The 288,358-nt window shown below is 45.2% G+C and overlaps 1 protein-coding gene, 2 long non-coding RNA genes and 2 pseudogenes across 5 annotated transcripts; 2 read left to right on the forward strand and 3 right to left on the reverse strand.

Moving 5' to 3' along the window:
• Positions 1-9,258: 9,258 nt before the first annotated feature.
• On the reverse strand, positions 9,259-146,172 carry LOC134911633 (uncharacterized). The gene is made up of 6 exons (XR_010176725.1): positions 146,064-146,172; positions 145,752-145,953; positions 72,796-73,512; positions 13,189-13,306; positions 9,700-9,814; positions 9,259-9,572 (listed from the first exon to the last, which is right to left on the reverse strand). It is a non-coding gene; the product is annotated as an uncharacterized LOC134911633 (long non-coding RNA).
• Positions 146,173-149,290: 3,118 nt separating this feature from the next.
• LOC134912654 (5S ribosomal RNA) lies at positions 149,291-149,409 on the reverse strand (annotated as a pseudogene).
• A 2,419-nt stretch (positions 149,410-151,828) lies between these two features.
• On the forward strand, positions 151,829-151,947 carry LOC134912816 (5S ribosomal RNA; annotated as a pseudogene).
• Positions 151,948-189,729: 37,782 nt separating this feature from the next.
• On the forward strand, positions 189,730-213,569 carry LOC134911634 (uncharacterized). Of its 3 annotated transcripts, none has more exons than XR_010176726.1 (6): positions 189,730-190,490; positions 190,963-191,005; positions 192,066-192,321; positions 192,734-192,891; positions 193,173-193,333; positions 193,998-196,031. It is a non-coding gene; the product is annotated as an uncharacterized LOC134911634 (long non-coding RNA). The 3 variants fall into 3 exon arrangements; XR_010176727.1 differs by having other exon boundaries at positions 192,069-192,321; XR_010176728.1 differs by lacking the exons at positions 193,173-193,333; positions 193,998-196,031 and adding an exon at positions 213,275-213,569.
• A 39,997-nt stretch (positions 213,570-253,566) lies between these two features.
• On the reverse strand, positions 253,567-274,752 carry LOC134911635 (T-box transcription factor T-like). The gene is made up of 8 exons (XM_063919741.1): positions 274,325-274,752; positions 272,355-272,619; positions 268,747-268,881; positions 265,817-265,878; positions 265,568-265,629; positions 265,285-265,461; positions 255,602-255,734; positions 253,567-254,289 (listed from the first exon to the last, which is right to left on the reverse strand). Exons 1-8 carry the CDS (start codon positions 274,528-274,530, stop codon positions 254,025-254,027), a joined length of 1,305 nt encoding a protein of 434 aa, XP_063775811.1. The 5' UTR covers positions 274,531-274,752; the 3' UTR covers positions 253,567-254,024.
• Positions 274,753-288,358: the final 13,606 nt, after the last annotated feature.

A 288,358-nucleotide genomic window follows, 5' to 3' on the forward strand; every position in this document is an offset into this window, starting at 1 on the left:
TACCTACATCATTAAAACCTTAAATAGCATTAACTCCCTCCATCCTCATAATCTAACAATATTATACTAAATAACCAGGGGCGTTTCTAGAGAGGAGGAGACCTGTGTGCAAGCTCCTCTCTAGTCCGCGGCGCTTAGCTCTGGGCACTAGCGGACCCTAGTGCTGTCCCAGAGTCCACAGGGCATGCGCAGATCTCTGGGAATATGGCACAGCAGCCATTTTCCCAGTGATTTTTTTACTGCGCATGCGCTAAACACAGGGAAAATGGTGCCATGCTATTTACCCAGTGATTCCTGCAGCGCTACTTCTGCGCTGTGGGACTCTGGAGGGTAAGTATTAAAAATAATGGGTGCAGGGTGTGTGGTGTGGGCCCCCCTGGACCCTGGGGGCCTGTGTGCACCGCACACACTGTACTTATTAAAAATACGCCAGTGTAACTAACCAGGGGCGGATTGGCCATAGGGCTCACCAAGAAGATTCCTGGTAGGCCAATGTATCTGTGGGGCCTACTTTGTGTGTTGTCATGTGACCCCACCTACACACACACACACACACACATGACAGGCAGCCCACCACATTCAGGGGGTAATTCAAAGTTGATGGCAGCAGGATTTTTTTTAGCAATTGGGCAAAACCATGCGCACTGCAGGGGAGGCAGATATAACATGTGCAGAAAGAGTTAGATTTGGGTGGGTTATTTTGTTTCTGTGCAGGGTAAATACTGGCTGCTTTATTTTTACACTGCAAATTAGATTGCAGATTGAACACACCCCACCCAAATCTAACTCTCTCTGCACATGTTATATCTGTCCCCCCTGCAGTGCAACATGGTTTTGCCCAATTGCTAACAAAAATCCTGCTGCGATCAACTTGGAATTACCCCCTCAGTTCACTGCAATGCTCTAATTAATTCTGTTATTTCATCTCTGCACTACAGCAAATATGCCATCCAGTTATGCCACCATGGCTACACAGGCTGTTTTATCTCTTGTGCTGCACGGTATCCGTTCACATGGTCGACCATGTTATGATCGACAGTCATTAGGTCGACCACTATTGGTCGACATTGACATGGTCGACATGGACACATGGTCGACACATGAAAATGGTCGACACATGAAAGGTGGACACATGAAAAGGTCGACATGAGTTTTTTTACTTTTTTTCTTTTGGGGAACTTTTACATACTTTACGATCCACGTGGACTACGATTGGAACCGTAATCTGTGCCGAGCGAAACGGTAGCGGAGCGAAGGCACCATGCGAGGGGACGCGGTGCACTAATTGGGGTTCCCAGTCACTTTACGCAAAAAACAACACCAAAAAAAGTAAAAAACTCATGTCGACCTTTTCATGTGTCGACCTTTCATGTGTCGACCATTTTCATGTGTCGACCATGTGTCCATGTCGACCATGTCAATGTCGACCAATAGTGGTCGACCTAATGACTGTCGACCATAACATGGTCGACCATTCATACCGGAACCGTGCTGCCCATGTTGGGCCACTACTACTAAATATTACAGGGACACTTTTAGTTCCCAATCCGCCCCTGGTATGCAGAAAAAGCCGCAAGGAAAGCCGCAATTGCGTACAATCAGTCCCTATGAGGTGGGATGCTGCTCTCTCAACAGACCACACCCTCTTATCGGACCGCACTCCCATTATGGCTGCTTCCATAAATTTCCCAGGCTGGCTTTCCATCCCAATCCGCCCCTGTTACTAACCCATTATTATATAAACTTTACTTTCACTGATCTATACTCTCTAGTAGCAGGGAACATGTTGTACCACTTTTACAATAAAATGCCAGGTTGCACCTTGGATTTTGTAGCCAGCTCCAACCAGGGTGCGACCCAGCTGAGACCCCTTTTACATTGGTGGCAGGACCCGACTTACTGCTGGGTAAGTGGCGTCACTGGTCACGTATGCAGTGCTGGCACTAGGAGATGAGATCATCTCCTAGCGCCGGCTCTTCCTATGCAGTACACGGGTCCTGGGTCACATTGACCTGGCTTACCCACTCACTTACCCATTTACACGGGACAGCGACCCGGGTCCTTCCCGGGAGCAACCCTGCAAGCTAGCCAGGTTGGATTCCCTGGTCACTGGACCCAGGGTGAGCCATTTCTACTGACAGAAATCCCGGGTTCACATGAAATCCTTGGTTCACATGCAATAACCAGGGATGATCTTCAAAGTGGAAAAGGGTTTTAGCGGAGCTGACCTCCGGTGAAGCTGGAACTGTTTGCATTAAAATAGAGTGTGACCTGGTAACTGCGCAGGAATAGTCCATTAGCTGCTGCGGAGTGGCAGTAGTGGAAAAAACACATACATGTAACTCACATGCAGGAATGGTTGGGATGAGTTCAGCCTCTGAGAAGCAAATTTAGGCTGTTGTCAGTACCAATGCTGGAAAGTGAGGGGTGATTCCAAAGGGGCTCCAAGTGACAGGGCCTACCTGGTGTATGATCACTTCTCCAAAAGGAGACTAGTAGACAGGATGCCGGCTATCAGTATACCGACAGCGACATGTTATCTGTCAGAATCACGGGCAGTGAGTCTGCTCGCCACGCTTCGGGCCCAGAGGCTCACTTTGCTCACCACAGGTTATATTCCCACTTGGTTGATAATGTGGACCCAACAACCGAGTGGAAATAACCTGTGGTGGTCATGATTCTGTCCGGTGATATTTCACTGGCTGTCGGGATCCCGATAGCCGGTATTTTAATTGCATCCCCTCCAAAATCAGGAAGAAAAGTCCAGCATGCTGGTAGAGTGTGAGATGGCAGCATTACATCTACTCACCACTGAGGTCTGGAACAGGTGATTATTGCAGATGTTTGTAGCTAATCTCAGGGCTGCCATCAGAAATTGTGGGGCCCGGTACTGACTGAAGAGACAGGGCCCCTCCCCTCCTCAAAATAAGATTCTGCCACAGCACTCCACACCTATCTGATGTCATATATTGTGATATTAGATATAGGTGGAGTGTTGCGGATCTACAGGAACGGTTCACAGAGAGCTGATGCACAGTTGAAGGCTTATTTTAAAGTCTTCACTCTGCAGCTCTACTGATATTGGTATTGGTAGCAAGCAAGGGGTGGGCCCCACATGCTGGAAGGGCCCGGGACACCAGTTCCCACAGCTCCCCCCTAATGGCTGCCGTGGCTAATCTTAATGTATATTCTGGTACTCTGGGTCCACAAAAAAAGCTTTAGAGATGCCACACAGATCAGGATACCAGGCACAGAATAACTGCAGCACAGCAGGTATTCTAGTAGAAGAAAGGCACAACTGTCAGGTGGGAGCAGCAATGGTTCTGCCAGGCAGTGCGCTCTATCAGCACTTTCAGATTTGCACCTACAGTAGCAGATGGGACTGGGAGAGAGGTAGCGAAGGCTGAGCTCAGCATGCAGAACCTGTATAATGCATGAGTGTCCCGGTGTAAAGGGTAAGCCTACCTAAACCTATATAGTGTTAGAAAATTTAGACAATAGACCACAAGCGCTCCACAAATAGAACCAGTTCACCCTCTGTTCACCACAGATAGAGATAGAATCAAAAAAAGGAGAGTAATACAGTCCTTGTTATGAGGTATCAACTTCACAATTGATTGATGGTATATTCAGAGTATTTCTTTAAGGTGTACCATCTGTAATAAACTGTGTCCCCTTCATATAATCTGAGAGCTGGTTGGTTTTTGCTCATAAAGGGGAACACATTAAAAACATGGATAGTGCAAATTATCGTTTTAAAAACACACATTTTAATGACAGTGACACACTTACAAACATAGAAGATAAAAGCGCATATCACAGAATTCCCTCTCAGGCAATAGCAGCAGTTTTGTGGAAAGTCCTCATTTGTCCCAGATGGAATTTTGGGTTGGCTGTACCGAGCTCCGGAACAAGGAAACAGCAGGATCTCCAGAAAACAGCACTGAGATGGGGTGAAGACAAGTGGGAGAGCAGCACGCTTAACGCGTTTCAGACATCATCGTCCTTCGTCAGAAGCGTATCCTGCTGCTCTCCTTATTCTCCCTTTATACCCTATACTAATACAGAGATCACCTGTACTAAATCACAGCTAATCGGCTAACTAATCACGGCGCCGGTGTAGTCCTCAGCCGCCCGTCACTTCTGAGTCAGCTGTGCGTTCCATTTGCTTCCTGGTGCGTTCCGCCGACCGGAAGTGGTCATCGCGATCCGGAAATGGTGCTCTGTCATTTATTTTTGCGTTCCACTTTATAGCTGGAGTATTCAGGCGGCGATCAGACCTTCCCTCCTTTAGATAGGGACAATCTAATTCCATGGGCTACACAACTTTCACTTCATGATCATTAATAACAGTGTGCCTCAAAAAACAAAAAGTATAATTATACATACAGTAAAATATAATTCATATAAGATTCCTATGATTAGAATATAGTTTAAAACATGTAAATAAAGAAGAAGAACATACATGTTTTAATCTATATTCTAATCATAGGAATCTTATATGAACGGTTGTATGGGTTTAGGGGAGTGTGGGGGGGGGGAAAGGGTAAGGACTGCTATATAGGTTTAGGGTAGGGTGGGGAAAGGGGAGTAGGGACTGTCTGCCGTAATGTGTAAAAACGGGGGCGCTGTCTGCCGTAATGTGTAAAAACGGGGGCGATGTCTGCCGTAATGTGTAAAAAGGGGATGCTGTCTGCCGTAATGTGTAAAAACGGGGGCGCTGTCTGCCGTAATGTGTAAAAACGGGGACGCTGTCTGCCGTAATGTATAAAAGCGGGGGCGCTGTCTGCCGTAATGTATAAAAGCAGGGGCGCTGTCTGCCGTAATGTATAAAAGCGGGGGCGCTGTCTGCCGTAATGTATAAAAGTGGGGGCGCTGTCTGCCGTAATTATAAAAATGGGGGTGCTGTCTGTCGTAATCTGTAAAAAGGGGACGCTGCCTGTCGTAATGTGTAAAAAGGGGGACACTGTCTGCCATAATGTGTAAAAAGGGCACGCTGTCTGCCGTAATGTGTAAAAAGGGATCTCTTTTTGAGTATTTTGTGTGTGGCCCTCGAATATTCGCTGGAAGTGTTAAGCGGCCCCCCAGCTGAAATAATTGCCCACCCCTGCTGTAGAGCAAACACCATCAGATGCAGGTTAGATTAGTCTTCATGCTATTATTAGCTTATTTAACGATTCACCTAATAGACTGGTTTACCAAGACACAACTATTATGCACAGATGTTAAGAACTTGCAGGTGTGTAAAAATGTGCAACTTTAAACTATTATGCTGCTTTCAGACATGTGACCTGGGAATTAGATGGGTATAGCAAGCTGGTCTCTGCTGCATGAGTCTGGTCGGGAGCAGGGTCGTGGACCTGGGACCTATTCCGGATTGTTTCTTTTCACACGTGCATACACATGCAAAAATCCGGGATATAGCTGCATGTGTGAAAAGGGTATGTTTGATACTTCAGGATCCCTGCAGCTCAAAAGTCTCGTGATCAGCTGCCTGAAATTAACACTCAACATACCTCCCAACATGACCCTCTCCAGGAGGGATAAAATGCTCTGTTTCTGGACTTCCCTCTTAATTTGTGATTGCCGGTACCTGTTTTGAACAGGTTAATGAATAAGAATGGGGTTTCAGCACAGGTGATGGCAATCATACATTAAGAGGGAAGTCCAGGAGCAGAGCATTCTGTCCCTCCAGGAGAGGGCCATGTTGGGAGGTATGACTCAATTACCTTATACCAGTGGTTCTCAAACTCAGTCTTCAGAACCCCACACAGTGCATGTTTTGCAGGTCTCCTCGCAGTATCACAAGTTAAATAATTAGCTCCACATGTGGACCTTTTAAAACGTGTCAGTGAGTAATTAATACACCTGTGCACCTGCTGGGTTACCTGCAAAACATGCACTGTGTGGGGTCCTGAGGACTGAGTTTGAGAACCTGTGCCTTATACCATATAGGCAAGCTTTTGTATCATTAATGTTAAACCATCAATATGCTGTAGGGATACACAAATACCTCATTTTATGACACTTTGGCAGCCACAATTTTATTGCACTTTTCCTAAGCAAAAACACTTATGTTATATGCATTCTTGTTTGACATGTTCTCCATGATTAAACAATTTGTAACCAAAGTGTCAACTTTGTTGCAAAACTCTGAAATCTGTGCAGTATTTCTGGACCATAGATGTCCTGAGGAACCATATATTTGCTGACAACCCAGAAATCAGTATCAATGTATCTAAAGGTTGGTACAATCTCTGTAGACAAACTTCAGCTGCCTTAGTAATTATTGGGTCACACCTATAACCCTTATAGGCCCTACACACTTGGCGATATTCTGAAAGATATGAACGATCTCGTTCATAAATGAACGAGAACTCGTTCATATCTGTCAGTGTGGACACTTAAGCGATGAACGATGCGCGTCCCCGCACTCGTTCATCGCTGGTCTCCCGTCGGCTGTGCATGCAGGCCAATATGGACGATCTCGTCCATATTTGCCTGCACTTCAATGCAGCCGGGTGACGGGGGGAGTGAAGAAACTTCACTCCCCCCGTCACTGCCCCCCCGCCGCCGGGTCGCTCGTCGGCCGTATCCGCCGTCGGGCAGCTCGGCGGCGGATCGGCTAGTGTATAGGGCCCCTTTGGTAAACATCAAAACAGGAACATCTATACCACAGGTTCTCAAACTCGATCCTCATTACCCCACACAGTGCATGTTTTGCAGGCCTGCTCACAGAATCACAAGTGAAATAATGAACTACAGCTGCGGACCTTCTAAAATGTGTCTGTGAGTAATTAATACACCTGTGCACCTGCTGGGTTACCTGCAAAACATGCACTGTGTGGGGTAATGAGGACCGAGTTTGCAGACCTATGATCAATACTAAACATAGGCTTTTGAAGAAACTCAAAATAACACTCCCCTGGTCATTCCACTGGTGACGGAAAGACCTCTATTTCTGTTTCAATCATAAATGGACAGTGACATAAAGGAGAAAACAAAAACACAGAGATCTTTGTGTAATACAGTTAGGGTGATGCACACTATATTAAAATCACCATGTGGGGTAACCACATCCACTTTTTAATTTTAGTTAAATGATGTGGTGGGGTTGCCCCCTCTGCAAAGCACTCGTGTACAAGTGTATATCTTTTGTCAAACTAATTTAAAAAAAACACATTCCCATTTCATGCTGTGAATAGATGGGAATAATCACCCTAAACAGAGATGCTCGTAGACAATGTCATCATATTTGTAAGATATGCACCAGTCTTACCCAACCTCGGTCCTCAAGATACACTAAACCAGGGCTGGCCAAACCGGTCCTCGAGATCTACCAACAGTTCATGTTTTCCAGACCTCCTGGAGATCTGTAGAATTGTCAGTTAGGAATGAATGCAGCACATAATTAGTAATGACTACACCTGTACACCAGCTAGGTGGTCTGGAAAATGTGAACTGTTGGTAGATATCGAGGAATGGTTTGGCCAGCCCTGCACTAAACAGTCCGAGTTTTAGTAACATCCATCCTTGTGCACATATCGTTAAATCACAATATAACTGTGGTACTAATTAAGTCACCTGTGCTCAAGTATGGCTATTCTTATAACCTGGACTGCATGCTTTGAGGACGGTGTTTGGAAAATCCTGATGCACATCAATCTACCGTAATATATCTGCATAAAGCAAAAAAGCCCCTTGGTTAACTTTGCACCCTGAGCATGCATAACTATAAACATTATTGCAAGTACTGACACACATACATTGAGCAGAAAAAAATATATATATTTTTACAAGTCACGTTTTTACATATTTTGGAAACTGGATTTTTAAAAAAAAAATAATTAGATAAGTCTTGTAATGCCTGTCAAGCACCCACTCCAAATGCAACACAACCAGGAACCAGTGCTATGTTTTGGAATAGGAACATGAGATTCCATGGCTAAATCACGAGAAAACTCCTGTACCAGGTAGCACACTGTAATTGTAATCAATCAGAGGATAACCCAGCATCAGATGAAACAGCATAGTTGGTTTATTCATATGCATACATATAACACTTTATAATAAAAAGCCACATTTCAGCTTCAAGAAGCTTAAGATCCTTGCAGCAATGGCAAACTGCCCATAAGGAATTAGGGGCCTACAGCTAAAATATGGCAAGGGATTAGTGGGCAGCCACTTCTGGCGTTCATGCTTTGCAACAGACTTAGCACTATATGGGGACAGTAGCGGCAAGATCTTGTTTGCCCCTGACCAGGAATGGGATCATGTAGGAGGTAGTAGGAGGTAAGAAGAGGGGGTGTCTCACTGCACCGGTACAAAGAACAATGTTAGGAAAAGTAAAGGAATCTGAAACCACTAATGCCAATAATTTATAGAAAATGACTCAGATCAGGGTATATGGTGGTGCTCCCACTGAGTTAGATAAGATATAGCAAAGAAAACAAGCATTCAAAGAATGCTAGAAAGACTCAGAATAGTTAGGGGCACTCTTATGGTAGTATGACGGATTGCTTAGAGTAAAACTTAACTTTTAATCTACATATTTAATAACTTTTAATGTACATATTTAATCAAGCTTAAAACAAGCACACATAACATATATCCAAGGAACCAAAGTTCCATAAGCAGGTGAAATATATTAACAACAATAATATTAACAACAATACTAACACATGGAAAGTTAAAATACTCAAATTAAAAGGCACGCAGGTTTGTTTTTCCAAACCTGAGGAGAACAGCCGAGTAATTCAGCCAAAAGCAGAAAGGAAAGGCTGACGAAATCAGTGTTACTATCTTATCTTCCAAGTACTGGCACTGGTAAGAATCTCTCATCACTCATTCACTGCTTTTGCAAATGAGAGACAGCAGAATTCTGAGAGTGCCTAGGTAGTTCTGCCTATTATCTATCCTACTCTACCACACTATTGCTGTGACACCTGTAACGATAAGATATTGTATACTCATCTGAGTATTGAGATTATATATATTATTTGCATCTGTATATAATTACAAACCTGCGTGCCTTTTAATTTGTGTATTTTAACTTTCGTTGTGTTTGTATTGTTTTTAATATATTTCGCCTGCTTATGGAACTTTGGTTCCTTGGATATACAGTATGTTATGTGGGCCTGTTTTAGGCTTGATTAAATATGTACATTAAAAGTTAAGTTTTACTCTAAGCAATCCCTCATGCTATAATAAGAGTGCCCCTAACTATTCGGAGTCTTTCTAGCATTCTTTGAATGCATGTTTTCTTTGCAGGGATGAGACCAGCCTGGCCACAGGTTGCTGGACACTGATGGGAGGTGGAGGGCTGTGCATCTGTTATTGATGCGGCTGGTGATCCTGTCCACAAACTTCCTCAGTCCTTGAGCAAGAAGAGCAGAGGAGTCCCTCATGTCATCAATGATGGCCTCAGTCTGCCTCTCCAAGAGATCATTCTGTCATACTAGTGATGCTGTATTCTCCCAATATATGGCATTCCTGGTGAAGGGAAGTGCCACTGATGGTACTAGGGTTGCAAGTACCATAAACTCCTCAGAATGATCCTCTCACATTAACATCTGTAAAAAAACAAAACAAAACTTTTTTATGTTACAGAACAATAGACAAAACAAAAACAATTATACATGCCACAACATGCAGTGCTTGTATAGTAGATGTGTCATAATTGCTATGGTTCATGCCTACCACTTCCTGCTCCTCCACTGGGGTAAACTCCAAGGACTGAGGGATACTCCCCCCATGAGTCCCCCTAGCATAACGGCACTGCTTTTGCTTCAGTCTGCTGCATAAGCCTTACCATCTGAAATGATAAATGTCATCATTATTACTACTCATGCCTACTCATCTAACAGATCATCCAGAAAATAATACACTATATCAGTCCCTTTCCCCAGCCACTGCCCCCAACTCATCCCCTACCCACTCTCCAGCCACTGCCCCCATCCCATCCCCTGCCCATTACCCAGCCACTGCTGTCAACACATCATCCCCTGCACACTCCCCAGCCACTGCCCCCCAACCCCCAATACCTGGCCCAAACTTTCCCCTGCCCTCGCAGTCCTATGGTCCCTTATTATTGCACGTTCCAGCATCACTGAGTATGAGTCCGATGCAAATTACCAAACAATGTCTGTGCCTTAACTTGCATCAGAACCTGATTCCGGCACCATATGTGTATGGATACAGAAAGCAATATGCTACAAAGTATGTTACCATTTTGCATATATTATGTGACCTAGCATTTAACGTGTGTTGCTTAGACATGTGAATGGTTACAGGTATGTAAATTCTCACTGCAAACCATAATTGGGCTTGTGGTAATTTTTGTACCTCTTGTGTTTTCTTATGTTTTTTATGAAGATTCTGCTGTTCAAAGTTGAGTATTTCGGCTAGCTATGTTAGCAGAATTGCAGCAAGTGGCTAAAGTTACTGGATGAGACTATTGAGCTGCTCATGCATGTATTGTATTCATTTTTGTTTGGTTTTCTCCAAATTTACATGATAAAAAGTTTTGGTAAATGTGAGTTAAAACAAAACGTGTGTGGTACTTCTTTTAAAAAAAGCAAAAATGTTTATGTATATTTAGAAGTACTGTATAAATGTAGATAGTACATAGCATAGCAGTGGCCAGCCCGTGGCTCTCGAGCCACATGCGGCTCTTTCTTAGTCCGCATGTGGCTTGGCTCCCTGCTCTGCTCGCCGCTCGCCACCTGCCGCCCACCGCCCACCCGTCACACTGCTAGTGAAACAGTGTTTCTAAGGGCGCCGGCCTGTGAGTCACTCAGAGCTCGTGGACCAGCAGCTGCAGCTCCTGAATGGCTGCCGAACTGCAAGCTCTAATTGGCTCATGAACCAGCGCCTGATACACACACTCACTGCCGCCAGAGGAGACTGAGGGGCAGGAGAGGCACTCACTGCCGCCGGAGGAGACTGAAGGGCGGGAGAGGCACGCGCTGTGCTCTTCTGCCCTCAAACAACAAAGGCACAGCCAATCAGTAGCGCGGTGAAAAGCACTTGGGAGGCATATCTGGCACTGTAGAGGCATATGTGAAGCTGGCACTGTGTGGGCATACATGTATCTGGCACTGTGTGGGCATATGTGTACTTGGCACTGTGGGTCATATTTATATCTGACACTGTGTAGGTATATATGTATCTGGCACTGTGTGGGCATCTGTATATCTGGCACTGGGGGCATATCTGGCACAGTGGGGATATGTGTATCTGACATTGGGGAATATATGTAACTAGCACTGGGAGGACATGTGTATCTGGCACTGGGAGCATATCTGGCACTGTGGGACATGTGTATCTGGCACTTGGGGCATATCTGGCACTGTGGGGCATATGTGCATCTGGCACCGTGGAGACATGTGTATCTGGCACTGTGGGGCATATATGTATCTGGCACTGTGGGGTACATGTGTTCCTGGCACTGTGGGGCATATATGTATCTGGCACTTAGGGGACATGTGTATCCAGCACTGGTGGTATATATGTATCTGGCACTGTAGGGCATATATATAACTGGCACCGTGGGAACATGTGTATCTGGCACTGTGGGGCATATATGTATCTGGCACTGTGGGGTACATGTGTTCCTGGCACTGTGAGGCATATATGTATCTGGCACTTAGGGGACATGTGTATCCAGCACTGGTGGTATATATGTATCTGGCACTGTGGGGCATATATATAACTGGCACCGTGGGAACATGTGTATCTGGCACTGTGGGGCATATATGTATCTGGCACTGTGGGGACTTTTGTATCTGGCACTGGGGGCATATATGTATCTGGAACTGTGGGGCATGTGTATCTGGCACTGGGGGCATATATGTTTCTGGCATTCTGGGGACATATGTGTATCTGACACTGTGGAGGCACCCTTTTTTGGCCGTTTTATATGTATCTGGCACTGTACTGGGGCATTATATGTATGTGGCACTTTACAACATGACAAAAAAACTGGGTTATGATATGACACAAGGTCATACTCCTCCAAATGTCATACCAAAAGGTGTGTGCGCAAAAATGGGGTGTGGCTTTGTGACAACTAGGCCATGCCCCATTTTTGCTTGCGCGCCTTAGGCGTGCGCATGATGGAGGCTCTTACCCTTGACTACACATCTTTTCTGGCTCTTTGCCTCTGACTGATTGGCCACCCTGGCATAGCACAACAAGAGGTGAGTTTTGTGGTTATATAAAGAAATTATTTACAAATGTATAACTTAGATGATAACAAAATATTATAAGTTTTATAAAATTGCACGCTTTTTAGTAATTAAACCAAAACACATGTAAAAAACAATAGTTTGCATGGGTCACATTTAAAAAATATTATATAGACATGGATGGTTATTCAGAGATGAACGCAGATCGCTGGATACGCAACCAGATCTGCATTCATCTCCGCACATGTTGGGGGCCACCTATCACAGGGCAAGGCCGAACAGCATGTGTGAGGCCACCTCCCGATGTGTCCGCAGTTAGATTGCGGACGCCTCGGATCTAAGGTTGACACTGGGCAGCGCAGCCTATATGCGCTGTGAGGTGGTCAGTGGCCATTTTTTTGGGAGTGGCTGCATGTGATGTCACGCAGCTGATCCAAAAACGCTCCCGACACCCCTCATTTGGTACCTCCCCCAAAGCCATGACAATGCCCCCCCCCCCCCCCCCCCCCCCGACGTCCACTGTGGGGACAAGTGTATCTGGCACTGTGGGGACATGTGTATCTGGCACTGTGGGGACATGTGAATCTGGCACTGGGGCATATATGTGTCTGACACTGTAGGGGCATGTGTATCTGGCACTGGCAGTCGTTTACATGGCAAAACCAGGTTGATTTTGCCATGTAAATTATTGCACTTTAAAAAAAGAGGACAACTCTCATAAAATCTCTCACTTCCTGATTCTCACACCCTATTACATTCTTTAGTGTCAGTCGTTTATTAAGGCATCTTATTTTTGTATCCACAATAACAGGGGGAAAAAAGCGCATGGTGTAGCGAGAATTTTTTTTTTGTAAATTGGGCATAATACACTTTTAAAGGTGTTAGTGCATGGATGTGTAGGCAGGGCCGGCAATAGAAATTATCCTTATTTTTGCCCAAACCCCCTCCCCTCGCCGGTTCTCTGGCAGTTACAGGCTAGTCGCTTGAGAGTCTGCCTTACCTATATGTGATTTCTCTGGGAACACGGAACCTCTGAAGAAATTGTTCATTCCTGTGCAGATGGTGACTCCGGTCGATATTCATTATTCACATAAGAGATCACATGGTCTGGAGAACGCCTGTTTGCGTAGGAATAAACCAATGTCATTGTCATAAAGCGGACGTTCAACTGGATAATACATAGTAACAGACGTTTTAGTGCAAGGCAAAATATGAACTTCTTTGATCGAACAATTTTAGATTATTAATCTGTATTTGCTAATTTGGCATCAGTTATATCAGTAATGTTTCTTTAGAATGAAGATTACTGACCCTTCTAATCCTGCCAGTTGTGTATACCCTCCAGCCACCTCTCCCTGGTTCTGTTCTTCCTCATAACCAAGCCCCCGATCCCCACCACACGAACCTCTCTAGTCCTCACATAGGGGGTAATTCAGACTGGATCGCTGCAACGGCAGCAATCGCAGCCTGAATTCCTTTCGCACTGCGCGTGCGCACCCCTGGTGCCCAGTAAGATGCTAAAAGCATCTCAGGGCTGCGATCACCTCTGCCGGATTGACTGGTAGGGGTGGTCGTGGGGTGGGAGGGAGCGTGCCAATGGCGTTAGAACGCTGTTGATGGGGCGCGGTCCAGACAATGCAGGCATGTCTGGACCGCTGTGGGGTGGTCTGCGGTGGCTGCCTGACGTCACACGCAGCCGCTGCGACCCAAGATTTGACAGCCCCCTGCCAGTGTGGGGGGTACAGCCTGACATGTGGGGTGGACTAACCCTGTGCTGGGCGTCCCCCCGCATGTCAGAGAAACTGAATCATAGATGTGCTAAATTTACGATCAGATCTGAATTAGACCCATAATCTTTCCAGCCCCCACAGTCTCTATAACCCGACCCTTCCTGTCTCTCCAGCCCACAGTGTGTCTCAAACCCCCACAGTGTTTCTCCAATCCCCACAGCATATCGCCAGCTCCAACAGTGTCTCTCCATCAGAGGCGTAACTAGGGTTTTTGGAGCCCAGGGCAAGATCAATAATGGCGCCCCCCCCCCCCCCCCCCAAAAAAAAAAAAAAAAAATAATTTCTTAATAACAATAATACATTAATAAAATGATAATAAAAAAAAACAAACAAAAGGAAAGTATGTGCAGACGCCACCGGTGTCACTGCATATAAAGATGTCAGGGTGTGTATGTATGTGTATGTAGGTGCAGTGGTCGAAGTTAAATTTTTGAAGGTGGAATGAAAGTGTGCAAATAGCAATTATGCGCGCGCCGAAGGCGCGCGCGCTCCGGAAAAGGGGCGTGGTCACTCAAAAGGGGCGTGCCCTTCAGTGTAGTAGGACCCCTCATACTATCTAGTACTGGTGCCCCTTTCACATTATAGCACACGGTATGAGCCGAAATTCACATTATAGCACACAGTATGAGCCGAAATTCACATTGCCCCACACGGCATGAGCCGAAATTCACATTATAGCACACAGTATGAGCCGAAATTCACATTACCCCACATGGTATGAGCCAAAATTCACATTATAGCACACGGTATGAGCCGGAATTCACATTATAGCACACGGTATGAGCCAAAATTCACATTACTCCACATGGTATGAGCCAAAATTCACATTTCCCCACATGGTATGAGCAGAAATTCACATTACAGCACACGGTATGAGCCGAAATTCACATTACAGCACACGGAATGAGCGAAAATTCACATTACCCCACATAGTATGAGCCGAAATTCACATTATAGCACACGGTATTAGCCAAAATTCACGTTACAGCACATGATATGAGCCAAAATTCCCATTATAGAGTTAGGGGATCCTACCCCCAGAATTAACATGGCCTGTGGGGCACTATGATGAGGGGAGCCCACCCCCTTAATAGACTAATTGCAGAGTTTAGCAGCGGAAGGGCTGCAGCGGTTTCTCACCCCAAGCTGCGGCGCTTCTGCCACCTCCGACACTCCACATCTTCGGCACCACCCGGGATGCAGAGCACCGCACCGGGTATGCACCCTTTTCAGTGTGGCCTGCTGCGCTCCGAAGGGGTTCTTGTTTCATGCTGCAGGATCCCGATGTGCGCCTTCCTCCCCGCTGTTACTGTCACGGTAAGCATTAGTATCGTTTACCGCAGAGGCCATTTTCTGAGGCATATGTGTTAAACCTCAGGAACTGAGATGCCCTTCTCACCATACAGCTGTGTGGCCGAGCCGGGCGGGGGGACAGCCAGCAGCAGCATGCCGGATATCAGCAGCAGAGGGTGCGGGCTGTACATACTTGAGGCAGCTGGATATTCAACAGTGCTGAAAGCCTCCGGAGCCCGCACCCCCGGAGCTGCAGTACACCGGCAGAGGACACCCATCCCCCGAACCCTGCGTAGCCCAAAGCCGGAGATCAGCAGCATGTTGAACGCGGAAGCAGAAGCTGCTTATTGCCGGTCAGCATGCTGCTGATCTCCGGCTTTGGGCTCCGCATGTGCATTACAGCCCCCACCCTCGGCTGCTGATATCCGGCATGCTGCCCCTGCTGCTGGCTTTCCACCCGCCCGGCTCGCCCACCCAGCTGGATGGTGAGTGAGAAGGGCATCTCAGTGCCCGTGGTTTAATACATATCTCTCTTCGGTAAATGGCCATTAGTACATCCCACACACACTGATTACACACACACAGACTGGCCACCCCCAAATCCTACACACACCCACTCAGACTACACACACACACATCCTCATACTTTCCTCTCCCCCACACACACACTGGACTGCAAAAATTTACACACACTGACACTGTTACACACACACACAATTAACACACACTCACACTGTCCCACACACACAATTAACACACACGCACACTGTCCCACACACCAGTGGCGTGCGGTGAGGTCAGTGGCGTGCGGTGAGGCACTACAGCCATAGGGGTATATGCAATTGCGGTCGAATTCCCGAAATTGTCGAATTTCGGGTCATTTTCGACCCAAAAAAAAATACGCCTATGCAATTCAGTGCTTTCCGACCAAAAAACGGACTTTCAAAATTCGACTTTTTGAAATTCGAATTTTTGCAAATTCGACTTTTCTGCAATGATATATAAGTGCTGCAATTTGACCAAAGCATATTCAATTCAAGTTTGGAAATTCGACAGCAGTGCTTTTAGACAGCAAATTCGTCATTTTCAATCCGCCACACTTTGGAGGGTGAAAACAAATAAAAAAAATTTAAACATGGTTTTTTTTGTGTTTTTTTTTTTTGGGAATAGCAGATCTATTTATATTAGAAGGGATTAGGTACTTTTTTTTTTTTTTTTGGAGGCACAAATATTATTTATAATTTTTTTAAAATATTATATATTTTTTTTTTTTTTTTTTATTGCTGGAACGGTACAATCCGAAAAAAAAATTGCGTGGGGTCCCCCCCTCCAAAGCATAACCAGCCTCGGGCTCTTCGAGCTGGTCCTGGTTCTAAAAATGCGGGGGAAAAATTGACAGGGGATCCCCCGTATTTTTAAAACCAGCACCGGGCTCTGCGCCTGGTGCTGGTGCCAAAAATACGGGGGACAAAAAGAGTAGGGGTCCCCCGTATTTTTAACACCAGCATCGGGCTCCACTAGCTGGACAGATAATGCCACAGCCGGGGGTCACTTTTATGCCGTGCCCTGCGGCCGTGGCATTAAATATCCAACTAGTCACCCCTGGCCGGGGTACCCTGGGGGAGTGGGGACCCCTTCAATCAAGGGGTCCCCCCCCCCAGCCACCCAAGGGCCAGGGGTGAAGCCCGAGGCTGTCCCCCCCCATCCAATGGGCTGCGGATGGGAGGGCTGATAGCCTTTTGTGATAATTAAAAGATATTGTTTTTTCCAGTAGTACTACAAGTCCCAGCAAGCCTCCCCCGCAAGCTGGTACTTGGAGAACCACAAGTACCAGCATGCGGGAGAAAAACGGGCCCGCTGGTACCTGTAGTACTACTGAAAAAAAAATACCCAAATAAAAACAGGACACACACACCGTGAAAGTAAAACTTTATTTCTTACGTCGACACACACATACTTACCTATGTTCACACGCCGACATCGGTCCTCTTCTCCATGTAGAATCCAGGGGTACCTGAAAAAAAAGATCAATATACTCACCTCAGCCATGGTCCAGAGATACATCCACGTACTTGTAGAAAATAACAAACCGCAAATACCCGACCAAACGGACTGAAAGGGGTCCCATGCTGACACATGGGACCCCTATCCCCGAATGCAGAGAGACCTGTCAGTGACAGCTGTCACAGAAAGGTCTCTATAGCCAATCAGGAAGCGCAACTTCGTTGCGCTCATCTGATTGGCTCTGTGCGTCTGAGCAGACAGCGCATCGCACAGCCCAGTCCATTATATTCAATGGTGGGAACTTAGCGGCTAGCGGTGAGGTCACCCGCCGGTCAGCGGCTGACCGGCGGGTGACCCCCCCGCTAGCCGCTAAGTTCCCACCATTGAAAGTAATGGAGCGGCTTTGCGATGCGCTGTCACATCACAGACAGCGCACAGCCAATCAGATGAGCACCACGGAAGTAGCGCTTCCTGATTGGCTGAAGGGACTTCAGTGACAGGAGTCACGTGATGTCCCGGGATTCGGGAGAAAGGGGTCTGATGTGAAAGCATTGGACCCCTTTCTAGTCCGGTATGGATCGGTGTTCGTTTTTTTGTTTTGCCAAGTACGTGGATTATCTCTGGACCTGGATGTACCTCTGGACGCTGGAAGGTGAGTATAATTTTTTCACAGGTACCTCGGATCGTCGGAGACCGTGGCAGTCGGCGTGTCAACATAGGTAAGTATGTGTGTGTCGGCGTATGAAATAAAGTTTTACTTTCACGGTGTGTGTGTCCTGTTTTTATTTGGGTATTTTTTTTCCAGTAGTACTACAGGTACCAGCGGGCCCGTTTTTCTCCCGCATGCTGGTACTTGTGGTTCTCCAAGTACCAGCTTGCGGGGGAGGCTTGCTGGGACTTGTAGTACTAATGGAAAAAACAATATCTTTTTATTATCACAAAAGGCTATCAGCCCCCCCATCCGCAGCCCATTGGATGGGGGGGGACAGCCTCGGGCTTCACCCCTGGCCCTTGGGTGGCTGGGGGGGGGACCCCTTGATTGTAGGGGTCCCCACTCCCCCAGGGTACCCCGGCCAGGGGTGACTAGTTGGGTAGTTAATGCCACGGCCTCAGGGCACGGCATAAAAGTGACCCCCGGCTGTGGCATTATCTGTCCAGCTAGTGGAGCCCGATGCTGGTGTTAAAAATACGGGGGACCCCTACTCTTTTTGTCCCCCGTATTTTTGGCACCAGCACCAGGCGCAGAGCCCGGTGCTGGTTTCAAAAATACGGGGGATCCCTGCCCAATTTTTCCCCTGCATTTTTAGAACCAGGACCAGCTCGAAGAGCCCGAGGCTGGTTATGCTTTGGAGGGGGGACCCCACGCCATTTTTTTTTCCGGATTTTTCCCGTTTTTGCCCGTTTTTTAAAATCGCGGTAAAATCCGCCAAATCGGCCGATTTTCGCCCGCGATTCTGGCGAATCCGTTTTTCATTGAATATGGTGAATTCCGGAAGCCACCTACCGGAATTCACCTGGCGAATTTAGTCGAATTAAAAAACGGCGAAAAATTGCCGCGATTCGCCGTGAATTGCATATACCCCATAATGTCCGCCGAATCCTGTCGATGAACCCTACCGCCACCGAGCCAATGCCCGCCACTGCCTCTGAGCCGATGCCCGCTGCCACCACCAATGGCTTACAAACTCGCCCACCATCAACTGACCCAGCCCTCCGCCACTAATTTGCAACTCAGTCCAAAGTCGCCAATGCCCGCTGCATGCCTGCTCATCATACTTGTGATATATTGTACATTTTTATAGAAAAAAATAATAATCAGTGTTTGGGACTGGGAAGGGAGTGGGAGAGGACATGAATGCAATTTTGTTGTCCAGGGTTTCCATTAACTTAATGGAGAAGGGTCTGAATGGGTTAAAAATGTAAAAAAAAACTGCGTGAGGTCCCCCTCCTAAGTATAACCAGCCTCGGGCCCTTTGAGCCGGTCCTGGTTGTTTAAATACTGGGAAAAAATTGGACAGGGGTTCCCCGTATTTAGACAACCAGCATCGGGCTCTTAGTCCGGTCCTGGTTCCAAAAATACGGGGGACAAAAGATGTAGGGGTCCCCCCGTATTTTTAAAACCAGCACCGGGCTCCACTAGCCAGGGACATAATGCCACAGCCGGGGGACACATTTATGTAGGTCCCTGCGGCCGTGGCATTACCCCCCCAACTAGTCACCACTGGCCGGGGTTCCCTGGAGGAGTGGGGACCCCTTAAATCAAGGGGTCAACCCCCCTCCAGGCACCCAAGGGCCAGGGGTGAAGCCCGAGGCTGTCCCCCCCATCCGTGGGCTGTGGATGGGAGGCTGATAGCCATGTAAGTAAAAAAAGAATATTGTTTTTTGTTGTGGAACTACAAGGCCCAGAAAGCCTCCCCCGCTTGCTGGTACTTGGAGAACCTCAAGTACCAACATGCAGGGAAATAACGGGCCCGCCGGTACCTGTAGTTCTACAACAGAAAAAATACCCAAATAAAAACACAACTCACACACCGTGACAGTAAAAATTTATTAAAGCACACTGACACACTCACACATACTTACCTATATCCCACGCCGGTCACGTCCACTTGTCCAGTAGAATCCAATAGGGGTAGCTGTAAAAATGAGAGACACATTACTTACCTGCATCCCACGCCGGTCACGTCCACTTGTCCGGTAGAATCCAGTAGGGGAATCTGTAAAAATGAGAGACAGATTACTTACCTACATCCCACGCCAGTCACGTCTACTTGTCCAGTAGAATCCAGTAGGGGAATCTGTAAACATGAGAGACAGATTACTTACCTACATCCCACGCTGGTCACGTCCACTTGTCCAGTAGAATCCAGTAGGGGAATCTGTAAAATGAGAGACAGATTACTTACCTACATCCCACGCCGGTCACGTCCACTTGTCCAGTAGAATCCAATAGGGGTACCTGTAAAAATGAGAGACAGATTACTTACCTACATCCCACGCCGGTCACGTCCACTTGTCCAGTAGAATCCAATAGCGTTACCTGTAAAAATGAGACACAGATTACTTACCTACATCCCACGCCGGTCACGTCCACTTGTCCAGTAGAATCCAGTAGCGTTACCTGTAAAAATGAGAGACAGATTACTTACCTACATCCCACGCCGGTCACGTCCACTTGTCCAGTAGAATCCAGTAGGGGAATCTGTAAACATGAGAGACAGATTACTTACCTACATCCCACGCCAGTCACGTCCACTTGTCCAGTAGAATCCAATAGGGGTACCTGTAAAAATGAGAGACAGATTACTTACCTACATCCCACGCCGGTCACGTCCACTTGTCCAGTAGAATCCAATAGCGTTACCTGTAAAAATGAGAGAGAGATTACTTACCTACATCCCACGCCGATCACGTCCACTTGTCCAGTAGAATCCAATAGGGGTACCTGTAAAAATGAGAGACAGATTACTTACCTACATCCCACGCTGGTCACGTCCACTTGTCCAGTAGAATTCAATAGGGGTTCCTGTAAAAATGAGAGACAGATTACTTACCTACATCCCACGCTGGTCACGTCCACTTGTCCAGTAGAATCCAGTAGGGGAATCTGTAAAAATGAGAGACAGATTACTTACCTACATCCCACGCCGGTCACGTCCACTTGTCCAATAGAATCCAATAGGGGTACCTGTGAAAATGAGAGAGAGATTACTTACCTACATCCCACGCCGATCACGTCCACTTGTCCAGTAGAATCCAATAGGGGTACCTGTAAAAATGAGAGACAGATTACTTACCTATATCCCACGCTGGTCACGTCCACTTGTCCAGTAGAATCCAGTAGGGGAATCTGTAAAAATGAGAGACAGATTACTTACCTACATCCCACGCCGGTCACGTCCACTTGTCCAGTAGAATCCAATAGGGGTACCTGTGAAAATGAGAGAGAGATTACTTACCTACATCCCACGCCGATCACGTCCACTTGTCCAGTAGAATCCAATAGGGGTACCTGTAAAAATGAGAGACAGATTACTTACCTATATCCCACGCTGGTCACGTCCACTTGTCCAGTAGAATCCAGTAGGGGAATCTGTAAAAATGAGAGACAGATTACTTACCTACATCCCACGCCGGTCACGTCCACTTGTCCAGTAGAATCCAATAGAGGTACCTCTAAAAATGAGAGACAGATTACTTACCTACATCCCACGCCGGTCACGTCCACTTGTCCAGTAGAATCCAATAGGGGTACCTGTAAAAATAAGAGACAGATTACTTACCTACATCCCACGCCGATCACGTCCACTTGTCCAGTAGAATTCAATAGGGGTACCTGTAAAAATTAAAATGATACTTACAAACTGCAATCCACAGGAGGAGAGAGAGAGAGAGAGGGGGGGGGGGGGGGGGGGGGGGGGGGAGAGACTAACCTGCTGCTGCTGGGGAGACCGGCACACACTGCAGGGCCACGACGGGAGGACGGAGCCGGCGGAGGAGGGGGAGAGCCGCACACCGCCGCTCCTGTCAGCGGCAGCGGAGGAGGATGGGGCGCACACTACAGACGCCAATAACCGCCGGGACAATTAACACACACACACACAATTAACACACACGCACGCACACTGTCCCACACACACAAATAGCACACACGCACACTGTCCCACACACAATTAACAAACACGCACTGTCCCACACACACACACAACACACTCACACTGTCACACACACACACTTAACACACGCACACTGTCCCACACACACACAATTAACACACACGCACACTGTCCCACACACACACACAATTGATACACACGCACACTGTCCCACACACACACAATTAACACACACGCACACTGTCCCACACACACACAATTAACACACACTCAAACTGTCCCACACACACACAATTAACACACTCACACTGTCCCACACACACACACAATTAACACACTCACACTGTCCCACACATACACAATTAACACACACGCACACTGTCCCACACACACACAATTAACACGCACTCAAAACTGTCCCACACACACAATTAACACACTCACACTGTCACACACACAATTAACAAACACGCACTGTCCCACACACACAATTAACACACTCACACTGTCACACACACACTGTCCCACACGCACACTGTCACACACACACAGTCACACACACACACAATTTACACACACTCAAACTGTCCCACACACACAATTAACACACTCACACTGTCCCACACACACACAATGTCCCACACACAACACACACGCACACTGTCCGACACACACTTAACACACACACACACACAAAATGTCCCGCACCCCCTTCCCGCTCACCTGCACTCACTGCTGTTCAGGGCAGGGGCCGCACGCCCCCCCCCCCCCCGAGGTCGCGCATGCGCGCACCTCCGCGGTCGCGATCGCGCACGCGATCGCGTAACACACAGTCACTTTGCAGGGGGGAGTAGGGGGAGGCTCCTGGCTGCCGCTGCCTGTCTATTGTGACAGGCACAGCAGCCGGGGAGACAGGGAAAGCGCCGCGGGTAGCGCCGGCGGAATCCCTGAAGCATGGGGCGAGTGGGCCGTACAGGTGCCGGTGGCGCCCCCCACTGTTGGGGCTGCCATGGCGCCCAGGGCACGTGCCCTGCTCGCCCCGTGCTAGATACGCCTCTGCTCTCCATCCCCTCCAGTGTTTCTTCAGCCATAGACTGCACAGTGTCTCTTCAGCTCTGTACTGTCTTTCCAGCAGCCACCTCCACAGTGTCTCTCCAACTCCCTTCTGTCTCTTGGGCTCCAGACCACTACCAGTGCCGATGTTTAAGCCAATGGTCTACCTGGATAGACCCTGTACATGCCTGCTCCTTTCTTATCATTGGAGTGGCACAGGCAGAGGTTAGAGATTCAATAAATATAACTAAGTAAAAGCCACTCGAGCACACAAAAGCAGCCTGTAAAATCCCTTCCTTACACGAAGGTTTCCTTAACCCTTCACCAAATAGACACCAAACAAAGAATTGAAGGAGGGCCTTAACTCGTGCTCAAACACTTCACATTCCTCCAACTTGTGAGACCCTTTTCAGCATCATACGGTTTCTTACACTACGCAAATATGCATAAATGAGGGAGAGAAATTATCATATATGGTGAAGTACAGTTTAATACAAACATGAAACAATACATAAAACAATCTTTTCAAATATCTACACATGCATAAAAAAGCAGTGGTTCTCTAAGGCTGAATCAAGGTAATTACCAGCTCTTGTAGAACTGTGTAGCCAGTTCTATAAGGGTGCTGGCATGCAATAGAGTCCCAGACACTCCAAGCACTCCCACTCTTGCAGGTCCACCTGCCACCAAGAGTCGCATCCTCTGCTTGCCGCACCAACGCGTTTCGTTCCTGGGCTGGGATCATTTTCAAGGTGATGACATCATTTTAAAAGATTGTTTTATGTATTGTTTCATGTTTGTATTAAACTGTACTTCACCATATATGATAATTTCTCTCAATCATTTATGCAAATTTGCGGAGTGAAAGAATCCCTATGATGCAGAAAAGGGTCTCACAAGGGAGAGGAACGTGAAGTGTTTGAGCGTCAGAGGTTAGAGATTGATTCACATGTGGGGCCCCTTGGAACTTCAGGGCCTTGTACAGCTCTGCGCCTATTCCCCCCTAGCCCCCACCCCCCCCCCAACACTGGGCCTGTGTGAAGGCACAAATAGCTTTGCTTGATGTATTAACTGCCTTAATTGGTTAAAGAAAAGCTGCAAATTAGAAGGGCCAAGTGGTTCAAAGTTAGCATTCGCGCAGTGGCAACCAGAACCCCCCCCCCCCCCCCCTGCGTTTGCCTATGGAGGTGACATGCTGCATGTTGACAGTACAACCAAGTCAAGCTTCAACAATATGGCAGTTGCAAAACAAATCCAACTCCATTGAAGACATCAGCTGAGGAGCAAGTCTGCTGCAGCAGGATACTATCACTATTCACCAGGAAAAAATAGAACATGAGCATACAGTAGTTGTTCTAGTGGTGTTTGGGCCTGCTTCACCACAATAATGGGCGAAGCCAGTCCAGACAATTAACATTGTGCAGTGCACACCACAGATCCGGTGGGACAGTAGGCTGGAAGCTGCGGCCTCAATTTGTATCCTGCTGCCTATCCTGGCTTCTTCTGCCCGGACTATCTCCCAACCCTCAGCCCCCCCCCCCCCCCCAGCTTGCCACCTGCTCCTCCTGCGGCTCCATTACCGCCAATGACTGTAGCCCTGCAGCGCCATACCCACCTGATCCTCACTGCTGCTCTCTGGAGCTCTGGTTCTCTGAGGTCTCGTAGGCAGCCGCTGCTGATCCTTTGAGGGAGTTCCATACTATTTACCGGCTCCCAACCTCCTGCTGTCTGGCCTGTCCAGCTGTGTGCTGGCCTGGTCCCTGGACTGCTTCTGCTGCTGCTCCTGCCATGCATCTCTCTCTGTCCTCCTGCTCTCATCCTCTGGGTGCTGGCGGCCATATTGGATTTCACTTCTATGGAATATGTACCTTTTGTGCCTTTTCCCATCCTCCTCCCTGTATTCTGGTGATGTTTGAGTACCCCAAGGCTGGTCCTGGACTCAATGGGTGGGATTCAATTCTTTTCACCCCTTTATACACCCGTTCTGTTTCTGCCCTCAGGGACATTGTATCATTATTTCAGCTCGCTACCTCCGAAGTAGCGAGGCACCCAACCCTTTACACAGCTAAACCTGATTACTATGGGCGCAATATGCGCGATAACGGAGATTGTTTTAGAAAGGAAATTGGGCGTGATATATCATTTGAATCTCACCCTTTGAGCACTAATTCAGTTGTTATAAGCTCTCTGTGATGGCACTGACTTTTCCTTGAATGATGCTTTAGTGAATTCAGATACTGTCACCTACTCTCCTCCTATCTCACCACCCATGTTCTTTATTCATATCTATTAATTCCTGTGATTGAACCAACACCAGATAGTTCTCTCTTTTATTCATATTCTACTGTGCCTGCCTAGCGATCGTATTGAGCGTTCCCTCCTCCAGTGACTTTTCATAGCCAGAAACTGGCTCACACCACTCATTAATTTCCTGGGACCTCTGTTCCTGCCGCTACATGTAGCCCTGGTCAAAGTGGTGCTTTAGGTCTCTTTTCAGATTCTGGTGTGAATTCTAACTCCAATGCTCCTCTCACTTTCAAAACTTTGTGTCATGTTTTTTGGCAGCCTTTAAAACAAACCTCACTCAAGAACTTATTGCAGCCATACGCGAGAACTTTCCGTTATTGGAGACCACACTGACCACTTGGAATGTAAAATGGAGGAATTGGTGGCTTCCCATAATGATCTCATCTCTGCTCATGATCACCAACAATCTGTGATGTAGGATCTTAAAGATAAAATGGCTGACATGAACGATTGCTCCTGAAGAAATAGAATTCAGGGAATTACTGATTCTGTAAATAATGCAGACTATACAATGTCTCTATTCAGTAATCCACTTCATGATGTGGATGACAAAGATTCATTGACCATATCCACCATCTCCCTAGGCCCCTATCAGTTTCTATTTCTCTTCACAGAGATAATCTCCTTCAAGTCCATCTCTTCACAATTAAGGGGCATAATATTCAAGCTGCTAGATATTCTGGTGATTCTGATGTCTTTTGGGGGCCTACAACTTTTCCCAGATTTCTCAGTGTTGACCATCGTTAAATGGCGATTGTTGGCTCCAATTACAACAGCTCTTCGTTTTCATGAGATACAGTATCATTGGGGATTCACAGTGAAACTGATCACCAACCATGAGAGCTCCTTTTATGTAATTTCTCATTTGGATGCTGGGGTCAAGCTATTATCTGATTGAGACCTTCCTGTTAAACTGCCAGCTTCTACCAGGAATCCTCCTCATCATCTTGCATGGTTTATGACCTGTTTGTTAATATTTTATTCTGAAATTTAATTTTCTGATTCTCATTGAACTTACATCCTCCCCGGTATGCCCTTGACTATATTAACGGCTGTATCAACATAGCTACTTTTGGTATGGGTGATTTCCTTTGTTCTATATGTTTTTCCATGTTTAATTTTATGTCTCTATAACAATTCTTGTATATGTACAATTGTTTGCTTGGTATGCTGTATTCATATTCACATTGTATCTTCAGTGCGCCGCCTGACTGACAGTTTTTTAATTTTGCCAAGTACGTGGATTACAAACAGAAGAGGACCGATCTACACTGGATTGTTGTGAGTAGAATTTTATTTACAGGTACCCCTGGATTCCACTGGAGAAGAGGACCGACTGCTTCGTGTCAACATAGGTAAGTATGTATGTGTGTAAGTGTGCATGTATGTAATAAAATTGTACTATCACGATGTGTGCATTGTGCTTTTTTGGGGGGTATTTTTTTTGTAGTAGAACTACAGGTACAAGCGGGCCCGTTTCCCCCCCCCGCATGCTGGTACTTGCGGTTCTCCAAGTACCAGCTTGCAGGGGAGCCTTGCTCGGACTTGTAGTTCTGCTACAAAAAACAATATTTTTTTTTTTACACTATGGCTATCAGCCCCCCATCCGCCGCCCTTGGATGGGAGGACAGCCTCGGGCTTCACCCCTGGTCCTTGGGTGGCTGGAGGGGGACACCCCTTGATTTAAGGGGTCCCCACTCCTCCAGGTTACCCCGGTCAGGAATGACTAGTTGGTGATTTAATGCCATGGCCGCAGGGACCAATATAAAAGTGTCACCCAGCTGTGGCATTATCTCTGTGACTAGTGGAGCCCGGTACTGGTGTGAAAAATACGGGGGACCCCTACGTCTTTTGTCCCCCATATTTTTTACACCAGGACCAGGCGCAGAGCCCAGTACTGGTTGTTAAAATACAGGGGATCCCCTGTCAATTTTTTTCCTGTATTTTTACAACCAGGACCGGCTCAAAGAGCCCGAAGCTGGTTATGCTTAGGAGGGGGGACCCCACGCTATTTTTTTTCCAGTTTTTACGCTAAACAGACCCTTTCCCATAGATAACCATGCACAGATCTCACTGATCCGTGCATGATTATCCAACTCGCCTGGAAAAAGCAGGTCTATTTTTTTGCTGCTTTTTTTAACAAATCGCAAAAAAATATACTCGCACTTGAGCATTCAGAGACTAACACCCAAATACGAATTAATAGTAAATTCCCATGTTGTATGAACAAACAGCCGCGTTTGACCGATGGTCTATTCATTCGTATTTCTGAACTTAGCTGTGAAAACAATTACGAATTGCACCAACACTGCCGAGATTTGTGCTTTGTAAATTCCCGTGTTGGGACTTAGGAAAAAAAAAACACAAATCGGACAAACACGAAATTTTTGTAAATATACCCCCTGGTTTGGTCAGATTTTGGTTGGTGATGTTATTGCTACTTCCAACAGGTTTATTCTACTGCCCACCTATGCCCCTGCAGTAGTTATGCAGACCCAATATATCAGGTCATTTAGTTTCTTTTCCTGTTCTTCTACCACTTCTCCCCCTCTTCTGCTCCCTTCTCCCTTTTTTTGGGGGGATACTGTTTTGAGTTGATTAATGTAGTTCTCACCTTATGCAGTATATGTTTATGTGGTCCTTGTTTACTGTGATTTCTGCTGTTTTTTTTTATATTGGTTGAAATGGTGCACATATTTTCTTGAATGTTAAGTAGTTGAATTCCCATAATAAGCATACATTTTTCATAAACAGAGAGCAGATATTGTAGCTTTGCAGGAGATCCACTTCACTTCGCTGTGCCCGCCAGTGTTGAAAAACCAGAGGTACCACTTAGGCTACTTTGCAAATCGTCCCTTTAAGTGAAATGGCATAGCCATTCTCCTTCAAAATTCAGTTTCCTTTGTATTACATTCCCAACTAGTTGATAAAAGTGGACGTTGCCTTTTTCTCACTGGCCTCCACGACACTAAGGGGGTCATTCTGACCTGATCGCATGCTAGGATTTTTCGCTGCACTGCGATCAGGTCAGAACTGCGCATACATATGCACCACAATGTGCAGGCGAGTCGTACAGGTACAAAGTGAATGTTGAGCGATGGATTAAATGAAGAGTCCATTTGCACAGCCGATCGCAATGAGATTGACAGGAAGAGGGCGTTGTGGGTGTCAACTGACCGTGTTCAGGGAGTGGTTGGAAAAACCCAGGCGTGTCGAAGCATTTTCAGGGTGGGTGTCTGTTGTCAATTCCGGGCAAGAACAGGCTGAAGTGATCGCAGCGGCTGAGTAAGTTCTGAGCTACTCAGAAGCTGCACCAAACTTTTTTGTAGTGCTTGGCTGCACATGCGATTGTACACTTGCAAAGGAAACATACACTCCCGTATAGGCGGCGACTATCTGTTCGCAGCGCTGCAAAAAACAGCTAGCGAGCGATTAACTCAAAATGACCCCCTAAATTGGTCACTCTTGTTTCCCTTTATGCCCCCATCTCTCATTAATCTATGACCCCCCACATTCATGGTGTTTATCCCCTCACCTTCACAACCTTGAAACAATCTATTATGGATAGTATTTTGTCATATATGGCCACTAACTCTACCTCTGATACCTCTATTTTTACTTTTTGGTGTGCCTTAAGGCTGTAATTCGGGGATCTGCTATTCAGGCGGGCGCTTGGCTCAAACGTCAATCCATGCAACAACATTTAGACTTAGAAGTGAAACTTAAGGATGTGGAATATAGGAATAAAACCCATCTTCCAAGTCCTTGCATAAAGAATTAATTTCCATCAGGAGACAAGTGCAGAAGCTTCTAATGGCTCATACCGATACCGCACTAACAGATTACGCCACAGATTTTATATAGTTGGCAACAGACCTGGAAAGATGCTGGCCCATAAATTGTGAGTTCGACAGGTCAGGAATAGAATTAGGAATAAATCAGGACAAGAGAAGTAAAGAAGAGGATCGATTGCCTTGTAGGTGCACAATGTTGAACATTAATAAAACATAACTTTTAACACATTATCCATATGGTAAAACTAGCAAAATATAAGGATAAAATCAGAAGGTAAGTGAAAAGGAAAATAATGTGTGATTAAAATATGGTGCTGCACACTGAAAACCTCTGTATTATGCACTTATTAAATTAACTTGTATGAACCTGTGTCTGTGTCTATTTACTGATTGTCTCTGTGAATATAATGTTGTATAGGCTGTTTAGCCCAGATTAATTCACTTAATCACATATAACATGAGTAACACTGTGCATGTATGTACCCAGTTGTTACATATGTTTCCAACTTGGATCTGTTAAAGATTGTGTCTCTTCTGAGTGCACTGCATTAACATTGGGGGTCATTCCGAGTTGTTCGCTCGCTAGCAGATTTTAGCAGCATTGCACACGCTAGGCCGCCGCCCTCTGGGAGTGTATCTTAGCTTAGCAGAATTGCGAACGAAAGATTAGCAGAATTGCGAATAGAAAATTCTTAGCAGTCTCTGAGTAGCTCGAGACTTACTCCTACACCGCAATCAGCTCAACCCGTTTCGTTCCTGGTTTGACGTCACAAACACGCCCTGCGATCGGCCAGCCACTCCCCTGATTCTCCAGACACTCCCGCGTTTTTCCCTGACATGCCTGCGTTTTTAGCCAACGCCGGGAAAACGCTGAGTTACCACCCAGAAACGCCCCTTTCCTGTCAATCATTTACCGAACACCAGTGCGACTGAAAAGCGCCGCAGACGCTACAGCAAAACAGCTAAGTTTTTAGTAAAATAACTAAGCACATGCGCTCTGCATACCTTGCACATGCGCAGTTAGCGACTAATCGCAGTATAGCGAAAATCGACAACGAGCTAACAACTCGGAATGACCCCCATTGTATCTAGTATTGTTCTATTGAGTAGTACCTCCACCAGAGGCAATAATAAGGATAATATATTGTCTGGATATATTTATTAATCCATGCAGTTGTTATTCATGGATCTTGAGGAGTCTATAGATGGGTACCATCTTTGATTGCAAATAAGAGAAGTCAAAGATGTAGTAAATATTTTCTTCTGGATGTCTGAGATATATTTCTCCACCAACAATATTTCCTATACTGAATGGTTCTGCCTCTGAAAGTGAGTACTATCGCACTGTCACAATATTGACACTGCCTTCGTGTGTGTTTATATCTGTACAATGCAGCATTCCACTTATATATAGATGATTATTACCACCATCGATGTTTGTGCCATTAATATTGGCCTTCAGATATAGATCACAAGTTGTAGTAATATAGCACATTGATATAAATCATTGTTGTTTTGTTCACATATATCGCGTAAATTCCTTTCAGGATTATTGATACATATTTAATTCCATCTTTATTCGATGTGCGTGTATATCTCATACGTGGAAAACATGATCTTTTATTAGATGGGGCTCCTTGAGTTTATCAATATTGATATCAGTCACAGGCATACACAGTAAGTTTTATTCCCTCTCAGGACTGTGACACATATTGATCTGCCGCTGCTGTAATCACCGGCATCTCCTCTGTGCTTCTGCCGGGCACACACTCACATATCAATCAAGGGCATATTTAGTAAATTTCACTCCCTCTTGGGATTATAACACATATAAATCTACCACTGCTGTGAGTCACCAGTGTCTTCTATATGTTTCTGTCAGGCACACACTCGTATATCAATCCCGGGCATACACAGTGGATTTCATCCCTTCTCAGGATTATGACACATACTGATCTCATATCACATTATACATTAAACATCATTACAAAGGTCTTCTCATGTGCGCAGCTAGTCTGACGCACGTTTCACTACTCGCTTTCTCAGAGGCAAACCCGATTGCCTCCCGGGTTTCACCTTTATACTAGTAAGTCTCCAAGTCCGCCAATCATAATCCAGTCAATTCAATTAGTCCATAACGATCAGACTGGTTCAAATAGACCAATCATACTTCACCACATAATGAGTGTACTCTCTGGTCACATAATCGGAATTTCTCATCGGATTCATCCATCTATTATTCAGGAGTTCCTAATCAATAACCCTTCTCATCCAACTCCTTTTACCAACACCAAGCCGAGTCAGGAGAGCATCGATCCACTATTTATTCCATTATTAAATGTATACCATAAGTGTATTTAATGCTGTTATGTATTGTCATTTATTTTAGATCCAATTCCTCATCCACTTTATTTTGTAGGACTGCACGTGGTCTTTTATTCATATGAAAGTTGTCCTTAGTATGGTCTACACAAATATATGTCCATAAATATATTCTTTTGAGGATGTAATATGTCCCATAGGACATAGTTCTTGTCCTACCTAAATGTAAAAGAGGGGGAAATGGTTGCAGATTGAATATTATATTCATCCAAAATCCCTAATTTATCATAAGTTCACATTTGAAGAATTATGTATACATATATAGGATTCTGTTTTCATATTAAAAAAGGAAAGCTCTCATTACTCATACTTTCCACCATATTCTACTCTACTTTTCTAAATTATAATTAATATAATATTCATCAATGTTCTCGTTAAAGGAATGGCTATTCATAGTCATAACTCTTAAAATAGGTATTTTGTGGTGATTATACACAATTATATGATTAAATTAATTACATTCAAATAGTGTATCTTAAGGTACGTAGATTAATGGGTACCATATAGTGACTGTCAGTGATTCATGACCTATTATCATCATAAAGAAGATAAAGGAAATTAATATGTTAAAAGTGTTATGTGATCCGGTTAACAGATACAATGTAATGAATATAAATTATTAGTGTAGGTGAGATATATACTCAATATATATCTATCCAATAATCAAATTCAGTTCATAGGAACAAAATATTTTGTGACTGACCTGTGAGATATGTGACAAAATAGTGATTGTGTGTTAAAAGTATAAAGTATAATAGTGATCAAGTAAATGTGATAATGAAAACCGTGCAGTGAAATGGGTATCCTAGTAATATTAGTTTTTGAAGAATATAATATGAGATTACTGGTGTATATGCGTAATGATAAATAATTCCTTTCCTAGTCCAAAAAAGCTGTATGTGTATTTTCCTCATTCAATCCCTTAGGTGTGAGGGTGTTCATCAAAAAAATTAATCTGGTTTCTTGTTTTAACAATTCACGATAAATATCACCCTCTCTGATGTTCATGGTGACTTTTTTCATCCCAAAGGCTTTCATCCCTTTTGGGTTGCTTTGATGGCACCTCAAAAAATGGCAAGCTACTGGCGTAAGGGTCCTCATCCGGTCCTTATCGCATTGGGCATTTCTCATGCTCCCCAAATGCTCCAAGATTCTTCTCTTCAAAGGTCTCTTAGTCTTCACTATATAGTTTTTGTTACAGGGACATTTCAAATTATATATGACTGCTGGAGTGTCACAGTTGATGTATTCTTCAATGTTCCATCTTCTGTTGAACCTATCCATATATTCTGTTGTTGTTTCCATTACCATGCATACTTTACACGTACCACATTTTGTGGAGCCTTTATTCGTATGAAATGGTTTCTTTACAGTTTCCATATGGCTCCTCACTAGTAGGACCTTCAGAGTTTTTTGACCTCCTCCAATTGATTGTGATGTCATCGTTTAAAACGCTAGCCAGGTCTGGATCTGTACAAAGTACTTTGCAATGTGTTCATTGGATTTCCTGGTTGTCCTCCCATTCTTGGCAAAATGTGCCTATAAATCTGACTCTATTCACTCCCTGGTCCCTACATTTCAGTGTTAATAATCTGTCTCTCATATATTTTTTAGTTTCATTGTAGGCTTGTTTCACAGATCTATTACTATAGCCATGTGATCTTAGTCTACCGCTCAATTCCTGCGCCCTGATCCGAAATACACTTTTTTCTGAACAATTCCCTTTGGTGCGCAGGAATTCTCCTTTTGGTAATCCCTTTATCACAGGTGGGAAATGAGAACTGTCGTGATGCAGCAAAGTATTGGTCGATGTTTTTTTGCAAAATAAGTCAGAAGATATATGACCATATTCTTCCAAACCAACCAGTAACCAATATTGCTATATTTGTGAGTCATCTCTCACATCTTTCCTTTTTTTGTGGCTCGCATGTTAGAATTTAGCATTGTCTTTTAATTCAATAATATGACATTAATAAACATGAGTAGTTACAAACCCTGTTTCCGGGTCCATCTGTATATTGAGTTAAAATGGGCAAACGCAGAAGCCAATACAAGCAGCTTCAGTTTGAGTCGTGATCTCAATGATAGACCAAACTCAACCATAATGTGGAAATACTCTTTGATACAGAAATGGCAAATGCGGACACATCACAAGGAGACTGGATGAGTGATCTATTCCAACTCAAACAACTACTCATCAAACAAACAAAGACGTTTTGGAATAAACTAACCTTGGAGAATTATGCAAAGCTATCAATAACATCTAGAGGATTGAGACCGCGAGTATTTTCTTCTTTTGAAGTTGCCAATGATGTTTTGATAAAAGAGTGGGAGAAGATCTTGACAATATGCTCACTCAATTTGATCAATGTACTAATCAAACATGATGAATTAATCTTAGACAAATATACAAGAGAAATTACAACTCTAGGAGAGAAACTGAAGAGCTATGAAGGCCTTATGATAGGTATAAACAAGAGATGGAAACTATAGAAAATGAGATTATCAACAGGAAAAAGGGCAAATTGCAAAGAGATAAAAACAATTTCCTCTCTGGAACTGTATACAAATGGAATCATATAAAGAAAAAGTCTGTAAGGGAGCACTATACTGGATATACCACCTCAGAGATAGATTCATCTGAAAATGAATCCACACAAGAACAATCCCCTCATAGAGGACAACACAGGGATTTTTTAGGTGCTACTCCCAGAGAAATCAGGGACACTATAAGTCAGAGTGCTAGAGGACAAGAAGAGGAAAGAAGAGGAAAAAGACAGCACAGAGAATGGAGGGAGAATCGCAGGGAGTACAGAAAATACAGGAAATAGGGGTACATTTACTAAGCAGTGATAAGAGCGGAGAAGTGAGCCAGTGGAGAACTTTCCCCATCAACCAATCAGCAGCTCTGTATAATTTTATAGTATGCACATTATAGATGTTACTTCAGTGCTGAATGGTTGCCATGGGCACTTCTCTACTGGCTCACTTCTCCGCTCCTATCACTGCTTAGTAAATGTACCCCATAGAAACTAGTGATTCCCTACGTATCATCAATATAACTGAGAGAGTACTTAGCCCTCCACAAATTGAAGTTCTAAATAAGGTCCTCTCTTTCTCACCTAATCAGTCCTTTGACAGATTCAGTATGGAGAAAGACTTGAATCTCTTTGCCAGGAAATTGCTACTGAAAAAATGATTTGCAAAAAAATGGGCTCTAGAAAGAAAATAGAAAGAAGAATGAGTCTGCACTGGAAATAAGGAAATAACGTGAAATGAATATAACCAATATACTTATAGTGTATTTTTGAACATTCCAGAGTATTCTATTGGTGGTGCTCCTGGAAATTTTATGTAGATACAGACTACACAATTCAAGGAAGAGAAAAGACAAAAAAGCCTCTTCCAGGAGCACTCATATTGTTTATCTTAAACAATCATGTAATTGATCAAATAATGAGATATCCAGTTATGCATCACTCCACAATACATGTATATATACATTAAAACATAATCTTTAATTGGATAATTATATTAAAAAAAGAACAATCAAGAGAGGTTCTTTGATAAAAAAAGAGAAAGTTTAATGGGACACTGTCGTCCCTTTGTACGCACCCGTAAATCTAGGTAGGTATCACATGTGCAAATATGTGATAGATAAGCCCTTAAAATAGGTGAAACTATAACATAAACAGCATCTAGAGACTCTTAATTAATCTGTGTTCCTTAATTCAAAACATGGGAGAGTCCTTGCTACGCCAGGTCGCTGACTGCTACTGCTTTATATTTGTAAAAGATTGCTGTGCATGTACACAAATATAATTAAGATAAAGAAGTCAGAGAATAAGTGACAGTTGTGAATCTGTTGTCAAAGTTAGACCGTATGTTCATCAATTCTTGATGAACCCCAGAAAACCTGATATTCCCATGGGGTCCCCTCCATGGTACTGACCAGGCCAATCAATTTTTTTTTTTTTTTGTAAATATGTTTATTGAAAGTTTTTCAATTATACAGAAAAGAACAAAAGAACAAAAGGATCATCAAATCCACAAAATGCTGACCTGGAGATACACGTATATCAGAATACAGAGTGGAAAGAATTATTCTGTTACAAAAATTTCTTAGTAGATCGTGACACGATAAGGCAAATGTAGGTTATAACAAACTTAAACCTTTCAAATTTTAGATAAGAGTGTCAGACCCACAACTAAACAGTTTATAACTTTAAAAGTTTGTAATTCAACATTGTATTATTCAATGAGAAACAAAATTCAATTCGAGATAAAAAGGACAGCAAGACAAAGTAGTAACAGAAATCAAAGAAAGGAGAACACAAGAGGAAAGGGAGGGTAGGGGAGGTGGATGCAGGATAAAGACCAGTGAAGGGGCCAGCCCTCTTACTCAGCAAATATAATTTTATTGCCAGAGACAACCGTTTATGAACTATATCCATGAGATATTCAATCGTATGCATATAGTTCGTATGATGCCAAAGAACAATCCAACGTTCTTAAAATATGTTGTTTAGTAGAAGTAGGTAAAGTGTCTAATACAGGACTCCATTTAAGGCAGAATTTTCGAGTGCTAAAAGAGGATGATAATAACACTGTCTTTCTATCATAGTACATCAGTTGCAATAGTTTTTGTTGAATTTCCATAATATTTGGTGCTGTACGATTAACCCATTTAATCAGTATACATTTTCTGCCTAGCGTGAGAATTACACTAATAATAGGAAAATATTTCGGAGCAATCTGCCAGTTTGCAAAATTTAAGGCCAAACATGCCAATTGATCCGGAAATATATGTGAGGGAATTAATCTTTTAATATAAGCGATAAGTTTACACCAAAAACGCCTAATCTTTCTGCACTCCCACACACAATGCATAAATGTTGCTGATGACCTTGCACATTTATAACACTCGCCGGTCTCCGTGGAAACCATGTGGGCTCTTTGAGAGGGGGAAATGTACGCTCTGTGCAGAAATCTCAGGTGAACTTCCTGAAAATACGCTGAGGACAACAATTTTAGAGATCTCTCACATGAACGTGTGAGATCGGCGATATTTGACAAGGCAGGTATATCTGTTTTCCATTTAGAAAATAAATTATCCCATTGTATAGTGGGTAAACAAGTTAATAATATAGAGTACACATATTTCACTTTATATGGCCGTAGCTGGAGAGAGCGCAAAAGAACATCTATAGCCTGAGAGGCTGAGTTTAAGCCACCAGGATCTCCCCCTGGAGGCTGTCCACCATAAGAGAGTACAAAATGACGCACCTGGAAATACATATACAAATGACGCGGAGATAGTCCATATTTTTGGCATAGATCCGAGAAGGAATATAAAGATCCTCCAGGGTCAAAGACTTTATGGAAAGCATTGAGACCTTTCTCCTTCCATTGTAAATATGTGGCGTTAAGCAACGAGGGTGGGAACATCGGATTTCCCCATAATGGGATATATTGTGAAAAGCGGGGATCTCGATGGCATAATTTATTAATAGCTAACCATGCTGAAAAGGTATCTCTGAATAATATATGGTTTTTTATTGAAGTAGGTATTCGAGTCGGATGTAGGTGTAGAAGTGCACTAGGAGCGTATGGATAAAATATCGTTGTTTCTAAATCGTAGTCAATATATTGAGATGAGCAATGGAACCAGTCAGCAATGTATCTAAACTGAACTGCTAGGGAATATGCCTGTATATCCGGAGCTGCCAAACCGCCTTTTGCTTTAGGAGATTTCAGTTTTTGTCTTGCAATTCTTGGTCTTTTACCTTGCCAAAGGAACTTTGAGAAGAGTGTCTCAATCTTGAGAGTGTCGGAACGGGTTAATGATATAGGGAGCATTTGTATAAAATAAAATAGCTTTGGGAAAATAATGCACTTAATTACTTCCATTCTGCCTAATAAAGACAGGGGTAAGTCTTTCCAGGATTCTAATTTAAGGGTTAAGTTTTCTATAATAGGCGAGAAATTAATTTTGTAAAGATTAGATAAATCCGCACAAACATTAATGCCTAAATATTTAAAATGTGAATGTGTCACTTTAAAAGTTGTTATATCTGGGTGGGAGAGTAAAGATGGTGATGTTTTACCTAATAGTAAAAGTTCTGATTTATTTACATTTATTCTATATCCGGCAACTTTTCCAAATGAATATATCAATTTTAATAAGGAGGGTACTGATTTCTCTGGATTTGTTAAGAATAAAAGAGTATCATCAGCAAACAAAGCAATTTTCAATATCTGCGAGTCAATTGAGATTCCGTGTATCTGGGTTGAACTGCGTATAGCTAGCGCTAAAGGTTCAATCGAGAGATCGAAAAGGAGCGGGGAAAGGGGGCAGCCCTGCCTCGTCCCCCTTTGTAATACAAATGGGGGGGAGAGAAGGCCATTGCAGTAAATAGAGGAGGAAGGAGATGAATATAAAGTACGTAAGATTGCGATAAAAGTCTCTGGGAAACCAAAATTATGTAGGGTTTTAAAAAGGAAAGGCCACAGTAAAAGGTCAAATGCCTTTTCTGCGTCTATAGATAATATAAGAGCAGGTGAAGAGGTGTCAGAGGAATTTGAATTAACATGATGGATGACCGATAGGACCCGCCTGAGATTTACAACCGAGTGTCGACCATTTATAAAACCAGTCTGGTCCTTGTGAATAAGAATTGGCATAATTGGTTTTAGCCTCTGGGCTAAAATAGAGGTAAAAATTTTAAAGTCCACATTTAATAGTGATATAGGCCTATATGAGCCTGGCAAGGAGAGATTCCGTCCTGGTTTGGGTAGAACTTTAATCACTGCGTCTGTAAATCTATCTGGCATGATCCCATCGGTCAAGATTCTATTAAAGACAGCTTGCAAAGTCGGGCCTATTTTAGGGGACATTTGTTTATAAAATTCGTTCGTGTATCCGTCTGGGCCTGGGGCTTTACCCTGTTTGAGTCTTTTTATAGTCGCTAAAACGTCTGCAAGTGAGATGGGAGCTGTTAATGAGGAAGTTAGTTCCGTAGGTATTTGAGGCAAGTGCAAGTTATCCCAGAACTGGGGAGGGTAATCGTCTTGAGATATAGCGGTGTCATTTGGATCTGGGGCAGAGTATAAAGATATATAGTACTCACGTAAAATCGCCGCAGTTTGGATGTTAGAATTAGAGAGGGAGCCATCCGAGTTTTGTAAGGGATGAACTAATATTGGTTTTCTAGTTCCCTGTAGCAATGAGGTGAGAAGTTTGCCCGATTTATTTCCAAACCGATAAAACTTATAGCTTAAATTAAACTTGTATTTGTCACCTATCAACTGCAAGAGGTCATTAAAAGTAGATTTGGCTAATAAGTAAGTTGTTTTATTGTCAGCAGAAGGATGTATTTTAAAAGCTTGATAAGCTATGGATAAGGCAGCTTGAGATTCCAAGTAAGCCTTATTAAGAGATTTCTTAAGGTGTGAATAATAAGAGATCACTTCACCTCTTAACACCGTCTTAGCAGTTTGCCAGAAAAGGGAAGGGTTTTCTGATTCATGTGAGGAGTTATCCACTCGGAAATTCTCCCATGTCTCATCACATTTGTGTTGAAAACCATCTGATGTTGCTAAGTGGGAGGGAAATTTCCACGTTGGAGGGGAAGTTCTTTCCATTAAGTAAATCATTTCTGTCCAAACCATCCCATGATCCGATATAGAAATCGGTTCAATGGTGGCTTGAGAAATGTTAGGGAAGAGCAGAGAAGAGATTAAAATATAGTCTATACGAGACCAAGTGTTATGAGCCATAGATAAACATGAGAACTCCTTTTCAGTAGGGTTTAAAGCTCGCCAGGTATCAACTAAATTAAGACGCTTGGCTAACCATGGAACACCTAATTTAGGAAGAGGTCTAGTTCTGTTAGAGTATTGGGATTTGTCCATGTATAGGGAGGAAACCAGATTGAAATCACCACATAAAATTAAAGATGAGCTATCACAGCCGTATAATTTAACCATAAGTGAAGTGAAAAATGATTTTTTATACGTGTTTGGGGCGTATATATTACCTATATGGTACAGTTTATTACCCAGTTTAACCTGTATAATGACGTACCTGCCTTCCGCATCTGCGTCAACTTTCAAGACTTCAATGGATAGAGATCGTCTCGCCAAAATTACTACTCCGCATGATTTAGAATTGAGCGATGCTGCTCCTAATAAGGACCAGTTTAGCATCTGTAATTTTTTAGTTTCCTGTAGAACCAAGTGCGTCTCCTGTAAACATGCAATGTCAATACTGTGTTTGTTCAGGTAAGATAAAATTTTCCGTCTTTTAGCTGGTGTATTAATACCTCCTACATTAAAAGTGCATATCTTAACCTTTGACATACCATAGGAAATAAAGAGGTTTCAGCTGGCAAGGGTATGACATTGTAGAGCACTGTATCTCTGCAAAAAGGTACAAGATTAGGAGAGGGAGGGGGGGGGAGGGATAAGACAAGAGGTAAGAAAGACATAACTGGGGATACAAACAAAAGAAAAGTGAGAGAAAGAAAGAGAGACAGCAAATATGAGAGCAATGGAACATACATTACTCGACTTAACTAGTAGTAACAAACGGACTTCAGGTGAAACCCAAATAGTCGGTGATGACAACTAAGTAAAATCAACAGATGGGCGGGGCTGCTCCGCTACCGCCAGTTATACTGAAAAAGCATACTTGAGAAAAAAAAAAGAAATCATAGCTCAAACTCAGAAATTGGGTTCTATAACAAGGAGCTTAATGACAGAAGGGCATAATTTTACACTGCCTGACATACCCAATATTTTTAAGCACAAGAAACATTATGAAGAATTCTTGTTATGTAATAATAAAAGAGGAGGGTGAATATGAGGAGAAATATTACTCCGGGGCGTCTGAAATATCACATGAAAGAGAGTCTTCTTCTTCTTTGAGGAAAGCTTCTGCATCTCTCGGGGTGGTGAAGTCAGTAAAAGAAGATCCCTTAAAGATCCTTAGCCGAGCTGGGTACAGCATAGCAAATTTTCGTTTGTTTTGTACCAGGAGGGAGCAAACGGGGCTAAAGGTCTTGCGAAGACGAGAAAGTTCCGCGGAGTAATCCTGGAAAATCCGTAAAATGTTACCTTCCCATCGTAGCTCAATCTTACGAGAAGCCTTCCATATTGCGTTCTTGTGGAGAAAGTTTAGGGTTTTGAAAATAACCACTCGCGGTCTTTTAGAGCTTGCACGCATCTGGTCGCCCATTCTGTGTACACGCTCAATTACCATGTCAGCACATACCTCTTCAATGTGTAGCAATTTAGGTAGAGTGTTTCGCACAAAATCTTCCAGACCTGGGCCCTTAATAGATTCGGGTAAACCTATTATACGAAGGTTGCATCTGCGCGTACGATTTTCAATATTGTCCATTTTATCAAGGAGATGTCTATTGTCCTTTTCCAGACGTCCTACAGTGGTTTTCAACTTTTCCATTTCATCCATAGTCACCCCTAGATTAATTTCCGTATTAGATACTCTGGTAGAAAGTTGCTGCAATTGGAGAGTAATATCTCCTACAGCCTTCTGTAATAGGGGAGCCATAGTGTCATGTATAGCCGCAACTATATCTTTATAAGTCAGGGACGTAATGGCTGGATCAGAATCAGTACGCACCTGTGCTTGTGCATCATCAGAACCCGCTTTAACTGGCTTCTTTGCTACCGGTTTTACAGGGCTGGAATCGGCGCTTGATATGGAGGATTGCTCAGCGCGTCGTTTTTCTTGCTTGGGAGGCATTACTGACGGGATTTTAGATATATTTGAGGGCCCCAGAAATTTGTCCATGATGTGCAGGACTGATGGAATATTTTGCCAGGAATATCTCTGGGGATAGGACTGATTTTATAAGCAATGTGTATATTGCTGGGGCTTATATATGGCTTATCGGATCTTACAGGTGTGCTGACTTAAACGAATGGAAGGTTCATTTATATTACTCTATATCTCCGCGTTTATAACTGGGAACAGGTCTAATGTGTCTCCTAGTTTCCAGATCAAACACCGCTGGCCTTCTCCTTTATATACCTGCATGCACAGGTCTTACCTTCAGCCACTTTGGTATACTAGTAATCTTGGTAGCTGACGGGTGGCAAGTGAGCGGATGAGATTACAAACTGTCCCCAAACAGCGTCTCTACTTTGCGATCTCACAGGCTGGTGTGCAGGCTGGAGCTCCAGGCAACTTCAGATCAGCGTCTCGTCAGCGCAGGCAGTGTGGCCGTTCGTCAGCGCCGGCTCGTGGGTAGCGCTTCAGGCCTTCACCGGAGCTCGTCACAGTGGCTTCCACCACACTGCGGGACGGGAGTTCTTCAAACCACAAACAGTCCTCCACTCACCAAGGGGTCCGGAATGTGCTGTATGTCCTTGTTTGAGCTGGGTATCTGGCGGCAACGGAGGAGCGCACAGGAGCTGCTGCTTACTCCGTCATGCCGGAACCGGAAGTCTCCCAGGCCAATCAATTTATTGCTTCCAAGATTGGACAAGATTGGGCAAATTCAATGAGGTATGATTACAGGATATTACTCATACACAAAGAAACATTGATGAGAGTTCACGAATGAGAACAGTTTTGAAATAATAAAATAAGATCTCGAAGATTGTGCAACAGTGAGTAAAAGAAATAGGTAAGTATAGACGTCCCCAATGACTGACATAAATGGGGGAGGATAGAAATAAGCAACAGTAGGATCTGCTTTCAGTGTTAGACAGAGATGTGGCGCACGCCCTCCAAATCAGACACCAGCTCTGAATCACTGATGAGAGTCCTGAATAAGAAATAGTTAGGATGTGTGAAAGTATTTCTATTCCAGACCTAATATTAAGATGCTGTGATTGCTACTTAATCAATTTTTGCATAATGCACTCAATTGGAGTCACATTTTATACATATGAATATTCCTGTTGGATGAGATCAACCAATTTTTTGTGGATTCTTCACATTTCAAAATTATAATACAATGAGTTAGATCAAACAGTAATCCATGTGTATGTATTTTGTGATGATTCAAACTGTCTTACAGTACACAAAAGTGTGAAGTGTCTCCTTGATGTATGTCCGCAGGTTTCATACATAAAAAAATCACAAGAGCACAATCTCATATGCATATCACTATAATTGCACAATTCTTCACAACTGTAGATTCTGACAGATCATATCTGACAAATCTTATCCAACATCTTTGTAATCATTAATTGTTGTGACGTCAGAGAAAGCACATAACACCTTATTCTAGCAGTGAGGCATAATTGGACACATTAAGCCAGAAATAACTCATAAGTATGTGCTCAAAAGCTTTGTGTACAGAAACAAATAAAAATACAAATTCATACAGAGTGCCCAGCACCAGGGCAGAGATCAAACACTACAGCATGTTCCATATTTAAAACTAATTTAAATTTCACAGTATGTCTCAATACACATAAACTTCAATCTCCCCGTATGCAACAGTTTGAGAGTGAGTTGTATTGTATAAGATAATTACAATGTTGCTATACAGATAATTGTTTGGAAGTGGGTCATGTGTTCCATATTTTGGGCCTGTCTCTTCCTTCACAATTTTTGTAAAAAAAAAAAAGTATTTTGGGTTTCTCTTTGACCCCCATCCCCATCTTTGACTTTGTTACATTTTTATCCTCCATCGGTTCAATCCCATCAGAGGTATGTCCTTGGACATATTTGTATAGCAGCGTGTGCCACTTTGGCCCAGGTATTGGCAACAATCCCTACCTTCTACTATTCTAAAGGTTTTCCACAAAGTACATTTTCATTTTCCAATGGAAACTAAATGTATGCCTTACTCTTCCTCAACATCCTCTCCAATAATGAAATGGATGGCATTGTATGAGTATGTGACAGATGGTGATGGCGCTCAATTTATAGCTCGACCTTCTTAGTCTAACCCGCTTCAATTTAATTTAAATGAGTCTGACTCTCCTTGATGTTTTTATGTTTTTATTACATACACATTTAATATGCTCACTGTGTCTATTCTGTTGTTGCATTTTATTGTTCTCTTATTTTTTTTATTGTTTTACACTTTTATGGTATGATCTATATTGCATTACGTATATGTTGTTATTTATGCATCCCATGTTTTCTGTTTTTTTGTCCTCTTCCAAAAATGTCAATAAACATTATAGGATGATAAAACTGAGTCTCGTCAGGTGAACTGATGCGATAACGAGTTTTATGGTAAGAACTTACCTTTGTTAAAACTCTTTTTGCGAGGTACACTGGGCTCCACAAGGAATGGACAATGGGGTGTAGAGTAGGATCTTGTACCAAGGCACCAACAGGCTCAAAGCTTTGACTGTTCCCAGAATGCATAGCACCGCCTCCTATATCACCCCGCCTCCCTGCACCAGATCTCAGTTTTTAGTTAACCAGTCCAATGCAGTAGCAGGAAAAGAGACGACAATGGTTAGTAGCCACAACACTGCATTCTCACGACAGGAGACGTGTCAGCGGCTAATGCCATACCAACCCAAAGAAGATAAGTGCATCAGGGTGGGCGCCTTGTGGAGCCAAGTGTACCTTGCAGAAAGAGTTTTAACAAAGGTAAGTTCTTACCATAAAACTCGTTTTCTGCTGTGGGGTACACTGGGCTCCACAAGGAATGGACAATGGGGATGACCTAAAGCAGTTCCCAGCGTCCAAAGGAAGCATCCTGGGAAGCGGCAGTATCGAAGGCATAGAACCTTATGAATGTGTTCACAGAGGACCACGTAGCCGCCTTGCACAATTGTTCAAGGGTTGCACCACGTTGGGCCACCCAAGAAGGTCCAACAGACCAAGTAGAATGGGCCTTAATGTGATCAGGAACAGAGAGACCAGCCTTCACATAAGCATGTGCAATCACCATTCTAATCCATCTGGCAAAAGTTTGCTTGTGAGCAGGCCAGCCACGTTTGTGAAATCCAAACAGTACAAAGAGAGAATCAGATTTCCTAATAGGAGCAGTTCTCTTCACATAGATACGGAGAGCCCGTACCACATCCAAAGACCGCTCTTTGTGAGACAGATCAGGGGAAACAAGTACCGGAAATACAATCTCCTGATTAAGGTGGAACGAAGAAACCACATTAGGTAGATAGCCGGGATGAGTCCTAAGAACCGCCCGGTCACGGTGAAATATCAGATATGGGGAACTACAGGACAAGGCCCCCAAATCTGACACTCTTCTAGCTGAAGCATTAGCCAGCAGAAACACCACCTTAAGGGAAAGCCACTTAAGGTCAGCTGAACCAAGAGGTTCAAACGGAGACTCTTGTAACGCCTCCAAAACCACCGACAAGTCCCAAGGAGCCACAGGCGGGACATAGGGAGGTTGGATACGCAACACGCCCTAAGTAAAGGTATGCACATCAGGTAAGGTCGCAATTTTTCTCTGAAACCACACCGACAAGGCAGATATTTTAACCTTGAGGGAGGCCAGACGCAGGCCTAAGTCCAGGCCCTGCTGAAGAAAAGCCAACAACTTGGATATACTAAACTTGGAAGCGTCATAATCGTTAGATGCACACCAAGCAAAGTAAGAATGCCAGACCCTATAGTAAATCTGAGCCGAAGCCGGTTTCCGGGCCCGCAACATAGTTTGAATGACCGCCTCAGAAAACCCTTTAGCCCTTAAGACAGAAGCTTCAAGAGCCACGCCGTCCAAAACAGCCGGGCTAGGTCCTGGTAGACACAGGGGCCCTGAACGAGGAGGTCTGGGAATTGTGGAAGTAGAATTGGACGCTCTGATGATAGGCCTTGCAGGTCTGAGAACCAGTGCCGTCTGGGCCACGCTGGAGCTATGAGAAGCAGAATTCCTTTTTCTTGCTTGAACTTCCGAATTACCCTGGGCAGGAGTGACACCGGAGGGAACATGTACGGCAGCCGAAACCTCCACGGTACCACCAGCGCATCCACGAATGCAGCTTGAGGATCCCTTGTCCTTGCTCCGAAGACCGGAACCTTGTGATTGTGTCGAGAAGCCATCAGATCTACGTCTGGAAGGCCCCACCTTTCCACTAGGAGTTGAAACACTTCTGGATGGAGGCCCCACTCGCCGGCATGCACGTCCTGATGACTGAGAAAGTCCGCTTCCCAATTCAGGACTCCCGGAATGAATATTGCCGATATGGCCGGTAGATGGCGTTCTGCCCACTGTAGAATCCGTGAGACTTCCTTCATTGCCAGGCGGCTTCGAGTGCCGCCTTGATGATTCATGTAAGCCACTGTGGTGGCGTTGTCCGACTGTACTTGAACAGGACGGTTCTGAATTAAATGCTGGGCTAGGTTCAAGGCATTGAAGACCGCCCGCAACTCCAGAATATTGATCGAGAGGAGGGACTCCTCCTTGGTCCACCGCCCCTGAAGGGAATGTTGCTCCAGCACAGCGCCCCAACCTCTTAGACTGGCATCTGTCGTCAACAGGACCCAGTCGGATATCCAGAACGGACGGCCCCTGCACAGTTGTTGGTCCCGGAGCCACCAGAGCAGCGACAGACGGACCTCCGGAGTCAATGAGATTATATGAGATCTGATCCGGTGAGGCAGGCTGTCCCATTTGGCTAGAATCAGCCTCTGGAGAGGGCGAGAATGAAATTGAGCGTACTCCACCATGTCGAATGCTGACACCATGAGGCACAGCACCTGCATCGCCGAATGTATCGACACTTGTGGACGAGATAGGAAGCAAGGAATCCTGTCCTGAAGTTTCAGGACTTTCTCCTGAGACAGGAACAATTGCTGGTTGTGAGTGTCCAATAGTGCTCCCAGATGCACCATCAGGGATGACTTCTTCCAGTTGATGAGCCACCCGTGGGCTTGCAGAAACCGTACCGTCACATCTAGATGACGCAGGAGAAGTTCTGGGGAATTTGCCAGGATTAACAAGTCGTCCAAATACGGCAGTAACCTGACCCCTTGACGGAGGAGTACCACCGTCATCACCGCCATTACTTTTGTAAAGACTCGCGGAGCCGTTGTTAAACCAAAAGGTAACGCCGAAACTGGTAATGGCAGTTGGCAATCGCAAATCTCAGGTATTGCTGATGAGACACTGCTATAGGAATATGCAGGTAAGCATCCTGTATATCCAGGGAGACTATGAAGTCCCCAGGTTCCAAGGCCAGAACTATAGAGCGAAGGGTTTCCATCCGGAACTTGGAAACCTTCACAAACTTGTTCAGTGCCTTGAGGATGAGAATGGGCCGGGAGGACCCATTCGGTTTCGGGACTATAAACAGCGGAGAATATTACCCCCGGCCCCTCTGCACAAGAGGCACCTGTACTACGACTCCAGTATCCAGGAGGGTCTGTACCACCGAATGTAGAGTGTTTGCCTTTGTCTTGTCCAACGGGTCATCTGTCTGGCAAAATCGATGAGGGGGTCGGTTTTTGAAGGCTATGGCGTAACCTCGAGTGACGACTTTCCATACCCAGGCATCTGAAGTGGTCTTCAACCATTCCCGGGTATACCCTAGAAGCCGGCCCCCCACCCTGGGATCCCCCAGAGGGAGGCCCGCCCCGTCATGCGGCAGGCTTATCTGTCTTGGAAGCTGGCTGACGGGCCGCCCAGGCTCTTTTGGGCTTAGGCTTACCAGGTTTGGAAGTGCAGGCCTGCTTGTTGTACGCCTGACCTTTTGCTTTACCTGAAGGACAAAAGGGGCGAAAGGAAGTACCTTTAGCCTTCGACACAGAAGGAACAGTACTTGGCAGACAGGCAGTTTTGGCAGTAGCCAAGTCAGCCACAATCTTATTTAAATCCTCCCCAAACAGAATATCTCCCTTAAAAGGGAGTACCTCCAGGGTTTTTCTAGAGTCCAGATCCACAGACCAGGATCTCAGTCACAATACCCGGCGAGCCAGGACTGACGTAGTAAAGGCCTTGGCTGCCAGGATACCGGCATCAGAAGCCGCCTCTTTAATATAACGAGAAGCTGTGACAATATAAGACAAGCATTGTCTAGCAAGGTCAGAGCAGATTTCAGCATCTAACTCCAAGGCCCATGCTTCAATGGCCTCTACAGCCCATGTTGCTGCAATAGTGGGCCTTTGTGCAGCACCCGTGAGGGTGTAAATCGCTTTCAGACAACCCTCCACACGTTTATCCGTAGGCTCTTTTAGAGATGTGACGGTAGTGACAGGTAGAGCTGAGGAAACCACCATCCTAGCCACATGTGAGTCTACTGGAGGAGGCGTTTCCCAATTCTAAGACAGCTCTGGTGCGAGGGGATAGCGAGCCAGCATCTTCTTTTGAGGCACAAACTTCGTACCCGGGTTTACCCAGGGTTCCTGACGTATATCCACTAGGTGGTCAGAGTGAGGTAAAACTTGTTTAACCACCTTCTGACGCTTGAACCTATCTGGTTTCTTAGGAGGAACGGATGGCTCGGGATCATCCGTAATCTGTAAAATTAACTTAATAGCCTCCAAAAGATCAGGAACATCCACATGTGAACCACCCTCCCCATCAGCGGTATCTGAGTCAGAACCTGTGGGGTCAGTGTAAGTGCCGTCTTCATCCGACGAGGTGTCAGTGACAGCAGTGGATTGTGAGGAGACAAGCGCTCGCTTAGAGGACCCCTTGGACGTAGGCGAGCGACGGTCAGACTTTTTAGTAGTCAGGGACTGGTTCAACTTCTTTATTTGAGCAGATAAATCGTCCGCCCACGGCGGGTTAGCTGCAGGGACCACAAACGGTTGCACCGGCATTGGGGGTCCATAGGGGTGTTAGTTTATGAACTAGCGTATGCAGAAGCGTGGAAAAAGTGGCCCACGGCGGGTCATTATTTGCCCCTGTTGCCACCATCCCACTGGGTGGCAAGGAGTCCCCAGAACCAGAGCCCAAAGCTGCTATATTCTCCACATAGGTATCTGCGGCTTCAGCAACACCGGCAGTGTGTTCGGCCCCAGAACCGTTACCCTTACAAGCAGACATGATATAACTTGCAGTATCAGGTAACACAGTACAATTTGTCAGCAGCACAATACCCCTAGCCCAAACCCCTGCGCAGTGTAGTCAGCACCAGCAGAGATAAAGGAGAGATATGGTGACTAAATCACAGAGAAAAATACGTAATACAGTATATCTTTGTGAAAATCCTATATATTCTAAAACCTGACGCACCAAGCCCCCTCAGGTTATAGAAAATAGGGATAGCAGGTTGAGTGAAAGACACGAAATGGACACCACTCAGCTATCAAATGCACACACAAATAGTCACAGTCTGTACAATGCAGAGGTTATTACTAACAATAATACTGCACTGGACTAGCTTACACAGCTATATAGCAATAGATATAACAGTACACAGTAAGAACTGGATGTATATCACAGGGTAATTGTACTAGGAAACCCTGACTAAGTGCACTCTTTCTTACTAACACTGACTAAAAAAGGCAGGTAGAATACTTAAGTGTCTTGTAAAGTCACAGCACTGACAACCAGGCGGCTTTACATAGGAGGATTTGCCCAAGCATTCCCAGAAACAGTGAGCTGAGGGATAATGGCGCCGCAGCCACTGCCAGGGAGTGAGAGAGAGACAGATATGCAGCTCCAGGGTGGGAACATTTGCAGAAAATGGCGCCCTGGGGCTGGGGGAGGGGCTTCAGGTCCAAGCTCTATCCCCCTGCTGGCAAAACCACCGGGTACTGCGGGCTCTAATAAAGCGGTTTATAGAGAAAACCTGACCTGTCCCATGCCCTGGTGATCTAGTGGGATCGCCTGTACTACCACAGTGTCCACCGCCAGCGCGCACGGCCCACCTCCCACTGACCGCGCAGGATCGCGATAACGACCGGGTCCCGCAAGCGGGACCCACTTACCACCACCCGAAGCGCGGCCACGCGATCCCAGAGAGCCCCCGTCGTGTGTGCCTGACAAGAAGAAAACCGGAGCCTCCTGCTGTAGTTACCCGGCAACCAGGGCTCGGGAGTGTACAGCACCGCTGGGGAGAGCCGGAGCTGCAGCCGTGAATGTCCACTGACATGTAACACTGCTGCTGCCCTTGAAGTCTTTACTTTTTTCCTCAGAAAAAAAGCTCTTCTTAGGGCTGCCTGGAGCTGCCCCTCTGTTAAGTGCCTGCTACTGCAGCACCAACTACAAAACTGAGATCCTGTGCAGGGAGGCGGGGTGATATAGGAGGCGGCGCTATGCATTCTGGGAACAGTCAAAGCTTTGAGCCTGTTGGTGCCTCGGATCAAGATCCTACTCTACACCCCATTGTCCATTCCTTGTGGAGCCCAGTGTACCCCGCAGCAGAAATACAGATTTTTGGATTATTAAGATCAAATGGCTTTGACACTGTACTCCGTAACATGGGTATTAGCTTGATGGTAAAATGTAAGTACATGGGTAGAAAAATGTTACATTAGCACCTATGTGACAATTTACTGGAGTCGCTGCTACGTACCACAGCGCTATATTAATCAAGAGGTCTCCGAAAAGGAATTAGTCAAAGTCAATGCTATCTTGCAGGGTTTACAAAGTTGTTGCTGTCTATTCAGTGCTTACAGCTATGGCCTGTTAATGCAGTTGTATGTTCAAAAATTAGTTTTCTCCTGAGAACGCTCCTAACTATACAAGAACATGTGTGGCTATGACCCACTGAATTCTACACTCTGCTTTGCCAGACAAGAAAGGACCTATGAATTGAGCATCAATTAAGCATTATTTAGTTTTAAAGTAATTTGAAGATAAAAAGGAATGTATATATAATAGATAGATTAAATAATGCTGTTAAAGAAAACCCAAAACTTACAATGCAGTATTAGGTAGACTTTGCTAAATAAAGATAAAGGGGCTCATTTACCAATGAGTGATAAAACTCATTGTGCATGATAAAACTTGTTGCATATGATAAATGGTGCTCTAGCCAATCAGCTCCCAACTGTTATTTTCCAAACACATGACAGGAGCTGAACACATGACAGTTGGGAGCTGATTTACTAGAGCACCATTTATCATATGTCACAAGTTTTATCCTTCACAATGATTATTATCACTCGTGGATAAATGAGCCCCAAAGTCTAATATCCTGTTCATCTGAAGTTCCACATATCCCATCTGATACATACTCTGAATTCCTCAGTGGTCTAGCTCTACTTCACAGAGCTACTGCCGGCTTATTTTAAACAGGCTGCGGTATTGTTAGTGCCCTTCCATAGTGATATCCCTAATGCAAACAAATGCAATACGCCATCCTGCTGGGTGAAACAGAGTTTTGTGGTTTTACTTGAGATATTGTAAAGGTATTCCCAAAGGCCCTCATTCCGAGTTGATCGGTCGCAAGGCGAATTTAGCAGAGTTACACACGCTAAGCCGCCGCCTACTGGGAGTGAATCTTAGCTTCATAAAATTGCGACCGATGTATTCGCAATAATGCGATTACTAACTACTTAGCAGTTTCAGAGTAGCTCCAGACTTACTCTGCCTGTGCGATCATTTCAGTGCTTGTCGTTCCTGGTTGACGTCACAAACACACCCAGCGTTCGCCCAGGCACTCCCACCGTTTCTCCGGCCACTCCTGCGTTTTTCCCGGAAACTGTAGCGTTTTCAGCCACACGCCCCTGAAACGCCGTGTTTCCGCCCAGTAACACCCAGGCCCTCATTCCGAGTTGTTCGCTCGGTATTTTTCATCGCATCGCAGTGAAAATCCGCTTAGTACGCATGCGCAATGTTCGCACTGCGACTGCGCCAAGTAACTTTACTATGAAGAAAGTATTTTTACTCACGGCTTTTTCTTCGCTCCGGCGATCGTAATGTGATTGACAGGAAATGGGTGTTACTGGGCGGAAACACGGCGTTTCAGGGGCGTGTGGCTGAAAACGCTACCGTTTCCGGAAAAAACGCAGGAGTGGCCGGAGAAACGGTGGGAGTGCCTGGGCGAACGCTGGGTGTGTTTGTGACGTCAACCAGGAACGACAAGCACTGAACTGATCGCACAGGCAGAGTAAGTCTGGAGCTACTCTGAAACTGCTAAGTAGTTAGTAATCGCAATATTGCGAATACATCGGTCGCAATTTTAAGAAGCTAAGATTCACTCCCAGTAGGCGGCGGCTTAGCGTGTGTAACTCTGCTAAATTCGCCTTGCGACCGATCAACTCGGAATGAGGGCCCCATTTCCTGTCAATCACATTACGATCGCCGGAGCGAAGAAAAAGCCGTGAGTAAAATTACTTTCTTCATAGTAAAGTTACTTGGCGCAGTCGCAGTGCGAACATTGCGCATGCGTACTAGGCGGATTTTCACTGCGATGCGATGAAAAATACCGAGCGAACAACTCGGAATGAGGGCCAAAGTACATACATATTTATTATTTTGTGCATAAGATGTACCTTTGCAAGTTATGGTAATTTCACATGAGAGAGTATCAGCAGTTGCATTTGTTGTAAATACTTGTAAAGCCTCAATAAACTTGTTTCCTGATTGTTTACTGTTATTGCTGTTCATTTATACTGTTCATGTGTATTTATGTTTGTGACAATGGGCCTGATTCAGAGATGTACGCTAACCCAATGGTTAGTGCACATCTCTTATGGTGGGAGGAATGCGTATTTGTGGGATGTGTCCTGCACATGTGCAGCACTCCGTCTGTGTGTCCGCTCACAGAGTCTCCCAGCCACAGCTTGATTGACAAGCTGTGGCATTTGGGAGGCGGAGAGGGGGCGTTCCTGGCCAGCGTTCCCAGAAATAGGAGTTTTCCAGGAAGGGATGAGGCCAGGGCCTTCATGGCTGCATGCAGATTTCGAGCCTTGCAATCTGGCAGCTTATGCAGCCTGACCAAACCTGCAATCATCCAAGGTGTCTAAGGATGCTGCACTTGGATCACAAATGCAATGTAGGAGGTGTCTATTTCATATAGACCCCTTCTGCTGTATTTGTATTTTAATGGATGGGATTGCAAAGCCGCATGTGTGCGGCTCTGCAATTCCGTTCATCTCTGAATCAGGCCCAATGGGCGGGATGTACTAAACATCGCATCCACAAGGCGATGCAACCCGCCACTTATCAGGTACAGGTTGAGTATCCCTTATCCAAAATGCTTGGGACCAGAGGTATTTTGGATATGGGATTTTTCCGTATTTTGGAATAATTGCATACTATAATGAGATATCATGGTGATGGGACCTAAATGTAAGCACAGAATGCATTTATGTTACATATACACATTATACACACAGCCTGAAGGTCATTTTAGCCAATATTTTTTATAACTTTGTGCATTAAACAAAGTGTGTGTACATTCACACAATTCATTTATGTTTCATATACACCTTATACACACAGCCTGAAGGTCATTTAATACAATATTTTTAATAACTTTGTGTATTAAACAAAGTTTGTGTATATTGAGCCATCAGAAAACAAAGGTTTCACTATCTCACTCTCACTCAAAAAAGTCCGTATTTCGGAATATTTGGATATGGGATACTCAACCTGTATATACCGGCATTAATAACAACAGTATATACCTAGAAATGGGATTAAAATCACAAAGGACAACTTTCCCAAAAAGAGCTGTCCTTTGTGATGGAAGGACTTCTCGGTTTAGGAGAGATGGGTGTTGAGAGGGATCTGACTGGATCTCTCTCAAGAACAATGCAAAAAGAAACCCATAGGCTTCTATTGGGTGGCACCACATAAAGATGATGTTACCCGCTGGGTCCAAGCACGTTCCTGGACTTTGTACATACGGGAATGTAGCCAAAACTCTGAAAATTGTGTTTTTCCGAGTTTCTTGGTACAATATACAATAGGTGCTCATACTCCTACAGTGCTTCCAAAACTACCAATCAGAATCTGTCAGACTGGAACTGGTGTAAAATGCAGTTTGATGATGACACTAATCTGACATTACATACAGCAATCAAGTGACTATGGGGCAGATTTATTAAGCTCGGTGAAGTGATAAATTGGAAGATGATAAAGGACCGGTCAGTCAGCTCCTAACTGTCATTTTTCAAACCCAGCCTGTGACATGGAAGTTAGGATCTGATTGGCTGGTCCTTTATCACCTTCCACTTTATCACTTCACCGAGCTTCATAAATCTGCCCCTATATTAATTATGTGTTAATTGTTTAATCTTCAGGTAGCCGTTCAAACTTTTATATGTTGGCTGTGTCAGTCTATTTTCTACCACATGCAAATGTGTAGTAAATCACTATAATTATATAATTTATAACAGATTTTCACAACTTCTCTCAGTGTTGTCCAAAGTGACAGGAGAGATTCACTGAAATGTATTAATATGCGCTTTTACTACAATGCAATTCTGTAATGTTCTAAAATGTAGAGAAAAAAAGTATTTAGGGATCTATTTATTAACATTATTTTTACTAAAATAATGTGAAAAAGGGTGTTTTCACACCCTTTTCACATTATTTTAGTATCACCTGAATGTATTAAAGGGCATTTGGAGCAGTTTTCATGAAAAACTGCTCCAAACCCTTTAATTCACTTTTTTAGTAACCCACATCGCATTCCCCAAACCTATAATGGGAAATGTGATCTGACCAAATTTACTAAAAAAGAAATGAGAAAAAATACCGCAGTGTGCCCTGTGATAATTTTGCCAGCTCAGGCTGGCGAGATCACAGGGCAGCACTGCGACAGGGAGGCACTTGCCCAGCTTTCTCTGCCCCTGGCTGAGAAAGCTGAGTGGGACCCAGCTCCAGTGATCAGCTATGTCTGTCCGAAGGACACACAAGCTGATCAAAGAGTAAAAAGTAAAAAAAAAAAAAAAAAGTAAAAAAAATACAAAAACATACTTACCTGTCCAGGGAGCCGGTGTCCGCTGCTCCGTTGAGCGCTGCCGGACGCCGGGTCCCCCATGTGCTGCAATGTGACCCCGGTGCAGTAAAGTTATGCTGCAAAGCGGCAACAGACTTTACAGCACCGGGGGTCACCGCAGAACACAGGATCGGGTGCCCAGCAGGTGCAGCGCGGACCAGCTCCCTGGACTGGGGGAGCCCGCAGCCCGCAGCGGTAGTCACGACAGGGGGGGGGGGGGGAGTTGAACGGGCGGCGGTGGTAGCGGTGATGTCGGCGGAGGTGACGCATGCGCAGCAGGACATTGGGGTTTTTTTTTTCCTGAAAAATACCCCTATGATGCTGCGGAGTGTCATCGCAGGGACAGAGCTTGACAGCAAACTATGTCCATGCATGCGATAACTGATACATCCCTGCAATGTAATCAATTATCGCAGTGCGAGTTTGGGCGATTTTATCACCTGTCATCCGCATCCTGGATGCGGATGGTGATAAATAGGCCCCTTAGAAAGAAAAATTCTGACATATCTTTCTTAACTGTAAACTATGTATACTGCAGTACAGCCTTGAGGTTTCCTTGACAACCAGCTTCACTACCTTGGTGACTAACTTACAGTATGATGTCCGTTTTAACAGCAGTGTAGGCCCCTGGGCACAGCAATGCACTGGGCCCCCTACCCATCCTCCAGTGGTAGTGGTGGGGGGTGCTATCAGCGGCAGCTTTAATGTCTTGCGGTTGGTAGGGGGTGTTCTATCTTCCGCTCAGCTTGTAGGACCTGGAACAGTAATTTGTGCTAATTACTCCTTTACTGCACAGATGGGGCTAAACTGTAGAAGGGGGCATTGGGCTGAATGAAGAAGCCCTGGTACATGACTTCTAGAGTGGTAGGGGGTGTTTAATACGTAGGGGAGGGGTGGATAGTGGAGTGGGCTTAATATTTGTAATTTTCCGGTGGGAGGGCAGCTTGCTTGACTAAGAAGTATAATTAAAACATTAACCGAGCGCCAGCTGATAATATTTAGATATCTGCAGCCTCTAAAGTGGGTAAGCTCCTCCCACAGTGGATGAAACAAGAAATAACAATTTTTTTCCCACGAATGGAAAAAAGTAGAGGCGCTGATATAGAAATATTATTAATAAATACACAGTATAACAATGTATATCATTTTTTTAATTTATTAAGCAATAAAAAATGATTATTTCTATTGATACCGGCCGGTAAATACAATCAAATAAGTTTCACTGTTTATACAATCCTAAAAAATAAAGGATTTAAAAACATACATATAAAGAAGATATATATATAAATAATAAAACTGTAAAACAGAATGTCCTGTAGAATAATCTCATATCCAGATATTGGTAATTTATTCCACCACTGTATGTGCCCAATTTATATAATTCTAATCACTCTTCCCGTCCGCTGGTAGCAGTTCCTTTAAAGGCGGACATATCTGGAAATCAGGTGATTGGATTTTAATTCATAGATGCTTATAAGGTGCCCAAAGATTGTATTGGCTCGCCTGGCAAGATTTGATGTATAGGGAGTCTCTTAAACAATGCAAAATAGAGGGGGCCAAGCTTTTCTTTATACGGAAAGTTGTTAGGCTGATAGTAGGAGAGTTTGACTGCGGTATTTCCACTGGAGCGAGGTATATGGTCAAGTGCTCACCTCGTTATTTGTGTGCTGGGCTATGCACCGCTCCCGGACTCAGCTGCCGGTGCTGCTACAAGCGTTTGTCTCTCCTCCAGCCGGTCCGTAGCTCCCTCCCTCTGTGCTGTTATGTCGAGCTCCTCACTGCACGTGAGCCGCAGGGCTACCACTGTTCCCAGTGTCGCTCTCTCCTCGAATGGAGATTTTCTTTCAGGACGTATGAGGCATATTCATCTCCTCATATGATGAAATAAACAGGATGCCGGCTTGTAATAAAGATTTTAAAACGAGTTTACGCGTTTCTCCGCCTGTAGGTCAGATTGGTGGCTTCCTCAGAACATTCTGTTTTACAGTTTTATTATTTATATATATATCTTCTTTATATGTATGTTTTTAAATCCTTTATTATTTAGGATTGTATAAACAGTGAAACTTATTTGATTGTATTTACCGGCCGGTATCAATAGAAATAATCATTTTTTATTGCTTAATAAATTAAAAAATTATATACATTGTTATACTGTGTATTTATTAATAATATTTCTATATCAGCGCCTCTACTTTTTTCCATTCGTGGGAAAAAAATTGTTATAGCTTGCTTGACTGCAGATATCTCAAGTTCCTGGAAATATATTTCTTAGCTTTGAATGGGATGAAAAACTAGAGAGTCCCACCTTTCAGAAGGTTCTGGGAACTTGGGGATCAGAGTTCAGGAGCCAAAGCAATTCACCAATGAAAATCTAAAACTGCATATTAGGCGTGTGGAGCTGGAGCAGAGACCGGCTGGAAGGATGATATCTCTGGTTCTGGGAATAGAAGAGACAAGCTTTCAGTATCCACCAAAAGAGGAAAGTCGCAGCTTTTGGCTTATACCCTCAGAAATACTGTAAGTGAGACAAAACCCAAGATATCAGGCTGGGAAGAGCAATTAACAGACTTGGTTGGCGACCACTGCTTTCAAGTCAGATAACTCCGGTTCCCCAGGGCCGATTTTCAAAAATCTGGTACCCCTGGAAAGAGGGGACCCTCAGCTATCAGCCTAGGGCCCTTATACTCCTGGGGTCCTTGGGCAAGAGCCCATTGAGCCCATACGAATAGACGGCCCTGGTGACAGGGGGAGTGAAGCTTCTTCACTCCCCCCATCACTCGGCCCCATGGCCCTGCATGCTAATATCAGAATCAGCTTTACTGGCCTGGTGTACTCATGTACACTAGGAATTTTTTGTGGTACAATGCATTACCAAGCAGCAACTTGGAGGGAGAACACAATACATAGTATAAGAAGGGGGAAAAACGTAGCATACATTACAAACATTACACGTATGAGTTCATACTGCACATTGCAACTGTACAATAGACTCGATATATTAGACATATTATACATGTAAGACTAAAATCGAAGGCTGCTTGGCAGAGCACCACCGAGGCAGCCATCTGTGGCGCCAACTTGAACTCAAACAGTGCACATAATAGAGAAGATTTAAGTAATACATCAAAAGATAAACCAGGCAGACATAAAAAAAAAAAAAACCTTGACCGCACAGAAATAATAATGCATGATTGGTGTAGGCATTTTGGGTAATAACTTCCAGGGGCTGTGTATTCCACCCTCACAAGGTACCAGGTGCGGCAGCCATCTTAGGCACACTGCGTAGGATTAACAGGGCTGGAATAGTCCACCCCTAGAAAATAGATAACAGAAAATGGGGAGATTGCAGAGTCCTAAAGTTCAGAGTAGGGTTCCAACAAAATCATCAGGTCCCTGTATTTTTCATCCCATCCACAAGCGCACCAGATAAGGCAGCCATTTTGGGCGCACTACGAAGGTTACACAGTGAGAAATGAGCCATAAAAGGGCCAAATGTATGTATGGGAAAACTGACACGTGTGTAGGAGTATGCTATACGCTGCACAGAAAGATCCACATGAAGTACACCCTGCCCATGGAGGAACTATCCGAGGCAGCCATGTGGGGCGCACTGCATAGGTTACTGCTGGCATGGTGTGCAACCAATGGAGGTACACACTACAGGAATAGCACACAGTGGGGTGGAAGTACCCTGTAAGAAGAAAGAGAAGAGAAAAACACATTTGCAGGAAAACTGTACTAACATTAATTTGTGAAAATGATAAATGTCCTGGTCTCATGAGAGAAGTGCAGGTGGGTGTGTGAATGTGGGAAACACACTAATGTCCAATGGAACTGACCCAGCAGTCTGGTCTTGATGCGCACGTCCCTCAGTTCCCTGCTCAGCTTGAGGGGTAGTCCCGGGGGCAGTCATGATGTTATTGGACAGAGGAGAAGTAGGCATTGGTCCTGGTGTTCTCATGGCAGAGGTGAGGAGAGGCCACATAGTGGTCCTGAGTTCCAGTGTTTGGGGAACTAGTTTAATTAGAGAATCTAGCGTATTCCAAATCCAGTTCAAACCCTGGTTCTAACTTCATCCTTAAAATACATCCTTCACAAATGCAAGCAGGCCAAGTCCTGACTGCAGGTCTTGATAATATTGCTCTTAAATGCTATACACTATATCAGTTGGCAAAGGGGAAGGTGTGCAATCAGAAGTTCAGCTAATTAAAAGAGGGGATTTTGCATTGAAGACAGATCACAGACATTTGCAGACAAACTTTCTTGGAGTGTGAAAAGTGTAACCAGAGAGAGATGATAGACTCAGATAAACAAACATGAGGATGGTGTTTTTACCTGTAAAGAAATATTGGACGAGATTGTCCATATTGATTTGCGTGCTTAAACGAGCCGGCACCAATGATGAACGAGCGCGGGGCCGTGCCTCTTTCATCATTGGTGCATACACACTGAAAGATTTTAACTATATCTTGTTCATTAATGAACGAGATCATTCATATCTTTCAGTGTAATCGGCCAGTATGTAGGGCCCATCACTTGCACATGGATTTGTATAATACTAATGTGTCAAATATACAAAGTGCAAAAAAAGGCAATTAAGCTGGGTACACATTAGACGATACACTCCATGAGTGATATCATCTAGTGTTTGCCCTTGGCTCCTGGGCAAATGATATTGGTGGTCATTCCGAGTTGTTCGCTCGCTGTTGATTTTTGCAGTGCAGCGATCAAGTGAAAAAACGGCAAAAATGCGCATGCGCATGGTACGCAGCGCGCATGCGCTAAGTACTTTCACACAAAACTTTGTAGATCTACACAAGCTCGAGCTTTTTTTATTCATCGCTCGAGTAATCGTAGTGTGATTGACAGGAAGTGGGTGTTTCTGGGTGGAAACTGGCCGTTTTCAGGGAGTGTGCTAAAAAACGCTGGCGTGCCAGGTGAAAATGCAGGAGTGGCTGGGGAAATGGTGGAGTGGCGGGCCGAACGCAGGGCGTGTTTGTGACGTCAAACCAGAAACTAAACGGACTGAGGTGATTGCAGTCTAGGAGTAGGTCTGGAGCTACTCAGAAACTGCAGGGAATTATTTAGTAGCAGTTCTGCTAATCTTTAGTTCACTATTCTGCTAAGAAAAGATACACTCCCAGAGGGCGGCGGCCTAGCATTTGCAATGCTGCTAAAAGCAGTTAGCAAGCGAACAACTCGGAATGAAGGCCATAGTGCGCACACACACTAAACGATATCGCTAACGATATTGTTCAGTTACATCACCCCCCACCACTGGCCCGAACATGCAGTTTTGGATGGTACTGTCCAAATTTCACTGCATGCACAGATGACAGAGGGGATTGTTAATGACCCATGGGAGCACGCATTGTTAATGATATAGTGCGTACACACTAGACAATATGCACAAAAATATCATCAACTATATCTTTGTCATGCATATTGTTGAAAATTCTTGTCTAATGTGTACCCAGCTTAAGGTCCAGATTTATCAAGCCTTGGAGAGTGATAAATTGCACAGTGATAAACTACCAATCAACCAGCTCCTAACTGCCATGTTACAGGCTGTGTTTGAAAAGGGGCTGATTGGTTGGTACTTCATCACCGTGCAATTTATCACTCTCCAAGGCTTGAAAGTGTTAAGGTGGGACACACTAGACGATATGCTCCATGAGCAATATCGCATAGTGCTTCCCCTCCCGGGCCACAGACATAGGGGGTCATTCCGAGTTGATCGCTCGCTAGCAACTTTTTGCTGTGCTGCGATCAGATAGTTGCCGCCTATGGGGGAGTGTATTTTTGCTTTTCAAGTGTGCGAACGCTTTTGCAGCCGATGGCACAAAAAAGTTTTTTGCAGTTTCTGAATAGCTCTGAACTTACTCAGCCCATGTGATCACTTCAGCCTGTTCGGTCCCGGAACTGACGTCAGACACCTGCCCTGCAAACGCTTGGACACGCCTGCGTTTTTCCAAACACTCCCAGAAAATGGTCAGTTGACACCCATAAACGCCTTCTTCCTGTCAATCACCTTACGATCGGCTGTGCGAATGGATTCTTCGTTAAGTTCATCGCCCAGCATTGATCCTCTTTGTACCTGTACGATGCGCCTGCGCATTGCAGTGCATACGCATACGCAGTTCTGCCGAGTTTTAATCTGATCGAAGTGCTGCAAAAAGTTGCTAGCGAGCGATCAACTCGGAATGACCTCTATAGTGATCGTGCATACACACTATGTGATATCACAAGGATATCACACAGTGACATCATGCCACAAGCAGGCCCGAACATGCAGCTTCTGACAATATTTTCAGATTGAGCTGCATGTACAGCCGACACATCGGGCATTGCTCATAGCATGTACATTAGGCGATATTGTAAACAGTATCACTCAGGAGGTTACAAATTAGCGATATTATTTACAATATCGTCTAGTGTTTATGTACCTTCAGAAAAATTCACAATATATTTAAGGGTACTTTTGTGATGTTTTACATGTTGAAAAAGGTTAAGAACAGGTTCTTGATTTATCAAAACCCCAAAACCATTAAGTACTGTAGTTTAAATGTTGTGATAGCAGAGTCGTGTCAATGTTACAACCAAGTTATGTCTGTTGTATAAGTTTATCAGGGAATGCACTGCTAGCCCTTAGCTCTGTGATTTGTATGTATTGACTGAACTTGTAGCACAAGTCTAGTCTTATGACTGGGAACCCATAACATAAATGACACAGCTGCCAGATTTCTACAAGCACAAACAGTACCAAACATGTCCACTGGTCCAGTGCTGCTTACTATAACAACGTTCCAGCACGTCATAAAAAATGATGAACATGGATTGAGCGTTTAACTTCTAAAAAAAATTCTAACCACCTGTTATGAAGGAGAAATAGAAATAAAGTGGGAGAGGATTAGAATATCAGTGGAAGAACATGGCTCAACACAGCTCAGAAACTTTACTTCTTGACAAGTGTATAAAATGTGCAGAACAGTATAAAAGTACTCCACTATTTCCGTGGTTAACTTGTGATAGACACAGGCACACTGCCAGCAATGATCCAGTCATCTGTAAGTAATGATTTGGTTGCTTTTCTTGAAGTCAATGAGAAGCAAAGAGGAGCAAATGCTCTCTGCCCCCCAGCTCCCACCTGCTTTATTGTAAGATTTCTTTTAGCTTTTAGCATTTGTACAATGGGCCTAATTCAGATCTGATCGCAGAAGCAAAGTTGTTAGCTATTGGGCAAAACCATGTGCACTGCAGGGGAGTCAGATATAACATGTGCAGAGAGAGTTAGATTTGGGTGGGTTATTTTGTTTCTGTGCAGGGTAAATACTGGCTGCTTTATTTTTACACTGCAATTTAGATTTCAGTTTGAACACACCAATACCCAAATCGAACTCTCTCTGCACATGTTATATCTCCCCCCTGCAGTGCACATCATACTTGCCTGCTCTCGCGGAAGCTGCGGGAGGCCCACGTTTTTTGGGGTAGCCCCCCGCACCCCCGGAAGAGTAGGCAGGTCTACCGCATCCTGCTCACACCCTAGTGATGCGGGCAGGATGGAGAGATAAGATTGATTGGGTTTGGAGAGCGGACTAAAGTAGGCGCAATGCAGCCAAGGTGTTAAAAGGCTTAGATAAATGTCACCACATTCAAAACAAGAAATATCATATACAAAGTTTAAGCCTTTCTTTACACACTCAGCGCAATACACAAGAATACGTCCCTTATTTTCTTTTTTGGATGTCAAACTTCCTCCTCGTCCTTCTTCTAGTGAAAAGTCTCTGATCCGTATGGTCCGAAAAAATATGAAAAACAAAAACAACCACCAATGTGCAGTATCTTCTTATCTACGAATAGTCTCTGTATATAGTGTCTCTATAGTGAGATACAAGCTTCTGCGTACCAAGAATCCTCTAAACAAATATCGATATATGACTTAAAAGTGTCTTTTATCCTCTTTTTCTTTTAAACTCGTGTTAGCTTGACCACATAGTGTAACAACTTGAAAAATATTTGAGTAAAGGATAGTCCAATTAGGAACGTACCCCAAAACTCACACATTAAGTGCAGACCGTAAACACATCTAGGTATCTTTGGGGTATAATGCACTGCGTACCCGAACTCACAGTATATGAAGTGGGATGACTCATATAAAGGTATCTTTCGAGGGCAGTGATTCGGTGTTCCTTTTTCCTTTCGGAAATAATGTGGACTGTGTGGTAATTCTCATAAAGGTATCTTTGGGAGCCCAGTTATTCTCCTCCAATGAATCTTCAACCATTAATATAGTCACTCAAACAGAGAAGGAAAAATAAAACAAAAAAGGAAAAAATGTGTAGTATGTTCTAAAGGAAGATGGATTCAGTAGTATCGCTCAAACTGAAGCGTACCCCACTCACACTCAATAGAAGTATTATGTACACATCAAGGTATCTTTAGGTATTTTTTATGTCGAGAAGGTGCATTCAAACCGGAAATGGGTACCCAGAAGAAAAGCTGGTTATAGGGAGATGCGTACCAACACTCACAGGAACAGTGAAAGAATCAGGCATATCATGGTTTCTTTAACATATGTAGTTTCCACAAATATTTCGTACCCCAACTCACACTCTGTGATGAAGTGCTGCTCCTATCAAGGTATCTTTTTCAGATGATCAGTGAAATGCCCCCTTCTCCAATTTTTTATCTTCCAACACAGCATATATCCACCGTTTGTTCCATAAAAACCAACGATTTATTTAAACAGAACAATTAAAAAGTCCACAATCAGAAAAAACAAAATGTCCCAATAAAAACAAAAAATAGAATAAAAAATGGTTTTTCCAGATAAAATAGCTATTGGCTACTCACACTCCTGAGGCAGTATCAACGCGTTTCGGTCATGTGACCTTTATCAAGATAGTGTGGAGTGTGCAGGAGCCAAATATTTAAACTAAGAGTAGCCAATGAAATCACTACAGGAAATGACGTCATGTAATTAGTACAAATATATCTGAAAATACATATTTCTACATAAACAAATCCCAATTAACTGTAAAATCTATTTAACTTAGATATAAATAATATCCACCTTTTTATACACAGCCCTTGGGCAGCATTTAATCGCTTAAAATGTATCTTAACCTTCTAATTGCATCTGCCGGAAGTGCCCGGCCGCCAGGCCTACTGGGAAATGTAGTCCGTTTTTTTATGTCCAAATTAGTTTAAAAAAACTATATAACCGGAGGTAATGTTGTGCCCCTTTATACAACTGGCCTCCGGAACTGATGAAAAGTACAATTCCTCTGTGTTTTACACTGTTTGACCCTTTAACATTCAATCGTTGATTCCATAGCCGGAAGTGACATCGCGCTACTGCAAGTGCTCTACTTCCGGGGCTGATGGGAAAGGTAGTTATTTGGTGTTCTTTGTAGTTCCACAGACAGGAAATCATGCCTTACGCCAACGGAAGTAACGATCTCCATTTCAGATATGGGAAGTGTAGTCCATAGATTTACGGAGCACGTGGTCCAAGGATCACATGCAAGAAATGATCCAATCGGGACATACAGCATTTGTAGTTCAGAACATAGTGCATCACGGGATATGTAGTGAATTTATACGGCTTTCTAAAACCAAAAGAAAGCATCAGTATAGTGCAAATTTTATCACTTAAGTAATTCCCTTTTCTTATATTACATGGTATTTTTCTTATTCGGAAAAAACGCAACATTTATATCAAATAAATGATATGAGCTGATCTTAGAGAAACCATTTGAGTTCGAAATCACAGTTTAGTCCATTAGGACTTAAAGTATTATAATCAAAAATACAATTCATCTCCATTTTTGCTAAACTGCTTGCAACATCTCTATTTCTTAATGAATTTTGAACATGTCTCAAACCATAAATCCCTGTAATCCCCGAGACTGATGAATCATGCTTATTTTTAAAGTGAAGGGACAAGGAATGTGTCTCCAGTCCTTTTTTCACATTCCTGATGTGTTCTCCCATTCGTACCTTGAGAGGCCTTGATGTCCTCCCAATGTAGAATAGGTTACACTTACATCTGATGGCATATATGACATTTTTCATGTCGCAAGTAATAAAGTGTCTTATATCCACCTCTATGTTATTGATGGAGACTCTTTTAATATTGCTAATGCCATCACCTTTCACATTTCTGCACCCAATACACCCACCACATCTGAAAAAACCCTGTGAAGTAATTCTTGTCGGTGGGAGAGATGGTTTTAAGGCACTGGAAACTAGTTTTGTCTTAATATCTGGAGCTCTGCGGTAAATATGCACGGGATTATTGGGTATAAGAGTACCAATCACTGGGTCTTTTTTCATAAGTTCCCAGTGCTTTTTTAAGACCTGTCCAATGGACTTATGTTGCACATTGTACTCCGTAACAAAGGCCCATTCAAATCTCTCATCTTTCTTTTTGGGTTTATTGGTTTTTGATAATAAATCCCTCCGTTCCAACCTATCACTGCTGCCTATTGCTTGGTTCACTTTATCTGTATTGTAGCCACATGCCTTGAATTTCTTAGACATTTCTGTTACTTGAGTTTGAAAGATTTCCTCTTTGCTACAATTCCTTTTGAGCCTGGTGAATTGGCTCACTGGAATGGAATTTAGCCAATTCTCGTGGTGACAACTAGTGGCCCTAATGTAAGTCCCACAGTCTGTGGGTTTGGAAAAAGTTTTTGTCTGGATCTTACTGTCTTCTACATAAACTGTAATATCCAAAAAATCAATGGTTTGTTTGTCACTGGCAAAAGTAAGTTTGATATTCCTGTCATTGGTATTCAAAAGTGTACAGAAGTCCTTTAGAGAATCCTCATCTCCTCTCCAAATCAAAAAAATGTCGTCTATATAGCGGGCATATGACACCAGGCTCGCCCCGAGTTCATAGGTGGACCAGATGTTTTCCGCCTCCCACATCCCCATAAAGAGGTTTGCATAACTCGGAGCGAACCTGGTGCCCATAGCCGTGCCCGTCTTTTGTATATAGAACTGTTCTTTAAACTGAAAAAAATTATTTTCAAGGATGAAATGTATCCCGTCAATAATTAAATCTTTCATATCATCCGACATATCTGAGTGATTAAGAAAATATTGAACAGCATCCAGCCCCTGTTTATGGTCGATTATTGTATACAGGGAGCTGACATCGGCAGTCACCAACCAATCACCCTCTTCCCATTTTACTGTTTCTAACATTTGTAGGAAGTCTTTTGTATCTCTCAAATGAGATTTGTTAGTCAGTACCATGGGTTGTAAAATAAAATCTATAAACTGTGAGAGGTTGGCTGTGATTGACCAGCTTTTCTTCTGGGCACCCATTTCCGGTTTGAATGCACCATCTCGACATAAAAAATACCTAAAGATACCTTGATGTGTACATAATACTTCTATTGAGTGTGAGTGGGGTACGCTTCAGTTTGAGCGATACTACTGAATCCATCTTCCTTTAGAACATACTACACATTTTTTCCTTTTTGTTTTATTTTTCCTTCTCTGTTTGAGTGACTATATTAATGGTTGAAGATTCATTGGAGGAGAATAACTGGGCTCCCAAAGATACCTTTATGAGAATTACCACACAGTCCACATTATTTCCGAAAGGAAAAAGGAACACCGAATCACTGCCCTCGAAAGATACCTTTATATGAGTCATCCCACTTCATATACTGTGAGTTCGGGTACGCAGTGCATTATACCCCAAAGATACCTAGATGTGTTTACGGTCTGCACTTAATGTGTGAGTTTTGGGGTACGTTCCTAATTGGACTATCCTTTACTCAAATATTTTTCAAGTTGTTACACTATGTGGTCAAGCTAACACGAGTTTAAAAGAAAAAGAGGATAAAAGACACTTTTAAGTCATATATCGATATTTGTTTAGAGGATTCTTGGTACGCAGAAGCTTGTATCTCACTATAGAGACACTATATACAGAGACTATTCGTAGATAAGAAGATACTGCACATTGGTGGTTGTTTTTGTTTTTCATATTTTTTCGGACCATACGGATCAGAGACTTTTCACTAGAAGAAGGACGAGGAGGAAGTTTGTCATCCAAAAAAGAAAATAAGGGACGTATTCTTGTGTATTGCGCTGAGTGTGTAAAGAAAGGCTTACACTTTGTATAGGATGGAGAGATAATCTCCCATATTCATGGGTCCGTGGGGTGCGTAAGGGGTTAAAATGATGCAAATCATGTCATTTTAGCCCCGCACCCTTCCCGTGGACCCGTGAATCGCTGATTTTTCCGACGTGGGGGTGGGGCTTGATGTCACAGCCTGGCCCTAGCCCCCCAAAGTCTCCTGCAGCGTCTCCTCTCCGCATATCATTTAAAGCAGCATAAACTGCTTGTGCATCCAAATCCAAGTACACTACACTGACAATTTTTTTAAATCAAAGTTTTTGTTTTTTTTGTGTTAAAATGGATTGAAAAGTGCTTATTTATTGCAAATGTGTTTGAAAGGTGTACTTATTGATTTTCAACATTTTTATAGCCAACGGCAAAAAAAAAAAAAGACCTCGGGTACGGCACATCGCGGACTGGGTAGATAGATTGTTGGGAGGGGCTGGGAAAGACCCGGCGGTCTTGGTGCACATTGGCACCGACAAAGTTAGTGGTAGGTGGGATGTCCTTAAGAAAGATTATAGGGACTTAGGCCAGAAACTAAAAAAAAGGACATCTAAGGTCATTTTCTCCAAAATATTACCAGTGCCACGCGCTAGCCCAGGGAGACAGAGGGAGATTAGGGAGGTAAATGTGTGGCTCAGAGACTGGTGTAGGAATGTTAGATACACATAACGTTCCAGTATAGTGTCACACAGAGCCGGCCCTAACCAATATGATGCCCTAGGCAAAATTTTGTCTGGTGCCCCCTGGCACCACCGCTGGTTCTGCCTCTGACCTTGCACCTCTTTCCCAGCACCATTACCCCTCACCCATAGCAGTCCTTGTATTTTAAATAGGAACAGTTCGCACATTTGACGCACAGCCCAAAAAGGGGCATCTTCTTGCTGGGAAGGGACATGGCCACACAATAGTAACCCCAATTCCAATTACGCCACACAGTACTGCAACTTTATTCACATTTTATCTTGCGATAGTGTCCATAATTCATATTACATCCCACAGTAGTATCACTTTACCTTATAAACGTTACTCCTCACAGTAGAGCCCCTTATTCACATTACATCACACTGAATTGCTCCTTATTCACATTGCACCACACCTTATTGCTCTTTATTCACATTAGATGACACAGTAGTGCCCTTTCTATTTGCAACGCCACATAGTATAGCACCTTATACACATAATGCCGCACATTAGTAATGCATTTATACACAATTCCACACAGTAATGCCCCTTACACATATGAGACACATTAATGTCCTTATAAACATAATGCACCTTACACATTATGACAACCTTTATTAATGCCCTTTTACACATAATGTCCCTTACACATATGCAGCACATTATTAATGCCCTTATACACATAATGACACACATAGTGCCCCCTACACATTTGCTGCACATTATTAGTGCCCCTATACACATAATGACACACATACATTAGTACCCTGTTGCACATATGCCGCACATTATTAATGCCCTTATACACATAATGACACACATAGTGGCCCTTTACACATATGTTGCACATTATTAATGCATTTTTACATGACACACATAATGCTCCTTACACATATTCTGAACACTACTGCACAACCAACCCACTCACATGCACACAGCACTCACACTTCCACTAACACTGTGACCTCTGCCTCTGCTTGGATACAGATGTGTCCTCACAAATCTTGCATCAATGCTAACGTTGGGCACTTTTTTTAAAAATGAAAATGCATCTTATTTGCATTGCTATGTGGCTAGGATGCACAAGCAGCTTCTGCTGATTAAACTGATATGCAGTATGCCAATATACTGTGTGAGACTGTGGCTGTATCTGCATATGAAATGCTACATACATAATATAGGCATGTCGCATATCATTTTAATCAGCAGAAGCTGATGATGCCCCTAGGCATATCAAATGCCCTAGGCAATTGCCTAGTTTGCCTATGCCTATGGCCGGCTCTGGTGTCACATATACATAACGCTTCAGTATAGTGTCATATACAAATAACGTTCCAGTATAGTGCCAGATATACATAACATTCCAGTATAGTCTCAGATACACATAACATTCCAGTATAGTGTCAGATACACATAACGATCCAGTATAGTGTCAGAATCTCACAATGTTCCAGTATAGTGTCAGATTCACATAATGTTCCAGTATAGTGTCAGATGCACATAACGTTCCAGAATAGTGTCAGATGCACATAATGTTCCAGTATATTGTCAGATACACAACGTTCCAGTATAGTGTCAGATATACATAACATTCCAGAACAGTGTCAGATACACATAACTTTCCAGTATAGTGTCAGTTACACATAACGTTCTCAGTATGGTGTCAAATACACATATGCCCCCAGTATAATGCCAGATACACATATGCCCCCTGTATAGTTCCAAATACACATATGCTCCCGGTATAGTGCCAGATACACCCATGCCCCCAGTACAGTGTGAGATTCATATATGCCCCTATAGTGCCAGATGCACATATGCCACCAGTATAGTGCCAGATACACCTATACCCCCAATATAGTGCCAGATACACATATGCCCCCAGTACAGTGCCAGATTCACATATGCCCTTAGTACGGTGTGAGATACACATGCCCCCAAAGTGCCAGATACACATATGCCCCCAGTATAGTACCATATACACATATGCCCCCATAGTGCCAGATACACATATGCCCCAGTATAGTGCCAGATACACATATGCCCCCAGTATAGTGCCAGGTACACATATGCCCCAGTATAGTGCCACATGCACATATGCCCCCAATAGTGCCAAATACATGTATGCACCCACAGTGCCAGATACATATACATCTATTATCATTGTATGGGTAGGAGGGGCACATTCAGCACCACACTGCTTACTCCTTAAATCATAGGAGGGGTGGCAGGGATGTCAGAGACTAAATCAACAAATAATAATACTTACTTAGATGGCCACTCAGCTCCCCAGTAGTCACTGCGAGCGTCTGGCATCCACAACCACTCCTCTCTGACTCCCGGACGCACACCGTAGGGACCGCACCACTGCAGAGTGGTATATCACACTGTGTGTGGGCAGGGATGGCATCAGCATCTGATGGCAGGTGCGCTGCCGCAAAGCACATATGCTATAATCCCTGCCCGGCCCCCAACACTCCCCCATTGGCAGGCAGACAGCTGTTATCAGGTAGGGCCCATCTGCCTGGAGCCGGCAATGGTAGTGCCCCTTATTTACATATTGCCACACAGTAGTACCACTTAATTATGTTACACCCCACAGTGGTGCCCATAATTCATGCTATACCACATAATAGTGCCCACAAGTCATGTTATGCCACACAGTAGTGTCCACAACAGTATTTCTTATTTACATGTTATGCCACATAGCACTCCTTATCCTATTATGCCACACAGTATTGCCCCTTATTTACATTATGCTATATTGTAGAGGTCTTTATTCAGTTTATGCCACTTTATGCCTCTTATTCAAAGAATGGCACACAGTAGTGCCCCTTATTCATGATATGCTACATAGTATTCATTATTCACATTATGCCACACTATAGTTCTCCTTATTTATGTTATGCCACACAGTATTGCCCCTTATTCACATTATGCTAAACAGTGCCCCTTATTCACATTATGCCACACATTAGCGCTCCTTATTCACATTATGCCACACAGTAGTGCCCCTTATTCATATTATACCACAGTAGTGTCCCTTATTCACCTATTCATCTTTTTTACCACAGCCAGGCTGAGCGAGAGAGAGAGACAAGCGAGAGAGAGAGAGTAGGGGTCAGGGAGAGAGCGATAATAAGAGAAAGAGAGAGGGGAGAGCAAGAGACAGGAGGTGTCAGAGAGAGAGAGAGAGAGAGGAGCAAGAGAGAGACAGGGAGAGATGAGCATGAGAGAAAGAGAAGGTGACAGGGAGAGAGTGAGAGTGTCAGGGAAAGACCAAGAGAGAGAGAGAGGGTGTCAAGGACAGAGAGCAGGAGAGAGAAAGAGGGAGAGGGAGGGGGAGTGAGCAGGAGAGAAACAGAGGGTGTCAAGGAGAGAAAGACAGATAGGGAGAGAGGTGTGCAAGAGAGAGCATGTCAGGGAGAGAGGGGAGAGACAGACAGAGGGAGGGGGGTCAAGAGGGAGAGAGAGTGGTTGTCAGGGAGAGAGAGAGAGTTTATGGAGAGAAAGAGGGAAAGACAAAGAGAGGGAGAGAGAGGGGAGTAAGAAAGAGAGGGAGAGAGGATGTCAAGGAGAAAGCGAGAGAGAAGGTGAGAGCGCGGGAGAGAGAGATGATGATGGGAGGGAGGGAGACAGAGAGTGAGGGGAGCAAGAGAGAAGGAGAGAGTGTCAAGGAGAGAAAGAGAGAGAGATAGCGAGAGAGGGGAGCAAGAGAGAGAGGGTGTCAGAAAGAGAGGAAGGGGGAGTGAGTGGTAAAGAGAGAGGGTGACAGGGAAAGAGCGATTGATGAGGAACAAGAGAAAAAGAAAGTGTCAGAGAGAGAGGGGGAGGGAGGGAGGATAGAGATAATACCTGTTATAGGACCACTTCACATTATTGGGCCCACCCCCTTCCCCATACACCCACAAATTGTGGCACTGCGCTGCACTGCACTACTGCTGGGGGCCGGTCAGGTAGGGCGCAGCGTGGGCTGTGCCAGGGTATGTTTGCTGTAGTGTGGGGGACCATGGGCGATGGACCCATCCACCCCGCCTATAATCCGGCCCTGGGTGAATACCCGCATATTGATCATTTTTAGGGTAAGGTGTCAGATTTGCAAATTCTAGGAACTCAAATAGCTCTTGATCCTCTCATTGTGCTGCTCAATATACTTAAAACAATAAGCAACTCTTATGATAAGCTTGTCCAATAGTATTTAATGAAATTATTCAGTAGGGTTTCTCATATTCAAAATGGTATGCCTTGAATGGCTATGAAATTATTCCTACATGTGTTTAACCTAAAGTAATAAAAGGACTGATCATATTCAAGCGCATATATATATATATCTATATATATCTATATAAATAGATAGATAGATACACACACACACACACACACACACACACACACACACACACATTTATATATACATTACATGCTCATTTGGGGTACATTTCATTTTCTGTGTTAGAAGGAATAAGGAGACTTGTGGTATTTGCAGAGAAAAAGAAAACCCTTATTCATAAAAATGAGGTGAAATTTCTGGTTACTTCATTAAAAAATTAGGAGTAGTAGTGCTAGGATGTGACCAGACCTGGAATTGCCAAGAAAGGCTTGGAACAAGTGTGATAAACCCCTTAGTGGCAGAGGGGTTAATACAAAAGAAATGAGTACTGCTAAAAAGTGTTAAGAACCTAATTTTACCTAGCGATATTGTATAAATCCTCCTCCATTTTGGGAAAGCCACATTTTTATCTTTCAGTCATCTTCTCAATTTACAAACAATACAATTTGAATACATTTGCCCAGGTATTCCATCATCCAGCATCCTATTCTGCAACACAAATTACAAAAAAAAAAAAAAAAAAACTACAATCCCTTTCATTTATCATATATTTTAAATCAAACATGTTTTGTTATAGTCCATTAAAATGTAATCCTGGCTGCATTTGCATAATAAACTGTAACAGTAGCACAGACTAACACACAAAGGTTAAAAATAGCATAAAACACAATAAAAACATATAAACTATTTTGTAAAAACACACTCCATTTGTGGTTACCTATATACAGAAATATTTCATACATATCATAAAACATCCCAAAAACAAACACAAATAAATCCACCAAAGCATTTCCAGTATAATCATTTTCACACAAGTTTGCATTTCACCATTAATAAAATATTTTTCATGCAATCCGTAAATAGATGGAACATAATCTGTATAAACACCAGTGTACAATATCAGTAATACATACACCAACAGCATTTTCTGACAAAGTGCACCATATTTTCACAAAGCACCTTCACACCATCAAGTAAAAATATGTATAAGGGATTTTTTAAATATTCCCATTCTAAATGAATGTGTAATGCCAAATCATGTTTGGGCCAACAAACAACCAAAATATTGAAAGAACAAGCAAGCCATAAACAATCAAGACATCTCTGCATAGAAAAACATCCAAATCTAAAAGTACACTGAATCATGCAATGCAATGATAAACTGATTCCACCATTACCATTGTTTGAAAAAGTTCTTAACTCTTAAAGACAGAAGGAATCCACTCTAAGCCCATCCCCTCTCACACATGCCACCAACCCATTTTACCCACGTTATAGTGATTACATATTGCAGCACTATAGTATCAACACACAAATAACAATATGCACAAATCAATTTCTGTCCAGTTCTCAAGGTGATCGCTCTACAGTATCATTCCAGTAGCATCCCTTACCTTGGTCTGCTCTGTCAAGCCTTGTTGAGGATGCAGCCCGGGGGTAGTCAGACTCACTATCGGTTGCTTTACGTTTCTTCGACATCTGCAGGATGTAGCTGTAAAATCGTGTTTGTGGTGTTCCAGGGATGATGAATTGATTGAGTGGTGGCAGAGATAAATAGAAAATGGTTTTCTATGGGAGAGAGAGACTTTGGAGTGGCTAGAGAGCAAGTAGGAGGCAGGGACTAAGAGGAGAAATTCTACAAATCACAATTCCATCAAAGCAATTCTCAGTTCTCTTTTTCTCGTTTTCCAGCTACCAGCAGGTTTCAAGAAGGTGGAGGGAATGCATGGGGATGGCTGTGAGTGAGGCCACAGTGACACCTGCATGTTACATTCTCCAAGCGATATGTGGACAGGCGAGAGTATGAATATGGATCACTATCATCAAATCCAGCTTTCCAGGCTAAGGTCTTGGAAATGGGTCATGATGATGCACCTGAAGGTCTGCTCTGCTTACTGGAGCCACAGTACGGTAGCCAGGTGACATTGCCCTGCTTTCTGCTGCTCTTCTCCTTGACCAGAGTGCAGGATAATACTTTGAACGACATTCGTCATTATTATTCATGTTGATGGTTTTCCTTGATGTGGGGACACGTGCCGCCGCTAGTCTACAAGTGGGATCCATCAAGTTGTCTCTGGTTCTTCTTCCAGCTGTTTCCAACATTACGTTATCTGCAAGGGGAAATTTATCCAATAAGTTTCATTTGTGAGTGTATTGTACAATGTCAGAACCAAACATCACTATTATTTATGGCAGTGGTTCTCAAACTCGGTCCCCAGGACCACACACAGGTCACCTAGCAGCTGCACTATGTATCACCAACTGTCACGTTTTATAAATCCATAGGTGATCTGGAAAACAAGATCTGTGTGGGGTCCTGAGGACAGAGTATGAGAACCTGTGATTTATATTAAACAAGCTCACCACAAAAGCCTATCATATGATTAATAGGGCTATACAAAGACACACACACACACACACACACACACACACACACACACACACACACACACACACACACACACACACACACACACACACACACACACACACTTCTATGCAAAAAGTCAGTTACCTGCAGCTGCCTTGCATACATTGGTGCTGTCAAAGATCTTGAATGGGCAACAGCAACCATCCGAAAATAAAGTGCTGCCTAGTACAGTATGTCTGATTGCATGTAAATAAATTCTTCAGGCTCTCAAGCAAAATAATGTTAGAAGTTGGGGAGTTCAGTCTCTAGGTGAGCTCAGTGCAGTAAGAAGTTCTGATGAGAGAGAGAGAGAGAGAGGGGGGGGGGGGGGAGAGAGAGAGAGAGAGAGAGAGAGAGAGAGAGAGAGAGAGAGAGAGGGAGAGAGATCAGTGCAGTAAGAAGTTCTGATGAGAGAGAGAGAGAGAGAGAGAGAGAGAGAGAGAGAGAGAGCCTGGCGTCTCTAGAAGTTACTTGTTTTTGTGCAAGATTCTGATGCTCGGTCTATAGATGCTGTCACGTTCAACAGGAGGCAGTGACGTCAGCAAGTCTATTTCTACGGCGGCTGCTGCTGCGAATCATTGAAATAGTAATCGGGAACAGACGCAAGCAGCAGCCTGGACGCATATCAGAATGTCAAGCACTAACTATGGGCACTGGAACATCAGTAATGCCAGCACATTAGCCCTCAGTTCTAGTAAAATGCCACAGTAGGATTTAACACTACAGTGCTGGTATATTGAATATATACTATATTCTATATTCATATCATATGAATCTAGTGTCCATGTAAACACATTCAGAATACATCATTTTTAATGCGTACAATATTTGCATGTATTCAAATAGACTAGTATTAAAGATTGGTGCTGGTTTTATTTAGAATTGCATATACAGTATTATTTGTATATAATATATATACAGCTTCTGGTCCTAAACGATCCTAAAAACATGTTTGTAAACTGGTACAAACAACTCATTTTAGTAATAATGTCTTCACACATTCGACTGGATTACGTCTGCATTGTCTTTGTCCTTTATTTCCCCCCGAATTTACAGGTTTTGAAACCATAAGATTAGTGTATGAGCGCTTTGATCAGTGTGAGGCTGAGATTAACACTTGTACTACGTCTCCCTCCCCCCTCCTCCCCCTGGTACTCTGCAGCCCGTGCTGACGTCACATGCATCTGCGTCAATGCTGCCTCCAGTGACATCAATGCTTCCCCCACCTCCCTCTCTTCTTCTGAATGAGAGCCTAATGGCATTTTTATTATTATTCTTATAAATCAAATCGTTCTTGCAGCTACTGCCAAATGTATTGGGCAATTGAAGGCATTTTACCACCTCTTTCGAATTATCTATTACAAAAATTGAGTTACTAATATAAATGCTACACTATATTATATATTAACAGTGATGTGTTTCCAGGTCTTCAGGTTTACAGCGCATCTGTGTTTTTTTGTCACCAGTTTTTTATATGTGATGTTTGCATGGAAACATCTACAGTATTAGTATTGTGAACAAATGAAATAGGAGTTTCAGTTTTTGCAGAGAATAACGCACTGCTATTGGCAGATGTCTTTTGGCTGACCATATAACAGTTCTCTACGTAGACACAATAATTGTATGTATTTGAATACTGTTTGTATGACATGGTTTTTTATGCAGCAATATCAAGCTGCTAATTAATAATCTGCATTTTTAGCTTCTCAAATAAATGAATCAATAAGTCGATAAATATTCTGCTATTTTGCCTGTAAAGGCTGTATAAAGGTGGTCAGATCAGTCTTAAAATGGAACGCATATAAATAACCCATGGCGCATGTCATTATTCCAGCTACTGTAGTTCAGGTGTATTCTCCGCATTATGCAGACAAAATTATTTGACCCTATTATTTCTACTTGTGGCAAAAACATAACAGAAAATGTTAGTGTGGTCATTTCAACTAATTGCAAGGGGTCCATGCTATATATATATATATATATATATATATATATTTATTTTTATATGTCAAATCTATTGAACTCTACTGTTTGTTAGAATATATCTATTTGGGGGATAGCCAACAGGGCTTTTTATCGCATTTGCTATAACTTGATATCCAATTTGGCTGCGAAAAGTTATCAGCGAAAATTCTCCATAGGGTTTATCATAGACTTGTCTTCACCATCTCTGAGGAGGTGATAAGTAGTTGGGGGGGGAGGGGGGGATGCAGTTACAATGCCGGCTATCGGGATCCCAGCGTTAAGGATACTGATGCCAAAATTCCGACAGCTGAAATCCCGGTGCACCAGGGCTATTCCCACTTTTGGGTGTACGTGACATTGGTGTACAAGGTACGGAACAGGTATATTGGGGTGCTTTAGGAGTGGGACTAGTGTTTTTAGACCTGCAGGTGGGAGTAATCAGTCTGTTCCCATTTAAGTACCCTAAAATGACCCTAATATATACTTATACCCATTTTTATGTACCCCAAATTTATGGAGGCATTTATTTTGCTGAAAAAAATAGCTATCTATAATTTTTTACATAAAAAATGCATATGACAGCCAGTTGACCCAATTTAATTACACCAACTAGTTTAATTATGGCCACTATTAGACTTCTATAATGTTTTCCTATAGTTTGACATTTTAGGTAGTACAGACAGATTTCCCTATTTTCTCCTATACTTATCTCTGGTTTTGCTGGCTAGAATTATTTTGCAAATCCCGTTTTTGGCATTTTGGAATAGGATAGGTGTGAAATATGGGAACGCACATTCAGCGATAAGCTGTTTTTTCAAGAGATATGTTTGATAACTTTAGCCGCTATTGCAGATTGCATTATCACGGCTAATTGGATACCGCCCCTTTAGCTAAGAACTGTGTATTTATTTATTTGTTTATTTATTACTAGTTATTTGTATAGTGCACACATATTCCACAATTAGAATTTACACACTGCCATATTTCTCTGTCTATTTGCATCTAAGACTGGTGCATTTTGGCGCAACAAGCACAATAAGTAATGCAGTCTACCTCGATCGGCAAAACAATTGAATAGCTCAGTTTGGCGCCTATTACTTGTCACAACCCAAAAAACAATTACCGGTACATTCTCTCCTAAGAGGGAGGCATGGCAGTGCCCAGTCAGTGGAGATGAAGGGTTTGGAAGCTTTTATGCTAGTCTACATTATCAGTGCTTTGCTTATTCTTTACTTTAAAGCACAACTTTTATTGTACATTGAGCTTAATAAAAATGTCCAAGTTTTTGGAGGTAAAGTTCAAATAAAAATGTACTTGCTACCACTTATTGGTTAGGACTACTGTCTGCAGCATTAGTTAGATATCTCCTACTTTCAGCCTTTGATAAATTAATTAAAATAATTTTTAAAGCATGCCCTTTCAGCATGGTTTCAGCGTGATTTGTATAATGTATAATATACAAATCTTGAGAAGTACACTGTAGCAGAGGCGGATTTTACCTAGGAGCTGTGGGACTGCAAGCCCCCCTGGTAAAATTCTGCCACTGCTCCTCAGTGAGCTCCGGTCCCGGTCTCAGCTCTGGTACCTCACCCACACCTGCACCTCACCACTCACAATTTTGTATGTTCAGGGTCGGCCCAAGGCCAAATTTTTTGGTAAACAAATATATACTTTGGCATTGTAGGGACCCTTACACATTATGCCCACCTTAGTAGGGCCCCTTCTACTATGACCACAGTTATCGTACCCTTCATAAATTATTCCCACAGTTGTAGTGCTTCTTACACAATCCCCCCATTTTTGTGCCCCTAACAATATGCCCACAGCTGTAGTGCCCCTAACACTATGCCCACAGTTGTAGTGCCCCTTATACTATGCCCAGTTTTAGTGCCCCTTACACTATGGGGGTCATTCAGAGTTGTTTGCTCGTTGCCGATTTTCGCTATACTGTATATACTATAGTGGGTGTTTCTGGGCGGAAACTGGCCGTTTTCTGGGAGTGTGCGAAAAAACGCTGGCGTTTCTGTGAAAAACGCGGGAGTGTCTGAAGAAACGGGGGAGTGTCTTGGCGAACGCTGGGTGTGTTTGTGACGTCAAATCAGGAACGAAACTGACTGAACTGATCACAATGTAGGAGTAAGTCTGGAGCTACTCAGAAACTGCTAAGAAATTTCTATTCGCAATTCTGCTAATCTTTCGTTCACAATTCTGCTATGCTAAGATACACTCCCACTCCCAGAGGGCGGCGGCTTAGCGTGTGCAATGCTGCTAAAAGCAACTAGCGAGCGAACAACTCGGAATGAGGGCCCATATCCATAGTTTTAGTGCCCCTTAAACAATGCCCTCAGTTTTAGTGCCCCAGGATGAGGAACATAAGTCACCTGGTCTCTTTGCAGCATTACAGCTTGCACAGAGACGAGCATCACCGCGGTCTATGGGTGGGACAGCGGGACAGTCCCTGGAAAATGGGACTGTCCCGCCAAAATCAGGACAGTTGGGAGGTATGCCCTTACACAATATGCCACACACTGTAATGCCCCTAACAGATTATGCCATACACCATAATGCCTCTTACACATAGGGAGCAGTATGGTTCATGTTTTGTATTAAGCCTCATGTTTTGCTATGTGTTTATTCTATAATTGGGTGCTGCAGATCCCATGTGGCGCCATATAAATAATGGATAATAATGGATAATAATAATAATAATAATAATAATAATAATAATAATAATAATGACACATTATACCACACACCATAATGCCCCTTACACATAATGCACCACACCATAATGCCCCTTACATATTATGCCTCGCACCATAATGCCCCTTACATACCTCCCAACTTTGCTGTGGCAGCTGGAGGGATATTTGTGTGCACATCCGAAATTAGGGGGCATGGGAGGTATGGGTGGTATGCATTACACAATATGCCACACACCGTAATGCTTCTAACACATTATGCCACACACCATAATGCCCTTTACACATTATGCACCACACCATAATGCCTCTTACACATTATGTACCATCCCATAATGCCCCTTACACATTATGCCACACTGTAATGCCCCTTACACATCATGCCACATACTGTAATGCCCCTTACATATTATGCACCACACCATAATGCAGAGCCGGATTAAGGGGAGGGTCCCGGGGATACGTACCCCCGGGCCCCCCTTTCCAAAAGGGCCCCCTGCCACACCACAGATCGGATTTCTCTTCCGATCCAATCTGTGGTGCTGTAGAGATGTGCCCTGTGTTCCAGGGCACATCAGAGCGGCAGGGTGCAGGGGATCTGCGTCCCCTGCAGAGTACAGCGGTGACCTGTCAGTAAGCGGTGGGTGTCCGGTGCAGGGACAAGGTGTTTCCCTGCACCAGACTGGAAGTGGCGACGGGCAGCGGTGCTTCAAACTTGGCGCCGTTTTGGCAGCCAATCTGAAGCGCTGGCAGCGGGAGTTCAAACCCGGCGCCGTCCGCGAGCCAATCACGGCTCGCGGGGCGCCGGCCAATCAGAAGATGGCGCAGCGAGCGAATCGGTGCTCGCCGCGTCATAGGCCCCGCCCCCGGCATCCGAAGTCAGACGCCGGGCGGGAGCCGAAGAAGACGACCGCACGGAAGAGCGCAGAAGACACCGGGCGGGAGCCGAAGAGGGAGGCCGCGCTGAAGAGCAGTGAAGAGCCGGACGGAGGGAGAAGAGCTCCGGTGGCCGCTGAAGAGGCCGGAAGACGCCGTGCTCCTGATGAAAGATGACCTGGACCAGGTGAGGCTGATCTCACCCCCCCCCATCCTTTCCTCCCTAGACCTTCAAGGATCGGGCACTAGGCCCGTAGGTACAGTCAGGCCCTCCCGGCCTGTGGGTATGTAGTCGGGCCCTCTCGGCCCGTGGCCATTTATAGTCGGACCCTCCCGGCCCAAGAACGCATGGTGGGCATTAGGCCCCGTTAATAGGTGTGCCCCCCACCCGTCCACCCCTCTCTTCAATAGGGGCCTCACTGTCTAAAGTACCCCGGGCCCCCCATGGTCTTAATCCGGCTCTGCCATAATGCCCCTTACATATTATGCACCTCACTGTAATGCTTCTTACACATTATGCACCGCACTATAATGCTCCTTACACATTATGCACTGCACCGTTATGCCTCTTACACAATAGGCCTCACACCGTTATGTACACTTTATGCCTTGCACTGTAATGCCCCTTACACATTATGCCTTGCAATGTAATTCCTCTTACACATATGCACCATGCTGTAATGCCCCTTACACATTAAGTAATGCTCCATAATGCCCCTTATACATTATGCACTGCATCATAATGCCCCCTACAGCGGCCTCATACTTACAAGGCTGAGATGCTGTTTCCTATCTGAGGGCTTTTGGTTATAGATGCCCCACTTCCTTGTGCTGACTATTTTCTTCCTGGTTGGTGCCGGCAAGCAGTCCTCGCACCTCCATGAGACTGACTGAGGCTCCACACAGCACTGTCCGGACTTCATCTACCAGGATGCTTGGTCATTGCGGGTTGCTTGCAGGGATTCTGAGTCATGTAGTTTTAACTCTGCTTCTCGCTCCCCCTTACACTGGGGGTCATTCCAACCCGTTCGCACGCAGCGGTTCTTCGCTGCGGTGCGAACGGGTCAAGACTGCGGCTGCGTGGCGCCCGCAATGCACACACGCGTCGTCACCGGGCAGCGGCGCCGCCAGCACAGAAAGTTATCACAGCGGTGATCGCATGAAGATTGACAGGCGGGAGGCGTTCCGGGGCATCAACTCACCGTTTTTAAGGCATGGTGAGGCGAACGCAGGCGGTTCCAGGCCGGATGTCTGACGTCAATCCCGGGACCTTAGTTTCTGGATCCATGGCACAGGGTAAGTAGGTCTGACCCTGGTTTTGTTTTGCAGGAAGCTTTTTTAGCATAGCAGGGCTGCACAAGTGATCACAGCCCTGCTATGCTAAAATATACTCCCCCATAGGTGGCGTCTAGTTGATCAAGCAGCAAAAAGTTGCTACGTGCGATCAACTCGGAATGACCCCCTCTGTGCGTTACCGCAGTGGACGGGAGTTCCTGGAGGCCGACACTTACAATTCCAGGGCGAGGCAGAGAGAAGACAGCGGCAGTATTAGCTGCATATTATGAACAATAAACAAAGGCCTCTTTCTGTCTAAACCCCTCCTCTCCTGGATCAGGGTAAATGGGGCTGTTTAGGGGGTACTTATAAAAGTGGGGCACCACATCTCCTTTCCAGGTATCACCTGGAGGGAAGGCAGAATGTGCCTACACACTACACTACTCTACACTATACTACATACACTATACTACACTACACTTCAGTACTCTACACTACGCTACAGTAAACTACACTACAGTACACTACACTACACCCTAAGAGTAGGGAGGGGGATGTAAGGTGCTCTACCTGCAGTAATGTGTAAAAAGGGGACTCTACCTGCCGTAATGTGTAAAAAGGGGATTCTGCCTGCTGTAATGTGTAAAAAGGGGACTCTGCCTGCCGTAATGTGTAAAAAGGGGACTCTGCCTGCCGTAATGTGTAAAAAGGGGACTTTGCCTGCCGTAATGTGTAAAAAGGGAATTCCACCTTGCGTAATGTGTAAAAAGGGCTCTCCCCCGCATTCCTCTCACCTGCTCTCTCCCCCAGTGTTCCTTTCTCCTTCGCTCTCCCCCAGTGTGCCTCTCACCTTCTCTTTCCCTAGCTCTCACCCCACGTGCCCCTCACCTACTCTAACCCTAGCTCTCCCCCAGTGTTCCTCTCACCTGCTTTCGCCCTAGATCTCCCTCAGTGTGCCACTATGCTGTTGTAATATGTAAAAAAGAGGGACTCTGCCTGCCTAATGTGTAAAATGGGGGACTCTGCCTGCCTAATGTGTAAAAAGGGGGCTCTGCCTGCCTAATGTGTAAAAAGGGGGACTCTTTGTTATGTTATGTGAAAAAGGGGGACTCTGCTTCTGTTATGTGAAAAAGGGGGACTCTGCCTGCTGTAATGTGTAAAAAGGGGACTCTGCTGCCATAATGTGTACAAAGGGGGCTCTGCCTGCAGTAATGTTTAAAAGCAGGGACTCTACCTGCTGTAATGTGCAAAAGGGAGCTCTACCTGCTGTAATGTGTAAAAGGGCACTCTACCTGCCATACTGTGTAAAAGGGGATGCTACCCGTCGTAATGTGTAAAAGGGAACTCTGCCTGCCGTAATGTGTAAAAGGGGGACTCTGCCTGCTGTTATGTGTAAAAAGGGGACTCTACCCACCGTAATGTGTAAAAAGGGGACTCTGCCTGCCGTAATGTGTAAAAAGGGAATTCCACCTCACGTAATGTGTAAAACGCGCGCTACCTGGTGTAGTGGCGCTAATGTGCGGCGTAATTTGAATAATGGAGACTACTGTGCAGCATAATATGAATTGCCATTATTTTGTGGCCATGCTCCTTCCCCAAGAAGCCACGCTCCATATTTTTGGGGCAAGCCTATGGCGCGCACTGGCCCTATTTTAAATAAGGGGGGGCACCAATGCTGTTTCTTGCACACAGCGCTAAAATGTCTAGTTATGGCACTGCTCTCACTGTGGCGCCCTACTCAGCTGCTCAGCCAGCATATGCCTCAAACTGTCCCTGGGTATGATTGGCTCTGGTGCAAGCTCAGGCAGGCACAGCAGGGAGCAGGAGACAGTCTCCCTGTGTGCCCTGTTAGGAGGAGTTAGCTCTGCAGTGGCTTCCTATTGGAAGCCCTGCCTGCTAATCTCACAGACTCACACATGGCAGGCAGTCCCCATGTTTTTTCTTTCTAATAAAAACTCCCACACTGCAATTCCACACATAAGACTCTGAGGTAAGTAAGTAGATGTCAAGTGGGCAGTTCTTCTGTGCTCATTGGGAATATATGATCTATTTATGTATTACAGCCTGGTGTTATAATTTGAATTATTGGCCTAATTCAGATCTGGGTTGCATTTTTTGTAGTGATGAGCAAGATCGGTTTCCGAGAAACCGAACCCACCCGAGCTTTACCTTTTTTTACACGGGTCCGAGCAGACTCGGATCCTCCCGCCTTGCTCGGCTAACCCGAGCGCGCCCGAATGTCATCATCCCGCTGTCGGATTCTCGCGAGATTCGGATTCTATAAGCAGCCGCGCGTCGCCGCCATTTTCACACGTGCATTGAGATTGATAGGGAGAGGACGTGGCTGGCGTCCTCTCCGTTTATACGAGACACTACAGTTGATCTGATTGCTTTGCTTTGCTTGTTTATTTTACTATTGTGGGGAGGATTGGGGAGCAGCTGTTAGGAGGAGTACAGTGCAGAGTTTTGCTGATAGTGACCACCAGTTTTTTATCCGTTCTCTTCTCTGCCTGAAAAAAACGCTCCATACCATATCTGTGCTCAGTGTGCTGCATGATATATCTGTGCTGAGTGCTCACACTACTTAATTGTGGGGACTGGGGAGCAGCTATAGCAGGAGTACAGTGCAGAGTTTTGCTGACAGTGACCACCAGTATACGTTTGTCTGCCTGAAAAACACTCCTGTGGCTTTTTTTTATACTAGTAGTTTAGCAGTTTGCTGACAGTGTCCACCAGGTCCATTATACTGTATATAGCAGTACGGTAGGCCACTGCTGTACCTACCTCTGTGTCGTCACTCATCATCCATAAAGTATACTATCCATCCATCTACATTGTATACCTGTGGTGGTTTTTTTTTTATACTAGTAGTTTAGCAGTCTGCTGACAGTGTCCACCAGGTCCATTATACTGTATATAGCAGTATGGTAGGCCACTGCTGTACCTACCTCTGTGTCGTCACTCGTCATCCATAAAGTATACTATCCATCCATCTACATTGTATACCTGTGGTGGCTTTTTTTTTTATACTAGTAGTTTAGCAGTCTGCTGACAGTGTCCACCAGGTCCATTATACTGTATATAGCAGTACGGTAGGCCACTGCTGTACCTACCTCTGTGTCGTCACTCGTCATCCATAAAGTATACTATCCATCCATTTACATTGTATACCTGTGGTTGCTTTTTTTTATACTAGTAGTTTAGCAGTCTGCTGACAGTGTCCACCAGGTCCATTATACTGTATATAGCAGTACGGTAGGCCACTGCTGTACCTACCTCTGTGTCATCACTCATCATCCATAAAGTATACTATCCATCCATCTACATTGTATACCTGTGGTGGTTTTTTTTTTATACTAGTAGTTTAGCAGTCTGCTGACAGTGTCCACCAGGTCCATTATACTGTATACAGCAGTACGGTAGGCCACTGCTGTACCTACCTCTGTGTCATCACTCATCATCCATAAAGTATACTATCCATCCATCTACATTGTATACCTGTGGTGCCTTTTAGTTGTGCGCATTAAAATATGGAGAATAAAAATGTGGAGTTTAAAAAAATAGGGAAAGATCAAGATCCACTTCCACCTCGTGCTGAAGCTGCTGCCACTAGTCATGGCCGAGACGATGAAATGCCATCAACGTCGTCTGCCAAGGCCGATGCCCAATGTCATAGTACAGAGCATGTAAAATCCAAAACACAAAAGATCAGTAAAATGCCTCAAAAATCAAAATGAAAAGCGTCTGAGGAGAAGCGTAAACTTGCCAATATGCCATTTATGACACGGAGTGGCAAGGAATGGCTGAGGCCCTGGCCTATGTTCATGGCTAGTGGTTCAGCTTCACATGAGGATGGAAGTTCTCATCCTCTCGCTAGAAAAAAGAAAAGACTTAAGCTGGCAAAAGCACAGCAAAGAACTGTGCGTTCTTCGAAATCACAAATCCCCAAGGAGAGTCCAATTGTGTCGGTTGCGATGCCTGACCTTCCCAACACTGGATGGGAAGAGCTTGCGCCTTCCACCATTTGCACGCCCCCTGCAAGTGCTGCAAGGAGCACCCGCAGTCCAGTTCCTGATAGTCAAATTGACGATGTCACTGTTGAAGTACACCAGGATGAGGATATGGGTGTTGCTGGCGCTGGGGAGGAAATTGACAAGGAGGATTCTGATTGTGAGGTGGTTTGTTTAAGTCAGGCACCCGGGGAGACACCTGTTGTCCGTGGGAGGAATATGGCCCTTGACATGCCTGGTCAAAATACAAAAAAAATCAGCTCTTCGGTGTGGAATTATTTCAACACAAATGCGGACAACAGGTGTCAAGCCGTGTGTTGCCTTTGTCAAGCTGTAATAAGTAGGGGTAAGGACGTTAACCACCTCGGAACATCCTCCCTTATACGTCACCTGCAGCGCATTCATCATAAGTCAGTGACAAGTTCAAAAACTTTGGGTGACAGCGGAAGCAGTCCACTGACCACTAAATCCCTACCTCTTGTAACCAAGCTCCTGCAAACCACACCACCAACTCCCTCAGTGTCAATTTCCTCCTTACCCAGGAAAGCCAATAGTCCTGCAGGCCATGTCACTGGCAAGTCTGACGAGTCCTCTCCTGCCTGGGATTCCTCCGATGCATCCTTGAGTGTAACGCCTACTGCTGCTGGCGCTGCTGTTGTTGCTGCTGGGAGTCGATCATCATCCCAGAGGGGAAGTCGGAAGACCACTTGTACTACTTCCAGTAAGCAATTGACTGTCCAACAGTCCTTTGCGAGGAAGATTAAATATCACAGCAGTCATCCTGCTGCAAAGCGGATAACTGAGGCCTTGGCAGCCTGGGCGGTGAGAAACGTGGTTCCGGTATCCATCGTTAATTCAGAGCCAACTAGAGACTTGATTGAGGTACTGTGTCCCCGGTACCAAATACCATCTAGGTTCCATTTCTCTAGGCAGGCGATACCGAAAATGTACACAGACCTCAGAAAAAGACTCACCAGTGTCCTAAAAAATGCAGTTGTACCCAATGTCCACTTAACCACGGACATGTGGACAAGTGGAGCAGGGCAGACTCAGGACTATATGACTGTGACAGCCCACTGGGTAGATGTATTGCCTCCCGCAGCAAGAACAGCAGCGGCGGCACCAGTAGCAGCATCTCGCAAATGCCAACTCGTTCCTAGGCAGGCTACGCTTTGTATCACCGCTTTCCAGAATACGCACACAGCTGAAAACCTCTTACGGCAACTGAGGAAGATCATCGCAGAAAGGCTTACCCCAATTGGACTCTCCTGGGGATTTGTGACATCGGACAATGCCAGCAAAATTGAGCGTGCATTACATCTGGGCAAATTCCAGCATGTCCCATGTTTTGCACATACCTTGAATTTGGTGGTGCAGAATTATTTAAAAAATGACAGGGGCGTGCAAGAGATGCTGTCGGTGGCCCGAAGAATTGCGGGCCACTTTCGGCGTTCAGGCACCGCGTACAGAAGACTGGAGCACCACCAAAAATACCTGAACCTGTCCTGCCATCATCTGAAGCAAGAGGTGGTAACGAGGTGAAATTCAACCCTCTATATGCTTCAGAGGATGGAGGAGCAGCAAAAGGCCATTCAAGCCTATACATCTGGCCACGATATAGGCAAAGGAGGTGGAATGCACCTGTCTCAAGCGCAGTGGAGAATGATTTCAACGTTGTGCAAGGTTCTGCAACCCTTTGAACTTGCCACACGTGAAGTCAGTTCAGACACTGCCAGCCTGAGTCAGGTCATTCCCCTCATCAGGCTTTTGCAGAAGAAGCTGGAGACATTGAAGGAGGAGCTAAAACAGAGCGATTCCGCTAGGCATGTGGGACTTGTGGATGGAGCCCTTCATTCGCTTAACCAGGATTCACGGGTGGTCAATCTGTTGAAATCAGAGCACTACATTTTGGCCACCGTGCTCGATCCTAGATTTAAAACCTACGTTGTATCTCTCTTTCCGGCAGACACAAGTCTGCAGGGGTTCAAAGACCTGCTGGTGAGAAAATTGTCAAGTCAAGCGGAACGTGACCCATCAACAGCTCCTCCTTCACATTCTCCCGCAACTGGGGGTGCGAGGAAAAGGCTAAGAATTCCGAGCCCACCCGCTGGCGGTGATGCAGGGCAGTCTGGAGCGAGTGCTGACATCTGGTCCAGACTGAAGGACCTGCCAACGATTACTGACATGTCGTCTACTGTCACTGCATATGATTCTCTCACCATTGAAAGAATGGTGGAGGATTATATGAGTGACCGCATCCAAGTAGGCACGTCAGACAGTCCGTACGTATACTGGCAGGAAAAAGAGGCAATTTGGAGGCCCTTGAAGAAACTGGCTTTATTCTACCTAAGTTGCCCTCCTTCTAGTGTGTACTCCGAATGAGTGTTTAGGGCAGCCGCTCACCTTGTCAGCAATCGGCGTACGAGGTTACTTCCAGAAAATGTGGAGAAGATGATGTTCATTAAAATTAATTATAATCAATTCCTCCGTGGAGAGATTCACCAGCAGCAATTGCCTCCAGAAAGTACACGGGGACCTGAGATGGTGGATTCCAGTGGGGACGAATTAATAATCTGTGAGGAGGGGGATGTACACAGTGAAAGGGGTGATGAATCGGACGATGATGATGAGGTGGACATCTTGCCTCTGTAGAGCCAGTTTGTGCAAGGAGAGATTGATTGCTTCTTTTTTGGTGGGGGCCCAAACCAACCAGTCATTTCAGTCACAGTCGTGTGGCAGACCCTGTCGCTGAAATGATGGGTTCGTTAAAGTGTGCATGTCCTGTTTATACAACATAAGGGTGGGTGGGAGGGCCCAAGGACAATTCCATCTTGCACCTCTTTTTTCTTTCATTTTTCTTTGCATCATGTGCTGTTTGGGGAGTGTTTTTTTTGAAGGGCCATCCTGCCTGACACTGCAGTGTCACTCCTAGATGGGCCAGGTGTTTGTGTCGGCCACTTGGGTCGCTGAGCTTAGTCACACAGCTACCTCATTGCGCCTCTTTTTTTCTTTGCATCATGTGCTGTTTGGGGACTATTTTTTTCAAGTGCCATCCTGTCTGACACTGCAGTGCCACTCCTAGATGGGCCAGGTGTTTGTGTCAGCCACTAGCGTCGCTTAGCTTAGTCACACAGCTACCTCATTGCGCCTCTTTTTTTCTTTGCATCATGTGCTGTTTGGGGACTATTTTTTTCAAGTGCCATCCTGTCTGACACTGCAGTGCCACTCCTAGATGGGCCAGGTGTTTGTGTCGGCCACTAGGGTCGCTTAGCTTAGTCACACAGCTACCTCATTGCGCCTCTTTTTTTCTTTGCATCATGTGCTGTTTGGGGACTATTTTTTTCAAGTGCCATCCTGCCTGACACTGCAGTGCCACTCCTAGATGGGCCAGGTGTTTGTGTCGGCCACTTGGGTCGCTTAGCTTAGCCATCCAGCGACCTCGGTGCAAATTTTAGGACTAAAAATAATATTGTGAGGTGTGAGGTGTTCAGAATAGACTGAAAATGAGTGGAAATTATGGTTATGGAAATGCGCTGTGCAAGTTTGCATTCAATTCTTTGGAAGAGCTGCACAAAAATAAATGTGTGTGGTCTCTGCACAGCCCAGGACTTACTCTTCATGTGGGATGGAATCCTTCTGATTGGGGCCGGAGCTGATGTCAGACACCCTCCCTTCAAACGCTTGGTCCCTCCTTTGTTTTTCTGGACACTTCTGGAAAACGGTCAGTTGCCACACACTAGCGGCCTCTTCCTGTCAATCACCTTGTGAACGCCTGTGCATTCAGATTTTTTGAACCATCCCATCACTAAACACCGATGCCTGTTTATGGTGTGCAAAGTGCCGGTGCAGTGCGGCTCTGACGCATGCGCAGTTCAGATCTGATCGCCTGCTGTGCAAAAATGCACAGCAGCGATCAGATCTGAATTACCCCCTATGTTGTTAATCTGATGTTAGTGGTAAGTTAACACAAACACCTAGCTAGACCAGCGAGGTGACACACATAGGTGTAGGCTGTTGTGTCTGTGTTTGTTTCTTTGTTTATTTTCAGGGCTCTGGGAGAGCAGTGTAGTGCCAAGGTGGACAATAATATTCCTGGTGAGACCAATCTGCGTACAATCTTGTCGTCCCAATCCCCTTCTCTTCATTGTATTCTGGCACTGGGGTGCAGCTACAGTAAGTCTGATGACAAGGCGGTGATTTATGACCGTGAACCCAGTGGAGGTCATCCTGCCTTAGATCATCTACTTTCCATAGCAGGTTTTGAATAGGGATGAGTGGGTTCATTTCCCTGATAACCTAACCCCCCCAAATTTCACACTCCGAGTCTGGCTCAGGTCTCCCATCAGACTCGGAAACCAGAATGAGGCAAAACGTCATCATCCCGCTGTCGAATTCTCGTTGGTTTTGGATTCCATATAACGAGCTGCGTGTCACCGCCATTTTCATTCCAGTTCTGGAGAATGTAGCGAGAAGACGTGTCTCCTCAGTGTCTGTGCGGGAAAGTGGTGTGGCGACCTGCTCTTTTGTGTCATTCCAGTGCTGTCTTGTGCTGCATCAGTCCAGTGGTGTTGTCTTGTGCTGCATCAGTCCAGTGGTGTTGTCTTGTGCTGCATCAGTCCAGTCACAGTGGTGGTGTCCTGTGCTGCCATAAGTCCAGTGCTGCTGTATAAGTCCAGTCCAGTGCAGTAGTGCTGTCTTGTGCTGCATCAGTCCAGTGGTGGTGTCCTGTGCTGCCATAAGTCCAGTGGTGGTGTCTTGTGCTGCCATAAATCCAGTGGTGCTGCTGTATAAGTCCAGTCCAGTGGTGCTGTGTTGCGCTGCATCAGTCCAGTGGTGGTGTCCTGTGCTGCCATAAGTCCAGTGGTGCTGCCATATCAGTCCAGTTGTGCTGTCATATAATTCCAGTCCAGTGGTGCTGCCGTATAAGGGGATAATTCAGAACTGATCTGTGCTGTGCGTGTTTGCACAGCAGCGATCAGGCCTCAACTGCACATGCGCTGGCGCCGCAGTGCGCAGGCGCATGCCAGACAGCCGACGGCTGTCTTTAGCTAGCAATCGCCTCTGCCTGATTGACAGGCAGAGGCGGTCGCTGGGCTGGAGAGGGTGGGAAGGTGGCATTAAGCCACTGTTTAAGGGGCATGGTCTGGACAACGCAGGTGTGGCTGGACCGTGCCGGGGCAGGCCATGGCGGCTGCATGACATCACATGCAGCCGTTGCAACCCAGGCAGTGCCGAGTAGCTCCAAGCCAGCAAGCAGGAGCTGCGCAGGCCGGGAGCTACTCCTGAAGTACATAAGCATCGCCGATGTGCGATGCTTTTGTACTTCTGCACAGGGCAGGGACTGACATGCCGGGCGGGCTAGCCCTGTGCTGGGTGTTCCCCCACATGTCAATGTGCCTGATTGTAGCTGTGCTAAATTTAGCACAGCTACAATCAACTTTGAATCACCCCCTAAGTCCAGTCCAGCGGTACTGCCATATAAGTCCAGGGGTACTGCCGTATAAGTCCAGTCCAGTGGTACTGCCGTATAAGTCCAATCCAGTGGTACTACCATATAAATCCAGTGACACTGCTGTATATGTCATGGGGTACTGCCGTATAAGTCCAGTGGTGCTGCAGTATAAGTCCAGGGGTACTGCCATATAAGTCCAGTCCAGTGGTACTGCAATATAAGTCCAGTCCAGTGGTACTGCCGTATAAGTCCAGTCCAGTGGTACCACCGTATAGGTCCAGGGGTACTGCCGTATAAGTCAAGTCCAGTGGTACTACAGTATAAGTCCAGTGACAGTGCTGTATAAGTCATAGGGTACTGCCGTATAAGTCTAGTGGTGCTGCAGTATAAGTCCAGGGGTACTGCCATATAAGTCCAGTCCAGTGGTACTGCCGTATAAGTCCAGTCCAGTGGTACTGCCGTATAAGTCCAGTCCAGTGGTACTACCGTAAAAGTCCAGGGGTACTGCCGTATAAGTCCAGGGGTACTGCGCATAAGTCCAGGGGTACTGCCGTATAAGTCCAGGGGTACTGCCGTATAAGTCCAGGGGTACTGCGTATAAGTCCAGGGGTACTCTAGTATAAGTCCAGTCCAGTGGTACTGCCATATAAGTCCATTGGTGCTGCCGTATAAGCAGAGGCGTAACTAGAGGGGTGCGTGCAGGGCTCGTGCCCTGGGTGCCATGGCAGACCTGGTAAAGGGCGGCGCACTGGGGCAGGGTATATAAAGTGCATTTTATTGTGACCGCATATCTGTGGTTTAAAATTGTGCAGTGTGGGCCTCCCGGCTGAACCAGAGTGTGCGGCGCTGGATGGCCCGGGGCTGCTTTCACTCCCGGTCCTCCGCTAGCTGTATCGCTGCAGCAGCCTGGATATACTGGCTGCTGGACGTGCGGAGCTCCCGGCCTGCAGCGTCGTGCTCCCTGTCCAGCCTCTGCCCCGGGGACAGTGTGTCCCTGCAACGGGGGTGTTGTGTTATGTATGCTGGCCCCTCCAGTGTGTGCGGCGCTGGAAGGACAGGGTGCACTCTCCTTCCCTATAAACTTGTAGCTGCAGCTCAGGCAGCCGCCCGGGCTTAATTACCGTCTGCTGGGCGTTTTGAGATCCTTGGCTGCGGCGTCGCTCTCCCCAGCCGGCCTCCACCAGGGGACACTGTGGCCCTGCTGCTGGGGAATGAGACCAGCTACTTGGAGGCCTGGATAAGGACAGTCAAGTTGGGGATGGTAGCTGCCTTCCTCACCTACGTCTAGACACTGGAGAGGGCCCCTGATGCACTGCCTGGGATCCAGCTGCCTCATCACCAGCCCAGGTCTGTCTCATGTGTTTGCATCATGTATGTTTCATGTACTGTGTGAGTCATGTATGTTTTATGTACTGTGGGGGTAATTCCAAGTTGATCGCAGAAGGAATTTTTTTAGCAGTTTGGCAAAACCATGTGCACTGCAGGGGGGGCAGATATAACATGTGCAGAGAGAGTTAGATTTGGGTGGGATATTTTGTTTCTATGCAGGGTAAATACTGGCTGCTTTATTTTTACACTGAAAATTAGAATGCAGATTGAACACACCCCACCCAAATCTAACTCTCTCTGCACATGTTAAATCTGTCTCCCCTGCAGTGCACATGGGCCCTCATTCCGAGTTGTTAGCTCGCTAGCTGCTTTTAGCAGCATTGCACACGCTAAGCCGTCGCCCTCTGGGAGTGTATCTTAGCTTAGCAGAATTGCGAACGAAAGATTCGCAAAATTGCGAATAGAAATTTCTTAGCAGTTTCTGAGTAGCTCGGGACTTACTCAGCCACTGCGATCAGTTCAGTCAGTTTCGTTCCTGGTTTGACGTCACAAACACACCAAGCGTTCGCCCAGGCACTCCCCCGTTTCTCCAGCCACTCCCGCGTTTTTCCCAGAAACGGCAGCGTTTTTTCACACACACCCATAAAACGGCCAGTTTCCGCCCAGAAACACCCACTTCCTGTCAATCACACTCCGATCACCAGAACGAAGAAAAATCCTCGTAATGCCGTGAGTAAAATACCTAACTTTTGAGTAAAATAACTAAGCGCATGCGCTCTGCGAACATTGCGCATGCGCAGTAAGCGACTAATCGCAATATAGAGAAAATCGGCAACGAGCGAACAACTCGGAATGAGGGCCATGGTTTTGTCCAATTGCTACCAAAATTCCTGCTGCGATCAACTTGGAATTACCCCCTGTGTCATGTATGTATCTGTCATGTCTGTTTATGTCATGTATCATATGTATCATGTATATAATATGTGTGTATAATGTCTGTAATAATAACCTGTTGGGGCACCTATTGTATATAATACATACACACCGACATACACTGACATACACACACTGACACCTGTACATACACACCGACATACACACACTGACACCTGTACATACACACCGACATACACACACTGACACCTGTACATACACACCGACATACACACACTGACACCTGTACATACACACAGACACCTGTACATACACACCGACATACACACACTGACACCTGTACATACACACCGACATACACACACTGACACCTGTACATACACACCGACATACACACACTGACACCTGTACATACTCACCGACATACACACACTGACACCTGTACATACACACCGACATACACACACTGACACCTGTACATACACACCGACATACACACACTGACACCTGTACATACACACCGACATACACACACTGACACCTGTACATACACACCGACATACACACACTGACACCTGTACATACACACCGACATACACACACTGACACCTGTACATACACACCGACATACACACACTGACACCTGTACATACACACCGACATACACACACTGACACCTGTACATACACACCGACATACACACACTGACACCTGTACATACACACCAACATACACTGACATACACACACTGACACCTGTACATACACACCGACATACACACACTGACACCTGTACATACACACCGACATGCACTGACATACACACACTGACACCTGTACATACACACCGACATGCACTGACATAAACACACTGATACCTGTACATACACACCGACATGCACTGACATACACACACTGACACCTGTACATACACACCGACATGCACTGACATACACACACTGACACTTGTACATACACACCGACATACACTGACATACACACACTGACACCTGTACATACACACCGACATGCACCGGCATACACACACTGACACCTGTACATACACACCGACATACACACACTGACACCTGTACATACACACCGACATGCACTGACATACACACACTGACACCTGTACATACACACCGACATACACACACTGACACCAGTACATTCACACTGACATACACACTAGAGATGTGCACTTGAAATTTTTCGGGTTTTGTGTTTTGGTTTTGGGTTCGGTTCCGCGGCCGTGTTTTGGGTTCGACCGCGTTTTGGCAAAACCTCACCGAATTTTTTTTGTCGGATTCGGGTGTTTTTTTCAAAAAACACTAAAAAACAGCTTAAATCATAGAATTTGGGGGTCATTTTGATCCCAAAGTATTATTAACCTCAAAAACCATAATTTCCACTCATTTTCAGTCTATTCTGAATACCTCACACCTCACAATATTATTTTTAGTCCTAAAATTTGCACCGAGGTCGCTGGATGACTAAGCTAAGCGACCCTAGTGGCCGACACAAACACCTGGCCCATCTTGGAGTGGCACTGCAGTGTCACGCAGGATGGCCCTTCCAAAAAACACTCCCCAAACAGCACATGACGCAAAGAAAAAAAGAGGCGCAATGAGGTAGCTGTGTGAGTAAGATAAGCGACCCTAGTGGCCGACACAAACACCTGGCCCATCTAGGAGTGGCACTGCAGTGTCACGCAGGATGGCCCTTCCAAAAAACACTCCCCAAACAGCACATGACGCAAAGAAAAAAAGAGGCGCAATGAGGTAGCTGTGTGAGTAAGATAAGCGACCCTAGTGGCCGACACAAACACCTGGCCCATCTAGGAGTGTCACTGCAGTGTCACGCAGGATGGCCCTTCCAAAAAACACTCCCCAAACAGCACATGACGCAAAGAAGAAAAAAAGAGGCGCAATGAGGTAGCTGTGTGAGTAAGCTAAGCGACTCTAGTGGCCGACACACACACCTGGCCCATCTAGGAGTGGCACTGCAGTGTCACGCAGGATGGCCCTTCCAAAAAACACTCCCCAAACAGCACATGACGCAAAGAAAAAAAGAGGCGCAATGAGGTAGCTGTGTGAGTAAGCTAAGCGACCCTAGTGGCCGACACAAACACCTGGCCCATCTAGGAGTGGCACTGCAGTGTCACGCAGGATGGCCCTTCCAAAAAACACTCCCCAAACAGCACATGACGCAAAGAAAAAAAGAGGCGCAATGAGGTAGCTGTGTGAGTAAGCTAAGCGACCCTAGTGGCCGACACAAACACCTGGCCCATCTAGGAGTGGTACTGCAGTGTCACGCAGGATGGCCCTTCCAAAAAACACTCCCCAAACAGCACATGACGCAAAGAAAAAAAGAGGCGCAATGAGGTAGCTGTGTGAGTAAGATAAGCGACCCTAGTGGCCGACACAAACACCTGGCCCATCTAGGAGTGGCACTGCAGTGTCACGCAGGATGGCCCTTCCAAAAAACACTCCCCAAACAGCACATGACGCAAAGAAGAAAAAAAGAGGCGCAATGAGGTAGCTGTGTGAGTAAGCTAAGCGACCCTAGTGGCCGACACACACACCTGGCCCATCTAGGAGTGGCACTGCAGTGTCACGCAGGATGGCCCTTCCAAAAAACACTCCCCAAACAGCACATGACGCAAAGAAAAAAAGAGGCGCAATGAGGTAGCTGTGTGAGTAAGCTAAGCGACCCTAGTGGCCGACACAAACACCTGGCCCATCTAGGAGTGGCACTGCAGTGTCACGCAGGATGGCCCTTCCAAAAAACACTCCCCAAACAGCACATGACGCAAAGAAAAAAAGAGGCGCAATGAGGTAGCTGTGTGAGTAAGCTAAGCGACCCTAGTGGCCGACACAAACACCTGGCCCATCTAGGAGTGGTACTGCAGTGTCACGCAGGATGGCCCTTCCAAAAAACACTCCCCAAACAGCACATGACGCAAAGAAAAAAAGAGGCGCAATGAGGTAGCTGTGTGAGTAAGATAAGCGACCCTAGTGGCCGACACAAACACCTGGCCCATCTAGGAGTGGCACTGCAGTGTCACGCAGGATGGCCCTTCCAAAAAATACTCCCCAAACAGCACATGACGCAAAGAAAAATTAAAGAAAAAAGAGGTGCAAGATGGAATTGTCCTTGGGCCCTCCCACCCACCCTTATGTTGTATAAACAGGACATGCACACTTTAACCAACCCATCATTTCAGTGACAGGGTCTGCCACACGACTGTGACTGAAATGACGGGTTGGTTTGGACCCCCACCAAAAAAGAAGCAATTAATCTCTCCTTGCACAAACTGGCTCTACAGAGGCAAGATGTCCACCTCATCATCATCCTCCGATATATCACCGTGTACATCCCCCTCCTCACAGATTATCAATTCGTCCCCACTGGAATCCACCATCTCAGCTCCCTGTGTACTTTGTGGAGGCAATTGCTGCTGGTCAATGTCTCCACGGAGGAATTGATTATAATTAATTTTAATGAACATCATCTTCTCCACATTTTCTGGATGTAACCTTGTACGCCGATTGCTGACAAGGTGAGCGGCGGCACTAAACACTCTTTCGGAGTACACACTTGTGGGAGGGCAACTTAGGTAGAATAAAGCCAGTTTGTGCAAGGGCCTCCAAATTGCCTCTTTTTCCTGCCAGTATAAGTACGGACTGTCTGACGTGCCTACTTGGATGCGGTCACTCATATAATCCTCCACCATTCTTTCAATGGGGAGAGAATCATATGCAGTGACAGTAGACGACATGTCCGTAATCGTTGTCAGGTCCTTCAGTCCGGACCAGATGTCAGCATCAGCAGTCGCTCCAGACTGTCCTGCATCACCGCCAGCGGGTGGGCTCGGAATTCTGAGCCTTTTCCTCGCACCCCCAGTTGCGGGAGAATGTGAAGGAGGAGATGTTGACAGGTCGCGTTCCGCTTGACTTGACAATTTTCTCACCAGCAGGTCTTTGAACCCCAGCAGACTTGTGTGTGCCGGAAAGAGAGATCCAAGGTAGGTTTTAAATCTAGGATCGAGCACGGTGGCCAAAATGTAGTGCTCTGATTTCAACAGATTGACCACCCGTGAATCCTTGTTAAGCGAATTAAGGGCTCCATCCACAAGTCCCACATGCCTAGCGGAATCGCTCTGTTTTAGCTCCTCCTTCAATGTCTCCAGCTTCTTCTGCAAAAGCCTGATGAGGGGAATGACCTGACTCAGGCTGGCAGTGTCTGAACTGACTTCACGTGTGGCAAGTTCAAAGGGCAGCAGAACCTTGCACAACGTTGAAATCATTCTCCACTGCGCTTGAGACAGGTGCATTCCACCTCCTATATCGTGCTGAATTGTATAGGCTTGAATGGCCTTTTGCTGCTCCTCCAACCTCTGAAGCATATATAGGGTTGAATTCCACCTCGTTACCACTTCTTGCTTCAGATGATGGCAGGGCAGGTTCAGGCGTTTTTGGTGTTGCTCCAGTCTTCTGTACGTGGTGCCTGTACGCCGAAAGTGTCCCGCAATTCTTCTGGCCACCGACAGCATCTCTTGCACGCCCCTGTCGTTTTTTTAAAAATTCTGCACCACCAAATTCAAGGTATGTGCAAAACATGGGACGTGCTGGAATTTGCCCATATTTAATGCACACACAATATTGCTAGCGTTGTCAGATGCCACAAATCCACAGGAGAGTCCAATTGGGGTAAGCCATTCCGCGATGATCTTCCTCAGTTGCCGTAAGAGGTTTTCAGCTGTGTGCGTATTCTGGAAACCGGTGATACAAAGCGTAGCCTGCCTAGGAAAGAGTTGGCGTTTGCGAGATGCTGCTACTGGTGCCGCCGCTGCTGTTCTTGCGGCGGGAGTCCATACATCTACCCAGTGGGCTGTCACAGTCATATAGTCCTGACCATGCCCTGCTCCACTTGTCCACATGTCCGTGGTTAAGTGGACATTGGGTACAACTGCATTTTTTAGGACACTGGTGAGTCTTTTTCTGACGTCCGTGTACATTCTCGGTATCGCCTGCCTAGAGAAGTGGAACCTAGATGGTATTTGGTAACGGGGGCACACTACCTCAAGAAATTGTCTAGTTCCCTGTGAACTAACGGCGGATACCGGACGCACGTCTAACACCAACATAGTTGTCAAGGCCTCAGTTATCCGCTTTGCAACAGGATGACTGCTGTGATATTTCATCTTCCTCGCAAAGGACTGTTGGACAGTCAATTGCTTGGTGGAAGTAGTAAAAGTGGGCTTACGACTTCCCCTCTGGGATGACCATCGACTCCCAGCAGCAACAACAGCAGCGCCAGCAGCAGTAGGCGTTACACGCAAGGATGCATCGGAGGAAACCCAGGCAGGAGAGGACTCGTCAGAATTGCCAGTGACATGGCCTGCAGGACTATTGGCATTCCTGGGGAAGGAGGAAATTGACACTGAGGGAGTTGGTGGGGTGGTTTGCGTGAGCTTGGTTACAAGAGGAAGGGATTTACTGGTCAGTGGACTGCTTCCGCTGTCGCCCAAAGTTTTTGAACTTGTCACTGACTTATTATGAATGCGCTGCAGGTGACGTATAAGGGAGGATGTTCCGAGGTGGTTAACGTCCTTACCCCTACTTATTACAGCTTGACAAAGGCAACACACGGCTTGACAAATGTTGTCCGCATTTCTGTTGAAATACTTCCACACCGAAGAGCTGATTTTTTTGTTATTTTCACCAGGCATGTCAAAGGCCATATTCCTCCCATGGACAACAGGTGTCTCCCCGGGTGCCTGACTTAAACAAACCACCTCACCATCAGAATCCTCCTTGTCAATTTCCTCCCCAGCGCCAGCAACACCCATATCCTCCTCATCCTGGTGTACTTCAACACTGACATCTTCAATCTGACTATCAGGAACTGGACTGCGGGTGCTCCTTCCAGCACTTGCAGGGGGCGTGCAAATGGTGGAAAGCGCATGCTCTTCACGTCCAGTGTTGGGAAGGTCAGGCATCGCAACCGACACAATTGGACTCTCCTTGTGGATTTGGGATTTCGAAGAACGCACAGTTCTTTGCGGTGCTTTTGCCAGCTTGAGTCTTTTCATTTTTCTAGCGAGAGGCTGAGTGCTTCCATCCTCATGTGAAGCTGAACCACTAGCCATGAACATAGGCCAGGGCCTCAGCCGTTCCTTGCCACTCCGTGTGGTAAATGGCATATTGGCAAGTTTACGCTTCTCCTCCGACAATTTTATTTTAGATTTTGGAGTCCTTTTTTTACTGATATTTTGTGTTTTGGATTTTACATGCTCTGTACTAAGACATTGGGCATCGGCCTTGGCAGACGACGTTGATGGCATTTCATCGTCTCGGCCATGACTAGTGGCAGCAGCTTCAGCACGAGGTGGAAGTGGATCTTGATCTTTCCCTATTTTTGGAACCTCAACATTTTTGTTCTCCATATTTTAATAGGCACAACTAAAAGGCACCTCAGGTAAACAATGGAGATGGATGGATACTAGTATACTTATGGATGGACGAGCGACTGCCAACACAGAGGTAGCTACAGCCGTGGACTACCGTACTGTGTCTGCTGCTAATATAGACTGGATGATAATGAGATGAAATTAATATATATATATATATATATATATATATATATATAATATCACTAGTACTGCAGCCGGACAGGTATATATATTTATTATGTAATGACGGACCTGCTGGACACTGTCAGCTCAGCACCGCAGACTGCTACAGTAAGCTACTATAGTAGTATGTATCAAGAAGAAAGAAAAAAAAAAAACCACGGGTAGGTGGTATACAATTATGGATGGACGAGCGACTGCCGACACAGAGGTAGCTACAGCCGTGGACTACCGTACTGTGTCTGCTGCTAATATAGACTGGATGATAATGAGATGAAATTAATATATATATATATATAATATCACTAGTACTGCAGCCGGACAGGTATATATATTTATTATGTAATGACGGACCTGCTGGACACTGTCAGCTCAGCACCGCAGACTGCTACAGTAAGCTACTATAGTAGTATGTATCAAGAAGAAAGAAAAAAAAAAAAACCACGGGTAGGTGGTATACAATTATGGATGGACGAGCGACTGCCGACACAGAGGTAGCTACAGCCGTGGACTACCGTACTGTGTCTGCTGCTAATATAGACTGGATGATAATGAGATGAAATTAATATATATATATATATATATATATATATATATATATATATATATATATATATATATATATCACTAGTACTGCAGCCGGACAGGTATATATATTTATTATGTAATGACTGATGACGGACCTGCTGGACACTGTCAGCTCAGCACCGCAGACTGCTACAGTAAGCTACTATAGTATGTATCAAGAAGAAAGAAAAAAAAAAAAACACGGGTAGGTGGTATACAATTATATATATATATACAATTATATATATATATTAAACTGGTGGTGATTAATTAAACTGGTGGTCAGGTCACTGGTCACACTATCAGCAACTTGCAAGTAGTACTCCTAAGCAGACAATCACAATATACTGGTGGTCAGTGTGGTCACAATGGCAGTGTGGCACTCTGGCAGCAAAAGTGTGCACTGTACGTTAAAATATGTACTCCTGCTCTCAGACTCTAACTGCTCCCCACGGTCTCCCCCACAAGTCAGATATACATATACAGTCACACTACACTTCAGCAAGTAGTAGTACTCCTAAAAATGCTCCCCAAAATTACTAAATACTGTGTCTCTCTCTACTCTAGTCTCTTCTCTATAAACGGAGAGGACGCCAGCCACGTCCTCTCCCTATCAATCTCAATGCACGTGTGAAAATGGCGGCGACGCGCGGCTCCTTATATAGAATCCGAGTCTCGCGAGAATCCGACAGCGGGATGATGACGTTTGGGCGCGCTCGGGTTAACCGAGCAAGGCGGGAGGATCCGAGTCGCTCGGACCCGTGAGAAAAAAGCTGAAGTTCGGGCGGGTTCGGATTCCGAGGAACCGAACCCGCTCATCTCTAATACACACATTGACACCTGTACATACACACCGACATGCACTGACATACACACACTGACACCTGTACATACACACCGACATACACACACTGACACCTGTACATACACACCGACATACACTGACATACACACACTGACACCTGTACATACACACCGACATGCACTGACATACACACACTGACACCTGTACATACACACCGACATACGCACACTGACACCTGTACATTCACACTGACATACACACACTGACACCTGTACATACATACACACCGACATGCACTGACATACACACACTGACACCTGTACATACACACCAACTGAACATACACACACTGACACCTGTACATACACACCGACATACACACACTGACACCTGTACATACACACTGACATACACACACTGACACCTGTACATACACACCGACATACACTGACATACACACACTGACACAGGATATTATGCTTATTTCGCTATTCTGTCTATATTATCTCCTATCTGTCTGTCTTTCTATCTCCCACTGCTTTCACCCTCTCCCTGGCGTCACCCTTTCCTTGTGATTCACTGCTGTCACCCTCACCCTGTCAGTGAGATGACATAGGTGAGAAATGACCGTGTCATACTTGCCTACTTTTGAAAAAGCATTTCAGGGAGATTGTGAAAGTAACACCTATCAGCGCGGACGCGTACTACTACATAGGAGAGGCGTGTAATGAAAATTACTTACATCCAAATGTAAATGAGCCCCAAAGTTTGTAAGATCTATTTGTTGAAGAAAAGACACTGATATTTTGCAGGATTTGTTTGTGTATTGTGTTTTACAAGAGGTTCCATATACTGTAAGTGGCCATAGGGATCATTGTGCCTTATAACCAATGCAGGGAAATGGCAATAATGATCCCATTTGAATGTATGTATCTCTGATTTATTTTCCCTCCAAGAATGCAACAGCTGCATAATGGGGGTAAGGTGCAATCAGGGAGATTGTTGGACTTTTCAGGGAGTCAGGGAGATTGCTGCTATTTCAGGGAGTCTGCTGCAGAATGAGGGAGGGTAGGCAACTATGGACAGTGTGCTGAGAGACAATGTGGGGGGAGATGATGTTGTGCTGAGACACAATGCAGGGGGGAGACGGTGTGCTGAGATACGCAGGCTGGAGATGATGGTGTGCTGAGAGGCGCAGGCTGGAGATGATGGTGTGCTGAGAGACACAGGCTGGAGATGATGGTGTGCTGAGAGACACAGGCTGGAGATGATGATGTGCTGAGAGACGCAGGCTGGAGATGATGGTGTGCTGAGAGACGCAGGCAGGAGATGATGTATGGGGAGATGGTGGTGTGGCTGAGAGACAATGCAGTGGGGAGATGGTGTGCTGAGAGACTACCAGAGAGGAAATGATGAAGGGCATCAGGGAGATGATGATGTGCTGAGAGACAATGGTGGGGTAAGGTGATGGTGTGCTGAGAGACTACGCAGAGAGGAAATGATGGTGTGGCTTTGAGGCAAAGCAAGGGGGAGATGGTGTGACTGGGAGACGCAAGGGGGAACTGGTATGGCTGAGAGACGCAGTGTGTAGATGATGGCGTGCAGAGAGACGACGCAGGGGGTAAGATGCGAGTCTGGTTGAACTGCTGTTGTATGATGATGACCTTGTTAATATTCTTACACAAACAGGCATCTTCCGGACCACGTGATATCCTACATGAAAAGTGATTACCAAATGAAGACACCGTCTTCCCAGGGAGGATACATTTCTTCAGAGGTTTCCCATTGTGAAAAACCATCATATAGGTAAGATGCATATAGAATAGAAATGGATGTTGACACAGTGACTAGAAACGGGTGGTGAGTCATGTTAACATGCCTCATTCTCAGTGACCATGACCTTTACAAAATGTGACCACACCCACTTTTTGCAAGCGCCTTCGGCGCGCACACATCTCTCGTGTCCATATGGAGGGGGGGTGGAGGGGAGGTGGGGGGGCGCCATTTACCATCTTGCCCTGGGCTCCAAAGACCCTAGTTACGCCTCTGCGTATAAGTCCAGGGGTACTGCTGTATAAGTCAAGTCCAGTGGTACTACAGTATAAGTCCAGTGACAGTGCTGTATAAGTCATAGGGTACTGCCATATAAGTCCAGTGGTGCTGCAGTATAAGTCCAGGGGAACTGCTGTATAAGTCCAGGGGTACTACCATATAAGTCCAGTCCAATGGTGCTGCTGTATAAGTCCAGGGGTACTGCTGTTTAAGTCTGGGGGTACTGCCGTATAAGTCCAGTCCAGGGGTGCTGCCGTATAAGTCCAGGGGTACTGCTATATAAGTCCAGTGGTATTGCCGCATAAGTCCAGTCCAGTGGTGCTTCAGTATAAGTCTAGGGGTGCTGCTGCATAAGTCCAGGGGTACTGCCGTATAAGTTCAGTCCAGTGGTGCTGCCATATAAGTCCAGGGGTACTGCTGTAAAAGTCCAGGGGTACTTCTGTATAAGTCCAGTCCAGTGGTGCTGCCGTTTAAGTCCAGTGGGACTGTCCTGTGCTGTATATTATTTACTCCAAATAAAGGGGTTATTAATATTTAATCCAAATAATTTTTACAGGGTTTGCCCTGTGTGGTGTAGGGGTATGCTCTCCTGTGCCGTATATTGTTATATAACTCCAGAGAAATAATGGAGAACAAAAATTTGGAGGATAAAATAGGGAAAGATCAAGAACTACTTCCTCCTCCTGCTGCTGCTGCTGCTGCTGCTGCTGTTGTTGCTGTTGAGAGTCAATCGTTATCCCAGAGGGGAAGTCGGAAGACCACTTGTACTACTTCAACTAGGCAATTGACTGTCCAACAGTCCTTTGCGAGGAAGATGAAATATGACAGCAGTCATCCTGTTGCAAAGCGGATAACTGATGCCTTGACAGCTATGTTGGTGTTAGACGTGCGTCCGGTATCCGCCATTAGTGCAGTGGGATTTAGACAATTGATGGAGGTAGTGTGTCTCTGGTACCAAATCCCATCTAGATTCCACCTCACTAGGAAAGTGATTCCCGGACTGTACAGGGACATTAAGAAAAGTGTCCTCAGTGTCCTGAAAAATGCGGTTGTACCCAGTGTCCACTTAACCACGGACATGTGGACAAGTGGAGCAGGGCAAACTAAGTACTACATGACTGTGACACTGGGTAGATGTATTGCCTCCCACAGCAATAACAGCAGCGGCACCAGTAGCAGCATCTCACAAACACCAGCTCATTCCTAGGCAGGCTACGCTGTTTATCACCGGTTTCCGTAAGAGGCACACCGCTGACATCCTCTTTCGGAAACTGAGTGACATCATCGCACAATGGCTTACCCCACTTAGACTCTCTTGGGGGTTTGTAATATTGAACAACGCCACCAATATTGAGCGTACATTACATCTGGGAAAATTCCAGCACGTCCCATGTTTTGCACATACAATTAATTTGGTGGTGCAGAATTTTTGTAAAAATGACAGGGGTGTGCAGGAGATGCTGTCGGTGGCCCGAAAAATTGTGGGCCACTTTCGACATTTGGATACTCCGAGATGGGCAAGGTGTTTGTGCCGCACACTTGTGTCACTTAACAAAGTCATCCAGCTACCTCGGTGCACCTCTTTTTTTCTTTGCATCATGTGCTGTTTGTGGCCTAGTTTTTTAAAGTGGTTTCCTGTCTGACACTGCAGTGCCCCTCCTAGATGGGCCAGGTGTTTGTGCCGCACACTTGTGTTGCTTAGCAAAGTAATCCAGCTACCTCGGTGCACCTCTTTCTTTCTTTGTATCATGTGCTGTTTGGGGCCTAGTTATTAAAAGATCCATCCTGTCTAACACTGCAGTGCCACTCCTAGATGGGCCAGGTGTTTGTGCCGTACTCGTGTCGCCTAGCTTAGTCATCCAGCAACCTCGGTGCACCTCTTTTTCTTCTTTGCATCATGTGCTGTTTGGGGCCCAGGTTTTAAAAGTGCCATCTGTCTGCCACTGCAGTGCCACTCCTAGATGGGCCAGGTGTTTGTGCCGCACACTTGTGTCACTTAGTAAAGTCATCCAGCTACTTCGGTGCAACCTTTTGGCCTAAAAACAATATTGTGAGGTGTGAGCTGTTCAGAATAGACTGGAAATGAGTGGAAATTAATGTTATTGAGGTTACTAATACCGTAAGATCAAAATTACCCCCAAATTCTGTGATTTTAGCTGTTTTTGTGTTTTTTTCAAAAATCATTTAGATTCAAAACCAAAACCCGAAAGGGTCGTTTTGGCAAAACCAATCCAGATCCAAAACACAAGCTGGGATCCAGATCCAAAACCAAAACACAAAACACGAAAAGTGCCCGCCGCACAGCTCTAATTTTTAATATTGGGATTTTCGCTCCTGCACCTTATCTTTGTCAGACCTGCATTCCAGAACCGTCACCACATCTGTTGAGAGGGGGTGGAGCAAGGTAAGTGCCTGACACCTGCATGGCAGCAGGGTTGCACCAGAACCACCAAACCACCTTTAGCAGTACTTTCCACTATCTCCCAGCTCCTGTGTCCATGCCTACAGACATACAAACATACTCCCTGATTTGTATTCTGCGATTTGACGCTGGACTTAAATGGCAGTACCACTGTACTGGATTTATATGGCAGTATCACTGGATTTATATGCCAGTACCACTGGAATTATACGGCAGTATCACTGGAATTATATGGCAGTACCACTGGACATATACGGCAGTATCACTGGAATTATATGGCAGTACCACTGGACATATACGGCCGTATCAGTGGATTTATACGGCAGTACCACTGGACATATACGGCAGTACCACTGGACATATACGGCAGTACCACTGGACATATACTGCAGTACCACTGGACATATACGGCAGTATCACTGTACTGGATTTATACTCCAATACCACTGGATTTATATGGCAGTACCAATAGAATTATATGGCAGTATCACTGGAATTATATGGCAGTACCACTGGACTGGATTTATACGGCAGTATCACTGGACTTATACACCAGTACCACTAAACTTATACGGCAGTACCACTGGACTTATACGGCAGTACCACTAAACTTATACGGCAGTACCACTGGACTTATACGGCAGTACCACTGGACTGGATTTATATGGCAGTATCACTGGAATTATACGGCAGTACCACTGGACTTATATGGCAGTACCACTGGACTGGATTTATATGGCAGTATCACTGGATTTATACGCCAGTACCACTGAATTTACGGCAGTATCACTGGAATTATACGGCAGTACCACTGGACATATACGGCAGTACCACTGGTCATATACGGCAGTATCACTGGACATATACGGCAGTATCTCTGGAATTATAGGGCAGTACCACTGGACATATACGGTCGTATCACTGGATTTATATGGCAGTACCACTGGACATATACGGCAGTATCACTGGACTTATACGGCAGTACCACTGGACTGGATTTATACGGCAGTATCACTGGACTTATACAGCAGTATCACTGGACATATATGGTAGTGTCACTGGACATAAACGGCGGTATCACAGGACTTATACAGCAGCACAGGACACCACCACTGGACTGATGCAGGACAACACAGCACCATTGCAATGGACTGGACTTATACAGCAGCACTGGACATATGGCAGGAGAGGACACCAAAACTGTGACTGGACTGATGCAGCACAATACACCACCACTAAACTGATGCAGCACGACACAGCACCACCGGACTGGACTTATACAGCAGCACTGGACATATGGCAGCAGAGGACACCACCAATGTGACTGGACTGATGCAGCACAAGACACCACCACTAGATTGATGCAGCACAACACAGCACCACTAGACTGGACTTATACAGCAGTACTGGACATATGGCAGCAGAGGACACCACCACTGTGACTGGACTGATGCCGCATAAGACACTACACTGGACTGAACAGCACAAGACAGCACTGGAATCACCACCCCACTTTCCCTCCCGCACAGACAGTGAGGACTGAGACACGTCCTCTCGTTACACTCTCCGGGACTGGAGTGAAAATGGCTGTGATTTGCGGCTCCATATATGCAATCCAAACCCCGCGAGAATCCGACAGCGGGATGATAATGTTTTGCCTCGTTCTGGTTTCCGAGTTAGGCGGGTAAACCCGTGTCGGGCTTGGATCCGGGCTCAGGCAGTGAAGTTCGGGGAGGTTCAGTTCTCAGGGAACCGAAACCGCTCATCTCTAGAATGAACTATAAAATCTATAAATTCCTCTGCCATTTCTTGTGACTATTTGTGAACAATCCTAGGGGGTCATTCTGACTCTTTCGCATGCTGCAGTTTATCGCAGTGGTGCAATCGGCTCAGAACTGCGCATGCGCCAGGCAGAGGCGGTCGCTAGGCGGGGGGCAGAACGGCAGCGTTTGGTTGCCATTTCGTGGGCATGGTCCGGCCAACGCAGGCATGGCCGGACCGTGCGGGGGGCTGGCTTCAGCGGCTGCATGACGTCACACGCAGCCACTGCGGCCTGGGAGCAGTGAGTAGCTCCTGGCCAGCACGCTATAACTGCGCAGGCCAGGATCTACTCCTAAAGTGCAAAAGCATTGCCGCTGTGCGATGCTTTTGCACTTCTGCGGGGGAAGGGGGGCCGCACTGACATGTGGAGTGGGATAGCCCTGTGCTGGGCGTCCACCCGCATGTCTATTGTCGTGATCATAGCCCTGCAAAATTTTGCAGGGATACGCTCAACTCAAAATCACCCCCTTAATGTCTCAGAAAACAAGGGCAATCAAACTGAGGGCCTGTCAAAGTTTAGTCGCTAGAATAGAGTCCAATTTATTAGAATTATCATAAAAGCATTAGCCAAGTTTCTTAAGGGTAACCACAGCCCTGCCAGAGAGTTCAGTTGTCTCTTAAGATTCTCAGTCTAAGAGAGAAGAGAGGCAGATATGGGGCGGGATGTAATACCGTCCGAGTTCGGCTGATGTTTTTTTAAAGGGGTAATCACAACGCAAAACCATGCCTTGTACGTGATTGCCCCTTTAAAAAAACATCAAAATTTGGCCCTCATGCCGCCGAACTCGGGCATCAGTACATCCTGCCCGTGGATTGTTTTTGTGTGGCTAAAAGAGACTAGATTTTTTATTCAAGTGAAAGAATTTCGTGGGCCGCTTTCCTGTTAACGGCAGACACTGCACTGATGACATGGCCACTTGTAGTCACCTTATGGATTTCATGCTTGGAGAGATGTCAGGGGAGGCATTATCAGCAAAGTAGTGTATTATAGCCGATTTAACATCATAGAATATTGAGGGTTGTACTAAAAGGAAAGTGATCTGTCCAGGTCAGCAGAATGATTCCTGCATCAGAGACTAATTGTATCATGTGAATACGCTTCTAAAATTTGTGAGGCACAGAATAAGGATTGTAGTCTATAACAGAAGAATGCTTAACATGCTAAGTGTCACCCGGATTATGCGGTTTGAGAATATCTGAGAGAACCAAGGAGGCCTTGGAGGGTTCCAAATTATTCTTTGTCTTTGAGGAGCTAGTCCTATCCAGGAGGGGTTCGGTGATTGTATTAAAGTCTCCACTGTATGTACTGAAATAGTTCTTTAAAGAAAAGAAATTGGTCTTGACAGGGGTGTTTTAAGAGAGGAGAGGACCCGCGTGCAGCCTCTGTTGCAGACATAATGCAAGAGTCTACTTCGTTTGCGCAGGTCTCTGGGAACATGGTGCCTGCACCTTGTTCCCAGGGATATCTCCAGTGTGCATGAGCAAATCACTCGGTTATGATCACTACGGCCATTTTCCAAGTGATTTATGGGTACAGGGTGTGCGGTGTGGGCCACCCTGGACCCAGGGGCCCGCATGCACTGCACACGCTGCACCCATTATAGAAGCGCCTATGGGTCTTTATTATGTGCATATGTAACACTGTTATGTACACCAGTGCCTGCAGGAAAGTACTGGTGTCAGAACTGTTATGCACAACAAATGGACTCACAGACAGACTGGGGAATATGACATAACGTACACAGAAGGTGATAGGGTAACAAAATACACACAAAGTGAACAGAGAAGCCCAGAGGCTAAGGAACTGGGTATCTCCCTTGTATTAGAAATGCTCAGATGGGAAAAGCAAGATGTTGTGTTTTAATACATAGAGAACCCGAAATGCTGTTGCTAAGGGCAACAGCAAAACCCTAAAGGGTTACCAACGGGTGTGGCAGTAAACTCCTTGGTCAGAGATGGAATGATAGACACAAGGAGAGTCTCCACAATCCTAATTCTCACTTGCAGTGCACAGGTTCAGTTTACTGCCACTAAACTGACCCCTGACACCTAGCACAGTGAGACAGGATTAGACAGGCAAGTCTTAGAATACAGCCGCAAACTTGCTAAGTTCACAGAGTAGTAACAGAACCCCAGCAAGCTAACCGACTGACTCCAGTCTTACTGCTAGGTCTGGATTGGCAGAGTGTAATACCAAATCCCCAGGCTTATTTGCAGTAAGCAACAAACAAATACAAAGCTACACAGTACAGGCTAACTTTCAGGAACTGACTAACCAACAAAGATTCAGCAGCATCTGCTTAACCTGGAAAGAGGCCTTATAAAGCAGGTGCTGTCCACGCCCCACTCAGACCTCACAGACTGTGAGCACAAAAACCAGCACCGGATCCCCTGCCGTGCACAGAGCCTATAACCACTGCACAGCAAAAGACCCGAACCGGAGTATCAGCTGCGCTCAGGTTACTCCGCTAGTACTTGTCTCCCGGTTGCCATGACGACGTGGCAGCACAGGGCAGGAGACCCTAACAAACACCCACAAATCCGGTGCCGGAACTTAACTAATTGTGGGGTTCTAAAATAAATCAGAGCGGCGAACCTGCTTTACCCCTCAGACACAATGACATCACACATCAAACAAGATCCAACTCCATTTTATTATTAAATAATAAAGGCAACAGTGATAGCATTGTTCAGTAAATAATAACCAACAACCTCAATTATCGCAGGTAAATTGTGGGAACAGATGAGCAAGCTGGCGTCTCTAATAAAGCCCAGTCTCATAACCAGCGTTACTAAATAAGCAGGTATATTGCGGAAACAGGTGAGCTAGCTGGCGTCCCTATAAAACACTGTCTTGTATAACCAGCGTTGACAAATAAACAGGTATATTGCTGGAACAGGTGAGCAAGCTGGCGTCTCTATAAAGCACAGTCTTGTATAACCAGCGTTGACAAATAGGTCTTCCACTGGAAGAAGGATTCCTAATCGCCCGTTTTAAAAGGGAACAATGAAATGTTTTATTGATACCCAAAGAACGGGGCAGATCTAACTGAAATGCCACCGGATTGATAACCCTGGTGATCTTATAAGGGCCGATGAACCGGGGCCTAACTTATGAGATGGCTGTCTCAACTTCAAATTCTTGGTAGACAACCAGACGAAGTCTCCTAATTTGAAGCTGCAGGGTCTTTTCCGCTTATCAAAAACCCTTTTGGTCACTAATGACACAGACACAAGGGCTTTCTTCACTTTCCGCCAAATACCTCTAAGGACCGAAACCACAGAGGAACCACCAGGCGTGGAGTCCAGGGGGTCAAAAGAATTGGCCTTAGGATGATGCCCATACACACAAAGGAAGGGAGAGATCCCTGTAGCAGAGTGAGCCGCGTTGTTATAGGCAAACTCCGCCATGGACAGATGAGCAACCCAGTCAGTCTGACACTTGGAGACATAACACCTGAGGAACTGCTCCAAGGACTGGTTCACCCTTTCAGTCTGCCCATTAGACTGCGGATGGTAGCCTGACGACAAGCTGACAGAAATCTGGAGATCGGAACAAAATGCCTTCCAGAATTTGGCCACAAACTGGGATCCGCGGTCAGAGACCACATCAAGTGGCAACCCGTGGAGACGCACAACATGCAGCATAAATAATTCAGACAGGCGTCTGGCCGATGGCAGCCCAACCAGTGGAACGAAGTGCGCCATCTTCGAAAACCTGTCAACGACAACCCAGATGGCTGTCATCCCCGAGGATTTGGGCAAGTCCACCACAAAATCCATTGAAATGTGGGTCCATGGCTTAGATGGGATAGAGAGTGGATGTAATGGGCCAACAGGAACCCCTCTAGGAGTCTTATTTCGGGCACAGATGTCACATGCCCGAACCCACTGATCCACATCCTTAGCCACCGAGGGCCACCACACCGCCCTAGATAGCAACTCCCGAGTTCTGGCAATACCCGGGTGACCTGCCGACTTCTTGGCATGGAATTCCAGGAACACTCGCTGTCTTAACCTAGGAGGCACAAACAAAAGACCTACCGGAAGGTCTGGAGGAGCCTGCTCCTGTGCTCTAAGGACTAATGATAAGAGGTCCTGGGTAATGCCCACTTTAATACATGATGGGGAAACAATGGGCAACAATGGGCAACGGCTCCTCGGTGGTCTCCTGGATTGGAGCAAAACTCAGCGAGAGCGCATCAGCCTTGATGTTTTTTGACCCAGGGCGATATGTTATCAAAAAATTAAAGCGAGCAAAAAACAAAGCCCATCGTGCCTGCCTGGCATTGAGATGCTTCGCTGACTCTAAATATGCCAGATTCTTATGGTCAGTGAGAATTGAGACCACAAACTTAGCCCCCTCAAGCCAGTGTCTCCACTCCTCGAGTGCATCCTTAATAGCCAACAATTCCCGGTTACCCACGTCATAATTCATCTCGGCAGGCGAAAATTTACGGGAAAAGTAAGCACAGGGATGAAGGCGATTATCAGACACTCCCATCTGAGAAAGCACTGCCCCAATACCCATCTCAGAGGCATCCACCTCCACCACAAAAGGACGCTCTGGATCTGGGTGTCGCAGCACCTTGGCCGAAACAAATGCCCTTTTGAGACGGGCAAAAGCCGCTTTAGCCTCACAAGACCAGTGAGCAACATCCGCCCCTTTCTTAGTGAGTGCCACCAAGGGCGCCACTATAGACGAAAATCCAGCGATAAATCGTCTATAAAAATCCGCAAAGCCCAGGAAACGCTGAAGCGCCTTCAAACTAGTGGGTTGCACCCAATCCAGGACTGCCTGTACCTTGGAACCCTCCATTTGGAAACCTTCTGGGGAGATAATATATCCTAGAAATGCGATTTGCTGAACTTCAAATTCGCACTTCTCCAGCTTCGCCCCAAGCCGGTGGTCTCTGAGTTTCTGGAGGACTAAGCGTACATGCTTCCGATGTTCCTCCAGGGAATGGGAGAAGATTAGGATGTCATCTAAGTATACAACTAAGAATCTATCCAAATATTCCCTGAGCACATCATTCATGAAATCCTGGAAGACTGCCGGGGCATTACAGAGCCCAAAAGGCATCACCAAATATTCATAATGCCCTGAGTGGGTATTAAAGGCAGTCTTCCATTCATCCCCCTCTCTTATTCGGATTAGATTGTACGCACCGCGTAGGTCAATCTTAGAAAAAATGGTGGCAGTACGAAGCTGGTCAAACAAGACCGAAATGAGAGGCAGTGGGTATGAGTTTTTAATCGTGATACGGTTCAATTCCCTGAAGTCGATGCAGGGTCGCAACGAACCGTCCTTTTTACCCACGAAGAAGAACCCCGACCCAACTGGAGACTGTGAAGGTCTGATAAATCCCTTAGCCAAGTTCTCCTGAATGTACTCTGCCATAGCCTGAGTCTCAGGACGTGACAGGGAGTACAACCTGCTCTTGGGAAGCTTAGCATTTGGCAACAAATCAATGGCACAGTCATAGGGGCGATGGGGAGGTAGTACCTCTGCAACTTTTTTGGAGAACACGTCCGCAAAATCTGCATAACACCCTGGCAATCCTGGCAAACTTAGCTGCGAGAGCCTGACTGGAAGGCTCAAGCAACTCCTGAAACAATCAGTACCCCAACTAAGAATCTCCCCAGAGACCCAGTCAAATTGAGGATTGTGGGCCCTTAACCAGGGTAACCCCAACACCAATGGGGCAAAAGTACAGACAGTCACATAAAAGGACAATTTTTCAGAGTGTGTGGCTCCAATAAACAAAGAAATCTGGCTAGTGCAAGAGGTAATTTTACCTTGGGATAATGGTTCCCCGTTTAACCCACAAATCTCAATTTCCAATGCCAAGGGTACTAAGGGAACAGAGTGTTTCAGGGCGAATTGGCGGTCCATAAAAACCCCGTCGGCCCCACTGTCCACAAAGGCCTCAGTCTTGACAGTTTGACCGAGGATCTTCAAGGTCACCGGAATGATAAAAGTCTTCTTGGGAAATTCTGACTTCTGGCCTGACAGGATATTTCCCATCACCCTCAGGCCCTGAAGTTTTCCGGCTTTTCTGGGCATGATACTACCACATGACCTTTATTCCCACAGTACAAACACAACCCCTGCTGTCTCCTCCGCGTCTTCTCACGCGAGGAGAGGCGGGTAGCCCCAATCTGCATAGGCTCCTCGGAAAATTCCTCAGAGTCTGAGGTTCCCTTGGGAAGGAAGGAAATCTCAGTCTCCCTTTCAAGCCTACGCTCTCTCAGCCGTCTATCCACCCGGATGGATAACTGCATGAGCTGATCCAAGCTATCAGGCAAGGGATATTGTACCAGTTGGTCCTTTATCTGGTTAGAAAGACCTCTTTGGTACTGGTGTCTCAGGGCTGGGTCATTCCACTGGGTATCATGGGCCAACCTCCGAAACTCTGTACAGTAAACCTCAACTGGCCTTCGCCCTTGCTTAAGGATCGAAATCTGAGCCTCGGCTGAGGCCGTCTTGTCAGGGTCATCATACAACATGCCCAGTGCCGTAAAAAAAAGCATTAACACTTTTAAGCGACGGACAGTCAGGCTGCAACCCATATGCCCAGACCAGTGGGTCTCCTTGTAGCAAGGAAATCACTATGCCCACCCGCTGAATCTCCGACCCAGAAGACTGAGGCCTAAGCCGGAAGTATAGCTTGCAGCTCTCCTTGAAACAAAAGAACTGCGAGCGATCTCCAGAAAAACGATCCGGGAGATTTACTTTCGGCTCCTTAACCCCTGCAGGTGCTGCTGCTGCGGGAGCTCCGCCAGCAGCCTGGGAGGTGTGCATTTTAATGGACAGATCATTAAATTGTCGAGTCAGGACCTGCACCTGATCGACCACGTGTTGCAACGTATTTTGAGGGGTATGCTCCATATTCCCACAAAATTTCAACAGGAGTATTAGGCTGCTGAATATGTTATGTACACCAGTGCCTGCAGGAAAGTACTGGTGTCAGAACTGATATGCACAACAAATGGACTCACAGACAGACTGGGGAATATGACATAACGTACACAGAAGGTGATAGGGTAACAAAATACACACAAAGTGAACAGAGAAGCCCAGAGGCTAAGGAACTGGGTATCTCCCTTGTATTAGAAATGCTCAGATGGGAAAAGCAAGATGTTGTGTTTTAATACATAGAGAACCCGAAATGCTGTTGCTAAGGGCAACAGCAAAACCCTAAAGGGTTACCAACGGGTGTGGCAGTAAACTCCTTGGTCAGAGATGGAATGATAGACACAAGGAGAGTCTCCACAATCCTAATTCTCACTTGTAGTGCACAGGTTCAGTTTACTGCCACTAAACTGACCCCTGACACCTAGCACAGTGAGACAGGATTAGACAGGCAAGTCTTAGAATACAGCCGCAAACTTGCTAAGTTCACAGAGTAGTAACAGAACCCCAGCAAGCTAAACGACTGACTCCAATCTTACTGCTAGGTCTGGATTGGCAGAGTGTAATACCAAATCCCCAGGCTTATTTGCAGTAAGCAACAAACAAATACAAAGCTACACAGTACTGGCTAACTTTCAGGAACTGACTAACCAACAAAGATTCAGCAGCATCAGCTTAACCTGGAAAGAGGCCTTATAAAGCAGGTGCTGTCCACGCCCCACTCAGACCTCACAGACTGTGAGCACAAAAACCAGCACCGGATCCCCTGCCGTGCACAGAGCCTATAACCACTGCACAGCAAAAGACCCGAACCGGAGTATCAGCTGCGCTCAGGTTACTCCGCTAGTACTTGTCTCCCGGTTGCCATGACGACGTGGCAGCACAGGGCAGGAGACCCTAACAAACACCCACAAATCCGGTGCCGAAACTTAACTAATTGTGGGGTTCTAAAATAAATCAGGTTCGGGTGATCAGAGCGGCGAACCTGCTTTACCCCTCAGACACAATGACATCACACATCAAACAAGATCCAACTCCATTTTATTATTAAATAATAAAGGCAACAGTGATAGCATTGTTCAGTAAATAATAACCAACAACCTCAATTATCGCAGGTAAATTGTGGGAACAGATGAGCAAGCTGGCGTCTCTAATAAAGCCCAGTCTCATAACCAGCGTTGCTAAATAAGCAGGTATATTGCGGAATCAGGTAAGCAAGCCGGCGTACCTATAAAGCACAGTCTTGTATAACCAGCGTTGACAAATAAACAGGTATATTGCGGGAACAGGTGAGCTAGCTGGCGTCCCTATAAAACACTGTCTTGTATAACCAGCGTTAACAAATAAGCAGGTATATTGCTGGAACAGGTGAGCAAGCTGGCGTCTCTATAAAGCACAGTCTTGTATAACCAGCGTTGACAAATAAACAGGTATATTGCGGGAACAGGTGAGCAAGCTGGCGTCTCTATAAAGCACAGTCATGTATACCCAGCGTTGATAAAGTAGCAGGAATATTAGCTTTGAATGACACTGCTGGGCGGAGCTTGCATAACACATTCAATGAATTCCCGCCTTCCAAGTAGCAATCAGTACACAGGTATATTAGCTTTGAATGACACTGCTTGGCAGAGCTTGCATAACACAGTCAATTAAATCCCGCCTTCCACGTAGCAATCAGTACACAGGTATATTAGCTTTGAATGACACTGCTGGGCGGAGCTTGCATAACACAGTCAATTAAAACCCTGCAACCCGGGGGCGCCAATCAATGAGGGGCCAGTTTCCTGGCGAATTGAGTTGCTGAGTAAGGGGGCTAAAAATAAAATGCAGTGGCGCCAAACTATCCCTGCCAGAGCTGACAGGGTCAGGTAAAGTTCAGCCCTGTCATACTATAGGGCTGTATAGGGACCGTATTTAAACTTCCATAATAAAAAAAAACCCACAGGGGGTCCCCACTAGAATGTAATACTTCAGGGTATTACACATAGGCAGAGACAAGAGTAACAGTTTCAGAGCATAAGGTGCCAATTACAATTATATAGTGACTGTCAGGGTTGGCCACTGTTTTTAATGTGGAAGAATGGGATGGTATGATGAATAAAGATCTCAACACCCCTCTTTTTACAGTTGGCAGAGGCAAAAAGGGTTTGAGTAAATTGCTTACGTTTGATTTAACAGTGAAATCCAGTAAAATGGGTTTTCTGAAGGTAAACTTTATCTGCCTTTTCCCTCATACAGGACCACAGTTCATTTTTTAGGTGAGTTAAGCCCATTTCTATTAATAGATAAATGTTTAAGGGGTCTATTTACTAAGCCTTGGGCAGAGATAAAGTGGACGGAGATGAAGTAGCAATAAATCATCTCCTAACTGTCATTTTCCAAACCAAGTCTGTGACATGGCAGTTAGGAGCTGATTGGCTGGTAGTTTTCCTCCGTCCACTTTATCTCCATCTAAGGCTTAGTAAATAGACCCCTTAGAGCAGGGCTGGCCAAACCAGTCCTCGAGATCTACCAACAGTTCACATTTTCCAGACCACCTAGCTGGTGCACAGGTATAGTCATTACTAATTGAGATGTGCTGCATTCAATTCTAAATGACAATTCTACAGGTCTCCAGGAAGCCTGGAAAACATGAACTGTTGGTAGATCTCGAGGACCGGTTTGGCCAGCCCTGCCTTAGAGCCATAAAAGGGGTAAGACAGGGATGCTATAATGCAAGGGGATTATTACCCAAGTCGCTGAAAGAGTCAAATAGGAAATCCACCCAAGTAAGAGAAGAAAATGGAAAATGAGAAAGAAGTCAATGAAGAGGGAGAAGAGAATGAAAAGGGAGGGGAGAAGAGCCCAATAGGGAAAATACCCTGTAAAGGAGGGCTCTTAAAAAGGGCTGCTACAAATGAAATGAAACACATACATTTTAAGAAGATGTAAGGGTGCTTGGGTGTGGCAATTGTAAAGATAAACCAATTAACCTGGCTCCTAGGAGCATGCACTGAATCATAGGAAAACGTGGATAAATGTATGTCATCAAAAGGGATCAGAGATAGGAAAAAGAGAGAGGGGAGGAAGGAGTGTGATGGATGGGATAGAGGGTATCCGGACTTCAGGTCGACAACAAAAAGGTCGACACCCCTTAGGTCGACACACCTTAGGTCGACATGGACAAAAGGTCAACAGGAACAAGGTCGACATGGAAAAAGGTCGACATGAGTTTTTCACGATTTTTTTCTTTTTTGGAACCTTTTCATACTTGCACTAATTGGGGTTCCCGGTCACTCTACGAAGAAAACGACACCAAAAAAACATAAAAAAAACTCATGTCGACCTTTTTCCATGTCGACCTTGTTCCTGTCTACCTTTTGTCCATGTCGACCTTTTGTCCATGTCGACCTAAGTTGTGTCGACCAATTGGCATCGACCTAAGGTGTGTCGACTTTTTTGTTGTCGACCTGGAGTCCCAGACCCCATCTTTTATTACTGTATCAGTCCTGGAGCCAAAAGTATGGGGGGTGGGGAGATGTAGGGATCACCCATATTTTTTAAACCAGCACTGGGCTCCACTAGCCAGGGTGGCAATGCCACAGCCAGGGGACACATTTATATTGGTCCCAACGGACATAGCATTACCTCCAACTAGTCAGCCCTGGCCAGGGATTCCTAGTGGAGTGGAGACATCCCAATAAATGGGTCCCTCCCTATAGGGCACCCAAGACCAGGGCTGAAGCCCAAGGCTATCTCCAGCACCCCTGGGCGGTGGGTTCTTAGTTGATAGCTTTTAAGTGTAAAATTGCAGGGATGGGCTCCTGTTTGCGCCGGGTGATACATACACCTGGTATGATCGTATTCTGCAATGTGATTTGGGTGCAATATTAGCACCTAGGATTGCATTACAAATGCGATCATTCGTAAATGGTCCCCATAGTCCTGTATCTTACAGGTAAGGCACCTCCTGGCCTTCTCAAAGTCCTCCCTGCATCTTGCAGGTTTAGACATAGCCTCCTGGATTTCACACACTCAATGCCCACTGGCCCACTGGCCCAACATAAGCACAATCACAGAGATTGGTGTGCTTCACTGTCTCCTGCAGATCAAACGCTGGCCTCCTGGCCCCCACTGACTCTTCCTGGCACACTGGATTCTTCGACTGCTAGAGCCATAACTAGACTTTTTGGTGCCCTGTGCCAGAAAGAGAATTGGTGCCCTCCTTATTTTTCCAATAGGGACATAAGGCGCACGCCTCACAGGGAAGGGTCATGACAAAATTGATCCCAGAGAAAGCCCATGCTATGATACCCCTTCCCACACACATAATTATATATATATATATATATATATATATATATATATATATATATATATATATATATATATATATTACACACACATTTGTAGGACGCTGCAAGAAAATGGATTTGGACACAAATCCTTATTATATTACATTCTTGCACTCAACCCGAGAGCTTGCTGCCATTCAGCCATAATACCCCTCATTAAATAACATATTTCAATATACTGCCACACGCAGGACTCAAACCCACAACCTGTTGCATCCCAGCCAAACACCCCACCCACTAAGCCACTTGATCCTGCATAAAAACGATGAGATTTCTAACTATGTGAAGCTACCTGTGCCCTGTAAAAAAATAACCACCACCATAATCGAGCAGATCTATGCAGTGTGCAGCCACACATCTAATCCCTTGCAGCCACACACTACATTGCCCAGCCACAATGCTGATCACCCCTTTACAAAGTACCAGGTGAGCCTCAAATAGTAAAAACTCTCTAGCCTGGAATTCTCTAGCTTTCTATGCAAGGGCAGATAGCTCAATGAATAGGGTGTCCAACTGCAGTGCCATAACTAGACATTTTAGCGCTGTGTACAAGAAACAGCATCGGTGCCCCCCCCCATATACAAAACAGGACCAGTGCGCGCCAGGGATGTGGTTTCTTGGGGGAAGAGGTGTGGCCACAGAACTTCCTTTTACACATTACGGCAGGTTGAGTCCCCTTTTACACATTACGATAGGTAGAGTCATAGCTTACTTTTACACATTACGGCAGGTTGAGTCCCCTTTTACACATTACGATAGGTAGAGTCATAGCTTACTTTTACACATTACGGCAGGTAGCGCCCCTTTTACACATTACGGCAGGCAGAGTCCCCTTTTACACATTATGGCAGGTAGAGTCCCCTTTTACACATTACAGCAGACAGAGGGGGTCATTCCGAGTTGATCGCTAGCTGCCATTGGAAAAAATGGCTAATCTGCGCATGCATATGCTCCGCAATGCGCACGCACGTCGTACGGGTATGAAGTCCATTGGTGTTTTGCACTGGTTCTAGTGACGATTCCAATCGCACAGCCGAACGCAAGGAGATTGACAGAAAGAGGGTGTTTATGGGTGTCAACTGACCGTTTTCTGGGAGCGTTTGGAAAAACACAGGCATGGCCGGGCACTTTCTGGGCGGGTATCTGTTGTCATTACCATGTCACTCATCGCAACAATCATTGCACAGGATCAGTAACTACAGGGCTGGTCTTGTTTTGCACAAAATGTGTTTGCAGGCGCTCTGCTGCACAGGCATTTGCACTCCTGCAAAGTGAAAATACACTCCCCCGTGGGCAGCGACTATTCGTTTGCACGGCTGCTAAAAACTGCTAGCAAGCGATCAACTCGGAATGACCCCCAGAGTCCCCTTTTACACATTACGACAGGTAGAGCTCACTTTTACACTGTCACGATCCGGGTATCTGGACGCCATTTCTTACCCATCAGATGCCTCCTAAGGCTGGCTCAGCGCTCCAGGACCGGATCCCATCTGTTATCCTAATGTTCACATTCCTGCATCCTCTCCTGTCTCTCTGAGACGCTGTCACAGTAACGCCTTATTACATCTGGCATGGCGTCTCCCGCGGCCTCCGCCGCCGTCCCTGAGCTTCTGCATGCAGAGTGTCAGAGTGGCGATTACGTCAGCCGCGGCCTCCGCTGTGTCCGCGTGGTTGGATGTGCACTTGTCAGCCTGGCGTCTCCTGTCTCCAGTGGCCGGCGCCGCCATTACTGTTTTCATTACCACATGGATTACAAACCAAACTTCCCTCCAAGTGTCTGCATGGGCGCAGCCATCTTGGATTCTGTCAGCTGATCATTTCCTCCAATCTGTTGTCAGTATTGTTAATCTGCATAATTGCCTAGCCAATCCCTTCCTTGCTGCAGGTATAAATACACTGTGCCTGAGCAAGGAAGGCGTCAGTGCTTTGGTTGTCAAACCTAGTTCCTGTTTGTCTCTCTCCTGTGATTGTCTTCCAGGTTCCAGCTCCTGTCTCAAGACTTCCACCATAGAGACCCGCACCAGCATTCCACCTGCAGTGTAGCCTGACTCTCCAATCCATTGTGGATTCATCTGTTTCCAGCTACAACATTACCTGCTTCCAGCTCAGCTTCCAGCAGAGTACAGCTTCCCTTAAAGGGCCGGTGTCCTTTCTACACTTTACCACTCTCCACCGGTATTATTATTTCTCCGCTCTCAAGTTCTACATTTCAGTTCATATTTCATCGCTCCCAAGTTCATTTATTATTTAACTGGTTCCAGCCAGTATCCACTCCGTGCTAACAACAGTCTGGTTCCAGCCAGTATCCACAGCAGCTGTTTTACCTTCAGCAACCCAGCTTTTCCTGGAACACCAGCTGGCACAATCCTGGGTTATCTCCATTGCTACAGTCGGGCCTGGTAAGGACTTTCCATCTAGAAGATCATAAGAACTATCTCACACTACCAGTGCCCTGTGGCTCCTGCCATTCTGTAGTACCCAGGAACTGTATTTATTATTTGCTGACTTTTACGTTTTCTTTTACTGCTGCTGTGTTGCGGAGTTGTCATAATAAACATCATTGACTTTTATCTAAGTTGTCGTGGTCACGCCTTCGGGCAGTTATTATTCATGTTACTTACATGTCCAGGGGTCTGATACAACCTCCCAGGTTCCGGTACATCTCAGCCCCTACAACTGAGGCTGCCTCCCGTCAGCTCAGGCCCTCAGTTGTGACAGTAAGCACTGACCTAATGAATCCAGCCGGAGACCAGGATCAAGCGGCCAGGCCGATGCAAGAACTGGCAGCCCGACTAGAACATCAGGAGGCTGCACAGGGCCACATCATCCGCTGTCTCCAGGATCTCTCTACTCGGCTGGATGGGATTCAGACAACTCTCCGTGGATCAGGCGCATCTGGTGCGTCAACCACAGTGACTCCAGCTATAACCCCACCCACCTTACCCATTTCTGCTCCACGTCTTCATCTTCCAACGCCAGCAAAATTTGACGGATCTCCAAGATTCTGCAGGGGATTTCTCAACCAGTGTGAGATTCAGTTTGAGCTACAACCTGGCAATTTTCCCAGTGACCGTACAAAAATTGCCTACATCATCTCTCTTCTCAGTGGCTCCGCCCTTGACTGGGCATCACCGTTATGGGAGAGGTCCGACACCCTGCTATCTTCTTACACTGCATTCGTGTCAACATCTTCGACGAGCTAGGCCGGGTAACCTCAGCTTCATCCGAGATTCTCCGTTTACGCCAGGGGTCACGTACTGTAGGACAATATCTGATACAGTTCCAGATCCTGGCATCCGAACTGGCATGGAACGATGAGGCCCTGTATGCTGCATTCTGGCATGGCTTATCTGAGCTTATTAAAGATGAGTTAGCTACCAGAGACTTACCTTCTAAGTTAGATGAGCTAATCTCACTCTGCACGAAAGTTGATTTACGTTTCAGAGAGAGAGCAACTGAGCGTGGAAGATCATCTGCTCCAAAATCTTCTGCTCCTCCTCCTCGTCAACTGTCACCATCTAAAGATGAGCCCATGCAAATTGGCCGTTCCCGTTTAACTCCTGCTGAGCGCCGAAGACGTCTCTCTGAGTCTCTTTGTCTTTACTGTGCAGCTCCGTCTCACACCATCAATGCCTGTCCCGAACGTCCGGGAAAACTCCAAACCCTAGCTCGCCCAGGAGAGGGCCGGCTAGGAGTAATGATCTCCTCTCCATCTCCTCATGATTGTAATCTCCCAGTCTCGCTTCAAGTTGCTCAACGTTATCGGAACGTCATTGCTCTCCTTGATTCCGGAGCAGCTGGGAACTTTATTACTGAAGCCTATGTTAAACGGTGGTCCCTACCCACCGAGAGACTTCCTTCCTCCTTTTCCTTAACTGCCGTGGATGGCAGTAAAATTTTTGATACTGTTATTGCTCTAAGGACTCTACCAGTTCGTCTGAGAGTGGGAGTTCTTCATTCCGAACTTATTTCACTTTTAGTGATTCCAAGAGCCACACATCCTGTGGTCCTGGGCCTTCCATGGCTCCGTCTTCACAATCCTACAATTGATTGGACGACTACGCAAATCCTGGCATGGGGTTCCTCCTGTGCAGAGACATGTTTGTTTAAAGTATTGCCTGTCTGTTCTTCCTCCCCCAGGTCGTCTGATGTTCCACCTCCTCCATATCAAGATTTCACGGATGTGTTCAGTAAAGCTTCTGCTGATATCCTTCCTCCTCATAGAGAATGGGACTGCCCGATTGATCTCGTTCCAGGGAAGGTTCCACCTCGAGGCCGAACTTATCCGTTGTCTCTGCCTGAGACGCATTCTATGGAGGAATACATTAAAGAGAACCTAGCAAAGGGGTTCATTCGACCTTCTTCTTCCCCAGCCGGCGCAGGCTTCTTTTTTGTAAAAAAGAAAGATGGTGGTCTGCGGCCGTGCATCGACTACAGAGGTTTGAACGACATTACCATCAAGAACCGTTATCCTTTACCCCTGATTACTGAGCTCTTTGACAGAGTTAGCGGAGCTACCATCTTTACAAAGCTGGACTTGCGAGGTGCATACAATCTCATCCGGATCCGTGAGGGTGACGAGTGGAAGACCGCCTATAACACCCGTGACGGACATTATGAGTACCTCGTCATGCCCTTCGGATTGAGCAATGCTCCAGCTGTCTTCCAGCATTTTGTCAATGAGATTTTCAGAGACATTCTATACCGTCATGTCGTGGTCTATCTAGACGATATCCTCATTTTTGCCAACGATTTAGAGGAACATCGTTTTTGGGTTAAAGAGGTTCTGTCCCGTCTCCGTGTCAATCATCTCTATTGCAAATTAGAAAAATGCGTCTTTGAAGTCAAGTCCATTCCGTTTCTAGGGTACATTGTGTCCGGTTCCGGACTAGAGATGGATCCTGAGAAACTACAAGCAATTCAGAATTGGCCGGTACCCTTAACCCTCAAAGGGGTCCAGAGGTTCTTAGGGTTCGCCAATTATTACCGAAAGTTTATACGAGACTTTTCCACCATTGTGGCGCCTATTACTGCTTTCACCAAGAAGGGTGCTAACCCGTCCAAGTGGTCTGAAGAAGCCATGCAAGCTTTTCATCTTTTAAAACAGAGGTTCATCTCTGCGCCTGTCCTGAAACAGCCTGACATCGACTCTCCTTTCATCCTAGAGGTGGATGCCTCCTCCGTTGGAGTAGGAGCGGTGTTATCTCAGAGGGCTAAAGATGGCCATTTACATCCTTGCAGTTTCTTCTCCCGGAAGTTCTCCCCAGCTGAGCGCAACTATGCCATTGGCGACCAGGAGTTGCTAGCCATCAAGCTCGCTCTAGAAGAGTGGAGGTATCTGTTGGAGGGAGCTTCTCATTTAATCACCATACTTACAGACCACAAGAACCTTTTATACCTGAAGGGCGCACAATGTCTCAACCCTCGTCAGGCCAGATGGGCACTTTTCTTTTCCAGGTTCGACTTTAAACTCCAGTTCTGTCCGGGCTCTCAGAATCGCAAGGCCGATGCCCTTTCCCGCTCATGGGAGCAAGAAAATGAGTCAGAGTCTTCAGACAAGCATCCTATTATAAATCCGTTGGCATTCTCCACGGTAGGGATGGACTCTACGCCCCCATCAGGGAAAAGTTTTGTGAAGCCGATGCTAAGGAAGAAGCTCATGCATTGGGCCCATGCTTCCCGTTTTGCCGGACATACAGGTATCCAAAAAACCCTGGAGTTTATCTCTAGGTCCTATTGGTGGCCAACTCTGAAAAAGGACGTCTTGGAGTTTATTGCATCTTGCCCAAAGTGTGCCCAACATAAAGTATCCCGCCAGTCGCCTGCGGGGCAACTGGTTCCACTATCCGTTCCCCGTCGACCATGGACCCACTTGTCGATGGATTTCATTACAGACTTACCCATGTGCAACGAGTTCAATACCATCTGGGTGGTAGTTGACCGGTTCACCAAGATGGCACACTTCATTCCTCTCACCGGTCTTCCGTCAGCTTCCAAGTTGGCTCAAGTATTCATACAAGAGATCTTCCGACTCCACGGTCTTCCTGAAGAAATTATCTCAGATCGAGGAGTTCAATTCACAGCCAAATTCTGGCGAAGTTTATGTCAAGTCCTCCAAGTCAAGCTAAAGTTTTCCACGGCTTACCATCCTCAGACCAATGGTCAAACCGAGAGGGTGAATCAGGACTTGGAGGCCTTCCTCCGCATCTGTGTGTCCTCCTCTCAAGATGACTGGGTTCAATTACTTCCCTGGGCCGAGTTCTGTCATAACAACCAGTATCATTCTTCATCTGCTTCAACACCATTCTTCACTAACTTTGGATTCCACCCTAAAGTTCCTGAGTTCCAACCGCTTCCAGCAACTTCTGTTCCCGCAGTGGATATCACCTTGCATCTGTTTGCCAATATCTGGAAGAGCGTACGATCAGCTCTGCTCAAGGCATCGTTCAGGTACAAGAAGTTTGCGGATAAGAAGCGTCGAGCAGTTCCTGCTCTCAAGGTGGATGATCGGGTATGGTTATCCACGAAGAATTTGAGGTTAAGAGTTCCCAGTATGAAGTTTGCACCTCGCTATATCGGTCCTTTCAAGATTGAACAAGTCATCAATCCTGTTGCTTACAGACTCCAGTTGCCTCCCTTCTTAAAAATACCCAGGACATTCCATGTTTCCCTGTTGAAACCGCTGATCTTGAATCGGTTTCATTCCTCACTTCCTCCAACTCCGAAAGTCCAAACTCAACGAGGCGTTGAGTATGAAGTGGCCAAGATCCTGGACTCACGTCACCGTTACGGTCAACTACAATATCTTATTGACTGGAAGGGTTATGGTCCTGAGGAACGTTCATGGACCAATGCTTCTGATGTCCATGCTCCTGCCTTGGTCCGGAGATTCCATTCCAAGTTTCCTCAAAAGCCAAAGAAGTGTCCTGGGGCCACTCCTAAAGGGGGGGGTGCTGTCACGATCCGGGTATCTGGACGCCATTTCTTACCCATCAGATGCCTCCTAAGGCTGGCTCAGCGCCCCAGGACCGGATCCCATCTGTTATCCTAATGTTCACATTCCTGCATCCTCTCCTGTCTCTCTGAGACGCTGTCACAGTAACGCCTTATTACATCTGGCATGGCGTCTCCCGCGGCCTCCGCCGCCGTCCCTGAGCTTCTGCATGCAGAGTGTCAGAGTGGCGATTACGTCAGCCGCGGCCTCCGCTGTGTCCGCGTGGTTGGATGTGCACTTGTCAGCCTGGCGTCTCCTGTCTCCAGTGGCCGGCGCCGCCATTACTGTTTTCATTACCACATGGATTACAAACCAAACTTCCCTCCAAGTGTCTGCATGGGCGCAGCCATCTTGGATTCTGTCAGCTGATCATTTCCTCCAATCTGTTGTCAGTATTGTTAATCTGCATAATTGCCTAGCCAATCCCTTCCTTGCTGCAGGTATAAATACACTGTGCCTGAGCAAGGAAGGCGTCAGTGCTTTGGTTGTCAAACCTAGTTCCTGTTTGTCTCTCTCCTGTGATTGTCTTCCAGGTTCCAGCTCCTGTCTCAAGACTTCCACCATAGAGACCCGCACCAGCATTCCACCTGCGGTGTAGCCTGACTCTCCAATCCATTGTGGATTCATCTGTTTCCAGCTACAACATTACCTGCTTCCAGCTCAGCTTCCAGCAGAGTACAGCTTCCCTTAAAGGGCCGGTGTCCTTTCTACACTTTACCACTCTCCACCGGTATTATTATTTCTCCGCTCTCAAGTTCTACATTTCAGTTCATATTTCATCGCTCCCAAGTTCATTTATTATTTAACTGGTTCCAGCCAGTATCCACTCCGTGCTAACAACAGTCTGGTTCCAGCCAGTATCCACAGCAGCTGTTTTACCTTCAGCAACCCAGCTTTTCCTGGAACACCAGCTGGCACAATCCTGGGTTATCTCCATTGCTACAGTCGGGCCTGGTAAGGACTTTCCATCTAGAAGATCATAAGAACTATCTCACACTACCAGTGCCCTGTGGCTCCTGCCATCCTGTAGTACCCAGGAACTGTATTTATTATTTGCTGACTTTTACGTTTTCTTTTACTGCTGCTGTGTTGCGGAGTTGTCATAATAAACATCATTGACTTTTATCTAAGTTGTCGTGGTCACGCCTTCGGGCAGTTATTATTCATGTTACTTACATGTCCAGGGGTCTGATACAACCTCCCAGGTTCCGGTACATCTCAGCCCCTACAACTGAGGCTGCCTCCCGTCAGCTCAGGCCCTCAGTTGTGACATACACATTACGGCAGGCAGAGTCCCCTTTTACACATTACGGCAGACAGAGTCCCCTTTTACACATTACGGCAGACAGAGTCCCCTTTTACACAGTACGGCAGACAGAGTCCCCTTTTACACATTACGGCAGGTAGAGCGCCACTTTACACATTACGACAGGCAGAGCTCACTTTTACACATTATGGCAGGCAGAGTCCCCTTTTACACATTACGGCAGGTAGCATCCGCTTTAACACAGTATGGCAGGCAGAGTCCCCTTTTATGCATTACGGCAGGTAAAGCTTCATTTTGCATATTACGGCATGTAGAGTCCCTGTTTTTACGCATTGCTGATGGCAGAGTCCCCTTTTAACACATTAGGGCAGAAGAGTCCCCTTTTTAGACATTACAGCAGAAGAGTCCTCTTTTTACACATTATGGCAGACTGTCAGTTAAGAGCCAATAATCCAGTTTTGTGAAAACACTCCCTGCTGAGCTCACACCTTGAAAGGTGAGGAAGTGTTTGAGTTTACCACCATATATTGGATACAACTTACTGACTTGTACATTTTATACAAAATTGTTTTTATACAAATATTGGGAGTCATTCCGAGTGGTTCGCTCGCTAGCTGCTTTTAGCAGCATTGCACACGCTAGGACGCCGCCCTCTGGGAGTGTATCTTAGCTTAGCAGAATTGCGAACGAAAGATTAGCAGAACTGCTAATAAATAATTCTTTGCAGTTTCTGAGTAGCTCCGGACCTACTCACAGATTGCGATAAGCTCAGTCTGTTTAGTTCCTGGTTTGATGTCACAAACACACCCTGCTTTTGGCCAGCCACTCCCCCGTTTCTCCAGACACTCCTGCGTTTTTCCCTGACACGCCTGCGTTTTTTAGCACACTCCCGGAAAACGCTCAGTTACCACCCAGAAACGTCCCTTTCCTGTCAATCATTTACCGATCAGCAGAGCGACTGAAAAGCGCCACAGAATCCACAGCAAATCTGCTAAGTTTTTAGTTAAATAACTAAGCGCATGCACCCTGCGTGCCTTGCACATGCGCAATTTGCAACAAATCGCAGCATAGCGAAAATCGGCAACGAGCGAACAACTCGGAATGACCCCCATTGTGCAAATATTGAGTGTACAAACTCTTTTTATATTTATATGTTTAAATTTGTGATATTAAACCAATATCCTCTACTAACTGGCCTCGGGCCACTTGTTTGGGTGATTTCTTGGTGAGGGGTTGTCTGCTTCCAGGTCTCCAGGAAATAATACTCTCACGTCCATAATGGATATCCACTTGGGTTTCCTTGGAAGATTTCTCGTAATTACATCTAAATATCGTGCACTTGGGAATTGTGTTTTAATATATATATTGTCAAAGTCAGAAAAATGTCTCTATGCACGTTGCCATATTTGCACCGCACACTGGTCCGTGCTGCGCATGCGTACGCTCTCCCGTGAAGGCGCATACCCGCAATAGCGTGCACTCGCAGGCGCGGTATGCGTATTTACGGTAGAGTTTATGTAGTCGTAGCGTGCGACTCATTCGTTACATATTTTCACAATTAATGTAGTTCAGTGGTGGCCAAACAGTCGATCGCGATCGACTGGTCGATCGCGGACATGCGACCAGTCGATCGCGATCCGCCGCCCAGCCACCCGAAGCCGCGCCTCTCCTGCCCTCCGCTCCCGCTCTGTCTCCTCACAGTCTGACGGCCGAGTGTATAGCTCAAATCAGGTGCCGGTTCGTTAGCCAATGAGAGCTCGCGGACCGGCACCTGATTTGAGCCATACACGCTGCCGTCAGACTGAGGAGGCAGAACGGGAGCAGCAGGCAGGAGAGGCGCGCGCTGCGCTCACCACACACCAACGGTGAGCTGTTCTATAATCTATACATGTCTGGCACTGGGGGAATATCTGGCTCTGCAGACACATGGCACTGTGGGGGCATATCTGGTACTGTTGGGGCATATCTGGCACTGTGGGGCATGTCTGGCACTGTGGGGTCATGTGTGGCACTGGGGGCATATCTGGCTCTGCGGGCACATGGCACTGTGGGGGCATATCTGGCACTGGGGGCATATCTGGCACTGTGGGGCATGTCTGGCACTGTGGGGTCATGTGTGGCACTGGGGGAATATCTGGCTCTGCGGGCACATAGCACTGTGGGGGCATATCTGGCACTGGGGGCATATCTGGCACTGGGGCATGTCTGGCACTGCGGGGTCATGTGTGGCACTGGGGGCATATCTGGCTCTGTGGGCACATGGCACTGTGGGGGCATGTCTGGCACTGTGGGGTCATGTGTGGCACTGGGGGAATATCTGTCTCTGCGGGCACATGGCACTGTGGGGGCATATCTGGCACTGTGGGGCATATCTGGCACTGTGGGGCATGTCTGGCACTGTGGGGTCATGTTTGGCACTGTGGGGTCATGTTTGGCACTGGGGGCATATCCGGCTCTGCGGGCACATGGCACTGTGGGGGCATGTGTGGCACTGTGGGGTCATGTGTGGCACTGGGGGAATATCTGGCTCTGCGGGCACATGGCACTGTGGGGGCATATATGGCACTGGGGGCATATCTGGCACTGTGGGGCATGTCTGGCACTGTGGGGTCATGTGTGGCACTGGGGGCATATCTGGCTCTGCGGGCACATGGCACTGTGGGGGCATGTCTGGCACTGTGGGGTCATGTGTGGCACTGGGGGAATATCTGGCTCTGCGGGCACATGGCACTGTGGGGGCATATCTGGCACTGGGGGCATATCTGGCACTGTGGGGCATGTCTGGCACTGTGGGGTCATGTGTGGCACTGGGGGCATATCTGGCTCTGCGGGCACATGGCACTGTGGGGGCATGTCTGGCACTGTGGGGTCATGTGTGGCACTGGGGGAATATCTGGCTCTGCGGGCACATGGCACTGTGGGGGCATATCTGGCACTGGGGGCATATCTGGCACTGTGGGGCATGTCTGGCACTGTGGGGTCATGTGTGGCACTGGGGGCATATCTGGCTCTGCGGGCACATGGCACTGTGGGGGCATATCTGGTACTGTGGGGGCATGTCTGGCACTGTGGGGTCATGTGTGGCACTGGGGGAATATCTGGCTCTGCGGGCACATGGCACTGTGGGGGCATATCTGGCACTGGGGGCATATCTGGCACTGTGGGGGCATGTCTGGCACTTTGGGGTCGTGTGTGGCACTGGGGGCATATCTGTCTCTGCGGGCACATGACACTGTGGGGGCATGTCTGGCACTGTGGGGTCATGTGTGGCACTGGGGGAATATCTGGCACTGCGGGCACATGGCACTGTGGGGGCATATCTGGCACTGTGGGGGCATATCTGTAATCTGGCGCTGTGGGGGCATATCTGTATCTGGCACTGTGGGGTCATATGTGGCACTGGGCATATCTGGCTCTGTGGGCACATGGCACTGTGGGGGCATATCTGTATCTGGCAGTGTGGGGGCATATCTGGCACTGTGGGGTCATATGTGGCACTGGGCATATCTGGCTCTGCGGGCACATGGCACTGTGGGGGCATATCTGGCACTGTGGGCACATGGCACTGTGGGGGCATGTGTATCTGGCACTGTGGGGGCATATCTGGCACTGTGGGGGCATGTGTATCTGGCACTGGGGGCATATGTGTTTGAGGTTTTTACCTGTGGGGGCCAATGTGTTATTTTGCGTGAGGTAGTCATTACACTCTGCGCAGCAAGGCTACGTCCCTTTTTTTTTGTTATACCACGCCCATTTTTAGTTATAGCACGCCCACTTTTTGTTATGCCACGCCCCTTTTTTTGCGCGCGCGCCTGCGGCGCGCGCTATTATTCCTCCTAGGTAGATCACAAAAGCTTTTTAGCTTTCACAGTAGATCACCGACTCCAAAAGTCTGGCCACCCCTGATGTAGTTTATAGATCATGGTCCCTTTGATAGATTCTGAAAGTTTGGTTAATATAGAAGGTCCCTGTTTAAAGTAATCCCTCTTTGTATCGTACGAAGGGTCTAACAAGACTCATACAGCAGTGTTTGGTACCCATCGGAAGAGTATTTAATTAGCAATATTCCGGTGTTGGTTTGGAGCGTATTAATCGCTCGTGCGAATAGTTATGGACATAAGAAGTTTATGTCCATTTCTACTATTTACTCATACTCAGGTATGCGGCGGGAAACCTAGTTCCCCACCCACCTGAGCTGTTTGAAATCGTCACAGCCCACCTGTATGAATCAACCTATGACCTTTTGTTGTGATACAGGGTCGAATTCCTTCATCCAATGGACAATGGGATTGTAGGGACTATGAGATTGCATTGTGTGTGGGGCATAAATAGGCAGGCCGACCACATCCAGCTCTCACTCTTCAACGGTTCTCATTGCTGAAAATCGGGTGCTGGATGTCCAGGCGCATGCGATCGTTTACCCTTGTGCGTAAGTTTCTCTCCGTTATCATTGTCTTTCTGTGAGCCAATTTCTCTCATCTCTCTCCGTCTCTCTCTTTCCCTTCTCTCTCTCTCTCGTATCTCCCCTAGACTAGTATTGTATTGTATTAGATAGTATTGTTTAGTTCTGTGGTTAGGAAGTCTCTGTTATATTGTAGTGTATCATTTATACTGTTATCCCCTTTTTACAAGTATACTAGATATAATACAGTTAATAGGCTTTGGACCCTAAACCAGTATCTGTGTATTTCCTATAGTGTTAAGTGTTCACTTGAGCGTCGGTGACGCTCAAGCAGCTTTGTAGTTAGTCAGGTTACACAAGGTTGCACTTACACCCTGTATTCACATTAAGGTATTCCGTGTATTTCATTGGTATAAGGTTTAGACATAAAGGTATAGCGTTGTGAGCGTCTGCGCCGCTGGTGATCTCCTCGTGGTCTCGAGCGTCCGCTACGCCATAGCGAATCATTACTCTAGTCATAGCCAATAACGTGTCCTGTGATCGCTGGGCCGTGAGCGAACGTGACGCTTGAGCGTCTCGCCTACGGCTGAGCGATCGTTACGCAACTAGCGTACCATTACGGTACTTCTTAAGTAAACAGCGTACAGTGTTCTTAGCTTCATAAAGGGTTGTTTATACGACAAGGGAATTTAGTAATTGTCAATTGGGGACTCGTCCTATCCTTCTCATATCTGCACTAGGTAGATCAGCGGACATTATCCCCCCAGCAAAGGGTGGGAGGTTGTCTCGCAGTGCTGACGGGATAAGCGTCTGCTTCGCTTAGATAAAGAGTGCTGAAGGAATCCGGGAACCGGAAGTAAGAACAAAACGCTTGTGTCTTTTAAAACTGTTTTATTTCTCTTCTGTCTTGCGTATACACGCACACATACATTTATCTGCATTTCTTTTTCAAATTTCGTATATCACTATTCCTGTTTGCCAAGTTTTATAGTTGATAGAAAGTGCAAAAAGAGATTTGCTGTTATTTCATAGTAGAGGTAATAGTTAAAGTATAGACCAACACACGGCTTGTCTGGGAGATAAGACAGTCAGTGTGGTGTGCGGTAGATGATCAGGGATCATCTACATTGATAAAGGTAGAAATTGTGTTACGGTGGATCTTTGTTTTGCGTACACGTGTCCCTAACAAAAGACTTGCGTACGCAATCCAAACGGCAGACGCACACAGCGTACATTACGCAACGTAGCGTCTGGTTACGCCCACGTAGCTCAAGTCACGAAAAGTTGAATTAGCGCAAAGCGATAATTAGCGCAAAGGCGATAAGTAACGCACAGCGGTAAATAACGCAAATCTATTTTTGGAAAAATCTGAAATTTAGTTTAACAGATCCTGCTCCTAATTAGTAACACTGTTGGACTGAAGACAATTTCTGCGCAGAAATAGATATAGAAACAAAAGTGTACATGTGTTGAGTGAGTGTGGTTTTGTATACAAAAGTTTATATAACTTTAAGGTGGAACCAAAAGGAAAGTCGGGTACTCGTCAAGGGACACACGTGTAAGTGACATATACGGTGGCTAGGGAGGCATCCCTGGTTAAATAATATTTGAGCATTAGAGTATAGCGGACCATAAGGTAACAGACCAGGAGGTCATTAACAGAAGGTAACAAGACCAGGAGGTCGTAAGGTACTAAGAGGTCCGCTATAAAAGTCCAGTGGCACAACGCCTGGGGTGTTGGTGCAGAACCCATATAGGCCATAAGCTCTTGCTGAAGGAATCGCGGCCGGAAACATCGATTCCATTGATCTTTCAGTACATGACAAGTAGTGCTTGTGTACTGAACGATTGGACCACACGTAATTGTGTGCAGTAGTTAGTAATCTGACCTAATACCATTAGAGTAAAGTGGTCACAAACGCTATCTGTACATTCTGACGTGATTTGTGTAATTTTTTATTTTTGGAAGGGAAGTTCGCTGGTCACTCAGGAACTATCTAACAACCCCACCTTTACTGGAAAGAGTAAGTGTCCTGCGGGTAACCCTCATATGTTCCAGTAAACTGAAGGTTCCATAGGGGCCCTGTATCGAGTACGCCAGCACCATATCGGTGTGATCAGGTCGTATTGGTCGAGGTGGGCGAGTGAGTGGGGTACTCGGTAAACCGCCACCGCCGGCCTACTGTGGAGTAATTTGGTCGTCTGTAAAGGCTTGCTGAAAACCTTGATACAGAAATCCAAGGAGGACTAAGCAACACCTGCAGACTATGGGGGCCAGTTGCTCAGGTAGGGGGCGATCAACCCTGGTTCAGGTTGATTCTGTGAACCGACCAGTTGGGTCGGCACGATATGTAATGTGTGAAAAATACGGAAGTCACACAGAATCTTTATGTGATGAATGGGAGAGAATGACTGTACAAGACAGGGACAAATTCCCAAGAATAGGTAGCTTCAGTCCAGACGTGTTACAAAATTTAAGGAGGAGGATATGTCTCGTAAAATCATCAAAGAGACGAATTCAGCATCATGATTACTTACAGTTATGGCACCAGGAAGGTGAGATACAGAGAGGTTTGGCTCTGGCGGCGGGATCTGGGGCAGTCAGGAAGCTGATAGCCACAGCTCCACCTCCACCATACATTGCAGGAGAGAAGTTGATTACGGAGAGAAACGCACTGGGTTGTAAAACACAAACTCTTAGTAACCCTGTAAATGTTAATGATGTTAACCAAATAACTCATGCAAGTATTAACCCGTGCAAGATGTACCCTGTTTTGAACCTTCCTCAGGAGTGTGATCAAGAAGAAGATTCGGCAACAATTTCAGCGCTCTCTCTAGCGGCCACCATATCAGAAACCACAGTAGGAACTGCACCACCCACGAGATTAGTTAAGGCCCCTAGCGGAGGGATAGGTGAGGTCGTGTCAACGGGTAAGTACGGCACCATGCACTACACTGAAACAATTGTACCACAAGTTGTAGAATCTACGCAGAATGAGGCTGTTAGAATTGCTCCTGTAAAGGTGATAGTAGTTCCCAATGGGAAAACAGATGCATCAGGAGCCACACCCGTCAGGAACATTGCCATGTATTGCCCGTTCACTAGAATGGAATTGAGGACCATAGTGTCTGAATTCCCAGACCCCAGAAAAGATTTAGTGGCAAGCCAAAAATACATCAGGGATCTAGGAAACACTTTAGAGCCCAATAATAAGGATTGGCAGATAGTGCTAAGAGCTTGCTTACCTTCCAATGTCGACTCAGTTAAATTCTTGGCTGATTGTGGACTAGATAAAGATGTACCGCTTACAGATGTGTACGACCAGGATAATGTAAAAAGGATAAATTTACAGCTAAAGGAGTATTTCCCAGCCGTTGTTAAATGGAATAAAATATTTTCCATTAAGCAAAAGGAGTCCGAAACGGCAGCAGAATATTTCCACCGGGCACTATCAGAAATGGCAAAATACACTGGTATAGAAGACATTAAGACCAACCCAAACCATCGAGAAGTAGCAGTATCTGTACTGATGGATGGTTTGAAAGAAACATTAAAAGCTAGGGTACAGACCACACAACCATGTTGGCGAGGTCTGTCAGTGTCCACCTTGAGAGAGGCTGCTGTTGATCACGACAAAAACATCACTAGACACAGGGAGTCGCAAAGTGATAAGTTGATGTCCGTAAGTATACAGGCGCTGACCACAAGGCAGCCTGCGTATGTACCACCGAATCCTGTGGGTAAGGCAAGTGTAATAACATGTTTTTCTTGTAACAGACCGGGACACTTTGCACGAGAATGTAGAACAAAGAATGTACAAAGATCTTTTCAACCCCCTAGACAACAACACAACACACGACATTGGGAGCAGGGTCCACAGAGGCGGAGTTTTGAGCCACATACAGGGGAAACAAAAAGATATCCCCCGAACAGAGACTGGCAGGCCTCTGGTAGTTCCCAGCTAACTCCCCCACAAGTAGTTGCTGCCAATGGGATTCAGGGAGGTCAGCATACCCAATAGGGGTGTGGCCACACCTGTAATCTGCAGCCAGTTAAATTGATTGCCAGTCTTGGAAGCGAACCAGAGATTGCAATCAATGTAGCTGGTAAAACTTTAAACTTTCTTGTAGACACAGGGGCGGCCAAGTCAGTGATAAATTCGACAGTGGGCATGAGAACCACTGGTAGGACAATTCCAGCCATGGGAGTAACAGGAGTAGTCCAGCACTACCCTGTTAGCAAACCAGCCGAGATTACAATAGGGCCTTTGCATACCAAGCATTCCTTTTTGCTGGCTGCATCGGCACCAACTAATCTCCTGGGGAGAGACCTACTATGTAAAATGGGTTGCGTCATTTATTGTACTCCTGAAGGTGTATTCTTGGACATTCCTGAGAATCACGCTCAGGAGGTACGAGACATGTTAGACTCCCCATCAAAATTAATGTCACATTCCATTATGACAAATAGGAACCCATCCCAAGTAGAAGAGATGACATCTCAGATACCAGAGTCACTTTGGACAAAAGATGGACAGGACACTGGATTAATGGCAAACGTAGCTCCAGTAGTTGTACAAGTAAAAGATGGTAGGATAGCTCCAAAAATCCCACAGTATCCTCTGAAGCCAGAGGTGGAGTTAGGAGTTTTCCCAGTAATAGAACGCTTGCTGCAACAGGGCATTCTGGTAAGAACGTCCAGCACAGCCAATAGTCCCATCTTCCCTGTTAAAAAGAGTGGGGGGAGGGGTTACAGGCTAGTGCAGGATCTAAGGGGGATTAACAAAATAGTTGAGAGTCAGTTCCCCGTAGTGCCTAATCCAGCTGTCATCCTAATGCAAATTCCTCCCACTGCCAAATTTTTCACTGTTATTGACCTCTGCTCCGCTTTCTTTTCGGTACCTCTGCACCCTGACAGCCAATATTTGTTTGCATTCACATACAGAGGAGTCCAATACACGTGGACTCGGTTACCCCAAGGTTTCATAGATAGTCCAAGTATATTTTCTCAGGCTTTGCATGATTGTTTACAGTCTTTCCAACCAGACAGTGGATCAGTATTGATACAGTATGTGGACGATTTATTACTGTGTTCAGATTCACTGGAAGCATCTCTGAAGGATACGAAACAGCTCCTGTTTCATCTTTCAGACACAGGTCACAAGGTTTCCAAAGACAAGTTACAATTATGCCAAACTAAGGTAAAATATTTGGGACACTGTCTAACACAAGGACTGAGACACCTGACCGCTGATAGAATCCAAGCCATTAGAGACATGACACTGCCACAAACCCAGCAACAGATCAGGACGTTTTTAGGAATGTGTGGGTATTGCCGTAATTGGATCCCAGGGTTTTCCATATTGGCGTTACCTTTGCAGGAAATGGTCTCTTCAAACAAACCTGACCGGATTTCGCATACAGACGAATCCGAAACAGCATTTGAGAGACTCAAACAGTGCCTAACGCAGGCACCAGCACTAGGTATGCCAGACTATGGGAAACCCTTTGAACTATACGGAACAGAAAGTGCTGGGTGCGCAGCAGGTGTACTAACCCAAAAACACGGTGACGCCAGCAGGCCAATTGCATACTACAGCGCCCAGCTAGACACGGTAGCGCGATCCCTCCCCACATGCTTGCGTAGCGTTGCGGCGATAGCATTGCTAGTGACAAAAAGCGAAGATGTCGTGCTAGGCCACAACCTCACAATCCATACACCGCATGCGGTATCTGCCTTATTGAATTCTGCCCAAACCAGACACGTCTCATCTGCAAGGTTTACAAGATGGGAATTGGCATTAATGGCCCCAGTAAACATCACCATAAGGAGATGCAGCGCATTAAATCCTGCAACTTTTCTCCCAGGTGTGCCTGGTCAGACACAAAGGGTGGAAGGTGAGAGTGATGGGGAAGGAGGATTTAATGCAAAGGGAGATACACATGATTGTATGGAATATTTGACCCAAAATTTCACCGCAAGGCCTGACATCAGTGACAACCCACTGGAAGATGCAGAACTCACGTTCTACACGGACGGCAGTTGTCATAGACAGTCAGACTCGGGAGACTTGTGTACTGGATACGCAGTCGTAGATGACCAAGACACCATAGAAGCGGAACCGCTAGGCCCACCTCACTCAGCCCAGGTTGCTGAACTGGTCGCCCTAACCAGAGCATGTGAATTGGCTAAGGGTAAGTCAGCCAATATCTACACCGATTCTAGATACGCCTTCGGGGTAGTCCATGATTTCGGAGCCCTATGGCGGCTCAGAAATTTCATGACGGCGGCTGGTACACCGATAGCGCATGCAGCTCACATAAAAAGGCTTCTAACAGCGATACAGGAACCCGACAGAGTGGCTGTTATCAAATGTAAAGCACATACATATAGCCAAGACCCAGTATCCCTTGGTAACAGCCGAGCAGACGAAGCCGCAAAGCTTGCAGCTGCTACCCCCATACAGACAGACACCACACAACTGATGGTATTTAATACCATCAACACACAGAAGTTGTGTGAGATGCAGAATTTGTGTTCCACACAGGAAAAAGCAGTCTGGAAGGCAAAGGGATATGGCCAGGAGTCCTCAGGGCTCTGGACGGATGGACATGGTAAACCAGTGGCCCCCAGGGCATACCTTCCATGTCTGGCTGAAGCAGCTCACGGGCTGACTCATCTAGGCAAGGAGGGGATGTGCAAATTGGTAAGAGCATACTGGTGCGCCCCAGGATTCTCCTCTCATGCGAGTAAAAGAGCAATGTCATGCCTTACCTGTCTGAGAAAGAATATTGGAAAAGCAATACCTACAGAACCATCCCATATCCCACCTGCCGGCGGCCCTTTCCAGGTAATACAAATTGACTTCATTCAATTACCCCCATGTCGAAATTTGAAATATGTACTTGTTTGTATAGATGTTTTCTCGAATTGGGTCGAAGCTTTCCCAGCAGCTACAAATACCGCTATGTTTACAGCTAAGAAAATTGTGCAGGAATTTGTATGTAGATATGGTATCCCTAGAATCATTGAAAGTGATAGGGGTACCCATTTTACAGGTGATGTCTTTCAAGGAATGTGTAAGTTGATGGGAATTGATAGCAAGCTGCACACTCCGTACCGTCCACAGGCGAGCGCGAAGGTCGAAAGAGTGAACAGCACTATTAAAAATAAATTGAGCAAAGTAATGGCAGAGACAGGATTGACGTGGCCAGAAGCTTTACCCATTGTTTTGTATAGCATCAGAACCACTCCCAGGTCCCCTCTTAATCTGTCTCCTTTTGAAATCTTGTTTGGTCGACAACCGCATGTCATGATTAACCCTCAGGATGATTTGAAATGTAACAATGAAGTAACTGTAAAGTACTTGATTAACATGAGTAAGCAGTTGAGGAATCAAAATGATAATCTGAAGTTGGTGATTCCTGATTTACCAGATAGTAATTGTCATGACATTGAACCTGGGGATTATGTAATGATACGAAATTTTCTACGCTCAGGTTGTCTTATTGATAGATGGGAAGGACCATACCAGGTCTTATTGACTAGCACCACAGCATTGAAGGTGGCTGAGAGAGAGACTTGGGTCCATTCATCCCACTGCAAAAAGGTTGCTGATCCAGAGAAGTCCCGTGATAAGGAACAGACGGTAGAGGTTGTATCACTGGAGTGTCTGTTCCAGGAGGACTGAGGCGGCACCTGAGCCTTGAAGACCGAAAGCAGTTGTCGACTCCCTTCTCCCTTTTATTGTTTTTCTCCACTTCCCATCCCCTCTTCCTTGAAATTTCTTTTTTCCCCCTTCTCATTCTTCTCTATTTCCTCCTCAAAGATGGACTTGCCCCAAGAGACTGTGATCCAGATTTTGATGTTAACCATGATGTTGACCAGAGCAGTCTGTTCCGGCGAGAGTACCATAGAGGTCGAGAGAGGTTCTGGAATGGGTTCCGACTATGATGATGGAGGCGTAGTTTTCCAAGATCAACCAAACCAACAAGCAAAGGCGAGTATCAGAAAACGATCCGATAGAAGAAATTGTGATGGATTGTTAGCTGAAGAAAATTGTATCTGTAGGCTCTGTGATAATCTGGTTGAAGATGGATGCATAAAGAAATGCTAATCTAGTTTTAATATCCATATAGACCGGCATCCATTGAGTGACTATCACTCTTTAGTGGGTAATGTGTTAAACCAAACAGATTGTTGGGTATGCTCTCAAGTACCTCAGGGTCATAGCAAATCAGGGCTAGTACCATTTCCTTTAACGTTAGGGGAGGTACTTGAGCTAAATGGTGGGAGACCGGTGGACCGGAGGTATAATATCTCCAGCCCTCCTAGTTTGAAGCTCCACCAATACCATGTGGATAGGTCCCTCTTATGTTTCAACATCTCCAATCCCAGAAAACCGGGAAATTGGGAAGTGTCATGGAGCAACCATACCATGACCTTTTCACACAGAGCAGATAGAATGCCTACAGATACAGAGCTGGTACGCCACATAGCCAGTAGAGGAAAATCTTTCCGGTATCGATATACCTTAGGAAATAGGATTACTAGAGTTGGAGAGGTATCACCAGGATACTGTGCACATATCGTACAAACTGATACGTGCATTAGGCAGATGGAAGAATTAGGGTCAGGAGATTTCACCTGGAAGGTTTGTAACATGGTCATGTCCTTCTCCGTCCCATATGTTCTCCCCGATGATGCATATTTCATATGCGGGAGAAAGGCGTACAAGTGGCTTGCCCCAAACTCTGAAGGATTGTGTTATATTGGAAAAGTATTGCCTGAAGTGATGACTGTTACACATGACAAAATGAAGGACATACACCGTGGTGCCCAAGCTCCTTATACTCACACTCATTACGAGCACCGAGTTAAAAGACAACTGTCAGAAAGGTTAGAGCATCCGGCCTCTGATCTTATCCATGAATCCACCGGGATTCAGGTCCTGGTCGCGTTAGATTTCACTCGCACCGCTCGGGGAGTGATGAATTATAGATACATTTCCGCACTCGCCAATTTGTTAGATAATATCACTGAAATGTATGATGACACGTTTAGATACACTGGAAGAGAACTTCAAGCGTACAAAACAGAACTAGTTCAGCATAGGATGGTTCTTAATTATCTTACAGCAGTAACAGGCGGATATTGTGTTACATTGGCAACACAGTACGGCATAAAGTGTTGCACGTATATCACCAATAGCACTGAGGATCCGGTAGAGGTCATAGACCAAAAGATGGACGATATTCTGCAATTAAAGTGGGAATTTCGTCGAAAACACAATCTCACCCTTGCTGCTATAGGTAATGAGCTGACTGGTTGGGTGTCATGGTTGAACCCGCGAAATTGGTTCTCCGGTTTAGGAGACTGGGCTCAAGGAGTCATAATGGATGTTGGAAAGTTTCTACTATGTATCTTGGGTGTCGTTATATCGATTGGATTGATATTTAGATGCGGGCAGGCTTTAATGAGGTGCAAACAAAGTACAAGAGTGATGAGCTTGAGGAGTGAGGAAACCGTAATTAACCTGGATTTGATTTATGACCCAATGATAGAAACCAGGATGTGATGAAAATGCGATTATACGGTCCGTTTCTTTCACCTGTTTTTCTGCTTTTCTCCAAGATACAAAGACCCCCTTGGACGAGAAAGTTGACGAGACGCTATACAGACAACAGACAAGCACCAAAGATGAAGTTTTGACCACTTGAGAAATGGACACTTGATGAACTTTGCCATGGATCCCCAGTTTCCCTAGTACTTTTAAACTCACGCTAGCCCAACATTTTTTTGTAAATCTGATGGCTCAGACAAAGCTATTTGCTCATGCCCAAGGAGCAATACAGCGCAAAGAAGACGACTCTCAACAGATACCGAACACAACTTCGACGACAGATGTACATTTCCCTGACATAGAATATCATTGCATTTTCCATAAGTGTTCTTTATCTTCATCTCTACAACCCTCAGGTAATGACACACATAGACGATAGGGAATACAGGCACAGATATCAGCAACCACATACCTCCCCCATTCATGTATCATCAACTAAAATGTGCTCCCCATTTTGTTCAAAATCCGAAAAGAGCTCGGTAAAGTTTGACAGCCCATCCACAGACCTGTACCACAGGATAAGAAGGAATTCAAATGTATACTTCGCAATACCTCGAAGCTTGATGTACAACACGTACGGCACGATGATACATGACCCCCCAAACATGGATTCATACACACATGCTTCTGCTATCTCACTAGGTCATACCCTCTTCACACCTTCTCCTCTCTCCTCCCTTACCCAACCATGGAAATCAATTAACCCCTGACTTGCATTTTTCTCCTTAAATGTTTTGTGGCAGTTATTATTGACTGCCAAAGGGTGGACTGTCAAAGTCAGAAAAATGTCTCTATGCACGTTGCCATATTTGCACCGCACACTGGTCCGTGCTGCGCATGCGTACGCTCTCCCGTGAAGGCGCATACCCGCAATAGCGTGCACTCGCAGGCGCGGTATGCGTATTTACGGTAGAGTTTATGTAGTCGTAGCGTGCGACTCATTCGTTACATATTTTCACAATTAATGTAGTTTATAGATCATGGTCCCTTTGATAGATTCTGAAAGTTTGGTTAATATAGAAGGTCCCTGTTTAAAGTAATCCCTCTTTGTATCGTACGAAGGGTCTAACAAGACTCATACAGCAGTGTTTGGTACCCATCGGAAGAGTATTTAATTAGCAATATTCCGGTGTTGGTTTGGAGCGTATTAATCGCTCGTGCGAATAGTTATGGACATAAGAAGTTTATGTCCATTTCTACTATTTACTCATACTCAGGTATGCGGCGGGAAACCTAGTTCCCCACCCACCTGTGCTGTTTGAAATCGTCACAGCCCACCTGTATGAATCAACCTATGACCTTTTGTTGTGATACAGGGTCGAATTCCTTCATCCAATGGACAATGGGATTGTAGGGACTATGAGATTGCATTGTGTGTGGGGCATAAATAGGCAGGCCGACCACATCCAGCTCTCACTCTTCAACGGTTCTCATTGCTGAAAATCGGGTGCTGGATGTCCAGGCGCATGCGATCGTTTACCCTTGTGCGTAAGTTTCTCTCCGTTATCATTGTCTTTCTGTGAGCCAATTTCTCTCATCTCTCTCCGTCTCTCTCTCTCTCTTTCCCTTCTCTCTCTCTCTCGTATCTCCCCTAGACTAGTATTGTATTGTATTAGATAGTATTGTTTAGTTCTGTGGTTAGGAAGTCTCTGTTATATTGTAGTGTATCATTTGTACTGTTATCCCCTTTTTACAAGTATACTAGATATAATACAGTTAATAGGCTTTGGACCCTAAACCAGTATCTGTGTATTTCCTATAGTGTTAAGTGTTCACTTGAGCGTCGGTGACGCTCAAGCAGCTTTGTAGTTAGTCAGGTTACACAAGGTTGCACTTACACCCTGTATTCACATTAAGGTATTCCGTGTATTTCATTGGTATAAGGTTTAGACATAAAGGTATAGCGTTGTGAGCGTCTGCGCCGCTGGTGATCTCCTCGTGGTCTCGAGCGTCCGCTACGCCATAGCGAATCATTACTCTAGTCATAGCCAATAACGTGTCCTGTGATCGCTGGGCCGTGAGCGAACGTGACGCTTGAGCGTCTCGCCTACGGCTGAGCGATCGTTACGCAACTAGCGTACCATTACGGTACTTCTTAAGTAAACAGCGTACAGTGTTCTTAGCTTCATAAAGGGTTGTTTATACGACAAGGGAATTTAGTAATTGTCAATATATATATATATATATATATATATATATATATATATATATATTGTAACAGGAGACTTGCTAGAATGGGCTCTGCTACAAAAATCCACCAACGACCGACTCCAGGCTTGTGCAAAAACAACAGATACCTTTTATTCAGGTAGCTCAAAAACAAAGATATACATAAAACAAAGATCACTGTCTTTAGTATAAACAACAAGGGAGGTTAGGCCCTGCCTCACTCCCTTTACTTAATAAGGAACCCTTCAGGTCCCGGCATCCTGACACCAGTGCCCCAGCCCTCCAGATCCCACTGTCCCTAGCTTGCCTATCACCAGGACACTAATTGCCTTCAGGAGCCCTGACTAATGGGAGAGACTCTGCTTTATACCCAGCAGCCAGGTGCTGGCTGATGAAGCAGCTTCTTGGGCTAAGAAGCCTATAAGACCTGGTCTGGGCCAAATGGATGGGAACCTGGTCCATCCACACTTCCCATCCACCCCCAGGACCCTGTGTGTAGCTTACAGGTGGCAAAGTACCTCTCCTGCCACATACCCTTTCCCTCAGCTTTTCCTGGCTCAGAAAAGCGGCATGTGACATTGGCAAGGTTTCACATTTGCCCTGACTTTAATTGTTCTGAGGTCATGGTCCAACTTTGCCCCCACCCTTTCCCTCAGAGTGAGGCACTGGTCCAGAGTCTCAGAAAGTCCTTTCATTTGTTGAACTTGTAGTGCTTCCTTCAGTCTTTCCAGCTTTGGCAATATTTTCTTTATTAATGTGACTGCTTTGTCCTCCGATCTCTCATTTTTGACCCTAGTCACTGTCTCCTGCTTTTCTATGACCAGCACATAACCCATTTTGAGTCTCTTGTCCAGGTCTCTTATTCAACTCCGTAGTTCAGGAATCTCCTTCACAACTTCTTTTAGCTGGCTATTACTTACGGCCAGCTTTTGGTACTCTCCCCTCAAATTTTCCAGCTCTCATGTCTCATATAGGGAACTCTCCCTGGGTAGAGCAATCTCAGAAATGGGACTCTGCACCGATTCCTCTGAGACAGGCTCTTGCTCCTTACTTAGTGTGTCTTTTATGAACTGTCCCAATTCAGCAATTGGATCCTGAGCCTCTCGTGGTGGATCATGCCGGAGTGCAACAACCCCAAGATCGAAATCTTGCACCTTTTTGTACACATGTATGAGTGGAATTCCTTCAGAAGCAGGTTCCCGGAGGTAGACTCCTGTATTGCCACTAGCTTAGCAATGACTAGCTCACGTGGGCGAGACACCTCCAAAGGTACGGTCTTTGTCTGTGATTCTTCAGAGAAAGTCTCACATGTGCACTGGATATCCAGATCCTGGGTTTCCAAGACCTCAACAGAAGCAATCTCCAGCTCAGATAAGACTTCCTGCTCTAGGATGGGCTCTTGAGTAGTCATCAAATTGCCATCTGTCCAGGTAGATTCCTGGGGTTCATCATTCTGCCACAGATCCAGCAGATTAGAGGATTCTTGTTTTGGAGGTGGATGATCACTTGACATCAAGTAAACCTCTTCCAGCTCCATTACCGCTTCCTCCTCACTCCCTGTCAACTGAGGAACAGCTGGGCATCCCACATCCTCATCTCATGTCTCCATAAGCACATCTTCTGTGAGCCCCTGTGGCTGCCATGCTCCACCTTGAACAGGTTCTACTGAACTCAGGGCTTTGTTCGAATCTTCACCCAAGCTACTATGACATTCTTTTTCCGGAGAATGAGGTGGTGCTTATTCGGGGGAACTTCTCACTGCCGTCGTAGGGGTTAACAACAAAACACTGCCATCTGATGTGGCTCTCTCTTGCTGCTTGCAAAATTCCCGTGCATTTTCTGTGCGCTGCGCAATAATGGCTGCAGCTTCCTCCATGCTCTGGAACGGCAATACCAACTGAATGGACATCAGTGCCTGTAAATGCTCTACCTGTGAGGAAGGGCCCTCATTTCTACTTTCCAGGCAGATGGCCTTACTAGTGGCATAGCAGGGAGCCTTCCGGGCCTTAGGCACTGGCAGCTCTGGCTCAACTTTCCTGTTCCTTCTGGCTGGAACAGGGAATCCAGTATAGCCGGGTTCCAATACAGTATGGTACCATTCTTCCACAGCCTGCACCACCATTGGCATCATTTCCCCCGAAGATGGCATCTCCACTTTGGCTGATAATGTCTCTGACCCAACCTTCGGCATAACATCTTCAGCAACTGGTGTAGCTACGCCTGTGTCTGAACTGAAACTAGGCATAGCCAATGGTTTTAGCTTAGAAACCTCCTCCTGATGCTCCGCCAAGTCTTGCAACAGAGACTTATTGGCCAGCACCAAACTCCCATATCGTGTCTGGTCACAGGAGATTTCCTCTAATAGTCCTTGGCTATGTACTACAAAGTTTCCAGATCTGGGTTTAACCTTTGCCAAGGTTTTCTGCAACTCTGACACCTGGCCTGAGAGCTTGGCAATCTCTTCACTACTCCTTCTCAGTTTGGTCAGAGAGTCAGACAAAAGAGATTCCTTCTCTTCCAGTTTTTGCATTAAGGTGTTCACCTGCTCTTGAAGGAAATCACATTTTTTCTTAAGCTCTTCTAGCTCCTGGTCCTTTAATTGGACATTGCTTTCAAGGTCACTTATCAAGTGACACCAAACAAAGGTTCCATGCTAAAATCTTCCCCAAGATCAGGATTACTCCCCCAATAAGCTCTCCACTTCACTCTCCATCTGTGGGGCTTTAATAGGGTCACATAAGTTCCTGACCAGAGGTGTTAGAGCTGTCACCCATTTTGTTTTTTTTAGCATGAAGTTTTTGTTACCCATTTGAAGAGACACTTCAGAATATGCTGCATATCTGAAAATCTTTATTCACACTGATACCTTTGAAAACTGTAAGTGAAAGGGAAAATAAAAATTCCTTTTTTTCTCTTTTTAGAACAGATTAAGCTTTTAACAAAGCACTGAAATGTAGCATGTACATATTGGTCCCACATACCTTACGCTGGTAGTGCAAATAAACAACTTCTCCCTTCAGGCTCTTAATATTAGAACTCAGGGATTGCTGGGACACATGGTGCCACAACATTTCTCTATTTAAATAGAACCACATTTATAAAAGGTTTCAACTTTGCTTGATTGGTCTTAATGAGACAATTAACAAGGACACCAGACTCCCATTACCAGATTTTGCAGGCACAGGTAAAAATAAGCTTGGAAAAGAAATTCAGTCTTAAATTATCAGCTGCTTGCAACCCCTTATAGCAAATCAGCACAGCTACTTTCAATGATTGGTGCAAAGCATATAAGATAGAACAGGCCATGCACCCTGTTTAACCTCTTTGCTGCCAATGGAAACCTTTGCACCAAAATCAAACACATTCAGTTTAAACAAAACATATCATTATTTTTACCCCGTGGGGTGGGGATTAACCACTACTCACAACACCCTTAGTCTGGTACTGATGCCCATGAGTTCAGCTTGATCTGGAGTTCGCTGGTATGTGTGCTGCTACCTTGCGGCTGTTGGGTCCTCTTCCACATGTGACATGACTAGCAGAAGGGACCCTCTTCAGGCACCAATTGTAACAGGAGACTTGCTAGGATGTTCTCTGCTACAAAAATCCACCACCAACCGACTCCAGGCTTGTGCAAAAACAACAGATACTTTTTATTCAGGTAGCTCAAAATCAAAGATATACATAAAACAAAGATCACTGTCTTTAGTATAAACAACAAGGGAGGTTAGGCCCTACCTCACTCCCTATTACTTAATAAGGAACCCTTCAGGTCCTGGCATCCTGACACTAGTGCCCCAGCCCTCCAGATCCCACTGTCCATAGCAGGCCTATCACCTGGACACTAATTGCCTTCAAGAGCCCTGACTAATGGGAGAGACTCTACTTTATACCCAGCAGCCAGGTGCTGGCTGATAAAGCAGCTTCTTGGGCTAAGAAGCCTATAAGACCTGGTCTGGGCCAAATGGATGGGAACCTGGTCCATCCACACTTCCCATCCACCCCCAGGACCCTGTGTGTAGCTTACAGTTGGCAAAGTACCTCTCCTGCCACTATATATATATATATATATATATATATATATAAGAAATCCGGAATAACGGCGGCACTCACGGCGTAAAATGAAGAGGCAGACGCAAGTCTGATATCAACGTTTCAATGTTAGAAAAACATTTTCGTCAGGATGTTTTTCTAACATTGAAACGTTGATATCAGACTTGCGTCTGCCTCTTCATTTTACGCCGTGAGTGCCGCCGTTATTCCGGATTTATTATTGGACACAGCGCCTGCTGTAACCACTGGAAGGCACCGGCCATTTCATCTTGCTTCAACCCCAGCTGAGGACTCAGGGAGTGCCGTGCAATAAGCTTTGATATATATATATAAGAGATATGGGATGGCACTCACGGCTCTTCATATGCTAGTGAACATAGTCTAAATGGCTGTGATGCAATGTCAACATTTTATTTTTAATAAAGATTAAAAATTAAATGTTGACATTGCATCTCAGTCATTTACACTATGTTCATCAGCATATGAATACACGTGAGTCATTGGCATTTCTGTAATGGGTGCAGTGTGTGCAGTGCACACTGGCTTCTGAGTCCTGGAGGGCCCACACCACACACACTGCACCCATTTCTGCTATACTTACCTTTCCGGAGTCCATCGCTGACCGTGTGTGGGCCCCCTCCTCTCCCGTAGCTGTCACAATGCCGGTAGCGCACTGACCACTAGAGACTCTGGCACAGTGCCAGAGTCTACAGTGTATGCACAGGATTCCTGAAAAAATAGCTTGGCGTGACGGCTATGGGAGAGGAGGGGGCCCACACACGGAGTCTGCACACGGGTCCCCTCCTCTCTAGAGATGCCCCTGACGTGAGTGCCATCCCATGTCTCTTCTGCTACTGTGTATTTTCATTGGAAGGCACCTAGGCAACTAAACACATTTTTGTAATAGCGTGCTGGGGGTTTATTTACTAATAATCATGTTTGTGCCGATTTCTAGGTAGCTTTTTTCCGAATGTTATCGGATGTTTGTTTCTGCAACTTTTTGAAATTATCTATGCTAATTTACTTTGGTGTCGAGTTTTCTGTTTTCATATTTTCCGATGTCGATGTGATTCGTATTGTCGGGCAGTGTTTTTTCGGGAGTGATGAGTAAAACACTGCCGAACATAACACAATGAAGTGAGATCCGTGCAGGGCTTCATTGTGTACATTATGAGTAGTGTTTAAAGAATGAAAACTAAAAAAAAAAATTGCATGGGGTCCCCCCTCCTAAGCATAACCAGCCTCGGGCTCTTTGAGCCGGCCCTGGTTGTAAAGATACAGGTGGAAAATTGCGTAGGGTCCCCCATATTTATACAACCTGCACCGGGCTCTGCTTCGGGTCCTGGTTCAAAAATCTGGGGGACAAAAGTTGTAGGGGTCCCCCATATTTTTTAAATCAGCACCGGGCTCCACTAGCCAGGGAGATAATGCCACAGTCGGGGGACACTTTTTCATAGGTCCCTGCGGCCATGGAATCACCCCCTCAACTAGTCACCACTGGCCGCGGTTCCCTGGAGGAGTGGGGACCCCTTAAATCAAGGGGTCCCCCCTCCAGGCACCCAAGTACCAGGGATGGGAGACTTTCCCCTCCCATCCGTGGGCGGTGGATGGGAGGCTGATAGCCTTTGTGTAAAAATAAGAATGTTGTTTTTTGTTGTTGTAGAACTACGAGTCCCAGCAAGCCTCCCCGCAAGCTGGTACTTGGAGAACCACAAGTACCAGCATGCGGGGAAATAACAGGCCCGCTGGTACCTGTATTTCTACAACAACAAAAAATACCCAACAAACAACACAACAGACACACCGTGAAAGTAAAGCTTTAATTTACATACATGCACACCTACACACTCACATACTTACCTAGTGTCCCATGAAGCCCCTCAGTCCCCTTGTCAAGTAGAATCCACAGGGTACCTGTAAAATAAAAATTATACTTACAACCAATCCAGTGTAGCTCTGTCCTCTTCTTATCCAACGTAATCCAGGGACTTGAATAAAATAACAAACCGGAAACCCGATCCACACCGCTAAAAGGGTTCCCTGAATGCCGGGACCCCCCGTAACTTCTGTCACTGAAGGTCCCGCCAGCCAATCAGGGAGCGCCATGTCATGGCGCTGTCCTGATTGTCTGTGCACTCCTAGCCTGTCAATCAGCAGGAGCGCACTGGCTAGAATGGAGGACAGCACTCCTCCATTCTACCCAGTGATGGGAACTCTGCGATCTGTGGTAAACTGCAAAGTTAATTGGGGTCACCCACAAGAGTCTCTGTGAACATGTATGACAGTAAAACAAAACAAAAGAGGAGAAGGACTCTGTGTTGGGGCACTCTTTATCACAAATTCGACACTAAAACTTAACTTTTAATGAACATAGTAAAATATAGTGACTCAAATATGAACAAAAAGCATAAATATGAATATTAGTGCATGTTAATGATGCTACTATTATAAGAATATATAAGTGGAACGCCTTGGTGAAAATAATTTGTTGTTAATGCGTCAAACTGGGAGAAACCTGTCTATAATATGAAACAGGTTGTATTTTTAATCCCAGCGGGATAATGACTCGGTTTAGCTTCTCCGTATTGTAAATGCTCCAAGGAGGGAGAGATATCATATAGCAGGTAAAAATGTTGCCTATATAGGTCCTTAAGCACCTGCTGCTCTATGTTTGGGCAGTGGTGTTACCAAAAGGCATTTACTTCAATAATTGTTGTATAATTAGACTTTTTGCGACAGGCAAAAAACTGAAAATACGAGATTGCTGGTTTAATATAAGTATGTATTTAAAGATGAAAATGTAGCATATTCAGCAATCGCAGAGTGAGATATTTAAATTCAAAGCGGATAGAAAGAAGAAATGGATAGAATCAAAGGAGAAGGGGTGTCTTACTTCTGCTGTTCAGCTGGGTTGTTTACTGCACCTGGTGTTCACTGTTGGTCCCCCATACAATTACTGACCAGGCCTGCCACAGTTTAGCTTCCAAGATCGGACGAGATCAGGCGTATTCTGTGGAGTATGGCCGTAATCTGCTGAATGAGAGAGTATGACTACCAAAGTGCTTCTGCTGTCCAGATTAGTGGATGAGAGAGCATTGAAAATATACAGAGTATAATTATCTATGTAAATAGACGAGATGTAAACTGTGTCTTGAAACCATATGTATGGTAATGTTTGGCTGGTATTGTCGCTAGAAAAAACTTCAATCTCTATGGTGTAAACAGAGTTTGTAACCCATGCTATTATGTTTCCAATAATGAATCAGCCAGTCAGAAAGAAGAAAAAATCTTAAAAGTTGGTGCTATTCCAGTGGCAAACGCAGGATTTGCATGGGGGGGTTTCCAGAACTGGGCGGAGCCAATCACGGGGGTGGGGACTGAGGTGACCCAGTATATGCTGGGTCCGTAAAACTAGTGTGTCTGTGTGTGTGTGTGTGTGTGTATATATATATATATATCTACACACATATATATATATATATATATATATATATATACATACACACACATACATATACACGGGTGGTCTTCAGTATGCCGGCGGTCGGGCTCCCAGCGACCAGCATACCGGCGCCGGGAGCCTGACCGCCGGCATACCGACACTTATTCTACCTCGTGGGGGTCCACGACCCCCCTGGAGGGAGAATAGAATAGTGTGGCGCGCGTAGCGTGGCGAGCGCAGCGAGCCCGCAAGGGGCTCATTTGCGCTCGCCACACTGTTGGTAAGCCGGCGGCCGGCCTCCCGGCGCTGGTATGCTGGTCGCCGGGAGGCCGGCCGCCGGGAGATCGTAGTGAACCCATATACACATATACATAGCATATTAAACATGCATACATATATATATATATATATATATATATATATACACACACATACAGTACACATATATATACACATGTATATATATATATCATATGTGTGTGTATGTATGTATGTATGTATGTATGTATGTATATACATGTGTATATATGTAGGCACATGGATATATATGTACTATAATTAAAATAAAGTAAACTTTTATTGCACTTGCAAGTGCCACCAGGAAGACAGCAGGCTGCAGAGGACGCTAGACAGTCATTAATAATACTCATGCAGCTAAAAAAAAAAAAAATTTTTCTTCTTTTAGTGGAGGGGGGTTTCTGGGTACTCGGAAACCCCCCCTGGGTGCGCCACTGCTATTCAAAATTTGAAACAGAGTTAGTTTAATCCTTATGGAGACTGATAAGCTAATCACATAGCCCTGTCGAGCTAATACCCATCAGATATCAAATTCTTTATCAAGCAAGTTTTTTGCGTGCTTCACAGAACCATATTTTAGCTGATAAAGTTAGTACATTTATTTCTGTTGCAAAAAGGTATCAGAAAAGATTCATAATTTACAGTCCATGGTAAGGAAAAGCTATCATTTTGCGGTTATTGCATAATAGTTATGAGCTAATACCCATCAGATGTCGAATTACTTAACTAGCAAGTTTTTTGCGTGCTTACAAAAACCATCATTACCTGATAAAATTAATGCATTTATCTTTGTTACAGAAGGAGGTATCAGAGGAGATTGATGGTTTAAAGTCCATAATAAGGAAAAGCTATCATTATACTGTTATTGCATAATTGCTACACTGATATTACATATTGCTACAGATATCGAGCATTTTCCTTACCATGGACTGTAAATTATGAATCTTTTCTGATACCTTTTTGCAACAGAAATAAATGTACTAACTTTATCAGCTAAAATATGGTTCTGTGAAGCACGCAAAAAACTTGCTTGATAAAGAATTTGATATCTGATGGGTATTAGCTCGACAGGGCTATGTGATTAGCTTATCAGTCTCCATAAGGATTAAACTAACTCTGTTTCAAATTTTGAATAGCACCAACTTTTATGATTTTTTCTTCTTTCTGACTGGCTGATTCATTATTGGAAACATAATAGCATGGGTTACAAACTCTGTTTACACCATAGAGATTGAAGTTTTTTCTAGCGACAATACCAGCCAAACATTACCATACATATGGGGGGTAATTCCAAGTTGATCGCAGCAGGAAATTTTTTAGCAGTTGGGCAAAACCATGTGCACTGCAGGTGTGGCAGATATAACATTTGCAGAGAGAGTAAGATTTGGGTGGGTTATTTTATTTCTGTGCAGGGTAAATACTGGCTGCTTTATTTTTACACTGCAAATTAGATTGCAGATTGAACACACCACACCCAAATCTAACTTTCTCTGCACATGTTACATCTGCCCCCCTGCAGTGCACATGGTTTTGCCCAATTGCTAACAGAATTCCTACTGCGATCAACTTGGAATTACCCCCATGGTTTCAAGACACAGTTTACATCTCGTCTATTTACATAGATAATTATACTCTGTATATTTTCAATGCTCTCTCATCCACTAATCTGGACAGCAGAAGCACTTTGGTAGTCATACTTTCTCATTCAGCAGATTACGGCCATACTCCACAGATTACGCCTGATCTCGTCCGATCTTGGAAGCTAAACTGTGGCAGGCCTGGTCAGTAATTGTATGGGGGACCAACAGTGAACACCAGGTGCAGTAAACAACCCAGCTGAACAGCAGAAGTAAGACACCCCTTCTCCTTTGATTCTATCCATTTCTTCTTTCTATCCGCTTTGAATTTAAATATCTCACTCTGCGATTGCTGAATATGCTACATTTTCATCTTTAAATACATACTTATATTAAACCAGCAATCTCGTATTTTCAGTTTTTTGCCTGTCGCAAAAAGTCTAATTATACAACAATTATTGAAGTAAATGCCTTTTGGTAACACCACTGCCCAAACATAGAGCAGCAGGTGCTTAAGGACCTATATAGGCAACATTTTTACCTGCTATATGATATCTCTCCCTCCTTGGAGCATTTACAATACGGAGAAGCTAAACCGAGTCATTATCCCGCTGGGATTAAAAATACAACCTGTTTCATATTATAGACAGGTTTCTCCCAGTTTGACGCATTAACAACAAATTATTTTCACCAAGGCGTTCCACTTATATATTCTTATAATAGTAGCATCATTAACATGCACTAATATTCATATTTATGTTTTTTGTTCATATTTGAGTCACTATATTTTACTATGTTCATTAAAAGTTAAGTTTTAGTGTCGAATTTGTGATAAAGAGTGCCCCAACACAGAGTCCTTCTCCTCTTTTGTTTTGTTGCCTAAACCTACTGACTCTGGGAGCACCACCGACGTGTAATTAGTTCAGTACACCTAGTGTACATTGTTAGCCTTAAGTCGGTCACAGACTTAGATCTATTATTGGTCAATGTCTGAAAAAATAACCTGTTGCGGAACTATCTTCAGTAGATAAAACATGTATGACAGTGCCTGCTAGTTTTGTACAGTAACAGTAACTCTGAGGTGTACATTATCAATGCACAGATACTCAAGAACAATGGGGGTCTGTTGATCGCACATATCAACTTTTTGCTGCTCGTGCAATCAACTAGACGCCGCCTATGGGGGAGTGTATTTTAGCATAGCAGGGCTGCGATCACTTGTGCAGCCCTTCTATGCTAAAAAAGTTTTGTGCAGAACAAGACCAGCCCTGCAGTTACTTATCCTGTGCGATGGATCCAGCGATGAAGGTCCCGGAATTGACGTCAGACATCCGCCCTCCAAACGCCTGGACATGCCTACGTTCGGATCTCCATGCCCGGAAAACGTTGAGTATCCGCCCCGGAACGCCTCCCTGCTGTCAATCTTCTTGCGATCGCACTTTCTTCTGGTCATTGCCCGCCAACGGCTGTCGCTGGGCAATGACGCGCGTGCGCATTGAGGGCACCGCGCATGCATATTTCTGACCCATTCGCACTGCAGCGATGAACCGCAGCATGCGAACAGGTCGGAATGACTCCCAATGTTCGTTCTTTTAGTGTAGTTTTTCTTCATACAGCATCTAAAATGAATATGTATTTTAAAAGAAACAGAAATAGCATACTCTAGACCACAGGTTCTCAAACTCGGTCCTCAGGACCCCACACAGTGCCTGTTTTGCAGGTCTTCTCACAGAATCACAAGTGACATAATTAGCTCCACCTGTGGACCTCTTAAAATGTGTCAGTGAGTAATTAATACACCTGTGCACCTGCTGGGTTACCTGCAAAACATGCACTGTGTGGGGTCCTGAGGACCGAGTTTGAGAACCTCTGCTCTAGACTACAATGTGATATGGTGTTCTTTAATATTTCAAAACACATGGAAAACAAAGCAGCTTACATCACTCCTGGCAAAACAAGTTTGCTAAAAACCCACACTATGTACAACAGCTGTTGTGTTAGTCACAGCATGATCACTGCTCTAAATTAACTCTTCAGATAATATATATCTTTTATTTAAGACATACCTCCCAACATGACACTCTCCAGGAGGGACAGAATGCTCTGTTCCTGGACTTCCCTCTTAATTTATGATTGCCATCACCTGTGCTGAAACACCTTTCTTATCCAGTAACCTGTTCAAAAAAGCTGTTGGCAATCATAAATTAAGAGAAAAGTCCAGAAGCAGAGCATTCTGTACCTCCTGGGGAGGGTCATGTTGGGAGATATGTTTAAGACACCTAAAGCTAGGTGTAGGTTCTGATGCAGAGTTGAATGCAAGCTGACATTAATTGCCCACAAATTGCAAACAGCAACAATGGGGTAAATTTGTTAGGATATGGTGCGCTCTGTACCTGTCTCCATCTGTGTATCAGTCTATGGGTGCATCCTCTAGTGTCAGACCTCTAGTGCCAGGAGTCATTCAGAGGTGGAGTTATATGATGTAAGTTCCTGTTCTTCCATCTCAGAGAGAGTGAAGAGAGTGTGACATACACAGAGAGACAGAGTCCTGGTGTACAAGTGTGCAGAGCTGAGACCGGGAGCGGATCTCAGCTACAGAGACTCACAGCGTTTCCAGTGCATGCATCATCTTCTCTACAGTGGGAGTCAGACTGCACGGCTGTGCAGTCCTCCATGCTTTACCATCACAGACATCTGATAAGTACCGCTACCTAATGCTGTTACCTTGTGTGATATATGGGCTCCTGATTACCGCTATCAGTGTTACATCTGAGTCACCTGTGTACACTAAATAAACTTGCATTACTGTTTAAGTCACTAAGTGTGTGGACTGACATCACTCACCAGATAGCCCAGTACACTCTGCCAACAAAATTTATTAAGGTGGGAGTTTTTTTTTAGAACTGGTGATAGCATCAATCAGATTCTACTAATGGGCCCTACACACTGGCCGACATCACTGCACAATATGAACGATCTCGTTCATTAATGAACGAGATAACATTCATATCGTGCAGTGTGGAGGCACCAGTGATGAACGATGCGCGGCCCCGCGCTCGTTCATCGCTGGTGCCCTGTCGGCTGTGCATGCAGGCCAATATGGACGAGATCATCCATATTTGCCTGCACGTCTACGGAGCCGGGTGACGGGGGAGTGAAGAAACTTCACTCCCCCCGTCACTGCCCCCCCACCGCCGGGTCGCCGGTCTGCCGTATCGGCGGTCGGGCAGCTCGGCGGCACATCTGTAGGGCCCATTACTGCTTCTAGAAGATAAAATATAGCATCTGATTGGTTACTATGGGCAACATCACTAGTTCTAAAAAAAAAAAACCTCCCACCTTAGTAAATTCACCCCATATTTACTCATATGCAAAATGATGCATGATTTTAATGACTCAAACACAAGCTCTGCTTCAGCAGACCACATTGAAGGATCTGAGCCTTTCTTGGTAATTTTGGAGAAAGGAAACATTATGAGCTACATGTAATACTGTACAAGTATAATTGAGAGTACAAACTCGGATAAACTTGCTGTGAGTATGAAACAATGCGGGATATGTATTAAGCCTGGAGAAGTGACAAAGCAGGGATAAGTGCAAGGTTATAACACACCAGCCAATCAGCTCCAATATGTAAATTGACAGTTAGGAGCTGACTGGCTGGTGCGTTATCACCTTGTACTTATCACTGCTTTATCACTTCTCCAGGCTTAATACATCTTCCCCAATGCGAGATCAATTGCAGTTAAACTCGCACCTTGCAATCCAAGTTACATTACAAGGTGCGAGTTTGAAAGAAGCCTGCGCAGATAAGCAAGATCTGTGCATGCTTCTGTATGAAAAAGTTCTGAAAGAGTTATACATCAAGTAAAAAATATGCTCCATCCGAAGCATAGTAGATTTAAGGAAAAAGGGGGAATGGAAATCCTCTGCACTAGACTTTTATCAGAATAATATGCTTCAAATAGACGATACGGTTCCCCAATTTAAATATTATGAATCAGTTCATGATACTGTCTAGGGGGTGCTGCCATAGACAAAAAAGTAGAGGAAAAACACTGGAAAGGAAAAGTTTGTCTCTTTGTTGGCGCACTTGTAGAAAGAAGGTAAGTATAATTAAAATTTAACTTTTAATATCCTAAAATTAAAATGCCTGATTAATGTGAAAAATTGCACGACAAAGATTACAAACAATACACTGAATAAAAATCAATATCAAATTCACTTATGTGTCTTTATTGTATTAATATCACTTTTGTGTGTGTGCAAAAATTCCTGAACCAACCTTAAATTGTTGACTACTGGAATAATACCCTTATCCGCTGAAGTACCCTATGAATTACCTGACATTATCTATTCAGGTTGCAGGGGGGTATATAACAGTATCTAACGGTTGGTATAGGGGTGTATATTTAAAACATTTTTCTATAGTCATGGTTATGCGTACATACATGGAACCAGCCGTGCCAATTCTATACATGGTGAATGAGCTATTGTCTCTTCAATAATACTTTTGTCAATGCCATCCGACACCATTGGAATATATTCCCAAGTATATAAATAATGTAATTTAATTTATATTTATGGGACAGGTATCTCAGTGTTAAATCCCTATGGCAGGACAATTTGCATCAATAGCTTTTGCTAATATTTAGACTATCTCTAGAAATTAATTGGAACACTCTCTACCATATTGTCTGAGATATGAATAATAGATTCCCAGACTTAATCCCGTACTTGAGTATCAGATGAGCGCAGAGGCGGAACTACCGGCAGGGCAAGCAGTGCGTTGCATTGGGGCCCGCCTCTGTCCAGGGGCCCAAGCATGTAATGAGTCAAACTGACTAATTACATGCCGCTGTGCGCTGCGGGCAACCGCTGCCCGCAGCGCACAGCCGCCCACAGAGGAGAAGAGCAGCGGCACGGACGGGGGAAGGAGGAGGACGGAGGTGAAGGAGGGAGCCGCAGCAGCGCTTTGTTACTGGTGGAGGCGCTGCTGCTGCTGCCCCTCTGCTTCACTATAGGCTGTCTTCCGAGAACAGCCTATAGTGAAGCAGGGGGGCAGCAGCAGCAGCGCCTCCACCAATAACACAGCGCTGCTGCGGCTCCCTCCTCCACCTCGTCTACTGCCCGGGAATCATCAAGCTGCACGAGGAGCCTGAGCCAGCGGAGAGGGTAAGTATGATTCTACTTTCTTTCTTTTTCTTTCTTTCTTTCTTTCTTTCTTTCTTTCTTTCTTTCTTTCTTTCTTTCTTTCTTTCTTTCTTTCTTTCTTTCTTTCTCTTTCTTTCTTTATTTCTTTCTGTCTCTTTCTTTCTTTATTTGTTGGGACTGCCTGCCGCTATGTGTAAAAATGGGGGACTGCCTACCGCAATGTGTAAAAAGGGTGGACTGCCTGCCGCTATGTGTAAAAATGGGGGACTGCCTGCCGCAATGTGTAAAAAGGGGGGACTGCCTGCCGCAATGTGTAAAAATGGGGAATCTGCCTGCCGCAATGTGTAAAAATGGGGAATCTGCCTGCCGCTATGTGTAAAAAGGGAGAATCTGCCTGCCGTAATGTGTAAAAATGGGGAATCTGCCTGCCGCAATGTGTAAAAACGGCGGACTGCCTGCCGCAACGTGTAAAAGGGGGAATCTGCCTGCCGTAATGTGTAACAAGGGCACGCTGTCTGCCGTAATGTGTAACAAGGGCACACTGTCTGCCGTAATGTGTAACAAGGGCACGCTGTCTGCCGTAATGTTTAACAAGGGCACGCTGTCTGCCGCTATGTGTAAAAAGTGTACGTTGTCTGCCGTTATGTGTAAAAAGTGTACGCTGTCTGCCGTAATGTGTAAAAAGGGGATGCTGTCTGCCGTAATGTGTAAAAAGGGGGACGCTGTCTGCCGTTATGTGTAAAAAGTGTACGCTGTCTGCCGCTATGTTTAACAAGGGCACGCTGTCTGCCGTAATGTGTAACAAGGGCACGCTGTCTGCCGCTATGTGTAAAAAGTGTACGTTGTCTGCCGTTATGTGTATCCTCTCCTGTCACTCTGGGACGCTGTCACAGTAAACGCCATATTACACCTGGCATGGCGTCTCCCGCGGCCTCCGCCGCCGTCCCTGAACTTCTGCATGCAGAGTGTCTGAGTGGCGATTACGTCAGCCGCGGCCTCCGCTGTGTCCGCGTGGTTGGATGTGCATCTGTCAGCCTGGCGCCTCCTGTCTCCGGTGGCCGGCGCCGCCATTACTGTTTTCATTTCCACATGGATTACAAACCAAACTTCCCTCCAAGTGTCTGCATGGGCGCAGCCATCTTGGATTCTGTCAGCTGATCATTTCCACCAATCTGTTCTCAGTATTGATAATCTGCATAATTGCCTAGCCAATCCCTTCCTTGCTGCAGGTATAAATACACTGTGCCTGAGCAAGGAAGGCGTCAGTGCTTTGGTTGTCAAACCTAGTTCCTGTTTGTCTCTCTCCTGTGATTGTCTTCCAGGTTCCAGCTCCTGTCTCAAGACTTCCACCATAGAGACCCGCACCAGCATTCCACCTGCGGTGTAGCCTGACTCTCCAATCCATTGTGGATTCATCTGTTTCCAGCTACAACATTACCTGCTTCCAGCTCAGCTTCCAGCAGAGTACAGCTTCCCTTAAAGGGCCGGTGTCCTTTCTACACTTTACCACTCTCCACCGGTATTATTATTTCTCCGCTCTCAAGTTCTACATTTCAGTTCATATTTCATCGCTCCCAAGTTCATTTATTATTTAACTGGTTCCAGCCAGTATCCACTCCGTGCTAACAACAGTCTGGTTCCAGCCAGTATCCACAGCAGCTGTTTTATCTTCAGCAACCCAGCTTTTCCTGGAACAACAGCTGGCACAATCCTGGGTTATCTCCATTGCTACAGTCGGGCCTGGTAAGGACTTTCCATCTAGAAGATCATAAGAACTATCTCACACTACCAGTGCCCTGTGGCTCCTGCCATCCTGTAGTACCCAGGAACTGTATTTATTCTTTGCTGACTTTTACGTTTTCTTTTACTGCTGCTGTGTTGCGGAGTTGTCATAATAAACATCATTGACTTTTATCCAAGTTGTCGTGGTCACGCCTTCGGGCAGTTATTATTCATGTTACTTACATGTCCAGGGGTCTGATACAACCTCCCAGGTTCCGGTACATCTCAGCCCCTACAACTGAGGCTGCCTCCCGTCAGCTCAGGCCCTCAGTTGTGACAACAGTAAGCCTAATCATGCCACACCTTTAACAGGGCTATTGTCGCTTGTAATAGAGGCATACTATGACATACTAATGCTAATCATATAACCAGGGCCGGATTAAGGGCCACTTGGGCCTGGAGCTGAAAATATTCAAAGGCCTATTGTGGGAAATGGGGAGGTGTGATCAGTGCTGTGTGGATGTGGTAAGAGCCATGTGGGCATATACACCCCTACACTGTCAGCGCCAATGTCTCCCTATATATGTAAATATATAAAAGATTGCATAATTTTGTGAGAAAAATAGAAATGCAATCGTAATAGTTATGATTTATGGCCTTCCATGTGGCCATCTGGTGGTGAGCAATCATCATGCTGCCATGGTGATGGGCCTATTTTTATGTGGAGGCCTGGAGCTGTAGCTCCATCCGCCCCATTGTTAATCTGGCCCTGCATATAACTGTTGCATTCATTGTCTTTCGTAGTATGAATGTAACTGATCCCATAAATTATACAATATAACTTTACTGTCGTTGTATCATACAGTTTAACTAGAGTTGAATACCCTCTAAATCAGTGATTTTCAACCTTTTTTTTACTCGCGGCACACCAAAATATATTTTAAAATTGCCAAGGCACACCATCGGTTCCACACAGAAAAAAACAAAAACACACATTGGCCCTCATAGTAAAAAAAAAAATCCACACATACATTGGCCTACATAGAAAAAACAATCACAGTGGGCCCCACATAAATCATATTGCTCCCTACATAAATCCTGTTGCTCCCCACATGAATTATTCACATTGTTCCCCCATAAATCCTTATTCTCCCCAAATAAATCCTATTGCTCCCCACAGGAGAAATAACATAACAAATATTAGCCCCTACCGGTCAGCTGTCCTCCTCCCTGTCCCTCAGTGGCGGGGATTGTTCATAGTGGAGTTCTGCGAATACTGAGCAGCGGGCGGTTGGGCAGGTATGGATGTGGGTGGGCAAGGAAAGCTGTGTATGCAGTCACAAACTGGAAGATGTGTATGCAGGCGGGTGGGCTGGCTGGGTGGTGAGAAGCGGCGGCCATGACCTATGATATCACACCGCCACGTCTTCAAGGCATACGTAACGGCAGGAGCACGACTGATCCTCTAAGAAGAGCCCGAGCCAACAGTTCACTCTGAAGGAGCAAGCAGGAAGCTGCTCTGGCTCCGCGGCACACCTTGCAACTGGTCGCGGCACACATTGGTTGAAAAAGCCTGCTCTAAATGTTAAGCAGGCATGAGCTATTCACTCTGCCCGCTCACTATATTAGGTGTCTCTAATCAATGTTGGAATACCGCCACAAAAGTTACCATTTATAATTTTTAATATCCTATTTCATATGGTGTGGCTTTTGTAGCCCATTAGCTCCTTTCCAATGTATCTATTCTGTTACTGTCCCGAAGGTTGCAACAGTTGCGACTATAGTTACAAGTTTTTTTTTACCATTAAACAGACACAGGTTGTTCACTGTGTCTGTCTGTTATACCCCTTTTCCACTAGCTCAAAAAACACGGGTAAATGCACGGGGGCGCGCATTTACCCGTGTTTTTGGCAAGTGGAAAAGGATCAACCCGGATCAAGTGACCCGTGAATCCTACCCGGCTATTTACCTGGGTAGGACACGGGAATGATCCGGGTAGGGTTCTAGTGTAAACGGGAGCCGTGTCGATGCGACACGGCTCCCGTTTACACTGTATGGAAGGGCGGCGCTGGGAGATCATGTGATCTCCCTGCGCCGCCCCTGCCGCGTCACTAGAAGCGTCACCAACCCGGCATATGCCGGGTTGTGACTGCTGATGGGAAAGGGGACGAGCACGGGTCGCAGCAGGGGGCAGCTCCCGTGTCAGGCTCCCGGCTGCGACCCGTGATCGTAAGTGGAAAAGGGGTATTACATAAAATATTGCTGGCAGATGGCAGGGTAAATCTGTGTGTTGTGCTGATACAATACTGCAGGATATGCTCGTATCTATGCGTCAGAGACACGGCTCCGACGTTTGGGCTTTTTCTAAATAGGAGTAACTGTATCTGTTTATTACATAGAGACTCTCCAATATGTGCCAATATAAACCTGTATAGTATATTTATTCGGTTCAACAAAATATACTCATATTGGTATGTTAGAGGTACAACTCTCTCTTCTGCTTAACATGGAAGTCCCACTATTAGACGGATATTACCATATGTAAATTATTTCAGCAGGCACTTGTCCCATCTACGACCCTATCTCTCAAGTTTACGTCATGTAGTGCATTCGGTATTATAGATTTCTTAAATTAGATAAAATATTGCACACATAATAGTAGTTCATATTGGTGTTAACACAAAGGGAGTGAGCTGGCATGCTAGCGCCGCTCTGAAACGCCGCAGGGTAGATCTATATAATATACTGATACAATGCTACAGGGTATGTTCGCATTTACATGTCAGGAATGCAACTCTAATAATTGCGCTTTTTCTATTAAATAGGTATAGGTTATGCACTGTATCAGTTTGTTAAATGAAGACTCTTCAATATGCGTCAGGATAAACCTATATAGTAATTCGGTTCTGCAAGATATACTCATATTGGTATGTCAAAGATACAGCTCTCCCTCTTGCTTAACATGGGAGTCCCACTATTAAACGTGTATTTCCATATATAAATTATTTCAGCAGGCACTTGTCCCATCTACAACTCTCTCAGTCATGCTCCATGTAGTACATTCAATATTATAAATCTCTTGAGTTAAATAAAGTATTGCACACACATATTCATATTAGAATATAGCAAATAGTACGTTACATTCCATTACAGGCAATCCAGAGCAATATGCTCATCTGATACTCAAGTACGGGATTAAGGCACATTTGTCTGGGAATCTATTATTTATATCTCAGACAATACGGTAGAGAGTGTTCCAATTAATCTCTAGAGATATTAGCAAAAGCTATTGATGCAAATTGTCCTGCCATAGGGATTTAACACTGAGATACCTGTCCCATAAATATAAATTAAATTACATTATTTATATACTTGGGAATATATTCCAATGGTGTCGGATGGCATTGACTCAAGTATTATTGAAGAGACAATAGCTCATTCACTATGTATAGAATTGGCACGGCTGGTTCCATGTATGTACGCATAACCATGAGTATAGAATAAGGGTTTAAATATACACCCCTATACCAACCATTAGACACTGTTATATACCCCCCTGCAACCTGAATAGATAATGTCAGGTAATTCATAGGGTACTTCAGCGAATAAGGGTATTATTCCAGTAGTCAACAATTTGAGGTTGGTTTCAGGAATTTTTGCAAACACACAAAAGTGATATTAATACAATAAAGACACATAAGTGAATTTGATATTGATTTTTATTCAGTGTATTGTTTGTAATCTTTGTCGTGCAATTTTTCACATTAATCAGGCATTTTAATTTTATGATATTAAATAAATTTTAATTATACTTACCTTCTTTCTAGAAGTGCGCCAACAAAGAGACAAACCTTTCCTTTCCAGTGTTTTTCCATCCGAAGCATAACCAGCCCTGGGCTCTTTGTGCTGGTCCTGGTTCTAAAAATACAGGGGGGAAAAGGCGTAGGTTTCCCTTATATTTAATGAACCAGCAATGGAGTCTTGGAGCTGGCCCTGGTTATAAAAATATAGGGAACAAAATCAGTAGGAGTCCACCGTATTTTTAGAACCAGCACTGGGGTTCACTAGCAGGGGGTAATGCCACAGCCAGGGGACACACTTGATGGCATACCCCAGGCCATAGCATTCATCCTCCTTCTAACTAGTCAGTCAAGGATGGGGATACCTGTAAAAGTGGGGACCCCCCAATAAAGGGGTCCCCCCTCTCCAGGGCACCCAAGGCCCGAGCTGAAGTCTGGGGCTATCCCCAGCACCCCTGGCCAGTGGGTGCAGAGTTGATAGGAATTCAGTGAAAGGTAAAAGTAATATTGTCTTTTACAGGAGGAATACAGGTCCCAGCAAGCCTCCCCCACATGCCCATGCTTGGAGAACCACAAGTTCCAGTATGTGGGCATTAAGGACCACTGGTACCTATAGTCTCTCAGTAAAATAAATATCAAAATAAAGACAGTACACACACACCATGACAGTATAACTTTAATACATACATTCACATATACTTACCTTGTCCCTGGTGCTGCAAGGTCCACTTCTCCAGTAGAATCCTCTACATGGAGGGATCCATACTCAACTATACCTTGTACAGATCACATCCTCTTCTCCAGTAGGCATCCCAGGGGTTTAAAAAAGAAAACATTACCCGGTCCAGCCAGACCTAGAGGAGCTATATATGTATACGCATATAACTCATCTCTGCTAATTATTTATTTATTACCAGTTATTATATAGCACACACATATTCCGCAGCGCTTTACAGAGAATATTTTGCTCATTCACATCAGTCCCTGCCCCAGTGGAGCTTACAATCTATATTCCCTAGCACATTTATATGCACGCACAGTCATAATAGGGTTCATTTTGTCAGAAGCCAATTAACCTACCAGTATATATATATATATATATTTATTTTTTGCTTGTGGGAGGAAACCGGAGTACCTGGAGGAAACCCACACAAGTACAGGGAGAATATACAAACTCCACACAGTTAGGGCCATGGGGGAATTGAACTCATGACGTTAGTGCTGTGAGGCAGTAATGCTAACCATTATCCCAGAAGCCATGTGGGTTCCTTAGTTTGCAGAAAGACATCCCATTATAAGTGTGTCGAGGACACAAACATATATTTAGAAAAATATAGAATTTAGAAATACCAACCTTTATGAGATGGGGTTGTTAATAGGATTCGTAAGTGATAAAAACAATGGGGGTAATTCAGACCTGATCGTAGCAGCAAATTTGTTAGCAGTTGGGCAAAACCATGTGCACTGCAGGGGGGCATATCTAACATGTGCAGAGAGAGTTAGATTTTGGTGGGTTATTTTTTTTCTGTGCAGGGTAAATACTGGCTGCTTTATTTTTACACTGCAATTTAGATTTCAGTTTGAACACACCCCACCCAAATCTAACTCTCTCTGCACATGTTACATCTGCCCAACCAGCAGTGCACATGGTTTTGCCAATTAGCTAACAAATTTGCTGCTGCGATCAACTCTGAATAAGGCCCAATAAGTATTCAAGGTAATACCTAGAAATATGGATAATAAGATTTTAAACCTACCGTTAAATCTTTTTCTCCTGGTCCGTAGAGGATGCTGGGGACTCCGTAATGACCATGGGGAATAGACGGGCTTCGCAGGAGACATGGGCACTAAAAAGAACTTTAGATAAGGGTGTGCACTGGCTCCTCCCTCTATGCCCCTCCTCCAGACCTCAGTTAGAGACACTGTGCCCAGAGGAGACGGACAGTACGAGGAAAGGATTTCTGTTAATCTAAGGGCAAGATTCATACCAGCCCACACCATCCACACCTTATAACATGCATATACGAACCAGTCAACAGTATGAAACAAAACAGCATCAGCCCGAGACTGATCAAAACTGTAACATAACCCTTATGTAAGCAGAAACTATATACAAGTCTTGCAGAATGTAGTCCGCACTGGCATGGGCGCCCAGTATCCTCTACGGACTAGGAGAAAAAGATTTACTGGTAGGTTTAAAACCTTATTTTCTCTTACGTCCTAGAGGATGCTGGGGACTCCGTAAGGACCATGGGGATTATACCAAAGCTTCAAAACGGGCGGGAGAGTGTGGATGACTCTGCAGCACCGATTGAGCAAACATGAGGTCCTCATCAGCTAGGGTATCAAACTTGTAGAACTTTGCAAAGGTGTTTGAACCCGACCTAGTCGCTGCTCGGCAAAGCTGTAATGCCGAGACACCTCGGGCAGCCGCCCAAGAAGAGCCCACCTTCCTAGTGGAATGGGCCTTTACCGAATTTGGTACCGGCAATCCAACCATAGAATGAGCCTGCTGAATCGTGTTACAGATCCAGCGAGCAATAGTCTGCTTAGAAGCAGGAGCGCCAACCTTGTTGGCTGCATACAGGACAAACAGAGCCTCTGTTTTCCTCACTCTGGCTACATAAATTTTCAATGCCCTGACCACATCAAGGTACTCGGAATCCTCCAAGTCACGCGCAGCCACAGGCACCACAATAGGTTGGTTCATATGAAAAGATGAAACCACCTTGGGCAAAAATTGAGGACGAGTCTGCAACTCTGCTCTATCCACATGAAAAACCAGACAGGGGCTTTTGTGAGATAAAGCCGCCAATTTCCGACACTCGCCTTGCCGATGCCAAGGCCAACAGCATGACCACTTTCCAAGTGAGATACTTTAATTCCACCGTTCTAAGAGGCTCAAACCAGTGAGACTTAAGGAACCGCAACACCACGTTAAGGTCCCAGGGTGCCACTGGAGGTACAAAAGGAGGCTGGATATGCAGCACTCCCTTCACAAAAGTCTGTACTTCCAGAAGAGAAGCCAATTCCTTCTGAAAGAAAATGGATAGGGCCGAAATCTGAACCTTAATGGAGCCTAATTTTAGGCCCAAATTCACTCCAGTCTGTAGGAAGTGAAGGAAACGGCCCAGATGGAATTCTTCCAGAGGAGCATTCCTGGACTCACACCAAGAGACATACTTCCTTTTGCTGTCACATCCTTCCTAGCCTTTATCATAGTAGGAATGACCTCATCCGGAATGCCCTTTTCTGCTAGGATCTGGCGTTCAACCGCCATGCCGTCAAACGCAGCCGCGGTAAGTCTTGGAAAAGACAGGGCCCCTGTTGTAACAGGTCCTCTCTGAGAGGAAGAGGCCACGGATCTTCTGTGAGCATTTCCTGCTGATCTGGATACCAGGCCGTCCGAGGCCAATCTGGAACAATGAGAATTGTCTGTACTCCTCTTCGTCTTATGATTCTCAATATCTTGGAGATGAGAGGAAGAGGAGGAAACACATAAACTGACTGGAACACCCACGGTGTCACCAGGGCGTCCACTGCTACCGCCTGAGGGTCCCTTGACCTGGCGGAATACCTTGGTAGCTTTTTGTTGAGGCGTGACGCAATCATGTCTATCTGAGGCAGTCCCCACTGACTTGCAATCTCTGCGAAGACTTCCTGATGAAGTCCCCACTCTCCTGGATGTAGATCGTGTCTGCTGAGGAAGTCTGCTTCTGTTAGGCGCCGGGGTCCGCTCGTCGGTGCGGCCCGGCGCCTAGCAACCAGGGACGCCGTACGCGTACAGCCGCCGGCTCCCTGGCAACGCTAGACGCCGGGCGCACGGAGCCGCACGGACCCTAGCAACGGGGACGCCACTGGAGGACCGCGTTCCCCGTTGCTGGGTCCATTTAAATTAAGTAGGGCACCTGTTTCCTGGCCGTGCAGCAAGGCAGCTGCACGGCATCCACGCAATTAGCCCTGTCAGCAGTTGATTGGAGGGCTTCAGTTTATATGCTCTTGCAGTGCCTCACACAGACGCCGGTAATAGCTTCCTGCATGCTGTCTCTGTTTGCTGAGAGTGTTTCCAGTCTTGCTGTATCCGGTCATTCCAGTCCTCAGTTGTCCTGCACTCGGAAGTCGTCATCTTGTTCCTGGAGTCCTGACTGAGCACTGTTTAAACATCCAGTGGTGTTCGTGAGTCGCGGCGTTGCCGTGTGTTGCGGCTTGGCCGCTTTATTATTTATTACTTATTATTTGTGTTTCGGAGCATTTTGCGGAGGATTCCACTCCCACAGATCCACTCTGGTATCCAGCGGTGCTGGGTAGGAGTTATGGACTAGTGGATTTTGGTTGTCCTTTTACCTGGCGGTTTTTCCGCACATACTTCAGGTTTGGTTAGTTAGCTTGTTGCCCTTGGCCTTTTGTTAGTCAGAGGTCCTCTTGTCATCATCCTGCCTCGGATTTCCCTTTGTCTCTCACTAAGACCGGGGGGCACCGGAGTTGGGCAGACATAATCCGCCTTTCAAACGTGGCTGCCAGGGGCTCAAGAAACCATAGTCTCGCAAGGGATTTCCGATAGCACGGGTGAGACAATAGAGTTAGGGCGCCAGGGGCAACTAGTCTTTCCTGCTCCCGTAACCAGCATTCCCTTCCAGTACTCTGGCCATTGTCATAAGATCTCCTCCGGTCAGGAGTACTGGAATCATAACATTATTACCGGCCAATACCAAAACTTAAAATTAAAACAGGGTTTAATTTTTTCCTTATTCAGTTTTGTAAGAGTTATCGGCCTCATGAATCCCACAGGTTTAGGGCCAAATCCTGGTCAGCTCCTAGTCAGCCAGATTCAAGAACTTACTCAGATGGTTCAGGATCTTTCCCTTCGGGTGAAGTCGCAGGAAGATCTTTTACGAACTTCCCCGAGGGTAGTCCCTGAACCAAAAATGCACTTGCCTGACCGTTTTTCTGGTGATAGGAAAGAGTTTTTTAATTTTAAAGAATCCTGTAAACTTTATTTTCGTTTAAGACCGATCTCCTCAGGTACTGAATCTCAGCGGGTCGGGATTATTATTTCTTTGCTCCAGGGGGATCCTCAGACCTGGGCATTTGGTTTAAAAGCAGAGGATCCGGCGTTGTTGTCAGTAGACGCTTTTTTTGGGTCTTTAGGGCTTTTGTATGATGACCCTGATAGAGAGGCATCCGCTGAGAGTCAGTTGCGCGCTCTCAGACAGGGTAGAAATCCTGCAGAGGTTTATTGTACGGAGTTTCGCCGTTGGTCGAACGACTGTGGCTGGAATGACCCAGCCCTGCGCAGTCAGTTTCACCTCGGCTTATCAGAGTCTATAAAAGACAGTCTCCTTCAGTATCCCGCTCCTGAGACTCTCGATAAACTCATGGAGCTTTCTATTAAGATTGATCGTCGTCTCAGAGAGCGGAGGGCTGAAAAAGGAGCACCTGTCAGGTCTACTCCATGTGTATATTCCATTCCTGAGGACGTAGAGGAGCCCATGCAGATGGGTCTCTCCCGGCTGTCTCCAGAAGAAAGAGCCAGAAGGCAAAACTCTGGTCTTTGTTTGTACTGTGGGGGTAAGGGACATTTTGCCCGTAATTGTCCGAACAAGTCGGGAAACGCCTCGACCAAGTGAATTGTGAGGGGGTTCACTTCGGTCTGCAGCTTATCTCCTCGAATAACTCCCTTTTAGTCCCAGCTAAAGTTTCCTTTGGCAGCCTCAGTTCTTCGGTGTCGGCTTTTGTTGACAGTGGAGCTGCAGGGAACTTTATGGACTTAACTTGGGCCAAGGCCTTAGGCATTCCTCAGTTAGCCTTGGGTAGGTGTGTCACCATGCATGGTTTAGATGGGAGTCCTTTGTCCAATGGGGTTATTTCCCTCTGTACACCCCCTGTACTACTTACGGTAGGAGCTCTTCATTCCGAAAAGATCGAGTTCTTCCTTACCCATTGCCCAGCAGTTCCAGTGGTTCTGGGTCACCCTTGGCTGGCCTTTCATAATCCCACCATTGATTGGCGGTCGGGGGAGATTTCACAATGGGGTACCATCTGTAATAAGGAATGTATTACGTTTCCCGTCAGAATAGCAACTGCCATTCCTGAACTCATTCCCGTGGAATACCAGGACTTTGTTGATGTGTTTTCCAAGGGCAATGCGGACATTCTGCCTCCCCATCGGCCTTATGATTGTGCTATTGAGCTAATTCCTGGTGCCACATTGCCAAAGGGAAGGTTATATGCTTTATCCGGGCCAGAAACTGCGGCCATGAATGAGTATGTTAAGGAGAGCCTAGGGAAAGGATTTATTAGGCCATCTAAATCCCCTTTAAGTGCAGGCTTCTTCTTTGTGGAAAAAAAAGATGGATCACTCAGACCTTGCATTGACTTTAGAGCCCTGAATAAGATCTCAGTTAAAAATACTTATCCTCTGCCGCTGATTTCTGTCCTCTTTGATCAGCTGCGTTTGGCTGTGATTTTTTCTAAAATTGACCTAAGGGGAGCGTATAACCTCATCCGAATCAAGACTGGAGATGAGTGGAAGACGGCATTCAGTACTCAGTCGGGTCATTACGAGTATCTGGTGATGCCGTTCGGCTTGTCTAACGCTCCAGCAGTTTTCCAGGATCTCATTAACGATGTGCTCCGTGACTTCCTAGGAAGATTCGTGGTCGTTTACTTAGACGATATCCTGATTTATTCTGACTCAATTGAACAACATGTTACCCAGGTGCGTCAGGTTCTTCAAAAATTACGTGAAAATCATCTATATGCCAAGCTGGAGAAGTGTGAGTTTCATGTCACGGAGGTATCCTTTTTAGGGTACATTATTTCCCCTCGGGGATTCTGCATGGAACCTAAGAAGCTCCAAGCCATCCTTAGTTGGGCGCAACCCACCAATTTAAAAGCAATTCAGCGCTTTTTAGGGTTTGCGAATTATTATAGAAGATTTATTCATTCTTTTTCCGACCTGGTTGCTCCCCTTGTGGCACTGACTAAGAAGGGAGCGGATCCTACCAACTGGTCACGTGAAGCTGAGTTATCCTTTCAGGCCTTGAAACAAGCTTTTGTCTCAGCTCCAGTCCTCAGACATCCCAACCCAGAATTGCCCTTCGTTGTTGAGGTTGATGCCTCGGAGGTTGGAGTGGGGGCTATCCTATCTCAAAAGGATCCGGAGTCTCTGGAACTACATCCTTGTGCCTTTATGTCCAGGAAATTCTCATCCGCTGAATACAACTACGATGTTGGTAACCGGGAGTTACTGGCTATTAAATGGGCTTTCGAGGAGTGGAGGCATTGGCTTGAGGGAGCAACACATACCATTTCAGTATTGACTGACCACAAAAATCTTCAGTACATCGAATCAGCTAAGCGGCTGAATGCCCGGCAGGCTCGTTGGGCTTTATTTTTTACTCGTTTCAAGTTTATTATCACTTTCAGGCCAGGTTCCAAGAATACCAAGGCGGATGCCCTGTCACGCAGTTTTCTTCCAGTTCATAATAACAGTCCTGTTACTCCCATACTTCCGTCTTCAGTCATTCGGGCAGGCCTCACACAAGATTTATTTACCCAGTTAATGCAGCTTCAACATCAAGCTCCTGGAAATACTCCTGCTGGTCGTCTTTACGTCCCTGAGTTTTTGAGAGCTACTGTTTTGACTGAGTTTCATGATAGCAAAGTTGCCGGGCATCCGGGGATCTCTAAGACTTTGGAATTAGTCTCCGGCTCAGTATGGTGGCCTGGTCTTTCTAAAGACATTAAGGAGTTTGTTTTTTCTTGTCAGGTCTGTGCACAGCATAAGGTTCCCCGTTCCTTGCATATCGGGCAACTTATGCCCTTAAATGTTCCTCTCAGGCCATGGTCTCATATTTCCATGGATTTTGTGGTAGACCTCCCTCTGTCAGCCGGATTCCGAGTCATATTGGTGGTAGTGGACCGTTTTAGCAAGATGGCTCATTTCATTGCTCTTCCCCGACTGCCATCTGCCCAGGGATTGGCTGTTTTGTTTCTCCGCCATGTTTTCAGACTTCATGGGTTGCCCACTGATATTGTTTCTGATCGGGGTCCACAATTCATTGCACAATTCTGGAGGTCTTTTTGTGCTTCATTAAAGATGAAATTGTCTTTAACATCCGGCTACCATCCCCAGTCCAACGGGCAAACCGAGCGAGTTAACCAATCATTGAAACAGTATTTGCGTTTGTACTCAGCCAAACTCCAGAATGATTGGTCCGAGTTTCTTCCTTTGGCGGAGTTTGCTTACAATAATTCTTGTCATTCCTCCACTAATGTGTCTCCATTCTTTTCAGTTTTTGGTTTTCACCCCAGAGCTAATTCTTTTTTTCAACATTCTTCAGTTTCCTCGCTAACCTTAACCTCTCATCTCAGAGTCATTTGGAAAAAAGTGCACCTTGCTCTCAGAAAAGCGGCCTTTCGAGAGAAAAGATTTTCTGACAGGCTCCGACGTCCTTGCACTTTTAAGGTGGGAGATAGGGTATGGTTGTCGACTCGTAACATTAGACTTCGACAATCCTCAGCTAGATTGGGCCCCAAATTTATTGGACCATTTCATATTATTAAAAAAATCAACCCAGTTGCTTTCCGGTTACGTTTACCAAGAGCTCTCCGGATCGGAAATACGTTCCATTGTTCCCTGTTGAAACCATACGTTTCTTCCAGTAGATTTCCTCGGAAGATCTCTCAGGGGAAATCTCCAGTAGATGTACAGGGACAACAGGAGTTCTTGGTGGAGAAGGTTCTCGATTCCAAATTGTCCCTGGGTCGGCTTTATTTTCTGGTGCACTGGAGAGGCTATGGTCCAGAGGAAAGGTCTTGGGTCCTGGATGAGGATCTCCATGCCCCGAGGCTCAAGAGGGCATTTTTTCGGGAATTTCCTCAGAAACCTGGCTTTAGGGGTTCCTTGACCCCTCCTCAAGGGGGGGTACTGTTAGGCGCCGGGGTCCGCTCGTCGGTGCGGCCCGGCGCCTAGCAACCAGGGACGCCGTACGCGTACAGCCGCCGGCTCCCTGGCAACGCTAGACGCCGGGCGCACGGAGCCGCACGGACCCTAGCAACGGGGACGCCACTGGCGGACCGCGTTCCCCGTTGCTGGGTCCATTTAAATTAAGTAGGGCACCTGTTTCCTGGCCGTGCAGCAAGGCAGCTGCATGGCATCCACGCAATTAGCCCTGTCAGCAGTTGATTGGAGGGCTTCAGTTTATATGCTCTTGCAGTGCCTCACACAGACGCCGGTAATAGCTTCCTGCATGCTGTCTCTGTTTGCTGAGAGTGTTTCCAGTCTTGCTGTATCCGGTCGTTCCAGTCCTCAGTTGTCCTGCACTCGGAAGTCGTCATCTTGTTCCTGGAGTCCTGACTGAGCACCGTTTAAACATCCAGTGGTGTTCGTGAGTCGCGGCGTTGCCGTGTGTTGCGGCTTGGCCGCTTTATTATTTATTACTTATTATTTGTGTTTCGGAGCATTTTACGGAGGATTCCGCTCCCACAGATCCACTCTGGTATCCAGCGGTGCTGGGTAGGAGTTATGGACTAGTGGATTTTGGTTGTCCTTTTACCTGGCGGTTTTTCCGCACATACTTCAGGTTTGGTTAGTTAGCTTGTTGCCCTTGGCCTTTTGTTAGTCAGAGGTCCTCTTGTCATCATCCTGCCTCGGATTTCCCTTTGTCTCTCACTAAGACCGGGGGGCACCGGAGTTGGGCAGACATAATCCGCCTTTCAAACGTGGCTGCCAGGGGCTCAAGAAACCATAGTCTCGCAAGGGATTTCCGATAGCACGGGTGAGACAATAGAGTTAGGGCGCCAGGGGCAACTAGTCTTTCCTGCTCCCGTAACCAGCATTCCCTTCCAGTACTCTGGCCATTGTCATAAGATCTCCTCCGGTCAGGAGTACTGGAATCATAACATTATTACCGGCCAATACCAAAACTTAAAATTAAAACAGGGTTTAATTTTTTCCTTATTCAGTTTTGTAAGAGTTATCGGCCTCATGAATCCCACAGGTTTAGGGCCAAATCCTGGTCAGCTCCTAGTCAGCCAGATTCAAGAACTTACTCAGATGGTTCAGGATCTTTCCCTTCGGGTGAAGTCGCAGGAAGATCTTTTACGAACTTCCCCGAGGGTAGTCCCTGAACCAAAAATGCACTTGCCTGACCGTTTTTCTGGTGATAGGAAAGAGTTTTTTAATTTTAAAGAATCCTGTAAACTTTATTTTCGTTTAAGACCGATCTCCTCAGGTACTGAATCTCAGCGGGTCGGGATTATTATTTCTTTGCTCCAGGGGGATCCTCAGACCTGGGCATTTGGTTTAAAAGCAGAGGATCCGGCGTTGTTGTCAGTAGACGCTTTTTTTGGGTCTTTAGGGCTTTTGTATGATGACCCTGATAGAGAGGCATCCGCTGAGAGTCAGTTGCGCGCTCTCAGACAGGGTAGAAATCCTGCAGAGGTTTATTGTACGGAGTTTCGCCGTTGGTCGAACGACTGTGGCTGGAATGACCCAGCCCTGCGCAGTCAGTTTCGCCTCGGCCTATCAGAGTCTATAAAAGACAGTCTCCTTCAGTATCCCGCTCCTGAGACTCTCGATAAACTCATGGAGCTTTCTATTAAGATTGATCGTCGTCTCAGAGAGCGGAGGGCTGAAAAAGGAGCACCTGTCAGGTCTACTCCATGTGTATATTCCATTCCTGAGGACGTAGAGGAGCCCATGCAGATGGGTCTCTCCCGGCTGTCTCCAGAAGAAAGAGCCAGAAGGCAAAACTCTGGTCTTTGTTTGTACTGTGGGGGTAAGGGACATTTTGCCCGTAATTGTCCGAACAAGTCGGGAAACGCCTCGACCAAGTGAATTGTGAGGGGGTTCACTTCGGTCTGCAGCTTATCTCCTCGAATAACTCCCTTTTAGTCCCAGCTAAAGTTTCCTTTGGCAGCCTCAGTTCTTCGGTGTCGGCTTTTGTTGACAGTGGAGCTGCAGGGAACTTTATGGACTTAACTTGGGCCAAGGCCTTAGGCATTCCTCAGTTAGCCTTGGGTAGGTGTGTCACCATGCATGGTTTAGATGGGAGTCCTTTGTCCAATGGGGTTATTTCCCTCTGTACACCCCCTGTACTACTTACGGTAGGAGCTCTTCATTCCGAAAAGATCGAGTTCTTCCTTACCCATTGCCCAGCAGTTCCAGTGGTTCTGGGTCACCCTTGGCTGGCCTTTCATAATCCCACCATTGATTGGCGGTCGGGGGAGATTTCACAATGGGGTACCATCTGTAATAAGGAATGTATTACGTTTCCCGTCAGAATAGCAACTGCCATTCCTGAACTCATTCCCGTGGAATACCAGGACTTTGTTGATGTGTTTTCCAAGGGCAATGCGGACATTCTGCCTCCCCATCGGCCTTATGATTGTGCTATTGAGCTAATTCCTGGTGCCACATTGCCAAAGGGAAGGTTATATGCTTTATCCGGGCCAGAAACTGCGGCCATGAATGAGTATGTTAAGGAGAGCCTAGGGAAAGGATTTATTAGGCCATCTAAATCCCCTTTAAGTGCAGGCTTCTTCTTTGTGGAAAAAAAAGATGGATCACTCAGACCTTGCATTGACTTTAGAGCCCTGAATAATATCTCAGTTAAAAATACTTATCCTCTGCCGCTGATTTCTGTCCTCTTTGATCAGCTGCGTTTGGCTGTGATTTTTTCTAAAATTGACCTAAGGGGAGCGTATAACCTCATCCGAATCAAGTCTGGAGATGAGTGGAAGACGGCATTCAGTACTCAGTCGGGTCATTACGAGTATCTGGTGATGCCGTTCGGCTTGTCTAACGCTCCAGCAGTTTTCCAGGATCTCATTAACGATGTGCTCCGTGACTTCCTAGGAAGATTCGTGGTCGTTTACTTAGACGATATCCTGATTTATTCTGACTCAATTGAACAACATGTTACCCAGGTGCATCAGGTTCTTCAAAAATTACGTGAAAATCATCTATATGCCAAGCTGGAGAAGTGTGAGTTTCATGTCACGGAGGTATCCTTTTTAGGGTACATTATTTCCCCTCGGGGATTCTGCATGGAACCTAAGAAGCTCCAAGCCATCCTTAGTTGGGCGCAACCCACCAATTTAAAAGCAATTCAGCGCTTTTTAGGGTTTGCGAATTATTATAGAAGATTTATTCATTCTTTTTCCGACCTGGTTGCTCCCCTTGTGGCACTGACTAAGAAGGGAGCGGATCCTACCAACTGGTCACGTGAAGCTGAGTTATCCTTTCAGGCCTTGAAACAAGCTTTTGTCTCAGCTCCAGTCCTCAGACATCCCAACCCAGAATTGCCCTTCGTTGTTGAGGTTGATGCCTCGGAGGTTGGAGTGGGGGCTATCCTATCTCAAAAGGATCCGGAGTCTCTGGAACTACATCCTTGTGCCTTTATGTCCAGGAAATTCTCATCCGCTGAATACAACTACGATGTTGGTAACCGGGAGTTACTGGCTATTAAATGGGCTTTCGAGGAGTGGAGGCATTGGCTTGAGGGAGCAACACATACCATTTCAGTATTGACTGACCACAAAAATCTTCAGTACATCGAATCAGCTAAGCGGCTGAATGCCCGGCAGGCTCGTTGGGCTTTATTTTTTACTCGTTTCAAGTTTATTATCACTTTCAGGCCAGGTTCCAAGAATACCAAGGCGGATGCCCTGTCACGCAGTTTTCTTCCAGTTCATAATAACAGTCCTGTTACTCCCATACTTCCGTCTTCAGTCATTCGGGCAGGCCTCACACAAGATTTATTTACCCAGTTAAAGCAGCTTCAACATCAAGCTCCTGGAAATACTCCTGCTGGTCGTCTTTACGTCCCTGAGTTTTTGAGAGCTACTGTTTTGACTGAGTTTCATGATAGCAAAGTTGCCGGGCATCCGGGGATCTCTAAGACTTTGGAATTAGTCTCCGGCTCAGTATGGTGGCCTGGTCTTTCTAAAGACATTAAGGAGTTTGTTTTTTCTTGTCAGGTCTGTGCACAGCATAAGGTTCCCCGTTCCTTGCCTATCGGGCAACTTATGCCCTTAAATGTTCCTCTCAGGCCATGGTCTCATATTTCCATGGATTTTGTGGTAGACCTCCCTCTGTCAGCCGGATTCCGAGTCATATGGGTGGTAGTGGACCGTTTTAGCAAGATGGCTCATTTCATTGCTCTTCCCCGACTGCCATCTGCCCAGGGATTGGCTGTTTTGTTTCTCCGCCATGTTTTCAGACTTCATGGGTTGCCCACTGATATTGTTTCTGATCGGGGTCCACAATTCATTGCACAATTCTGGAGGTCTTTTTGTGCTTCATTAAAGATGAAATTGTCTTTAACATCCGGCTACCATCCCCAGTCCAACGGGCAAACCGAGCGAGTTAACCAATCATTGAAACAGTATTTGCGTTTGTACTCAGCCAAACTCCAGAATGATTGGTCCGAGTTTCTTCCTTTGGCGGAGTTTGCTTACAATAATTCTTGTCATTCCTCCACTAATGTGTCTCCATTCTTTTCAGTTTTTGGTTTTCACCCCAGAGCTAATTCTTTTTTTCAACATTCTTCAGTTTCCTCGCTAACCTTAACCTCTCATCTCAGAGTCATTTGGAAAAAAGTGCACCTTGCTCTCAGAAAAGCTGCCTTTCGAGAGAAAAGATTTTCTGACAGGCTCCGACGTCCTTGCACTTTTAAGGTGGGAGATAGGGTATGGTTGTCGACTCGTAACATTAGACTTCGACAATCCTCAGCTAGATTGGGCCCCAAATTTATTGGACCATTTCATATTATTAAAAAAATCAACCCAGTTGCTTTCCGGTTACGTTTACCAAGAGCTCTCCGGATCGGAAATACGTTCCATTGTTCCCTGTTGAAACCATACGTTTCTTCCAGTAGATTTCCTCGGAAGATCTCTCAGGGGAAATCTCCAGTAGATGTACAGGGACAACAGGAGTTCTTGGTGGAGAAGGTTCTCGATTCCAAATTGTCCCTGGGTCGGCTTTATTTTCTGGTGCACTGGAGAGGCTATGGTCCAGAGGAAAGGTCTTGGGTCCTGGATGAGGATCTCCATGCCCCGAGGCTCAAGAGGGCATTTTTTCGGGAATTTCCTCAGAAACCTGGCTTTAGGGGTTCCTTGACCCCTCCTCAAGGGGGGGGTACTGTTAGGCGCCGGGGTCCGCTCGTCGGTGCGGCCCGGCGCCTAGCAACCAGGGACGCCGTACGCGTACAGCCGCCGGCTCCCTGGCAACGCGGAGGATTCCGCTCCCACAGATCCACTCTGGTATCCAGCGGTGCTGGGTAGGAGTTATGGACTAGTGAATTTTGGTTGTCCTTTTACCTGGCGGTTTTTCCGCACATACTTCAGGTTTGGTTAGTTAGCTTGTTGCCCTTGGCCTTTTGTTAGTCAGAGGTCCTCTTCTCATCATCCTGCCTCGGATTTCCCTTTGTCTCTCACTAAGACCGGGGGGCACCGGAGTTGGGCAGACATAATCCGCCTTTCAAACGTGGCTGCCAGGGGCTCAAGAAACCATAGTCTCGCAAGGGATTTCCGATAGCACGGGTGAGACAATAGAGTTAGGGCGCCAGGGGCAACTAGTCTTTCCTGCTCCCGTAACCAGCATTCCCTTCCAGTACTCTGGCCATTGTCATAAGATCTCCTCCGGTCAGGAGTACTGGAATCATAACAGCTTCCCAGTTGTCCACTGCCGGAATGAAGACTGCTGTCAGAGCGCTTACATGATTTTCCGCCCAGCGAAGAATCCTGGAGGCTTCTGCCATTGCCACTCAGCTCTTTGTTCCGCCTTGGCGGTTTACATGAGCCACTGCGGTGATGTTGTCTGACTGAATCAGAACCGGTATGTCGCGAAGCAAAGTCTCCGCTTTACGAAGGCCGTTGTATATGGCCCTTAATTCCAGTACGTTGATGTGAAGACAAGCCTCCTGGCTTGACCAGAGATCTTGGAAGTTTCTTCCCTGTGTGACTGCTCCCCAACCTCGGAGGCTCGCGTCCGTGGTTATCAGAACCCAGTCCTGAATGCCGAACCTGTGACCCTCTAGAAGGTGAGCACTTTGCAGCCACCACAGGAGAGATACCCTGGCCCTGGGGGACAGGCCTGATCATCTGATGAATCTGTAGATGTGACCCGGACCACTTGTCCAGAAGGTCCCACTGAAAAGTCCTCGCATGGAACCTGCCGAACGGAATGGCCTCGTAAGACGACACCATCTTTCCCAGAACTCGAGTGCAGTGATGCCACCTCACCCTTTTTGGCTTCAAGAGGTCCCTGACCAAACTCATGAGTTCTTGGGCCTTTTCCATCGGGAGATAAACCCTTTTCTGGTCTGTATCCAGAATCATGCCTAAGAAAGGCAAACGGGTCATCGGAACCAACTGTGACTTCGGGATATTGAGAATCCAGCCGTGCTGCTGCAACACCCTCAGGGAAAGCGATACGCTGTTCTGTTCAGTACCTGCTCTCTTGATCTCGCTTTTATTAGGAGATCTTCCAAGTACGGGATAATTGTGACACCCTGCTTGCGCAGGAGCACCATCATTTCCGCCATTACCTTGGTGAAAATCTTCGGGGCCGTGGAAAGCCCAAACGGCAATGTCTGAAATTGGTAATGACAATCCTGTACAGCAAATCTCAGGAACGCCTGATGAGGAGGATATATGGGGACATGAAGGTATGCATCCTTTATGTCCAGGGACACCATATATTCCCCCCCCCCCCCTTCCAGGCTGGCTATGACCGCCCTGAGCGATTCCATCTTGAACTTGAACCTTTTTAAGTATAGGTTTAAGGATTTTAAATGTAAAATGGGTCTGACCGAACCGTCCAGTTTCGGGACCACAAACAGGGTTGAGTTATACCCCATCCCCTGCTGAAGCAGGGGAACCTTGACCACCACTTGTTGAAGACACAATTTTTGAATTGCATTTAAAACTATCTCCCTCTCTGGGGGAGAAGCCGGTAGGACCGATTTGAAAAACCGGCTAGGAGGCACCTCTTCGAATTCCAGCGTCATGCGGTGGATTTTGTAGAGGCCGGGGAGGACTTCTGCTCCTGGGAACTAGCTGTGGTTGGCAGCTTTTCCCCCCTGCCCTTACCTCTGGCAAGAAAGGAAGATCCCCGCACTCTCTTGGGTTTATGCGACCGAAAGGACTGCTTCTGATAATGTGGCGTTTTCTTAGGCTGTGAGGAAACATAAGGCAAAAAAGCTGATTTACCTGCCGTAGCTGTGGAAACTAGGTCTGTGAGACCTTCCCCAAACAATTCCTCACCCTTGTAAGGTAAAACCTCCATATGCCTCTTCGAGTCGGCATCACCCGTCCATTGTCCGGTCCATAGGGCTCGTCTAGCAGAAATCGCCATTGCGTTGGCTCTGGAACCCAGTAGGCCAACGTCTCTCTGAGCATCTCTCATATATAGGACAGCATCTTTAATATGACCCAGGGTCAATAAAATGGTTTCCTTATCCAGCGTATCTATTTCAGCAGATAAGGTATCTGTCCACACTGCTACAGTGCTACAATCCCAAGTCGACGCTATCGCCGGTCTGAGTAAGGTACCAGTATGTGTGTAAATTGACTTCAAGGTAGTCTCCTGCCTGCGATCAGCAGGATCCTTGAGGGTTGCCCAGTGGTGCAAGTAGAAAAAATGTCTTACGGGTACTGAATGGGTGTGGCCAAATGCCACATGGGGCGTGGCCAATGAAAATGGGGGCGTGATACACATATGGGGGAGGGGCAGATACACGTATGACCCCAATAGTGCCAGATACACGTTGCCCCACAGTGCCAGATATACATTGCCCCACAGTGCCAGATACACATTGACTAACAGTGCCAGATACACATTGCCCCACAGTGCCAGATACAGAAATGCCCCCAGAGTGCCAGATATACATTGCCTCGCAGTGTCAGATACACGTTGCCCCACAGTGCCAGATATACATTGCGCCACAGTGCCAGATACACATTGCCCCACAGTGCCAGATATACATTGCTCCACAGTGCCAGATACACGTTGCCCCACAGTGCCAGATATACATTGCCCCACAGTGCCAGATACACATTGCCCCACAGTGCCAGATACACAAATGCTCCCACTGTGTCAGATATACATTGCCCCCGTGCCAGATACAGAAATGCCCCTACAGTGCCAGATATGCCCCCAGTGCCAGATATCCCCCAGTGCCAGGTATACATGCCCCCCCAGTGCCAGATATCCCCCAGTGCCAGGTATACATGCCCCCCTGTGCCAGATATCCCCCAGTGCCAGGTATACATGCCCCCCTGTGCCAGATATCCCCCAGTGCCAGGTATACATGCCCCCCTGTGCCAGATATCCCCCAGTGCCAGGTATATATGCCCCCCAGTGCCAGATATCCCCCAGTGCCAGGTATATATGCCCCCCAGTGCCAGATATCCCCCAGTGCCAGGTATATATGCCCCCCAGTGCCAGATATCCCCCAGTGCCAGATAAAAATGCCCCCCCAGTGCCAGATATCCCCCAGTGCCAGATAGAAATGCCCCCCCAGTGCCAGATATCCCCCAGTGCCAGGTATAACATGCCCCCCCCTTCCCTGCTCACCGCTGCCGCTGCCGTCCTGTGTGAGGGAAGGAGAGTGCAGCCTGTGCCTCTCCTTCCCCTCAGTCTCCGGCGGGTGTCTCACAGTTTAATTCAGCGCTGATCCGTGAGCCAATCAGAGCTCGCACCGCGAGCTCTGATTGGCTCACGGATCGGCGCTGAATTAAACTATGACACCCGCCGGAGACTGAGGGGAAGGAGAGGCACATGCTGCGCTCTCCTTCCCTCACATCAGCGGCGGTGCGAGGAGCGGCGGCCCGTCGGTGTGGGTACGGCGTACCCACGGCTAAATTCTTACGGGTACGCCGTACCCACCCGTACCCGCCCACTTGCACCACTGGGGTTGCCGTATCTTGAGATGGCAGCGCTACCTTTTTGGATAAGCGTGTCAACGCTTTGTCCACCCTTGGGGAGGATTCCCACCGTATCCTGTCCTTAGCCGGGAAAGGATACGCCATAAGAATCCTTTTGGGAATCTGCAGTTTTTTGTCTGGAGATTCCCAAGCCTTTTCAAATAACTTGTTCAGCTCATGAGATGGGGGAAAGGTTACCTCAGGTTTCTTTTCCTTATACATGCGCACCCTCGTGTCAGGGACAGAGGGGTCATCTGTGATATGCAACACATCTTTTATTGCAATAATCATATAATGAATACTTTTAGCCAATTTTGGCTGTAACTTTGCATCATCGTAGTCGACACTGGAGTCAGAATCCGTGTCGGTATCAGTGTCTACTACTTGGGATAGTGGGCGCTTTTGAGACCCAGAAGGTCCCTGCGACATAGTGAAAGGCAGGGCTTGACTCCCTGTTCCTTCCCTGGACTCTGCTTTGTCCAACCTTTTGTGTAATAAATTCACATTTGCATTTAAAACATTCCACATATCCAACCAGTCAGGTGTCGGCGTTGCCGACGGAGACACCACACTCATTTGCTCCATCTCCTCCCTAGAAGAGCCTTCCGCTTCAGACATGCCGACACACGCGTACCGACACCCCACACACTCAGGGAATTCTCTATCTGGAGACAGTTCCCCCACAAGGCCCTTTGGAGAGACAGAGAGTATGCCAGCACACACCCAGCGCCAATGACCCTGGAAAAAAAACCCAGATAGTGCTTTCATTAAATATTTGTTCACTGCGCCAAATGATGTGCCCCCCCCCCCTTCTTTAAAACCCTCTGTCACCGTGTTCAGCAGGGGAGAGTCCGGGGAGCCAGCTTCTCAGAGGTGTGCTGTGGAGAATATGGCGCTGGTGAGTGCTGAGGGATCAAGCTCCGCCCCCTCAGCGGCGGGCTTCGGTCCTGCTTGATTCCTTCTGAAAACTGGCGGGGGATCTCCAATATACAGTGCAGAGCCTATATATATATATATATATATATATATACTTATTTTGCCAGTCCCAGAGGTTTAAATTGCTGCCCAGGGCGCCCCCCCCCCTGCGCCCTGCACCCTTACAGTGCTTGCCGTGTGTGTTTTGTGTGGGAGCAATGGCGCGCAGCGTTAACGCTGCGCGTTACCTCAGTGAAGATCTGAAGTCTTCTGCCGCCTCTGAAGTCTTCTTATCTTCTCATACTCACCCGGCTTCTATCTTCTGGCTCTGTGAGGAGGACGGCGGCGCGGCTCCGGGACGAACAGCTAGGAGAGACCTGCGTTCCGACTTTCTCTGGAGCTAATGGTGTCCAGTAGCCTAAGACGCAGAGCCTAGCATTTAAGAAGGTCTGCTTCTCTCCCCTCAGTTCCTCGATGCAGGGAGCCTGTTGCCAGCAGGCTCCCTGAAAATAAAAAACCTAACAAAAATTCTTTCTTTCAGGAAACTCAGGAGAGCTCCCTGTAATGCACCGAGTCTCCTCTGGGCACAGTATCAAACTGAGGTCTGGAGGAGGGGCATAGAGGGAGGAGCCAGTGCACACCCATATCTAAAGTTCTTTTTAGTGCCCATGTTTCCTGCGGAGCCCGTCTATTCCCCATGGTCCTTACGGAGTCCCCAGCATCCTCTAGGACGTAAGAGAAAAGTGTATTATAATTGTGAAAAAGTGAAGATTAATTAATTAGAGTGGCCTATGAAAGGGGGACATACCTAAAAATTTCAAAAGGACATATCCAAAGACTGCAATGAAGAGTTAATAGATCTCTGTCTTAAGAGACGTTTGCACCCAATGGTAGGTTACACCCAATATTGGGTTATAAATATTTCGGGTCGTGTGACCTCTGAAATTTGGAGGAGGAAAATATCAGTGTGTACAGTTTATCATTACTCCGTAAACCAGAACATACATATAAAATAACACATGGGCCAGTATTTACTAAAAATCCGAGTTTGGTCGATTTGTGTTTTTTTTTCTAAGTCCCAATCCGGGAATTCACTAAGCACCAATCTCGGCAGTGTCTGGTCTATTCGTAATGGTTTGAATGACAGCCTTCCGAAATACGAATGAATAGACCATCGGTCAAACGAGGCTGTTATTTCATAGAATACGGCCATTCACTATTCATTCGTATTTGGGTGTTAGTTTCTGAGTGCTCAAGTGCGGGTCTGTTTTTTTTCGATTCGTTTAAAAAAGCAGCAAAAAAATAGACCTGCTTTTTCCAGTCGAGTTTGGATAACCATGCACGGATCAGTGAGATCTGTGCATGGTTATCTATGGGAAAGGGTCTGTTTAGTGTAAAATCAGAAAAAAAAATTGCGTGTGGTCCCCCCTCCTAAGCATAACCAGCCTCGGGCTCTTTGAGCTGGTCCTGGTTGAAAAAATATGGGGGGGAAAATGACAGGGGTTCCCCCATATTTAATCAACCAGCACCGGGCTCTGTGCCTGGTCCTGGTTCCAAAAATACGGGGGACAAAAAGCGTAGGGGTCCCCCATATTGTTGAAACCAGCACCGGGATCCACTAGCCAGGTACATAATGCCACTACCGGGGGACACTTTTATATTGGTCCATGCGGCCCTGGCATTACATACCCAACTAGTCACCCCTGGTCGGGGTACCCTGGAGGAGTGGGAACCCATTAAATCAAGGGGTCCCCCCCCCTCCAGCCACCCAAGGGCCAGGGGTGAAGCCCGAGGCTGTCCCCCCCATCCAAGGGCGGCGGATGGGGGGCTGATAGCCTTTTTGTTAAAATGTGAATATTGTTTTTAGTAGCAGTACTACAAGTCCCAGCAAGCCTCCCCGCAAGCTGGTACTTGGAGAACCACAAGTACCAGCATGCGGTGGAAAACCGGGCCCGCTGGTACCTGTTGTACTACTACTAAAAAAAATACCCCAATAAAACAGGAGACACACACCTTGAAAGTATAAGTTTATTACATACATGCACACCTCCAAACATACATACTTACCTATGTTCACACGAGGGTCGGTCCTATTCTCCATGTAGAATCCATGGGGTACCTGTGGGATAAATTATATTTACATAATCCAGTGTAGATCGGTCCTCTTCTGTTCTTTGTATAATCCACGTACTTGGCAAAAAAATAAAACGCAAACCCAACCACGCACTGAAAGGGGCCCCATGTTTACACATGGGACCCCTTTCCCCGACTACCAGGACCCCCCCTGACTCCTGTCAAAGAGGGTCCCTTCAGCCAATCAGGGAGCGCCATGTCGTGGCACCCTCCTGATTGGCTGTGTGCTTCTGTAGTGTCTGTCAGGCAGCACACGGCAGTGATACAATGTAGCGCCTATGCGCTCCATTGTAACCAATGGTGGGAACTTTGCGGTCAGCGGTGAGGCTACATTGTATCACTGCCGTGTGCTGCCTGACAGACCCTACTGGAGCACACAGCCAATCAGGAGGGTGCCACGACGTGGCGCTCCCTGATTGGCTGAAGGAACCCTCTTAGACAGGAGTCAGGGGGGGATCCTGGCAGTCGGGGAAAGGGGTCCCATGTGAAAACATGGGGCTCCTTTCAGTGCGTGGTCGGGTGTCCGTTTTTTTATTTTACAAAGTACGTGGATTATACAAAGAACAGAAGAGGACCGATCTACACTGGATTATGTGAGTATAATTTATCCCACAGGTACCCCATGGATTCTACATGGAGAAGAGGACCGACCCTCGTGTGAACATAGGTAAGTATGTATGTTTGGAGGTGTGCATGTATGTGGCCCGCAGGCCGTATTTTGCCCACCCCTAGGCTAGAGAGTAATTTTTGGTATAGCTGAGAAATCAGGTGCCGCACAGTCTCGGCCAAGCATATGGATTTAAAAAAGGTTGGCGTCCCTCCAGTGAAACAGGCAAGTAAGAGGACAACATAGTGTCAGAGCTGTAAATAAGCCCAGAAAGAACTAGATGGAATGCAGAATGTCTGCACTAAGTCTTTAAAAAAACGGAGACCAGTTGGACCAGTTAAGTGGGACAGTTGGAAAATACTAGTACTAGGCCAGGCAGATAGGGCGGATTGCATGAAGGAGCTCAGGTAAATCTGGGTGATGTATAGACAGGGATGCAACCAGACTGATAGCCAGCAATTCTTTGAATTTCTTCCAACAGCTAAGAGTAGGATCTAAGTTAGGGTGTCAATAACAAGGGGGTTTCTGGAGCCATGGGAGAATATGTGCTGGTATGCCAGTTGCAGCCCCTACGATGAGCGACTATTGTTTATCAGCAGGTAATTGGGACATCTCAATTATCCTAGCTAAGTGAACAGAGTGGTAAAGTTGAAGACTCCCTTCAGTAGACTAGCCGGAACCAGCTGTATATCTTCACGGCTGGAGTAACTTGTGCCTGCGCTTGGTAGTTCCCGACTGCTTGATCATTATGGAGCCGTAAAAAAATGGGGGCGTGGTCAGTATTCCTCCATGTAGTTTTGCCCCTGTAGCATTGTGCACCCTGTAGAGCTGTGCCCACAGTAGCTGTTGTGCCCCCTGCAGCTGTGCCCCCAGTAGCTGTTATGCCCCCTGCAGCTGTTGTGCCCCCTGCAGCTGTGCCCCCAGTAGCTGTTATGCCCCCTGCAGCAGTACCCCCAGTAGCTGTGCCCCCATTAGTTGTGGTCCAAGTAGTTGTGCCCCCTGCAGCTGTGCCCCCATTAGTTGTGGCCCCAGTAGTTGTGCCCCCATTAGTTGTGGCCCCAGTAGTTGTGCCCCCTTAGTGTGCCCCCTGCAGCTGTGCCCCCATTAGTTGTGGCCCCAGTAGTTGTGCCCCCTGCAGCTGTGCCCCCCTTAGTGTGCCACCTGCAGCTGTGCCCCCATTAGTTGTGCCCCCATTAGTTGTGGCCCCAGTAGTTGTGCCCCCCTTAGTATGCCCCCTGCAGCTGTGCCTCCATTAGTAGTGCCCAAAAGTAGCTGTGCACCTAGTAAAAACAATAAAAAATACTTACCAGCCCCGTTCCTGTTCCTGACCACTGCACTCTGTCTCCGGCGCCGCTCCTCTGAGCTATGGGAGAGACGTCATGACGTCTCTCCCATAGCGCTGCACACTGCACAGAAAGTTCCTCTCCATGAAGGGAAACTAGACGCTACCTCACTGCGCGTCTAGATTCCCTTCGCAGAGAGGACCTTTCCAAACCCACGGCCGCCGCCATCCTAGTTAGTAGCGGTTCTTGCCACGGCGGCGGTGCCCCGGGACAGCGGCGCCCCGGGCAAAAGTACTGCTCGCCCGTGGCAAGAGCCGCTACTGCACACATATCTAAACCCAAGGACGCTCGGGTGGATCATCTCCTCATACCGCAAACGGATCCCGGACAGCAGGGATAGAGTGAGTAAGAGGCTCCACAACGGGACTTAGCATTTGTTTGAATCACATGTGCACTAATTTTAAGTCCAATTTGGAGAGTGATTGCTTTCTATGAACAGTGGTCTGTATATACCTCAATATATAGTGACTCTAGTAATGACTCTTTCTTTAACCATCACATGACTATTTGAGCCTGAACATGTTTTAACAGGAGAGATACAAAGTTGTATATTGAACTAGAGTTTGTAGCACAGATTTGCTACATTAGTAACCACGACTGTTGCTATTTCAACATATGTATCTATTATCTTGTGAGAAACACTGTCTAGTGAGATTAATTTGTCATTTTTTATGTAATTTTTAAGTGGAAAATATACTTGTTTTATTAGAACTACCAGCAATTTTTGATCTTTTAATTTATTGTTTTTTCAGCGCAGCCCTTCTCCACAAATCTTTAACTCCCTTCAGTACGGCTACGTATCAGGATCAACTGAGCTAACCGATGACCCATCCTGCCCCAAAGTGACCCACTGCCACCTGGAATTATTAAAAGAAAAAAATAGTATTGAGATGGCAGAGTTTGCAACAGGTAAAGGATTTTTGGTAAAATATTACTTTTCACTGTGTTAATTCTACCCCACTGTCGAAGTCGAAAATATTATACCAACATCCAACATGTGCAAACACCACACAGAGTGGCCTCCATGCGTATGCTTGTTCTGCCGTGCATGCGCATTCCCGCACGCTGCGTACATTGGCTCACGGAGCCCTGCGTATTAGCACGTGAAAGTAAATACGGTAGCATACGCATTCGCATAGAAAAGCCACAAAGACATATCTGATATTTTATCCACATAGTGCATAATTTACACATAGCATACACACACCACACCAGCAAGTTACATTTACTTCATAAATAGAACAATAGAGATATTCAACTTTACAGGATGTGAGGGGACAGAATTAGGTTAGGACATAGTGTTTGGTATCCAGATGTACAGTATTTCTAGGGCTACATTCCGATCGCAGTTTTCAGATTATAGCATGCTCCTGTGCATAAATATGCGCAGGAATACAATATTCATATCATACTGTAGTTACTGTACTCGTGATATTCAGCGGGAACCCAGTGGAGGACACCTGCAAGTACACCTGGACCAATCATTGCCCACCTATTCAAACCAACCTATGACCCCTGATGTACTGTAAATGACCTGCCCCTTGACCTATGGATGAAGAGCTTACAGTTTCCTTTGTATTATGTTTTGGACTATTGTATAAAAGCACGGCCTCCTGGCCGGTCCCAGTCTAATTCTCTGAAGGTCATCTTGCTAGACTGACTGAGGGCCGGATCCAGGTGGCGCAGGCGAAGAAACGTATGTACTATTGGTTGTAGCTCTTCTATTGTAATATTGTTGTATTTCTGTGTGTATCCCCTTATAGTAAATATTTGTTGCTGCATTGGACCACAACATAACATATACAATTGGTGTCTCATTCCATTCCTGTTAGGGGTTTACAGTGTATTCTGCCACACGTGTAGCTGCATTGTGCTCACAGCATGTCAGCGTGCCTACGCAACGTGCATACATCTCATAGGGGTTTATTGCATACATTTAGCGGCCGCAGTGGCCCGAACCCTTGTGTAATAAGGTACTGCTTTTTCCTGAAAGTTAAACGAACTTAATACCACTAAGACATTTTAAGGGATGACCATTTGTTACAATCTGTTTTAAATTTGTGTAATAAGGAGAGGAAAAAAAATTGACACAGGTCCGAGTTCTCACGAGACAAGAGAACTCCTAAATATTTAAGTTGAGAAGGGTGCCATTGAAATGGAAACGAGTCTCGGAGACCCTCGATCACCCACATGGGAGTCAAAAATTAAGGACTACTGATTTAGTATAATTTATCTTACAGTTAGATAAAAGATTAAACTGGGGGGGGGGGTGTGTGGCTTGGATGTCGAATGGAGAGGCTGCTGGCTTCTGGAGCTCCCACTGGAGTTTCTGCTGTTACCATCCCCGCAGCTGCCTCCGAATACATTGCCATCTATTCTTTATTATGAACTGCTGGGGCACTCTCAGGTGAGCACCCGCTACCAGCAGGAGCATAGTTACCACTTCCCAGATTACATCATCCACTGTGGCCTTCCTCACCAATCTCACGCCCGGATCTCCCATGACTGCGGCTCCTCCTTACACCGCTGTCTGACTGGGGCTGGGACCTGGCGGATGATGCTGGCTGCTGCCCGTTAGCATCTTACACATGGAGGGAGAAGCTGCTAAAGCTCCTCCATCCTTGATCTGCAGCTCTAAATGCGTAGGTTTTCCTTGTATTTAATGAACCAGCAATGAAGCTGGCCCTGGTTCTAAAAATATATGGAACAAAATCAGTAGGAGTCCACCGTATTTTTAGAACCAGCACTGGGCTTCACTAGCAGGGGGTAATGGCACAGCCAGGGGACACACTTGATGGCGTACCCCAGGCCATAGCATTCATCCTCCCTAACTAGTCAGTCAAGGCTGGGGATTCCTGTAAAAGTAGGGTCCCCCCAATAAAGGGGTCCCCCCTCTCCAGGGCACCCAAGGCCCGAGCTGAAGTCTGGGGCTATCCCCAGCACCCCTGGCCAGTGGGTGCCGAGTTGATAGGAATTCAGTGAAAGGTAAAAGTAATATTGTTTTTTACAGGAGGAATACAGGTCCCAGCAAGCCTCCCCCACATGCCCATGCTTGGAGAACCACAAGTTTTAGTATGTGGGCATTAAGGACCACTGGTACCTATAGTCTCCCTGTAATATAAATATCAAAATAAAGACAGACACACACACCATGACAGTATAACTTTAATACATGCATTCACATATACTTACCTTGTCCCTGGTGCCGCAAGGTCCACTTCTCCAGTAGAATCCTCTACATGGAGGCATCCATACTCAACTATACCTTGTACAGATCACATCCTCTTCTCCAGTAGGCATCCCAGGGGTTTAAAAAAGAAAAAATTACCTGGTCCAGCCAGACCTAGAGGAGCTATATATGTATACGCATATAACTCATCTCTGCTAATTATTTATTTATTACCAGTTATTATATAGCACACACATATTCTGCAGCACTTTGCAGAGAATATTTTGCCCACCCACATCAGTCCCTGTCCCAGTGGAGCTTACGATCTATATTCCCTAGCACATTTATATGCACGCACAGTTATACTAAGGTTAATTTTGTCAGAAGCCAATTAACCTACCAGAATATATATATATATATATATATATATATATATATATATAAATTTTTGCGTGTGGGAGGAAACCAGTGTACCTGGAGGAAACCCATGCAAGTACGGGGAGAATATACAAACTCCACACAGTTTTGGCCATAGGGGGAATTGAACTCATGACGTTAGTGCTGTGATGCAGTTATGCTAACCATTATCCCAGAATCCACGTGGTTTCCTTAGTTTGCAGAAAGACATCCCATTATAAGTGTGTCGAGGACACAAACATATATTTAGAAAAATTTAGAATTTAAAAATACCAAACTTTATGAGATGAGGTTGTTAATAGGATTCGTAAGTGTTAAAACAATAAGTATTCAAGGTAATACATAGAAAAATGGATAAGTGTATTATAATTGTGAAAAAGTGAAAATTAATTACTTAGAGTGGCCTATGAAAGTGGGACATACCTAAAAATTTCAAAAGGACATATCCAAAGACTGCAATGAAGAGTTAATAGATATCTGTCTTTAGAGACATTTGCACCCAATGGTAGGTTACACCCAATATTGGGTTATAAATATTTCGGGCCGTGTGACCTCTGAAATTCGGAGGAGGAAAATATCAGTGTGCACAGTTTATCATTATTCCATAAACCAGAACATATATATAAAATAAAACAGGATCGTACGTAACATAATATAACAAACAACTGGATAAAATAAGGCAGGTGTGTTGAAGCAGGGTACAATCCAATCACACACACACACCTATATATATATATATATATATATATATATATATTGGTGAGAGCATTGTGTCTCGCCACAGTTGCCCATATTCCTTTGGAATCAGCCCCCTTTCAGAGAGAAGAAAACAAGGCCTGCACATTCTGCAGCTGCAGTGGAGATTTAAAACTTTGGGCTTTATTGCACAGCTGTAACTGGAGAAACAGAGGTCTGGATTTTCCAGCTCAACCAGAGACAGCAGGAAGCCAGAAGCAGGAGAGGGTTTTAAAAGTTCCATTTACCCAGAGTTCAGTGCACTGATGCCTGTTAGAGGCCAGTGAACTGGGAACAGTTTGTACTGCCAGGTACTGTGGACATTAGCCTGCCGTGCCAGGAGAGCATGGCATGTGTGACTGCAAGTTACTGCAGCAGAATGACTATTGAGCACGGGAAGTGCTAGGACCTTTTATGTTTGTTGCTTTATTTTCTGTATGTACATGTGTGACCAGGCCCAAACCTGAGTATGCTGTTCTACAGTGTCTTATGCCAGTAAAGACACAGTGTTGTAACTAGAAAACCTGCCTGAGAGTTCTTATTTCAAGTACTCATTTTACATTTGGTGGCCTGTACAAGGAAAATTTGCGCTACTGAGTCACCGCGCAAAAGCCAGACGACTCCAGCATGGCCAAAGGATTTAAAGGCAAAATACTGGTTGTGTGAGTAATGGTTTGCAGGCCAAAATAACCATAATTATATTAAATCTGAGTTGCATTATGATAAGTTACCACTGTGAAGTTTAAACAGTTGCTATTTTAGTTTTTTCATAAGTTCAAATGCTGTCTGCTATTCAAAAGATAGGTTTGGCTGCTGTGTAATCAAAGACACCTGAAGTTGACAGAGCAGGTCACACACATTCAGGTAAATTAAGCACAGCACTGCACTGCTTAAGGGGGGGGGGGCGGCGAATAAAAAATGTTTTACCCCATGTGTTCTATTTAACCCCTGCATTGCTGGGAGGGGAAAAAATGCAGTGTTTTGTTTTTATTGTGTGCAGTACTAAAAACCTATTTGTTTTTTCAAACTAGCTTCTAATTAAAACAATTCCAAAATGTATGTATACTCCATCTGTTATAAACATGGAGGAATGAGGAAAACTGTTTATATGACATCAAAAGTGTTATGCTTTGTTTAATCCTATAGTAGTTCCCTCCACAATAATCTTTAATTTTCCCTCTCCTAGTCAATTAATGACCCTCCCCCATAGCATACCTCCCAACATGACCCTCTCCAGGAGGGACAGAATGTTCTGCTTCTGGACTTCCCTCTTAATTTATGATTGCCATCACCTGTGCTGAAACACCTTTCTTATCCATTAACCTGTTCAACACAGGTGCCGGCAAAGAACAGAAGAGGACCGATCTACACTGGATTATGTGAGTATAATTTATCCCACAGGTACCCCATGGATTCTACATGGAGAAGAGGACCGACCCTCGTGTGAACATAGGTAAGTATGTATGTTTGGAGGTGTGCATGTATGTGGCCCGCAGGCCGTATTTTGCCCACCCCTAGGCTAGAGAGTAATTTTTGGTATAGCTGAGAAATCAGGTGCCGCACAGTCTCGGCCAAGCATATGGATTTAAAAAAGGTTGGCGTCCCTCCAGTGAAACAGGCAAGTAAGAGGACAACATAGTGTCAGAGCTGTAAATAAGCCCAGAAAGAACTAGATGGAATACCGAATGTCTGCGCTAAGTCTGTAAAATAACGAAAACCAGTTAGACCAGTTAAGTGGGACAGTTGGGAAATACTAGTACTAGGCCAGGCAGACAGAGCCGGCCTTAGGCATAGGCAAACTAGGCAATTGCCTAGGGCATTTGGTATGCTTAGGGGCACCAGCAGCTTCTGCTGATTAAAATGATATGCGGCATGCCTATATTCTGTGTGTGACTGCGGCTGTATCTGCATACAAAATGCCACTTTGCAGTGTAGTCGTGGAAATCACTGTAATGTAGCATTTCATATGCAGATATAGCCGCAGTCACACACATAATATAGGCATGCTGCATATCATTTTAATCAGCAGAAGCTGCTTGTGCATCCTAGCCACATAGTAATGCAAATAAGATGCATTTTTATAAACAAAAGGCGCCTGACATTAGCAGAGCTGCCACTGACTCATGCCAGGCATCTCCTGCAGAACTAGTGGCGGTGCTAGGGGGCACCAGCCAAAATCTTGCCTAGGGCATCATATTGGTTAGGGCCGGCTCTGCAGGCAGATAGGGCGGATTGCATGAAGGAGCTCAGGTAAATCTGGGTGATGTATAGACAGGGATGCAACCAGACTGATAGCCAGCAATTCTTTGAATTTCTTCCAACAGCTAAGAGTAGAATCTAAGTTAGGTTGTCAATAACGAGGGGGTTTCTGGAGCCATGGGAGAATATGTGCTGGTATGCCAGTTGCAGCCCCTATGATGAGCGACTCTTGTTTATCAGCAGGAAATCGGGACATCTCAATTATCCTAGCTAAGTGAACAGAGTGGTAAAGTTGAAGACTCCCTTCAGTAGACTAGCCGGAACCAGCTGTATATCTTCACGGCTGGAGTAACTTGTGCCTGCGCTTGGTAGTTCCCGACTGCTTGATAATTATGGAGTTAGCTGCCGCAGTGCTGCCGTACACATATCTAAACCGAGGACGCTCGGGTGGATCATCTCCTCATACCGCAAACGGATCCCGGACAGCAGGGATAGAGTGAGTAAGAGGCTCCACAACGGGACTTAGCATTTGTTTGAATCACATGTGCACTAATTTTAAATCCAATTTGGAGAGTGATTGCTTTCTATGAACAGTGGCCTGTATATACCTCAATATATAGTGACTCTAGTAATGACTCTTTCTTTAACCATCTCATGGCTATTTGAGCCTGAACATGTTTTAACAGGAGAGATACAAAGTTGTATATTGAACTTGAGATTGTAGCACAGATTTGCTACATTAGTAACCACGACTGTTGCTATTTCAAAATATGTATCTATTATCTCGTGAGAAACACTGTCTAGTGAGATTAATTTGTCATTTTATATGTAATTTTTAAGTGGAAAATAAACTTGTTTTATTAGAACTACTTGCAATTTTTGATCTTTTAATTTATTGTTTTTTTTAGCGTGGCCCTTCTCCACAAATCTTTAACTCCCTTCAGTACGGCTACGTATCAGGATCAACTGAGCTAACCGATGACCCATCCCACCCCAAAGTGGCCCACTGCCGCCTGGAATTATTTAAAAAAAGAGACTAGTATTGAGATGGCAGAGTTTGCAACAGGTAAAGGATTTTTGGTAAAATATTACTTTTCACTGTGTTAATTCTACCCCACCAAGACAATTTAAGGTATGACCATTTTTGTTACAATCTGTTTTAAATTTGTGTAATAAGGAGAGGAAATTAAATTGACACAGGTCCGAGTTCTCACGAGATAAGAGAACTCCTAAATATTTAAGTTGAGAAGGGTGCCATTGAAATTGAAACGAGTCTTGGATACTCTCGATCACCCACATGGGAGTCAAAAATGAAGGACTACTGATTTAGTATAATTTATCTTACAGTTAGATAAAAGATGAAACTGGGGGAACGTGGCTTGGATGCCGAACGGAGAGGCTGCTGACTTCTGGAGCTCCCACTGGAGTCTCTGCTGTTACCATCCCCGCGGCTGCCTCCGAATACATTCCCATCTATCCTTTATTATGAACTGCTGGGTCACCCTCAGGTGAGCACCCGCTGCCATCAGGAGCATAGTTTCCACTTCCCCGATTGCACCATCCACTGCGGCCTTCCCCACCAATCTCACGCCTGGATCTCCCGTGACTGCAGCTCCTCCTTACACTGCCGTCTGACTGGGGCTGGGACCTGGCAGGTGATGCTGGCTGCTGCCCATTAGCATCTTACACATGGAGGGAGAAGCTGCTAAAGCTCCTCCATCCTCCCGCAGATCTACCGGTGTACTGTGGTGTCCATTATCTCTCCCTCTTCTTCCCCTCCTCCCTCATCACCTGCTGGAACACTTAGCTCATGCAGAGCTTTTCATGCTGGTTCTCCCTGCCTCTGCACATAGTCTGCACATATTCTGGGCTCACTGGACCTTCCCACTGCTTGGCATTTGAATCACATCATCACCCACTTCCTTTTCTCCTGCCACAATTAATACCTGCAATGTTCTGATTCTACTTCTGATGTGACATACAGCAATTCTGTATTTAATCTCAACATTGCCCTATCTGTGATGTGACTTTTATTATTTTATATCTGACCTGGTGTTATGTAATTTTTACTTAGATTTTCCTGAATACTCCTGTGTTCGCTTACTACTGTATATTGCCTCTTGCGTTTTTGCTCTCCACTACATTGAATTGTTTGAGTTTTCTATCACATAGGACTCCAGTTGATTGCCCTCTACTGCCACCTTGTGGTCACATGGATAAATTTGTTACTACACAAACTCCAGCCAGGGTGGCTCGCACTAGGACTTCCAAGAAAGGTGATATTGGGCTCCCTAATTATACATCTGACTTGGACTCTGCCAGTTCATCATTTAAGGCATTACATACTATGATGTATGTCCCGGCTCCACAATCTACTTCCAATACCTCGGATGCCCCTTCTTTCTCGTTGTTATCTGAGGACATGGTGCTGGCCATCAAAGATACTATGGCTCCAATTCTACAGCAACAAGCCTTGAAATTTACCACTGAGGTCAAGGAATTGAAGTCCCAACTGGAATCTACCGAAATTCAAGTGGTGGCAAATGATTTGAGGCTTGGAGAGCATGAACAAGCTATATCGGAATTACAAGAACAGATGCAATCTGTCATTCAACAAAATCATCAGTTGCTCAATAAAGTGGATGACCTCGAAAATAAGTCATGTTGGAATAAAACTTTTGGGGATTTTGTATGCTATTCCTTATTTTGTTGTTGAACGAGGACACCACTTGGGCCCACCCAGAGACTCCCCTTGTCCGAGGACTGTTATATTTTGTTGCTTGAACTCTGCATATAAGGTGGCGCTATGGGCGGCTGCACGGAAGATAGGATGGAATTCCCATTGTCTTTTACTTTTCCATGGCTACTACGCTGAGGTTTCTCGGGCTCTAAAGGATATGGCCTAATTCTGCTCCAGATTGATCCGTTCTCAAACAAAATTTGCCCTCTTATTCCCTGCCCATTTATGCATCTTCAATGGCAAAGACTTCAAGGAATTCTCCATGGCCCAAGATGCACTGGCATATCTGGATGAAAGTGCCTCCGCACCCTCTGATACTTGACGTACAATGCTCTGGGATAAGGGTGCCGTGTGTCTTGTTGTTAAGTATATTGCCCTGCTTAGCCATGTTTTCTGATTGCTGTGTCATTGCTCCCTCTCTGCTAGACTGTGTTTTTTATGTTACCTGTTTTCTTTGTAGGGAGCTTTCCTTTCATGTTTTTTCTTTTTTTATCTGTTCTACCTTTTGATCAAAGTTTCTTTTACATTATTGGTAGCGTATACACAGGGGTCATTTTCCCATTGAATCATTAAAGTTTTTGATAGGTTCCATTAATCTTTGTCATATTGGCCCATCTCCTTTTTGTGGGTATTTTATATGTGCCTAACATTATCCAGGTCTGTTGTACTTCTTTGTTTGATATAGCAGTATGATGCATGCTATATGTACTGCATCTATCTTCTTTTCTTATGCTTCTTCTCTTTTTTTATTTCTTGCTTCTTTTTTTCCCTTCTTTCTGTTTCCTATTGTCTATTTTTCAAGGTCTTTGTCACATGCTTTTATTGATTGCAATATTTTGTATTATGATACATCTCAATCTACCTTTGGGGGTCTCCCACCTGATGACCTCATTACTGACTTAATTATTTTATTTACTTATTATGTCTTTAATTAAATTTTGCTCCTGGAATGTTCAGGGCATTAACTCCCCTGCCAAAAGATGTAAGCTTCTCACATATCTTAATTTAATGAAAGCAGATTTAACTTTTCTGCAGGAGACTTACCTCACTGCTTCAGAGCACATTAAACTCTCCATGCTCCAACAAAAAATCCTCTTACTCTTCAAAATCCAGAGGCATAGCTATACTGGCATGAAAGTCTTTGCCTATCACGTTGTGGTATCTCAGGTGGTGGTCCCTGGAGGACGTTATATACTGATTATAGTTGATTTATTTGGCTCTCAATATACCCTTTGTAATATATATGCCCCCAATTCTTATGAGAAATCCATTTTCCTTACCATTATTAATTTATTGTATTCTTATCAGGACATGTGTATTGTACTTGGTGGCGACTTCAACATAGTTGCTTCTAGGTTTATGGACCATCAATCGCAGCCCCCTGTTACTTTTAGACAAAAAAAGCTAGATGTCCAATACATTAGCACACACTTGCATCTGACTGACAATTGGTGTTTGCACTATCCCACAGAAAAGGAATAAAAATTTTTTCTGCTCCTCTCAAATCATATTCCCGTATTGATTATTTTTTAGTATCTGATTCCAGCTTTTGTAGAACACATTCCTCTGCTATTGAACAGTTATGCCTCACAGATCATTCGTTGATTTGGTTCACAATCAAGCCATCTATTTCCTCCGGTAGTTTTCGATCCTGTTGTTTCCTGGGGTATTTAACGTCCTCTGGCAATTTTAAAGATTCCATACAAACATGTTGGAATAATTATGCTTTTACTAAAACTGAACACTCCAGTGACCCTTTTTTGCTTTGGCAGACAGCCAAAGCAGTTTTACAGGGTGATATACTTTCCTATACTACTCCTAACAAAAAGAATCAGTCGGAGACTATTCGCAAGGCTCAGCTTGACTTAACAGATGCATATCAAGCCTTTCATCACTCCCCTACTACCCTCAAGAAAAAATTATATGAGGAGAAACGTATACATTACGATGCTCAGGTCCAACAACTGGGTGACCGCAGGGCCCATAGTAATAAATATGTTTTTCATATTCATGGGGATAAAAATGGCAAACTTCTTTCTCACTAGTTACAAGGAAATAGACCTAGTTCTGCCATTTTAGCTCTGTGTGATAGTGAGGGGAAGTTAGTATCTGATGGTGTGGATATTTTGAATGTCTTGTTTCGCTTCTACTTGGCCCTATATGCCCAGGATTCTATCCATGTTGCTAACAAACAGACTTTCTGGGAACATGTTTCCTTTACTCAACTATCTGATGCCCACGGTTTTACGCTCACTGCTCCTATCATGGAGGAGGAAGTGAACACTGCAATTAAAGGACTTCAGTAAATCCCCAGGCCCTGACGGCCTTACTGGAGAATTCTACAGAATTCTACGGACTACCGTTGCAGCTCCTCTTATAGCTTTTTTTAAATAAAATTCTAGACGATCATACCCCACCTCCCTTATTTTAATGATGCTGTGCTGAGGGGTCTTCCTAAACTAGGAAGGGATCCCACACTGCCGGGCTCATATTGTCTGATCTCGATCCTCAATGTAGATTATAAAATGTTCAGTAAAATTTTAGCAGAGCACCTTAAACACATTGTACCAACATTGGTGCATTGTGACCAGACTGGTTTTGTCTGGGGCAGAAACTCAGTTTCCAATCTCCGGAAGGTTCTCTCTGTTCTACAAAGTTATGAAGATATGTACAAGGACAATCTTAATGTTCTCTTATCACTGGATGCCGAGAAGGCGTTTGACCTGGTAGTGTGGGATCACCTCTTTGAAACCTTATCTCGTTTTGGTTTCCGTTCCTCATTATCAATAGCCTCCATGTGCTTTACACCTCTTCCTCCTCTAAAATAATAGCTAAAAACTTTGTTTCAGATCTGTTCTCTAAACACAGGGGCACCCGGCAAGGCTGTCCCCTCTCGCCTTTATTGTTTGCTTAAACTCTAGAGCCTTTGGCAATCTCTTTGTGCTCTAATCCTTGAGCAATTTCCTATTATTAACGCTACTTTTCATGTTAACATGGCCAAACTGAAATATTTAGGTATCTTCCTTACTCCCTCTGTATATAAGATATTCTGAAAATTTGCCCCCAATCATTGATAAGGTGATCTGATCTATGTTACACTGGACAAATTTGCCATTGTCTTTACTGGGCAGGTTTGATGTGATAAAAAACATATTATTCCCAAAACACATATATCCCCTCCAGATGCTTCCCCTGTTTCTTTCTAAACCAGAAGGATATTTCTGCTATCCTGGACATTTTATACCCAGGAGGAAATATTCATTCCTTCAAACAACTATCTCCAAAACATGATCTTCCACATTCTCAGTTTTTCCTATATCTCCAATCTAGACATTATGCTTTTAGTAAATTTCCCTCCACCACCGGTGGTTTGCCTGTCATTATTCACCCCTTAAATCCATTGTTTACATTAGCTTCCCTTTTCACTTTTAAGATAAAATGTATCTATGGCTATTTACTCCTCGGTGACACAGGAAAATTGTGGTCTGCAATTTGGAACTCATGGGCACATGGCTTCCCTGACTTTGACCAACCTGACCGTCTCTTATGTTTACTGCCTGCATCCTTAAAATACCTCCGATCAGCGAGACTGCAGGAAATGCATATTACATTTTTAAATAGGGCCTACTTTTCACAGGCTTAAAGGAAACATGGCGTAAGAGTCTGGTCTATGCCCAAAGTGCAAAGCTCAGTCAGCCACATTTGCACACAATGTTTGGTTCTGCCCAAATATTCAGTGATTTTGGTTTGAACTTCAATCTTTTATTAAGCAAATTATAGGGGTCTCTATACCTTTCACCTGGGAACCCTTTGTATTAGCAGATTTCACTAATTGTTCCCTCATGTAAACCCATTCTCTCTCTATTCCATTTCTGACAATTCTGGTTACTGTGGATAGCAGGGCCGGATTAAGGTCTGTGGGTGCCGCTGGGCAACAAACTTGTGGGGGCCCCTATAAACAAAATTATCATATTGATATTTCTAAAAAATAAATAAATATACATATAAAAGGCCAGACACATATAGAGGCATAGACATATTGGGATATGGCGGGTCATGGATACATATATACATTGGAGATGACTGGAAGGGACATGGAGACATAAATACTCAGGCCAGGGGGTGCCATGATGCCGCACATTGGGGCATGATGGAAGAGGGGGTGATATGTTGATACACATTGGGACATCGGGGGAGAGGGTGAAATGGTGACACACATTGGGGCATGGGAGTGTGATGAATTTATTATATATATATATATATATATATATATATATATATATACACACATCGAGGTGACAATGCTAAATTCCCTTGTCGTATAAACAACCCTTTATGAAGCTAAGAACACTGTACGCTGTTTACTTAAGAAGTACCGTAATGGTACGCTAGTTGCGTAACGATCGCTCAGCCGTAGGCGAGACGCTCAAGCGTCACGTTCGCTCACGGCCCAGCAATCACAGGACACGTTATTGGCTATGACTAGAGTAATGATTCGCTATGGCGTAGCGGACGCTCGAGACCACGAGGAGATCACCAGCGGCGCAGACGCTCACAATGCTATACCTTTATGTCTAAACCTTATACCAAAGAAATACACAGAATACCTTAATGTGAATACAGGGTGTAAGTGCAACCTTGTGTAACCTGACTAACTACAAAGCTGCTTGAGCGTCACCGACGCTCAAGTGAACACTTAACACTATAGAAAATACACAGATACTGGTTTAGGTTCCAAAGCCTATTAACTGTATTATATCTAGTATACTTGTAAAAAGGGGATAACAGTACAAATGATACACTACAATATAACAGAGACTTCCTAACCACAGAACTAAACAATACTATCTAATACAATACAATACTAGTCTAGGGGAGATACGAGAGAGAGAGAGAAGGGAAAGAGAGAGAGAGAGACGGAGAGAGATGAGAGAAATTGGCTCACAGAAAGACAATGATAACGGAGAGAAACTTACGCACAAGGGTAAACGATCGCATGCGCCTGGACATCCAGCACCCGATTTTCAGCAATGAGAACCGTTGAAGAGTGAGAGCTGGATGTGGTCGGCCTGCCTATTTATGCCCCACACACAATGCAATCCTACAGTCCCTACAATCCCATTGTCCATTGGACGTCGGAATTCGGCCCTGCATCATAACAAAAGGTCATAGGTTGATTCATACAGGTGGGCTGTGACGATTTCAAACAGCTCAGGTGGGTGGGGAACTAGGTTTCCCGCCGCATACCTGAGTATGAGTAAATAGTAGAAATGGACATAAACTTCTTATGTCCATAACTATTCGCACGAGCGATTAATACGCTCCAAACCAACACCGGAATATTGCTAATTAAATACTCTTCCGATGGGTACCAAACACTGCTGTATGATTCCTGTTAGACCCTTCGTACGATACAAAGAGGGATTCCTTAGCTCAGGGACCTTCTATATTAACCAAACTTTCAGAAACTATCAAAGGGACCATGATCTATAAACTACATTAATTGTGAAAATATGTAACGAATGAGTCGCACGCTACGACTACATAAACTCTACCGTAAATACGCATACCGCGCCTGCGAGTGCACGCTATTGCGGGTATGCGCCTTCACGGGAGAGCGCACGCATGCGCAGCACGGACCAGTGTGCGGTGCAAATATGGCAACGTGCATAGAGACATTTTTCTGACTTTGACAGTCCACCCTTTGGCAGTCAATAATAACTGCCACAAAACATTTAAGGAGAAAAATGCAAGTCAGGGGTTAATTGATTTCCATGGTTGGGTAAGGGAGGAGAGAGGAGAAGGTGTGAAGAGGGTATGACCTAGTGAGATAGCAGAAGCATGTGTGTATGAATCCATGTTTTGGGGGGTCATGTATCATCGTGCCGTACGTGTTGTACATCAAGCTTCGAGGTATTGCGAAGTATACATTTGAATTCCTTCTTATCCTGTGGTACAGGTCTGTGGATGGGCTGTCAAACTTTACCGAGCTCTTTTCGGATTTTGAACAAAATGGGGAGCACATTTTAGTTGATGATACATGAATGGGGGAGGTATGTGGTTGCTGATATCTGTGCCTGTATTCCCTATCGTCTATGTGTGTCATTACCTGAGGGTTGTAGAGATGAAGATAAAGAACACTTATGGAAAATGCAATGATATTCTATGTCAGGGAAATGTACATCTGTCGTCGAAGTTGTGTTCGGTATCTGTTGAGAGTCGTCTTCTTTGCGCTGTATTGCTCCTTGGGCATGAGCAAATAGCTTTGTCTGAGCCATTAGATTTACAAAAAAAGTTGGGCTAGCGTGAGTTTAAAAGTACTAGGGAAACTGGGGATCCATGGCAAAGTTCATCAAGTGTCCATATTTAAAGTTGTCAAATCTTCTTCTTTGGTCAATCCGTTGTCTGTATACATCTCGTCTCGTCAGCTTCCTCGTCCAAGGGGGTCTTTGTATCTTGGAGAAAAGCAGAAAAACAGGTGAAAGAAACGGACCGTATAATCGCATTTTCATCACATCCTGGTTTCTATCATTGGGTCATAAATCAAATCCAGGTTAATTACAGTTTCCTCACTCCTCAAGCTCATCACTCTTGTACTTTGTTTGCACCTCATTAAAGCCTGCCCGCATCTAAATATCAATCCAATCGATATAACGACACCCAAGATACATAGTAGAAACTTTCCAACATCCATTATGACTCCTTGAGCCCAGTCCCCCAAACCGGAGAACCAATTTCGCGGGTTCAACCATGACACCCAACCAGTCAGCTCATTACCTACAGCAGCAAGGGTGAGATTGTGTTTTCGACGAAATTCCCACTTCAATTGGAGAATATCATCCATCTTTTGGTCTATGACCTCTACCGGATCCTCGGTGCTATTTGTGATATACGTGCAACACTTTATGCCGTACTGTGTTGCCAATGTAACACAATATCCGCCTGTTACTGCTGTAAGATAATTAAGAACCATCCTATGCTGAACTAGTTCTATTTTATACGCTTGAAGTTCTCTTCCAGTGTATCTAAACGTGTCATCATACATTTCAGTGATATTATCTAACAAATTGGCGAGTGCGGAAATGTATCTATAATTCATCACTCCCCGAGCGGTACGAGTGAAATCTAACGCTACCAGGACCTGAATCCCGGTGGATTCATGGATAAGATCAGAGGCCGGATGCTCTAACCTTTCTGACAGTTGTCTTTTAACTCGGTGCTCGTAATGAGTGTGAGTATAAGGAGCTTGGGCACCACGGTGTATGTCCTTCATTTTGTCATGTGTAACAGTCATCACTTCAGGCAATACTTTTCCAATATAACACAATCCTTCAGAGTTTGGGGCAAGCCACTTGTACGCCTTTCTCCCGCATATGAAATATGCATCATCGGGGAGAACATATGGGACGGAGAAAGACATGACCATGTTACAAACCTTCCAGGTGAAATTTCCTGACCCTAATTCTTCCATCTGCTTAATGCACGTATCAGTTTGTACGATATGTGCACAGTATCCTGGTGATACCTCTCCAACTCTAGTAATCCTATTTCCTAAGGTATATTGATACCGAAAAGATTTTCCTCTACTGGCTATGTGGCGTACCAGCTCTGTATCTGTAGGCATTCTATCTGCTCTGTGTGAAAAGGTCATGGTAAGGTTGCTCCATGACACTTCCCAATTTCCCGGTTTTCTGGGATTGGAGATATTGAAACATAAGAGGGACCTATCCACATGGTATTGGTGGAGCTTCAAACTAGGAGGGCTGGAGATATTAAACCTCCGGTCCACCGGTCTCCCACCACTTAGCTCAAGTACCTCCCCTAACGTTAAAGGAAATGGTACTAGCCCTGATTTGCTGTGACCCTGAGGTACTTGAGAGCATACCCAACAATCTGTTTGGTTTAACACGTTACCCACTAAGGAGTGATAGTCACTCAATGGATGCCGGTCTATATGGATATTAAAACTAGATTGGCATTTCTTTATGCATCCATCTTCAACCAGATTATCACAGAGCCTACAGATACAATTTTCTTCAGCTAACAATCCATCACAATTTCTTCTATCGGATCGTTTTCTGATACTCGCCTTTGCTTGTTGGTTTGGTTGATCTTGGAAAACTACGCCTCCATCATCATAATCGGAACCCATTCCAGAACCTCTCTCGACCTCTATGGTACTCTCGCCGGAACAGACTGCTCTGGTCAACATCATGGTTAACATCAAAATCCGGATCACAGTCTCTTGGGGCAAGTCCATCTTTGAGGAGGAAATAGAGAAGAATGAGAAGGGGGAAAAAGAAATTTCAAGGAAGAGGGGATGGGAAGTGGAGAAAAACAATAAAAGGGAGAAGGGAGTCGACAACTGCTTTCGGTCTTCAAGGCTCAGGTGCCGCCTCAGTCCTCCTGGAACAGACACTCCAGTGATACAACCTCTACCGTCTGTTCCTTATCACGGGACTTCTCTGGATCAGCAACCTTTTTGCAGTGGGATGAATGGACCCAAGTCTCTCTCTCAGCCACCTTCAATGCTGTGGTGCTAGTCAATAAGACCTGGTATGGTCCTTCCCATCTATCAATAAGACAACCTAATGCTGGTGCCTGCGTTAGGCACTGTTTGAGTCTCTCAAATGCTGTTTCGGATTCGTCTGTATGCGAAATCCGGTCAGGTTTGTTTGAAGAGACCATTTCCTGCAAAGGTAACGCCAATATGGAAAACCCTGGGATCCAATTACGGCAATACCCACACATTCCTAAAAACGTCCTGATCTGTTGCTGGGTTTGTGGCAGTGTCATGTCTCTAATGGCTTGGATTCTATCAGCGGTCAGGTGTCTCAGTCCTTGTGTTAGACAGTGTCCCAAATATTTTACCTTAGTTTGGCATAATTGTAACTTGTCTTTGGAAACCTTGTGACCTGTGTCTGAAAGATGAAACAGGAGCTGTTTCGTATCCTTCAGAGATGCTTCCAGTGAATCTGAACACAGTAATAAATCGTCCACATACTGTATCAATACTGATCCACTGTCTGGTTGGAAAGACTGTAAACAATCATGCAAAGCCTGAGAAAATATACTTGGACTATCTATGAAACCTTGGGGTAACCGAGTCCACGTGTATTGGACTCCTCTGTATGTGAATGCAAACAAATATTGGCTGTCAGGGTGCAGAGGTACCGAAAAGAAAGCGGAGCAGAGGTCAATAACAGTGAAAAATTTGGCAGTGGGAGGAATTTGCATTAGGATGACAGCTGGATTAGGCACTACGGGGAACTGACTTTCAACTATTTTGTTAATCCCCCTTAGATCCTGCACTAGCCTGTAACCCCTCCCCCCACTCTTTTTAACAGGGAAGATGGGACTATTGGCTGTGCTGGACGTTCTTACCAGAATGCCCTGTTGCAGCAAGCGTTCTATTACTGGGAAAACTCCTAACTCCACCTCTGGCTTCAGAGGATACTGTGGGATTTTTGGAGCTATCCTACCATCTTTTACTTGTACAACTACTGGAGCTACGTTTGCCATTAATCCAGTGTCCTGTCCATCTTTTGTCCAAAGTGACTCTGGTATCTGAGATGTCATCTCTTCTACTTGGGATAGGTTCCTATTTGTCATAATGGAATGTGACATTAATTTTGATGGGGAGTCTAACATGTCTCGTACCTCCTGAGCGTGATTCTCAGGTATGTCCAAGAATACACCTTCAGGAGTACAATAAATGACGCAACCCATTTTACATAGTAAGTCTCTCCCCAGGAGATTAGTTGGTGCCGATGCAGCCAGCAAAAAGGAATGCTTGGTATGCAAAGGCCCTATTGTAATCTCGGCTGGTTTGCTAACAGGGTAGTGCTGGACTACTCCTGTTACTCCCATGGCTGGAATTGTCCTACCAGTGGTTCTCATGCCCACTGTCGAATTTATCACTGACTTGGCCGCCCCTGTGTCTACAAGAAAGTTTAAAGTTTTACCAGCTACATTGATTGCAATCTCTGGTTCGCTTCCAAGACTGGCAATCAATTTAACTGGCTGCAGATTACAGGTGTGGCCACACCCCTATTGGGTATGCTGACCTCCCTGAATCCCATTGGCAGCAACTACTTGTGGGGGAGTTAGCTGGGAACTACCAGAGGCCTGCCAGTCTCTGTTCGGGGGATATCTTTTTGTTTCCCCTGTATGTGGCTCAAAACTCCGCCTCTGTGGACCCTGCTCCCAATGTCGTGTGTTGTGTTGTTGTCTAGGGGGTTGAAAAGATCTTTGTACATTCCTTGTTCTACATTCTCGTGCAAAGTGTCCCGGTCTGTTACAAGAAAAACATGTTATTACACTTGCCTTACCCACAGGATTCGGTGGTACATACGCAGGCTGCCTTGTGGTCAGCGCCTGTATACTTACGGACATCAACTTATCACTTTGCGACTCCCTGTGTCTAGTGATGTTTTTGTCGTGATCAACAGCAGCCTCTCTCAAGGTGGACACTGACAGACCTCGCCAACATGGTTGTGTGGTCTGTACCCTAGCTTTTAATGTTTCTTTCAAACCATCCATCAGTACAGATACTGCTACTTCTCGATGGTTTGGGTTGGTCTTAATGTCTTCTATACCAGTGTATTTTGCCATTTCTGATCGTGCCCGGTGGAAATATTCTGCTGCCGTTTCGGACTCCTTTTGCTTAATGGAAAATATTTTATTCCATTTAACAACGGCTGGGAAATACTCCTTTAGCTGTAAATTTATCCTTTTTACATTATCCTGGTCGTACACATCTGTAAGCGGTACATCTTTATCTAGTCCACAATCAGCCAAGAATTTAACTGAGTCGACATTGGAAGGTAAGCAAGCTCTTAGCACTATCTGCCAATCCTTATTATTGGGCTCTAAAGTGTTTCCTAGATCCCTGATGTATTTTTGGCTTGCCACTAAATCTTTTCTGGGGTCTGGGAATTCAGACACTATGGTCCTCAATTCCATTCTAGTGAACGGGCAATACATGGCAATGTTCCTGACGGGTGTGGCTCCTGATGCATCTGTTTTCCCATTGGGAACTACTATCACCTTTACAGGAGCAATTCTAACAGCCTCATTCTGCGTAGATTCTACAACTTGTGGTACAATTGTTTCAGTGTAGTGCATGGTGCCGTACTTACCCGTTGACACGACCTCACCTATCCCTCCGCTAGGGGCCTTAACTAATCTCGTGGGTGGTGCAGTTCCTACTGTGGTTTCTGATATGGTGGCCGCTAGAGAGAGCGCTGAAATTGTTGCCGAATCTTCTTCTTGATCACACTCCTGAGGAAGGTTCAAAACAGGGTACATCTTGCACGGGTTAATACTTGTATGAGTTATTTGGTTAACATCATTAACATTTACAGGGTTACTAAGAGTTTGTGTTTTACAACCCAGTGCGTTTCTCTCCGTAATCAGCTTCTCTCCTGCAATGTATGGTGGAGGTGGAGCTGTGGCTATCAGCTTCCTGACTGCCCCAGATCCCGCCGCCAGAGCCAAACCTCTCTGTATCTCACCTTCCTGGTGCCATAACTGTAAGTAATCATGATGCTGAATTCGTCTCTTTGTTGATTTTACGAGACATATCCTCCTCCTTAAATTTTGTAACACGTCTGGACTGAAGCTACCTATTCTTGGGAATTTGTCCCTGTCTTGTACAGTCATTCTCTCCCATTCATCACATAAAGATTCTGTGTGACTTCCATATTTTTCACACATTACATATCGTGCCGACCCAACTGGTCGGTTCACAGAATCAACCTGAACCAGGGTTGATCGCCCCCTACCTGAGCAACTGGCCCCCATAGTCTGCAGGTGTTGCTTAGTCCTCCTTGGATTTCTGTATCAAGGTTTTCAGCAAGCCTTTACAGACAACCAAATTACTCCACAGTAGGCCGGCGGTGGCGGTTTACCGAGTACCCCACTCACTCGCCCACCTCGACCAATACGACCTGATCACACCGATATGGTGCTGGCGTACTCGATACAGGGCCCCTATGGAACCTTCAGTTTACTGGAACATATGAGGGTTACCCGCAGGACACTTACTCTTTCCAGTAAAGGTGGGGTTGTTAGATAGTTCCTGAGTGACCAGCGAACTTCCCTTCCAAAAATAAAAAATTACACAAATCACGTCAGAATGTACAGATAGCGTTTGTGACCACTTTACTCTAATGGTATTAGGTCAGATTACTAACTACTGCACACAATTACGTGTGGTCCAATCGTTCAGTACACAAGCACTACTTGTTATGTACTGAGAGATCAATGGAATCGATGTTTCCGGCCGCGATTCCTTCAGCAAGAGCTTATGGCCTATATGGGTTCTGCACCAACACCCCAGGCGTTGTGCCACTGGACTTTTATAGCGGACCTCTTTAGTACCTTACGACCTCCTGGTCTTGTTACCTTCTGTTAATGACCTCCTGGTCTGTTACCTTATGGTCCGCTATACTCTAATGCTCAAATATTATTTAACCAGGGATGCCTCCCTAGCCACCGTATATGTCACTTACACGTGTGTCCCTTGACGAGTACCCGACTTTCCTTTTGGTTCCACCTTAAAGTTATATAAACTTTTGTATACAAAACCACACTCACTCAACACATGTACACTTTTGTTTCTATATCTATTTCTGCGCAGAAATTGTCTTCAGTCCAACAGTGTTACTAATTAGGAGCAGGATCTGTTAAGCTAAATTTCAGATTTTTCAAAAAATAGATTTGCGTTATTTACCGCGTCGCGTTATTTACCGCTGTGCGTTACTTATCGCCTTTGCGCTAATTATCGCTTTGCGCTAATTCAACTTTTCGTGACTTGAGCTACGTGGGCGTAACCAGACGCTACGTTGCGTAATGTACGCTGCGTGCGTCTGCCGTTTGGATTGCGTACGCAAGTCTTTTGTTAGGGACACGTGTACGCAAAACAAAGATCCACCGTAACACAATTTCTACCTTTATCAATGTAGATGATCCCTGATCATCTACCGCACACCACACTGACTGTCTTATTTCCCAGACAAGCCGTGTGTTGGTCTATACTTTAACTATTACCTCTACTATGAAATAACAGCAAATCTCTTTTTGCACTTTCTATCAACTATAAAACTTGGCAAACAGGAATAGTGATATACGAAATTTGAAAAAGAAATACAGATAAATGTATGTGTGCGTGTATACGCAAGACAGAAGAAAAATAAAACAGTTTTAAAAGACACAAGCGTTTTGTTCTTACTTCCGGTTCCCGGATTCCTTCAGCACTCTTTATCTAAGCGAAGCAGACGCTTATCCAATCAGCACTGCAAGGAATATGATCCCGCCCTTTGCTGATGGATAATGTCTGCTGATCTACCTAGTGCAGATATGAGAAGGATAGGACGAGTCCCCAATTGACAATGCTAAATTCCCTTGTCGTATAAACAACCCTTTATGAAGCTAAGAACACTGTACGCTGTTTACTTAAGAAGTACCGTAATGGTACGCTAGTTGCGTAACGATCGCTCAGCCGTAGGCGAGACGCTCAAGCGTCACGTTCGCTCACGGCCCAGCAATCACAGGACACGTTATTGGCTATGACTAGAGTAATGATATGCTATGGCGTAGCGGACGCTCGAGACCACGAGGAGATCACCAGCGGCGCAGACGCTCACAATGCTATACCTTTATGTCTAAACCTTATACCAAAGAAATACACAGAATACCTTAATGTGAATACAGGGTGTAAGTGCAACCTTGTGTAACCTGACTAACTACAAAGCTGCTTGAGCGTCACCGACGCTCAAGTGAACACTTAACACTATAGAAAATACACAGATACTGGTTTAGGTTCCAAAGCCTATTAACTGTATTATATCTAGTATACTTGTAAAAAGGGGATAACAGTACAAATGATACACTACAATATAACAGAGACTTCCTAACCACAGAACTAAACAATACTATCTAATACAATACAATACTAGTCTAGGGGAGATACGAGAGAGAGAGAGAAGGGAAAGAGAGAGAGAGAGACGGAGAGAGATGAGAGAAATTGGCTCACAGAAAGACAATGATAACGGAGAGAAACTTACGCACAAGGGTAAACGATCGCATGCGCCTGGACATCCAGCACCCGATTTTCAGCAATGAGAACCGTTGAAGAGTGAGAGCTGGATGTGGTCGGCCTGCCTATTTATGCCCCACACACAATGCAATCCTACAGTCCCTACAATCCCATTGTCCATTGGACGTCGGAATTCGGCCCTGCATCATAACAAAAGGTCATAGGTTGATTCATACAGGTGGGCTGTGACGATTTCAAACAGCTCAGGTGGGTGGGGAACTAGGTTTCCCGCCGCATACCTGAGTATGAGTAAATAGTAGAAATGGACATAAACTTCTTATGTCCATAACTATTCGCACGAGCGATTAATACGCTCCAAACCAACACCGGAATATTGCTAATTAAATACTCTTCCGATGGGTACCAAACACTGCTGTATGATTCCTGTTAGACCCTTCGTACGATACAAAGAGGGATTCCTTAGCTCAGGGACCTTCTATATTAACCAAACTTTCAGAAACTATCAAAGGGACCATGATCTATAAACTACATTAATTGTGAAAATATGTAACGAATGAGTCGCACGCTACGACTACATAAACTCTACCGTAAATACGCATACCGCGCCTGCGAGTGCACGCTATTGCGGGTATGCGCCTTCACGGGAGAGCGCACGCATGCGCAGCACGGACCAGTGTGCGGTGCAAATATGGCAACGTGCATAGAGACATTTTTCTGACTTTGACAGAGGCTTGGAGGGGGTGGGGGTTCAGGCTGACACAATGTGGCCTGGGAGATGACATGCATTGAGGTCTGGGGAGGGAGGGGGGACATGCTGACATTCATTCTGTGGCCAGGGGGGACATTGTGACACATATGGGACCTCATGGGGACATACTGTAGTGATGCTTACAAATGGGCCTAGGGTGGGGGCCAGTGGCGTAAGTTCGTCCTAGTCGCCCGGAGGCATGATACATTTTGGTGCCCCCCTACACATACACACACATACCATATGTAGCTATCCGGCACCCAGGGTGAACAGTAGCAGCGTGCTCAGGTACCTTTCCCAATAGTAATATAGATACACATAGAAAGTGGACGCACTCCAAGTCAGTCATTACAATAAAACAGACACCAGCATACCATTATAGTACACCTACAGTGCTCCCTCACCCGCCAGGTCTCCATGGAGATGCTTTGGCGCAGCGGTGTGCCAATATAATTAGTGTTCACTGTGGTATTTTTTTTTAGGGCAGGGTGCTGATCACGGGGAGGGCACATTTTTCATTCGGGAGGGCACATTTTTAAGTTAGATGGGCAAACTTAGGTACATACTATAATGCTTGGTGCTCCCATTCCTATGGCCAAAACATGGACAGTGCGCACCGAAGGTGCGCAGCAAAAATCTAGGGGCGTTGTTTCGTGGGGAAGGTAGTGCCCCTAATACACATTGCACCAGTTAGAACCTCCTATACACACTGCGCCAGGTAGAGCACGTTATACATATTGCGCCAGATAGAGCACATTATACACATTGCGTCAGATAGAGCACATTATACACATTGCGTCAGGTAGGGAGCACTGAGGCACATTGCACCAGGTAGAGAGCACTGAGACACATTGCACCAGGTAAAGAGCACTGAGGCACAATGCACCAGGTAGAGAGCACTGAGATACATTGCACCAGGTAGAGAGCACTGAGACACATTGCACCAGGTAGAGAGCACTGAGGCACACTGCACCAGGAGGAGAGCACTGAGGCACACTGCACCAGGTAGAGAGCACTGAGGCACACTGCACCAGGTAAAGAGCACTGAGGCACACTGCACCAGGTAGAGAGCACTGAGGCACACTGCACCAGGTAGAGAGCACTGAGGCACACTGCACCAGGTAGAGAGCACTGAGGCACACTGCACCAGGTAGAGAGCACTGAGGCACACTGCACCAGGCAGAGAGCACTGAGGCACACTGCACCAGGTAAAGAGCACTGAGGCACACTGCACCAGGTAAAGAGCACTGAGGCACACTGCACCAGGTAGAGAGCACTGAGGCACACTGCACCAGGTAGAGAGCACTGAGGCACACTGCACCAGGTAGAGAGCACTGAGGCACACTGCACCAGGTAGGGAGCACTGAGGCACACTGCACCAGGTAGGGAGCACTGAGGCACACTGCACCAGGTAGGGAGCACTGAGGCACACTGCACCAGGTAGAGAGCACTGAGGCACACTGCACCAGGTAGAGAGAACTGAGGCACACTACACCAGGTAGAGAGCACTGAGGCACACTGCACCAGGTAGAGAGCACTCAGGCACACTGCACCAGGTAGGGAGCACTCAGGAACACTGCACCAGGTAGGGAGCACTGAGGCACACTGCACCAGGTAGGGAGCACTGAGGCACACTGCACCAGGTAGAGAGCACTGAGGCACACTGCACCAGGTAGAGAGCACTGAGGCACACTGCACCAGGTAGAGAGCACTGAGACACACTGCACCAGGTAGAGAGCACTGAGACACACTGCACCAGGTAGAGAGCACTGAGATACATTGCACCAGGTAGAGAGCACTGAGATTAATGTTTACAGCTGCAAAATACTTACAAGGTTAATTTAGCCCAGGGGGACTCTCATGTACGTACCGGGTCTGGCGGCGCACGGCTGGCCGACGTGGAGGGGTCCGGCAGGCAGCAAACGGCGGGGCGGCAGGGCGCACAAAAACTGGCAGGGCGGGATTCAGCTGTCTAAAAAAGGGGCAGACACCTAGCGTGAACACTAGATATATATTAAAAAAAACACAAACGCCTCATTCACTTAAACACTCACACACGTCTCACTTAAACACACACGCCTCTCACTTACATACACATGCCTCTCACTTACACACACCTCTCACACACGTGCCTCTCACTTACACACACCTCTCACAAAAGTGCCTCTCACATACACGTGCCTCTCATATACACATGCCTCTCACTTACATACACATGCCTCTCACTTATAGGCCCTACACACATAGCGATTTCACTGCACGATATGAACGATCTTGTTAATTAATGAACGAGATATCGTTCATATCGTGCAGTGTGGAGTCCCCAGCGATGAACGATGTGCGGCCCCGCGCTCGTTCATCGCTGGGGCCATGTCGGCTGTGCATGCAGGCCAATATGGACGAGATCGTCCATATTTGCCTGCAAGTCTACGGAGCCGAGTGACGGGGGGAGTGAAGAAACTTCACTCCCCCCGTCACTGCCCCCCCGCCGCCGGGTCGCTCGTCGGCCGTATCGGCCGTCGGGCACCTTGGTGGCGCATCGCCTAGTGTGTAGGGCCCCTTACATACACATGCCTCTCACACACACACACACACACACATGCCTCTCACTTACATACACATGCCTCCCACTTACATACACATGCCTCACACACACACACACACACACACACACACATATGCCTCTCACTTACATACACATACATGCCTCTCACACACATGCCACTCTCACACACACACATCACACATGCCTCTTTTACTTGAATGTACAACTTTCCTTAAAAACACACACACCTCACTTAAAAACAAGCACACACAAAACACAGTACTTCCCCCCCAAATACACCTCTCCCCCACCCCCCACACAGTGCCTACCTTTGGCTATCATCCAGAGCATGGAGGAGCAGAGAGTTCTGAGCTTCCCTCGGCTGGCTTACTAAGGGCCCGGGAGGAGCTGTGCTCTGGAGCTCCCCCTAGCTGCAGCCAGTGCCATCTCTCTCTACAGGAGGCAGCTTCCGTGTCACTGACACAGCTCCTCCATCTGCAATAGCAGCGCAGTTCTCAGGCTGCGGGAGACAGTGGAGGAGATGCGCCCCCTTGTGGCCAGGAGCCCGGCGGCAGCCGACTCCACTGCCTCCCACAGTTCCGCCCCTGGTGGGGGCATACTAGACAGTAAAGGAGCTCAGTACATGGACCACAGCCACAGAGATCAGGGTCCTCTTCCTCTGTTGGCAATCCTAGTCAGCTATGAGGTATTCCGCCATCCAGATGTCCAGCAGCGCTGACCGGGTTGTGGAGGCAGATGAAAAGCAGACACGGCAATCAGGAACTGCCGGCACTAGCCCTTCACTCCCATTGGCACTCACGGCTCCGCTCAGCGAATGCCTCACATGCTTCTGCCAATTACCAAGTAATCAGCATTGCAGCATCCATTCCCTGTGCCCACTCACCAAGCTTCCGCACGGCTGCTCTTTCAGCCTGAAATTACAGCGGGGGAATCGGCCAGTTGGGGGGTGATCTGCTCCGGTTTTGTGTTAATAGCTGGTGAGTCAGGGGACAGTGTGTGGGGGCCCCTAATGTGTGGGGGCCTCATGACGGCCACCCATGTCGCCCCTCCTATAATCCGGCTCTGGTAGATAGGAAAGTGAATTTGCATAAATGTATATCTAAACAATCCCCTATGTTGAGCACTGTTACTCAAGAATTGCTTTTTATTCTTTATTTTGACAGACACCTAGCCATGACTGATATTGAAAAAAGAGTGACTACATTCCATAAACGCTGGGGTCTTTATTTAGATTATTTACCAAACTCACAATCTGAATCGATAATGCAGGTTTTTGAAAATACTTCCTAGTATATGCTTTGTACTCTATACATTTATGTGCTTTATTTTCCAGGGTTTTATCGGGTTCTGTGGAGATCTCACCTTTTTCCACTCGGATGAAGCAGCATGATGACTGGCCTTCTTCTCTCCTGTCTCATCCACTCCCTTCTTTTCTTTTCTTTTCTCTTCTTTTCTCTTCTTTTCTTTCTTTCTTTTCTTCCCTGGGTTCTCTGTCCCCGGGTCTCTGTTTTGGTTTTGTGTTCCTTCCTTATTGTGTCATTCTTATTGTTTTTCTTCACAAAAATTTTAAATGAAGATGTCAAATTTCTGTGAACAATGCTTTGAACATTTATTTTGTAACTCTTGATTCACCTAACTATTATTATGTACAGGTAACATGGATTTTGATTTGTTATACCTACATGTTTATTGCATTACTATTGATGCTTCTGTTTTTTGACTTCTTCTCAATAAAATAGTTTCTGGTAAAAAATAAAAGATTAAACCTACTAAATTCAGTCATGAGGGCAGGAAGAGAGCTCACTGGCTCAGGGACGATCAGAAGAAGATCATCTGCATATATTGCTCATTTGTTCTCATCACCTCCTGCCTGTATACCATGAATATTCAGGTTGTCCCTGATCGTTCTTGCCAATGCTTACATAAAAAGTACAAAGATAATGGGAATAGAGAACATCCCTGCCTTATTCCATTCCGAGTTATAAAAGGATCAGAGAGGACACCGTTCACTCGAACCCTAGCTGTCGGAGACCTGTATAGGGCTAAAATATGATGAAGATTGATAATTTTAGACATGTTGTCATTTGCTTTTCTACCAGTAATAAATCCCACCTGGTCCTCATGTACCACGTCAGGGAGAAGATGGCCTAATCGATTTGCAAGCAATTTTTCAAATAGCTTTACATCCCAATTTAGCAGAGAAATAGGTCTATACTGTAACTCGGTCACTAGGAAGGATCCTTACCTTCTTTTGGTATCACAGATATATGGGCTTCAAGTGCTTGTGTGGAAAAGCCAGTCTCTACAAAGTTACAGGCCCTCAGGAACCGAAGTAAAAGGGATGATTTCAATGCTTTATAGTAACAAACGGAAAAACTAATCAGGCCTGGACTCTTTCCCACTGGAGTTGCAGACAATGCTAGTTCCTCTATAGTTAAAGGTTGCTCTAGAAAATCTAAAACGTCCGCTGATTTCTAACTTTTACAGAACTCATTTACTATTACATTTAGCCCTAAAACTAAGAAGGCTTTGATGAAACACCTGTAAATTTATGCAAAATCTAAAAGTCTTTGAAGAGGTTTTAAATTAGTAGGCTTTGCCCAGGCAGTGATTGCTTGCACCTTAGTTAGATTCATTTTTACAACTTGGCATATAACTGATTTTCCCACAGCTTTTGCAATATTCATCTTACTTGCAGTTGATGTTTCCTTACTGTCTTGGAATAAAGTAAGATGTTGTCCAAGTAATTCTCTACATATTTGCCAAAAATATCTAGAAGCGCATTTTTGATTGAATTCTTGAAAACTGCGGTTGTGTTTCTCAACCAAAAAAGCATGACAAGGTATATTTTCAAACACAGCCTGTAAAATGTAAGGAAGAAGCTGATTAGCTGGTACTTTTTTTTCTCTCTTTGAGCTTTGATAAATACTCCCCTTGGTATTGTTACACTCACAAGAGCTACCGGGTTACATAGTGAAAATTGCAAAAATAAAATAACTTTCAACTATGTTCCACTATATAATAGACTAAACAATTAAATATTTTAATATATCATCAAAGTACCTAAAACTCACTTCTTCAGGGACACTTGTTGCATTCTGCATTAGGTTAGCATAAATGCAGTAATATGGGAATGTTGCCTTGGTTTATAAAGAGCGTATTTAAAAATACACATTTATCAACATTTGAGTGAGGTCTACTATAAATTGATTTCCATGTATTCTTTGCATGTTTTTGCACTGAATATCCACTAGATGGCAAAACAACACCAGTAATTAGAGGTGAAAAAATGAAAAGGTACAGGTCACTAATTCACGCTTGCCTACATAATCCAAAACTGAATGTAGAATGCTATGCCATATTGCAGTTCCACAACTCACATTATATTACAGGTTGAGTATCCCATATCCAAATATTCTGAAATACGGAATATTCCGAAATACGGATTTTTTTGAGTAAAAGTGAGATAGTGAAACCTTTGTTTTCTGATGCCTCAGTGTACACAAACCTTGTTTAATACACAAAGTTATTAAAAATATTGTATTATAAGACCTTCAGGCTGTGTGTATAAGGTGTATATGAAACATAAATGCATTCTGTGCTAAGACTTAGGTCCTATCGTCATGATATCTCATTATGGTATGCAATTATTCCAAAATACAGAAAAATCCGATATCCAAAATACGTCTGGTCCCAAGCATTTTGGATAAGGGATACTCAACCTGTACTATTGATCACAATCCACATTCCAGATGTAATTTTGATGAGATAAATTCTCCTATGCTTGCCCCGTGCTTTTACAAAATGTCACAGGAATGTATTAATATGTGGGTGCCAGAACAGTGCTTGCAAGAAAAGGTTTTCTTACCCATTCCTCTCTGCATCCTTTTACCACAAATGAAGTGATTGTGAATTCACTCTACACATGCGCAGTAGGATCACAGTCACTTTGCCTGATTCCAATTTGTAAGAAATTGCACAGCTGCAAGGAAGAGGAAGCCTACAGAAACGGTGTGCCCCAACAAAATAGTATTGCACAAGTGATGCAGTGGTCAGTGTATCACCTAACACATTAATCAGTTTCAACTTTCTCAAAGTTAAATGGTTGATCCATTATGTCTGGTTTAAATAGCCCTTTATTTCACGTGTCAAAGGGTGCATATATACTATGCGGTATGCTCCATGAGTGATATCGCATAGTGTTTCCCCTCCCCTCCTGCGCCGCCAACCTAGTGCATACACACTGTACGATAATGCTAGCGATATCGTACAGTGACGTCATGCCGCAGCTGGCCCGACCATGCAGCTTCTGACGATACTGTCACATTGAGCTGCATGTACAGCTGATGGAGTGGGTCATTAACGATCCCCGGAAATGCGCATTGGTCGTTGTTCATACCGTACATACTGTGCAATATTACAAACGATATCTCTCAGAAGGATGAAAATGAGTGTGCATTATTGCATAGTGTGTACGCACCTTAACAGTTGCACGTTTCAAAATGAATTGATTCACAGGTACACTTAAAACAACTAAGTATTGAAACATTTCAAACTTTGATCCAAAAGTAGACATACATACTGACCAATAAATGGAAATATTCAATGAATGAAAGATGTTCAAAACATTTTCAGTCAAAAACGTATTAAATAAAATCTAGTAGAATTTACCTCTCTATTAGCTCTCTAGCAACCTAGGGCCTGATTCACTGCCGTTTGCAAATGTGAGACTGCATGCAATTAGCGATTATCAGCAGATCGCGCATGTGCTGCAAACACATTGCACGTTCGTGAAGGCAAAATATAATCGCACTGCGTATGCAGCCTAATTGTAAAGAGAACGCATTTTGATTGACAGGAAATGACCGTTCGTGGATGGTAACATGGCATTTGTGGGGAGTTGTTGGGAAAATGCAGATGTGTCATGGCCGTTTTCAGGGCATGTATCTGACGTCATCTGCAAACGTTGTGTTCACAAACATGGCGCCTGTTGTGACTGCATTCTCATTGATTTAAGTATACTGGGGTCAGTCGCACTGTCGATGGTGCTCATTATTTGCGTATGCATTGTGATTCTGCAGATTTGCCAGTGCATTGGTGGGCATCTTTTATCCTTTCTGGGCAGCTCTTCACATGCGATTTTTAGCAATAGCAGATTTGTGCGTAGAGTACAAGAGCAAATACAGGATTTGGGCAGGGGGGTTTCAGAATAAATAAAGAAGCAGTCTTAAATGCTGTAGACACTTTTTTATGTTAAGACTTGTAGTTCCCCCTGTCCCCCTCCCCCAGGGCCGGATTAAGGGAGGGGCAACAAGGGCAGCCATCCCTGGGCCCCAACACATTAGGGGCCCCCACACACTGCATTTGCAATTGTAGGAGTCTCTCTTTGGCGGCCCAGCTGTTCAGTAACAGCTGACACTGAGGAGCTCCTACACAGTCAGTCTGACGGGATAGGGAAGGGATATCCCGCAACCTAAGACAGTGACTGTAAGCAGTTGGTGAGTCCCTGCTCCTGTATGTGTTTTGTCCCACATGGGGGTGGAGCTTTGCCAGCGATATTAGTGGTGGGAGCGCCCACAACCGCCATTTTGCTGGGCCCCAACCAGCCTTAATCCAGCCCTGCTCATACATCTTTATGTTAGTTAAATTGTTTTAAATACATCAGCAGCTGCAGCCCCTGGGCTGCAGTGCCTACCGCAAATTGCAGTCAAGGAACGCCGCTTAGCACATAAAAACAAACATGTCATGCTGTATGTAATATATGTGCTGGCTGCTTATCACGGGAATCTGCAACATTGTGTATATTAAGCCGCCACCTGGTACCTTGGACTCAGCATTTGGCTTCACTCTCCTTCTAAGCCCTCCCCAAGACTCCCATTGGCTAGTTTCACAGGAGTCTGGGTGAGGGCTTAAAAGGAGACTGAGTTTCCCATTAGGCACGTGTCTAGGGGTGACTTATGTTGGGGGCTGAGGTGGATTTAGACTTCATGGGACTAAGCAAGACATTGATTTGGGTCACCCCTTCCTCAAACAAGCCTTGGAGAGAGATAAAGTGGACGGAGATAAAGTACCAGCCAATCAGCTCCTAACTGTAATTTTTCAAACACAGCCTGTAATATGACAGTTAGACACTGATTGGCTGGTACTTTATCTCTCTCCAAAGCTTAGCACTTTAGTTTTGCAGAGAGATCTTGCAAGTTTTTGCACAGTACATACTTTAGGGGGCATTACTCTTGTACCCAGTAGCGGGTTTACCACAAGGCAACCAAAGCTGCTGCTTAGGGCCTTGTGGGTCCCAGGTGTTACAGTGGAATGGAGATCTTCCTTCAGAATTCAGTGTTGTTTGTAGGTCTGAAAAAGAAATACAAAAGGGATTTTTCCCACGCACTCTGCTGGCTGTTAGTAAGAAGAACTATATACTATGTAATAATAGGAAATTTAGAGCTCTTCGTTACATATGTTTTGCAAAAGATATGATAAGCCTCCAGGCCACTTCACGGCTGCTCTATTACTGGAGGTCCCTATCTAAGCATAGGTCCAGGGCTTGGACCCCACAAAGTCGGCTCAGGCCCGACCACCCAGGGCAGCACACCATTGAAATACTAAAGTGTTAATATGTGTTAAGAAAGAAGCAGAAGCTATGGGTTAGAAAGTGCTACAAAAATAAGGGTGTTAATAAAATACTCAAAAGAGTAATATTAGTGAAAAAATAGGAGTGTTACATAAGTGCTAAATAAATAATATGGCATGCTACCCCAAGGTGGCCCAGCCCCACCAGACCCGGGGGGTACCACTCCACAAACCCATACACAGCATAATAATAATAATAACATCCACTATGGGTCATACAATTGCTTAATGTATGGCCACATGATAATGGCACATACAGAACATATCCAGATTGAGAGCTAGTTTACCTGGAGGCACCCCTGTATCCTCCAAATGGCACCACAGGACCCAGCATGCCCTCCTAATGCTGGCTCCATCTATGCCTCTCTGAACTGCAATAAATAGTGGAAAACTGCTCTAATCAAGCTGGTAACAATCCCCAGGTGCTGCGGGAGGGGGTTACTCTAGACAAGAAATACAAAAGGGATTTTTCCCACGCACTCTGCTGGCTGTTAGTAAGAAGAACTATATACTATGTAATAATAGGAAATTTAGAGCTCTTCGTTACATATGTTTTGCAAAAGATATGATAAGCCTCCAGGCCACTTCACGGCTGCTCTATTACTGGAGGTCCCTATCTAAGCATAGGTCCAGGGCTTGGACCCCACAAAGTCGGCTCAGGCCCGACCACCCAGGGCAGCACACCATTGAAATACTAAAGTGTTAATATGTGTTAAGAAAGAAGCAGAAGCTATGGGTTAGAAAGTGCTACAAAAATAAGGGTGTTAATAAAATACTCAAAAGAGTAATATTAGTGAAAAAATAGGAGTGTTACATAAGTGCTAAATAAATAATATGGCATGCTACCCCAAGGTGGCCAAGTACTTCTTACTAACAGCCAGCAGATTGCGTGGGAAAAATCCCTTTTGTATTTCTTGTCTAGAGTAACCCCCTCCCGCAGCACCTGGGGATTGTTACCAGCTTGATTAGAGCAGTTTTCCACTATTTATTGCAGTTCAGAGAGGCATAGATGGAGCCAGCATTAGGAGGGCATGCTGGGTCCTGTGGTGCCATTTGGAGGATACAGGGGTGCCTCCAGGTAAACTAGCTCTCAATCTGGATATGTTCTGTATGTGCCATTATCATGTGGCCATACATTAAGCAATTGTATGACCCATAGTGGATGTTATTATTATTAATATGCTGTGTATGGGTTTGTGGAGTGGTACCCCCCGGGTCTGGTGGGGCTGGGCCACCTTGGGGTAGCATGCCATATTATTTATTTAGCACTTATGTAACACTCCTATTTTTTCACTAATATTACTCTTTTGAGTATTTTATTAACACCCTTATTTTTGTAGCACTTTCTAACCCATAGCTTCTGCTTCTTTCTTAACACATATTAACACTTTAGTATTTCAATGGTGTGCTGCCCTGGGTGGTCGGGCCTGAGCCGACTTTGTGGGGTCCAAGCCCTGGACCTATGCTTAGATAGGGACCTCCAGTAATAGAGCAGCCGTGAAGTGGCCTGGAGGCTTATCATATCTTTTGCAAAACATATGTAACGAAGAGCTCTAAATTTCCTATTATTACATAGTATATAGTTCTTCTTACTAACAGCCAGCAGAGTGCGTGGGAAAAATCCCTTTTGTATTTCTTGTCTAGAGTAACCCCCTCCCGCAGCACCTGGGGATTGTTACCAGCTTGATTAGAGCAGTTTTCCACTATTTATTGCAGTTCAGAGAGGCATAGATGGAGCCAGCATTAGGAGGGCATGCTGGGTCCTGTGGTGCCATTTGGAGGATACAGGGGTGCCTCCAGGTAAACTAGCTCTCAATCTGGATATGTTCTGTATGTGCCATTATCATGTGGCCATACATTAAGCAATTGTATGACCCATAGTGGATGTTATTATTATTATTATGCTGTGTATGGGTTTGTGGAGTGGTACCCCCCGGGTCTGGTGGGGCTGGGCCACCTTGGGGTAGCATGCCATATTATTTATTTAGCACTTATGTAACACTCCTATTTTTTCACTAATATTACTCTTTTGAGTATTTTATTAACACCCTTATTTTTGTAGCACTTTCTAACCCATAGCTTCTGCTTCTTTCTTAACACATATTAACACTTTAGTATTTCAATGGTGTGCTGCCCTGGGTGGTCGGGCCTGAGCCGACTTTGTGGGGTCCAAGCCCTGGACCTATGCTTAGATAGGGACCTCCAGTAATAGAGCAGCCGTGAAGTGGCCTGGAGGCTTATCATATCTTTTGCAAAACATATGTAACGAAGAGCTCTAAATTTCCTATTATTACATAGTATATAGTTCTTCTTACTAACAGCCAGCAGAGTGCGTGGGAAAAATCCCTTTTGTATTTCTTGTCTAGAGTAACCCCCTCCCGCAGCACCTGGGGATTGTTACCAGCTTGATTAGAGCAGTTTTCCACTATTTATTGCAGTTCAGAGAGGCATAGATGGAGCCAGCATTAGGAGGGCATGCTGGGTCCTGTGGTGCCATTTGGAGGATACAGGGGTGCCTCCAGGTAAACTAGCTCTCAATCTGGATATGTTCTGTATGTGCCATTATCATGTGGCCATACATTAAGCAATTGTATGACCCATAGTGGATGTTATTATTATTATTATGCTGTGTATGGGTTTGTGGAGTGGTACCCCCCGGGTCTGGTGGGGCTGGGCCACCTTGGGGTAGCATGCCATATTATTTATTTAGCACTTATGTAACACTCCTATTTTTTCACTAATATTACTCTTTTGAGTATTTTATTAACACCCTTATTTTTGTAGCACTTTCTAACCCATAGCTTCTGCTTCTTTCTTAACACATATTAACACTTTAGTATTTCAATGGTGTGCTGCCCTGGGTGGTCGGGCCTGAGCCGACTTTGTGGGGTCCAAGCCCTGGACCTATGCTTAGATAGGGACCTCCAGTAATAGAGCAGCCGTGAAGTGGCCTGGAGGCTTATCATATCTTTTGCAAAACATATGTAACGAAGAGCTCTAAATTTCCTATTATTACATAGTATATAGTTCTTCTTACTAACAGCCAGCAGAGTGCGTGGGAAAAATCCCTTTTGTATTTCTTGTCTAGAGTAACCCCCTCCCGCAGCACCTGGGGATTGTTACCAGCTTGATTAGAGCAGTTTTCCACTATTTATTGCAGTTCAGAGAGGCATAGATGGAGCCAGCATTAGGAGGGCATGCTGGGTCCTGTGGTGCCATTTGGAGGATACAGGGGTGCCTCCAGGTAAACTAGCTCTCAATCTGAATATGTTCTGTATGTGCCATTATCATGTGGCCATACATTAAGCAATTGTATGACCCATAGTGGATGTTATTATTATTATTATGCTGTGTATGGGTTTGTGGAGTGGTACCCCCCGGGTCTGGTGGGGCTGGGCCACCTTGGGGTAGCATGCCATATTATTTATTTAGCACTTATGTAACACTCCTATTTTTTCACTAATATTACTCTTTTGAGTATTTTATTAACACCCTTATTTTTGTAGCACTTTCTAACCCATAGCTTCTGCTTCTTTCTTAACACATATTAACACTTTAGTATTTCAATGGTGTGCTGCCCTGGGTGGTCGGGCCTGAGCCGACTTTGTGGGGTCCAAGCCCTGGACCTATGCTTAGATAGGGACCTCCAGTAATAGAGCAGCCGTGAAGTGGCCTGGAGGCTTATCATATCTTTTGCAAAACATATGTAACGAAGAGCTCTAAATTTCCTATTATTACATAGTATATAGTTCTTCTTACTAACAGCCAGCAGAGTGCGTGGGAAAAATCCCTTTTGTATTTCTTGTCTAGAGTAACCCCCTCCCGCAGCACCTGGGGATTGTTACCAGCTTGATTAGAGCAGTTTTCCACTATTTATTGTTTGTAGGTCTTCAGACAGTGATCCCTGTACACCTGGGGTTGAGACTCATAGAACGCACTCAGCAGGTCTTCTTGCCTATAAAAGCCACTTTTCCCATAAGACTCTATGCGTCTACCAGTTATGGGATGCCCACCAGGACTTATGCTACTGGCGGCACTATGAGCTCAACCCCTAGGTGACCTGAATCAAAGCCGACAGGAACTGAACCCTTTACTCCAGAAGTTTTTGAAGAACCATCCTCACTTGGACATGGTGTTCCAGTAAAGATTTGGAATAGATAAGGATGTCATCCAAGTATACCAAGCAAAGCAACCCAAAAATTCTCTAATAACCTAAGTTATGAAATCCTGGAAGACGGCTGGGGCATTTGATAGTCGAATGGCATAACTAGGTACTCATAATGCCCTATATGAGTGTTAATGACATCTTCCATTCATCACCATCTCAAATTCATACAAGATTGTAGACCCCTCTGAGATCAATCTTGGAAAAGATTACCGCTTCTCGCAGTTGGTCAAACAATTCCGAAATAAGGGGATGAGGATAAGAATTCTTCACTGTAATCTTGTTCAAGGCTCTGTAATCAATACAAGGTCGCAAAGACCCATCTTTTTTGGCCACAAAAAGAAACCTGCCCCAATTGGAGACTTGGAGGGGTGAATAAATCCTTTGGTCAGACTCTCTTGAATATACTGATCCATGGCCTGAGTCTCGGGCATGGACAAAGCATACAACCTTCCCTTGGGCAACTTAGCATTGGGTACAAAAATCAGTTGGACAATCGAAGTCCCAATGCGGAGGTAGGGTGTCTGCTTCATCCTTAGAAAATACATCCTGGAAAGCATTGTAAGGTTCAAGAAGATTCTTTAGGCAGGAATGAATGGTGTGCATAGGAAGAGAGGCAGTGAGCCTCATAATCGGAACTCCATCTGGCAATCTCGCCAGACTTCCAGTCAACAACTGGATTGTGTTCTCTCAACCACGGTAATCCTAAAACCACTGGAGCGAGGGGGCAAAGAATGAGGAGAAAACATAATCTTTCTGAATAAAGAATTCCCACCGACAAAAGCAAGGGTAGAGTACGGAACAAAATTTGTCCGTGAGTAAGAGAGTTGCCATCAAGACCACAAACTGAAATTGGAGCCTCAAGGGGCTCAAAGGAAATATTCAAAGAAGAAGCAAAAGTGGGGTCCATAACATTTCCTGCTGCTCCACAGTCCAAAAAGGCTTGTACACGGAACTTCTTTCCATCCGAAAAAAGTTCCACGGGAACTAAAATTTAATTTGAGGGGGTAATAGTGATGATACCCAAGTGAACCCCTCGGACTTCACTCAGGCCAGGTATTTTGCCAGTCTCTTAGGACAAACACCCACAAAGTGGCCTTGTACCCCACAATATAGGCAAAGTCCCTTTGATTCTTCCTGAATCTTCAAACTATGTGGATGGGTAGGGAGTACCTCAAACTCCCTCTCTCTCATGGAAATGGCGGTCAATTCAATTGACCAACTTCATGAGAGCATCTCTAAGGACTTAGCAGGTGAATACTGTACAAGACTGTCCTTAATTTGCTCAGATAGGTCATAGACTGTCCTTAATTTGCTCAGATAGGTCAATTCAGAACATGCTCCGAAGAGCTAAATCATTCCAATCGGAGTATACAGCCCATCTTCTAAATTCAGTGCAGTAGGACCATGTGGTCCCAAGACCATGTCTGACAGAATGAAGATGAGCTTCCGTCGAAGCAGCATGATCCGGGTCATCATATAACAGACCCATGGGCACGAAGATGGAATTCACTGAGGATAATGTCTCAGACCCAGTGGGTATTCCAAATGGGATCCGGTCTGAAGATCGACAGTGTCTAGGTCGACAATGTTTAGGTCGACCACTATAGGTCGACAGTCACTAGGTAGACATGGATGGAAGGTCGACAGGGTTTCTAGGTCGACATGTGCTAGGTCGACAGGTCTAAAGGTCGACATGAGTTTTTCACATTTTTTTTTCTTTTTTTGAATTTTTTCATACTTAACGATCCACGTGGACTACGATTGGAATGGTAAAGTGTGCCGAGCGAAGCGGTAGCGGAGCGAAGGCACCATGCCCGAAGCATGGCGAGCGAACGCGGTGCACTAATTTGGGATCCCGGTCACTCTACGAAGAAAACGACACCAAAAAAAAAATTCCTCATGTCGACCTTTAGACCTGTCGACCTAGCACATGTCGACCTAGAAACCGTGTCGACATTCCATCCATGTCGACCTAGTGACTGTCGACCTATAGTGGTCGACCTAAACATTGTCGACCTAGACACTGTCGATTTGATGAACCACACCCATTCCAAATTCCCAAGTCTGGGAATCCCCTTGAAGCAAAGAAATATTAATTTTAACCCGTTGGCTTTTGGATCCAGAGGAATCTGGTCTAAGATCAAAATACCACTTACAACTCTCTTGAAAATGAAGGAATTGCTCTCTGTTACCAGAGAACTGATCAGGCTAATTAACTTTTGGCTCCCAACTTCCATGGGAGGCAAAACCTGCTCATATTGCTACTCCTTGTGTGGCAACCTTCAGAGTTAACTCCTGGAGCTTCTGGGTTAGACCTTGAATCTGCTTTGCCAGAACTTGTGCCGCACCCTGAGCAGAGGAATCCATAACATCTTCCGTAAAGAAAACTTTGTCTTCCTAAATTATTGGATGGTCATAAATGTTACAGCGGAATGGAACTAAACCCTAAGATAACTACATGGGCAGCGAGGATGAACGAGGAGAAAGAAAGGCAAACAATGGCAGAATAACTAAAACTAAAGTACTGAGGGGATGAGGGACTGCTGGACCAGGGACAGGTTAATACTGAGGAGAGCTAACTCAAATAATACCCCTAACTGGGGATAACCGCCAGGCTGGGAGGAATAGTACTATAAGTAGCAGCTAGTACTTAACTAACACTAAAGACAAATCTAAAGATATATAATACAGCCAGGTAATTCTATTGAAGGTTTGTACTGAGCAGAAGCTGGACACCAGAGCTGACACTGTCGATGGATGCTGAGAGGCAGGTGAGAATTCTGCATCCGGATACTGGAACACAGTGACGAGGGCTAACGCAGCAACCAGGAACTATGACCAGCATGGAATAAGGGACAGAAAACACATATATAGGAGATAATACCCAATCAGAGCAGCCAGGGAGACCAGGCCCTCTGATGAGGAGACTCAGTGCACCTGTTCAGCTACACACACAGACAAATCTCCTCATTATAGTGCAGCTGAAGCTGAACACACAGGAACATGCAGGAATCTGAAATGAACTGTGAATGCATGAAAACATGGCAAGCTGATTCAATAGAAATAGATCTTAAAACCAGGGGGCCCGCCGACAATGCTGTATAAAGGGCATTTCTGGTGGAAAACGAGCTCTGCCAAAAATTTCCGAAAGCTGGGCTGGCTGAATGCTTCCGGAAGGCTGTCAGTGATTGGACAGCTGTTGGGTGCGAGCTACAGCGCATGCCTGTGTTTCCAGTCTTACAGTATTGTGCAATTGATCTGTCATGACATGTGTATAATATCAGATGTGCAGAGAGAGAAGCTGGGACGTGCACAAAGAAAAACTTGAGGTCCTCCAGTGCACTGTACTTTATTACAGTATTTTTTTCATTTTATGTAACATCCACCTGCAAATTCCAATCAGGTGGGGTGGACGATATTATTTTAATTACAATGTGTAATATCTGCCTGCTACAATCATGGCTGGAGGGGGAGGCTCACACTGACTGGTGATATATCAATATCCTATTGTACTCTATTTTAAATACTACTAAGAATAGAAGATGCCTGCTACAATCAGTGGGCACTGATATATACAGATGGAGCAGCACTCATCTGAGGTGGCTCCATTGCAGGCGTGCACTCCCGGTGTGACTAGGCGATCTGTTTGCCTAGCTCTCCCGGGAGTGCACAGAGACGCTCTCCCATTCACTAGAATGGGGAGAGTCTCCATCAGCGTCTGTGTCACGGACGCCCTGAATGGAGACGCTCTCCCATTCTAGTGAATGGGGTGCCTCTCCATCATGGGCGCGTGCCTGCCTGGACGGAGATGCTCTTGGAGTTAGGTTTGCTCGGGCACAGACGGAGCCACAAGTAGTCTGAAATAAACTACCAACCAACCATCTCCTGTCATTTTTCAAACACAGCCTGTATGGCAGTTAGGAGCTGATTGGTTGGTACTTTATCTACGTCTACTTCATCTCTCTCCAAGGCTTAGTACATAAACTCCACAGACTAACAAGCACTGACACAATTACAAGCAGGACTGAGGGACAGACACACTGATACTGCCTTTCTTTCCTACCACTCACTGCTTGACTCATTCCAATCTGGCTTCCATCCTCTCCTCTCCAATGAAACTGCCCTCAGAAAAGTCTGCAATTACCTCCTTTCTGGTCAATCCAATGATCACTACTCTTTGTTTATTCTCCTTGACCTCTCTGCTGCTTTTGACACTTTGGACCACCATCTCCTTCTGCAACACCTTTAGTCTGTGTGATACTGCCCTCTCCTGGCTATCCCCCTACCTCTTTGCATGCTCCTACGCTGTCTCATCTTATGTCTACACCCCCACACGCACCCCCACCCCCACCCCACACACACACACACACACACACACACACACACACACACACACACACACACACACACACACACACACTTCCACTAACTGTAGGTGTCCCGCAAGATCCTGTTCTTGGTCCTCTCTTTTATCTCTCTATACGTCCTCCTTTAGGGGACTCCATTAGCTCTTTTGACTTATAATTTGTGATGTGCACCGGAAATTTTTCGAGTTTTGTGTTTTGGTTTTGGATTCGGTTCCGCGGCCGTGTTTTGGATTCGGACGCGTTTTGGCAAAACCTCCCTGAAAATTTTTTATCGGATTCGGGTGTGTTTTGGATTCGGGTGTTTTTTTTACAAAAAAACCCTCAAAAACAGCTTAAATCATAGAATTTGGGGGTCATTTTGATCCCATAGTATTATTAACCTCAATAACCATAATTTACACTAATTTCCAGTCTATTCTGAACACCTGACACCTCACAATATTATTTCTCTAACGTCCTAAGTGGATGCTGGGGACTCCGTAAGGACCATGGGGAATAGCGGCTCCGCAGGAGACTGGGCACAAAAGTAAAGCTTTAGAACTACCTGGTGTGCACTGGCTCCTCCCCCCATGACCCTCCTCCAAGCCTCAGTTAGATTTTTGTGCCCGAACGAGAAGGGTGCACACTAGGTGGCTCTCCTGAGCTGCTTAGTGAAAAGTTTAGTTTTAGGTTTTTTATTTTCAGTGAGACCTGCTGGCAACAGGCTCACTGCATCGAGGGACTAAGGGGAGAAGAAGCGAACTCACCTGCGTGCAGAGTGGATTGGGCTTCTTAGGCTACTGGACATTAGCTCCAGAGGGACGATCACAGGCCCAGCCATGGATGGGTCCCAGAGCCGCGCCGCCGGCCCCCTTACAGAGCCAGAAGACAGAAGAGGTCCGGAAAATCGGCGGCAGAAGACGTCCTGTCTTCAACAAGGTAGCGCACAGCACTGCAGCTGTGCGCCATTGCTCTCAGCACACTTCACACTCCGGTCACTGAGGGTGCAGGGCGCTGGGGGGGGGGGGGCGCCCTGAGACGCAATAAAAACACCTTGGATGGCAAAAAATGCATCACATATAGCTCCTGGGCTATATGGATGCATTTAACCCCTGCCAGAATACATAGAAAAACGGGAGATAAGGCCGCCGATAAGGGGGCGGAGCCTATCTCCTCAGCACACTGGCGCCATTGTCCCTCACAGCTCCGTTGGAGGGAAGCTCCCTGGCTCTCCCCTGCAGTCACTACACTACAGAAAGGGTTAAAAAAGAGAGGGGGGGGCACTAATTACGCGCAGTATTAAAGATACAGCAGCTATAAGGGGAAAAACACTTATATAAGGTTATCCCTGTATATATATAGCACTCTGGTGTGTGCTGGCAAACTCTCCCTCTGTCTCCCCAATGGGCTAGCGGGGTCCTGTCCTCTATCAGAGCATTCCCTGTGTGTGTGCTGTATGTCGGTACGTTTGTGTCGACATGTATGAGGAGAAAAATGATGTGGAGACGGAGCAGATTGCCTGTAATAGTGATGTGACCCCCTAGGGGGTCGACACCTGAGTGGATGAACTGTTGGAAGGAATTACGTGACAGTGTCAGCTCTGTATAAAAGACAGTGGTTGACATGAGACAGCCGGCTACTCAGCTTGTGCCTGTCCAGACGTCTCATAGGCCGTCAGGGGCTCTAAAGCGCCCGTTACATCAGATGGCAGATATAGACGCCGACACGGATACTGACTCCAGTGTCGACGGTGAAGAGACAAATGTGACTTCCAGTAGGGCCACACGTTACATGATGGAGGCAATGAAAAATGTTTTACACATTTCTGATAATACGAGTACCACCAAAAAGGGGTATTATGTTCGGTGAGGAAAAACTACCTGTAGTTTTCCTGAATCTGAGAAATTAAATGAGGTGTGTGATGATGCGTGGGTTTCCCCCGATAACAACTGATAATTTCTAAAATGTTATTGGCATTATATCCTTTCCCGCCAGAGGTTAGGGTGCGTTGGGAAACACCCCCTAGGGTGGATAAAGCGCTCACACGCTTGTAAGGGCTCTACCCTCTCCTGAGATGGCCGCCCTTAAGGATCCTGCTGATAGAAAGCAGGAGGGTATCCTAAAATTTATTTACACACATACTGGTGTTATACTGCGACCAGCAATCGCCTCAGCCTGGATGTGCAGTGCTGGGTTGGCGTGGTCGGATTCCCTGACTGAAAATATTGATACCCTAGATAGGGACAGTATATTTTTGCCTATAGAGCATTTAAAAGATGCATTTCTATATATGCGTGATGCACAGCGGAATATTTGCCGACTGGCATCAAGTCTAAGTGCGTTGTCCATTTCTACCAGTAGAGGGTTATGGACACGACAGTGGTCAGGTGATGCGGATTTCAAACGGCATTTGGAAGTATTGCCTTATTAAGGGGAGGAGTTATTTGGGGTCGGTCTTTCAGACCTGGTGGCCACGGCAACAGCTGGGAAATCCACGTTTGTACCCCAGGTCGCCTCTCAACATGAGAAGACGCCGTATTATCAGGCGCAGTCTTTTCGCTGACAAGCGGGCAAAAGGTTCCTCATTTCTGCCCCGTGACAGAGGGAGAGGAAAAAGGCTGCAGAAATCAGCCAGTTCCCAGGAACAGAAACCCTCTCCCGCCTCTGCCAAGCCCTCAGTATGACGCTGGGGCTTTACAAGCAGAATCAGGCACGGTGGGGGGCCCGTCTCAATGAATTTCAGCGCGCAGTGGGCTCACTCGCAAGTAGACCCCTGGATCCTTCAGGTGATATCTCAGGGGTACAAATTGGAATTCGAGACGTCTCCCCCTCGCCGTTTCCTAAAGTCGGCTTTACCGATGTCTCCTTCTGACAGGGAGACAGTTTTGGAAGCCATTCACAAGCTGTATTCCCAGCAGGTGATAATCAAGGTACCCCTCCTGCAACAGAGAACGGGGTATTATTCCACACTGTTGTGGTACCGAAGCCGGACGGCTCGGTGAGACCGATTCTAAATCTAAAATCTTTGAACACTTACATACAGAGGTTCAAATTCAAGATTGAGTCACTCAGAGCAGTGATTGCGAACCTGGAAGAAGGGGACTACATGATGTCTCGGGACATCAAGGATGCTTACCTTCATGTCCAAATTTACCCTTCTCACCAAGGGTACCTCAGGTTTATGGTACAGAACTGTCACTATCAGTTCAGACGCTGCCGTATGGATGGTCCACGGCACCCCGGGTCTTTACAAAGGTAATGGCCGAAATGATGATATTCCTTCGAAGGAAGGGAATTTTAGTTATCCCTTACTTGGACGATTCCCTGATAAGGGTAAGATCCAGGGAACAGTTGGAGGTCGGTGTAGCACTATCTCAGGTAGTGTTGCGGCAGCACGATTGGATTCTCAATATTCTAAAATCGCAGCTGGTTCCGACGACTTGTCTTCTGTTCCTAGGGATGATCCTGGACACAGTCCAGAAAAAGGTGTTTCTCCCGGAGGAGAAAGCCAGGGAGTTATCCGAGCTAGTCAGGAACCTCCTAAAACCGAGCCAAGTCTCAGTGCATCAATGCACAAGGGTTCTGGGTAAAATGGTGGCTTCCTACGAAGCAATCCCATTCGGCAGATTCCACGCAAGAACTTTCCAGTGGGACCTGCTGGAAAAATGGTCCGGGTCGCATCTTCAGATGCATCAGCGGATAACCCTGTCACTAAGAACAAGGGTGTCCCTCCTGTGTTGGTTGCAGAGTGCTCATCTTCTAGAGGGCCGCAGATTCGGCATTCAGGACTGGGTCCTGGTGACCACGGATGCCAGCCTGCGAGGCTGGGGAGCAGTCACACAGGGAAGGAATTTCCAGGGCTTATGGTCAAGCCTGGAGACATCACTTCACATAAATATCCTGAAGCTAAGGGCCATTTACAATGCTCTAAGCTTAGCAAGACCTCTGCTTCAAGGTCAGCCGGTGTTGATCCAGTCGGACAACATCACGGCAGTCACCCACGTAAACAGACAGGGTGGCACAAGAAGCAGGAGGGCAATGGCAGAAGCTGCAAGGATTCTTCGCTGGGCGGAAAATCATGTGATAGCACTGTCAGCAATTCCGGGAGTGGACAACTGGGAAGCAGACTTCCTCAGCAGACACGACCTCCACCCGGGAGAGTGGGGACTTCACCCAGAAGTCTTCCACATGATTATAAACCGTTGGGAAAAACTCGACAGGTATTGCGCCAGGTCAAGGGACCCTCAGGCAATAGCTGTAGACGCTCTGGTAACACCGTGGGTGTACCAGTCAGTTTATGTGTTCCCTCATCTGCCTCTCATACCCAAGGTACTGAGATTGATAAGATGGAGAGGAGTAAGCACTATATTCGTGGCTCCGGATTGGCCAAGAAGGACTTGGTAACCGGAACTTCAAGAGATGCTCACGGAGGATCCGTGGCCTCTACCTCTAAGAAGGGACCTGCTCCAGCAAGGACCCTGTCTGTTCCAAGACTTACCGCGGCTGCGTTTGACGGCATGGCGGTTGAACGCCGGATCCTGAAGGAAAAAAAAGGCATTCCGGATAAAGTCATCCCTATCCTGATCAAAGCCAGGAAGGATGTAACCGCAAAACATTATCACCGCATTTTGCGAAAATATGTTGCGTGGTGCGAGGCCAGTAAGGCCCGACTGAGGAAATTCAACTGGGTCGATTCCTACATTTCCTGCAAACAGGAGTGTCTATGGGCCTGAAATTGGGGTCCATTAAGGTTCAAATTTCGGCCCTGTCAATTTTCTTCCAAAAAGAACTAGCTTCAGTCCCTGAAGTTCAGACGTTGTAAAAGGGGTACTGCATATACAGCCTCCTTTTGTGCCTCCAGTGGCACCTTGGGATCTCAATGTAGTTTTTGGGTTCCAAAAGTCACATTGGTTTGAACCACTTAAATCTGTGGAGTTAAAATATCTCACATGGAAAGTGGTCATGCTGTTGGCCCTGGCCTGGGCCAGGCGCGTGTCAGAATTGGCGGCTTTATCCTGTAAAAGCCCTTATCTGATTTTCCATTCGGACAGGGCGGAATTGAGGACTCGTCCTCAGTTTCTCCCTAAGGTGGTTTCAGCGTTTCACCTGAACCAACCTATTGTGGTGCCTGCGGCTACTAGGGACTTGGAGGACTCCAAGTTGCTAGACGTTGTCAGGGCCCTGAAAATATATGTTTCCAGGACGGCTGGAGTCAGAAAATCTGACTCGCTGTTTATCCTGTATGCACCCAACAAGCTGGGTGCTCCTGCTTCTAAGCAGACTATTGCTCGTTGGATTTGTAGTACAATTCAGCTTGCACATTCTGTGGCAGGCCTGCCACAGCCAAAAATCTGTAAATGCCCACTCCACAAGGAAGATGGGCTCATCTTGGGCGGCTGCCCGAGGGGTCTCGGCTTTACAACTTTGCCGAGCAGCTACTTGGTCAGGAGCAAATACGTTTGTAAAATTCTACAAAATTGATACCCTGGCTGAGGAGGACCTGGAGTTCTCTCATTTGGTGCTGCAGAGTCATCCGCACTCTCCCGCCCGTTTGGGAGCTTTGGTATAATCCCCATGGTCCTTACGGAGTCCCCAGCATCCACTTAGGACGTTAGAGAAAATAAGAATTTACTTACCGATAATTCTATTTCTCGTAGTCCGTAGTGGATGCTGGGCGCCAATCCCAAGTGCGGATTGTCTGCAATACTGGTACATAGTTATTGTTACCAAAAAAATCGGGTTATTGCTGTAGTGAGACATCTTTTCTAGAGGCTCCTCTGTTATCATGCTGTTAACTGGGTTTAGATCACGAGTTGTACGGTGTGATTGGTGTGGCTGGTATGAGTCTTACCCGGGATTCAAAATCCTTCCTTATTGTGTACGCTCGTCCGGGCACAGTATCCTAACTGAGGCTTGGAGGAGGGTCATGGGGGGAGGAGCCAGTGCACACCAGGTAGTTCTAAAGCTTTACTTTTGTGCCCAGTCTCCTGCGGAGCCGCTATTCCCCATGGTCCTTACGGAGTCCCCAGCATCCACTACGGACTACGAGAAATAGAATTATCGGTAAGTAAATTCTTATTTTTTAGTCCTAAAATTTGCACCGAGGTCGCTGGATGACTAAGCGAAGCGACCCAAGTGGCCAACTCAAATACCTGGCCCATCTAGGAGTGGCACTGCAGTGTCAGACAGGATGGCACTTCAAAAAATAGTCCCCAAACAGCACATGATGCAAAGAAAAAAAGAGGTGCAATGAGGTAGCTGTGTGACTAAGCTAAGCGACACAAGTGGCCGACACAAACACCTGGCCCATCTAGGAGTGGCACTGCAGTGTCAGGCAGGATGGCACTTCAAAAAATAGTCCCCAAACAGCACATGATGCAAAGAAAAAAAAGTGGTGCACCAAGGTCGCTGGATGGCTAAGCTAAGCGACCCAAGTGGCCGACACAAACACCTGGCCCATCTAGGAGTGGCACTGCAGTGTCAGGCAGGATGGCACTTCAAAAAATAGTCCCCAAACAGCACATGATGCAAAGAAAAAAAAGAGGTGCACCAATGTTGCTGGATGGCTAAGCTAAGCGACCCAAGTGGCCGACACAAACACCTGGCCCATCTAGGAGTGGCACTGCAGTGTCAGACAGGATGGCAGATTTAAAAAATAGTCCCCAAACAGCACATGATGCAAAGAAAAAAAGAGGTGCCTGACTTAAACAAACCACCTCACCATCAGAATCCTCCTTGTCAATTTCCTCCCCAGCGCCAGCAACACCCATATCCTCATCCTGGTGTACTTCAACAGAGACATCTTCAATTTGACTATCAGGAACTGGACTGTGGGTGCTCCTTCCAGCACTTGCAGGGGGCGTGCAAATGGTGGAAGGCGCAACCTCTTCCCGTCCAGTGTTGGGAAGGTCAGGCATCGCAACCGACACAATTGGACTCTCCTTGGGGATTTGTGATTTAGAAGAACGCACAGTTCTTTGCTGTGCTTTTGCCATCTTAACTCTTTTAAGATTTCTAGCAGGAGTATGAGTGCTTCCATCCTCATGTGAAGCTGAACCACTAGCCATGAACATAGGCCAGGCCCTCAGCCGTTCCTTGCCACTCCGTGTCGTAAATGGCACATTGTCAAGTTTATGCTTCTCCACAGACAATTTTGATTTAGATTTTTGGGTCATTTTACTGAGCTTTATTTTTTTGGATTTTACTTGCTCTCTACTATGACATTGGGCATCGACCTTGGCAGATGATGTTGATGGCATTTCATCGTCCCGGCCATGACTAGTGGCAGCAGCTTCAGCACGAGGTGGAAGTGGATCTTGATCTTTCCCTATTTTACCCTCCACATTTTTGTTCTCCATTTTTTAATGTGTGGAATTATATGCCAGTAATATATCAATAGCAATGGCCTACTACTATATATACTGCGCACAACTGAAATGCACCACACGTAAGGATGGATAGTATACTTGACGACACAGAGGTAGGTAGAGCAGTGGCCTTCTGTACCGTACTGCTATATAGTATATACTGGTGGTCAGCAAACTGTGCAAAACTGAAATGCACCACAGGTATGGATGGATAGTATACTTGACGACACAGAGGTAGGTAGAGCAGTGGACTACTGTACCGTACTGCTATATATATAGTTATACTGGTGGTCAGCAAACTGTGCAAAACTGAAATGCACCACAGGTATGGATGGATAGTATACTTGACGACACAGAGGAAGGTAGAGCAGTGGCCTTCTGTACCGTACTGCTATATAGTATACACTGGTGGTCAGTAAACTGTGCAAAACTGAAATGCACCACAGGTATGGATGGATAGTATACTTGATGACACAGAGGTAGGTAGAGCAGTGGACTACTGTACCGTACTGCTATATATATAGTTATACTGGTGGTTAGCAAACTGTGTAAAACTGAAATGCACCACAGGTATGGATGGATAGTATACTTGATGACACAGAGGTAGGTAGAGCAGTGGCCTTCTGTACCGTACTGCTATATAGTATATACTGGTGGTCAGCAAACTATGCAAAACTGAAATGCACCACAGGTATGGATGGATAGTATACTTGACGACACAGAGGTAGGTAGAGCAGTGGACTACTGTACCGTACTGCTATATATATAGTTATACTGGTGGTCAGCAAACTGTGCAAAACTGAAATGCACCACAGGTATGGATGGATAGTATACTTGACGACACAGAGGTAGGTAGAGCAGTGGCCTTCTGTACCGTACTGCTATATAGTATATGCTGGTGGTCAGCAAACTGTGCAAAACTGAAATGCACCACAGGTATGGATGGATAGTATACTTGACGACACAGAGGTAGGTAGAGCAGTGGACTACTGTACCGTACTGTTGTATATATAGTTATACTGGTGGTCAGCAAACTGTGCAAAACTGAAATGCACCACAGGTATGGATGGATAGTATACTTGACGACACAGAGGTAGGTAGAGCAGTGGCCTTCTGTGCCGTACTGCTATATGGTATATACTGGTGGTCAGCAAACTGTGCAAAACTGAAATGCACCATAGGTATGGATGGAGAGTATACTTGACGACACAGAGGTAGGAAGAGCAGTGGACTACTGTACCGTACTGCTATATATATAGTTATACTGGTGGTCAGCAAACTGTGCAAAACTGAAATGCACCACAGGTATGGATGGATAGTATACTTGACGAAACAGAGGTAGGTAGAGCAGTGGCCTTCTGTACCGTACTGCTATATAGTATATACTGGTGGTCAGTAAACTGTGCAAAACTGAAATTCACCACAGGTATGGATGGATAGTATACTTGACGACACAGAGGTAGGTAGAGCAGTGGCCTTCTGTACCGTACTGCTATATAGTATATACTGGTGGTCAGCAAAATGGGCAAAACTGAAATTCACCACAGGTATGGATGGATACTATACTTGACGACACAGAGGTAGGTAGAGCAGTGTCCTTCTGTACCGTACTGCTATATAGTATATACTGGTGGTCAGCAAACTGTGCAAAACTGAAATGCACCACAGGTATGGATGGATAGTATACTTGACGACACAGAGGTAGGTAGAGCAGTGGACTACTGTACCGTACTGCTATATATATAGTTATACTGGTGGTCAGCAAACTGTGCAAAACTGAAATGCACCACAAGTATGGATGGATAGTATACTTGATGACACAGAGGTAGGTAGAGCAGTGGCCTTCTGTACCGTACTGCTATATAGTATATACTGGTGGTCAGCAAACTGTGCAAAACTGAAATGCACCACAGGTATGGATGGATAGTATACTTGACGACACAGAGGTAGGTAGAGCAGTGGACTACTGTACCGTACTGCTATATATATATAGTTATACTGGTGGTCAGCAAACTGTGCAAAACTGAAATGCACCACAGGTATGGATGGATGTTATACTTGATGACACAGAGGTAGGTAGAGCAGTGGCCTTCTGTACCGTATTGCTATATAGCATATACTGGTGGTCAGCAAACTGTGCAAAACTGAAATGCACCACAGGTATGGATGGATAGTATACTTGACGACACAGAGGTAGGTAGAGCAGTGGACTACTGTACCGTACTGCTATATATATAGTTATACTGGTGGTCAGCAAACTGTGCAAAACTGAAATGCACCACAGGTATGGATGGATAGTATACTTGACGACACAGAGGTAGGTAGAGCAGTGGCCTTCTGTACCGTACTGCTATATAGTATATACTGGTGGTCTACAAACTGTGCAAAACTGAAATGCACCACAGGTATGGATGGATAGTATACTTGACGACACAGAGGTAGGCAGAGCAGTGGCCTTCTGTACCGTACTGCTATATAGTATATACTGGTGGTCAGCAAACTGTGCAAAACTGAAATGCACCACAGGTATGGATGGATAGTATACTTGATGACACAGAGGTAGGTAGAGCAGTGGCCTTCTGTACGGTACTGCTATATAGTATATACTGGTGGTCAGCAAACTGTGCAAAACTGAAATGCACCACAGGTATGGATGGATAGTATACTTGACGAAACAGAGGTAGGTAGAGCAGTGGACTACTGTACTGTACCTCTATATATATAGTTATACTGGTGGTCAGCAAAATTCTGCACTGTCCTCCTACTAGTATATATATACTACAATGCAGCACAGATATGAAGCGTTTTTCAGGCAGAGAACGTATAATACTGGTGGTCACTGGTCACTGGTCAGCAAAACTCTGCACTGTCCTCCTACTATAATACCCCAGTCCCCACAATAAAGCAATTAGCACACTGAGCACAGATATTTGCAGCACACTGAGCACAGTCAGATATGGAGCGCTTTTCAGGCAGAGAACGTAGATATTTGCACTTGCAGCACACTGAGCACAGATATTTGCAGCACAATTTGCAGCCCACTGAACATAGAAACTGCCATGTCCTCTCACGATTATCTCCAATGCACGAGTGGAAAATGGCGGCAACGCGCGGCTCCTTATATAAAATACGAATCTCGCGAGAATCCGACCGCGGGATGATGACGTTCGGGTGCGCTCGGGTTAACCGAGCAAGGCGGGAGGATCCGAGTTGCTCGGACCCGTGCAAAAAAAGGAGAAGTTCGGGTATGTTCGGATCCCGAGGATCCGAACCCGCTCATCACTACTTATAATATTGTCTTTATGCTGATGATACTTAAATCTACCTTTTCTCCCCTGACTTCTCACCTGCTCTCCTTACTCGTGTATCCAACTGTCTCTCTGCTATCTCTTCTTGGATGTCCCAGCGCTTTCTTAAACTTAACATGTCTAAGACTAAGCTGATCGTCTTCTCACCCTCCTGTACAACCTCACCTCCTACAATTTCATTATCTATTGATGGCACTACTATCTCCTCTAGCCCTATTAGTGTGCTGTCTTTGTGTAATCCATGACTCCTCCCTCTCCTTCAAACCACACATTCAGCACCTCGAACAAACCTGTCAGTTTAATCTCAAAAATATTTCCAGGATCAGACCCTTTCTCACCGAGGATGCCACTAAGACCCTTATCCACTCACTGGTCATCTCCTAATCTTCTCCTATCTGGCACCCCTGACAAATATCTCTCTCTACTCCAATCTATCCTCAATGCTGCTGCCTGGCTCATCTTCCTCACCAAATGTACTACATCCACCTCCCATCTCTTACAAGTCCTTCACTGGCTCCCCTTCCCCTTTAGAATCCATTTCAAGCTTCTCACACTCACTTACAAAGCCCTCACCCACTCCTCTCCCATTTACACCTTATCTTCCTTTACACTCCCATACGTCCTCTTCACTCTGCTAATGCACAATGCTCTCCTGCTTACTGATTACCTCTGCAACCCGTGCTACAGCCCCTTTTGAACAGCGCTCACCAACCCGGCATATTGCCGGGTTGGTGACGCTACTACTGACGCGGAAGGGGCGGCGTTGGGAGATCACATGGTCTCCCAGCGCCGCCCTCCCTATACACTGTGAACGGGAGCTATGTCGCCTCGACACGGCACCCGTTCACACTAGACAGCTAGCCGGGTTGAACACGTGTTCAACCCGGGTAGGATTCCCGGATCACTTGATCGGGGAATTTGCCGGGGAACCCTTTTCCACTAGGGCAAAACACGGGTAAATGCGCGCCCCCGCGCATTTACCCGTGTTTCTAAGAGCTAGTGGAAAAGGGGTATAAGAGTATAACGTGCTCTACCTGGTGCAATGTGTGTAACGTACTCTGCCTGGTGCAATGTGTGTAACGTGCTCTACCTGGTGCAATGTGTGTAACGTGCTCTACCTGGCGCAATGTGTGTAACGTGCTCTACCTGGCGCAGTGTATGTAACGTGCTCTACCTGGTGCAATGTGTGTAACGTGCTCTACCTGCTGCAATGTGTGTAACGTGCTCTACCTGGCGCAGTGTGTGTAACGTGCTCTACCTAATGCAATGTGTGTAACGTGCTCTGCCTGGCGCAATGTGTGTAACGTGCTCTACCTGGCGCAATGTGTGTAACGTGCTCTACCTGGCGCAGTGTGTGTAACGTGCTCTACCTGGTGCAATGTGTGTAACGTGCTCTACCTGCTGCAATGTGTGTAACGAGCTCTACCTGGCGCAATGTGTGTAATGTGCTCTACGTGGCGCAAAGTGTATAACTTGCTCTACCTGGCGCAATGTGTATAACGTGCTCTACCTGGTGCAATATGTATAATGTGCTTTACCTGGTGCAAAGAGTATAATGTCCGTTACCTGGCACAATGTGTATAATGTGCTCTGCCTGGCGCAAAGTGTATAACGTGCTCTGCCTGGTGCAATGTGTATAACGTGCTCTGCCTGGTGCAATATGTGTAACGTGCTTTACCTGGTGCAAAGTGTATAACGTGCTCTGCCTGGTGCAATGTGTAAAAATGTTCTTTGCCTGGAGCAATGTGTATAATGTGCTCTGCCTGGCGCAAAGTGTATAATGTGCTTTACCTGGTGCAATGTGTATAATGTTCTTTACCTGGTGCAATGTGTATAATGTGCTCTGCCTGGCGCAAAGTGTATACCATGCTCTACCTGGCACAAAGTGTAGAATGTGCTCTATCTGGCGCAATATGTATAACATGCTCTACTTAGCGCAGTGTCACGATCCGGGTATCTGGACGCCATTTCTTACCCATCAGATGCCTCCTAAGGTTGGCTCAGCGCTCCAGGACCGGATCCCATCTGTTATCCTGATGTTTACATTCCTGTATCCTCTCCTGTCACTCTGAGACGCGGTCACAGTAAACGCCATATTACACCTGGCATGGCGTCTCCCGCGGCCTCCGCCGCCGTCCCTGAGCTTCTGCATGCAGAGTGTCTGAGTGGCGATTACGTCAGCCGCGGCCTCCGCTGTGTCCGCGTGGTTGGATGTGCACCTGTCAGCTTGGCGCCTCCTGTCTCCGGTGGCCGGCGCCGCCATTACTGTTTTCATTACCACATGGATTACAAACCAAACTTCCCTCCAAGTGTCTGCATGGGCGCAGCCATCTTGGATTCTGTCAGCTGATCATTTCCACCAATCTGTTCTTAGTATTGATAATCTGCATAATTGCCTAGCCAATCCCTTCCTTGCTGCAGGTATAAATACACTGTGCCTGAGCAAGGAAGGCGTCAGTGCTTTGGTTGTCAAACCTAGTTCCAGTTTGTCTCTCTCCTGTGATTGTCTTCCAAGTTCCAGCTCCTGTCTCCAGACTTCTGCTATAGAGACCCGCACCAGCATTCCATCTGCGGTGTAGCCTGACTCTCCGATCCATTCTGGACTCACCTGTTTCCAGCTACAACATCACCTGCTTCCAGCTCAGCTTCCAGCAGTGTACAGCTTCTCTTAAAGGGCCGGTGTCCTTTCTGCAGTTTACCACTCTCCACCGGTATTATTATTTCTCCGCTCTCAAATTCTACATTTCATCTATATTGCATCGCTCTCAAGCTTTATTTATTATTTAACTGGTTCCAGCCAGTATCCACTCCGTGCCAACACCTGTCTGGTTCTAACCAGTACCCACAGCAGCATTTTATCTACAGCAGTCCTGCTTTCCCTGGAACACCAGCTGGTACGACCCTGGGCTTTCCTCATTGCTACAGTTGAGCCTGGTAAGGACTTTCCAACTTGCAGATAATAAGAACTGTCTCATACCACCAGAGCTCTGTGGCCCCTGCCACCCTGTAGTACCCAGGAACTGTATTATTATTTCTCTGCTGATTTTTATGTTTCTTTTTACTGCTACTGTGATGCATGGAGTTTGTCATAAATAAATATCATTGACTTTTACTCAAGTTGTCGTGGTCACGCCTTCGGGCGGTTTCTCTTCATGTTACTTACATGTCCAGGGGTCTGATACAACCTCCCAGGTTCCGGTACATCTCAGCCCCTACAACTGAGGCTGCCTTCCGTCAGCTCAGGCCCTCAGTTGTGACAGTAAGCACTGACCAAATGAATCCAGCCGGAGACCAGGATCAAGCGGCCAGGCCGATGCAAGAACTGGCAGCCCGACTTGAACATCAGGAGGCTGCACAGGGCCACATCATCCGCTGTCTCCAGGATCTCTCTACTCGGCTGGATGGGATTCAGACAACTCTCCGTGGATCAGGCGCATCTGGGGCGTCAACCACAGTGACTCCAACTATAAACCCACCCACCTTACCCGTTTCTGCTCCACGTCTTCATCTTCCAACGCCAGCAAAATTTGACGGATCTCCAAGATTCTGCAGGGGATTTCTCAACCAGTGTGAGATTCAGTTTGAGCTACAACCTGGCAATTTTCCCAGTGACCGTACAAAAATTGCCTACATCATCTCTCTTCTCAGTGGCTCAGCCCTCGACTGGGCATCACCGTTATGGGAGAGGTCCGACACCCTGCTATCTTCTTACACTGCATTCGTGTCAACTTTCAGGCGCATCTTCGACGAGCCAGGCCGGGTAACTTCAGCTTCGTCTGAGATTCTCCGTTTACGCCAGGGATCACGTACTGTAGGACAATATCTTATACAGTTCCAGATTCTGGCATCTGAACTGGCATGGAACGACGAGGCCCTGTATGCTGCATTCTGGCATGGTTTATCCGAGCGTATTAAAGATGAGTTAGCTACCAGAGACTTACCCTCCAAGTTAGATGAGCTAATCTCACTTTGTACGAAAGTTGACTTACGTTTCAGAGAGAGAGCAACTGAGCGTGGAAGATCATCTGCTCCAAAATCTTCTGCTCCTCCTCCTCGCCAACTGTCACCAACTAAAGATGAACCCATGCAAATTGGCCGTTCCCGTTTAACTCCTGCTGAGCGCCGAAGACGTCTCTCTGAGTCTCTCTGTCTGTATTGTGCAGCTCCGTCTCACACTATTAATGCCTGTCCCAAACGTCCGGGAAACTCCAAATCCTAGCTCGCCAAGGAGAGGGCCGGCTAGGAGTAATGATCTCCTCTCCATCTCCTCAAGATTGTAATCTCCCAGTCTCGCTTCAAGTTGCTCAACGTTATCAGAACGTCATTGCCCTCCTGGATTCCGGAGCAGCTGGGAACTTTATTACCGAAGCCTATGTTAAACGGTGGTCCCTACCCACCGAGAGACTTCCTTCCTCCTTTTCCTTAACTGCCGTGGATGGCAGTGAAATTTTTGATACAGTTATTGCTCTAAGGACTCTACCAGTTCGTCTGAGAGTGGGAGTTCTTCATTCCGAACTTATTTCACTTTTAGTGATTCCAAGAGCCACACATCCTGTGGTCCTGGGCCTTCCATGGCTCTGTCTTCACAATCCTACAATTGATTGGACGACTACGCAAATTCTGGCATGGGGTCCCTCCTGTGCTGAGACATGTTTGTTTAAAGTGTTGCCTGTCTGTTCTTCCTCCCCCAGGTCGTCTGATGTTCCACCTCCTCCATATCAAGATTTCACGGATGTGTTCAGTAAAGCTTCTGCTGATATCCTTCCTCCTCATAGAGAATGGGACTGCCCGATTGATCTCGTTCCAGGGAAGGTTCCACCTCGAGGCCGAACTTATCCGTTGTCTCTGCCTGAGACGCATTCTATGGAGGAATACATTAAAGAGAACCTAGCAAAGGGGTTCATTCGACCTTCTTCTTCTCCAGCCGGCGCAGGCTTCTTTTTTGTAAAAAAGAAAGATGGTGGTCTGCGGCCGTGCATCGACTACAGAGGTTTGAACAACATTACCATCAAGAACCGCTATCCTTTACCCCTGATTACTGAGCTCTTTGACAGAGTTAGCGGAGCTACCATCTTTACAAAGCTGGACTTGAGAGGTGCATACAATCTCATCCGGATCCGTGAGGGTGACGAGTGGAAGACCGCATTTAACACCCGTGACGGACATTATGAGTACCTCGTCATGCCCTTCGGATTGAGCAATGCTCCAGCTGTCTTCCAGCATTTCGTCAATGAGATTTTCAGAGACATTCTATACCGTCATGTCGTGGTCTATCTAGATGATATCCTCATTTTTGCCAACAATTTAGAGGAACATCGTTTTTGGGTAAAGGAGGTTCTGTCCCGTCTCCGTGTCAATCATCTCTATTGCAAATTAGAGAAATGCGTCTTTGAAGTCAAGTCCATTCCGTTTCTAGGGTACATTGTGTCCGGTTCCGGACTAGAGATGGATCCTGAGAAACTACAAGCAATCCAGAATTGGCCGGTACCCTTAACCCTCAAAGGGGTCCAGAGGTTCTTAGGGTTCGCCAATTATTACCGAAAGTTTATACGAGACTTTTCCACCATTGTGGCGCCTATTACTGCTTTCACCAAGAAGGGTGCTAACCCGTCCAAGTGGTCTGAAGAAGCCATGCAAGCTTTTCATCTTTTAAAACAGAGGTTCATCTCTGCGCCTGTCCTGAAACAGCCTGACATCGACTCTCCTTTCATCTTAGAGGTGGATGCCTCCTCCGTTGGAGTAGGAGCGGTGTTATCTCAGAGGGCTAAAGATGGCCATTTACATCCTTGCAGTTTCTTCTCACGGAAGTTCTCCCCAGCGGAGCGCAACTACGCCATTGGCGACCAGGAGTTGCTAGCCATCAAGCTCGCTCTAGAGGAGTGGAGATATCTGTTGGAGGGAGCTTCTCATTCAATCACCATCCTTACAGACCACAAGAACCTTCTATATCTGAAAGGCGCACAATGTCTCAACCCTCGTCAGGCCAGATGGGCACTTTTCTTTTCCAGGTTCGACTTTAAACTCCAGTTCTGTCCGGGCTCTCAGAATCGCAAGGCCGATGCCCTTTCCCGCTCATGGGAGCAAGAAAATGAGTCAGAGTCTTCAGACAAGCATCCTATTATAAATCCGTTGGCATTCTCCACGGTAGGGATGGACTCTACGCCCCCATCAGGGAAAAGTTTTGTGAAGCCGACACTAAGGAAGAAGCTCATGCATTGGGCCCATGCTTCCCGCTTTGCCGGACATACAGGTATCCAAAAATCCCTGGAGTTTATCTCTAGGTCCTATTGGTGGCCAACTCTGAAAAAGGACGTTTTGGAGTTTATTGCATCTTGCCCAAAGTGTGCTCAACATAAAGTATCCCGCCAGTCGCCTGCGGGGCAACTGGTTCCACTATCTGTTCCCCGTCGACCATGGACCCATTTGTCGATGGATTTTATTACAGATTTGCCCATGTGCAACAAGTTTAATACCATCTGGGTGGTAGTTGACCGGTTCACCAAGATGGCACACTTCATTCCTCTTACCGGTCTTCCGTCAGCTTCCAAGTTTGCTCAAGTATTCATACAAGAGATCTTTCGACTCCACGGTCTTCCAGAAGAAATTATCTCAGATCGAGGAGTTCAATTCACAGCCAAATTCTGGCGAAGTTTATGTCAAGTCCTCCAAGTCAAGCTAAAGTTTTCCACGGCTTACCATCCTCAGACCAATGGTCAAACTGAGAGGGTGAATCAGGACTTGGAGTCCTTCCTCCGCATCTATGTGTCCTCCTCTCAAGATGACTGGGTTCAATTACTTCCCTGGGCCGAGTTCTGTCATAACAACCAGTATCATTCTTCATCTTCTTCAACACCATTCTTCACCAACTTTGAATTCCACCCTAAAGTCCCTGAGTTCCAACCGCTTCCAGCAACTTCTGTTCCCGCAGTGGATATCACCTTGCATCAGTTTGCCAATATCTGGAAGAGCGTACGATCAGCTCTGCTCAAGGCATCGTTCAGGTACAAGAAGTTTGCGGATAAGAAGCGTCGAGCAGTTCCTGCTCTCAAGGTGGGTGATCGGGTATGGTTATCCACGAAGAATTTGAGGTTGAGTTCCCAGTATGAAGTTTGCACCTCGCTATATCGGTCCTTTCAAGATTGAACAAATCATCAATCCTGTTGCTTACAGACTCCAATTGCCTCCCTTCTTAAAAATACCCAGGACATTCCATGTTTCCCTGTTGAAACCACTGATCTTGAATCGGTTTCATTCCTCACTTCCTCCAACTCCGAAAGTCCAAACTCAACGAGGCGTTGAGTATGAAGTAGCCAAGATCCTGGACTCACGTCACCGTTACGGTCAACTACAATATCTTATTGACTGGAAGGGTTATGGCCCTGAGGAACGTTCATGGACCAATGCTTCTGATGTCCATGCTCCTGCCTTGGTCCGGAGATTCCATTCCAAGTTTCCTCAAAAGCCAAAGAAGTGTCCTGGGGCCACTCCTAAAGGGGGGGGTGCTGTCACGATCCGGGTATCTGGACGCCATTTCTTACCCATCAGATGCCTCCTAAGGTTGGCTCAGCGCTCCAGGACCGGATCCCATCTGTTATCCTGATGTTTACATTCCTGTATCCTCTCCTGTCACTCTGAGACGCGGTCACAGTAAACGCCATATTACACCTGGCATGGCGTCTCCCGCGGCCTCCGCCGCCGTCCCTGAGCTTCTGCATGCAGAGTGTCTGAGTGGCGATTACGTCAGCCGCGGCCTCCGCTGTGTCCGCGTGGTTGGATGTGCACCTGTCAGCTTGGCGCCTCCTGTCTCCGGTGGCCGGCGCCGCCATTACTGTTTTCATTACCACATGGATTACAAACCAAACTTCCCTCCAAGTGTCTGCATGGGCGCAGCCATCTTGGATTCTGTCAGCTGATCATTTCCACCAATCTGTTCTTAGTATTGATAATCTGCATAATTGCCTAGCCAATCCCTTCCTTGCTGCAGGTATAAATACACTGTGCCTGAGCAAGGAAGGCGTCAGTGCTTTGGTTGTCAAACCTAGTTCCAGTTTGTCTCTCTCCTGTGATTGTCTTCCAGGTTCCAGCTCCTGTCTCCAGACTTCTGCTATAGAGACCCGCACCAGCATTCCATCTGCGGTGTAGCCTGACTCTCCGATCCATTCTGGACTCACCTGTTTCCAGCTACAACATCACCTGCTTCCAGCTCAGCTTCCAGCAGTGTACAGCTTCTCTTAAAGGGCCGGTGTCCTTTCTGCAGTTTACCACTCTCCACCGGTATTATTATTTCTCCGCTCTCAAATTCTACATTTCATCTATATTGCATCGCTCTCAAGCTTTATTTATTATTTAACTGGTTCCAGCCAGTATCCACTCCGTGCCAACACCTGTCTGGTTCTAACCAGTACCCACAGCAGCATTTTATCTACAGCAGTCCAGCTTTCCCTGGAACACCAGCTGGTACGACCCTGGGCTTTCCTCATTGCTACAGTTGAGCCTGGTAAGGACTTTCCAACTTGCAGATAATAAGAACTGTCTCATACCACCAGAGCTCTGTGGCCCCTGCCACCCTGTAGTACCCAGGAACTGTATTATTATTTCTCTGCTGATTTTTATGTTTCTTTTTACTGCTACTGTGATGCATGGAGTTTGTCATAAATAAATATCATTGACTTTTACTCAAGTTGTCGTGGTCACGCCTTCGGGCGGTTTCTCTTCATGTTACTTACATGTCCAGGGGTCTGATACAACCTCCCAGGTTCCGGTACATCTCAGCCCCTACAACTGAGGCTGCCTTCCGTCAGCTCAGGCCCTCAGTTGTGACACGCAGTGTGCATAGGAGGTTCTACCTGGGGCAATGTGCATAAGCGGCACTACTGTGTGGTGTAATGTGAATTGGCACTATTATGTGGCCACACCCCTTCCCCATGAAGCCATGCCCCTAAAATTTGATTTGATTAACCCTTATGAGTAATAATCCCACCCACTTCACAGACTCCAACTCCCTAAACAGACCCCACACCTATTAGGGCTGCTTCAATACATTTCCCGGGCTGGTATTTTATCCCAATCCGCCCCTGTTGTCATTTAACTCTTCATGCATAGAGGCCACTACAATGGACAGCCATTATCTCCTATAGAAATTCTCTTTTGACATCACTAGTTTTGTTCTTTGGGCCTCTACCAAACTTAAAAGTAGTGATGTGCACCGGAAATTTTTCGGGTTTTGTGTTTTGGTTTTGGATTCGGTTCTGCGGCAGTGTTTTGGATTCGGACGCGTTTTGGCAAAACCTCCCTGAAATTTTTTTGCCGGATTCGGGTGTGTTTTGGATTCGTTTTTTTTTTTTTACAAAAAACCCTCAAAAACAGCTTAAATCATAGAATTTGGGGGTCATTTTGATCCCATAGTATTATTAACCTCAACAACCATAATTTCCACTCATTTCCAGTCTATTCTGAACACCTCACAATATTATTTTTAGTCCTAAAATTTGCACCGAGGTCGCTGGATGACTAAGCTAAGCGACCCAAGAGGCCGACACAAACACCTGCCCCATCTAGGAGTGGCACTGCAGTGTCAGATAGGATGGCCGATTTAAAAAATAGTCCCCAAACAGCACATGATGCAAAGAAAAAAAAGAGGTGCACCAAGGTCGCTGGATGGCTAAGCTAAGCGACCCAAGTGGCCAACACAAACACCTGGCCCATCTAGGAGTGGCACTGCAGTGTCAGACAGGATGGCCGATTTAAAAAATAGTCTCCAAACAGCACATGATGCAAAGAAAAAAAGAGGTGCACCAAGGTCGCTGGATGGCTAAGCTAAGGGACCCAAGTGGCCGACACAAACACCTGGCCCACCTAGGAGTGGCACTGCAGTTTTCTAGCGAGAGGATGAGTGCTTCCATCCTCATGTGAATCTGAACCACTAGCCATGAACATAGGACAGGGCCTCAGCCGTTCCTTGCCACTCCATGTCGTAAATGGCATATTGGCAAGTTTACGCTTCTCATCAGATGCTTTTAATTTTGATTTTTGGGTCATTTTACTGAACTTTTGTAGTATACTTGACGACACAGAGGTAGAGCAATGGACTACTGTACCGTACTGCTATATATATACTGGTGGTCAGCAAAATTCTGCACTGTCCTCCTACTATATAATATTGCGCACAACTAAAATGCACCACAGGTATGGATGGATAGTAAACTTGATGACACAGAGGTAGGTAGAGCAGTAGACTACTGTACCGTACTGCTATATATTATATACTGGTGGTCAGCAAAATTCTGCACTGTCCTCCTACTATATAATACTGCGCACAACTAAAATGCACCACAGGTATGGATGGATAGTATACTTGACGACACAGAGGTAGGTAGAGCAGTGGCCTACTGTACCGTACTGCTATATATTATATACTGGTGGTCAGCAAAATTCTGCACTGTCCTCCTACTATATAATACTGCGCACAACTAAAATGCACCACAGGTATGGATGGATAGTATACTTGATGACACAAAGGTAGGTAGAGCAGTGGCCTACTGTACCGTACTGCTATATATTATATACTGGTGGTCAGCAAAATTCTGCACTGTCCTCCTACTATATAATATTGCGCACAACTAAAATGCACCACAGGTATGGATGGATAGTATACTTGATGACACAGAGGTAGGTAGAGCAGTGGACTACTGTACCGTACTGCTATATATTATATACTGGTGGTCAGCAAAATTCTGCACTGTCCTCCTACTATATAATACTGTGCACAACTAAAATGCACCACAGGTATGGATGGATAGTATACTTGACGACACAGAGGTAGGTAGAGCAGTGGACTACTGTACCGTACGACTTTATAATACTGGTCGTCACTGGTCAGCAAAATTCTGCACTGTCCTCCTATACTACAATGCAGCACAGATATGGAGCATTTTTCAGGCAGAGAACGTAGATATTTTGAGCACACTGAGCACAGATATTTGCAAGCACACTGAGCACAGATATTTGCAACACACTGAGCACAGATATTTGCAGCACACTGAACACAGAAACACGGAAACTGCACGTACTCTCCCTGTCATCTCCAATGCACGAGTAAAAATGGCGGCGACGCGCAGCTCTTTATATAGAATACGAATCTCACGAGAATCCAACAGCGGGATGATGACGTTCGGGCGCACTCGGGTTAACCGAGCAAGGCGGGAGGTTCCGAGTCTGCCTCAGAACCGTGTGAAATGGGTGAAGTTCAGGGGGGTTCGGATTCCGAGAAACCGGACCCGCTCATCACTACTTAGAAGGTATGCCACACACCTAGTGACAACTTTTTTTTTTTTTTTACAAAATAATGTTTATTGAAAGGATTTTCAAAAATAATGTCAAATGGGAGGTAGACAGAAGGAATCCAGGGAGTAGGGGAAGGGTAGATACAGCAGTTCACACAAATAACAGAGCTATCAATTGAGTATCGCCCAGCTTAGAGAAAATACACACATATCATCAAACAAAAGACCCATAGACTTACAGATATCCACTAATTACATCATATGTCTTTTAAAAATACGTAAGTGGCAACAACTGGTGAACCTTGTGGTTTAATTCAGAAACCAAAATTCAAAGGCGTGGGAGCATTATGATAGGTCAGCCAGGGGGACCAGGTGGCAGAGAAGGGGAGCGCATCATTGTCCACAATGCTGGATAGAAATTCCATTTGCTAGGTATCCCAAATTGCACTAGTTATAGCAGTCATAGAGGGAATAGGTTGGGATTTCCAATGTAGAGCTATTTTGCACTTCACTGTGTTTATAATGTGCCAAATAAGTTTTTGGATGGTCTGGCAGTTCCTGGAATGTCCCAGGGTAACAAAAAAAAGGACAGCGAAGTCGGTACACTGATGCCTGTAATTTGAGATATAAGCCCCCATACAGCCGTGGCAACTTTTATTTCCTTCAAAAAAAAAAAAAAAAGTGCAAAATAAAATGGCTGAGAAAGGTTTATCAGCACCAAGCATTTCAAGGATTTCTGTAAAATATTTTCTTAAGATAGCAGAGCAGGTAAGTAAATAAAAAAACAAAGAAAGTAACATTTAAGGCACAATATGGTAGATGTTTTGATTAAACACTTATTTTTTTCACAGTTGTTGTCCACTTCAGTGGATGTCACGCAATACAAAGATCCATACTGTGTGCAAGGCTTATCCTGGCATATAGGTCTAACCTAAATATTTTCCTCATATAATAGCTATATATGCACATTCTGACAGCTGATAGTCGTATATGTATCATTATATGTTTTCTTAACTTTTTTAAATTGTCAATTATGTCAAATTATTAGCATTAGTAGCTGCTGTGGTAGTAGTGGTAGATGCTTTATTAGTGGTGTTTTTATATTTTCCAGATATCAAGAGCATCTAGCAACAGTGTTAGGAACAGAGTGTTATAACACACACAATGGGAGTTGATCTTATGGATCAATGGGGCAGATGTATAAAGCCTGGAGAAGTAATAAAGCAGGGACAAAACAGTGATAAGTGGAAGGTGATAATGCACCATCCAATCAGCTCCTAACTGTCATTGTTTAAACCCATAATGATTGGTAGAAGCGTTATCACCTTCCACTTATCACTGCTTTATCACTTTTCCAGGCTTAATACATATGCCACACTGTGTTGCGATGTACTCACACAGACCTAAAAACAGGAGATGGTACATACAGGTATTCATTCACTATCTTGATGTGTCTTATGTAAATGCATGGCTGCTGTATCAAATGTCTGGATTCAATTACAAGAATCATTTGGATTAAAGGCATCCATTGCTTGACAATGCTGGCTCTAAGGAGCAATGACAAAGACGAAGACTAAGTGAGACACTACCTCCGTTGAAGCACAGGGCCATGTCAAAGTCAACCCCTGAATTCAGGTTCAGTGTGTTAAGTCACTGGCGAAAGCTTACAGATGTAAAACATGATAATACTGGCCAAAATACAGCTTGTAGACGTAAAACTAAGTACATCTGCAAGTAGTGTGTTGAGCCTTTGGGTGCTTCTCCAACTTTCATGTTTTGAAGATCAGTTAAATTTAGTACATGAGAATGGTTAACTTTCTAGGTACCTTATGACGCAAACTCAGAAGTAAATGAAAATATATGTGCTAGAAATACTGATGATATTTTTATTTCTGGATGGTATATCCATAAATAGGTGTATAACGTGTACTGTTTTCAACTTTTGGCTTCTGGAAAAGACATATAGTAGGCAACATGATAAGAACATATAGGAAACATTTTCCATGATAATAGGGCAATTTTTTATGTTGCAGATGTACAATGTCCACTCAAATGGACATGTATATAACTCCTTTAGTTTTATAGTTTAAATAAAATTAAAAACTTTTTTGTGTCTTTAAAATCCTTTAAGATGAAAACATATTTTTCAAAAATATTGCATTAGGTCATCATAATTCATGTATGAAAAAGTTAAAGATGGACTACTGTATTCAATGCTCTCTTGTTGATTTGGGTACAGGCTTCAATTTAAACATAAGATCAAAACCCAAACCCAAACACATGAAAATTAAACATGTATACATCTAGTGGTACCAATCTTATTGTTTGTGACTTTCTAAAGCAAAAGTCAGACACAATATTACGCACACATATTATGGTATAAACAAACTGCTTATTTTGGCACATACGGGGTAATTCAGATCTGATCGCTGCTGTGCGTTTTCACACAGTGGGCGATCAGATCTGAACTGCGCAGGCGTATGCACCACTATGCGCCACTGCATCGCACAACAGCGACAGGCATCGGCGCCTAGCGACGGGATGGTGCGAAAAATCCAAATGGATGGGCGTTCGCAATGTCAGCAGGATTTCATAGCAGTGGCTGAGTAAGTCCTGGGCTACGCAGATACTGCACAAACTGATTTTTGTGCAGCTCTGCAAAAGAAGCGATCGCACACTTGCACAGGCTTTTCCCCTCCCCCATAGGCGGCGACTATCTGATCACAGGGCAGCAAATAACGCAGCCCAGCGATCAGATCTGAATTACCCCCATAGCACTTTAAACAGTATTACATTGTTATTTTTTTTTGTCTTTTGCTCAGGTCATTATAAGAACTTAGATCATTATAAGAAGAAACATCTCCCACAGAGAGCCGGGAAGGCTGTTCACAGCGCAGTTTCCAGCTCTCTGGTTTAGCCCCCATCCGAAGCATGTGTGTCTAGGAAAGTGGGAGTGTGCCAGTTTCCTTGGTCGACCACTGTGTCTACAGTCCTCAACATTGCCCATTTCTTTGTGCGTCAATGCTGAGAAATATAGGCAGGTACCTTTCCATCATGTAATACCATCAGGGAGACATCTGATTGGCTCCAAGTTTATTCTGCAGCAGGACAATGACCCCAAACATACAGCCAATGTCATTAAGAACTATCTTCAGCATAAAGAAGAACAAAGATTCCTGGAAGTGATGATATGGGCCCCACAGAGCCCAGATCTCAGCATCAACATCATACATGACAATGTATTAAATTGCATAGTAATGTTTCATATACATTTGGGCAGGGCCGTCTTAACAGCATTGTAGACCGTGGGCAAAGCAATGCACTGAAGCCCCTACCCACCCATTCACAATAATACATATAAGAAAAAAATCATGACCTACCCCTTCTGCGGCCCGCGCCTTCTAACCACTTGCTTCCATACAGTGAATGGTTGTCATCACTATGATAGCTCCAGCCATCCACCAATCAGCATGATAACAGCCATTCACTATCCGGCTGCAGACTGGGAGTCAGGTAGAGATTGCTGCCTGGCTGTTCTGATTGTGTGTAATTCTCGATCAGAGCATCTGGACAGCATTCTCTACCTGCCTCCCAAAATAAGCTCCGTAGGTACAAGCCTGCCCCTGCTGAATGGCCCCTGTAATCGTGGGGCCCTGGTCAGCTGCCCAGTGTGCCTATATGTTAAGATGGCCCTGCATACTTCAAGATACATGGAAACACACACTTATGTGCACTCATATACATATATATTCCCATTAATAGTGGAAAACATGCTGCTTTTTGTTTATTTATACTGTACATTTGCATAAGAACATACCACTAGCACAATGCAAACTTTTCATTTTCAACCCAGCAGCTGGCTCAGTCTCCTTGCCAATCATGTTTTCGCAAAGGAAGCTTGGCAAGGACACCCACACTGGTATCAATGCGGAGGTTAGTTATGTAAGAGCCTGTGCGGCAGAAATGGACCAGTGTGTGGTGATGGGTCACAGTAGAGTCGGACATTGCGTTGGCTGCAGCTAATAAAACCCACAGCCACTGCCAATGCCATTTAAAAGAAGAATGTTTCTTTCAAATACATTTTTCAAATATCTTGCTTGGAGACTATGTGGCACCCTATAGGAGCTGGTGCCCTAGGCAGCTGCCTAATGGTAGCATCTGCACTGATTATCAGAGGGACAAACGCTTCAGCCCTTCACCAATGTTTTTTACATGCTTATGCTAAATTTGTACTGTTATTTCTTTTTTTTTTCATATTGCAATGCAATTCTGTCATTCACAAACACCTAAAGACACAGTCCTCAGTCATTAGCCAGACAATGGATAAGAGGACGCCGGACTTATTATTGGAGTTGTCAGGGACAGAAATGTATCCTCTCTTGGTGTTAACACATTACAAGCACTGATAACTTAGAACAACTTTGTATCAGATGCATCGGCAAACACATGGAAAATTCCTGCAAAACAATTAACATACAGTTTTATTCTTTATATAAAACATATTAAAGCATATGTTGTCATTTTTCAGGTAGTAGGTTCACTTTATAAATAATTATTTTGTATTAGTCATTTATTATTAGCCTGATACAGTAGCTTGGCTTTATTTACATCAAAAAGCAGGAATAAAAGGACATAGGTAAAATACTTAAAGGATATTTATTACCTGTTAATATTGGTCTTTCACCATATAACATGGTTACATTTTCCTTTGAATATGTGCTTTTCAATTCTATAAATACATTTTTTGGGGAAGGGAAGAATCTTGTTGCGTCTTATGTACACAATACATCACAAACATATTTTTTCAGAAACAACATTTTCATAAAATACCTTGTATGTTATCTGAACTATGTTTTCATATATCAAAAAGAGAAAAAATCCTTTTAAGCATTTGCTTTAAAAGTTGATTGTCCCTTACAGTTAGTAAATGTTGGCAAGTGCCAACAATCGTTCCACAAGTATCCTTACAAAACTGTCTTTATTTATAACGATGGGGGCGTCACTGGTGCCCATGATGGTGCCAGTCTATCATGTGCCGAAACATCATATTGGTTGTCTTCTAGGTCTGTGTTTCCACCTTCATATAAAGGAGAGCTCATAGAGGGTGAGGGGACTATTTGATTGTATGGTGTATAATGAGCAGTAGAGCTTCTTATGTATGGAGAACTCAAACCATTGGCAATCCCGCTTGCTTGCGACAGTGGCGCAATAGTGCTGTTACTCACAGACCATAAACTTGGATACTGACTGGAAAACATAGTGAAAATAGTCATTTATCTCCATGAATAATAAAAAATAAAAATACATTGACTAGTAACATGACTTATATGTTTTTGAAATTTTGATTAGTTAACTGTTCACATTTCTTTAGATTTAAAAAGTAACGTAATATTGTGCAACAACACCCAGATTGTTATCTAGCTCTATCTACCAACCACACATAGGGATGAATGCATCAAAAGGAAAAAAATGCAGTCAAACCTCTGAAAATGCCATTTTCAAGCACATTCTGGAGGATGGACCCGGTAGGCAACACCATCTATAGACGGTGTGTGTAATAGAAACCTATGGCCTTCTTTTTGCAGGGACTCAATTGGATCCATTGCTCATCCTCTGCAATCCTCCATTGAGAAAATAAGAACTTATTTCAAAAATTGTAAGACTACTATAGCAACACTGACTTCAGTAACTGGATTCCACCCCTCTAACAAATGGATTTTTGGTGCAGTAGCCCAGGTTCTATAGTAGCATCTTGTGGACTCAAAGATATGACTAATTTAATGACACCTGTTGTGAGCCTGTATATCTGGCCCACTCATTAATTCCTAGCCAAACAATTATTATTTCATAGTATACAGTAATGTATATAGATATCTTGGAAAGGGAAGAGGTTATAATACCGCTAGTCAGGGTCCTGGACATCACAATGCTGACGTTGGAATCCCGACTAGTGGAGAAATACCGCCACCGGAATCCCGGCGCCACAGGCTTTTCTCCCTCTATCAGTGTCCACAACACCCATAGAGGGAGAATATAATCTGTGGCGAGTGCAGCGAGCCACCGCGCCGGTAGCGTGGTGAGAGCAGCATGGCAAGTGCAGCGAGCCTGCAAGGGGCTTGGTAGTGCTCGCCTCGCCACCGACACATCGGTGGCCAGGATCCTGCTGCCTATGTACTGATGGCCAGGATCCTGGCCACCAGTTTTTCATGAGGATCCCCTTGGAAAGCCTGCTACAAAATGTCTTTCAGAAGCCTACAAGAATTGCCAATTTAATAATTGTGGCCAGGATATTTGTAGTAGACTAATGGGTTTCAGTATATTAGGTTGGCAGTGACTATGTCAACATTCAGCATGTGGGCACTGAGGAAATGTCGACACGGTCACAATGTTGACAATACAGTTTTCATGTATGTCAATATTTTATCCACTTGTCAAACATGTTTATGGCCTATGAAGAGCTAAAATAGTTTAATACAAAACAATTTGTAAAATTAATACGCTTGGTGTCATTACATTTCAGTTTCTTTATTATGTATTACTCTGAAATATTAATACATACCAAGAGTTAGATGGAGCTCCCCCTGTGTGATTTATTGACAGCATTCCAGTGTGTGTTTGCATCTGCAAACCAGGCCAGTGTTCATTTGACTGGAACACAGGAAGACAGGCAGACGAATTCTCTGTGTAACTTGCTGCAAGAAATTAATATTAAACAATTAAGAATGTATCCCTTTAGCAGTTCTGCCATTTATTTATTTTATAAATGTTTTGTGCCAAAATGCAACACAACAGTGTTTTCTGAGGCTTGAGAAAGCTACTGAGCCATTTTGTCTTTCTTGCTCTTTATTAAAAAATATATACAGGTTGAGTATCCCTTATCCAAAATGCTTGGGACCAGAAGTATTTTGGATATCGGATTTTTCCGTATTTTGGAATAATTGCATACCATATCATGGCGATGGGACCTAAGTCTAAGCACAGAATGCATTTATGTTTCATATATACCTTATACACACAGCCTGAAGGTCATTTTAGCCATTATTTTAATAACTTTGTGCATTAAACAAAGTGTGTGAACATTCATACAATTCATTTATGTTTCATATACACCTTATACACACAGCCTGAAGGTCATTTAATACAATATTTTTAATAACTCTGTGCATTAAACAAAGTGTGTGAACATTCATACAATTCATTTATGTTTCATATACACCTTATACACAGAGCCTGAAGGTCATTTAATACAATATTTTTAATAACTCTGTGCATTAAACAAAGTTTGTGTACATTGTAGAGATGAGCGCCTGAAATTTTTCGGGTTTTGTGTTTTGGTTTTGGGTTCGGTTCCGCGGCCGTGTTTTGGGTTCGAACGCGTTTTGGCAAAACCTCACCGAATTATTTTTGTCGGATTCGGGTGTGTTTTGGATTCGGGTGTTTTTTTCCAAAAACACTAAAAAACAGCTTAAATCATAGAATTTGGGGGTCATTTTGATCCCAAAGTATTATTAACCTCAAAAACCATAATTTACACTCATTTTCAGTCTATTCTGAATACCTCACACCTCACAATATTATTTTTAGTCCTAAAATTTGCACCGAGGTCGCTGTGTGAGTAAGATAAGCGACCCTAGTGGCCGACACAAACACCGGGCCCATCTAGGAGTGGCACTGCAGTGTCACGCAGGATGTCCCTTCCAAAAAACCCTCCCCAAACAGCACATGACGCAAAGAAAAAAAGAGGCGCAATGAGGTAGCTGTGTGAGTAAGATTAGCGACCCTAGTGGCCGACACAAACACCGGGCCCATCTAGGAGTGGCACTGCAGTGTCACGCAGGATGGCCCTTCCAAAAAACCCTCCCCAAACAGCACATGACGCAAAGAAAAAAAGAGGCGCAATGAGGTAGCTGACTGTGTGAGTAAGATTAGCGACCCTAGTGGCCGACACAAACACCGGGCCCATCTAGGAGTGGCACTGCAGTGTCACGCAGGATGGCCCTTCCAAAAAACCCTCCCCAAACAGCACATGACGCAAAGAAAAAAAGAGGCGCAATGAGGTAGCTGACTGTGTGAGTAAGATTAGCGACCCTAGTGGCCGACACAAACACCGGGCCCATCTAGGAGTGGCACTGCAGTGTCACGCAGGATGTCCCTTCCAAAAAACCCTCCCCAAACAGCACATGACGCAAAGAAAAAAAGAGGCGCAATGAGGTAGCTGTGTGAGTAAGATTAGCGACCCTAGTGGCCGACACAAACACCGGGCCCATCTAGGAGTGGCACTGCAGTGTCACGCAGGATGTCCCTTCCAAAAAACCCTCCCCAAACAGCACATGACGCAAAGAAAAAAAGAGGCGCAATGAGGTAGCTGACTGTGTGAGTAAGATTAAGACAATTTTATTTTAGGTTTTGGAGTCCTTTTTTTACTGATATTTGGTGTTTTGGTTTTGACATGCTCTGTACTATGCCATTGGGCATCGGCCTTGGCAGACGACGTTGCTGGCATTTCATCGTCTCGGCCATGACTAGTGGCAGCAGCTTCAGCACGAGGTGGAAGTGGATCTTGATCTTTCCCTAATTTTGGAACCTCAACATTTTTGTTCTCCATATTTTAATAGGCACAACTAAAAGGCACCTCAGGTAAACAATGCAGATGGATGGATTGGATACTAGTATACAATTATGGACGGGCTGCCGAGTGCCGACACAGAGGTAGCCACAGCCGTGAACTACCGCACTGTACTGTGTCTGCTGCTAATATATAGACTGGTTGATAAAGAGATAGTATACTCGTAACTAGTATGTATGTATAAAGAAAGAAAAAAAAACCACGGTTAGGTCACTGGTATATACAATTATGGACGGGCTGCCGAGTGCCGACACAGAGGTAGCCACAGCCGTGAACTACCGCACTGTACTGTGCAGTGGTGCAAGTGGGCGGGTACGGGTGGGTACGGCGTACCCGTAAGAATTTAGCCGTGGGTACGCCGTACCCACACCGACGGGCCGCCGCTCCTCTTCCTTCCCTCCCTCCCCCACGCCGCACCGCCGCACACGCCTCTGATGTGAGGGCAGGAGAGTGCAGCCTGCGCCTCTCGTTCCCCTCAGTCTCCGGTGGGTGTTTCAGTTTACTTCAGCGCCGATCCGTGAGCCAATCAGAGCTCGCACCCGCGAGCTCTGATTGGCTCACGGATCGGCGCTGAATTAAACTGAGACACCCGCCGAAGACTGAGGGGAACGAGACTCGCAGGCTGCACTCTCCTTCCCTCACATGACAGACAGGAGGACAGCGACGGCAGCGGTGAGTAGGGGAGGGGGGCATGTTATACCTGGCACTGGGGGGGCATGTATACCTGGCACTGGGGGCATATCTGGCACAGGGGGGCATATATACCTGGCACTGGGGGCATATCTGGCACAGGGGGGCATATATACCTGGCACTGGGGGATATCTGGCACAGGGGGGCATGTATACCTGGCACTGGGGGCATATCTGGCACAGGGGGGCATGTATACCTGGCACTGGGGGCATATCTGGCACAGGGGGGCATATATACCTGGCACTGGGGGCATATCTGGCACAGGGGGGCATATATACCTGGCACTGGGGGATATCTGGCACAGGGGGGCATGTATACCTGGCACTGGGGGCATATCTGGCACAGGGAGGCATATATACCTGGCACTGGGGGATATCTGGCACAGGGGGGCATGTATACCTGGCACTGGGGGATATCTGGCACTGGGGGGGCATGTTATACCTGGCACTGGGGGATATCTGGCACTGGGGGGGCATGTTATACCTGGCACTGGGGGATATCTGGCACTGGGGGGGCATGTATACCTGGCACTGGGGGATATCTGGCACTGGGGGGGCATGTATACCTGGCACTGGGGGATATCTGGCACTGGGGGGGCATGTATACCTGGCACTGGGGGATATCTGGCACTGGGGGCATATCTAGCACAGGGGGGCATATATACCTGGCACTGGGGGATATCTGGCACAGGGGGGCATGTATACCTGGCACTGGAGGATATCTGGCACTGGGGGCATATCTGGCACTGTAGGGGCATTTCTGTATCTGGCACGGGGGGCAATGTGTATCTGGCACTCTGGGGACATTTGTGTATCTGGCACTGTGGGGCAATGTGCATCTGGCACTGTGGGGCAATGTGTATCTGGCACTGTGAGGCAATGTGTATCTGACACTCTGGGGACATTTGTGTATCTGGCACTCTGGGGACATTTGTGTATCTGGCACTGTGGGGCAATGTGTATCTGGCACTGTGGGGTTATATGTATCTGGCACTGTGGGGCAATGTATATCTAGCACTGTGGTGCAACGTGTATCTGACACTATTGGGGTCATACGTGTATCTGCCCCTCCCCCATATGTGTATCACGCCCCCATTTTCATTGGCCACGCCCCATGTGGCATTTGGCCACACCCATTTTTTTTGCGCGCGCGCCTTCGGCGCGCGCACACAGTACCCGTAAGACATTTTTTCTACTTGCACCACTGGTACTGTGTCTGCTGCTAATATATAGACTGGTTGATAAAGAGATAGTATACTCGTAACTAGTATGTATGTATAAAGAAAGAAAAAAAAAACCACGGTTAGGTCACTGGTATATACAATTATGGACGGGCTGCCGAGTGCCGACACTGAGGTAGCCACAGCCGTGAACTACCGCACTGTACTGTGTCTGCTGCTAATATATAGACTGGTTGATAAAGAGATAGTATACTCGTAACTAGTATGTATGTATAAAGAAAGAAAAAAAAACCACGGTTAGGTCACTGGTATATACAATTATGGACGGGCTGCCGAGTGCCGACACAGAGGTAGCCACAGCCGTGAACTACCGCACTGTACTGTGTCTGCTGCTAATATATAGACTGGTTGATAAAGAGATAGTATACTCGTAACTAGTATGTATGTATAAAGAAAGAAAAAAAAACCACGGTTAGGTCACTGGTATATACAATTATGGACGGGCTGCCGAGTGCCGACACAGAGGTAGCCACAGCCGTGAACTACCGCACTGTACACTGGTTGATAAAGAGATAGTAGTATACTCGTAACAACTAGTATGACGACGGTATAAAGAACGAAAAAAAAACCACGGTTAGGTGGTATATATTATAATACAATTATGGATGGACGGACTGCCTGCCGAGTTCCGACACAGAGGTAGCCACAGCCGTGAACTACCGCACTGTACACTGGTTGATAAAGAGATAGTAGTATACTCGTAACAACTAGTATGACTATGACGACGGTATAAAGAAAGAAAAAAAAAACCACGGTTAGGTGGTATATAATACAATTATGGATGGACGGACTGCCTGCCGAGTGCCGACACAGAGGTAGCCACAGCCGTGAACTACCGCACTGTACTGTGTCTGCTGCTAATATAGACTGGTTGATAAAGAGATAGTATACAATACTACTAATATACTGGTGGTCAGGCACTGGTCACCACTAGTCACACTGGCAGTGGCACTCCTGCAGCAAAAGTGTGCACTGTTTAATTTTAATATAATATTATTTATCATGTACTCCTGGCTCCTGCTATAACAATCTGCAGTGCTCCCCAGTCTCCCCCACAATTATAAGCTTTATATACAATACATTGATGTGCAGCACACTGGGCTGAGCAGTGCACACAGACTGAGTCACTGTGTGACTGTGTATCGTTTTTTTCAGGCAGAGAACGGATATATTAAATAAAACAAACAACTGCACTGTCTCTGGTGGTCACTGGTCACTGTGGTCGTCAGTCACTAAACTCTGTCTGCACTCTGCACTCTCTTCTAATCTACAGTATCACAGCAATCTCTCTCTCTCTCTCTCTTCTAAATCTAATCTAAATGGAGAGGACGCCAGCCACGTCCTCTCCCTATCAATCTCAATGCACGTGTGAAAATGGCGGCGACGCGCGGCTCCTTATATAGAATCCGAGTCTCGCGATAGAATCCGAGCCTCGCGAGAATCCGACAGCGTCATGATGACGTTCGGGCGCGCTTGGGTTAACCGAGCAAGGCGGGAAGATCCGAGTCGCTCGGACCCGTGAAAAAAAAAGTGAAGTTCGTGCGGGTTCGGATTCAAAGAAACCGAACCCGCTCATCTCTAGTACATTGAGCCATCAGAAAACAAAGGTTTCACTATCTCTCACTCAAAAAAAGTCTGTATTTCCGAATATTACGTATTTCGGAATATTTGGATATGGGATACTCAAACTGTATTGCCAACAAAAACGTTGGAAGAGGTAGAGATTAAAAATATTTCTGTATAAGTTTGGATTTAATTTTTGTACTTTCCAAGGCCATGTTTATTGTGCTGCCCCATGTTTTCATTACCGCAGGGCTACAAGGATTGCCGTAGAGATTAAAGCAAGGCACGGATACTGTAGGAAACATGACCTAATCCTGGAGGCGTGGCCATGACCCCTACACAAAACAAATATATTAAAAAACAGTATTTGTGACACTAGAAATGTCCATGCACCCTCAAGGGGCAGATGAGACACAGACACACACATCATATAGGCAGAGGAGACTACAGCCTTCAGCAGCAGCAGCCTCTCTGGACCTAATGCAGCCCAGCACACAGCAGTTAGGCTGAGAACAGAGGGTGCTGCCACTGACAGGTAAGAAGTGATTGGGCGGCGCCCACAACAAGTCTGTGCCCAGGTAAGTGGTATCAGCTTCCTCCCCTCCTCTCAATGCACCTGGCTACATGCTCTAACTCCATCCTATACATGTGAGTAAGTACAATTATTTTACAAATGTAAAATTAAGTAAATATAAAGTAATAAAAAGTGGCTGGCGTGGAATCACTGACAGTATGTGTTTGTGTGTGTGTGAGTGTGTGTGTGTGAGGGCCAGCAATAGAAATCTTGGGGTCCGGTACAGTGACATCTCTGGGGCCCCCTCAGATTATACGGAATTTGCTGAGCTATATAAGAAACTGTTAATATATATAAATATATATATATATATATATATATATATACACTGCTCAAAAAAATAAAGGGAACACTAGAATAACACATCCTAGATCTGAATGAATGAAATATTCTTATTAAATACTTTGTTCTTTACATAGTTGAATGTGCTGACAACAAAATCACACAAAAATTATCAATGGAAATCAAATTTATTAACCCATGGAGGTCTGGATTTGGAGTCACACTCAAAATTAAAGTGGAAAAACACACTACAGGCTGATCCAACTTTGATGTAATGTCCTTAAAACAAGTCAAAATGAGGCTCAGTAGTGTGTGTGTGGCCTCCACGTGCCTGTATGACCTCCCTACAATGCCTGGGCATGCTCCTGATGAGGTGGCGGATGGTCTCCTGAGGGATCTCCTCCCAGACCTGGACTAAAGCATCCGCCAACTCCTGGACAGTCTGTGGTGCAACGTGGCGTTGGTGGATGGAGCGAGACATGATGTAAGGCCCTCTTCCCTCATGTGCTTATCCTTTTCTTACTTTAATAATCCTCAACTGCCCAAATCACGCAGTTTTTTGGCCACCTGGAACTCATCTCTGTCATTTACTGGTGTAGTTATGCTTAGTTACCCTGTACTTGTCCTAAATTGTCTTCAACTGTTAGTCACTGTTTTCCTGTTTTGATTATGTGCATTTGTACTCTGTAATTGGGCGTTGCGGAACCCTTGTGGCACCATATAAATAAAGGATAATAATAATAAATAATAAATGTCCCAGATGTGCTCAATTGGATTCAGGTCTGGGGAACAGGCGGGCCAGTCCATAGCATCAATGCCTTCATCTTGCAGGAACTGCTGACACACTCCAGCCACATGAGGTCTAGCGTTGTCTTGCATTAGGAGGAACCCAGGGCCAACCGCACCATATGGTCTCACAAGGGGTCTGAGGATCTCATCTGGGTACCTAATGGCAGTCAGGCTACCTCTGGCGAGCACATGGAGGGCTGTGTGGCCCCCCAAAGAAATGCCACCCCACACCATTACTGACCCACTGCCAAACCGGTCATGCTGGAGGATGTTGCAGGCAGCAGAACATTCTCCTTGGCATCTCCAGACTCTGTCACGTCTGTCACATGTGCGCAGTGAGAACCTGCTTTCATCTGTGAAAAGCACAGGGCGCCAGAGGCGAATTTGCCAATCCTGGTGTTCTCTGGCAAATGCCAAACTTCCTGCACGGTGTTGGGCTGTAAGCACAACCCCCACCTGTGGACGTCGGGCCCTCATACCACCCTCATGGAGTCTGTTTCTGATCGTTTGAGTAGACACATGCACACTTGTGGCTTGCTGGAGGTCATTTTGCAGGGCTCTGGCAGTGCTCCTCCTATTCCTCCTTGCACAAAGGCGGAGGTAGCGGTCCTGCTGCTGGGTTGTTGCCCTCCTACGGCCTCCTCCATGTCTCCTGATGTACTGGCCTGTCTCCTGGTAGCGCCTCCATGCTCTGGACACTACGCTGACAGACACAGCAAACCTTCTTGCCACAGCTCGCATTGATGTGACATCCTGGATGAGCTGCACTACCTGAGCCACTCCGTCTCATGCTACTACTAGAGTGAAAGCACCGCCAGCTTTCAAAAGTGACCAAAACATCAGCCAGAAAGCATAGGAGCTGAGAAGTGTTCTGTGGTCACCACCTGCAGAACAACTCCTTTATTGGGGGTGTCTTGCTAATTGCCTATAATTTCCACCTGTTGTCTATTCCATTTGCACAACAGCATGTGAAATTGATTGTCAATTAGTGTTGCTTCCTAAGTGGACAGTTTTATTTCACAGAAGTGTGATTGACTTGGAGTTACATTGTGTTGTTTAAGTGTTCCCTTTATTTTTTTCAGCAGTGTATATATATATATATATATATATATATATCTTTATCTATACACATATATTAATATGTATATCTCTACTTCCTCCCCCACCCACACCGCAGTCTGTGTCTCCCTCTCTCCTTCCTCCCAAACCCCCCACAGTCTGTGTCTCCCCAATGACTACATGCTGCATTCTCAGCTCCCCCAACCTATCCCAAATCCCTGTATCCCCTCACCAATCCACTCTTACCCTGGGGAGAGACTCTCCTGCACTGCACTCTCCAGTATCCAGACCTGAACACCGCACAGCAGAAGAGGACGGATCAGGGCACGGGAATTCTGGCCAGCGGAGTTGCTGCCATGTCCCTTAACTGCCTGCAACAAAGCTGGTCCCGGAAAAGCGGGCGCAGACTCATGCCGCACAGTCACTGTGTGTGAGAGGATCCTGTCACTCAGAGACTGTTCCCACACCGCCTACAGCTCACTGCCCTTTTTGGACAAGATGGCTCACATCCCTGCTGGGCACTTAGTGGTATATCATTGGGGCCCCTCTGATCCCTGGGGCCCAGTACAGGTGTCCCCTTTGACCCCCCCTGTCACCGGCCATGGTGTGTGTGTGTGTGTGTAGTGCCGTCCTGTGCTGGCCCTGCCCCCTGAGCACATAATGTCATGAAGTTATGATAAGAAAGCAGGGCTATCCAGCTCTGGGAACTATGGCTCAGGACACTTTGGCAGCTGTATAGGCTGCAGGGTGCTTTCCAGACACCCTACTAGTCAGACGCAGGGGCCGTAGGGTAGCAATGGTGCTGCACACTGGGGGACAGCACTGCTCGTACACCCCTAGTTATGGCCATATGTTTGTGTGTGTGACTTTACACTTTTATACTTTAAACTTCAAAGGGAGAGAGTCTGCTGCCAATGATTAGATTAGATATTCTCTGTACAGTGCTGCATAATATTATAATAATATTAAAATATAATAATAATATTATAATGAAACAATAATTGAAAAACCCCCACATAAAAAACAAGTCACTGAACAGTTGTCTTAGTTCAAATTCTATGACTCTGCAGCTAACATATAATGGAAACTATACCTAATTTCATATTCATATCTTGCATGGTACCAGTTCTTTCATATCTATGCAGTGTTCATGTGAACATCACAATCAGAGTTTCTCCATACTGTTTCCACTGACTAATAAACGTCAGTTTATAATTCACCTAGGCAGAGCCGTAACTAGACTTTTTGGTGCTTTGTGCCAGAGAGAGAATTGGTCGTCCCCCACCTTCCCCCCATTTTTCCAACAGGGACATAAGGCGCATATAATACACACACATTTATAGACCACTGCAAGGTATACAAAAGCTGAACTTTCTAGAAAAACTTTTTAATGCCTTCTTGTCTAAATGGATACTTACGAGGAGAGTTGTTTCTGTGGGCATATGGGCTGGGATAGGGTGATGCTCTGTGATTTCTCAGGTTAGTATATCTTTCACAGCCATGTGACGATGGAAGGGATAAAGGTGCTCCAAACTGAGAATGGTGATTGGCAGAAGAACACAGTGAACTAGATCCAGGAATCAGCCAGCTGCTCACTTACAAAGGAAGCGTGATACGAGTTTTAAGCCACAGCTACCAGATTTACTTTTATGTAATAACTAATCACAATATTGACATCTGTTTGACAGTATAACGACTTACATTGTGTGTACCCAGATTGCTGATTGCTGTCTACATCATCCATGAAGTCTTTGTGATCACTCCTGGTAAATACAAAATAAAATAATTTTAAATAATACATTAAATGTGAGAGTTGCGTAGAGAAACAATACAGCAGTGTGTACATACCTTGATTGCAAATAGTAGCAGAGTTCTGTAGTAAATACCATATACAACATGGAAGAAATAAAGACAAAGGTAAACTATGAAAGTGCTTTAATATCCTCTTACCTTTCTTTTGCATCAAGGAAGGCCTTGGCGAATGGATTGTGTTTAATTTTAAGAGCGGTAATCTGAAACCAAATGGCAAAAATATTAATTCTTTTTTACATTACACTCAATAGTAAAATTCAAACAATTATGAGATTATGTATGTAGAAAAATGTTTTGATTGTGATGTTTGAGAGGTTCATTAAATAATTGTTCATTATATTAAATGTTTAGTTTAACTATGCAAAATCACCTAATTTCTTATGTTTATCTACGCTAAATCCTTCTTCTGCTATATAACATTATGTTTACAACAGCTGGAGAGCCGCTTATTGCCCACCCTTAGTTTAAATACATAGGGGCATACTTCTTAAACAGAAATTACGGGATCTCTGCAAAATTAAAGTGTCCCCCGCATTTAACGTAGAGGCACCACACCAGATATAGATATATCCTGGAATCTGCTATGCAGTCAGATTTACCAAACATCTGATGATGGCTTCTCCAACGAATGTTCTTTTGTAAAGGGATCCCCAGAATCCCTCTCCACCTGCCCTGTATGACGCATGTGCCTGCCGACACTACACATGGTGGACCCTAACCAGTGAGCAGAGTAATAGCATAAGATGTCACTCTGCTTCCAGCTCTTCACTGAGACAGCAACTTATTGGGAGCTCTTTCCCTGCAGCACCATATTGCTAAGTTAGCGAGAACATTTTCATTTTCACATTGTAAATGTAAGCAAAATTATTATTACTGACTGATCTCTGTCAGCTAGCAGTGAACAAAGCTAAAAATCTACATGTTAAAAAGAGATTACTGATACCTTTCACAATCAGAAGCTCCTTGTACACATCTATTTGTGCAGGAAGTATAATAAAATAATAGTAATGGCAGTAATACTATTGTAGAGAGTCTTGTGCTGAATCTAATGAAGGTACAGTATATATATATATATATATATATATATATATATATATACATGATTTCTGTAAGTCATTTGCTAAATATTTTTATATTTTACATTTAGACTTCTTTTAGATTTAGAATTCCCATTACAGCCGGAGATCTAAGAAAGGGGTTCGCTTTGATCCTGTGAGAGTATATTACAAAAATGGGACAAAGAGTACTAATAAATGTCTCTCTCAGCTGAAGCTACATAAATATTGTTATGGAGATATTTTTATTCCATCTTTGTTTACTAAGAGACCAGCACACACAAGTGTGGATTTTCAAATGTAGGTGAGAATTCAGAGGTGTAGCCCATAAACTACTCCATCAAAATGAAAAACAGTGAGTAATGGTATGCCTAGGCTCCTGTGTGTCCTGAATTTCACAGACACAGAACAGCCCCCCCCCCCTTTCCTCCCCTCCCACAAAATATTTAACACTCATTTTCCCATGCACCCAAATGACAGGATAAGTGGGAATAGGTAACTAGGAATCATTTCGTACATTTATAGCTAAATACAATGGGACTGATGCAGAGTTGAATTAAATTTGTCAGAATATGATTTCACTTTGGGGCATATGTATCAACGCTTTGAGAGAGATAAAGTGGCGAGAGAATACCAAACAATCAACTACTGCCATGTTATAAACTGTGCTTCAAAAATGATAGGAACTGATTGGATGGTACTTTATGTCTCCCCACTATATCACTCTCCAAGCATTGATGCATATGCCCCTTTGTGTGCACAGAAAATAAATGTGTATATTCTACCAAAATGCAAAGTAGTACGTATCTTTAAGGGGGGTACTCACGGAGCGATCACTGCTTAAAATCTAAGCAATCTGACTAGATTGCTTAGATTTTAAGCCTGATCGCTCCGTGTGTACCCCCTACAGCGCTAGCGATGCGCGGCCCCACGCATCGCTATCGCTGGTGCTAGATTGGCCTGCCGTGCAGGCCAATCTAGCGTGTTGCTCATTTAACCCGCTGGGTGAAATGAGCGCCCCCCCCCGTCTCCCCCCGCACGCTCAGCACACATCGCGCTGTGCTGAGCGAAGGGAGAGATGTGTGCTGAGCGGTTCGCTTAGCACACATCTCTCCCGCATCGGCCAGTGAGTACTGGCCTTTAGACTGTCCCATTTGTATGCTTCGTTTACTTACCAGTTATCATAATCATTGCAGACTTGCATCAGCATAAGATGTAAGTGGATATACTTGTGCCCTCAGCAAACTTTGCCTAGTCCAGAAACCCATCAATATATCCCCACTGTGAATTTTGCCTAATTAGAATTCTGTGTTACAGCCCCATTACTCATTTTCAATCGAGGGGAGATACAACAGAATCCACGTATGATCTTGGATTGTCCATACTTACGTACACTAAACTCTGGAGTATTCACAGCATGAAAATGTGCAAATTATAAACTGCCTTACTACACTGAGCATCAGCCCCAAAGTGTGACCTTAATAAGTGTCTCCCAATTTTGTTATTTAAAGTTGTAGGAGTCCTAGGCAAGCTTTGGTTCTGACATTTGCCCAAAATGTTTTGCAAGTCTATGGCCTGCAAATGATATTAAAGCACACATGACCATTCAGAAACACCTTACTTTAATGGAAAGATAAAACAACAAACAAAAACTAAATTTGAATGTAGCTTAGTGGGTAAAATATTTGAATTGAAAAAAAAAAGTAAATTCTGTTGTTTAATTTACAACTTTCTAACTGTTAAATTAATGTTTAAAGTGAAATCAGATTTAAGCAAATGATTCAAATATGTCAGGGAGAAAGACTTTCAGTCCCTGCCGCTATATAAAAAGGCTGATTTAAAGGGACATAATTATTTGATGCTTTAATGACACCTGTGTAGATTTCATAAAAAACGTTCCTTTTAAATTAATTATATTAAAGCAGGCAAATGAACAATTTTATCTCACCGTAGTGATTATAAAACTGCATATAATTTACAATACAAAAAGAATGAATACAATGTGATTCATACCTCTTCATTCTGGTAAGCAGTCACAGCGATAAATTGTGTTTCCGGGAATGAATGACTTGTGATCATTTTCTGTGGTCCCCCAACACGTACTATATGGATCCTTGGTTCATACTTATGCAATGAATTCAACATAATCTGAAATTTTAAATAAATACACAGAAATCATAAACTACAGAATATACACCAGAATGGAGAATACACATTTATAAAGATGAAAGACTATATTTGAAATTCATACAAACATCTCTGATTTGCCACCTATGAAAAAAAGTTTCAAAGTTGGCAAAATTAAACAAAAAAACAACCAAAAAACAAAACAGCCCATAGTCGTTTCAGACCAATCAGAGTCAAAAGAAAATAAAGGAACTAAAAGTCACTATTACAAGAACCTATAAAAGTAGTCTATAGACAATGTGAAACTCTCTCTCTGCAGTATATATACTCTTTATGGTTTTGACTTTTCTGCATATTATTATTATTTATTACCAGTTATTTATATAGCGCACACAAATTCCGCAGCGCTTTACAGAGAATATTCGGTCATTCACATCAGTCCCTGCCCCAGTGGAGTTTACAATCTATATTCCCTATCACATGTACACGCACACACATTCATGCTAGGGTTAATTTTGTTGGGAGCCAATTAACCTACCAGTATATTTTTGGATTGTGGGAGGAAACCAGAGTACCCGGAGGAAACCCACGCAAGTACGGGGAGAATATACAAACTCCCCACAGTTAGGGCCATGGTGGGAATCGAACCCATGACCTCAGTGCTGTGAGGCAGTAATGCTAACCATTACACCATATATTGCACTAACACACACACTTTATATAAGAACAAGCTATATAATGCCCAGATTTGTCGATTTGCAGGGGTTAATATCTATGCCCCATTTGTAGTGACCTGTCTATTTGGCTAAAGAACAAAAACATTTAATGTATAACTTTAATTTAAAAAAAAGTTTAAACTTTTATAACAAAAATACTTAAAGGATATGGTTCTCCTTTGTGAAGTGTTTAAATATATTTTATAATTGGGATTAATTGGGATTATTTGTATTATTTCATTATTCAAATTAGCAGCTGTGTATAAGCACCCTAATTATCTGTTCTGGTCATTGTGATATTGATATTATAAGTACCCAGGGTTATTATTGTAGAGGCAGCTGTACCCGGTTTCTCATATTTTCACATCACATAAATATCAAATATTAAAAACTTTTTATTTATCATAACATTTAATTTATTATAGCGCCACCTTGTGTGTTTGATCTTTTTCTTATTATATATTAAGACCATGAGCACTAATCTGATACTCCAGTTTATCTCCCATATAATTAGTACTATGTCCATCACCTGGATGTATTAGCAATGCTTTGCATGGGAGACCTAATTCAATTATCTCATGTATTTAAGAACACCTTTCCAATTTGCATGCAAATATCTGGCGTCACATGACATAATCAGGATTTCCTTGCAATGGGGAACAGAATTTCTGCATTTACAGTAGCTCAAAGCACTTACTTTGGGCAAATTGTTTAAGGATCGTGTTTCTGGTAATACATCCAGTCACTGTCGGCTGGGAACATAGAAACATAGAAACATAGAATTTGTCGGCAGATAAGAACCACTTGGCCCATCTAGTCTGCCCCTTTTTTTTTTTTTTTTACATTATTTTTATCTCTTACCTTATTTGATCCTTTTTTCTTTGTAAGGATATCCTTATGTCTATCCCATGCATGTTTAAATTGCTCTACTGTCTTAGCCTCTACCACCTCTGATGGGAGGCTATTCCACTTGTCCACTACCCTTTCTGTGAAATAATTTTTCTGCAAATTTCCCCTGAACCTCCCCCCCTCCAGCCTCAGTGCATGTCCTCGTGTCCTATTGCTTCTCTTCATTTGGAGAATGTTTCCCTCCTGGACTTTGTTAAAACCCTTGATATATTTGAAAGTTTCTATCATGTCCCCCCTTTCCCTTCTCTGCTCCAAACTATGCATATTGAGATTTCTTAGTCATTCTGGGTATGTTTTGTGATGTAGGCCATGCACCATTTTAGTTGCCCTCCTTTGTACAGTTTCTAATGTATTAATATCCTTTTGAAGATATGGCCTCCAGAACTGAATACAGTATTCTAGATGAGGCCGTACCAATGACCTATACAGTGGCATTATTACTTCTTTCTTTCTGCTGCTGATTCCTCTCCCAATGCAGCCAAGCATCTAACTAGCCTTCCTCATTGCCTTGTTACATTGCTTACCTGCCTTTAAGTCATCTGAAATAGTGACTCCTAGATCCCTTTCCTCCTCAGTAGTTTCCAGTATAGTGCCATTAATACTATATTTAGCTTTAGGATTTTTGAGACCCAAGTGCATGATTTTGCATTTTTTTGGCATTAAACTGTAATTGCCAAACTCTTGACCATTCCTCTAGTCTACCTAGATCCTCAATCATTTGTTTTACCCCACCTGGTGTGTCTACCCTGTTGCATACCTTTGTGTCATCTGCAAAAATGCATGCTTTCCCTTTAATGCCATTTGCAATGTCACCAATAAAGATAATAAAAAGCACTGGTCCAAGTACAGATCCCTGGGGTACTCCACTGGTAACATTTCCCTCCTGTGAATGCACTCCATTTACCACAACTCTCTGTGGTAAATGGAGTGCATTCACAGGAGGGAAATGTTACCAGTGGAGTACCCCAGGAACGAGGCCTGCAGGCAGTCACAGCACAAAGTTGACATTCTGAGGTGTCATTTATATAGACAGGGGAATAAATTATATGCATGACTTGTATGTATGTATGTATGTATGTATGTATGTATATATATATATATATATATCAAAAGGTGGTGCTAAATATAATGTACATTGAAGCAACTGTGTCAGAAACAAAATATAAAATGTAAGGTATAAAGTAATAGTGCAACTATAAAAAAGGATGAAAATATAGCAACATCTCAAAGACAATAACCATTCTCATATTCGATGTCACTGCAAAAAAAATAAAAGATGGTTTACGAGAAGATGAAGTACCTTAGCCATACAATGTGTTTGCTGGTGAATCCCAAGTGGACTGGTCAGATTGCAAATGTTATGTTTAAATTTGAGTGCTTTCCTCATTTTTACTGAATCACTAATTGAGCAATATTTTTAGCTGGGCAGCTTAGGTACTTATTCCCTGTGCAGCATTAGTATACATGAGAAAGAATGAATATAAGAATGTGCACTTTCCAATGGAGCACCTAGTTACATGCAATCAGTTGCAACTTGCTTATGTGTATAAACCTATGGCCATTGGTGTTGCATTGCATTTTAGTCTGCTTTTAAATCTATAATTTTCTCACATCTATAAAGACAATACTAAAGGATGTTTTTTTTTCCTTCTGATTTAGTTTAACTAAATACATTTAAATATTTCATTACCTTATGTCCATAGCAACCATTTATTTTATAAAACAATACCATAAATTAAACTTCCATTTTAGGAAAACAGAAGGTATATTTATATACAACATAGATGGATAGATTTGCAGTTGCATTAGGTGTGATAATATACTAAGTATGTATATCTATATGTAATAATTTGAGAGACAAAATTTTACCTGTCCTTCCCCATTCATTTTATTGGTGAGCTTGACCTTGCTGAAGGACACAGGGGCTTTCATCCAATGGGCTCCAAAGTTGGGTGAGTCTGGGTGAATATAAACACAACTCGGAGCCTGAGGCTCAGGTTTACCTCCTGGTACCCACTCTCCATTCACATACTTCCAACGATTGTTATCAGCAGTCACAAAATCCATCAGGAATGAGTACATTGCATTTGGGTCGAGACCAGTGACACTTATTTTCAACACAGGAAACATTCGCCTAAAGTCAAGAAATTACAAAACAAGTGTATATCATCTGTTACAGAAATAAAGCTTTACCTCAATAACCTAAAACACTGGCAATAGTAATATCATAATGGAGCATATAACTGTAGAAAGGTGAGCAATATAGACTACCTATACATATATGATGAAATTATTTTCTACCAGATTTATGCAAGACGGTACTGTATGTGCATGTCAACATTATTAATGAAAAATATATCACTACAGATGCATTTATTTGGATGGAATTCAGGTGCAACATTTAAAATGTGATTTAATAGTCCTTAATATTGAAATTGGTCACTGAAAGGTTTTGTTTTCCTTTTAGAAAGATTTCAAAATACTTCTCATTTAATAATAAAATAACATTTTAAGATACTGTATATCCTCTTAAACTCGGTTGTTTTCACCTAGTTAAATTTATGTGGACTGTTGCTTTAACAAAGGACAATAAATCAGACAGCATAATCAGGGCACAGTAAGTCTTTGGAGGTATCTTGAACACCTCCAAATGATGCATAATTTACAGCGTCTTTTCTCCCAAAGCATCACTTTGAGGACATAAAATAGAGCCAATGTCTGCATCATATGCCTGCTCCTATACATGTGTACAGTAAAAGCACAGTCAAACATTCTTACGTTTAGGTGCAAAGTACAGTAAATCAGAAATAAGATTTCATATGTCTGGTACATGTTAGACAATGAAAGTCTGAATTGGCTGCAGTGGTCTGGATCAAGCTGCAGAGGTACAAGTAGTGATGTGGGTGATAAACTAACTATTCTCTATATAGTGCTGTGTAATATACTGTATAAGCGCTATGCTCGTATAAAACATTTATTTGAAAGCAGATTACACAGAACACTTTCCATTAAAAAAGTGGTCTGAACAGTTTCTTGCAATACACATCCATAAAAGCCCACATTTTACATTAAACTGAAAGGTCAACAGCAGCGAATGTTATTCTAGGAACAAGGTCCTTTACTTATTTAAAAAAAAAGGAATCTGGAGTAAATCTGCACGTAAAATGTGCAAATAGGTCATTGATCTGTTTTATGTTGCCAGTGTAATACATTCAGTTTTGGAACTCTACACTCTTTCACAATAGAGTAATGAGATACAAATGAGAAACAAATAATACAATGTATGTACATGAACCTGTATTTAAAAAAAAAAACCTTCTAAAGCTAATAAACTCTACATAAACATTTTCCTACAATCTTTGAAATGACCTTTTAATCTATTTTCACTATTTAAATCCTGTACAAAGTTATAGTCATCTTTGTAGATTGTCTACAAAGATGATTATAACATTGTACAGGATTAAAATAAATTCTATACATAGATTATTTTAATTTGATTGACTATCCATCTCTCTTTACTTCTAATAACTGCTGCCAATTTATTTGTATTTTTTTCCATAAGAACTATTCTACCTTCCCTTTAGCGTCCATCTACAGTGGCAGGCACTGTCACTATTGCCAAGGTAACCTGCTGCAGTATTACATGTCATGAGCAAACACTTGTTAATCCAACTATTTTACTTAAAACTATTTTCTGATTTTGTTGATGTATCTTACATTACACACATTTTAATATGGAATTTTTAGGAAGCAGTTATATACAAGTTAGTATAAACTGTCTGTAATCATCAGGACCATGCTAGTGGGTTTAGTGAATATGAAATATATCACACACTTACCTGCCATTTTTGGTGACAATCATTTCGTTTGTGAGCTCCTTGAATCGTATCCATAAATCAGTTTCATCCAGTGTAACTTTAAGTTCCCTTTCTGTAGGGTCACCTTTCTCACTGCCGGCCTGTAGCTCATTCTCTACAGCATTGAGGAGATGGTCCATTCTGCATGGCTGGCTCTTACCGCAGCTCTCAGTCCCACTGCCACTCATGCCTACGTAAATCGGGTAGCTGTGTAGTTGGCGACCTCAGTACATTGAAGTCTGCTGAGGTTCTAAGCACGCTGACTGGGATCCCACTTAGGACAACGATTGCCCGTCATGCATTGTACTGATTGGTGGATCTGTCCTTTGATCTTGCTCGCTCTCCTATCTGATTGGTGAATGGCTGTCCAGCTTCTCACGTTGATTGCCCAGCAGAAGAAGTGAGAGTGTATGTAAATATCTAATGTTTGCACCTAGATGGAAGACCACAGGTGCCATGAGGAAGAGGTGTGTCCCAGACCCTCAAACCCTGCTCTCAGCCTTATAGCCTTCATTAGGAATTAACACCCTTTAGAATTAAAATTTCAAATCCAGTACAGAAAAAGCAGAGGTGTCTGGGTGTCTGGTGTCCCAGCTCCTCTTCTCACACTTGGGGGATGTTTTATACAGGAAATAATTCCCTTCCTTTTCCCTTAGTTCATCAAAAACAAAAACTACAATCGGTAATGCAAAATATTCTGGCGGCCAATTCCGCAGGCCACCTTATATAATATCGCGTCCTGTTAGAACATATGTATAAAGTGATGCTTCATTTTCCTAATATCTTTACCCTCTCATTCAATATCATTTATTATTAATATAATTATCAGCACTAGGTACAGGTGAATTAAAGCCGCTAGGTTGTTTGCCCAGTAACCACACCATTTGTATCCCATATAACTATAAATATCTGCATCACATAAATATTTTTAGAAAAAGATAAATAAATGTGGTCCAAAGCTAGATCAAGGATGTAATAATGCCAATATATAATATATGCCGGTTATTTATATGATTATTCTGCAGCGGCAATAGGGAGCAGCTCGTTCCCTTACCATGAGAGCCTCAGGCTGGAGGAGAAACTGTGACAATGGACAGGAAATAGACCAATTGATTCTTTATATACAATACGACTCTTTACACAGGAATACGATATTCCACCGATAATTTATTGTAGAAATGAACAGGGAAAATTGCCTCAATATCTGACCAATTGTCTTTTTTCAGGGTTTTTATGTTTAGGTGGCTTTTACAGGTTTGTCTTAGTTCAAAATGTATTAGCAATGGTAAAATCAAGGAGTAGTGTAGCTGCTTTACACAGTATTATTTTACATAAGAAAGACACATTGTTATTTTAAATGTGTACATTATTTACAGTACATCCTAATATACACTTGTATGTGGAATATACCGGCGTTCCTTTCTGTGCACACTCCAGAGACATTGTAGATACAATATTGTACTAAGCTGTATACCTGCTTTAATACTGTTTGCTCCCGGTAAGGAGGATAAATAATAATAATAATAATAATAATAATAATAATACATTATTATTATTATTATTATTATTAATAATAATAATAATAATAATAATGTTGCGCTATGCTCCAATAGTACTCTAAGAGATTACTCATTTTATACACATTTTCCTATGTGCTGTGCGAGCCTGTAATGCAATCCCTGTGTAGCCTGTAATGCAATGATGTCCTTCACTGACACCATGCAGCAATTCAATTGCATCACATGGATGTCAGGCAAATAATCTCTATAGAGCCCGCTAGGATAAGACATTGGGGGTAATTCTGAGTTGATCGCAGCAGGATTTTTGTTAGCAGTTGGGCAAAACTATGTGCACTGCAGGGGAGACAGATATAACATGTGCAGAGAGAGTTAGATTTGGGTGGGGTGTGTTCAATGGGTTCACTACGATATGCCGGCGGTCGGGCTCCCAGCGACCAGCATACCGGCGCCGGGAGCCCGACCGCCGGCTTACCGACAGTGTGGCGAGCGCAAATGAGCCCCTTGCGGGTTCGCTGCGCTCGCCACGCTACGGGCACGGTGGCGCGCTACGCGCACCACACTATTTTATTCTGCCTCCAGGGGGGTCGTGGACCCCCACGAGGGAGAATAAGTGTCGGTATGCCGGCTGTCGGGATCCCGGCGCCGGTCATAGCCAGATTAAGGAGGGGACATAGGGCATACTGTACCCCGGGCCCCTCTTTATCACGGGCCCCCCCGGCCAGAGCACACTGGCATCCCTAACTTTTCCTCTTATGCAACAGCAAAACCAGGCAGCCAGAATGCAAGCAGGACAGTATGCAGTGCAGGCAGAGACACAGGAAAATTAGGTTTCATGAGATACCGTCCAGAGGAGAGTTAGGAGGGTGGAGAGAGCTGTAAGTGACACAGGGATCCCAGCTTCTCCTCCTCCCTGCCTGGGATTCTGGGTCCTGTGTAACCTGCAGTCTAATGAGGGTCTAGACAGAGACACACACACAGAGTCCTCCTGCGTCCTGTCCCAGTGTGCAAGTAGCACAGAGGATACTGCTATTCTTGCACATGACAAGATAAACTATAGATTTTATTTTTCTATGTGTGTGTGTCTATGTTTCAAGGTTGTTTAAGTTGCCTTAGTTGTTCTACAAGTATATTTTATAAAATAGTTGTCCCTCAATTCGTGGAACTATAAACATTACCCAGGCATTATTAAACTATTAGTTTAAATCTAATATATACCATTGGTATAAATTTAATATACACAATCCAGACATCCCAACATGACCTATTCCAGGAGGGACTAAATGCTCTCTACCTGGACATTCTTCTTAAATTATGATTGCAATCACCTGTGTTGAAACACTTCCTTATCAATTAAGTAGTTTAACACAGGTGACACCAGTCATATATGCACAATCTAATATACACCCTGCCTCCACCAGGGCCCCCCTGTTTTAAGTGCCCCGGGCACCCCCAAGGCTTAATCCGGCCCTGGCGCCGGTATACTGTGCGCCGGGATCCCGTCAGTCGGCATACTGAAGACCACCCTGTTCAATCTGCAATCTAAATTGCAGTGTAAAAATAAAGCAGCCAGTATTTACCCTGCACAGAAACAAAAGAACCCACCCAAATCTAACTCTCTCTGCACATGTTATATGTGCCTCCCCTGCAGTGCACATGGTTTTGCCCAATTGCTAACAAAAATCCTGCTGCGATCAACTCAGAATTACCCCCATTAATCGCCCATTCGGCAACTCTTTGCTGACTCTAGGAAAACTGCGCAAACTGAAAGTAAACGCAGGATTTTCCTAACCCCACTCTGGGCAATTAATGTTATCAGTGGAGATGATAAAATTTTTCACAACTGCTCATCATTTTTTTACTTTTTTTTCTTGCTTTGGTGTATATATAGGTATGAAATTTCACATGCAAAATTTGGCATTATTGGTTCTAGTGTTACACCAGAGCCGAAACTAGGATTTTCGTCACCTGGGGCAAGGCAGTAATTTGCACCCAAAAAAAAAAAATCGATAAATAAATACATAAATAAATGAAATCAAATAAATAAAAAATAGCAAAACAGAAAACAAACAAACCCCATTAGACTATAATGATCAGATTATCAAAAATTTTGAGAAAAGGGGATACTACTGGACAATATTCCCCTATGTGCCTCAAATGCCCTATGGGTCACATGCCCCGCCAGCGTGTTGAACTACATACTCCTCTGTGTCCCCCCCCCCATACATTGCATTATATCATAACACTTTATCACTGCACTACATTCTCATATCCACTGCACTATATCACTACACTACATCCCCTTATATGCTACACCACATCAGTGCACTACATGCCCCTTTATACTGCAATACATTACTACACTACATATCCTATATGGTACACTGCATCACTGCACTACACCCCCCTATAATCTACACCAAATCCCCCTATCTGGGAGGCAAAGCGGAGGTTGATACTACTACTTGGGTGCACAGTGCGCTTCTATAGCTTGCATGGTGCACCGCATGCTAGTCGCAGCACTGCATGGCAAAGAAGAGAGTTTAAGACAGTAGCGACATAGGAGAGATCCCAGGTACTGGAGCTCACCTGCGCAGTGTTGCAGCCAGCTGCAGGCAGAAATGTGGGTCAGATACATTGCCCTTGGAGCTGTCTGCTGTCTCAATGGAGCAGCACAGCACTGCCGGTAAAAAACAAAACCCTGCTCCTCTGTAACTCCTTGGTGCCCCCTCAAATCTTGCACCCGGGGTGCATGCCCCCTTAGCCCCGCCCCCCTAGTTACGGCCCTGGTTACACTATCTCCCAACTATCTCGATTTATATGGGGCTGTCAGTTTTGAGAAGTTCAGAGATATGTCCCTACCCACCACAGTGCAAATACATCTCATGCAAATGTGCAGTATGGATAAATATTAAACTTGAAGGTTATGTCTCTGGAATGTCACACCCTTGCAAAATAGACTATTTCTCTGTGAAAATTAAGGGTATATAAGCTTTCAGATCACAATGCCGGGAATTGGAAACGGGTTCTTCCGGGGGGTGGGACCCGGCATTGAACCCTACACACCGCAATCTCGACCCAGCAATATGCCGGGTCGGATTGCCATCTGAGGTGCGTGGACTGCGATGGCATCGAGGGCGGGTGCGGATGCGGTGCTGCGAGATGACATAATCTCTGCGCCGTCTCTCCCTATGAAGTGAATGGGTATCGTGTCGCATCAACCCGGGTAACCCGCTCACACTTCGCCTAACCCGGTAATTACCCGGGAATAACCCTTCGTATAACCTGGGTTAAATTACCGGGTGAGGCGACCCGGGATTTCTGGCGTGACCCTTTCACACTGCACAGTGACCAGTGTCGACCTGGCAATATACTGTGTCAAAACCACGTTATTTGTGCTGTGTGAAAGGGGTATATGTAGAAACTACATAAAAGATACATAGCAACTGCATCATTATGTAGAAGCCACATACAATTATGCAGAAACTACAGTTTCTGCATAATTTGATGTATCCTGGCCATGTGCCAATAGCCTAATAAAGGAGATTTCACAGAAGGGCTAATTAGGCTTCAGGCCACAGTCCCCATTATTCTCAATGGCGACTGCAGGATTACCCCTATAGACAAAGCTTCTAAAAGCAAATATCCTCTTCCCTCCTGTGCTTATACTTCTCTTACTTAAACCATCTTCGACGGCATCAAATCCCCCCTGATACTTATGTCAGTGTCGTCTGCTGATGTAGCTATGTTTACTTTTCAATGTACTTGTCCTCTATTGTCTTCAACTGTAAGTCACTGTCTTCCTGTTTTAATGATTCATTTATGTACTGTACTCTGTAATTGGGCTCTGCGGATCCCTCAAGGCACCATATAAATAAAGGATAATAATAATCCATCTCCAGCAGCTTCCATCCACACCAGAGAGCTTTGGAAACTGACAATGTGCGCATGTGCAGTGTCCGAATCTGTGGAAGAGTCTTCTGAATATACGAAATACTCCTCCAATATGCCACAAAAATGTACTGAAAATTCTGTTCCTGTACAAATTGTTAGTACATAGTAGGGACAGGGCCGGTGCAAGGTCTCTCTGCACCCTAGGCAATGCTTCAGCCTAGCACCCCCTAACCTACAAACCCCACCACCACCACCACCTCTCGGAGGAAAGATGCAGGTGGCCACTAGGTGGGCTGGGGTGAATTGCATCATTATACGTAGACAGTGAAAAGGGACAACATTCAAGGACTTTTGAAGTAATAAATATATTGTAAACAGTCACAAAATTGTTCACAATATACTTTCACTGTAAAAGCCCTTGAGTGCCGTCTATTCTTTATATACTGTCTGTGTAATACTGTATATGGGGTCTGGTAGGGATATTTAATTGGGGTTGGGTATGGGATGCCGCCGGTCAGAATACCAACAGCGGCATCCTGACCATTATAATACGAACATTCTGAATGAAGTTAATTAACCTTACCCCTTATCCTTATCCTTTTACTCCCCGCAGCCTAACCCTAACCCTCCCCGGCATACATTCTGGATCTCGGCTGTCGGGATTCTGGCATCATATATTTGTTATTGTGTTCCATGCCTACATCTGAAAGTTCATTACTGACCCGCATACAGAGACATCCTTCATTTTTTTGATAAATGAATTTAGTGGTGCCGGCGCCCCTAGGCAGCCGCCTGAAGCTGCCTAATGGTAGAGCCGGCCCTGAGTAGGGATAATCATGTAAAAATATTTTTTCCTGTTACTATGTGGACTGATAGTAATTGTGACACTGTCGTGATTATCAATACCCCTTAATTGTGATTTTATATAAACTCTCACTGTTATCTCAGAGGTTAATCTCATTATATTTCGGCAAGGAAACTAAACAATGAAAAGTATTAACAATAATTGCTGTGGCTGGTATTAACGTTTTTAGCTTAGTTATTACAACTATGTATTCAAAGTTTCTCCAGGAAAGTGTTTGCAAGAACCACTTTCAATGGGCAATACATCCTGGCATGAAATGAGGATTCTAGCTCATTTCCACCATGCTTTCTGACAATGCTCATGCTTGCAGTATCCCTTTCCAAACAATGTAATATTCCTTTTGCACCAAAATCCAGGATCTGACCTGAGATTTGTAACAGTTCCAATCCGGGTGAGACTAGAGATTTACCCCATTTCTATTTGGAATATCCCAGGTTGGCACCGTTCACACTGCACATGGGTGCAGTGTCTTTAAGGCCTGCGCTTGGAGATGACAGCAGGGCAAACAGCAGCGGAGACATTCCCTTTACCTCCCGCCCGCAGGATGCTGCGGTTGGGAGATATGACATCTCCCATTGTTTTTTTATGGGTCCTGGGTCGGATGACCAGGGTTACCTATATACACTGCCCCTCAATATTGGTCCTACCCATGTTCAACCCTGGTTTATTCCCTGGTTGGATTGCCCGGTCACAGGACCCGGACAATTTTTTTTTTTGCCGGAGCCGTTTACACTGAAACCCAACCCGGGTCCACCCGGCAATAACCCAGGATTTCGAGTTGATGTAAAAAGGTATATAATGTTCCTATAACTTCAGATGTGTATGTAGGCTGAGGGAAAGGGGTGGCCAGATCCCTCTCATACGAATATAGACATAAATTAATTAACGCCTTCTGAAGATGTGGTTACATTACAGAGGTTTTTGGATAATGGTGCACAGACTCAGAGATCTGTAAAACAGTTTACTTTAGAAAATAAGACATTCATTTAATAGATTTCTTACACTGAGGAAAGAACACAAGGTTGTTTTTTATATTACATTTTTTTATTACAAATGGAAGAAAGATAGTTTCTTAATCAAAATAGGATGGTATTCCTAGCTGTCAGAGTGTGTATGTTCTGAAATGCCTCATAAGATGAGGGGAAAAGGGCAAATTCACCTACATAAGGTAAAATGGGGATGCTTGCGGTCAGATGACCGACGTAAGAATACTGACAGCACTTGGAATCCCGGCGCCGGAACACCGAACACCAACATCCCGCTGATAAGTAAAGTTCCAACTCTTAGGGTTAGGACCTGGGGTAGTTATGGTTAGGCACTAAAGGGGGGTGGGGGGGGGGGCGGTTGGCCGTAGCCAACGCCCACCTGAGTCTTAGCACTAGCTGCCACCACCTGGGTCTTAGCCCTAGCCATCACCCCTCTATCTTAGCCCTATCTGCCACCCCAGGTGTATTAGGGTTAGGGTAGGAGGCAGTGAAGGGGTATGAGAATAAGCAGAGAAACGCATTAAGGCTGTGTGTGGTCTTGGTGTTGCTAATGGAAAGTGCTTTGTGAGAAGCTGTTACCTAGTGGAAAAGAAGACCCATCACCGAGACACTTCTTGAAAGAGTGGGTGAGATAAAATCCGGAGTCTATCACCGTGTGTAACCTATATTGCCTGGAGCGCTCATACAGAGGAATATCCCAAGCATATTGTCAGCTAATTGTTCTAATGGGAAGAAATCTCTAATCATTCTCTGGGACACTGTTCATTTGTTCATTTATTCTATTGAAAGCTGACATAGCACTGGCGTATCCATAATGGGTGCAGTGTGTGCGGTGCACACGGCTCCTAGGTCCAGAGGGGGCCCACACCGCACACACTGCGCCCATTTCTTCTATACTCACCTTTCCGGCATCCATCGGTGACTGTGTGTGGGCCCCTTCTTCTCCTGTAGCTGTCACCGCCGCTGCTAGCGCACTGAACACTAGAGACGGCGCGGCGGCCATTTTTTTGGAGTCCTGCGCATGCGCTGTAGACTCTGGCACTGTGCCAGAGTCTCAGTGCTGAGAGCGCTAACAGTGGCGGTGACGGCTACAGGAGAGGAGGGGTCCCACACACAGGGCCGGCAACAGAAATTTTGGGGCCCAGTACACTGAAATCTCTGCGGCCCCCCCCCCCCCACCAGCCCAAACCCCCTCTTGCCCCCTGACTCACAGTCACACACATCCCTCCCTGCATGTGCCAATAAATGTATTGATGAATCTGATCTCATCTGACATGCACATGCATGCATGCAAATGCATCCATATGTGCAGAATGCAAATGCATGCATAATGTGCAGAATGTGCCTGCCTGCATCCCGCCCCAAACCAATCCTACAGCCCTAAACCAAACCCAAATCCCATTCCCTATACATGTATTATATGAACTGAGAAAAGCCTTACCAGCAGGCTGCCTGCAGCAGCAACACACTGACACTCACAGCCGCCCGCCAGCGCCGCGGCGCTAATTGACTAGGCTTGCATCGCCTCCCCAATTCCCGCAGTACTCTTGCTTTGCGCTCCGTCCAGCTCCTCACTCACTCACACAGCACAGCAGAGTCACGGAGACCGCGTGCGGTGAGGACTCTGGAGGGGCGGTCCGGACGACCGGATGGCAGGTGACCTGGGGCTGGGGGCACTGAGGGGTGAACACAGGACTCTGGAGGGAGGGAGGGAGAACGCGCACACTGAACAAAAAAAAAAAAAATCAACCACACAGCGGGCGGCCCGGCCTGGACCTTGGGGCCCCTAACAACGACGGGGCCCGGGCCGGGTGTCCCCTTTGACCCCCCCTGTCGCCGGGCCTGCCCACACATGGAGTCTCACACGGGTCCCCTCCTCTCTAGAAACGCCTCTGTGACATAGCCAATGTTATGAAACTTTATTAGGATTATACAGTATGCTAAGAACTTGGGATGGATGCGTGGAATAAAATATACCCCTTTCAGATTGACACAGCCAGGTCGCACCCGGGAATTTGTACACGGATGCTTCCCAGGCGCGACCTGGCTTGAGACCCCTTTCAGACGTGCGGCCCGACCCGGCATATTGCCGGGTTGGTGACTTCACCGCTGATGCTACAGGAGGCGGCACTTGGAGATGATCATCTCCAAGTGCCGCTTCCTTCTATGCAGAGAACGGGTGCTGGGTTGCCTTCACCCTGCTTACCCGTTCACACTGCACACATCCCGGGTCAATTCCGGCTTCAACCCAGGTCGTGATCTGGGATAAAATTCCAGGACCCTCGACCTGGGATATTCCTTTAGGACCCTTTCAGACTAGGCAAAATCCCGGGTTGATGCGCATTCACGGGTATAAATAAATAAATAAATAAATAATGTGGTTGCTAACAAGCCGACTTTTGAAATTTCCTGCATTTGTAGAATGCTATTTACCAACCAGCTTCTTATATATGTAATTTCCAAAGGACTCTGCTATATACTAACCCGGCCTTTTCTGCTTGAACTAACCTTGCTATATTTCAAATAGTGAGCTTTGGTAAATCTCTGCTGTGTGCTGAAAAATGGTGGTCATTCTGAGTTGATCGCAGCCACCAACTTTTTGCTGCTGCGATCAACTAGTACACACCTATGGGGGAGTATATTTTAGCTTAGCAGGGCTGCGATCGCTTGTGCAGCCCTGCTAAGCTAAAATTTTTTCAAGCAGAACAAGACTAGCCCTGGACATACTTACCCTGTGCGACGATCTCAGCGATGCTGGGGTCGGCTTTGATGTCAGACATCCGCCCTCCGTTCTCCTCGACACTCCTGCGTTTTCTTCTCCACTGCCCGAAAACTGCTGGCAATGGTCCGGTAATGCCCAGGAATGCCTTCTTTCTGTCAATCTTCTTGCGGTCGTCTCTGCGACCGCTTTCTTCGTTGTGCGCGACGTAAGCCAGTGACCCCTGTAGCCGGGCAACGATGCCTGCGCATTCCGGACCAATTCGCACCGCAGCGACAAACCGCTGCATGCGAACAGGTCGGATTGACCCCCAATATCTCCTGTCTTCATATACAGAAAGTGGCTCCGACTTAAGCACTTGAATACATACTGTAGGGGTAATTCAGACCTGATCGCTGGGCTGCTAACTTTGCTGTCCTGCGATCATATAGTTTCCGCCTCCATTGGGAGTGTAAATTCGCTGTGCAAGTGTGCGATCCCATGTGTACGCCGAGCTGCAAAAATCCACTGTGTGCAGCCCAGGACTTACTCCTACAGTGCGATCACAACAGGCTGATCGGGGCCGGAGCTGATGTCAGACACCCTCCCTGAAAGTGCTTAGGCACGCCTGCATTTTCCGGACACGCCCAATAAACGGTCAGTTACCACCCATAAATGGCTTCCTCCTGTCAATCACCTTGCGAACGCCCGTGCAATCGGATTTCTCGCACCACCCCGTTGCTGACCGGCGATTCCCTTTGTTGTTGACCGACACGCGTGCGCATTGCAGTGCATACGCGGTGCATACGCATGAGCAGTTTGCTTATAGCAATACATTTCAGTCTTTTAGCATCATAAACTGCTGATACAACTGATTTCTATAACTATGCGGGTGATTCATATCTGATCGCCCGCTGTGCGTTATCGCACAGCGGGCGATCAGTTATGAATCACCCGCATAGTTGTAGAAATCAGTTGTATCAGCTGTTTATGTTGGTAAATGAGTGAAATCTATTGCTATAAGCAAACTTAACAAGTATTAGTTATGGGCAATATGTAAATGGTATTTTATGTATCTTATTTGTATGTTGTAACTTATTATATATTGTGCAACACTGGCCGGGTTGATTGTGTACAATAAATGTTTTTAAATTGATTTTTGTAAAGTGTATTTATATTTTTTGAAACAGCAGCACTTCACTATTAGTATGTGTATTTTTTGGGGTCATTCTCATTTAATCTTTCCAGGCTCCAGCTCACTCATTAAAGCTTCAAATTTTAGGGGAGATGTATCAAACTTTCAAGAGAGATGAAGGGGAGAAGTTGCCCCAAGCAACCAGTCATCCTCAAGTTTTCATTTATAAAGCCCAGACTAAAAAATGACACAAGCTATGGCAATTAATCTACATTACCTCAACACAAAAGGTGACACCTTGACCTTGATTCTGAGTTGGCAGTAAAGCAAGAAAGATCAAGTAACTGCACCTGGACAAACCATGCTTTATACTTTATTTTTTATTTTTTGCTTTACTTCCATCAATTCACTTGTGTTTGGATAAATAGTACACATACAATCCGTCTTACATGGGACCAATGGTCACTCCAGTCCAAAATTCAAATAGGAAAGACACACCAACTGCCAGTAAGTCCTGGCCTTTGATATTTGGCAGCACTTGGGGTGACAGTCGGTATGGCTCCGCTATTTGAATTTTGGACTACACTGCAGCCCCACCTCTGGAGCTGCCACTACATGGGACTCACATGCACAATGACACTCAAGCTTGTATCCTATAATATTTAAAGGTTTATTTTCCCTTGGAGAATGCACCAAATCATTTTGATATTATGGGGCCTATTCAATTAAAGTCGGAACTGCCGTCTAGTCGGAAAGACGGCAGTTTCCAACTTTTTTTCGGTTTAATCAGGATTCGACCTATTCAATGGTACTGCCATTTTTCCGACTTTTCGGCAATTCTGACTTGTCAGAAAACACGTGGATTGGCGGATCAGCCGTGGATACATATGTTTTGATGGATTTCCGGCCAAATCCGTCAGGTTTTAGTCCCGTTTTCCACAATGTCAATCCGACTTTAAGAAAAATTGGATTGGCATTGTTAAAAATAGGCAAAACCTGTTGGATTTGCGCACAAATTGAATACTGCATTGTTGAATCCAACATGCATTGAATAGACCCCTAAGCCTCCATCCACACCAAGATGGTAAGAGTATAGGTTACAGGCAGGGCCGGTGCAAGGTTTTTTGGCACCCTAGGCAAAATGTCTGCCTACTGCCCCCCAACATCATCAGTTACTCACTTTCCCAGTCACTAAGGTGAAAGTTCATAGGTGATATCTTATACATTTCCCAGCCGTCTGACTGCATTATCTCTCAAAGATATCATGAATTATTTGATAGCTACACTCAGTGGCACCCCCTTCCCAGATCCGGGCACCCTACCCAGCTGCCTATCTCTTTCTATTTCATTCATCTCTCATACATTCATACAAACATATCCATACACTGCCTCTCTCATACATACACTGCCTCTCACGTACGTACGTACGTACGTACGTACGTACGTACGTACGTACGTACGTACACTGCCTCTCTCATACATACATACATACATACATACACTGCCTCTCTCATACATACATACATACATACATACATACACTGCCTCTCTCATACATACATACATACATACATACATACATACATACATACACTGCCTCCCTCATACATATATACATACACTGCCTCCCTCATACATACACTGCCTCTCTCATACATACGTGCACTGCCTCATACATACATACATACATACATACATACATACACTGCCTCCCTCATACATATATACATACACTGCCTCTCTCATACATACATACATACAGACATACATACACTGCCTCCCTCATACATATATACATACACTGCCTCTCTCATACATACACTGCCTCTCTCATACATACACTGCCTCTCTCATACATACATACATACATACATACATACATACATACATATACACTGCCTCTCTCATACATACATACATACATACACTGCCTCTCTCATACATACATACACTGCCTCTCTCATACATACATACATACATACATACATACATACACTGCATCTCTCATACATACACTGCCTCTCTCATACATACATACATACATACATACACTGCCTCTCTCATACATACATACATACATACATACATACATACATACACTGCCTCTTTCATACATATACTGCCTCTCTCATACATACATACATACATACATACATACATATATACATTTCCTCTCTCATACATACATACATACATACATACACTGCCTCTCTAATACATACACTGGCTCTCATACATACATACATACATACATACATACATATATACATACATACATACACTGCGTCCATACATACACACAGGGTTGATATCGGGTGACCGGCGGTTGGGAGACCACCGGTCACCATACTGAAGCCGGGATCCTGTCTGTCAGATGGCCGCCGGGGGGGGGGGGGGGGGGGGGGGGCATCCATACACTGCCTCCATACATATACAAACATACACTGCCTCTATACATCCATACATACATACATACATATATACATCCAAACACTGCCTCCATACATACACACACACACACACACACACACACACATATATACATCCAAACACTGCCTCCATACATATATGCAATACATCCATACACTGCCTCCATACACATATACATTCATACATACACACATATATACAGCCATATACTACCTTCATACATCAATACATACACACATATATACAATACAGCGATACACTGCCTCCATACGTACATACATATATACATTCATACACACACTGCCTCCATACACACACACACACACACACACACACACACACACACACACACACACACACACATATATACATCCATACATACACACATATATACACCCATACACTGCCTCTGTAGATACGTATGTATGTACGTACATACATACACACATATATACATCAGTACACTTCCTCCATACGTACGTACATACATA

This window comes from Pseudophryne corroboree, chromosome 4, assembly GCF_028390025.1.
Source record: "Pseudophryne corroboree isolate aPseCor3 chromosome 4, aPseCor3.hap2, whole genome shotgun sequence".
NCBI lineage: Eukaryota > Metazoa > Chordata > Amphibia > Anura > Myobatrachidae > Pseudophryne > Pseudophryne corroboree.

What these genes read in the sequence shown, in the direction of transcription:
- LOC134911635 (XM_063919741.1), bottom strand. Translation starts at nt 274,530, where the DNA reads ATGAGTGGCAGTGGGACTGAGAGCTGCGGTAAGAGCCAGCCATGCAGA. An exon ending in ATTGTCACCAAAAATGGCAG is followed by an intron (nt 272,620 to 274,324) that starts GTAAGTGTGTGA and finishes TCTTGACTTTAG; the next exon opens with GCGAATGTTTCCTGTGTTGA. An exon ending in CTGCTTACCAGAATGAAGAG is followed by an intron (nt 265,879 to 268,746) that starts GTATGAATCACA and finishes ATTTGGTTTCAG; the next exon opens with ATTACCGCTCTTAAAATTAA.